A 238,833-nucleotide genomic window follows, 5' to 3' on the forward strand; every position below is an offset into this window, starting at 1 on the left:
AATGTTGTTTTTTTTATTCACTATTCTTAGCTAAGCTAACCTACTCCTGGCTGTGGCATCTAAATATAAAAGCAAAAATGCTTATTTCCCAAAATATCAAACTACTCCTTCAGAAGTACCATATTTTATTGTATGTTTTCTCCTACACTAGAATTAATGGCTTTATAATTTCACTATGTTTATGAACATGGCTGGGTGAGACAGTTTATACTATCAGACAGGAGGTTTTAATGGCCTCAGGTGATTCACAGTAAGCATCTTGGCAGCTTCTTGGTCCAGAAATGGGATTTGAGACAGGATTTACACATTAAGCCTAGCCCTGATTGGTTTGTCAACAGTTAGTGTAGATTGTCCTTAACTTTTGTACTCACTGTGATGATGATCACAACAAGGACTAATGAGGGCAAGGACGTCTGCCTCTCCCAGCAGGAGAGCAACACCTTCAGCTTGAGCCCTGCAGCTGCGAACCAGAGGCACAGCACTGACAGGACCACCATGTCGGGGTCAGGATCAGCACTAGGACGAGGCCCCATTGGGTCTGACCATTTCCACCCGTACCGTCGACAATTCAACAATGATGCGGTGACGACGGCAGGTTGTCTTCAACCGTGCTCCTCTTCCTTCAGCCATCTGCAGGAGGAGTGCTGCCCTGAAACTGGTTCTCACAGCTCAAATGACGAGCCAGCAACATCCTGGGACCAGTACAACGGCAGCGTTCAGGTTTCTAAACTAATGATACACTATTTTAATCCTCACCTATTATTTCAGTTTAAGCAGACAGACAACGTTTGTGAATAACTGGATGATCGTAGTTTAGCTTTTAGTATGAAACAAGCCAAATATCACTCTAAGGAGTTGGTAGAGACAAAAAATAGAGCTGAAAGAGAATGAACTTCACCTCCGAATGAGTAATGACAGTGCTTCCAAACTGCTGGATGTGTAAATAGCCAGCTGTTTGCTAATAGGTTCCCCATATCCACTTAAAAGAGGATTATATGTCAATGTTGTGTTCACGACTTGTTTGTGCTGCCTCCAACTGGCTAAAAATATCAGATTGGAGGTTTAGTGGTCATTTCTATGAACAGATTCTGTATATATAAAAAATAATCTGTTGGCGAGGGATACGATTTTGAGTTTGGGAAGCATTATGGTTTGACCCGTCTAAAGTTGCTAAAACTTAAACTGTAAACCAAGACGAGAGCACAGAAAAGGAGGTCTTGGCAGTGGAAATGCTTTATCGCTTATCGGAATCCCCAACAGATGGCTGTCTCTCCCAGAGTCTATCATCGTCAGACGATGGCCGATAGTTTCCGATATTGTGCTGCCAGATTTTTGCTTATAAGTTCACCATGAACTTTAAGTGATGATTCTTTGTCAAAAGTGCATTCATAATTTGCCTTCAAGTGCTCAAAAAAACAGTTGTTGTTTTAGTGGTGTCAAATTATGCAACAGATTCAATTATAGGTCTATAATATAATAACATGTATAATACAGCATTTTATTTTCTAATATTTGCAGAGTTCATACACAGATATACCAGCTGTACAACCAGTCGAGCCTCCCTGCTTCCTGTCTCAAAGCTATCCATCCTACAGCTCATCGAGTCCTCTACAACAGGTAAAGAGTCCTTAATTTGAACAAAAAGGAACGCTTCAGAAGATTGGCTGGGGTGTATTTATGTTATTGTTTTACCCTCACATACCACATACCAGCCACTTTATTAATTTAAGTCATGGTTTTAACAGGGGTAAGACAAAATGGTTGAGATTGTCACAAACAATTTGATGGGCAATAGAGACAGTGAAAGTTTTATTACAGCTGTTTATGGATCATTAAATATGACTCATCAAAAGGCAATTTAACAAAAGAGCATAAATACTGGGTTTAAACTTGCTTTTCAGGTCATGGTTGATGTTTGTTTGTGTTGTCTACAGGTGTCATCCAGACTGCACACTAATAATGAGTCCAACAGCTCAAAGTATCCTGTCCAAGGTTTCTCCACTCAGTCACACCAGGAGAGCCCCACACAGTCCCTCTTCCCCAAGCCCATTTATTCATACAGGTAACATTACATCACATTTTACTAATTTTTTACCAAATTTATATTTTTTGTCTTCCTTTATGTAGATATATTGAAAGCAACAATGTTTAAAATTAATATATGATTATCCTCTTTATATATATATCTGATGACATTGTTTTTTTGTCAGAACATTTTAAAAATAAGTTTATTCCAATGAATATTGTATACATGCATACATACAATGTACTTGTATAAATAAAATACTATTGCCATTATTTTTCTTTATCATTATAGCATCTTGATTTTCATGGCTCTGAGGAACAGTAAAACAGGAAGCCTGCCAGTCAGCGAGATCTACAGCTTCATGACCGAACACTTCCCCTATTTTAAGGTATCAAATTAATCTTTTCTACATCACATAATGGATTCAACCAACTCTAAAACATGAATGCTTAGCAGTGACACACTAATCTTAGTTACAAAAATTTGCTCCCAAAACTTTTTTGTTTCTGTAATGTCTTCTTTAACTTAATCTCTAAAGTCAACCTTAGCTGCTCTGAGCACTGACAGCATGTTTCTGGAGATGCTATGACGTCGACTTCTTCTGCTCCTATTTGGCTGCTTCTGGTTTAGACACTTTTAGTTGCATGTTTTTGCAACGTGATGATTAGATTTCATTTTTCATCGTTATTTTTCTCCAAATGTTATTTTCCATTTGGCCGGCTTTGTCTTTTATCATTTATCAAGTTTTTTTTTAATGAGAGTTTATTCCAACAGCAAAATATTTTAGAAACATCTTTTGGTATATTTGTTAAACTTTTCATACATCCTAACAGCAGTCAATCCATCAAATGCTCCAGAAATCAAGAGGAAAAATTTAGGTATTTGTGGCTGTTGTAGGCTATAATAATCCCAATTTATAATTTAATTCAGACCAAATGTAATTAATAACAAGTGTTGGACCCAAATCAGTCTCTTCCGCTGCTAGATCTATCAGCTGCCTTTGACACAGTGAACCACCAAATCCTCCTCTCTACTCTCTCTGAGCTCGGTATCTCAAGATCTGCCCTCCTCTGGTTCAAGTCCTACCTCTCAGGGAGATCTTTTAGAGTATCTTGGAAAGGAAAAATGTCCAAACCCCACATATCATCCACAGGGGTGCCTCAAGAGTCAGTGCTTGGTCCCCTTCTCTTTTCAATATATACCACTTCACTTGGTGCAATCATCCGCTCCCATGGTTTCTTATACCATTGCTATGCGGATGATACCCAGCTCTTCCTGTCATTCCCACCAGACAACACTACAGTCTTGGCACGTATCTCGTCATGCCTTGCCGATATCTCTAAATGGATGAAAGAACGCCAACTTTAGCTCAACTTATCCAAGACTGAGCTCCTTGACATCCCAATCAGTCTCTCTATGCAACCACAGATCAATATCCAGCTTGGTCTAACTGAACTCGTACCCATTAAGTCGACCCTGAACATGGGCGACCAGCTAACCTTTAAGGTTCATGTGGCCTTGATTACTCGGTCATATCGATTTGCCCTGTACAACATCAGGAAGATCAGACCCTACCTTTCAGAGCATGCAACACAACAGCTGGTACAGGCTCTCGTGATGTCATGCTTTGACTACTACAACTCCCTACTGGCAGGCCTCCCTGCATGCACATTCAAACTTCTGCAGATGATCCAGAACGCAGCAGCGTGACTGTTCTTCAATCAACCAAAAACGACACGTCACTCCACTGTTCATATCCCTCCACTGGCTCCCAGTCGCCGCTCGCATCAAATTCCAAACCCTGTTGCTTGCTTACAAAACAGCAACAATAACAGCTCCTGCCTACCTGAACGCCCTCATCCAGGTCTACACTCCGTCCTGCCCACTACGCTCTGCCAATGAAAGGCGCCTTGTACTCCCATCACAACAGGGCTCTAAGTCAAGAACGAGACTCTTCTCCTCAGTAGTCCCCAGGTGGTGGAACGAGCTACCAAACTCCATTCGGTCCGCAGAGTCCCTTTTACCTTTAAGAAGAAGCTAAAGACCCAGCTCTTCCATGAAAACCTCTGCACTGAATGATATTGATGCTATTTCTTCTTGTTATTATTATTTATAAAAAAAACAAAAGCAAAATAAAACGTCCTATACACTGCCTGTTGGCACCAGTGTCCGATCGCACTTGAAGCTGTTTGGCACTTACTGACTTCGTTCCCTCCTGTCTCGATCGTTGCTTGTGTTGTATTAACTCTTAGATGTATGTCGCTTTGGACAAAAGCATCGGCTAAATGAAATTGTAACATTTTAACAATGTAACATTGTGTGTCGAATCGTTTCGCCTGTGGCGTATCTGTGTCTATTTGTTTTTTCCCTCTTGACTTTGTTTGTAATCACGCAGCGGAAAATTAGCTCTGCCTTTGGTTTGTGCACACCTTAAATAAATCAATGGGGTGGTGATACCAGTTTGTTTATCTCATTCCTTACCTGTAGTCTTTCTAAATTAAAAGTTCCCATTTAGGTTTGGAAGCCTAAGATCATCCCAAACCACATTTATGTCGTAACTGACACTAATTACTCTCATGAAATATGTCTAAAAGCAGTGAGCTTCACCTGCAGCTAGGTGGCACGGGACCAGCTGGGTAAATACCTGTTGAGGCATGCGGCTAGTATGCACTGTGAAATAAGCAAATGTATGTGTTGTGTCTATGTAGGTAATTTGGAAGTATAAAGTAAGGGTAGAGACATCATGGTTATAATATTGTTCAGGGTACTAGTAGAATAAAACACAATTATCACACAGTTATCAATTCATACCCCTGTACTTATTAAATTAGCCAGGTGCAGGGTTGAACCTCTGTTTGGGTTGACATATATACTGTAGGATTCCAGGTATCTACACATCAAATATGTTCAGACCCACCTCTGGAAAGAGCTCAAAGACTTGCTGCCATTCATATGCAAGAAGGTGCTCTATAGATGGCTGCTTTCCAAACAGCTGCCTGTCAAATGAAACTCAGGCTGCAGGGCCAGAAAATACATGAGGCAGATGATAAGTGATACACCAAAGAAGTAAAAGTACTTTTTTTTTTTTTTTTTTTTTTAGATATATCTCAATACTTTCTGAATATGTTTAAGTATCTTATAGTCCATTTCAGTTCAGTAGACCCTTGCTAAGGCTTGCAGATATCAGATATAAACAGCTGATGATGGAAAAAGTAATATACCTTTCAATATTCCCTTCAGGGAGGGTTGGGTTTCTGGTTTTCTGAATCAGGATTCCAATAAAGTTGTGACACAACATTTCAACAATTTAATTTCACATGTAGACTGTGAGACACAGTCAGGCAGTGGTGAGAGCTGAAGTGAAGCCAGGTGTTGTCACTGAAAATAAAGAGAGATAATGCCAAGATAAAAAAAAAAAATAGGGCACTTCGGTTTAATAAATGTTTTAAAGTGTATGAATAAAGATGTTTCTGCGAAACAACACAATACGACTGTACCAACCTTTTGTTTGAGGAAATGGGTTGGTCTAACCTGGAACTTAAACTGGCAACCAATGGCTTCCGTTTTGTCTACCCACTGAGAGACTGCAGATTTACACCATGATGGGTGATGAACTGACCTGCAGCATTGAAGGGAATTGGGCTGTTGACCTCTAGTTTGCAAAAGGGGAGCAGCATCACATGTCTAACCAGATTGATTTGCATTGTTTAAAAATACAAAATGCGCTCTTTATTGAATTCAACGGGGCAGAACACTTGAAATATTCACACAGTTGATGTCCACCACCTTTATTGACAAACCCTTGCTGTGGCCCCTGAGAGAGGGAGTAGACTCTGAAAAGAATTTGGAAAACGTCTGTAGGGCCACATCAAATGAGGGGCTGCAGTGTCTCCCTGCTGGTGGAGCCTCTCTCCACTAAGTCCCATTGGAGGTGTGTGGTTTCTCCCTCCGAGGTGCTTAGCAACTCTGGAGACACGGTGTCACCCATTCGGCAGGAGGCGATTGAACTGCAGTTCTGCAGGCGCTCATGGGCAGTTTTGACAACACATCACATCTGGGAATGATGTTGCATAGAGTTCTGTCTGCCTCTTCCTCAGTTTAAACTTCACCTTAATGTCGTCAAGTAAATGTCCAAACAAACCCTCATGAGGCTCATCCAAACAAATGGCTCTGTGTCTGTCCAGGGCCTTGGAGAGTGTGAGCCACAGCGCCACCAATGAGCACTAGGCACCCAAACGACTTTGCCCTTGGCATCATTAAGAAGAGGCGTCAGTGGACCGTCAGGGGGCACCAGTGATCCAAGCCCTGCTAGACACAAGGCTTGGTATGTCTGAAGCATGATGTTGGAGCTCAGTGCCTAGGCAGATCCAGCCTGTGCTTTGTGAATATTGTCCAACTGAGATTCGGAAAAACCTGCAATGTTGGAGTGGGAGGGATGTTGGGCCTGCCACACCATGGTTGGTGGATGAGGCCAGGTAAGTCGCAAAGAATGCCACCGTAGGTGCTGAAGAGATCAATCCACCCTTTTCAGCTCCGCTCAAGTCCAAATATTATCCAAAGTTGAGCACCATGTTCCATGTTCAAGTTTACTCCGAAATAAAGTCCAGGGAACATGGGAAGACTTCGTTATTGTTCTCTGTTCAGAGGGAAGGAAAATCCTGTGAAATGTGGCGGTTACAGATCTCTATTCTCTTAGCAGAACGGTGAAAAAAAGAATGTGTTGTCCTGCTGATGCACTAGTGATGGCATACTGGCTCAACCAGCCTCCTGTTTTCCACCCATCCATCCATTTTCTTCTGCTTATCTGGGGTGGGGTCGCAGTGGTAGCAGGCTAAGCAAAGTGACCCAGACGTCCCTCTCCCCAGCAACGTTTTCTAGCTCCTCCTGGGGGCTTCCACATTCCCAGGCCAGACAGGATATATAATCTCTCCAGCAAGCTCTGGGTCTGCCCTGGGGTCTCCTTCCAGATGGACGTGTCTGGAAAACCTCCCAAGAGATGCGCCCAGGAGGCATCCTATTCAGATGTCCAAATCACCTCAAGTGGCTCCTTTCAATGCGAAGGAGTAGCGTCTCTACCCTGAGCTCCCTGTGGATGTCTGAGCTCTTTACTTCTCTAAGGCTGAGCCCGCAGCCACCCTTCAGACGTTCCTACGTCAAACCTGGCATATCCAAGCAGATGTCCAGCATTTCATCAACATGTTGACAATATATTACAACTGATTCCATATGGTCAGCCGTTGGACTCCTTGGTCCCTTGGCTTGGAGAGGAGGGGGTCCTGTGATTCATCTTCTCTTGGGTTAAGTGCCTGAATTGCCGAAAGTTGGACATGACTTGGGCTAAATTAACACTCTCCTGGCATTGGAAAATCCCCAGACAGATGGGAACTACCTTGGCTGGTCTTTGTCAGGCAAAGAGAAGCTGCAATACTGAGGACAGAGACAAACAAGACTTCTCCTCTTGCATGTTTAAGCTTGGTTCTCCTTCTGAAACACAAGGTGGACAATACAAACTCAAAGCTACACACACTCAGAGACTGTTCAGCTAACCTTGCAGCTGCAAGCCCAATTAAAAGCAGTTAACTTGCTTTAGCTAGCTAGCCCAACATGGTAGAGGTGTTCCTTGCGAGGTGAAGAACTGAAGGATGAGCGTGATGACAGAAGTGTATATTTATATCACATGTCACCACATATCATTTGGAATAGAGTCGGTTCAGTCAGTCCACACGTGGGTGTGATAAACCATACTTGTTGTACCAAGTCAATCCACTGAAAGGGTACAAACTATAAGTAGACGTCTCTATTTTCTGTCATTTTATGTAGAAATTGTATTGAGGTTTACTGCTAGCCTTTTGGTTAAGATGCATATGTAGCAGCAGTATTTAGTTGTCATGGATAAGTTGCTTTTACCTGTTTGTCCCATATTTTCAACATATGTACAACCCTCTCTGGTTTCAGACAGCTCCTGACGGATGGAAGAACTCTGTGCGTCACAACCTCTCCCTGAACAAGTGCTTTGTGAAGGTGGAGAACAAAAATGGGAACTCATCCCGCAAAGGCTGCCTGTGGGCTCTCAATCCAGCCAAGGTGGAGAAAATGCAGGAAGAACTGCACAAGTGGCGTCGCAAGGACCCAATCACTGTTCGCAGGAGCATGGCGAGGCCAGGTAAGTTCCCCCACGCCTACTGAAAGATGTCAATACCAGACAAGTTAAGCAAATGCAGATGAAACTGATGTTTTTTAGACAATCAGATTTTTTTTATCTTTAATTTATCAAAGCTGGATGGCAATTTAAGTAAGTCTTTTTTGATTCATACTTTATTTGATTCTCAAAATGTTTCCTGCAGAAGACCTTGACCGTCTGCTGGGAGAGAGACCTGAAAAATTCAGGGCTTTGCCACCTTACACCAACCATACTTTGATATCCAGAGGGGCCCCTACCTACGGCATCAACTCCTTATCTTGCAACCCAGCCCAGCTTCAACCACCCTGCCTACCTATTCGCTGTTCACAGTATGCAAATATTCAACCCCACCAGCCCTGCTACCTCCCTCCCGGTGCTGCTCATCTTAGCAACTCATTTGCCCTGTACTCACCCTGTGGACAGCCACCAGCCACTGAAAGCCTGACCTCACCCATGGCTCCAAAGATGCCACCAGCTTACAATGCTGTGCTGCAGGCTGAGTACAGCACCGGCCAAAGGAGCATGCATGACTTTGTGCTGGACGGAGACGGCAGTTATGACATCGACATGCTCGACCCAAGTCTGACTGATCTTCAACTGCAAGGTATGAGAGTCAGGTTGGATGATGGATGGATGTACAGATATAGGGAGATAGATTTTCCCTCTGTTAAAGATGTGCTTGTACATAATATTTTTAATTATTATTCCTATTAGAGTTTTTTTTTCTTTAAATTGGTATTTGTCTGGCTCAAAATTTACTCTGATTCACTTCAAAGTAAACATCTGCAAACAATTAATTAAACATGTTTATGTTCAAAGTCTTTCCTGTTAATCTGCCCATTCAGCCAACAATGGCGCTGCTTTTCTTTGATTTGCTCCTCTGTGGTTTAAGGTTGTCATTCCAACCCAGTTTTTTTTTTTACAGTGCAAAGACAGTGGTTTAACAGTGACAAGCGTCATAGTTCACATTCAGCTTGTACAAAGCAAGAGATGACATGCTCTTCATTTTGTTTTCTTTTTATTCATTGATGCATTTTTTGACCGCAGGTATTTTGTCATAGAAAGCACAGGTGCATCTTACGTTAAAACAATGGCTCGGCTCTATTCAACTGATTGACTGAGTTATGACATTGAGCAGACAGGCCTCCTCCCCTTCTTAAGAAAAATGATTGGGAAGCGGATTCCTGTCATTGCAGCGAACGCTTTTGTTTACTGTTGAACAATAATTGCTCTTCAAAAATCACCTGACATTAAGGCTTTTCACAGGTAACCTGTGGGAGGAGTTGAGAGAGGAAAGCCTGGTATCTGACTCACAAGTCACCACCACAACCCCGTCCAGGGGTTCCGCCCTGCAGGACCAACACGTCCAGACCAGCTGCTTGCAGATCACGCCTCCTCCTCCGGGTGAGCACGCACTCTGTCATCGTAAAGCAGAGTGTGAGGATGAAAACACAGGCGGTGGCCGACACTTAGAGCAGAATGGCTGTTTGAATGGACTGCATTCTGGGGTTTTTCCAGGAATGGAGAGCCTGGCCGGGTATCTGACATCCTCCTGTACCACACCTATCTCCCTAATGTAAAGGACCTAACTGTTTAGGCTCCTTTTACTATCTTAACCAGAGTTGGGAATATTGTTACTGGCAGCATCATGCCACAGTATTAGCTTGGTTATTCAACCCATAAATCCTCTGTGTGACAGACTCGGGACTAGGCATAACGTTCTTTACTGTTTGTATCCACTCTCACTAAAATGTACAGCTCACATAAAATAAGAGCTCTGCATGCATCCTTTATTTGTTTCAATACATATTTCTTTTCTCTTTTATTTGCAGGAGCTCCTGGTGTATCTAATGGTAAATTTAGCAAAAGGTTTAATTGAGAGGACAAGCAAAAATTGTTAAATTGATTGTGTACCTACAGTAGATATTTATTTACCTTCTATAAGTAATATTGATTTCATCATAGATGTTTAATATTAATTGCAAGTCATAAATCATCAATTTAAATGTATCTCCATCTATGGGTTTAGTTCTCTATATTAACCAAAAGTGCACATTTATTGTTATAGTATGTCTTCTGCTTGAGCACCTTATATGAGCTGGCTTTAGAGGCTAAAAGTAACATTTTTAATAGGACAATATATTAAATGTAAAAACAATGTGACGATTTGAATGAGGTCACTAACAGTGAGGAACTTTACTGTTTTGGTTCACTCTCAAAGCTCCCATGGCTTTGTTTTCTCATCTCATAGGATCAAATAAAATATGTTACTGGTATCAAAACAAACCTATAAACTAATGAATATGGATGTTTTATTGGATGGCTCTGTTGTCCAATAACAATGCTTGCAAGGTGGTGTTATGGCACATTGTAGTGAGACTGTTGTCACAGAAGATGGCAGCAGAGACTCTTTGTGACCTGCAGCTTTTTCCAGTAAGGAGTTATGTTCTCATTTTACGGTCACATCTCCTGCATTCTCTTCGCATTTGTTTTCAATATTCAATAGCCTAAAAAAATACAATATAGACCACCTATCAACTTTACATAACAAGCGTTATGTCAGCACTTTGGGCTGCTGAGTTCCAACAACTGCTGTTTATGTAAAAGTATTAAGTCATTAACTGCTTAAAGAGTGTTATGTTTGAATAAAGTTGTCAAACTTTTGTCTGTGACTCAAAAATGTACTCTTCTTGCTGTCGCTCTCACTTGGTTGTTATCAAGCAGTCTGATCCTGTGAAATCTGCTGAAATAGGAATCTCAGTGCTCACCTTAAAAATAACTTTAACATATCTAGCAAGCACAATATTTACCCCTGTGATGTTGGAGACATTTTGTTTCCTGTAGCTAAACTTTAGAAAATGTAAAATATTTGCATCTGCAGCAGTTTTAATTAGGGATGTGTATCGTTAAGATTTTAACGGTATAATTACTCTTATCGATACTGCCTAACGATCCGGTACTTTAACGGTATTCTTATTGGTTCTTTTTGTTATTTTTTAAGAGAAAAAAATGAAAGAAATTAAAATCAGAATGAATATTTCTTTATTGTCTGAAATGTGAAATAAACAATTATTCACAGAAAAAGAAACAGCAATGTTTAGAACACATCTCTATTTATAGACTCTAATGTTGTGATGAAATTTGGCTGGCTGGTAGTGGGCGGGGCTTATCAATTAACCGGGTTCCTCACGTGTCACGTGTTGGGTAACGGCGTCCAGTGAGAAGTTTGGCTCATGTCTCTGCCTGTATATGAGGCACTTAAAACAGATGTTTGAACAGGTTGCTTGTTTTTCTGCCCTTACAAAATTGTTGTTGCACTTGCGGCAACGAACATTGTCGTCATCGACTCTGGTGAAGTGTAACCCCACTTTGGAACGTTTAGTTCTCTCCACCATTGTAACGATCAGGACCTGGGTGTGTGCGAGCTGTAGCGTGTGTACTAGAGAGATGCCCCCGCCCCTCGCACACAGGCTTTGTGAGAGAGATCCCTCTTCTGGATTGGGAGTATGCATCGTAGACGAATGTCTTAATCTTATTGCATATTAGAAACGGTTGCTGAGATTAAATGTGCAAGATAACGTTTCGGTATTTTCTTTATTTCTCCAGTACCAAAAGTAGAACCGATAACGTCTAAGTTTATCAATGCTGTGGTATTACGTAATTCAGCCCTGAGGCCTGTTTAATACCGGCTTTCGGCACCCATCCCTTTTCATACATCTTTTAATTAACAAAATGAAAACAGACATAAATCATAGATCAAAACAAAATAATTTTCCTGTCTTTAAACATGTATGAAAATCTTTAATTAGTGCTTTGTTTGAGATTGTTGTGGCTGCAGAAGACACTGTTTGATTTAAAGTAAACCATGTGACCCCGTCATTTCAAAATCAATCTTTTCCATCTCATTAGAAAAAGTGAGGAAAACAACGTTGATAAAATAAATTCAATTTTAAAGAGGGGGTATAATGCTGTGTCACATTTTAAGACAATTACATATATAATGTTACAATGTTGGATGTTCATACAAAACGTGGGTCAAGTTTCAAATCTGTAGGGAAAAGGTTGTTGGAGTAATCCCCAGGCTCTCAGCTCAGTCTGCAAGCTGCTGTGAACGCCAGACTGTTTTTTTTAATAAGCTGCACTTTGTGACATCACGGAGAGATGGCCAATCAGAAGAAAGTGGGCTTGTAGGGGTGGGGTTTCTTAAAGGGACAGAGCTGACTGAGTCATTTCAGGCAGGGGCTGCATTAGGGCCTGCACAGAGCACCAGTGTGAGAACAATGAGTTTTTTTTAACTGTTAATTTTGCTAAGCTACTCCACAGATATCACAGAGTGAATTATGAAGTTTGAAATTAGCATAATACCCCCCCTTTAAACTGATAAACAAGAACACAGCACAAGTATACCTCACCTCTTGCATACTTCATTTTAATTTGACTGTGTTAACTGTCTTTATTCAGTGCAATGTTTCATATTCTGCAGAAAAGATGGATAACAAGATGTCGAAAAAATCCCATATTTATTGCAGTGATGGAATTTCCGCTGTCAAAACTTTACATCCTTTTCATTTATACTTCAAACATTTATCATAATTAAAGTATACACAGTGTGCAGTACTACAGAGAACGTACTGGATATCAAAATCGGTATCTGACTTTTGGCTAAAGTAGATTTCTGACACTTAAAAATGGCTATTTAATTAAAAAATACTCCTGAAGTAGTAGTAGTACTATGAACATGAAAACACACAACAAATGACACATTCACTTAGACAAAGTACACGTTTCTGTTTGTGGCAGACCAAAGTCATTCAGATGTGTGCTACTAGAAATTTAAGAAACTTCAGGAGTAAAAACGCAATGAGATTCCTATACAACCTAAACGAATGTAAGTCTCTATGGGTTTGTAACTTTACTTCTTTCTTTGTGTCGCGGCGTTTCTCTGCCTTGTCTGACAAACACTCGATACCCCTTTTTTCTGTTCAGATTTATCGCTATCAAAACCTACAAAATGTAAATGAATCAATGTTTTTCTGATCAAGAGGAACCCACGTATACAGACTGAAATCAACAGCATGTACAGACACTGCATGTGTTTGCTGCCCACACACTCACTCACACACACGGATGATAAAACTGCTAGAATTCAATGTTCCTGCAAAGAGGCAGAGGGAGAAACTCTATTGGTCTGGCAGCTGAATACCTGAATGTGAAATCATTGAGTTAACAGTAGAGAGAGAAGAGTGTGAATCGTCCATCAGTTCATCTGTTTCTGGTCCTGAAGAGGTGCATGGATTATGGAAAATGTCTAAATGGAGAGAAGTAAAGGGTGAAGGGTGGTCTTCTTCTATGGCCCTCCACTGTAGGAATAGTCTGCCTTGTTGTGCATCACCAGCTTGTTGTCCACAAAGTAGAAGCTGTCGGACTGCGTCTCATACGGGTGCAGGATCATCTCTCGCACTGACAGAGAAGAAGAGACACACAGCACTCAGCATCATTAAATCCTGTTAGATCTAATAAAACATCTCTGTGTGGGTGTATTTGTCTCATGCGGTTACAAGTGTCGGAGAATGGTGACACTCACTGATTTCCTCAGACAGCGCAGGGAACTCGTAGATGTGCTCACATGTGTTCTTGCTGCTGGGCATGCAGAAGCCGAACTCGAAATCAAAGCTCTTGAGCAGCTGATCGCGGAAGTAGTGTCTCTCGATCATGCGGAAGTTGTTGATTGGTGTATCTCCGACTGTGAACTCCACTCTGCAAAGACAGGGGGAGAACATTTATGAACCAATCTGGAAGCATGTAAAAATACAAACTTTCAGGACTGCTCAGAGGTCAGGTACATTTTAAGTCAACATAATGCAACTTTTTGACCTTAGAATAAAAGATTAAAAATAATCGTGATAGTACACTGACTTCTAATGGCGCCTCTTTCATTCAAATCCCACCTGTTTAAACCAAGCGGCAAACTCCAGGGCTGAGAAGTAAAACCAACAAGGAAACGCTAAAAACTGCAGTTCCTCAGGTGGCCACAGGAGGCTGGCTCCTTTCAGAATGCCCATTTTGACAGCAGAATTAATCATGTTTACAGCCTGGTCCAAAAAACTGTTTTGGTTACAAAAGCTAATCTTTCTTATCAAGACAACTGGGGGGTGAATTTTTATATAACTTACCTATTTAATTAAAATGATATTAAGGCTTAATGGAGTATTCCCCCCTGGAAAAAGCCACTGTCAGTCAAAGCTGGTGTTCTTTGCAATCGATTGAAGCAATAATATTTGAAATTGGCGCCATAGCTGTGGAGAAAGTTGTACAAACAGCTTGTGGTTTCGGCCATTCTGCATTCCTACAATACCCAGCATGCATTGCGCCCCTCAGTCTGAAAGAAACGGCACCAGCGAGAGATGCTGGAGTGAAATATTACCGTTTTCGCTGCAATGGCTCAGAGCGGTACAGAATCTCAACTAGGATGAGTATATACCGGTGGATCGTCTAAAAATCTTCAGGTCTGCAGTCTACATTTCAAACCTGAAGATTTTGAACGAGACATGACATCGGAGGCGGGCGTCCTAGATTGAGGAAGTGTAGTTTAGTGAGCTCCCTGGCCTCCGCCAGATGACGCGTTTTACGTAGTCTGATGGAGGTTTTCTAGGGCCCATTGGAGAAGCGGATAGCGTCCTCCAAAGGCACAGAGCATTTATTTCCTACCATAATGGCATTAGCTCCCCATAATAGCATGATAGAACTGAGGTTGAAAATCAGCGAACTGGTCCTTTAAAGTTAAGCATTCTTAGGGTCGTATAGCTTTATAGTGGGTGCTGCTAGCTGTCAGCTAGACATCAACGCAGCTGATTCAGTCACTGAATTCAACCTTTTGCCTCAGCTAGATATAAGAAAGAGCTATCTCTGCATTCTCAATACAACATCAAGGCAGTGGCAAAGAGACTGAAGAGGATGGTGACAGAGGAATGGCTTTTAGCCGTGTTAGCTTTTTGTTGTTGCTGCTGTTGAACAACAATGCAATATTAGCTTGCTTGTGATGTCTTGTGTTGTAGCAACTTCTTGATGTTTATCTGTATTGGTAAAGTTGTCAACTCATAGCCAAGCCAAGTTAACCCATTGTGTCAGAGGTCGAGTTGCTAGCATGATAAAGCCGGTTGCTAGCAGGGGCATTTGTATTTAACAACAATTCTTCCCCACTTGCATGTTAGGGCTTTAAAGGATTCTTGCAGTTTATTTCAATTTAGGCCTTTTTTTGTTGTTTTTTTTCCATCATGTCTCACGGTTATGATAACTTGCACTCACCAAAATACAACCACTACAGCAAGGTCAGTTGAGGCAAGAAAAACAAGGAGTCACTTGATCAGGCTGCAAATAAGCCAACTGTTGATCCCGATTAATTACTTAATTCGGAGGCAAAAATAGAAAAAAGTGAGACTAACCTGGGATTTTGTTTACAACCTCATTTTAGTGATGTTGCAACTATATTTTATGAATACAATGTTTTTATTAGAGGATTAGGAGGATCAGAATGAAGGCCGAAACTATGAAAAAGAGACCCATGCTGTAAAAATGAATATAATTACCCTAAATACTGACCTTCCAGAAGAACAACTGACACATGCTATTCTCAGGTGCGATGCTGAGTAGAAACATAAAACCTGTAGCATTATCTGCTGCACAAAACACTTGATAATTAATATACATTGAGCTTTTTCATTGAGCCTAAATAATCTAAATGTGTCAGTTGAATCGGTCACAGAGTGGGAGTCTGATGAAGAGCCACTCAGGAACACTGACAGATATTTGGTTCGTGACTCAGCGGGGGGGTGTTGGGGGGGCTGCGCTGCTCTGTGTGTTCACACTCGTCCTCGTCAGCCTGTCGTCCCACACCGAAGCCCACACACCTCCTACATCGGAAATCTGTCTGCTTTCAGTGCGGACATTAACGCATCATTTAGGCTTTTCGTTGGATAGATCTAACACGCACTGAATGTTAACTTACGTGGCTCCAACCTGCCGCAACTGCAGGAAGGCTGGGGTGAACTGGTATCGGACGAAACGGCCGGCGTTGGGGTCACACTGCTTTCTGCCTCCTGCTGAGGAAAAGACAGTTAGACAATAAAATCTTACACATAATTTTTGTATCTAATGTTTTAAATGTGTAGTATTTTGAATGTAATTTGTGTATCTGTTGTCTGACCTGGTGTTGGGGGTTTGGTGATCTCAAAGAGGACGGTCCCTGTTTCCATGTCCCGGATCTTAAACCGGGTGAAGTCGATCATGTGGACGTTTTCTTCCGGAGAACAAAGATAATCTGTAAAAGAGAGAACAGACCCTTTAGGCTGCATTCTCAAACAATACTACACTCAGACTCTCTTTATGTTATCACAACCTTTCATGTCAGGCTTATTAAAAACTGTCACCTTTGCAGTTCAGCTCTGAAACAGTAATATCTGTTGCTATTAGCATGTCTGAACAGATCTGATTCACATTCATCCACGCTGAACACCTTCTCCTCACCTTTTCATCTCTTAAATGCTCACCACTGTAACCTTGCATGAAGGGCCATAGACGCACACACCTTGCAAGTACCTCTGTAGCACTAATAAGATCTCAGGCCTCCATCCAGGTCAAACTATATGAACCATGAGACTCATTCAAGAGGATTTATACACACGGCTGCTCCAGTTTTGTGTTGTTAAGCCAATTTATACATTACACCGATACAGTGTGTCTAGTAAAACAAACAGACAAAGCAATCCGACTCTTTCTGGTGTTTGAATCACATCAGGGAAATTCACGTCAGATACAGTTGGACAGTTATTCGTCATAAAATCGGTTTCAAATATTAGAACAAATAAAAAATACACAAAAGCGTTCAACAGGAAACAAAGGACAATAACAGTGATGTCCAAGTAATTATCTCACTGCGTGCATGCTCTTAATCTTGGTATAATTCAGGGTAAAGTTTCTCCTTCCTCCTCAGAAGACAGGAAAACAAATGGATTAACTCAGGCAGCGGTGTACTCGGGGGAGGGGAAGGGGAGCAATTGCCCCCCTGGTGCTCCCATGCCTGAACAAAACGCTGCAAAAGTGCCCTCATGGATGCCCCTGTTGTAGATAAAAAATGATAAAGTGCCCTCTGGGTGCTCATCCAGTGGATAAATGATACATGTTGGAAAATGAGTTGGCCTCCACACACTCCTACGTGTGAGACAATGTGCCCTCATGGTGTGCCTCTATAGTTGCCCACGTTGTTGTTTCACATCACAACTTTCTGCATGCTTGTGCCCCATGTCATACAGCAGGTGCATCTTTTTGCACCTCATTAAACCACGTTCATTCATTCATTTACTTGTAGGCCTGTTTCTTGTCTGCAGATGAAAGTAGCTGGAACATTATCTTCTTACTGTACATTTTAATTTAACTTAATTATTCTATGTTATTTTTTGAATTATTAATCTTATTGTTTTTTATTTTTACACGTAAAAAACAATTTGCCCTTCATGTTTAGTACCACGCAATGCATTAACTATTTAATAGCAGTTATCATATTCCTTAATGTTTATCTTCTACTTTTCATGCATTTAATTTTTAGTGTTTAAATGTGTTTTTTTGTCTTCAATTTCTTGTTTTATAAGTTATGTTATGTCATGAATTTCTCTTTTATTTAGCGCATGGCCATCAAATCAAAACTACAGCAAAAAATGTAACAGCAATACACACATCTCCTTATTGTAATACTGCTGACACGCCCACTGCAAGACAGAAAGCCAAGTACCCCGAGCAGGATGACACATTTGACCATGCTGGAACTCTGTGTGTGTGTGTGTGTGTGTGTGTGAGAGAGAGAGTGCATGAGCATGAGTGAGACACCCCCCTCCCCATGGAGCAGGATTAGGCCTAAGAGGCTTATTGTGTTTTACCATCACATGTACCGACTGGTTGCAACACACACGCACACACATATACACAAGCGCACACACACTATCTCATTAGGGTTATGGTAGGGGCAGTTATTATTGGCAGTCTATGTTGCATAAGGGTCAAAGGGTCTTCAATGATTTCATGCAACACATTTAAAAAGACAGTACTGGGGCAACAATGAGGTCAAAATACGTAAACACTCACTCAAATGCGCATGTGTCTGCATACACACACACACACACTAACACACACACGCTGCAGCATAATGTACTGTTTTTTGAGGTTTTACAGAGCAGATGGGCCATGCAGGCTTTAGCCACCTGCCTGCAGGTATTTATAGACTTTTCATAAAGAACAGTATGCTTTACCTGACACCTGGTCTAAAAGCGGCCCTCTTGTGGAACAGGACTATAAGGAGCTCATACAGTGGAGCGGATATTTTGAACACTGATGTTAAGCTGTAAAGCTGGGTGAACATCCGGCACCAGCGGACAATTTCTGATGGTCAAACTACAGAAAAGATTACAGAACATCTTGTGTTTATCGTTGACCTTTGCAGACAAGACGCAGGGTTTACTGAGATCATTTAAAGGCAAATATACATTACCAGTCAAAAGTTTTGACACACTTTCCCATTCATTTGTATGAGAAAATGTGTCCAAACTTTTGACTGGTAGTGTACCTTATATGTTTTACTAAAGCGATGTAGAGTGTGATGTGTTTAGGGTTTCAGTATGTCACAATGCCTCACCATTCAAATAGATCTTCTTGTATGTAAATTCACATCATAATACATTATCTTTGATAAAGTAACTCTGATGATGACGTTAGCTACTTAAAATCAGAAAATAAGTTGAATAATTTAATTGCTGCAAACATTAATTCATCAACAATCAACAACCACATGTCTCGATTGATTCCAATCAAGGACTAATGACCAAATCAGCAATGACTGTAGACTGGTAGTTAGCTGTGTAAATAATATAATCAGTAAACATTGTATATAAGCATGCACACGTGCAGTGGAAGCATGTGAACCTTGCATGTACATGGCTACACTTATGAGTATAAGCAGCCATTGCATCTTTCTGCATGTGCATTTCACTCGGCTCAGCTCTGTTTATGTTGTGGATGTGAGCAGTTTCCATGGTGAGCATCACAAGACAGGTCATGACCTTCACATGCAAAGCCGCTCTGACTCAGAAACGTCAGGAAGTCTCTTTATATTATTTTCAAACGACAGTAAGCGGGTTAGAGAGCTGCTGTTTGAAGCAGCGCCCTCTAGTGCCAGTTCATTTCATGTGAGGAGCTTAACTGAGAATATTACTGTAAGCCTGCTGTTAGTCGGGGGCTGTGGTTATTCGAAAGCAAAAACAAGGACACACTTTCACACACTATTTATGAGTACTTACTGATGTGAAGCCAATCATTGTGGAGACTTAGTGTGAGATTAATTTAAACCATTAATACTTAAAGACTCCAAACGATCATAATGCATCCATAACATGATTTATAGCCAGCAATATATTTTTAATGCTCCTGTTTTATATGACAGTAGATGAGTCATTGAATCCACATGTACACTTGGTCATAGGCCGAGGACATGGACATGCAAACGCAGATGAGTAGCTGCAGCCTCCTCGTGATTTTCAGTGTGGAGGATTGATGTGATATGTTACATTGATGTTTGTCGGTGTGTTTTCCTGCTGACACTGTGAAATTATTCTTGTTATCATGCAGCACTGAACACAAATGCTGCCCACTTTCATTTCTTGTGTGGGCTTTAAAGTGAATTAAATTATTCCAGTATCCAGCGTCGTTCCTGATTAACTCTGAAACAGCCAGTGAGCAGCACAAAACTAGTAAAGACTCATTCAATACTAATGTTAGTGTATTTCTAACACCTCAAGTAGTAACACACAATACAGAGTAGTTACTCAGTGTTGTGTATGATGCACCACTTTAATTGAGAGACAAGAAAAAGAGTAAGTTATTAGAGGATAAATATGAAGCAACAACTTTGAAGCTACAAAGTGTTACTAATCACTTCTTGGGGGGAACAAAAAAAGTACCGTTTTGTAGTTATTAGTTATGCACGAGTCTTTACAAGTTTCATGGCTTCAATGGCTGGTTCACAGATAAACAGGGAGAACTCGTGAAAAAAATAAAATTTGCTCTGAAATTGTAAAAATGTATATATGATGTCAAAGTCAAAACCAGCTCATTTTGCTGTTTAGACCATTGTTTTAATCTGTGTGGGCGTGGCTGATCACATTTTGATTGACATCTCCCTGGCTCCTTACACAGCAAAAACAAATGTGACAATCAGCACACTGCAGCCCAAAATGCTTTGCCATCCATATCATAGTTAGACGTTAGCAAACACATGCTAACAGATGTATTTCATGAATTGGTGGTGGCTACTTGCCAAACCTGCCCCAACGTTTGCTGAAATGCCGCTATTTATTCTCAAGGCTAAGGGCCTGTGTCCACTAACAGTGTTTTTTGTACTGGAAGCACAAAAACAGGTTGGCCTTGGTGTTTTTTGTAGTTCCACTGCTCAATGCCACTTCTCCTTCAATGACCAATCAAAATCCAGAGGGGGCAGGACTTCAGATATCAACTTTGTCAACAACAATGGCAGAGGAGAAGCTAATCCTTTCGATTTTTCAAGGGTACGATTTCCTCGTCTAAAGCTGCTGCAAATGCCAGGATTCTTTTACATTGTTTTTCCATTTTCTTTGTTCCGTGACCGAGCAATTTAAAACCGGCTCTTATGCCGTCTTCAGCCATCCTGTGAGTGCCGGAGCTTTCTGTTTTTTCTGGATTTCATTTTTTTCCGTGCACCCGAAACGATACTTTGTAACTTATTTTTGGAGTTGTGCGCGCTGCCACTGCTATATCCAAATCAAATTCTGCCAGCTAAAAAAAAACAACCACAGCACAAACACAACATCTGTTAGCTTACGCTTAGTGTAAACAGCTGTATAGCTGCTGTGTGACTTTTCCCCTATGATTATTTTGCAAGTGTAACCCTACCAAATTCAAACTCAACATCAGTAACAAAAACAATACGAAAACTAGAAAGACAATATTTCTCATACTTTTTAGATGCTGAGTAGCATGTACATAAACCCTTATCACATAGTTAGAGGGCTATTGAGGATTAATGTTTCCACAGGCTATTGAGAGAAACTATTGTTTCCCTCAGTAGTAAATCCAGAAATACAAATTAAGCATTTACACCCATAAAATACGTGTCATCCTCTGACTTTATTGTGTTTGACAAAAAAATCAAACCTAATTGAGACTCTTTTGGCAGAGTCCTCTGAGTGCATCTTGTGCAACTGTCACTGAGCAGCTCTCTTTGTGGGCAGATGACCAATAGATGTATTTTGTGAATCATGGTGGCGACTTGCCAAACATACTGAACGAGACAGATGGAGCGTTTTATCTGATAGGAAAGCAAGTGAAGTCACTTTTACCCAGTGGAGTATCCACACATGATCACATAACCATGTCCCGCCTACAGTCACATGAAACCCAGAGATCGTTACCCACTCTGAGTTGCATATACTTTGATTTCATGGCATTTAAACATGGAGCTGTTTGATGATGAATTACCGTACTGTCTTTTAGAGATTAATTAAAATCTACCCTCCTCAGATGTTCATTATTCAGTGACAACAAAATGAGGTGTGGGGGGAGAGAGGGAACAAAACACACTCTGAATAATGAGAGTCATTTACAGTTTTAGCGGGACATGGGACACATTTAGCAGACTGCAGTTTGTCCCAGTCTTCTTTTACGATTAACCTGGGCCTTGTTTTGTCATGCTAATAGATGTCTAGGCTTGGATTGGGAATAGGATCATTACATAGTACATTTCTAATTTGGGCGAAACATTTTATCTGTCAAAGTGTAGATAGATTTTGGAAGACATACAGCTTTCAACACATAGAAATTCAGCTTCTGATTACAGTTTGTAATAGCCAACACATCAACAACATCTTCCAGCTAGGACTAGGTGGTTAAAGAAATGTAAACACTCCAGAGGCATGTCTGCAGATGTAGAATTGTTAATGCCACATTGCTTATTCACCTTTAAGCCAAAATCAATCAATTTAAAACATTTAAACCAATCTTACGTCTATCCTTTCGAAACAGAGATACCGTTAGCAATCAGTTATTAAGCTTAGATTCCGATTAAATATTCTGGCACACGACCTCCTTTAAAACCAATTTATTTTTTATCTTAAATGGATTAAACAAATGAGATATTACAACACAATAAGTGAGCTTTAAAGATGCTGGTCAGACAAAGCTAGGCTAGCTGTTTACTGTTTTTATGCTAGTCCAAGCTAACTGGCTGGTTGTTCAAGCCACTTATAGACAACTATTTTATCATCTAACTCTCTGCAAGTGTATTTCCCCCTAAATGTACACAGTTCTTTTAGGAATTTAAAGAAATAAAAACTACACAAGTTGTAGTGTGAGGTGAAAAGGAAATCCATACTGCAAAGATTGTTTTTTTTAACTCATTCCTCTAATTGGAAGAGAGGAGAATGAATAATTTTAACTAAAAAACATGCATCAGTACTAATAAGCTTAAAATCGTGTGGGTAAAATGTTCCAGTATAATATTCATACCCCAGTTCATTCTTTCTGTTTTCTTCTGTCTTTCAATTACACACATACACGCACACTCTCACGTACACACACGAAGTGCTCCACTTCACTTCCTTCAACACTGTCACCTAGCAACGCTCCTTCTGATAGTGTGCCAGCTCGATTAGTCTTTTTCCTTCCCCTCATCCACCTGGCTGATCCGCAACAACAAGGTGCAGCAGCGAATCAAAGGAGAGTATCTCAGGTTAGGCATCAGTGACATGCTAATGAAATGATCCTTGTCAGATGAAGCTATACCTGAGGCCTCCACGTATAGACTGAGAGGCCTCCTTTTGCTTGACAACAATGATGCACTGCATGAATCAGGATCTCACCACATTGTGATTCCCATGAATGTTTTATCTTATTTTTAGCCTTGTTGATGACATGCTTGTTTATGCTAACACACATTAGTCACAGACCCAAAAACCAACTGCAAATTTGTGTTATCACAGTTGTGAAAATCTCTGTTAGGCGGAGAGTAAAATTAGCACAAGTCTTGAGTAATGCTGTGTTCTTGTATTCAGATACACAGAGCTTGTCTGACACCAAAGTGGCATTCATAAAGAGCAAGCGAGCTGCCGCTTATAGCTCCTTAATCCCAAAGATTAGCCTGGAGTTACCGACTTTCAGCGACAGGGATTGACTTCACAAGACTTATTCTTTCCGTTTGACTCTGTAGTCACTGATCAATGCCGGGAAAGTGTTGAATTAATCCCAGAACATGATAAAGAACAATGCAGACATGTTTACTTGTCTTCACTATGAAATAATCCATAGCTGGAGGGAGCTCTTGACATTAGCATTACACCTTAATGTGCATACCATGATATACAGTGCACCTGTGTGTGAAGAAGTGTTTCGTGTCTCAGTTTAAAAGCACCTGTAGGCAAGCTGGCAAACGCTCAAGTTCATGCAGAGGTTGTGTTCTGAGCAGCTGAATGCAGATGAGTTTCGCTCCTCTTATCTTTCTCCGGTATGCGTCACTGAGTGGGGAAAAAAATAACATTCCTCTGTGAGAGGGTTTTATGAAGAATAATATTGTATCGAAGCTCCTTGGTTGAGAGTGACACTGAACCACAAGGCAAAAACGACGACAACAACAACAAAAACTAGCTTAGCTCAGCATTAAGAGTGAGCAGCTAGCTTGGCTCAGTGTAAAGGTAATCAAATGAGCCTACTAACCACCTCACTAATTATTAAACAACTGAGACATAACGTGTAAATTCATGTTGTGAGGTCAACTTTATTTGCTAGTTGTTTCCAGTCTTTTTGACTAGCCAAGCTAACTTTCTGTAGGCTCTGTAGGCTGTAGCTTTATGGTTAGCATACAGAAAACTGAGATGAGAGAATTTTCCAAAATGTCAAACTATTCTTTACAAGGGTGAAGGAAGTAAACATTTTTTGTCTTTCTTGGCTTTATTATTCTGTCCAGAGTACAGCAAATTATAATATATTAAGACATAATGTGCTAGCGGAGGCATACTTTCATATCTTAAATATCAAGCTACAGCTAGCTGTGAGTTAGTTTAGCTCTGGCTGGAAACAGCTAGCAAACACAATCCACCAGCCTTATTAAAGCTCAAATGTTATGTTTTAATAGTCCAATTATTACAACACATCCTCATACTTAGACAGCAGAATAGGCTAATTGCCAGTGACTCCCAAACCAGCGAAAGCAAGACAAACATGTCAACACACGCTCATGTTGTGTAATGGTTGTTGTGTGGTTTTACAGACTAAAACTATGTGGTTAGGTTTAGCACAAGACAAGGATTTGGATTTACAAGGTTACACAAGTTATGTGCATTAGCTACATTAGGTACTTGGCACAAGCAAACCTGCTATGTAAGCAATTGTATGCATCCTTGTAAGCCAACAATGACTTTTGACTTACACACATGACTTAACAGTGGATTCCTGGGTGAAGGTCATGTGTTTGCTAAATCCATCCACTCTGTCCTCTTCTTTTTAGGCTACTATACTTCACTTGACCAACAGCTACTACAGGTCACCACCTTACAATAAATGCAAAATCTGGTTGTGCAATTGTAATTTTGGGGGCAGGTCTGAATAACTCCTAGCTCTTAGGTAACAGATGCAGGCTAGCTGTTTCTCCCAGTTTCCAGTCATTTTGCTAAGCTAAGCTAACCAGCTGTTACTTGTAGCTTCATGTTTATCACACAGACACTAAAGTATATAATAATTCTTCTCATCTAGCGGGTTACTGTTGTTACTGTTGGCAAGTAAGCAAATGTATCCCAATTTCTCCAAATGAATAAATAGATAAGTATTCACAGCTGAAGAAGATTTGGGCTCACATGTAAGACAATAAAGTCAGACGGAGAGGTTCTATAATCATCAGACTATAATTACAACCTGGAAATATTCTACTGTATAAGTAGCTCATTAGGACGTGTCTGTTCTTCAGGTGAACAGACACATCTAACCTCTGTCCCTGTACACACACATACACACACAGACACACATACGCAAGGTCACCACTCTGTGACATTCAGGGTCAGTATAGGGTAACCTGTAGGGACACTAGTAATAATGATAAGTTACGGCTCCCAGCTCTGCAACACAAGCAAAAAAAGGAAATGAGGTTGGCTTTGTGCTGTTCAGGATCATCCCCGTTTAATCTGATTTAGATCTTTTAGAAACTTCATCCTATCAGGAGAAGGTGATGCCTTCACTGTCTCAGGTAAACTACCATTGTCACTCACAAGCAGAACGTAATATAGAGGAGTGTGTGGGGCATGTTAAAGCACGTTTTCTCCACACAACGGTAGGTGAGTCCATAGTGGTGTAGACAGGTAACTTCCTGACTGGGGGTCAAGGCCCACTGACGGAGTCACAAAAAGAACCCTTGTAGTACCAAGTTAGCTTAATAAATATAACTCTTTCTCTCAATTCGGATACATGGATCTTGAAATACTGGAGAGTATAGTCCTAAATATTGCACCTTCACTATGGTAAGTTCAAAAGTAAGAAATTGTGTCGATTTTGATGCTGATGGAACCAGCCGTCTGTCTCCATGTCGAATCGCCCTGGAACAGTAACCTTGTGACAGCTGTACACGGGAGATTAAGAACAGGCAGCACCAATCAATTTTAATTAAAGCTGTATCCATTGTGTTGGCAGACATCACAGAGTGGAGAGGCCGCCCTCCACTGATAAAACACTGCTCTGTATCCCAGACTTATTAACAGCGAATAATTGATCACCAATTAGTGTAATAGCAGCCAGACTGAGTAACTTATCTGGATGAGGCAAACTTACATAGCAGTGAAGATCCTTTTAATCCAAACCCATCGACTTCATGCAGGAAGTAGCAGGATACACGCTTCTCTCTAAACCCCATGCAACACCATGATTTTCTTTGACAACTAAAGTGTGCACCATTATCCTGTGACTGCCGGCCTTCCACTACTGACCTTTGTGCGCTCACTTCAAACACACAAAAACATTAGACGAGGTTGGATAAAACCTGTCATCTTCCCTATCCCTCCATATGTTCTGTGCTATAACATATATCAAAGTTTAACTGAAGTTAATGTGTGGTTTCGGCAGAGTTCACCAAGCCAGAAGACTGTTTTCCAACATAATTGTCATTTTAGTTTTAAATTCCCTCCTGCTGTTACTTTCCCTCCACTGCAGGCCAGCTTTGAAATTTGTGCAAAACAGGAATTTTGCAGTTTTCTCACAAAAAAAACTATGCTCGACTTTTGCTGCAACTTTACACTTGCATGTATTTGATTATAAAACACAAGTGTAAAGTTGCAGCAAAAGTCGAGCATAGTTTTTTTTGTGTACTATTTTGTATATATGCATGCTTTTTATGTCCTTTTTACCTTGCAAATTGTCATATGCCACTGCCATAACTTTCCAGGATTGTTCAATCCTGTCTTACAAACCGCTTGATGTCTTTTGGTTGTCACACTAGTACCTTTAACAACACTTGCTAGCCATCCTAGTCCCTTGCAATGTTTTACCACAGGGCTGTTTTCAGTCTGAAACCCTGCTAACACTGAGGGATCTGGAGCTCTGAAGTTGCTATGACCGGACTGAAGAGTTCACATTTCTACATGCGCCAAAATGTTGGCTGTCACTGCCATTTGTCTGTTTGACCTTTCTAAGTTTGTCAGCAGGATTAGTGGAAAACCACTGGCCTGATTTTCATGAAGTTTGGAATAAGGTGAAAGCACCATTAAAATTTGGACAAGTTCCAACTCATGGCAATATGGATTTTCATATTTTTGAGACTCGGCTGCAAGATTTGTGACATTATTTCAGTCAAGTCCAAGACGTATGCGAAATATGTCTAATTAATAATAACATAATAAATGCCGAACTGATAGAGGATGAATAAAATAGGTACTACCATCATTTGAAATACAAATACTTTAGGTTGTATATAGAGGTTATGCTTGTAAATTTGCTTGACTATTGATCTTAGTTCTCATGGTTTATATTTGAAAACTCTTGCAGTACAATGAAAGACTAAAGAGTGTTTTCTCTTCTTATAAACAGGAGCCCCTCTCTCTGTTTCCCTGTCTTCAGTGCACATACATGAACACTATTACAAACAATATATTGAAATCAAAAGCATGCATAATTGTTTTTCACACCTCTCTGGCCTGGCAGTAGTAGCTGTAATTGTTGCTATAAGAAGGTTAAACATGTCACTTGTAACAGCATCAGTATTTCTGGTTATGTCTGCCTGCCTACATATCACAGATCATCCATCATGTAGACAGTAAACTGATAATGTTCTGTTTTTATATCACAGCAGAGCCTCTCTGGATTATATTTCTTCTTTTCTCCGCCTGTGTGACAATGAGGTGCCGGGCCTCACTTATCAGCACTGAACCACCCCGACACACTCGAGCTGGGCTGCCCCCAAATGCTGGCATTCAACTCCCCAAAGCACAGCTACAAAAGTGATTTACACTGTAGGACGAAACATTTTCTGCTCCCCTCTTTCCCAACTGCAATTTCCTTCCTCTGGCAGCAGAAAATGATTGTAAAATTGTGCTGCACACTTTGTTTATCTCTGCAGTAAAGGTGTTTTGAACGGTCTGATGTCTGAAACGATTGGGCCTCGGGGAGACATTTTTGTGCTCTCACAGGAAAGGAGGAAGCAGATGCAACACTGATCCATTTGTTCAACCCGAATATCATCCAGCTCGGGTTCAAATTAACAAAAACGTCATTGCTGACAGAAAATATATAATTTTTGGTGAATTTTACACCTATTAGATCTTTTATTTCAATTTGCAGCAATTAGCTCGGGAACAACATTTCCAACTGATATCCACTACATAAACAAACCCATTTACACTTCGACTCCAGGGTCAATAATTACCAAAGGTGCATTGCTTCGTTGCAGAATGCTGCATTACAGCTCTCCTGATATAATCCAGATTACTGAGATGTTATTGGAGAGTGGAGATTACAGCACCATCATGAGTTATTTAGGTATAATTGCACTGATGGGGGGGAGCTGGTATTGCTATCCTGCTGAGGGTGCAACATGAGAACAGGTATGATGGCCTCAGAGGGAATTAAAGCAGAGAAAATTTGACTGTAATTCACTGACATATATGCGAATGAATGTAATTGACTGGAAATTACCTTGACTTTTATTTATTAGCTAATTGCGCTTAGTTGGTTTTGTAGGTGTCATTGGATTAATAATTGTGACAAAAATGCAATTTAGACCCAAACGTGTCTTACACAATTTAACCCATTGATTCCCAATCTCATAGCAACATTTCGGCCAGCAAAAGCCTAATTTTATCAATAAAAAATATGCAATCCCGGTGACCGTGTACGGTTCTATGTTTATAAGATAGATCAGGGTCTTTAAACAGGCCTACTAGTTGACTTTCATTCTCCCTTAAGCCTCTCCATGACATAATATGCACACCGTTTCCATAACCTGCTGGTAGTATTCTGCTCCTGTATCTGTCCCAGCTGACTTACTGTCTGGGACGAGCTATAATCAGCTGATCACATCTCTGGCCACCTGTTCCAGTCCCTCAGAGCCACAGGTGTCTCGAGGTGAGGATGCAGTGAGAGCCAGATTTCCTTTAGCAGGATTTGAGAAGCACACCAGGAAGTGCAAACAGGACTCGGTTTCTATGCCTACACAGCGTGTCAGAAACACCCACAAACATGCTAACACCTACACACAAACATTGATGTTATAGGTAAAGTGTTATAGCTAAAAGACCCATACAGCTAAGTGTCCTTGGGTTAACCTGTGGAGCTCAATGACTGTAACACACACTGGTTAAAAGTGATAAGTCTTATTTAAAGCTACAGAGACCCTCCAGACTGTGTCGCTGTCCATGGTATCTGTGTGTAGTTCCTCGATTAACGCAGGGGAAATGTTGCATTAGAACAACACTATGACCAAGGAAGCAACAGCAGATGGTCTGAACTAATCTCCTCTAACTGTACGGCATTAACTACTCTTCTCCTCCTGCCAATTACAGCAGCCGGTTACTTACTCTTAGTGATCTTCTGCAGCCCCAGCACATCTTCGGGCGTTATTACGGTATTTCTGCGCAGTTCTTCTTCAGTTGTAACCGGGATCCCCATGTCTGCTGAGTTGCAGCCTTGCTGCACTTTCATGTCCAACAGAAGAGGGCTGATCGGTGCGCAACCTGGAGCAGGAGCTGAGCCTTTTTGATGCTCTCGGCTTCGTCGCCGCAGGAGCCGATTTAGTTGCGTCGCAGCCTTTAGTCGCGCGCAGGCTAATACACCGTGCAGCAAACAGGCTCTGTGCTGCTACAAGAATAACTCATTCTCCCTGCCTCCTCCCCTTCTCGATCCGGTAAAAGATAAAAATCAGCCCTCAGCTCCCACCCTCCCGCGCGCGAGGCTCATCGGCTCTCTCACAAGCTATTTAATCCAAATCCGCTGGCTTTAAACCGAGCGGTGGTGCGTGGCTGACAGTCTGCGCGCCTCGTCATCTGCTCACACAGCAGCGCGTGCATGGCTGGGCTCCTGACAGGAGCTGTAACTGATTACTCAATACTCGTTGCTCATCCCACAGATAATGGTCAGCATCAACTGTCAAAAAATTACCTCTTGAAATGATATTTTGTTTAGATGTGCTGCTACCACTTTTTAAGGGGAGATATGTGTGCTAAATCAGCTGTTAAAGTCGCTGTTAGAGGACTCTTTCCTGTCAGTGCAAACTGTGCATTAAGCTTCCTAAAATTCACATATAATATCGTCTCTGGGTTAAGCTCTGTAGGGTTGTACACCTCAACAGTGAAAGTAGCCTATCAGTTAAGTTGTTCTTAAGCAGAATTAATCTTTTATGGCCACTTGGGGGCAGCAGCGCAACCTGTCCACATTACTCTGACATAATATTACCATATAATACTGTTTAGTTTTCAAACAATGGCAGCTTCTGAGCATCGCTAGCATGTTTCAGGCCTCTGATTGTCTCCAATATTTAATCTGCTTTTAGCTCAGTTTTGGTCTTCACCACATCCTGCAGGAATTGTTTGCCTGTTATTCCAGTTAAATGCTTCATTATGTTCACCAGTGAGTTTCTAACTTAGTCAGTTTTTCGTTTGGTGCTGGACAAGAAGTTTAGAGTTGGTTTAATAAAGTTTTTTTCAGAGTTTACAGTCAACTAAAGCCGAAAAATTGTGTTCTGTAAAATAAAAACAATGAGCTCAAAGAAGCTAATATGCTTAATTGAGTTGAAGGGTTAATAATTGTCTAACTAGACCAAACCTGCTCACACAACACATATTGATTTGATCCACTGATGTGAGTTAAGTGGGACTTAAATTGAATGTGACCTTTTGCGAAAAGCATTTACAAAAAGAAGGACATGAGACGTTGTTTCAGCCTTGTGGTATTTTTATTTTGCTTTTCTTCATTGGAAAGTTGTTCCAGATGCCAGCATCCCTGAGAAAGTGTAAAATGCAAATCTTCTGGACAACCCCACCAGCCAAAAGATATCCACATCTGCAAAACACAACCCTGCACAGCTACATTTCTTGTTCAACCAGTAGCAGGCTCCTGTCACCTTTTTTTTTTGCTGTGTGATGAGGGGACAGCGCCTCCCTCTGCCTGGCAAACATACTGCAGGGCATGTGCAGAGCTGAGAGCTGTCCATGGTATTACTTTGTGAGGAGTGATGTGACTTTTAATCCCTTTACTCTCTAAAACTAGTGGATCCCAGGAGAGGGAGAACAGGCTTATTGGCATCTTTTCAGCTAGAAACACATAGTAAATAAAAATAAAATAAAAGGGTTATAATAGCCTTTAAACAAACACAAACTTAAAGCTTTCATAAATACGATAAATCCTATTATCCTTCTATGAGGTCTGTAGACAGAGAGCATTGCTACCATTTTTACGGTCGTTACGCTTACTCTGGAAGTCTGTGACAGTCATAAGAATCATTCACGAAGCCACATACTCCCAAATCCTACCAGTAAAAGCGATAACAATATTCAAAAGCCGTTAGCTTGTGTGGCTAATTGGCTGTTGAAGAATTCCCAAGGGATGGTTAGCAGCATGGCGAGCCTGACCCCTTGCTATTCCCTCCTGTTAGCCCACAGTGTGCGGGACGCCTCTCTATGCGGTCATCTCGAAGCAGCCCCTGCGATGTGTCTGCATGTCTCTCACCCTGCGGATGGACTGGATCTGGGGGTGGTTGGCTCCCCATTCGTTCCAGTGCTTGAAAGGTCCCATTTCAAACACATACTGGAAGCCACGGTAGCCGGGGTACTGGTAGCCCACCCAGCTGTGTGAGGAAGTGGAGAGAAACTATGTAAACAACTTAATCCCCTACTTTATTACTTATCAGCTCAAATCAGTGTCTGACCTCTGACCTTTAGGCCAACATAGACTACCAGCTTCATATAAAACAACCACAGAGAGACGTCTAAAGACTACTTACGTTCCACCAGTGACCTGAATGCTGGCGACACGGTCCTGGAAGCCGTAAGACCACAGGCTCGGAATATCCTCATCACACACCTCCATCTTACGACCCTCGAAGTTTGGACACTCAAACAGGCAGATCTTGTGGTCCTGGGCATCCTTTAAGATAAATAAAAAAACACTTTTAAAGTCAGTAAATGTTCAAATCTTTTCATACAGAAACTGCAGATGTTGTTGGTGCAGCTTTTGGTTCCCTTCTTGTTTTAGATTTTGGCTGATAAAAAGACCAGACAGTGTAGTCATAGTTAGAGGAGGTACCAGAGTATGAGTACAGTTATTATTTTTTAATTCTCAGTATGGGCTTGAATACAAATGCTTTAGCTGCAAAGACCAAACCTCTAAGAGAAAATAAAGCACTTATCCTGATTATGTGTCTGTCAAAAATTGAAACACAGTGTCATGTCAGCTAATAAAAGCTTTAATCCAAAAACACTGGCAGTGGAAGGAGCCTATAAATACACATATTACTTCAACCATAAAAAGCACTTACCCTTGTGCAAATAGAACAGAGACAAACAGTGATAAATACCAGCTCATGCTGCAAAAGCATACAATATTGTGGCACCAAAAATCCCTCAGCTCACCATGCGCACGGGCCTGACTGACATGAAGCGGTCACACCTGTAGCTGTTGGACCAGGTGTCCCAGCGGGGATACTCTCCCTTCTCCAGGATGAACATCTCACCAGTCATGTTCTGCTGCTCGTAACCCACCCATCTGGACAGACAGACAGAGATTAATTCAAAGTCTACAAAGAGTGTAAACAGATATTTGGATGCCAGTTTAGGCGACTCACGGTCCACACTCCACCCTGATGGAGCCGATTTTCTCGAAGCCCTTCTCACAAAGGTTGCGACTCTCTCCAAACAGGTCCATCCTACGGCCTTGGAAGTTCTCAAACTCATAGAGGTATATCTGAAAGTACAACATTGATTACTGACGTCAAATATTTTATTGTTAGATTTTTTAACATTAGTCAAATAAAGACAAACAAGTACCTTATGATTGCGCAGACCGATGGCAGAGTGGCTGCCAATGCTGCCCTGAGCACCTGAGTGAGACATGATCAGATCTGGAGAGAAGAAGAAGAAGCACAAAGTCAGTCAGACATGTTCAGAGATCATTGTTGGATCAGGAAGAGGTGTGTCAATAATGGTGTGTGAGCACAAGGACCCCTCGTGCCAACATTTATATTCATTTAACACAATGACTGATAGGACTATAATTATATGTTCTTTAAAACAAACAGTGTAAGCACAAACCCCCTATTTTGCCTTAACGCTCAAAGAGAACATCTTGTATCTTAAACAGGAAGTTTTTTAAGAGGTATTTGTCATGATAATTGATTTAAAGCACTTCTTTTATAACCGCAAGAGGAGTCTGTCAGTGCATCCTGATAAAAGAGTTAACATAGCAGAGCCAGAATCAATGATGGGTGGTGTGGTTTGGTAATAAGTGAGCTCTGCTGCACCTGTAATCATAGCTAACAATGATGCCACTGTGTACCGACAAACCCTGAAGGCACCACTGGATTTCACAGGGAGTTCGGTTACTTTTAAACTTCTGTATTGTACCAAACATTTTGTTTTTTCAACCGATTACAATTTGAAAGTGAGCAAAATTCTTTTAATGGTTTGTTAATAACTTTTTGTCTGCAACATAATTTCATCTTATTCTTCCTTCAAAGTTTCCTCTTTAAAATTCGCAGTACATCCCCTGAAGTTTTGTCCTTTCCACGAGAGCAAGAAACTCATTAACCAGCAGCATCTTTCCAAACCTGCAATGGATCCATTTTTATGGATAAAGGATTAGACACACTTCTTTATCTGTCTCATCTGTTTTACCTCAACCGCGGCAGGAAGTTAAAAACGTGAAATCACACCCTGCTGCATTTTAAGTCAATATTCCATCCACTCAGCCCAAAGTAAAGTTTCTCGCTTGGTTCTTTCAGTCCAGAGTGTTAGCAGACAAGAATATCCCCTCTAATATCCACTCATTTAGCAGCTCATTGAGAGTTAAAAAAAAAAGTCAAACTTACAGATACAACTGCAGGCTCAAACGGACCGGCCTTTGGAGAAAGTGATGGACGCAGGCGTTGTCAGGGGGGATATATATATACATTCACATCCAGCCCGAGTCTATAGAGGCCGGATCCTGACTTCTCATTGGCTGTGAGCTCTTTGGAGCATGCTACGGGGTCAAAGGTCACGCTGCTAATCTGCGGGCAAGTCGCGCTGACTCGGCTGCCTGTTTTGTTGTCCGGCACCATTGTTGGGGGGGAACCGGGCACAGTCACTGCCATCAGCAGAAGCTTTCACTGCCTTTCTACACACACACACACACGCACACACGCACACGGTAACTCTTTCAGCCACTGCTTTGAAGCTTTGTCACTTTCTTTCTAACTCCTTTCACTTTTTTCCTCCTTGCCTTTTTTCCCTCCTGTTTCCTGTCATCTTTTTTTGTCTTTCACCATATTCTCTCTCTCCTTCTCTCTCTCTCTCTCTCCCTCTGCTCAGCCAGTTGAAGCCTTTGAGCCCTGTGTGTGTAATGTGCTGACCGCAGGAGTGGCATCCATCTCTATTGTACAGACAGGCGTGTGTTGCTTATTGCAGTGCTGGACAGGCCGTGACCATACATACACATCCCATACAACCCCACATACACATGCAGACCACTCACACCCGCGCCACTATGATCGTTCAAATGCTTGCAAAACTAAGCGCAGATAAAACTCTTGAGAGCTTCGTGGCTTCCTCCTGATGTTATTTTCATGACTGTACTGCAGATGTAAGACGACGGTGAAAGGCCTGTGGGTAAATAGTCACAGTATGAACTTTCAAAATGAGTTATTAGAGCGTAGAAAAAGAACCTGTAGGAAATGTCATCTTCTGTTTTTGATAATACAAAGACTAAGCTGTTTTAGACATTTATAGAGCAGATAGAGGAAGAAGAACAGACTGGAAACTGGATCTTTTCAGTTTGATCAGACTACATAAAGAACATTCTGCTCCTCAGTGTGCACACATTTGCAACACACACAGGCACGAGGCATTTATCAAGTGAAGCCAAAACTGTTTTTTAAAAAGTTTTTTTTCCCGTGTGACCAGGATTTAGATGTGTTTCTGAAGCTAAGAGTTTGATCTTCACCTTTGAAGTCACATTTCACCTGCAGTAACAACATAGCTCTTGCTTGCTTAGCAAATACAGAAAATGTCACATTGATTATCTCGTCATCTCTCATGGTGTGACTGAAATATCTGTTTGCTTAGACCTGATGTCAGATGTTGAACTTTTATTAGCTTTGTGCTCTTAATCTATCAGGCAGGATGCTCCGATTAAATATTACACTTATAGATGAACTTAAACTATAAAATACAAGCTTCGAGGATAGTAATATAAACATACTGAACCTTTTTAAATAAGCTTTATCAGTAAGAAGATTAAATAATTGTATAATCATCAGACAGTGTGCGGTCACCTCAACACCTGTTGTCCCTGCCTCACTGGATTTTGTGTGTGTGTGTGGGTGCTCATTGTATGCCCTGAATGTATGTGTGACTGCATGAACAGGCCTTTGCATGTCTGTCTTTGTCCATGACTGTGTGCGTGCATGACTGAGCATGTTGCACACACATGCTCAGTGAGGAGTGGGTGAAAAGGTGGAAGGACAGGAGATGTGGGGTCAGTTCGAGGTGGACGTCATGCACAGATCGGAGACAGAGCACAGCTCAGTGTGGGGAGAGATCAGTAAGTACTTTATTAAGATACAAATCTGCAGCTTGTTTATTAGACACATTTTCATTTTGACCTTTTATGATCATAATTTAAATTCCCACAGGGTCACAGAGCCAGGATGTTCTGTTTGTAGCCTGCCATTTCTGAACGCATACTTTTTCTTTTGCACCAGAGTTACTGGCAGGACAGTCCACATGTGTGATGATCTGTTTCCTGGAGCAGGCTGAGCCAGGACTGGTGGCCCAACCCACTGGTCATGGACCATTTGCAACTTGTGCTTATCTGCACTGGGCACGGTGCCCTGCATCCAGTCCCCCTGCAGCGAACTAAAGCCCAGCAGCTCATTGCTGAACAATGACCGTAGCAGCAATGTGCTGACTCCTGCCCGGACCCACGGGCCCAGCTGCTTTTCAGCACCAGCATGTATAAATAGGTCCGTTTAGTCTGGGGTCAGGACGTCGTTTTTGTGGAGCCCCCCTGTGAGCACTGCACCGCTATTCTTTGGGGCCGGTCAGGTAAGCCCTCCACCTCACTCCATTCAGCCTATAGACCATTGTCGCTTTACATTATTGTGTCTTTTGTTTCCGTTGTTTCTGCTGAGCCACGTAAATGTATAGACTGAGGTCAGACATGCAACTGCATAGACATACTGAGCGTGCACAAGGTGATGAAACAGCTTTGTGCTACATCAACAGCATGTGTGAGTGTGTAGGAAACCCAAACAGAATCTGTGCATAAAGTCATGTGCTCTTATATGTAGGTCAGGATCATTTCTAATGCTGTAATATACAACCTATAGTTCCAACTACATAATGTGATTGGACAAAAGGCCTGATATAGAGTACATTAGCACTAAGACTTTTAAATGTGTGTCCCTCCACCTTAGCTCTACTTATTATTATTGAATAACATTACAGCAAACTGTTTGCCTACATTAATCAAATCTCTATGCACAGATTCTGCATAAAAATCCAGATTCTGTAGGCACAGTACCGGGTTTTGGTTTCCGTTTGCTTGTTTTTAGTCCGAGAAGTATTGACCAATCAGGTCTTAGCAGGCTTTGGCGCATGCATGAATAAACTCCACCATAATGACATCCCAGCCCGTCTCCCATAGCTTTTTATTAATCTCTATAAACAAAAGTTTGCATGCAACTGCAACTAACCATCCGTTCTTAGACGTATCAGAACTCCAACTCCCTTCTTTCTTCTCATGTTGCTAGGCAGCGCACGAAAAAGGAAGTCTTGGCAGTAAGTTCAAGTCAACTTCTAGTCAAGTTGTGGACCTAGCTGTGTTGGCGGGGGAAAATTTATGATCAAATTACCAAAATAATTTAAATCTAGTTGTGGCTTATTACTGTTTGATTCTAAATGTCGCTTGTAGAAATGCTATATAAAAGCAATATCACACTTGCAGTTGTACTGAATTTTCAGCACTTGGCCTGCAGCCTCATGTCTACGACTGAATCACAGCTGTGCTGATATACAGTACAACAGCACTACCTCTCATGTGATACTGCCTGAAAATCAGGTGATTATCAGGTATTATCAAACTGATTTAAAAACAAACAAAGACAGAGAATATGCCTTCTACATGGATACTGAAAACAAACATGGATATATAACACACGTTGTAGTTTGCGTGGAGGTGGTAATAGGTTGTATTTGAGCTGTCTCTCTTGATTACACTTTGAAATCAAAGTATGATTCTCCCCCCTCTCTGTACTCTGCAGGTTAATCAGCATTGAGATACACAGTAGCATGGCTCTGAATAATCCCAACCCACTGGGACCATGGAAGGTGAGTGGGCTGTCTCACGGATGATTAACAAAAGAAGATTACATTACTTATTTAATTTCACACCCGGCCTGATGATGTCAATGATGTGTGTGTCTGTACACACATCAGTGTGTGTGCGTGACATGTGCATACTACATGTATGCATTTGTGTCTTCCTCTCCAGATCACAGTCTATGACCAGGAGAACTTCCAGGGGAAGCGTCTGGAGTTTACCTCAGCCTGCCAGAACATCATGGAGTGTGGCGTCGACAACATCCGCTCTGTGAAGGTGGAGTGCGGCGCGTAAGTCAAACAAAGAGCACGACCATTAAATTGTTATTAAATTCAGTAACAGTTTGAATATATAAGAAGCAAAGTTTATAACATGCTTTAAGGGGGCATGAATGCATACAGCTGGAGTGAGAGAGGAGGTCAGTATGAAGTCCCCCCAGTAGTCGAAGCCAAGAGCTGCATATTAAGGGGGCTGGTCCAAGCCTGAGCCAGCCCTAACTATAAGCTTTATTAAAAAGGAAACTTTTAAGCCTACTCTTAAAAGTAGAGAGGGTGTCTGCCTCCCGGACCCTGACTGGTAGATGATCCCAAAGTATAGGGGCCTGATAAGTGAAGACTCTACCTCCCATACTATTCTTAGAGACTTTGGGTATCACAAGCAGGCCTGCATCCTGGGAGCACAATGCTCCAGAGGGGTAATAGAGCACTATGAGCTTGTTAAGATATGATAGTGCCTGCTCATTAAGAGCTTTGTAGGTGAGAAGAAGGAGGGAGCAAAGAAGCAAGTAGGAGCTCAGCCATTTTTAGCAGGTTAAATGTGATGATCAGTCGGTTCCAAGTGCCCTAATGGTCGTGTGCTTGTGTTGTTGTGTCTGTCGTCCAGCTGGGCAGGATATGAGCACTCCAGCTTCTGTGGGCAGCAGTTTGTGTTGGAGAGAGGCGAGTACCCTCACTGGGAGTCGTGGAGCGGCAGCAACGCCTACCACATTGAGAGGATGATGTCCTTCCGGCCCATCTGCTCTGCTGTGAGTCTCTGATCCAATCAAAGGCTCCCTTTTTTCTGCTGTCCCACTTCTCATGTGTCTCCAGACAAGATTCAGAGTTAAAAAAGGCTAAATTTAGAGCAAAGAGACACTGTTGTTAAAAATAGACTTCAGCGCGGCATGATCTTTTTATCTCATTTCAATTTTAAGTCTGTTTTCCTAAATACATGTGTAAATACATACAATATACATGAACTAGTTCACTTTTACCGTCTTCTACAACAGCAAAACTAAAACAACTCTTTCATCCTCTGGATGCAGAACCACAAGGAGTCCAAGATGATTTTGTTCGAGAAGGAGAACTTCATGGGACGTCAGTGGGAGATAAACGACGACTACCCCTCTCTGCAGGCCATGGGCTGGGGCAACAATGAGATTGGATCTATGCAAGTTCAGAGCGGCTCGTAAGTGTCAACCTCTGCACCCACACGGATCACTTTAAAGAGGCCTCTGACTAAATGGGCTACATTACACATGGTGTGTAAACCACTTATTCATCATTAATCACTGCTCTCCTCTCCTCCTCCAGTTGGGTGTGCTACCAGTTTCCAGGTTACCGCGGCTACCAGTACATCATGGAGTGTGATCGACATGGCGGCGAGTACAAACATTACAGAGAGTGGGGCTCCCATGCTCAGTCCTTCCAGGTGCAGTCGCTGCGTCGGATCCAGCAATGAGACCTGCAGCCTCCTCTCCCAACCTCCCACTCTTTACCTCCTCCTCCTCCTCCTCCTCCTTCCTTCACCCAATCATTCCAAGCTTTAGCCAGCTGTATCAGACCTTAGTAAACTAAGGCTGACACTTCCTGGTGCTTCAACATGTTTGCCGCTCTTTTGTTTTGTTCTGTTGCCAAATGAAAATAAAGAGAAAGAAAAAAACAGCCAAAGAAGAGAAGCTCCTGACTGACGCCCCACTGAGGAGAGAAGGGGAGGATGTTAAAGGCCCTATCAGGGCGATGATGTTACTCCTCCTCATATTTGTGGGTAAACACGGTGCGACCTGTGATCAATAAAGAAGGAATGGGCAACATGAAATAAACAGACAAACAAGAGTCTGCTGCTAAACTCCTTTGTGCTCAGTTGTGATTCATTTTCATACCTTGCTTTGGGGAAGTTTTATGTTGCAGGACATTTACACTAAAGCTGCTCCATTTGGTTGTGACCTTTAATAGTTGCATATCATATTAATGAACACATTGACATGATCAATGAGTAGTTTAAGGTAATGGTTGATTATTGGAAATCCTGATACTGTTCTTTTAATAATGCAATAATCACATGGCTTGTAAAGGCGTGCCCTCTGGCAAATAGTCAAAGACTAAAACAAACTTGGATCAGGAGACTTTTTAGGAGCTTTGAGTCATAAAACAAACATTCAGCAAAATCTGACTCTCAAGCAAACAACCACTCAGGTGTTTTTTTCTTAATAATATATAGCCTCCAGTGTGTTCTTGTAAACAAATTTTGAGTTATTTATTTACATACAGTGCAAACAATTTAGCATTGCACAAGAATGTAAGATAAAACAAGCCACATTGACATACACATCTTATCACTGAGGGTGGCTGTAGAGCAAAGATATCAGAGTCAACAGATGTTTTAGACAAATTTATGAAAAGTACATTTTATGTATGAAAACAAATACGAAGAACAAAATACATTAAACAAATAGAGGTGCTGGAAATTATTCTCCACTTATGACATTGCATAAAAATAATGCCTGAATAGTTTCGTACCTTTATTCTCCTACCAAAAAACTAAATTGCTGGCCATGTCTTAACATAAAAACGCGTTAGTTTTAAACACCATTTGTGAAGTTCAGTAGCTCTTCTGACAATTATGTCATTTCACCAAACACAATCAAGTTGTTTGCCTAAGGAATTAACACATTCAAATTGACTACTGTTGGCCACATCATGAGCTGTTCATGTGTTTTACAGAGGAAATTGTGGTATAATGTTCTTAAGAAAACGTGTAGCTCCACCAGTCACCCTTAAAATGTGACGTCACGGTGTAGCCCCGCCTCTAACGAGGTTAACGGAAGTAGATGGAAACAGGCAGGCCAGACTGTCTCTGACAGCGAAAACACGTCTGTCGCGGGGGAGACAAACACTCATAAATTATTCGACCCTTGTTTTTGGTGTTAAATTTAAAAGTCCGAATGTTGTAGAAGTAGTAAATATATCAACATGGTCCACGTCTGGGAGCATCTCTCGACGACGCCGAAACTACGGGTGTCACTTTTCGCCTTTCTTTTCTCTCTTGTTGTCTCCCTCGGTGACGCCAGGATCCGCCGACATGCAAGAGACAGCCCGTCGACGGAGGAAACGGTAGAAACTTACAGCAAATACTACAATTATGTTGAACTAACCGGGCGTTTACGGTCCTTAGCCCAAACTTACGCTCACATAGCTGCCCTGTCGAGCATAGGTCAGTCCGTGCAGGGCAGAGAGCTGTGGGTTATGCGGATCACCAAGGACCCCAACACAGACGCACCGGAGAAACCCAAATTTAAATATGTTGGGAACATGCACGGAGACGAGACCGTGTCCAGGCAGGTGTTGGTGTACCTGGTGGAGTACCTGCTGACTAAATATGGAGAGGAACCGCGTATATCTGGGCTGGTGAACACCACAGATATCTACATCATGCCTAGTATGAACCCTGACGGCTTTGAGAAGTCCAAAGAGGGGGACTGCTTAGGCAAGAACGGGGGCAGAAACAACGCCAATGACATAGACCTCAACAGAAGTTTTCCTGACCAGTTTGATGGGACGATTGTCGAGCCAGAGAGTATCCCCGAGGTCGTGGCTATGACCAGATGGATCAATGAGAAAAAGTGAGTGTCTCTAGTCTGTGAAACACACTGCAGGGTCTCCTCAGAGCCCCAGCCCCCACAATCCTCAGCTGTTTGGGGTCGTATTGCCCTGAGCATAGGCTGGAATTACTTCAGTAAACTTCACTCATCTTAAACATGTTTGTTAATGTGTATCTCACAGTTTGGAGAGTGACAAACATTCCTGTCAATGACAAACTCAAATCCTTGTCTCTCTTTTTTAAGAGCTTAGAAGGCAGGAGGTGTGACTTACAACAAAGTGCTGTGCTGTTGATTAATCGATTAGTTAATTGACAGAAAATTTAGATGCATCTATTTTGAAAGTTACTTCCTTGTTTCCTGTCTGCCATAATGCTATCAGCCATCCAAAAGAACCACAGAGCACATTTAAAGAAATATTGCATTAAAATTAGCCATTAGCTACAGCCACAATTTGGAGGATGACAAACATTGATATCAATGAGTAAGTCAGTTAATCCTTAGCCTCCTATGTCAGTGCAGGTGTGGCTCATAATTAAGTGAGCTAACTGCTGTCTTGGCATGCAGTAATGGCAACTGAGGTTAACACTTCAATCCTGCATGCACACAAATATTCATAAGTGTCCCTGCCTGCACAGCTCCAGGACTGCTATGCTAAAAGCAGCTTCATATTTCATTACAATATTTATTTCTGTTAGATCCCAAAGCAGAGTTGTTTATATGAAACCGATTTTAAAGATAGGAACACGACTTATTAACTTTAACCTTTTAGAGTACTCACATGATCATGTGTTCATTAAAAGATGTTTGCTGTCCAAACAGTTGCTGAAGTGATCTCTAAAGAAACTTCAGTGTGAGACATGTGGTCATGTCTGTGCTAGTTAGCCTGATTCTCATATGATTATATATGCATGTCAAACACAATCTTTTAATGCTAAGTCCTGTCCCCTTTGCTTTTAAAATGTGCCTTTTAAAATTTGTCTCTCCAGATTCGTGCTCTCGGGGAACCTGCACGGCGGCACTGTAGTTGCCAGCTACCCCTTTGATGACTCAGCCTCCCACGAGCAGCAGGGCCACTACAGCCAGTCAGCGGATGACAGTCTGTTTCGCTTCTTGGCCTTGGTGTATTCGAAGAACCATTCTGTGATGAAAACTGGGCAACCGGACTGTCCTGATGCCATGGATGAAACTTTTGACGATGGCATCACCAATGGGGCGCAGTGGTATGATGTACCAGGTAAGACGATCAGTTTCTCATTGGTTTTCTAAGTGTTTTAGGGCTGATTATTGTATTTGGTTGAGTTCTGCTCTGTATATGTCATAAGAGCTCAACAATATCTTCTATAAAGCTAAAATATGTTGCAATAAGTCACATAGGCTGTGTCTTGTGTTGGAGGGCAGCAGACAAGTTATCTGTGACGACAGTCCAACCATAAATGCTGCTTCATTATCTCCTCATCTGAGAGCCAAGGACATGGCTTTTTATTGTTGGACTGTGTACAGCTCATAAGGGTCTGTACAAGCTACAACCTGTTTGAGGAAGCTCATACTGTAAGAAAACTATAGCCCATCCCTTTACTCTTGTAGCAACAAATAAGCTATTGTCATGGAAAGAAGGAATCAGTCTTTTCTGATTATAAAAGCTGAAGTTACATTACAGAAAGCAGCCTGCGCAGCTTTACGTACCAAAGCTGCTTTTCCTTCTTTTATTCTTTAATGAGCTCAGTTTAAAGGCAATGTAAAGCAAAGTTCAATGTTTATGCGGGCTCTGCTACATTTTGTATTGTCTGCACTGTGTGACTTGTTAAAGACATGTTTTGTGTAGACCCACTGATTCTTTATATTCAACATTAGTCGCAGAGCACAGTTTCAGTCATGAAAGCACTAAATAGCGCGTCCTGATTTTATGGTTGGCCAGGTGTCAAAACACTGAAAGAACTTAAGCACAGAGTGTTCATCCGTCAGCCTGCAATTACTGAAAGTGTTATAACGTTTACAGTAATAGCTCACTCTGAGCATAAACAGTCCTTTTCCCACTGGTCAAAAAACACCCGCTAACACCCGGCGTTTTTGCTTAGTGGGAAAGGCTACAATCAGCATTCAGACCCGGGTTAAATGACTGCAGTAGACCCGGGTAATTATCGCCTCGGCTCTGATCGGCATTGATGGGAACACAAAACTTGTGTCAACATGCTAATCTCCTTCCCCTCTCCGGTGCGATGCTATGCTCCGTCACTAACTTCTGCCAATCCTTGTCATCTCGGCTACAAATTCCGTCCTTCTCCATCCAAGCAGCGCTCGAACATCGTTGCAAATTTGTCGATGCCGAGTTTGATACACAGACTGAATGAGTAATAGATACAATAAAGGCCTAACCACCGTAACACCTTCACTGTTTACTAACCCTGTCTAAACCTGGAGAACACTCCACTGGCAATGGGAAAAGAGACAATCGGCATCTATAACCAGGGCTTCTTTCACAGTGGAGGTGTCTGAGAACGCCATGACAGGCAGTCAGCATGCACACAACAAGGACCATGAAATTGAAGCAGCTAAATGGAATACAGCCGCCATTAATGCTACTATAAACACCTGCGCTTTTCCTACTGTTGGATGTTAAGAAGGCTGCTGTGAAAAAGGCCTAAAAGCGGATCTTCCCGGGTCTGAAAAACCTGTGTCAATATGCTATTTTTGTGGGAAAGGGGTATATGTGATTGTTGCTCCGACTGATTCTTCGATTCAAGCTGCTTTTATTCCACTCCGTGAACTCCTCTCCGTTCAGGTTCACAAACAGCCCCACTCTTCATCACCTGGGCAGAAACTTGATCTGCATACTCTCTCTTTTTGTTCTGGTTGGTTTGTCCGAGGGGTAGGGAGGTGGTGATATTTGCAGCTTTAGGTTACCGCTCTGCTTTTCCTTTTGTGATCAGCCCTGTCGCAGTACATTTTAGGTTAGGATAGCGTGCCATTGGAATTGGGATTTGGCAGATATTATATTTGCCGTCAGATTGTTTGGCTTGATTACATTTTAGTGTGTTGTTTTCATGTTATTCCTTACCTTTCCCCTCTGTCAAGTGTGTCAGGTGTGTAGTTTGTACATTTTCCTCATTAGATCATTTAACTGTCTACCTGTTGCAAGTGTTGCCACTTATTGCTTGTTAATATGCCGTTACCTCTTACAATGTTTACCACCAGATAGAACTAGAGCTGTTAATTATGACCTAAGCATTGAGCAAACTGTCCTAAATGGAAGCAAGAGTTTGCTAGTAATTATCTTGTTTTTAATTGTCATCACTAAGTAGAAATGAAGTGACTACTGAATGGCTGCTTTAGCTGAATTTGACCTTCTTTGTTGTTGCTGTTTCTCCGCTCAAAAAGTTGATATTCAGGCCGAAACTAGAGGCTAGTTGTTAAAGTTCCTACCCGCAACAATGTTCGTATCTGAAGGCGAAGAAAGCCCGCAAAAAGTGTAAACCAGGTGAATGGACAATGCTCGTATCTGTCCCACTTGTCTCAGTGGTCTCAGTGGAAAAACAGTCAGTGTTGCTAAAGTGGGCTAATGGCAGATGACCGCAGCAGTCAGGACTTTGTGTGTCATAATGAGAGGCCCAGGCAGAGCGCCAGGACAAGAAGTCAGGAACAGGAGCTTTTTTGTTTGGCAGTCAGCGCCTGAAATAATAATTCAGAATAGCATGGTATGTTGACTCTTAATCTCGTATCAGCCTAGCAGCTGCAGAAAAGGGTGACCTTTAGTTTGTTGTTGTGAAATGTGGTTTTGTTCTTGTAAATGTCAGAACATAACTAAGGCACTCTGATAATGTTGTAAATGTGTTTACAAGACGTCTAATTTGTTGTGTTTCCTCAAGTCGTAGTCTAAATTGTTTATAGGATATTAAAGCTGTAATTTCAGGTTATTGCTATCCAGCATGTGTTGAAAGATGCACATGACTGCCTTAAGGCACAAACAGGAACAAGGTCCAGGATATTCTTTTACTGTATGGAAATACAGCTGTGATAATCTGAGGCCCTGCAAGAGCCTGAGAACATATAGCCATACACCGGCTTTGTCACTGTAAGACAGTCGTTCTTCCTCCTTCATGTGTTAAAACATTTAACTTAAAGTGACAAAACACCTTTGTTGTAAGCATCAGCCCAGCACCCTTCAACTTCTTGTTCACACTTCAGCTCCATTGTCTGTAGTTTCCTGCTCAGCTCAGGGTGTGTCTCTGGATCCGGGACATAGGCAGGATATTTAAGGTTGGGTCTGCCTGTCTTGTGTGTTCGCAAATGTTCTATCAGCATATGGGCTGTGTTTGCTTTAGGTCAATCGTACTTTATTTAGTTTAACTTCTTAAATGACGCCTAGCATCTTGTGACCCGGAGAGAGAACAGTTAGTGTTATTTGCTCATCATTAGCAGGAGAGATTTTTTTAACGGCTACGTTTGGTTTGGTTGACATAGCAGCCGGCTGACACCACTGGGAGGGTAAAAGCTCTAATGAATTGCCCTCACACACCACCCCTATTTAAACAAAGCTCAGAGGGCATGGTCCCTATTGTCCTGTGTGTTTGTACCCACCTGCTTAGCAGTGATAAATCATAAGAGTCGAGCCTTTCTGTTCACTCAGACCAACTGAAAGACATGCCTCAGGAACTTAAGTTGCTCTTTCCAGTTTCCAGTGAAAGACCTGGCAGCCAGACACCATCGCTGAGATTCAGAAAGCTGAACAGCTGTTGCTTGGCCGTGGGCGCTTCAGAGGAACTTGTGTGTTGTGGTGTATATTTTGGTTCCTCTGCACTCAGAGCCAGAGCGATTACCACATCTTAGCCTGCAGCTTTTTCCTCCGCTTGTAAGGGACACATTGTAATTTTCTTTACTGCATTTCCTCCTGTTTCTTATGTCAGGCAGTAATACGACTTTCAGGAGGATCTCATCATCAGTGATAGTACAAAAGAAAGGACTTTAGGTTACAAAAAGTCACTTTTATCAAAGGGCCTGGGTTGAAATTTAAAAGCCCCAAATGAAGCTGCACTTCATTGCCCATATAGAACTGAGTATTGTAAAGTCCTGGGTGTCTGGATATCATAGATATCATATATATATCATAGACGTCATATAAGTTGAAGAATTCGCTCACACCAGCATCTATCTGCTGTGGTGTGTTTACTGTCCTCCTCATTGTGACTGGTAGCGGTTATTTGTCAGTGTTTGCCATGTGAGCCCTTTCACTCCGGCTGCGACAAAGCGGTAAACGGTGGCTGTTCTTTATTGGGATCCTGTGGCCGTCCGGCAGGCAGTCATGGCAACCCTCCAGCCGGGGAGCCTCTGGACGCCTGCTGTCACTCCTCTGGGATGGCGGGCCGAACAGCCTGTGCTCCTGTGTGCCTTTTCCGTTTGGCTCGTTGGAGGTCTAGGTCGGCTGCCAAAGCTGCAGATGTCATGGCTTGTTGCCACGTTAAACACGATATTTAAACGGTGGCATTAAAGATACAAAGGCAGGCTTTTTTCTAGGGTATTTGAATGGCCTGGGGATCATATTTAGGGAGACAGCACATGCTTCAGACGTCACATTATGATTATAGTTGTAAACATCAGTTCCTGGCATTATATTTCTGTTAGCGATGATATTGGATTTTTTGCCGATATTTTCCAACCCTTTTCACCGATTGCCGATTTCGATCTGATATATTAGGCACTTGTTTTTGTCCACCTAATTACAGAGAACATCAAGTCTCCCCTGTAGTCGAGTCGATATCATGCCTACTCATATTGTAGTGGCCAAAAACTGCCATACTGCAGACATCTTGCAGCCTTCTTCACGCTTGTTTTTTAAATTGCTGCTCTGTTATCCAGGTGGGATGCAGGACTATAACTACCTCTATGGAAACTGTCTGGAAATCACCATGGAGCTGAGCTGCTGCAAACACCCTCCGTCTGCTGAGCTCAACAAGGAATGGGATCTGAACAGGGAATCTCTAATAGCCTACATCGAACAAGTAGGTCTCACATCAGCATTCATTATAAATCACCATGTACCCTCTGATTGTTGTTTATTTAAAGGTATAATACCACAATTACAGCCACATGCCCTTGCTAATTATACCACTGCTCTCTTCCAGGTCCATATAGGGGTCCGCGGTTACGTGAAAGAGGCCGTCAATGGCGCAGCTCTCGCAAATGTCAGCATTGTGGTGGAAGGCATTCGCCACAACCTGACCACAGCAGACCATGGGGAGTTCTACCGCCTCCTAATCCCAGGAACGTACAACATCACGGCTGTGGCCACAGGGTGAGTAATAACATTAACCTTCCCTCGCACAGGGGGGTTTCACAATCAGAGGTTGTGCTTAAAATGAAAACACTTTCATCTCTGAGCATGACAGCCCAGCAAGTGGTGTGTTCACTGCCGCTTGTTGCCCATTGATTGTCGGCAAAATACAATGAACAAAGCAATATTTGTAATCCGGCTTTTCCAGACGACCAAACAATGAAGCTCAGTCTCCATGTCCCACGCAGATTTTCCCACTAGTGCTGAACTAAAGACTGCAGAACACAAGCTACTTCCTGTTTCTTAAGTTCATTTCAGAACTTCCTTGTAGGGAGATAAAAAGAAGCTGCTCTGACCTGTTTTTATCTCACGCCATCTTTGACATCTAGTTAAGACACTTCCTGGTGGAGATGTCCTCAAGCACATGTTTTTTCTTCTGCTTACAGCTACACATCAATGACAGTCCAGGATGTCCAGGTCATTGAGGGTAAAGCCACAGAGCTTAACTTCACCCTGGCACCTGCTGTCAGTCAGGCTGCAGCGAGCACCACTATGACTACATCCTCCATGCCATCCACTGAAGATCCAAACATCTCCACCACCACCGCCAACTCCGCTACCTCCACTCAGACCTGGATATATCCATCTACAGGAAACAACCACAGCCCCACGGTACCAAATGGTCCCCAGCCCATCCAGCCTCAGGCATTTCGCCACCACAACTACGCAGACATGGAGCTGTTCTTACGCAAGTACAGCATCGAGTTCCCCTCTATCGTGCAACTTCACTCAATTGGACGCTCCGTGGAAAACCATGAGCTCTATGTGATGATCATCTCAGACAACCCCACCGTCCATGAGCACGGTACGACTTAGACGGTTAAAGAAATAACAAAGGGATACTTCCTTTTGTTTACATGTCATGAAGACCTTCCTGTCTTTTTGTTTCCATGCAGGTGAGCCGGAGTTCAAGTATGTAGCCAACATGCACGGTAATGAAGTGGTGGGCCGGGAGTTAATGCTCAACCTCATTGAGTACCTGTGCCGTAACTACGGGACAGACCCGGAGGTCACAAAGTTGGTCAACAATACCCGCATTCACATCATGCCTTCTATGAACCCCGACGGCTATGAGGTAGCCACTGAAGGTAAGACACAGAGACACACACAGACTTACACAGACAACAATAATGTAACACGACATGCACAAAAAAGACTTGTAACATTGTGGTAAATATTTGTTTGTACATGTCACACATTTGTCAGATAAATGAGGACAGCTGTGATATTTTAGGAGTTAAACAGTAATCTGATCTCCATACTAACATTCCTCCTGTACATGTCCCTAAGAGGTATCGAGCCTGCAGCTGTGTAAATAAAATAAAACAGGTTTTTAAAGTAACCATACCACATTCATATACAGGACGAGTATTATTTTCTAACAAGCACCTACAGATCTCATCAGGTGTTTGAAACCACTTCACCACCACCACCTCTTAGCTCGTAGCTGCTGATGTCTAACAGGAAGTCTAGAGGAGGTGGAGCTGAGGTTATGTGCTTTCAAGCATGATGGCTGCTTATCACCAACTCATCACTAGCTACTGTTTCCTCACAGGTGAAGTAAAGGGCTACAAAGGACGCAACAACAGCAACAATTATGACCTGAACCGCAACTTCCCGGACCAGTTTGTCACCATCACCGAGCCCAGACAGCCAGAGACTATAGCTGTGATGAACTGGCTGAAGAGCATCCCCTTCGTCCTGTCGGCCAACCTCCACGGGGGTACAGTCTCATTTTGAGCTCTAAGTGCCAAAGATTCTGTTATAGTCATGTTAACACTTAAAATATTCTGTATGTTTTTACATGTTTTTACATTTCACAAGACGCATAATCTAAAAGTGACTTCAATAACTTACACCAGTTTGCTCTGTCTAATGTCTGTGTGTTGTAATTTAGGTTCCTTGGTGGTCAACTACCCTTATGACGACGACAAAAAAGGGATGAGTGAATACAGTCAGTGCCCTGATGACAAAGTCTTCCAGCAGGTGTCTAGAGCCTACTCACAGGTAACTGGATGCTGTTGTTGTAGGCTCAATTTCAGGCTACAATTCTGTCTGCTTGTGGTTTAATGGTGCGAACTGGTGAAAACTTGAATACAACAGATCTCATTGTTGAGTTCTCTCTTGTGTGTGTATCCGTGCAGGAGAATCCATTTATGCACAATGGACACCCTTGTGAGGACCTGTACCCTGGGGAATATTTTCAGGATGGCATCACCAATGGCGCCAATTGGTACAATGTTCCCGGTAAGACTTTGTTACTCATCACTTTCATTCATTTCTACCCTTTTATATTTAGCGTTTTAGTTACTTCACTTGAAGCTCCTGTGAAGAGTTTTTCACTGGTTATGAAACAGACTGAAATTAATTCAGATTACTCTATATGACCTACAAAAGCAAACCAGACCATCAGCGACAAGACTGATTATTTCTATATAGTTATTTTTAATGCGTGAAACTGCTGACGGTAGGTGTGAGACGAGTTGATTAACTGCACGCTGCCTTTGTTTACATTTTCCAGGGCAAACATTTAAAGTGAGTGATACATATGACTGTTAAAGAAAGCAGGATGAGATTTTTTGTTAAACACCATCACTTAAAGGGCCAGTTCATTCGATTTTCAACCTCAGTCCTATCATGCTATTATGGGGAGCTAATGCCATTATGGTAGAATAAAAAAACAATTTCACTGTGTGCATTTGGACGCTATCCGATTCTCCAATGGGCCCTGGAAAACCTCGGCCAGACTACGTCAAATGAGGCCAGTGAGCTTGCTAAACTACACTTCCTCAATCTAGAACACCGCTTTCGATGTCATGTCTGGTTCAAAATCGTCAGGTTTGAAATGTAGACTGCAGACCTGAAGATTTTTTACACGATCCACCGGTATGTTCTCGTCGTATTTCAGTGTCTGTGCTGCTGTGACCCGTTGCCTGCACCGAAAACGGTAGTATTTCACTCCAGCGTCTCTCGCTGGGCCGTTCCTTTGAGAGGGAGGGGCGCAATACATGCTGGGTGTTGTAGGAATGTAGAATGGGCGAAACCACGAGCTGTTTGTACAATTTTCTCCAAAGCTATGGCGCCAATTTCAAATATTATTGCTTCTATCGTTTACAGAGACCACCAGCTTTGACTGACAGTGGCTTTTTCCAGGGGTGAATTGCTCCTTTAAGCATGTGCAGGACAAAATCAGCAAAGAGAGAAGACATACAGCTTTGTCCACAGGGGGCGCCAAAATCAACACAAACCAAAAGTTCCTCATATGGGCTTTACCTGGAAAGTTTTTTATAAGTAGTAAATTTGCCCACACCTTTGATCAACACATACTTTTATAGACCTAAAAATACAGAGGATTGATATTTGTTTCATTTGAAAGGTCAGGTCAGTAGGTTTGTTTGCAAAGGTGTTTGCAGAAGAATACATTTTAAAGCAAGCCACACACACTGCCCCACCTTCCACTGGGGTTGTCTAATTTTTCTGCGAACATAATTATGTCACATCAGAGATGCTATAATCCCATAAACCTTTACATGTGGCTTTAAGTGAAAGCCTTTTCTTTGAGTTAAAAAGAGCAACTTTTTCCTCTAGGTGGCATGCAGGACTGGAACTACTTAAACACCAACTGTTTTGAGGTGACCATCGAGCTGGGCTGTACGAAGTACCCCATGGCCAAAGAACTGCCAAAATACTGGGAACAAAACCGACGATCCTTGCTTCAGTTCATACACCAGGTAACAAACGCAGAACCTAATGTTACCCTCATCACTATACTCAGCTTCCATCTGTCATTTATGTAAATATATCTCTCTGTAGGTCCACAATGGAGTAAAAGGCACAGTCTCTGACATCAGGGATGGTACAGGAATTCCCAATGCCACCATTAGTGTGGAGGAGATAGACCACACAATCACAACAGCTCGTACAGGAGACTACTGGAGACTGCTGGCCCCTGGAACTTACTCTCTCACTGCCTCCGCCGATGGGTGAGATGTCGATTTCACAAAAATGACATTTCCTTCATGTTTCTATACATTTATTTTCTGTTATTTCCACTGAAGGTAACTTTAATTAACTTTGTCTGTTGTTCAGTTATAAACCCGTGAGGACCTACGCCACGGTCTCAGTGGATGGAGTAGAGTTAGTGGACTTCAGACTGACACGTCTACATTCAGAAACGAATGGCCGCACTTCCGAGGGACCCCAGCCCACACCTTCTGAGAAGCAGTTCCAGACCTTAATCAAGGACCTCTCTCTAGGCCAGGGTTTGGAGCAGCTGATCAAAAGCACAGCCACCGAGAGCAGCTTCCGCTACAGAGGCTACAAAGAGCTGTCAGCCTTCGTGAGAGGCCTCACTCTGAACTTTCCCAAAATTACATCTTTACACAGGTAGGCTGGTTTTATCTTCCCCTATGCTCCAGACATAATCCAGCCAGCAATATTTTCTTTTATGGATTCATAAATGTTTGATGTCATACCTTTTATATCTCTCAACTTTATATGCCTCAAGTTAATTTTGACTTATATTCTGGTTTCTTCTCTCCTGTCTCCAGCTTGGGCCAAAGTGTAGAGTTCAGAACCGTCTGGGCTCTTGAAATCTCCAACCGACCACTGGAATCTGAACCATCAAAGCCCAAGATGCGTTTTGTAGCAGGGATCCATGGCAACGCCCCAGTGGGCTCCGAGCTGCTGCTGGAGTTTGCTGCCTTCCTGTGTATCAACTACGGCAAGAACCCGGCCATCACCAGGGTGAGCTTTTTATATCTGGGATTGAGTTCAGTCCACTTTACAGGAATCTGGCCCAGTGCACGGTTCATGTAATTGATCCTTCTCCATTTCCCTTTCCTAGCTGATCAATGAGACCCGGATTGTCATCGTGCCGTCTATCAACCCAGATGGACGAGAACTGGCCATCGAGAAGCAGTGCACCTCCACACAGGGGTCGAGCAACGCTCATGGGAAGGACCTGGACACAGATTTCTTCGGTCAGTTGTGTGGACTTATTTTTTGACAAAGACACTGATAAAAACACAGAGGATTAAATCTGTTCTTAAGAATGTGACATATAAATGTGTCTCTTGTACGTACAGTAAACTGATCTTGCTATAAAAACCTTATTTCCTGTCCTCCATTTGTTTTCATCTTTTGTTAGGCAATGCGTCACAGCGTGTGGTGGAGGCCCAACCAGAGACCAGAGCGATGATGGACTTGATTATAGACAAAGGCTACACTCTCTCTGTAGCGCTCGACGGAGGCTCCCTGGTTGCGACCTATCCATATGACAAGCCGGTGCAGACTGGTAACAACACGATGCAGAAAACTGCTTTTTATTTATATACGCATTTAAGAATTTCAAGTTTAAACAGCCTTGTAAGGTTGTATAATTGATAGTGTATTTACTTATTAAAGTGGTAGTCTCAAAGATCTCAGTGTTGCATGTGTGACATCCACGGTTGGCTCTGGTTGTAACTCTTGATTTCCCTCGCTGACGGTCGCTTTCCTTTTTAGACTGTTTGCCTTCATCTGAGCGTCAAATTTGTTTCTTTTTCTTTGGATTTGTTGTATCCATAGTCATCGATCTTTTCTTTGTTTGTTCAGCCATAGTAGATTACTGTTTACTCACAACAGAGCGGAAAAGCAGACGCTTAGCTCCGCCTGCCCTCTCTGGCAGACGAACCACTGCTGGTTGATGAAAAACACTAACTGGGCGCCGCTTGTGATTTTTTTCTGCTAAAGTCACCACAAACACCCAGTCCATAATAATACTATATACTGCAAATGCAAAGGCTTTCATCAGTGGGCCATAGTCTCAATCACCATTGTGTTACCTCATTCGGCAATAGAAAGTGTCTTAACAGACATTTATTTACATGAAAATCTTGAAGATTATATCTTTAAGCTTTTAGTTTGTGTTTGAAATGAAACCATTTTAAAGATCATCATGTTGCCATGGCACTATTTTCTCTTGCACCACTTTCAGGAAAAAGAAAAAAGGTATTTTAAGCCCTGATCAATAAGGCTATCATGTTAGTTCCAGTAAATAGTGACTTGTTTATATTGTCAAAATGTTAAGAAATGCAGTCGTAGCACTAATGAACTCTTCTGCCTGCAGATAAACTTGATTATATAACAGCTTTTTAGAGAGAGGAACACATCTCAACACTGATTGTTGTTAAATATCTCCTTACTGAGCTAAATTTGGCTGTTTTGTTTTTAGCTTTTTCTTTTTTTTTTCAGTTGAAAATGAGGGAACATTGAAGTACTTGGCCAGTGTTTATGCCAACAACCATCCCAAGATGCACCTGGGGGACACTGGATGTTCAAATAATGGTCAGAGTAAGTAATTTAAGCACTTTTAATAATTCCCGTTGTCATGTTGGTGTGGAATATAAGTTATTTATAAGACTAAAGTGGTGTACAGCTAAAAGAAACGTGTCTGTTACTCAGTAGGCAACATCCCAGATGGAGTTATGAGGGCAGCAGAGAGGCAAAGTCACATGGGGAGCATGAAGGTAAGTGTCACTACCCCAGAGTCATGCTGCTGTTATGTACAAAGTATTTGTGTTTTATCGAGCTATGATAAAAAATAAACAAGCATATTTTCATTTTTATTGGTGTTGGGCTGTTTGAGAACTTGTTTAGAAGTTGTAAGAAGCTGAATTTCTTTTATGTGACATTACAAGCAAAGCCAGAAATGTGCTTCTGCTGTTTTATGCATCACTTTGTGTCTACGTGTCGTTTCAGGACTTCAGTATGGACTTTGGTCACTGTCCAGAAATCACTGTGTATACTGGCTGCTGTTTTTACCCTCCCGCTGAGCAGCTGGCTGCACTCTGGGCCGAGAACAAGAAGGCTCTCCTAAGCATGCTGGTGGAGGTATGGGGCTAGATTTTATCAGCGCGGCATGGAGCCTTTAAACATTGCTACATATAGATTTTTAAGCTGTATATTGTTTCTGCCATCATCATCCAACCTACATTTTTCCCTCCATATCCCCCTCATCCAGGTCCACAAAGGGGTGCGTGGCATTGTGCGGGACAGGAGTGGAAAGCCTATTGTCGGGGCGATCATTGTGCTGAATGGGGGAGTGAGAGTCTTTACTGCAGAGGGCGGCTACTTCCATGCCCTGCTGGCTCCTGGCAACCACAACATTGAAGCTGTTGCTGATGGCTACCAACAACACCGTCAAACGGTACACAGTCGGACTGTTTACTCACGTTTTATTTTGCGGGGCTGGAATTTACTAGCTGTAAGGAAAAGTTATCGAGGCATCTTGTGCCTAAGAGTCACTCAAAATTCATACAAAGTGGAAGTTTAAAAAAGTTTTAAAATTAAGATATTTTTTTAAATATGGAAAGGGCAGTTTGCCAATTTTCAACCTCAGTCCTATCGTGCTTTTATGGGGAGCTAATGCCATTATGGTAGAAAAAATATGCAATTTTGCTCTGTGCCTTTGGAGGATGCTATCTGCTTCTCCAATGGGCCCATGAAAACCTCCGCCAGACTACTTAAACTTCGTCACCTGGCGAAGGTCAGGGAGCTTGGTAAACTACACTTCCTCAATCTAGGACACCCGCCTCTGATGTCATGTATCGTTCAAAAGTTTGAAATGTAGACTGCAGACCCGAAGATTTTTTAGAAGATCCACCGGTATATTCTCAGCCTATGTCAGACTCTGTACCGCTCTGACCCATCGCTTGCAGCGACGTTAGTATTTCACTCCAGCGTCTCTCGCTGGGCCTTTCCTTTCAGAGGGAGGGGCACAATGCATGCTGGGTGTTGTAGGAATGTAGAAAGGGTGAAACCACGAGCTGTTTGTACAACTTTCTCCACAGCTATGGCGCCAATTTCAAACATTATTGCTTCTATCGATTACAGAGAACACCAGCTTTGACCGACAGGGGCTTTTTCCAGCGGCGAACTGCTCCTTTAAACATTTATAGTAGATCAAGCCATGATAAAGAAGATGTGACGTTTAAAGCATGAATGTTGATGAAAGTACAGAGTAAAATAAGAGTCGCACAATGTCTGGTTTTAGATATTTTTATGAAAGTGTTGAAAGCAGAAGCCAGCTTTGCTCTGGTCGCAATCACATGTGCACAGTTGAACAGATGGTGATCACAATATTTTAGTACTTAGCACTTTGGATACATCCCTTATTAAAAATGCAGCACTCACATATTATGACTTCAATGGTCTTGCATAATTTGAGGTGAAGAGGATCTTTGTTGCAACATGTCAAAGATTTGACATCAGTTCTTTTAAACAAACATTTGAAATATTAAAGCTACTACATGACACATAAAGAAAACAAAAATAGCCTCAATAAAGTATCAAAAGACAGAAATAAAAAACAGCACACTCATGTCATTTAAGTAAAGTCTTTGGGGGAACATCACTGTGGTTCCCCTTTACTGTCTATGTCTATGAAAGGTGTCCGGCGGAGCACGCAAAACCTCTCCACCACCTCCACCTTTCCATTCGTCTGCTCTGATATTTGAAGCGTGGGGTAGGCCAGCTCTTTAAACAGATGTTCCTTAACGTTCCGGCCCAGCTGCAGACTGTACACTGTGAGCTTCCCGCACGCACTGAAGAGCAGGGGATCCACCACTGAATGATACGTCTGCTGGTACTCCGGCACCGCGAAGCCGTGGATCATCAGAGGTCCCGGCTGACTAGCTGAAGTCCTCTCTTCGGTAGCCAGGCCTGTGTCGCTGTGGGGCGGTTTGAGATCTGGAAGAACAGCTGCGTTTCTTATATACCTGTCATCCAGGGGCTTTTCGGGGTCTGCTTCACTTTGGTCACAGATATGGTCCAAGTCGCATGTCGGGGCCACCATGTAGGTCCTCTCTTTAACTGTCTCCCCATATTTCCTAGGACATCGAATACTCTGCCTCAGGCCATAGGGACGCATTTCACTGCTCTGGAAAGTAAAGTGACATTAGTTTCCCTCCTTTAGATTCCTCTGTGTCTTAAAAAAAAACCATACAGATAGAAGGAAAAAAAGGATCAAGAGATGCACTTACTCTTTGGCAACACCTCTTTGGGTGCATGTTCAGACAACATCACTGAATCAGGCCGTTTTCCCTGAGCTTTAGGTCACTTAATAATGACACCGAGTAAAAGAGAGAAATTCAACTTCAATCAATCAGGTTACAAAAAGTGAACTCTGAGATACTTGTGATTTACCTCTCACGAGATAGATGAGTAATTTTTGCATTTATATGAGCCAGTGCCCAAATGCTATTTTAGACATACCAGGCAACCTGCAGCACATTATACTAAGCAGTCACACCTGCAGATGAGGCTCGCTAATCAGCTAATTAACAACCCCATTTCTGTCGGGAGTTTACATAGACAGCTCAATGGATTTTAGAGGCGTTCGGAGAAACGGCCAGAATGGATGAGAGAAGGCGGTAACTGCTTGATGTTTTGTTTTTGTTGTTGCATCGTATGTATAGTTAAACACCTCAAAAATAAAACACCTTAACTATTTGAATTTCACATCAACCACCAACACTAATGTCGCTTTAAATCCAGCACCTTGATTAACATTTCACAACAGCTTTTCAATTGCAAATATGTCGCCTTGACTGCAGCATGTTGTAGTTGATATTCAGAGGCTGTAAACAGTTTGAATTTTAATGTTTGACTCTTATAAGTGTTGCTCCTACACTGCATTGAAATCAGGCCGTGTTTCAGGAAGGCTCAGAGGCTGATTGAATATGTTTTGCTGTGTTTCAGGTTGTTGTGTCTTCTTATGAAGCTGCTAGCTCCATCATCATTGAGTTTGACATGGACAACAATATCTTCGGCCTGCCCAGAGAGTTTGTAGTGGCCAGTGCAGGTAATCAAAACGCTGATGTGCCATCACCTACAGCAGGACTCTCCAACTCTGCTCCTGTAGCGCTACCCTCCTGCATGTTTTAGGTAAATGTTTTGCTCCTTATCAATCCCCTGAGACACTTCAGCTGGTTGATAATGAGCAGCTCATTCAAATCAGGTGTGTTAGAGTACGGAGAAACCTAACACATGCAGGAAGGTAGCTCTCCAGGAGCAGGGTTGGAGACCCCTGACCTACAGGTATTCCAAGCAGTACTTTCATGTTGATGCTGTGTTTTCATTCAATGCTGTAAAACCTTTAAAAAGCTAGCATGCTATGTTAGCTTACATGATTATATGAACAATAAAAGTCAACGGAGTAGCATTTTAATTGTGTAAGCAGACACTGACTTGTCTATTCTTCCTCCCTGCAGCGGCCTCCATGACAGCTCTGGTGGTGACGGCCTGCATCATCTGGTGCGTGTGCGCGGCCAAGTCCAACCGTCAGAAAGACGGCTTCCACCGATTGCGTCAGCACAGAGATGATTACGAAGATGAGATCCGGCTCACCTCTATGGGCTCCAAGAAGGCGCTGCTCGCCCACGAGTTTCAGGACGATAGTGAGAGCGATGAGGAGACGCTTTACGCCAACAAAATCTGAGAAACATTGCACTAACCCGGCTGTTGGCTCAATTTCTTTGTTTAGATTTCCCCCCTTTTAATTTAACCCCCGGCCAACGAGGAACAGGCCGATCTGTTTCTTTTTATGGTGAGACGTAAGAGTGATAAAGACGCTTTGTTCTGTTACACCAACACGTTCTGTGGACTCACCTCCCCGTCACTCAGTCACTAGTGCTGCTAAATTTGCTTACAGAGCATCCTGCTGGTGTCTGGACTGAAGACCTGGCTTTCTTTTCTATTTGCTCCATCTCTCCCCGACTGGATCAGAAGAAAAAGACCAACGGAAGATGATAAAAAGAGGGAGGAAGTGATAAATGTTTGGTCCACTGTGGCCCTCATCCGTCCAGGTTCTGAGTCCCGCAGCTTTTTCATTTCCGAGCCATGTAAGAGTGCTTTTTTTAAGACCACTACCTGTCCGGCCGGGCTGATGGGGTTCCCGCCGATTAACAGTCCAAATAAACTTTTGTTTGGTAGATGTGAAATGAACTCTGAATGAAAGTGCTTAATCTCACAGGATCTCATCACGCTTTTCTGTCAATACTGGCCGTAGCTAGGATATTAGAGATTATATCTTGTGTCTTTTTCCTGAGAGAGCATTACCACGTTGAAGTGTCCGAGCCTTTGGGCGACTGAATCCAATACTGTGCCTTGGCTTCTGTTAAGTTTACAGTCCGCTCAGGCTGTATGCGTGTGTGACAGGAAGCAGCAACATAGTGACTAGATAGTAGTGCTGGAATTGGATCCATCCTATACTCAGGTGGTAGGAGAAGAGAGAAATGAAAGGACTGGTGAGTTCCAACGTTGCACTATTTCTGCACAGAGGATGTTGTGGGTAAAATCATTAAAGGGGCAAGTTCCTCAAAATCTTAGAAACATCAGGGAGAGTCTTACCAATGAAATGCGTGAATGAAAGCCTTCTCGAGAGGTTCAGGGTGCTCTAATGTATGCATGGAGGTCGCTTGAAATAAAGCAAGGATCGTCCCATATCATTGGCCAGAGAAAAACTATGTATGTCTAAAGACCTAATCACAAAAGAAATGTATTTTTATTTCCCCCCTGTTTTTTGTTTTAACTTTGGGTTTGTCGTCGGCCAATTTGTAACCGTCTGTGCATGGAAAGTTCTCACTATGTCTATGATTTCTTACAATAAGGAATATAAATTCTGTTTTCATTTGGACGTTTGTGTTTACTTCCCCACTCAGCATTAGTTTGGAGTGCAGAAAGGATACCAGGTTTGTCCGTCCATTAATAATCACTGTCTCTGAATCAAAATAGAAGCTGCCAACATGATTTAAAGGTCCAGTGCAAAGAAACTAACATTTTCAAACTTGTTGTAAAACCAAGGGGATGTAGATCATAATCCGTTCTGAAAAGAGTGGCTACTTTTGCATTAGTTTCGATTAAAATAGTTGCACTGAATTGTCAAAATCAGGTCTTAATTTGAGAATGCTATGCATGTTTTCATCATGTTCAGTAATTTTAAAGAATACACACTTGATTACTGAAGAATTTACTTTGATTTCCTGTCACTTTGAGGAGAGAAAAGTTCCTCCTCTTTAAAACAAATGCAGCTGTTACACCTGATATCTGTGTAAAGAGACACTTTTGTACATTATTTTCTTTCTCATCCAGTGTCTGTGGATGCCTGTATAAGAGCTTCTGAAAGTCGAGCGTGTTGGTGTGGAGATTTTATATAAACTGGAATCAGCTGTAAATAATGTTTGCAGATTGTGTATGGGAAAATAAGTATGATTCATGTTCGTCATGAATACACGCAAAACATTTCATAAAAACTCTGTCATGAACAAATGAAACACAATGAAATAAAACACCTCACAGCTGCTCTCTTGTTTGTGTTGCATTGTTTGGTACTGCTATGATTTTTTGTGACATTTTGAAACAGGCTACCGGGTAGTAAAGGAGAGGGAAAATAGTGTTTTGAAAAGATTTATGGGTTAATGACAGTTTCAGCACCAAGTGAGAATCTGTAATGTTGCAATGTTGCCCTTTTTTCAATTTCAATTTCACCTTCGCTTTTAGGATGTCAGAAATAACCCGGCTATAGCTTCAATGATTGACAAGTAGTTAGTGGAGAGTAAGCAGTAAAAACTGCTTCTAAAAACTTGCTTCTTACTTTACAGCTAATCAAAGTCATGAAAACCCTGAACTGCAACTTCAACAACTCCCAGAAGTAATCCACATCTCTGTACTGTGACTTTTGGTCTGATCAAACACTGAAAACAGTAAACAGGACATGCATTTATTTTACCTTTATTTTACCAGAAAATAATCCCACTTTGATACAAAATCTCTTTAACAAGGGAGTCCTGGCAAAGACAGCAAGCAGCATGTATATGGCAGGATGCTGGGTGCAGATTTCTCCCCCCCAAAAATATCAACAGGATCAGAGTTGAGCTAAAAAACAGAACATTTCTGCTGATTTAATGGCTTTAATGTATTGCCCATATTTGTAGTTAAGAATCCCAAATTATACAGTCATACCAATTTCACAACTCCTTCAATCGGTTTGTGTGATTTGTGTGAAGAGAGACACATTTCCTTTTTTTCCAGAATCTTTCCACTTCTACAACAACACTTTGAAACTTGAACCCAAAGAAAAAATGTCATTGTCAACTAATTAAAGTGTTTTATTCTCTGCAAAGTGTAGCAAAGTATCGTAGTATATGGAGGCTGTAGCAGTCCTCCAACAGCTGAAGGCAGAGCAGGACAGATCAATTTAGGATGGTTTATGATAGACACATTCTGTATTTTCAGCTCCTTTCTTGCTCTAATTGTGCATGTGTGCGTGTGTGTGTGTGTAGAGTTTATTTTAATTTAAAAAAAAAAAAGGTTTTACTTAATTTGTTTTAATGTTACGAATAGTTACATTAAACATGGGGATTAATATACAGCATACTTTTAAAAACGTTTCCTCAATGCTTACTTTATTGAAATTATAAGCACCACATGAAGAAACTTTTTAAACTTATTATCTAAGCCTCAAATAGCCTCTAAGTGGCGCTGTCTATATGGTACATCCAGCACCCAGCCGGGTGGCGTGCTGCCTGAGAGGCTCAGCTGAGGGCGATAAAAAATCTGAAACTATTTTTATGCGTAAGCGGCGACGTCTTCTGCTGTCACGTGACACATCCCGGAAGTTGGTGACGTCCCAGAACAACAAAGATGGCAGGAATAGGAGGCAGCAACTACTGGGAAGGTAAGGGAGTAACATTTGGCTCGATGTACAGTGAACCGTATGAGTAGCGACGTATAGTACAGTATATATAATGTCGACATTTGATTTGTCAGTGTCACTTGTCGGCACGTTTGGCTCATACACCCAGAGTTTAAACACATTACGTGTCTCTACAGCGACTAGCTTCAACAAGCTAGCTAACATGTCGCCATGCAAGTCAACGTTATTCCCTAAGCTGTTTAAACCAGTGTCGCACATACTAAACAAGTGATTAACCCCACACGTATAGAGTTCATTATGCCAACTGTCAAAATCACAAGATTGGTAATTGTTTGAAACGAGTTTATTTATATTCCCTCGGATAATGTTGAAGTAAGTTAGCTCGTTCAGCTCACTTCAATGGTGCAGGTTAATAAAGGCTGCTAAAATAACGTTGCCATTATTCTGGCTTTGGCAACAATCAAAAACGATAAGTGCCCACATGTATATGTGTGCCTGTGTGCCTGTGTTACAGATCTGCGAAAGCAGGCCAGGCAGTTGGAGAATGAACTCGACCTGAAGTTGGTCTCCTTCAGTAAACTGTGCACCAGCTACAGCAGCTCCAGGGATGGACGCCGAGGAGACACGTAAGACCAAGTTTACAGTCACACCTCCAAAGTTAACAAATGCCTGGGTCAAAAGTATGTATAGGATGTCAGTTATGTAAGTCATATTTAGAAGTAGTAACTCAAAGTAAACTTGACTGGAGATTGCAAAGAAAGAAAGAAAGAAAGTGAAACCATTTGTTTTTACTACTGGGTACATCACGGTAATACTTGGCCTAGTTGGGATTAAAAGGTGACATCCCCTTAATATGAAGGTTAAAACAGTAATGTTAGTGCACAACAATTTGTTTATTAAAAGAAAATGGATAAGTAACTATTTAGATAAGCTGCTTTTCTTTGTCATATACAATAGTAAACAAATTGGTTTTGGTTCATGGTTTGGAAAGGCAGCCCTGTGTTTTGTAAATCACAATGTGGATTTTTCACTTCTTTTTGACAATGTCAGTAAAAAGTAATCAGTCAGGAATAACATCTTGTGGGGCATAGCTTTGATTTAGGGTAAAAAAAAAAAGGCTACCAGTTGAATACAAGTCCACTTGTCACAGTCGCATAACAAAAAATTATCCCAACATTTAACAGGGATCATAAAGGTCCAAACATTGTCAGACTTGCAGAGGACCAGAGAATGCTGGCTGCAGGATGGAAGTGTTATGAACAATACATGGACTCAATACCAACTCCATGGGTGATATTTACAGCCTTAAACATCCTATTAAGGATGCGTACGAATTCTCCTGTGGGGACCTGGCTACTATAAAATTGTCTGTACACCTTTGTTTATTTTGGCAACTAAGCACTTAGTCCTTGTGAGCTGTAAGGATTGGACTTTGAGATCTAGCACGCCTTTGCATTTTGATTCTTAGAAATTATTTGACTAGAAACAGTCAATGGTACATGAACGATTGAAAGGTGGTGCTGATTTGTTGCTTCTCGTTAGAACTGGTGTACAATTACTACTACTATTACTATTAGTAATACTAGTACTATTCATCATTGCTTAGAAAATTCAAAAAGAAACTCATAACTACCCACGTAATTTAATCTAAAACTGATATCTAAAGATCCTTGAGGAATCTCATAGTTTTGCAGCTATACCTAACATTTAATTTAATCAGTTAAACAAATCAAATCAGTACTAGTGTTTTTTATTATTTTTATTTAGTACAAAGAAACAGCTTTATGTAATCTTCCTAACTTTTCCTAACTTTCTTGTTTGTTTTTCCTCCTCAAGGTCAGACACCACCCCGCTGCTAAACAACTCCACCCAGGACAGGATGTTTGACACCATGTCAGTGGAGATTGAACAGCTTCTGGCCAAAGTGAGTAAATTCTCATGGACCAGTGGGCCGTGAAAGGCCCGCAAAAGAACAGCACTGGATTTATGTCGAGGATCTCGCCTTTCATCAGGAAAGGGCAGACAGCAGGCTCCACCTTGTTTGCTGTAAAGCTTAAAATGTAGGAATCATAATAATTATTTCGTTCCTCAATGGGCAGTGCAGAGGCAGACTTTTTAAACACAAGTCATGACAGCAGAGTAGAATTTAACAGTGCAGCATTGATTCTTGAGAAAGCTCCACAAACACAAGTAATATGCGGTTCTGATCACTAAAGGAGACAATGCATTTATCCCTATAGTGCGTTGTGTCCTTTGGCTATTTGCCAATAAAGACATCCTTTTGTTATAAGGTACACATCCTTGAATTCACAGATGTTGTGTGTGTGTTATTGTGTTTTGCATGTGCGCTATGTTATGTTTTGAGTTTTTGTGGGTCTTTACTTTATCGGCTGATCTTCTGGTCAATCCACTCATTTTCCATTTCTCTCTCAGCTGACTGCAGTGAACGACAAGATGGCAGAGTACACCAACACCCCGGGCACGACTTCTATCAACGCTGCACTTATGCACACGCTCCAGAGACACCGAGACATCCTACAGGTTTGCACCCTTAATCTACTCAATCATTATTCCTGAATTCTTCTTACTCGTTTATTTTTTATTCCCTTAAAGTACGCGTTCATTATCTCTGAGAGGCTTTGTAACAGTTTGTTCTTCCTCTGCCGCTTCATAATTCTCACATTAAAATCTTTTCCCGGCAGGATTACACACATGAATTCCACAAAACCAAAGGCAACTTCTTGGCCATCCGGGAAAGGGAAGACCTGCTCGGGTCTGTCAGGAAAGACATTGAGTGAGTATCCAGTCACACCAGCTTATGACTCATTTTCCATTCAGTAAATGTAGTAGCTTGTCTAGTAGCATATGTTTACAGGAACAGGAATAAAATCCTTTTTGTTTATTATAATGCACAGAACTATTGATAGCTTATGGACTGTATTGCCTGATGAAGGCACAGTAGATTAGTAGCTCACGGTCTCATTATCTCACATATGAAACTGTACATGGTCTTGCATACAAACAAATAATATTGTCATGTGATGCATTGCTTGTGTTTGATCTTTGTGCATGTGGAGGAATAGAAACTGCCAGGCATCATTCACAATAACTCCGAGCTGTAGACCTTATTCCCGAGAGGGATGGTCGAACCTTGACTTCCACCTGGCGCACTCTTGAAAAACGCTTGCCATTAAAACCTTTCGAAGATTCATGGCCTGTTCGGCCTTACATTGAGAAAGTGTGTCCTCCCCGCAGAATGGCTCGGTGGAGAGTGAGTGTATTGAAATGAGACGGAGGCTCCCCCGGACCATGACTGGTTTTTTTTTTTTTATGTAATGGCTTATTGATCTGTAAGACGCAGCAGTGAGCATGCGGTGAGCTCTGCAGGATTCCTATTGATCCCCCTCCATCAAACTAGTATGCAGATAGTCTGCGAATGCGTCATGGATGTTTCATTGGCCTCTTTATATCTTAACTTTGTCTCATTAAGCTCTCAAACTGCATCATTAACATTTCTCCTCTGGATGCTATATAACTACAGTATTTTAACACATTCAATGCCATGTCCAGTTCATAATAGGTTGTTGGTACTTGTTTTACCAAAAGATGTTATTCATTCAATTCTCATATTATTATAATACCTATTAATATAAAGGTAACAGAATGATGATGTTGATTTATCTGTATTAACTTCTAGAAGATGGACTTTTCCTTTCCACAGCTTCTTTTTAAATAATCAAAGTAAAATTATTTGTCCTAATGCTTCATTATTACTTTTCCCACAAGTCATTGTTTTCTAAAAGTAAATAGATTTTAAAAACGACGGATCGATGCCCCTCCCAGCCATTATTATCTAATGATAATTTAAAGTCACGCTGCACACAAGCAATCAGATTTTAACAGTTTATCCATTCAGTTTGTAACACCCCATGAGGTCAGCGCTACATGCTACAGTTCACTCAATCTACTCATTAAATCACATCGCTAAGTAATGCCACTGACCCTACTAACAGGCTGTTTGCTGATGAATCTAATGCATCGAAATGAGCCCACGTTGTTGACTCGGTGCTGAGCTTAACGATGACTAATGTGCCAAGGGGCAGCTAATGAGGGAGCTTACAGGTAGACTGAGACTGATGCAAACACTGCTGCTGCTGCTGCTGTGGCGCAGTGTGCAGAGAGTCATGCTTTACAGACAACTATTATAAAGAGCAGTTGGCCCCTTTAGCTTTCTCAGTGGTCTTTGCTGGTGGGACATGGGGAAGTGGTAAGATAAGACTTGAGGATATGAGAGCAGCAGAATCCAAAGGGGAGTTTATGTATTTTTAAGACTTGATCCTTTCTAACTTCGTAATCCGTTGTAGTCCGAGTAGTATTGACCAATCACCTATCAGCAGGCTGCGGCGTATGCAGTAAAAACAGTCTGTGAGAAGAGCAAAAGCAGGCGGAACGTAATGCGCCTGATGACATCCCGGCTCCCATCAGTAGCTATCTGATGATGACTTAGCTTCTTGTTAATCTCTATAAACAGACATCTGCATGCTAACAGCTAACAATCCGTTCTAAATCAAAAATTCAAAATGAGATAAATTCCCTTGACGCTCTGTCACAAAAGCCATTCAGCGTTCAGATTTCCAGACTTCCTCGAATGCATCAGAAATGATTGATCTGACCTCCGTTTAACAAACGAGCATTTTAAAAGTAGTTTTCTTCTCCTCTTGAGGACGGACCTGACAAAGCTTAATTTTGACTTTTTACTAATCTGCATCATGAAGTTGAAATTTCAGCAAACTTAAGACCCGTTGATTAAAGTAAATCAAAAGAAAAATGGTTTCTAAACAATGCAGCACATTGAAAAGGAAGTCGTTTATGCTAACCGCTGGCTAAACCCGACCCATCATATTCACCGTTGTCCCCAGAGGCTATATTGTCTTGAGACTATAGCTAATAGGATCTGAGATTGCGCCAACTGTAATGCAGCATGAGGAAAAAAGTCTATGAAAAAAGTGAGCTAACTGTATCAATGACACTGAAGTTTACTCAAAGTGTTATCCACAACAGTAAAAATTGTTCTTTGAGACATAATAACTTCAAAAATATTCCCTCAATTCGCAAGGGTCCAAGTATTTAGACTTGGTGAATTTTTTCAAAATAAAGTTCTGTCGTCATTGGTTTGTTCCCAGCAAGGATGCTTAGCTCAAATTATAATCTCGAAGATCTCAGTTTTCGTTCTCGTTGGCAGCACCTATGGCGATAAACATCCACGGATGGCTCCGGTTGGAACAGTAGTAACTCTTGATTTTCCTCGCTGGCGGTCGCTTTCCTTTTTTAGACTGTTTGCCTTCATCTGAGCGTCGAGTTTGTTTCTTTTTCTTTGAATTTTACTCCTTTTTGAAGTTGTATCTGTATTCATCGATCTTTTATTTGTCCAGCTGCTTAGCTCTGCCTACCCTCTCTGGTAGACCAACCACTGCTGGGTGATGGAAAAAGCGTCACTTACCGGGCGCCGCTTGTGATTTTTTTTCTGTGAAAGTCGCCACAGACACCCAGTCCATAATAATACTATATACTGCAAATGCAAAGGCTTTCATCATTGGGCATAACACAGCTTTATAATAAAAGTGATAGCCTAATCACCACAGTCTTTTTGTAATATATTGTTGATGAAGTTGTGTATGGAAGACAATATGTCTTGGTCAGTTTGTTTTATTTTGAAATTTTCATGTCACTGACACAGTGATGGACATTTCTGCCGCAGCTCAACCTTTAATCCGTTTTGTCAGGTAGATGGCAGTAGAGATCTTGTGTATGGTGTACGCCTGATGATACTGTTCTGTACATTTTTATGTGTATCACTGTTGTTTATGCTGCACGCACACAAAATCCATACTGATTAAAAGAAATAGTGCACACCCTCTTATTTATGCAAGCGCCTAAATAAGTAAAATGACATTCTATCAAACGCTGTATCAATATCTTTCAGTGTGCTTGCAGACTGTCAGCAAAACACACACAGCTGCATTCACACCAGCAGCAAGGAGCCGAGCTGAGCACACACCTCCCTCTGCTCCTGCTTTCATTCTAAATGTCAGCAACAAAAATGACAGCTCGCTTGTGATTTACATTGGTGCCCTTTTAAAAAGCCTTGCTGGAGTGATGAAGCCTGCTGTCACTACAGGCAATTCTAGCCCCGCAAATGCATCGTCTCCGCTGGAGGGGCGAGCGGCTCAGTCTCAAGGCAGCCACTGTGGCGTGTGCACTGAATATAGTATTTCCATTCAGCAGCTCTGGATGGCTCACTGGGGATGAAGCAGGCACATTTGTTCTCGGGCTGCTCGCAGCGAGCTTGGTGGGGTTGGATGTTTATGGTATATATGTGTGTGTGCATACTCGGTTCCCCCCTTTTCCTTCCCTGCTCTTTATCTCGGTGTCGCCCAACAGGAGTGTGAGGTTGTGTTAAATGACCAGAAACCCATGAGAGCACTCAGAGTCAGCTGTTAAGGGATGCTGATTGCTGGAGTTGCATCAAGCGAAAGAAAATGGGTGTTATTTGTTCGCTCCCTGAGTGGTATAACAACCGAGCCATTAACTTAGACTGCCTTTCGAACAGAAGGCTCTGTTATGTGGATGGAAGCAGTGATCTCTGACATACATGATGCTTCGAGCAGTATAAGAACTGTGAGCTATAATGAACAAAATCAAATGTTATTACCCAATCTACACTCTAGACTTGCACCCTGTATCGGAGCATTCCCATAGCTCAGTAACCGGCATGTATGTTCCTGCTCTGCAACAGGATGACATCTCCACCCTTCAGTAAACTGCTCGGTTATCGTGCGTATATGTGACCAGAGAGAAGACAATGCTTACTAAAGGCTAGCTTGTTTCAGTGCCAGTGTAACATGAGATCTTTTCTTGCTTTCAACCCACTGATAACAGTCTGTTTTCTGATCTGCTCTCCTACGACCATACTGGTGCTTACTTCCTGTGTTAAGTTACTGCCAAAAAACGGATGATTTCCTGCTGCTGCTTGCTTCACATTAAAAGCTTTCCACTGGTGAACCACAAGAAGGCTTTTACTGTCAGGCTCATACGAGGGAAGCAGTGGCATTGGCGCCATCGGCTATTTGATCAAATTAGTCTGCCACCAGGTTTATCAGCGGTTTTTATGTGTGGATAAAAATATATTGCAACTTCTGTGCGATAAAATATTCCAAGGAAAAGAAGCTAGTTAGATTAGAGATGCAGCGACTGAGAAAATCAAGGCTGATACCGATGTTTAAAACAATTTTGCAGATGGCCGATACCGATGTTTTTTTCAATAGCTGTAGTTTTTGTAATTATTAATGCCCTCATCGGGATAAGGGGCAAAAATTAAACTTAATTATAAAAATGCCTTCTTCACACTCTTTGAGAAAGCATGAATTCAATCTTTCAAATTCCCAATATGCCTTTTTATTTAAATGTCTTTCACATAAAAATAATCATTTTTTCATAAATAACCTGAAAAGCCTCTTTGGCTTGTTTTACAATCACCTGGTCATAGAGCATCATTTTTCAGTGCTTACATAGCCTAACAAAGTCTTTCTGAAAACATACTTTTGTTACAATTAAATTTACTGCATCGATGCATCCCTAAGTAATTTCCATCTTTTACCAGGCCAACAGTTTCACGTTTAGTGGGACATGCAGCTTTGCCAAGTTGTTGCCAAGACAAACCATCAGATTGTCACTTCACATGCAAAACAAGCAAGCCAGCCATTTTCAACCTGTTGTCTTTAGACTTTGTGTGAGGAAAAAAAGGTGGTGGTTGTTATTTATTGACCACCCAGATAGCTCTGTCTCTGACCCGCTGATTCCGACGCCCACTCATACTGTACGAACAGAGGAAAATCATTAGTGACAGACTTCCTGCAGAAGCTACTGCCGACTGTCAGTTAACTGTGAGCTTGTTCTGTAACAATCTTTCAACTTTATTTCAAGGTATGTTTTGTCATGCCATAGAAAAGCAAATGTTTAAACATACAAACATAAACTATATTTTTGGATTATCTTTGGACGACTGTAATGCTCTTTATGTTGGCCTTAACCAGGCCTCACTTGCACACTTACACTTCGTAAGCAAGAACACATTACCCATGTCCTGGCCTCCCTCCACTGGCTCCCCGTTTGTTTAGGATTCATTTTAAGATTTTATAGTTTGTTTTTGAATCTTTAAGTGGGTTAGCACCTCGGTACATCTCTGTTGTACTTGAAGTCTTTGAGGTCGGTCCATCAGCTTTTTCTTGTAGACTAGGCTGAAAACCAGGGGTGACCGAGCAGCCGCCCCCAAGTTATGGAACTTTAAAATGTGCTATATATAAATAAAGTGGATTGGATTATCTTAAATTACTAATTTGTTACATTAAATGTCTTGTTTTAACTGGTCTATCTGTGTCCCCTTTTCAGGACATACAAGAGCGGCTCCGGAGTCAACAACAGAAGAACAGAGCTGTTTCTAAAGGAGCACGAGCACCTGAGAAAGTGAGTCCACATCTCTCTGTTTTTGCCACATTTAAAGTGATCAATGATATTAATTAGCTTTTGTGGAGTGATCCCAGCAGTTAAAAGTATAAGGTAGCTGCCATTTTTCTCACGCCGCACAACCTTTCCTGGCAAAAAACAAACTAGCCTCAGGTTTCAAGAAGTCAAAGCTAGGATAACTCATCTTGACTGTGCAGCACAGCAACTTGGACTCACCTCTGTTACTGATCGCTCACTTTGGCACCTTTTGGCACTTTATCTCAAATGCTGTTACTCTCCAGCAGATTGGAAGCTAGTTTTTCATGGTGCACTCTTTAAATTGCTGTTCTGGATAGAGAAAAAGGTGGATCAGTTTTGAGTGCCTTTCCGGCTTCTTGAGAAGTATGAATTTGGTGTCATGTGGAAAGGCCATAAATACAACACATTTTCTACTCTGTTTCGTAACTCAGCATTTTAAAGCAGTAAAAAGTTAGGTACTCTTAGACTTTTCATACTGACACAGTAGGTCAAACCATGATCTGCCAGCAGCCTCATTAGTGCCCTACTATCATTTGGCTGACTCTCAAACACAGCACAACAGCATGAGGCTGTGAAGTTTGTGAAATCGGTGAGTGTGTGCGTGACGTGTGAGAGGTACCCTGTGTGGAAAGAAAAATTGGATGTCAGCAGGGCGCACACACGCACACAAAACCAAAATACACCACAGAAGAGCTTTTAACATTGCAGAGGCTTATTGATCCTATCTAATAATTTGGAAATACGAAGCAGTCTGATTGATTCTCTCTCTGGCTAAATGTTTGTTTCCTGTTTCAGCCACTCATAGGAATAATGCCTCAATTATTCCCCATCAAAGACCTCTTTATTCGTTTCAGAACAGGCTGTACATGCTCTGAAATGGCATGGCTGATGTTTGTCTCTTCATTTATGAAATGAAAAGAGTGTCTCAACAACATCATTTATAATGCAATGAAAGCTAATACAATTAAATCTGCAATCTTATCGCAGCTTCTGTAAATAATTTCCAAGGAACCCTGATCATTTTTGCTTTGTTAATAAACTTTCTTATTCTTCTGTAAAGCTCTGTTAGGCCTTGTACATACAGTAAACAACTATGTCAGGTCTCATCCCATGTGTGATTGCATCTAGGGACAGTATTGCTTTATTTTATATAGGGTCAGTGTGGTAAATTTACTTTTTAATTTTATGGCTGGAAATTTATTCTAAAATGACTCAAATCACATCAGCATTTTGAGTAGTAGGAAATATGACTTATACCCCGTTCCCACCTGAATTTAGCGTGTTGACACAGGTCTTTCAGACCCGGGAAGATCCACTTATAGATGCCGATTGTCTCTGTTCTCATTGCCAGTGAAGTATACTTCTTTCGGTCTCTTTTCTGCTGCGTTACCGTCTTGACGTCACAAACGTGCTGCAGACAGGGTTAGTAAACAGTGAAGATGTTACGGTGGTTAGGTCTTTATTGTATCCATTACTCATTAAGTCTGTTATTAAACTAGGCGCCACAAATTTGGAATGATGTTCGAGCGCTGCTCGGATGGAGACGGGCGGAGTTTGTAGCTGAGATGATAAGGAGTTACAGACGGAGCATAGAATAGCGCCGGAGAGGGGGAGGAGATCAGCGTGTCGACACAGGTTTTGTGTTCCCATCAATGCCAATCGGAGCCGAGGCGATAATTACCCGGGTCTACAGCAGAGTCATTTGACCCGCGTTCGAATGCCAATTATACCTTTCCCTCTAAGCAAAAAACCCGGGTGTTAGCGGGTGTTACTGGGTTTTTTGACCAGTAGCTTTAGAGAAACCCTGTAGAGTACCTGTGTAGTCCACTTCACTTGCCCGGTTTGTGATAAAAGCTGTCTTTGTGGCTCCAGCATAGCACGGAATCATTGTGTGCTTTATTGCTGATGTGTGGATACAACCTATACTGGAGTAAATTAATGTTTCATTTGATCATTTTGGAGATTCCTTGAGGGGCGTCTTGATGATATTGTCATCTTGCCACAGCATAGTTAAAGTAGATGACTGTCCCCAAAACATTTAGACCTTTAACACCTTGACATCACTTGGTTGGTTAACAGGTTTCACCAATAAAACCCCTTATCATCAGTTTAGTGATTTAAAGCTTAAAGAGGGCGTATTCTGCTTTTTAGCATTTTAAGACATAATTATATAGTTACAATGTTGGATGTCCAGACTAAACGTGGATCAAGTTTCAAATCTGTAGGTAAAAGTATGTTGGAGTAATCCCCAGGCTTCTCAGCTCAGTCTGCAGGCTGCTGTGAACGCCAGGTTTCACACAGTTTCTTCTACACGCTGCACTTTGTGACGTCACAAGTGGGCTTGTAGGGGCGGGGTTTCTTAAAGGGTCGTTTCAGGCAGAGGCCGTATGAGGGCCTGCAGAGTTTTTTTAACCGTAAATTATTCTAAGCTACTCCATAGGTATCGCAGAGTGAAACATGGAGCTTTAAATAAGCTTAATGCCCCCCCTTTAATCTACAAGGGGCAACTGGACTTGGTTGAAGTTCTTGAAGACATTTCACCTCTCATCACTGTCATTCCTAGGGATGAACCAATTAGATCGACCTGTTTATTTCACACCAATAACATTATTAACTGCAGTATTTTTGCTATTAGTTACAATCATTAAGTAGTAGTAGTATCAGTAGTTCCTTGCCTCATATTACATACATTGTTCCATGCAATTTTGTATACAAAACTTACATTAAGTATAAGAATAATGGAGCATTTTTTCAGACTGAGAAAAGAGGTTTAAAGAGAGCGATGTAGCTGTGGAAGGCTACCAGTGCTACGTTTCTTAAGTCAATGTATTTATAAAGTTTAAGACTTGTAACATTCAGTGTAGCTACCCAAGGATTTTTAAGAGTCTCATTACTATTTCAACATTGTGTCAACTTGCTCTGTGATATTCACAGTGACACAACAAGTAAAGTACCAGGTGAACACTGAAATGGATTCAAGTCAGAGAGAAGCCCTGACAGTCCGACATACTATAGTTAGAGTTGAGTAGAGGATCGGCACATTGTTCAGAAACTCCTCCAGCTTGCTGCAGCTGCTTGCAGCCTCAGCAGTCCAACTCAAAGCTTGTGCCAATCAAATTGATCAGGATATGGCTAATGGAATGATCTAATAAAACCACAACCCATATTACAGGGCTTCCCCAGGCCTTTGACAAAGATGGGAAGCGAGGGGAAAGAGGAGATTGAAGATGAGGATCGTGTTACTGTTGATTGATCCTATTAGAGCCATAAAACAGGAAAGAGGGCATGAAGAGAAGGGACTCAAACGATGTGGCTAGAGCAATCATCTGGAGTCCTACTAAGGCAGGGCATGGATGCTCGATTTAAAGAAGAGAGTTGGAAGTAAATGTGCTCATCTTTTTACATTAGATTTCTCTTTTTGAACGTGAATGATCAGTTGGATGTTGAAAGCTTATTGGTATGTTTTTTTTTTAAGTGACTGTGTGTGTTTGAGCCTATAACAAGTTGGCCATTGATGCTCGCTGCTTTGCCAAATTGATCAGCTAAGACTAATCACTTCCCGACAAAACAAAACGAAACAACTCTGTTCCAGTTGATCTACAAATGACTGCAGTGTGTGGAGCGCCTGCCAGCCTGCATCCATCCATTCTCAAGAGAACCTAATGAGACATACGTGCCTAGATTATTTTTAGGACAGCTTTCTCTGTAGTTTCTTGCTGGTAGTGATGAGCCCTGTTTAATTACTCATTAGTCAGACCTGCCTACATATTATATTTGAACAGCTGTCTTTGCAGGACTCTTAAGAAGCTCTCAGACAGCGAGCTACTTTGGCAGGAGTTGCAAGAAAGGGAGGGCGGCTTCTGCTCTCCAGGACACACGAGACTAATACCTGGTGCATTCAGAGGTTATGATGATGGTTTTTTCCATTTGTAAGATAGATCAATGATGGCAAACGGTATTGGAGATAGACCAGCTTTACATTTGTAATTACCCGATTCGGGACAATAATCAGCTTTTATTATACTTGTTAACTGTTAACTATAACTTGATGCTGTTAAGTTATAAGAGCTACTAGCTCAACCCATCTCCTGTGCCTTCGTGCATGCATCTGTCTATATTAGTTTTTCCATCTCTCTTGGCCACATTAAGGGTCAGTGTTCATGAATAAACTAGAGGGAGGGAGGGGCCGGTCCATTAGACGTCCATGTTGAATGGTCTATAATGGGAGTGGTCACTGCGATAAGGACTTCCTTTTAGAGGATATTTGGTAATGTAGTGTTAGATGTCAAATTTAAACCTCACATTGACACACATTTGCATGATTGGATGGATTGTGCTTAATGTCTATTTATCTGCCACCCAACTACAAGTGCCTTTTTGGAAACACAAGATTTAGTTCTTTCTCTAATTTTACTTTGGAAACAATAATAAAAAAACAGTGGATGCTTCAACTGTAATAAACACAAAAATACGTCTCCAGGGAAATTTAATTTTGTCTTAGCCATTATTGTTTCTCCTCTGAGTGTGAGATTTACATAAGTCAAGTACTTTTTGAATTGCAGTCATTAAAATCACCAAAAATATATTCAAAATACTTTATTGAAGTTTTTGAAATTAAAAGTTCTTCTTCAAAAGAGGCTTGAAGTGAGAAACTGAAAATGCAGGGGAAGAATCTTTATAAAGTTTTGGTCGTCTGTCTCCTAAAGTTCTTTTTACAGCCTGTTACTTTTAAAAGTCCTCTTTCAAACGTTTCCAGTTTAGTTGCTGTAATTTACCAGCACCAATCAAAATGATTAAAAAGCTGAAACGACCCGATACTGAAGGTATTTATGGGAAATATAATTTTGACTTTTACTTCTAACCCTAATGGCCAATATAACTCTACCCCGTCCTACAATCTGCCTCACTCTCTGTAAGGTCTAGTATTTAACAAAATGTCAAATACTGTAGAATAAGGTAATTTGAAACGTGAGGAGCATAATAAAGCAGTGAAGGGGATGAAAATGACACAATCAGCAAAAATCAAATGTATAGGTACATTGGTCTCCTTGTTCCCCAGTTTTAGACCCCTGCTTACAGCCTGCCTGGCCTGTGTCCCACCTGAAGACGTTTGATCTGAGCTGCCAGTTCCCTCATATGCCAATGTAATCAGTAAAGGAGGGCTGTGAGGATTCTGGGTAAAGAGCTACCGTGCTCTCTCTGTCTCACAAGATAGATTCAAACAGTTAAGTTTGGGTTCAGTTTCGAGTAGTGCTGTCAAAATGACGTTCGATTATTCCCTTAAACGAATTCAGCGCTCCGAGCGAGCTGTGCTGTGACAGGTATATTTATTTAACAAATAAACATGTCTTTTTTTTTTTTTTAAATCAACGTACCTACACCTGTCTGTTATGCTGGGTGAGAATCTCTCTCTGTCGGGCCGGGCTGGGATTTGAATTCTCCGCCATCATTACAACACGCCACACGATCGTTGTTCAGTATTTGCTCGTTGTGACTAGACTAAAGTTAATGATTAACGTATACAGTGACGCGGTGATGCATTCAAAGACGCTCCGTAACCAAGAGCGGGCGCGCGAGAGCTCGTCAGACAGCCACGGTTGTGCAGATTTTTTTCACCTCAAATATTAATTTTAAAAATCGGATGTCTGTTTTTTCATACAATTCAGTTAGAAATGCGAATTTAGAATATTCATTGACAGCCCTAGTTTAGAGTGTTCAGTCAGAAGTTTCTGATATATTTTGGGTCTGTTCATTTCTTAGCTCATTTGCTTGTTCTTTTAAGACCAGCTGATATTTATAGTGTCCTTACCCTGGTACACTAATCTGACCTGTATGATTGGATCCCAGATCCCTGTTTTGTCGAATTTCCCAACGTGTACAGAACTCCTTGTTGATGGACCGTCTCTACGTCTCTTGGATCGAGGCCTTCTCTCTTACGCTTGGTCTCATATAGAGGATGGTGAATGGCAGCCTTGTAGCAAGTATCATCTCTGTCAGTCTTGCATTGTGTGAGGTGTGTTGAGTAGGCAGCAGTGCATTCTGGGTCAACTCCCAGCTTTGATTTGTGACCACTTTTCCTATTGCTGCTGTTGCAGTTTGCTTCCTGCAACTGCTGCCAAGATTAGCAAGAATGTTTCCGAGGCCGAGTAATTAATGCTTCAGTTTACCTGGCTGATTCTCTTAGCTGCCTCATCTTGCTCTGAGGACAGCCTGGCAGAGCATTACTCTCACAAGGTTGCTTTCTGAACACTATTGACGAGTCAACAGAAAAGTAATCAGTCATCATTGTGATCATCTTGACAGGCTTTTAATGATTCATACATAACACTGCCTCTTTCTTCTCTTCTGGTTCTAATAGTTCTGAGTGCAGATGTCCCCATGTTTTTGTGTGAATGGCAAGAGGGAGCAAGGAAGCATGTGGGCAGGGTCGGCTGATTCATCACACTGGGAAAGGCAATTAGCTTTAAGCTAACGAGCGATTTAATGACTGCAGCAAAACACCACTGACCGGGGGAGACGGAAGACACACACTCAGATTGAAACCACAGAAGGCAACATGTACATGAAAGTGATGGCACAATCAACCTCAACGCTACAGCTGTGGCTTGATGATGGACGGTGCAGAGCGTAAATCTTTTGGCCCATCTCGTCGCTGCATATAAAAATCCTATGAATCACAGCTCACTTCGGCTCTCAGCTACTCTCCCTTTTGCTCTTCACACCATGATTTATGAGGGTGAAGAGCGTCGGCTGACAGACAGTTAAAGGTTTATTTTTCTCTTTCGACCGTTTGTCCACGGTGATGTTTTTCGGTCATTTAAGGGCGCATGTGGCTGCCTTTGTTCGCCACAGAATTATTGAAACTCAAGACAAGAGAATGTTATTGTGCTTTTTTTCCCCGACTGCACGACCCGCTGCGCTTTGCATCACGACTACCTGTTTTTGCATTATTCTCCTTCCAGCTCCCACAATGAATCTGTGCCAAACTTGCCTGCCAGACTTCATTCTGAATTTTGTGCCAGTTACAATCCCATTTCACCCACCCAGATTTATTTCATGTAAATGATTTCATTGCAGCGTGACAAAGACAGATAAGACATCACAAAGTGCTGCCAGATAACAGATTGGTGCTTATGTGCAGAGCTGTGATCCAAGAACAAAAGGCTGTCCAGTCCACATGATGACTGTGCGATGTCCCTCTTGCACTGATCGGTCTCATGGACAACACAAGAATTGCTCCATTTCTCTGACATTTGTTAGCTTTGTCCATGACCTGAGCGAATATGTACAGGGTGTTCAAGAAAGGGAGGCTTCATATAAACTGAACTAATGAGGTTGGGATGAGGTAATGATTGGGTTTACTGCTATTAAAACCATCCATCATATTGGTTAAGGTCAGGTATGTTTGCCCCACAGGCAGATAGTACTACCTTAACATTACAGTTCATTAGCAGGACCCGTCTCAAAGTAATTACACCGATATATAACCCAGAAAATGGTCCGTCCCCTGAGACATAACTCGGTCAATACTTGACCACATAAGTGACCTGTGTGGTCCACAATCAAGTTATTTAGAGCCTCTTGATGGAACTTTTTGGTTTTGTCGCTGAAATGCAATAACCTTTGGTCTGCCTGTTGGTGGCTTTGCTTTTGGAGGTTTGCAGCTTCACTTCTATAATCATTTTGCTTCTTATAATTTAATATTCGAGATTATTAGCTTCTCCATTGATTAATCACTTTTGTTCAACTTGATCTTTGAAGCTGCTTTGAGGGCTGCTCAGCATGTTTCATGGTAAACAAACTGTTCGCTCAGCACACACACTTGCCAACAATACATTCGCACATGCAGAACCTCATGGTATGTCTTCTTCTTACTTATAAAGACACAAAAAAGTGAACTGATGGATCACCCAGTAGAATTTAAGGTGACCTGCACACTTTGTTTCTCTAGATTTGAAAATAGTTTCCTATAAGTGATAAAAAGAATCATGTCAGCCAAGTAGGAAGAACTCTTTCAGAATATATAAACAGGTAGACATGATAAGATAATGGGCGCTAACCCTGACTGTTGCATTTGCTTGCTTTACGGTCCTTTTGTTTGATCCCAATCAAAGACCAAATTGTTACAGTGTTGTAACCTCGAGTTTGGTTCACACGACAGCTTTTACCAGCGGACCAAAAGTTTTGATGCGCGGGGAAACTGCTCTATGATTGGTCAGAATTTCCATGTGGGAAAACTCCCTGAAGTTATCAAAGAGACGAAGCACTCCTCTGTTCATGTATCACTTTGATCAATTTCATTCTCCTTTAGTTTTCCACTGAACACTTTGAATACCGCCGTGTTCTTGTGCGTTTCGACAAGTTATTTGGTCAGCCCATATTGGCCTGGCTGCCTGGCTGTCTCTGCAAGTGTCAACATCCGTTAACACCCCACAATGCACAGTTTTTGGGTGATTGACGACCATACCAGAGAGTTGGCTTTAGCCTTGATATGGTCATGTTGAGGTGTAAAGAGAATATTTAGATAAAGGTTGAAATGGTTGGTTTTGGTTTGATGTGTATAAACTCCAGGAAGGAATCTTTGAGGAGCCTTGCGTCTCTTCCTCTTAATCTGGTTGGACACTTCAGAGTGCTAAGAGCTTAACAGAAACCGCATGTCGAGCACGACAGCGTGGGTGTGCATGTCGAGCTCTGAAATAAAATCCTCCCTGTTTTGTTTGTTTGGTTTCCTTTTAGTTCTCTGGAACATTATCCAAATTGATTCCAATTATGGAATAACCCTCTGAGAGCCTTGTTGTTTATGAGCAACCTGAGACACAAAACTGGTGTTCCAACAGGAGAGGTTTGTGTGTTTGTGTACGCGTGCTTTCTAATAGTCTCTGTAGGAGAAAAACAAGCGTTTGACTCTCATGTTTGATGAAGCTGTGCAGAAAACGTAGGATCTTTTAAGGTGGAATCATTTCTGGGTTTGCTTAGTCTGGACCTCCTGTCACTCAGAGATGCGACCACACTGATGTTACTGGAGAGATTGAAATTATGTTACGCTAACCTGACTGGTTACTGTGTGGGAGTTGATGAATGTTGATATGGAGGGGGACACGGTAATCAAGTCCCGAACAACATTAAAATTAAATTAAGTTCTATTTTATTTCTAAATTACCATGTCATGTTTTTTTTTGCTATGAGGCAGCATGTCAATAACCTCTCTTTCTCTTTTCCTCCCCCTCTTCCTCTCTTGCTCCCTGCCTATAGCTCGGACCGACTGATGGATGACACAATAAGGTGAGACCTATTTTCTGTCCGGCACATATAGGAAAACATACATTTGCATATGTGACAGCTCCACAACCCCCCTCTCTTTTCATTGTCTTATCTACCTGCTCTTCTGACTCGAGACCGTCAGTACGTGTGCAGGAATGAACCTTTTTTCACATCTAACAGAAAGTGGATGAATTTAACAGCCATCAGAGGTTTAAAAATGCTTTGAAAAATGTTGCTTTTCTGGGTGGTATTATAATTAAAAGCAGATAAATGAGAAAAGATGACTTCACTTGACTACTTGGGAACCTTTTGTCAGGTTATTTTTAAACAGCAAACACCTTCTGATCACGTTCAGCGTGTGAAGAGAATCTCCATCCTTCAGCTCCGTTTCCCCTGCGCTGGTTAACATTGAGATAAAGCCTCGTGTAGATCGCCGGAGTCAGCAAAGTGTTTCTTCCTGACTGAGGAGAACATGATCCCTAAAACACTGCTCCACGCCAAGACTGCGGACTGTCAGGAGATGCTGTGCCCTTATGCACACACCCTCCTCGCACTTCCCACCTTGCACACACACTCCCACTGGAGGAAATCTGTCATATTAACTCAGGAGTAAACAACCCTGGTGATTTCATTTGCAGTGTTTTGACCGGAGTCCTGTGGGGCTCCGTCACTCTGGGATGGGAGGAGTTTTGTCCCCAGTGGCCGGTGTTTACTGGTTGTCACATAATGCAAATAATAAATAGTCTTTTGAATTTATTAACGCTATAATAAGTCTTTTTTGGCTTATTCAGTTGTTTTTTTGGGGAGCTACTTTACCTCATCATAATGCTCAAGCTGTGAGGTGTTCAGTAGCTGCTATCGATTAATGTGTGTAACAGAGGCCGCCTGACTCAAACATGGAGCCTGAAACTTTTCCTGCCAACTGCCCAGCTGCACTTTCCAGCGCTCAAACTTGCTGAGGCTCATGTTTGAGGGCAGGAGCGCTACGATATCACAGCAATTCTACACCTTCCTGATACAAGCCCAGCCAACTCTCACACGTACTGCTGGCACCCACGGAGGACTGACTTACCACAGTGATTCCCTTTCTTACAGCATGGGCGTGCCTACAATACCTTCCAATACCCATGTTTGAAGTTATAACCTCGAAGTATTTAATTTAAATAAATGTCTGTTAAGTCACTATCTTTCGCCAAAGGAGGTAACACAATGGTGATTGAGTCTATGGCCCACTGATGAAAGCCTTTGCATTTGCAGTATTATGGTGCCAAGCAGCGCCCAGTTAGTGACTCGTTTTCCATCACCCAGCAGTGGTTGGTCTGCCAGAGTGGGTAGGCGGAGCTAAGCGGCTGCTTTTCCTGTCTCTGCAAGTGCTGCGAGTAATCAGTAATCTACTATGGCTGAACAAAGAAAGAAAAGATCGATGACTACAGATACAACTTCAGAAATAAGTGAAATTCCAAAGAAAAAGAAACAAACTCGACGCTCAGATGAAGGCAAACAGTCTAAAGAGGAAAGAGACCGTCAGCGAGGAAAATCAAGAGTTACAACCGGAGCCAACCGTGGACGTCACACATGCAACACTGTCTGGATATCTAGGAAGTGTGCTCCCGCAATTACTGCTTATCGCCACAGGTGCCGCCAAAGAGAAAGAAACTGAGATCTTTAAGGGAATGAAGATATGGCCGATGATGTTAAATGCGCATGACATTTTAACAGATAGGGACATTAAATAGACATTAGACTTTTTCAACAGGTTCACTTTCTAATTTACTGCTTGATTTTGGAGTCATTTGACTCTTATAGACTGTAAGGGAGATGTCACTATATTAACGAGTAGTTACATACTTAAAAAAGTGAATCTTGTTCCTAGCATTTGCTAGATATTGAATTCAGTTAATAGGACATTTCTCCTCCTCATGTGTCCTGTGTTTCTGTCGTACTGTCCTCATAGACTCACCTTGAATTCCTCATATGTTGCCTCACCTGCTGTCAAAGACACATTATCATCGACTCCAACCTCATACAGTGTATTGTCACTTCTTGACTAATTTTTCTCTCTTTGTCTCTTTAGTATTGCGATGGCCACCAAGGAGAACATGACCTCCCAGAGGGGCTTGCTGAAATCCATACAGAGCAGAGTCAACACGCTGGCCAGTATCCTTTCTGCTGCATACGTGCATGACGAAGAAAGCTCACAATAGATTGAAAGCTGAAAGGTTCCCGGTGTTAAATCTCTGCCAATCCTTCGAAAATCAATGCTCTCATATCGGCGGAAAGTGGTCCTTTTGTTTTTTTAAGAATTATAGGGATGACAGGAGTGTCTGTGTCAGTCAGCAAAGTCATCCTTTGATTTTGTAGAGGCAAAAAAAGGTCTGAATACACGGTTACATCTGTTTGATAGGGGGACATATTTTGATCTTGTTCTTAATGCACCATATTAACAGCAGTGTTTTTCTTGTTATTAAAAATCAGGATTAAAATATTTTAGATCTTCCTTAACTTGACTTTCCTAGACCGTTTCCCGACCATCAACAACCTCATCCAGCGAATCAACTTGCGGAAGAGGCGGGACTCCCTCATCCTCGGCGCTGTCATCGGTGTCTGCACCATTCTCCTCCTTCTCTACGCTTTTCACTGAAAGCTCAGACATGCTGAAATCTTTATGGGAGCAGGATTCATCTTCTCTTTCTAGCATGGGACCCCAAGGAGACTGAGTTCAGCGATTGGAGGACCCTATAGACCTCCTTGAGCAGAGGGACTTTACGTTGGTTCGGTTCTTGGACGGGAACGACTTCTTCGGCCAACATGAACTACTGAACTTGTATTTAGTCGTGGGACAGAAGGAGGGCTGCTGGTTGGGTGCTCCTCTGCCAACACAGGAGTGAGGACCAGAAGTACAAATAAGACGTGATTTTAAAACAAATTATATTGATAACTCACTTAAAACTGAGGAAGTTTGACGAGACTGTGAGAATGTGTGATCCTAATGTTTTTCACAGGTGGAAGGACTTTTAGTTGAACAGTTCTTTTTAATCGATGGAGTGGGACGGATAGTTCATTGTGGGCTGTAAAATGTGAATTAATAAATTATTCATATCAGTATGTGCAAAACTGTGTGTGACAATATCAGATACTGAACGTTTAAACATTTTATTTATATATATGATTTTGCTAATGTTGATGATATGATGGGCTTGAAAAACACTACATTTCCATATCTAAAACATACAGTAGCTTTTCCTTGTTATATTAATATTTCCGGCCCTTATCAGAGGATTAAAGAGGGGGTATTATGCTGTCTCACATTTTAAGACATATATATATAATGTTACAATGTTGGATGTCCAGACTAAACATGGGTGAAGTTTCAAATCTGTAGGTAAAAGTCTGTTGGAGTAATCCCCAGGCTTCTCGGGTCAGTCTGCAGGCTGCTGTGAACACCAGGTTTCACACTGTTTGTTCTACACGCTGCACTTTGTGACGTCACTAAGTGCAGCCTCAGCAGGCTTTGGAGAGCTGAAGAGAAAGTGGGCTTGTAAGGGCGGGGTTACTCCAACATGCTTTTACCTACAGATTTGAAACTTCACACACGTTTAGTCTGGACATCCAACATTGTATTAACAATGTCTTAAAATGTGAAACAGCATAATGCCCCCTCTTTAATATTACAATGCAATGATCAAAATTTGTTATTTTAAACAAATTCTTATAAAATAATGTCGCCTACTGTAGCTTTAATCTTTGGGTTTTGGACAGCTGGTTAGAGAAAACAGCTAAAATGGATTTGTCATGAAGGCCTCTCGGACATTTTTAAAGTAATAATCTCAAAGATTTTCATTTAGATAAATGTCTGTTAAGTCACTATCTATTGCTGAATGAGGTAACACAATAGTGATTGAGCCTATGGCCCACTGATGAAAGCCTTTGCATCTGCAGTATATAGTATTATTATGGACTGGGTGTCTGTGGCGACATTCGCGGAAATAAATCACAAGCGGCGTCCAGTTAGTGACGCGTTTTCCATCACCCATCAGTGGTTGGTCTGCCAGAGAGGGTAGGCGAAGCTAAGCGGCTGCTTTTCCAGTCTCTGTGAGTGCTGTGAGTAAACAATCTACTATGGCTGAACAAACAAAGAAAAGATCGATGACTACAGATACAACTTCAGAAATAAGTGAAGATCCAAAGAAAAAGAAACAATTTCGACGCTCAGATGAAGGCAAACAGTCTAAAAATGATCAGTTTAATCAGTAATGAAATTATCATTATTTTCTGTCCTGTTTACACTCATAATTGCTCTTCAAATAACTCAGTATGTTTAAGTTCTTTGCTCATAGGTTATTTGCTATGTGATAGAAAAAGGTAATCAGCAGCTGCACGTTTGTTTTTTGGTTTTGATCGGTTATCTAAAAGGCTCCATAAGGTCTTATTACTGGCAGACTGTTGGGAGTAGATGAGTCATCATTACGGCTGTCATGACAGAGTTATGAGGTTCATACGACAACACAAACCAGACAGCCCTGTTGTCTCCAGTGCACCACTTCTAGGTTTCTATGGAAGAAAAATAGAAGCACTGCTTTGATGATTTGCTTTGAAGGCGTTAACCATCCTGCACATTTCCTAGTCTAGTGTACCTGGCAGAGCTCGTGCAACTCTATTTGATTTAGATCCACCTGGAACACAAAGCGACGTGTGGAACCGAAGCATTCATGTGAGACGGGGAGGATTGCAGGCCGGCTTTGACTCATTACAGTAAAGTCTTACTTTGTTGGTGGGGATGCAGGAATGTGAGGAAGCATCAATGTGTTTTTGTCTCACAGCTTCAGACTGTTACTGGACTTATAAAACAGGCTCACTTCAACAGACTGACGAGGATAAATTTGGGTTTTTGTCCTCATTCCCTCTGTTTGATGCCTTCCTTACAAAAAGAGACTTAACGCCTAAAAAACTGGGCAGACTGCAGTTTTTGCATGTTGATCTGAGTTTCCCTTTTTTCTGTTTTACAGCAGCCACACAAGTATTTCCATCACTCTCTCTTTGAAGGGAAACCCTGTGCTGAAGTCTAAATTTGGTCTAGACTTGTACCCGCCGTCAGCAGACAGCAGAGGTGCTGATGTGTTGAACTCCTGAATATTTCAGCCGCTCAAACTGAACGCCTGACCAAGCAGAACTAAACACCAGATCCTCTCACTCAGAAGGGTCACAGTACAGTAACTTCTAACAAACTCCAGTATTCGCAGCAGCTGAAAGGGAAGAAACAAGTCTGGTGTCGTGTGTCTGTAGGGAAATCGGAGGCTATTTTGAGCACAATTTTGTAAAACAGACTTCAGGGAGCATTCACGCCTCTGATTACATAACGGCCTCTGTTGCTCCTCTCTGCAGATTATTGATAAGTTTAAAAGCTGAGTTTGAGGTTTAACATAAGCATTTTAAACGATAAACAAATGCAAATGTAATCCCCAGAACTCGCCCTTATGTGCAGTAGCGGAAGAAAGGATTTTAATGTTTTAGCAATGTGCTTTTGTAAGCATTGCATCCGGCCACAACTCAGCAGAGTGTGGAGGCGTGGGAAGCAAAATCTGTCATGAATTCTTCTTTTCCCATGTTTTTTTCCTGGGACCGCCTATAATCCACAGTTGTGGCAGCCGTGATAAATGGTGTTTGTGTCCTCTGAGGCAGGGTTTTGGATCAGGACCTGCTGTATGTACAAGGTTCAGATGTAATAAAAGCAACAGCAGTACAATAAAGTGCAATCCAATTCAGCAGCACTGCAGCTTTAACACAGGGTGGAATCAATCTCTCTGATTCTTGTCTTAATACAAGCTGAACACTACACACAAATACTACAATGTGCTTTTTTCACCCCTGACAATGTACAGATGTTCCTGTTTTTATTGTTTTTTCTACCTCTAGTGCAACAGTTAGAGTGACAGAGTTTAAATTTCCAAATGTAGCATACTTAAATGCAAAACTAATCGGTACACATGGCCAAAATGATATGTACTTAAGCCTTAAAGGTAAAGGTAGCATGCTAACATGCTCAATTTATTGGTACACTTGGTAAAAATTCTACCTGGTTTACTTCAGCCTATGCTGTACTTAGTACCTATTAGCAACTGTTAGCCTGCTTACATTCTAAACTATCATATGGTTAAAACATTAGGTTGAGTTTAAGATCAAATACATTTACTCATCAGCCTCAGATGTACTTTGTATTTTGTAAAAAATAAATAAAAAATGCTAAACTAAGTGGTACACATGGTAAAGATTATACCAGCTTTACTTGCTATTAGCCTCTGCTCTACTTTGTACTTTTTAGCAAATGTTAGCATGCTTACATGCTAAACCTATAGTATAGTATGATCCATCTGAGTAACCTGGCTTAAACTCTCTTATGAATTAATCCATCGTAACACGGGACTAATGATTCCCACCATCTCATTGTTCAACAGGTCACTTCATTCTGTAGGTTTTGTGGGCATAATTACAGATGTGTTAACACAGTGCTCAAGGGGGTACATTTTTAAGTTTTTTACGACTTAACAGATTACATTTACACCTGACTTTAATGCAACTTTATATTCTCAACATCAACCGACCAACAACATAACAATTACATTTTTATTTTTTTATTTTATGCTTATTATTAATTGTGAGCATGTTGGCAGCAGCCCACGCTCTCCTTAAAAGAGCTGTCTCTGCAGGTCTGTCAGATCTGCAGGTCTGTCAGAAGGGACCTCAGGGACCTCTCCTTCTCCTTCCCCAGCTGCTCCTTCTCCCGCAGGGTCTTCTTGAGGCCTTCTCTAATCTGAAGGAGGGTTAACGTCTCCTCCTTCCTCTTGATTTGTCTCCCCAGCTTCTTTTCAGCCTCCTTCAGAGCGGACGTCAGCTTTCTGTTTTTTTTTCGCTGGTAGTCTACTTTGGAGAGACAGGAGGCTCTTAACTTCTCCATCTCCTCCTGGAGGGAGCTTTTCTCCTGCTGCTGGTGGAGGCGCTCAGTCTTCAGCAGGTCTTTTATCTCTTCCAGTGCAGTCGTGATCTTATTCTTCTCTGCTCTGCATTTCTCCAGCTCAGCTTGATGGGACAGCTGCTCCTTCTTCTGCGAGGTCTTCTTGAGGCCTTCTGTGGCCTGAAGGAGGGTTGACTTCTCCTCCTTCCACTGGCTTTGTCTCTCTATCTTCTTCTCAGCCTCCTTCAGAGCGGACGTCAGCTTTCTGTTCTTTCTTCGCTGGTAGTCTACTTTGGAGAGACAGGAGGTTCTTAACTTCTCCATCTCCTCCTGGAGGGAGCTTTTCTCCTGCTGCTGGTGGAGGCGCTCTGTCTCCAGCAGGTCTTTCGCCTCTCTCAGTGCGGTCATGATCTTGGTCTTCTCTGCTATAGATTTCTCCAGCTCAGCTTGATGGGTTAGCTGGAATTTCTCCACAGCCTTCTCAGCTTCCTCCTTTTGCTTTCGGAGAGCTTCCTCCATCTTGTTCAGATCTTGTTTAAGCTTTTGAGCTTCTGAGTGAAGATCACTCTCCAGCTGCTTTTCCTTAGAGGGAGCCTCCACCTCTGCTGCTTCCTTTCCAGCGAGCTGCTCCTTCAGGCGACGAGCCATCTTCTCGCCGTCATTCTCAGCCATCACTCTCAGCTGCTTGAACATGAAGACCTCTACCTTCATTGCCTCGTTCTGGTTCTGAAGGGCCTCATTCGCTTCCTTCGTCTTCTTCAGCTGCACTTGAAGGTCTTTGTTCCTGGAGTGCTGCAGCTTCAGATCGACGTTTGCTTTCCTCAGGTTGGCCCTGAACTTCATCAGCTGAAGTCTGAGGCTGCCCGGTTCACTCAGGGCCTGCTCTCCCTCACGGTGCCAGTGCTGGTTCTCCCGCTTCTCTTGGAGCTCATCCAGTATATCGGCCAGGGAGTCCTCTTGAATGTCTAAGAGGACTCTACCCTCGGTTGCGCTCTCGGTGAGCCTGGCCTCGGTGTCCTTCATCTCGCTCCTCGCTTGAGCTTCGAGGGAGCTGAGGTAGAAATTCATTGAAGTTTGTACTTCGAAGCAGTTGTTCTCCATTGTGGTTGTTGTTTGTGGTTTGTTTTACTTGTGTGCTTACTTTGACGTATTTGGAACTTCCAATGTCTCAGTGAATGCTGAACCACACTTGGGTCTGAGCTTTTATAGACTCTGAATCATGACCTGTCCTTTGAGCTTTGATCTACATTCTGATTCATTTTAAAGAATAACAAAGTGGTTTCAATAGCAACAGTCACGTGAGAGAATGGAATATGGAATGGAATAGAATCAGAATGTAGATCAAAGCTCAAAGGACAGGTCATGAAATGGAATAGAATCAGAATGTAGATCAAAGCTCAAAGGACAGGTCATGAAATGGAATAGAATCAGAATGTAGATCAAAGCTCAAAGGACAGGTCATGATTCAGAGTCTATAAAAGCTCAGACCCAAGTGTGGTTCAGCATTCACTGAGACATTGGAAGTTCCAAATACGTCAAAGTAAGCACACAAGTAAAACAAACCACAAACAACAACCACAATGGAGAACAACTGCTTCGAAGTACAAACTTCAATGAATTTCTACCTCAGCTCCCTCGAAGCTCAAGCGAGGAGCGAGATGAAGGACACCGAGGCCAGGCTCACCGAGAGCGCAACCGAGGGTAGAGTCCTCTTAGACATTCAAGAGGACTCCCTGGCCGATATACTGGATGAGCTCCAAGAGAAGCGGGAGAACCAGCACTGGCACCGTGAGGGAGAGCAGGCCCTGAGTGAACCGGGCAGCCTCAGACTTCAGCTGATGAAGTTCAGGGCCAACCTGAGGAAAGCAAACGTCAATCTGAAGCTGCAGCACTCCAGGAACAAAGACCTTCAAGTGCAGCTGAAGAAGACGAAGGAAGCGAATGAGGCCCTTCAGAACCAGAACGAGGCAATGAAGGTAGAGGTCTTCATGTTCAAGCAGCTGAGAGTGATGGCTGAGAATGACGGCGAGAAGATGGCTCGTCGCCTGAAGGAGCAGCTCGCTGGAAAGGAAGCAGCAGAGGTGGAGGCTCCCTCTAAGGAAAAGCAGCTGGAGAGTGATCTTCACTCAGAAGCTCAGAAGCTTAAACAAGATCTGAACAAGATGGAGGAAGCTCTCCGAAAGCAAAAGGAGGAAGCTGAGAAGGCTGTGGAGAAATTCCAGCTAACCCATCAAGCTGAGCTGGAGAAATCTATAGCAGAGAAGACCAAGATCATGACCGCACTGAGAGAGGCGAAAGACCTGCTGGAGACAGAGCGCCTCCACCAGCAGCAGGAGAAAAGCTCCCTCCAGGAGGAGATGGAGAAGTTAAGAACCTCCTGTCTCTCCAAAGTAGACTACCAGCGAAGAAAGAACAGAAAGCTGACGTCCGCTCTGAAGGAGGCTGAGAAGAAGATAGAGAGACAAAGCCAGTGGAAGGAGGAGAAGTCAACCCTCCTTCATGCCACAGAAGGCCTCAAGAAGACCTCGCAGAAGAAGGAGCAGCTGTCCCATCAAGCTGAGCTGGAGAAATGCAGAGCAGAGAAGAATAAGATCACGACTGCACTGGAAGAGATAAAAGACCTGCTGAAGACTGAGCGCCTCCACCAGCAGCAGGAGAAAAGCTCCCTCCAGGAGGAGATGGAGAAGTTAAGAGCCTCCTGTCTCTCCAAAGTAGACTACCAGCGAAAAAAAAACAGAAAGCTGACGTCCGCTCTGAAGGAGGCTGAAAAGAAGCTGGAGGGACAAATCAAGAGGAAGGAGGAGACGTTAACCCTCCTTCAGATTAGAGAAGGCCTCAAGAAGACCCTGCGGGAGAAGGAGCAGCTGGGGAAGGAGAAGGAGAGGTCCCTGAGGTCCCTTCTGACAGACCTGCAGATCTGACAGACCTGCAGAGACAGCTCTTTTAAGGAGAGCGTGGGCTGCTGCCAACATGCTCACAATTAATAATAAGCATAAAATAAAAAAATAAAAATGTAATTGTTATGTTGTTGGTCAGTTGATGTTGAGAATATAAAGTTGCATTAAAGTCAGGTGTAAATGTAATCTGTTAAGTCGTAAAAAACTTAAAAATGTACCCCCTTGAGCACTGTGTTAACACATCTGTAATTATGCCCACAAAACCTACAGAATGAAGTGACCTGTTGAACAATGAGATGGTGGGAATCATTAGTCCCGTGTTACGATGGATTAATACATAAGAGAGTTTAAGCCAGGTTACTCAGATGGATCATACTAAAGAGCACAAATATTCATAAAGGTTCTTAGACCTCCGTTTAGAGTGTGAGAAACTGCTGACTGAGATTCACCAAGATAAGTTCAAGTCTGTGAAGTGAAAAACAAACTCCATATAAGGAGTTCCTGTATCTCCCAGAAAGTTACAGATAAGGCCGCATCCCTGCAGCACCCCAAGAGTGGGAGGCAGTGCTGAACTTACCTGAGCTCCTTGTTTATCACTTGTTACCTTTTTAACCTGTTTACATGATTAGAACTTTTTAAGTAAATAAATCACTCTCTCTAAATTCATTATTGTGCTGACCTCTTCTTGTTTAGGTTGACCATACGTCCCGATTTGATCGGGACCGTTCCGTTTTCAAGCTCTGTGTCCCGACAAATATTTCTAAAACACTAATATGTCCCGGTTTTGACCAATTGAAATAGTAACGATGCACCACCAGCCGAAGTTCAATAGTCATTTGATTGGACATGTGTCAATCAATTGGTGTGCGGCTTTTGCTTCGCTTGCCCATCTTATCATACTGACAGGACCTGCTGCATAACATCAGGTAGGCTAACTGTCATGCCAATTTTATGTTTTCATTTATCTGTTTAAGTTACATGGCCTCAAGGTATTTCCAGGCCTACCTTGTTTTTGTTAAAACGACTTCCAGTCAAGACTTCATTTTCAACGTGCTGCATTGTTTCAGAAAAAGAACCTGCTCTTCCTGTGATGTACTTTAATTAACGGGTCTTACCTTTGCCGACATTTCATCATCATGATGCAGATTAGTAAAAAGTACAAATGAAGCTTTGTCAGGTCTGTCCTCAAGAGGAGAAGAAAACTACTTTTAAAATGCTCGTTTGTTGAACGGAGGTGGGATCGATCATCTGATGATGCTTTCAAGGAGGTCGGGAAATCTGAACGCTTATCGGCTTTCGTGACACAGCGTCAAGGGAATTTATCTCAAGTTGAATTTTAGATCTAGTACGGATTGTTGACTGAACTTACAAACAGACATCTGTTTATAGAGATTAATAAGAAGGTAAATCATTGTCAGATGACGCTGATGGGATCTGCCTGCTTTTGCTCTCCACACAGACTGTTTTTCCTGCATATGCTGCAGCCTGCTGATACGTGATTGGTCAATATTACTCAGACTACAGGCTTACTACCAACGGAAACCAGAACACTTGCCATTTCAGTTGATCTTGGGAGACATGATTTTTCATTTGCTGAGGCACTTTCCATGGTGTTGAAAGATGCACTGATGAAATATCCAATTGTACCATGAGCTCATACATGTGGGTTTGCGGTAAAATCAAAGTGTCCCTATTTGGAGGTTTGAAAATATGGTCACCCTACTCATAAAACATCACCATTGAAAGGCAAAACTTGGACCATGCATGGTAACATTTATTCCAGACATGCAAAATGTACACCACAGAGATGAAAACTGGCACATACAGTATAGCGGAAAAGAAACACAGTAATATACAGGAATGAAATGATGGTTTGAACTGTTTTACTGACAGAGCAGAGCTTATAGGCGAGACAGCTGGCTCCTAAACTACAGTGTCAGAGATGGAGAATTTGTTTTTTGAGTGTTAGCCACCAGAGCATTAGCATTCACTCTGTGAACTACAGAAATGAGCATAGTGGAACGATATAATGTAGCAATTTTTTCGTTATAGCTTTGTAGTAAACACGGGGAATCTTTGGATTTTGCTGCCTTCAGATGTTTGGATAAAGAAAGTGGCTTTTATGTACAATGACAAACAAGATTGAATTCAATAGCAATGCTTTTTGCTCAAAACTTTGTCGCTATAGTGATTATACTTTGAATGAATTTCATCCCTCATGATTTGTTATTAGCTGATTTTTCCTACCTTGTTTGAGCCCTTATACAAACAAACAAAAAAACTTCGACAAATGGCATCACTTTTAGTCCAAATGATTCCCGAATGGACGAGACAAAAAAGCACAAATGACTGACGAAAGCTTTACAACGCCACATGAGATGTTACTGTGCTTGTAGCATAAGCCTGTGATGTGTCAATACAACAGTCGTGTGTCGACACAGGTGGATTTAATACTGTGACTTCTCTCTGATAAAGTGACGAATACAGACAATCTGCCGTGCTTTGATTTTAAAGATCATTTAAATGCTATTAGTTGTTACTCGTTTAAACTCAGAGGCCATTTACAAAAAAGAATGTGTGTACTAAGCCTGTTTGGCCCGTAGCATGCTTACATATTGCATATATATATATTTCCCCATATAAATACATTTCATACCAATACAAGAGGAGAAAAACATTCAGTGAGACGATGGCATGAAAAAGATAATGTGTAACAATGTAATAATTCTAATTAAAAACGTGGACTATGGTGTAAACAGGGGATGTTACATTGAGTTTAAAGATACAGGATGAAGCATCACAAAAAAGGTCAGGTTTTGTGTTTAAAATTAGGAGACGATGAAGGGAAAGAAGGAATTGAAGGGTGGTGAGAGGTTTGGCATGCATTTCAGTCTCTGCCAGAGCAAGGTAAAGTTAAACAGATTTTGGAAAGACAAAGGGGAGGGGTGTTTGAAGGTTAGACAAACGTCCTCACACATTCTACAGTGGCTGGACTCACGAATCACTCTTCCATGTGCAAACCAGTTAGCCTCTCTGACTCCTCCATCAGAAAAGAGACAACTCATAACAGTCAAAACGAAGGAAGGCAGAAGTTTGGTTATCTACATTCAGGCATGCAGGTGGTCTCCTTTTTTTTTTTTTAGTTTAAAAAAATTAAAATAAATAAAAAGATTAAAAACGTGTTTCCTGCTCCCTTTTTCACACACCTTTAAGTTTCCTCTTACACTCCATGTGCCGACCGAGCAGCCATTATGACAGTCTCACCAAACCCAGCATCACTTGGCATACAAACAGTTTATAAAATGTACATCTATATATATATATATTCATATATCCATGTTTCAAATATATTTGTAGCTGTATATGCTTTGAATGCAAGAGGTTCAGAAGGGAATATATGAGGATTATATGCAGCTGTCCGAAGGTTGAAGTCCAAACCCAGAATCTGTTTCTTAAAGGAGCCCTAAACGTCTCTCTCCTCAGATCGTCCTCTTCTTGTTTCCAAGTCCATTATTCCAAAAAGAGTCCTCCTGACCACATTCATATCTGCTTTTTCTTTTTCCTCTGTTTTCACCTCAACATGTCTACATCAGGTTTTTCATCAAGCAATTGTTACTGGATTCTAATGCATGCATCTCTGAATGATTTTTCTTTTGTTTACTTGCTGCAGTACCTCCTCTCATGAGTATTTTTTGCATTCTGAGGGTGGTCATAAAATAAGGAATTGTACTTTTATTTTTTTTATTTTTGTGGAATGGGCCTTTTTTCCCCCCTTGTTGCATCCGTGGTTTGGCTTTCACGGTAATTTTCTCCCATCAGGTCCTCCGTGTGACTAGCTTACTGTAAAAGACAGAAGAAAAGAGAGAGTCAGGTTGGACAAGTCTCCATCAGATTCACTATTTTGAATGCAAATGTCAAATGCTTGGAGCGGTGGCGTAGCCTCCCTTGCTGCACAGTCAGCCCACTACAGTCACTGCAGTGCTAAATCAATCTGCGCACACACACAGACACACACACACACACACACACACACACACACACACACACACACACACACACACAGTGCTTTGAAATTTGCTGAGTTAGAAAATAGAAAACACACACATCTCATGCTTGTGTGGTAGTGTCATATATCACCCTGTAATTGTAATGCAGTAGGTTCTCTTTGTTGTTGAACACTTGCTGTCAAAGCACCATGTGTGTGAGTGCACACATGCACACACACCGTACAGTAAGATAAACGTATGCAATATTATACTATGACGTCATTAAGGCTATGGTTGAGTAAGTTCAACCTGTCAATCATCTCTCAAACATTATTATACTGTATGATTTTATTTTGGAATTTGTCCGCCTTCTTGTCCGTGTTTCCGTACCTGACAATGAGAGGAAGACTACGATGGTGACGATGCCCAGCACGATGGAGACGATACTGAGCAGGCGAGCCAGTCGCCCCAGCCTCCTGGCCCCGTCGATGTCACCCACCTGGAGACTGTTTCTGGACTGGAGACACACCGAAGCACAAGGTATTAGCATCAGGAACATTTAGCATTTAAATCATATACAGAATAAAGCCTATAGGGTGTTACATCAAACATGGCAAACCAACATAAGGGCTTTATTATTCAGTTGCAAGACTTGGAGTAAATGCACTACCGAGAATAGAATTTAAAAAACTCACACATACAAGTGATTTCAGAGCTTTATTGATGTTTCTCTTATTCCTTTTCATTCCTCTCACACATCAGGGCCTTAGAGAGAGTGGCTATATTACCCCCTAACATGACATATTAACAAGTTACTGCTCAAATTAAATATTACAAAAGTTGTTTTATTGTAGTTAAAGGGATGATAGATTCAGAGAAGTATTCATTTCTAACTTCCCTTTAATTGCAGCAGAGTTCTTGGCTTTAAAGAGGTAGTATTATGCTGTTTCACATTTTAAGACATATATAAAATGTTACAATATTGGATGTCCGGACTAAACGTGGGTGAAGTTTCAAATCTGTAGGTAAAAGTATGTCGGAGTAATCCCATGCTAAAAAGGTCTGCTGTGAACGCCTGCTTTCGGACAGACCTCGCCAGACGCTTCACTTTGTGATGTCACAGAGTGGAGGAACTCTATTTTTGGGTATCTGCCCGAGACATAGCAGAACTTCGTGCCCCTGGCACAGTTCAAGGACACGCCTACCCAGCAGCTCAGTCTGCCTCGGAAATTTTTGTCACTCCACCACTCTGCTCTTCGTCTCTGCGCGTCAAGTTGGTTAAGAATGTCATGGAGAAAGTGTTTTTTTTGGCTATGAAGGAAAGACATCAGTGTTTACTTTTCCAAAGGACAAGTACTCCAGACATTCACATCAAATCAAAAAAGGCAAGTTTCCTCTTTCCCGACAACTCTGTAACACAGCTACAGGGTAGGAGGCGTGCCTCAAACACTGAGTCCTGCAGGCTTTGGAGAGCTGGCCAATCAAAAGAAAGTGGGATTATAGGGGCGGGGTTTCTTAAAGAGACAGAGCTGACTGAGTTGTTTCAGGCAGAGGCTGTATGAGGGCCTGCACAGAGCACCAGTGTGATAAAAATTACGTTTTTTTTAACCATAAATTATGCTAAGCTACTCCACAGGTATCACAGAGTGAAATATGAAGCTTGAGATTAGCATAATAGGTAGAAGTAGGTTAATAGTTTGGATGGCAGCAAATATTTCCAAAGTTCAAGTAACAACGTCTCCAAAAAAGACCTTTATAGACAGTCCCTATTAAATATTTCCCTTTAAAGGAATGTGCTGCCATGGTTACTCTTTCAAAAGAATTTAGTGAATGAAACAGAGCTAACACCACAGTTCCATAGAATAGCCAGACTGGGCTGTGATTGGCCAGGACATCCCATTGGTATAGCACAGGACTTAATTCCTAGGAGACGGCTGTTTGTGCCCCGTGTGAAACCAAACTTTACCATACACTAAAAATTTCTTTGGATCTTTGTTGGTGCCTAAAACATATGTATAAGTATGTGGTTAACTTTGGGAAACGGCTGCGGTTTGGTTTGTTTGAGGCTCCCACAATACTTGGTTATATTTAGGGAAAGATCATTGTTTGGGCTAAACACTAAGTCAGCTGGGACTTATAAGAGAGGCTTAAACAGTGTAAGAGTACATGATTCTAAGCAGAAAGCCTTAAAACAAAACTCTGAGGCAAGAGTACCATCCAAATACAGCACATTAGTACTAGCCAATAAAAGCCATGCATGGAGGATCCCTGAACATAACCCAGAGAAATGACCCTCCATGTTCCAGGAGCTTGAGTCTCTCCTGCAGCTCTCTGAGTTTTACTTTAACAGAAACCACCGTATAAATATTTGAATCGACAGCCCAGTTATTTAAAAATAGAAATAACGCACACATGCAGTACGGTTATTCTGTTTGGTCCACTGGGTGCTGTCGAGCTTATTAAGGTAAAATAACAACAATTTCTTCCCAGCTGTGAATGCTGATATTGTCTCTTTCAGATCGGCAGGCTGTGATTGATGGAAGGATGTGACCTGCAGAGCCAATAGGATGAAGTAGGTGAGAGCAGCAGTGTGAAGGTGCTGTAGATCAACTTAATGTTGTATGTATATTGCTTTATGTATGCTGCAGATATGGAGGCAGGATGATTTATGTGTGCATGACGGATGGGAACCCTCAGTCCTTGTGCATTGCTTTCACGAACGAGAGTCCCGAAACGACAAATCAACACAGTTGATGTCAGAATATTCTCATCAAACTCGTTTTGCATTTATATATGTTAGTGCCAGTATCCCTACTTTATTAACAGCATATGAAATCATGTACTTTTAGAAATTGTAGGATGCATTTAGGATGATGATCTTGCCTTAAAGAGCAAAGCACTATTTTCTATATTTTTCGTATTTACAACAAATCCTCAACTAAGAATTCATCCTATGAAAAAAGTATTGTCTGCTGAGCTAATTGACAACATTAGCCTGATTTATCTTATTCCTTTGATTTCCATTGTTATCCGCACTTCCTCTATCTGTTCCTCTATTACAATTAACATTGGCACTGTAGTTTATTATGAGTCAATCCAATCCAGCTACCACATGTACTCACATACTCACCAAATGTGTATTAATCTTCAGTTGAAAATGGTCCCTAATCATTATCTCCCGTTTGGTTTGTTAAAAAGTACAGTGGCTTTGTGAAACTTAATAAATAAATAACTAAATAAATAAAAATGTATTATGATGAAGGACCTGTTTAAAAATTACTGACAGGGTAGGAAACAAGAAAGAAGGGCTAGTACATAGTTCTTTTTTGTCATTAAATGTCAGTTACTGACAATTAGAAGTATAGGAAAAAAAACACCTGCATTGAAAACTGCTACACGGCTGTGTTAAATACTTGATTCTGATTGGTTAATTACGGCATTCCAAGGTCTGTTATTTCTCGATAACAGACCGTTGTTATGAAGAACAGACTGTTGCTAGGGATGCAGCTCTAATCACAAAATGCGGAGGATTAACTGTAATCATATCAATTCATTAATCATATCAAAATTGAATGTTGGTCTGTTGAGAGAAAAAAGAAAAGAGACAAAACAGTGGAGAGAAAGCAATAAAGGTTAAATGATGAAAAAACTGAAGGCTAGGACAAAGAGAACTAGAAAGCTGAAGATGGCACATGAAGTAAACATTAAACTGAACACAGTACGGGACACGGCTGTGTTTAAAGACAGTGAATGGAAAAGAAAATGTCAACAGACTCTGACATCAGTGGGAATGTTTCCATTTAATGTGAGTAATAACAGCAAGCTTAGCTCATTTTAATGTGAGTAATATTAGCTAGGTTAGCTCATTTTAAGAAAGCTACAGAGGTAACTGTTGCTATGGACGCAGCTCTCACTGTGAGTGTAACAGACTATTTTTAAACGGAAACCAGAAAGATAATAATTTTTAAATTAATAAGATCATTTCCAAATCAATCAATTGTGTCAAATAACTGATTTCAAAAGTAAAGAGCCGTGTCACAAGCTGTATAGTGAGCAGGTTGTTATTGCGGACGATCTGTATGCCCCAAACAGGAAGTGTACAGAGTCTTAGAGAGTGTGGCATTTGTGCTGAAAAACCAATAATATTAATAATGTAAAATTACCTGTCCTACCATAACACAAAGGTAGCCTGAGAGCTATTGACCAAACAGAGTCTTGTTTCTCTTTACACAAAACAAGTATGACGGGTTTCACTGAGGTAAGGAACATTGGACACCGCAGAGCTGGAAACACAGCCTGGCTGCTCGGATGGTTTCACTTCCTGCTGTCTCACTCTGGTTGTGTGACTCGGTGAATCCATCATGCAGAGTGAAAACATTGCAGTCTGACTGTAGTGTGATGGTGTTGATTATGTTTGCGTGGCACACACTGCGCACCTTTAGAAAAGAGGATACAGGACATTTGACCAGCACTCTATGCCAAAAGTCCCAGCATATATTAGGGATATTTTTAATGAGATGATGCCAGAAGGTCAAAACTGTCCAGGAAAGCTTTCATGAAAAAAACAGACACAAATTATGCAGTGAGCTCTCCACTCACTAGACTTAAATCCAGAGCTACTTGGGCACATTACCAGCTGTTAAAAAGCACTGCAGTCAGCCTGGGTCAGCATGCCTGAGGGCTGGATTTTAACTAATTCTTGGGTCCATTTCCTCATAAGCTAAGACTGTTCAGAGGTGGGACACAGGGGGGAAACATTATTAAGAAAGTGTCAATCACACGCAAGACCACATGCATGTTCTAATCTCAAACACACCATGCAATAATGCCGTTAATGTGTTTTCCTCTTGTGATTGCGGCATACTTTACTTCAGGAGCTGTCCGTGGTGCTGAATGAGTCTTTTTAAACCAGATGCTGTGTTGCGTACAGCAGGAAACAGACTCATCTAAATTGAATTACTCAGCTACACTTTTGCAGGGTGTGGGAGTAAACTTAATAGTCACATATCCTAAAATTAAGTTACTTAATGTATATTTAAGGAACAAGCACAGCCTTTTATAGCGATTCCACCTTTACCTCTACAATTAGCCAAAATGAATGTCCAATTATGTGTGGGAGAAATCATACAAAAGATGAAACTGAGGGACAGGTGTATTTAGAAAGGACATTACATGGAGGGAAAGTGAAGTGACTGGTTCATCGTGATAAAAGACAATCTGTCAGCCCATATTTGATAAATTGCTCTCTGAATATCAACACAGAGATTGAAGGTTCTCCCCGGTAATACATCACCATCGATTCCAGAATGAAAAAAAATCCAAACAATGCATTTAAATCACAATAAATTGTGCTCCTTCTTGACTGGCTCACTCAATCAATACTGAGGGCGCAGAGTCGGGGTTGCCTCAGAGTTAGATAAGATTACACTGCAGAGAGAGAGAGAGCGAGAGAGAGAGGGAGAGGCAGGACTCACTCCATCCTCCCTGCTCTCCTATAGTGACTTCATCCCTTCTCTCCCATGAGCCTCTCTGTCTCCAGGCTGTCTCTGGTGTAGATCCCACAGTACGCTTGGTGCAGTGCAACCGCGGTCCAATGAACCAGGTGCTCACAAGGGAACTACTTTTAAATGAGCAAACAGTACCTTAATATTAAAATCTGTTTTATAGAAGATTATAAAACATTAAAGACTACTTTTAAAAATGTGGGAATATTAATTATGAAGGATTATGATTGTATATTGTATAATTATTTACTTTCATTCTTTTGACCATGAGGTTTTGCTTTCTTAAGCATAATTATGGCTTCAATCACTGACAGAAAAACACTTCATGTAGAGGTAATTGTAAGGTTAAAGTTTTAAAATGTACGTGGATACTTTTGTACAATCTCAAAGCGACTTAACGCACAAAAGCTACATCAATGCACGTGTCAATCTGAGCTCCTGACAGTAAAAGAAGACATTTCTTTCTCGCCCTATAACACACACTTGTGCTTCTCACTTCCAGGACTGCAATGTGAAGCTGTGGTACAAACACAGTCCCAGTGGAGCCTGTATTGATCCGGACTCACATCACAGAGAAAAGCAACATCAGCACCTTAAATCAATGGCAGGCCCTTTCAGAAAACACAGCCTGTTTCGCCCGCTGAGAAAGACAACATTACTGATGAAAAGGTATATTTAAAAAACGTAACATTTTTCCAACCTCTCTTTAAAAAGTAAATAAAAGAAAGACAGAAATATAAGCAAGTTCTATATCAGCATCCTTGTTTAATAAACCCACCTCTTTTTATGTTAGCCTCAGGGCCTACAAGAGATTTAGTGTGTGTATGTGCGTGTGTGTGTGTGCGTGTGTGGTTAGTGGGAGTCACCCTTTGCTAGGCTGATGAATGTCTATATCGATTCCGAGCGAGAGAGAGCCTCGTCATATTTGTTTTCTGAATGGGAAATTCTACTCACAAAGTGTCTTGTCCAATGTTCATTGTGCTTCCAGTGTACACATTGCCACACACACACACACACACACACACACACACACACACACACACACACACACACAAACACACACACCCACTACTCTTTGTAGAGGAAGGTGGAGGCTAGTAAGTCAGTGAGTGCTCCCCTTCTCCCTTGTCATTAATAATGGAGGCCAGCAGCAGCCTGGTGGAGAGGGACAGTGTACAACCAGGAGCAGCTGTGTAGTTATGTCTGTGAGACCGGATCCAATTAAACTGTTTATTTGCACACATTATTTCCTATAACTCCATAACTATTAGTTAATTTTTCTTCACACTTTTCAGTCACCATTTTTGTACAGATTTTACTCTTTAATTAAAAAGAAGTCTCTTGGTTTAAACCACTTCGGTCTCAGGTGTAAGGAGCGTCACGGCCTCCAGGGGCCGCTAACAGGGCTTTTAGACAGAGCCTTGTTATACAAGAATCTCCATTAAAATTGCAAGCCACTCAATGCGGTCAGATGATCAAATCTGTCAGAGCCATGATGGCAAAGCTTTCATTCTAGGAGCAATAAAACGCATTCTCGCTGCTGCTGCTGCAGCTTATAAATTTTAATTGTATTTATGTCTTGTTAGCGCTGGAACTGAAAACAGCTAACTGAGTGTTAGCACTGGGCCATAATGGTGTATGCCACTTCCATTTAGCACATCAGTAATGAGGGACTCATCGTCAGACTGGCCTACTAACAGGGTCAAGTTTCACGATTAAGCTCACAGCACAGAACACTGTTATCAGGATTAATGAAGCATCGTGCTATATGTAATGGGATTTGTCAAAAGCGAATTGGATTATAGTTTAATATACATTTACAAAGTGCAGGCTGTTTTGTCTGATTACCAATGAGCCATTAAAGGCATGCATATTTTATTATAACCATGACATCATATATAACTACATTTAAACTACTGTCATGAAACAAACAAACAATTTTGTATTGTGAGAGATTCAAAAGTGAGATCTCCAATACAAAGAGTCTACGTCCAGCTAGAAGCTCTGTGAGGCTGCACTTAAGCACAGATGTGGCACTTAAAGCTACAAGCTAACTTCAGCATCGTAGACAGTAGGCTATATATATCTATATACAGTCTATATATACAAAAATAGTTAATATATTTGTATAAGTATTTATCTGCAGTCTACAGTAATCACGCTAATATGTTCACAGTACTGAAGTTTAGATGGAATGATGTTTACTGTTTTTACCATCTTAGTTTAGCATTTAAGCATGCTAACATTTGGTTATTAGCTCTTAGCTCAAAGTATAACCGTGCCCATTTTGTGACTTCTTGGTACCATAAACTTTTAATATAAAAATGTTTTTGGGACATCAAAATCTATCCATTCATTCACATTTCTTTTATATTACAAATGACCATTTTTAATTCATGTTAAAATTAAAGCCTGTACTTTGAGGGTTTGAAGATTTCTGACACCAGAGGCCCCTACGGTGTAGCCCCTCCCCCGTGCCTTGTAAAGCTGCATGTTGCTTAAATGCCATCACTTATATCCCCAGTGTTAGCTTTTTATTCTATTCTATCCACAGTGGAATGATAATATTATTACATAGTCTGTTTTCTATTACAATATGAGCAGGCTCTGCTCTTCTCTCTGATAGACTTCATATGATTGGAAACAACAGTATGAGCTGCTCTCTGATATACCTGCAGTACTAGATTGCTAATAAGAAGTCATTTTCCTACACACACACTCATCCACGCACGCACACATCCACAGTCATCCATTCAGCGCAGCATTGCAAGTCCATATTTCACAGGCAAATCTGCCGAGCGTGCAATAACGCTCCTGCAGTTTGGGCCTTCCCATTACTGGGATAGGCTGGTCCGGGCAGTAAAAGGCTCTGCCTCTCCAATCCCCGTAATTGACTGCACATCTTCCGTGTTTGCCAGCCACAAGCCTTCCCCACCACAGCATCTCTCACAGATCTGTGGCGGCAGCCAGCTGGAAGTCGGCTTTTAGGCAGTCCTGCTGCTGGAAGCGGTGGTGGGTGATGATGGATGTTACTTTTGGCCGCCCTGTTGTTAGCAATGCACCATCTGCCAGTGGAGAGAAAGATGCTGACTCTTTTACAAGCTAAATGAGGTATATTATACTTAATGATAGTTCATTTAGGTTGTTTGCAGGATTAAAACATGATATCTGTCTTTTTGTTTGACTTTTCATGTACTACCTGTGGTTATCACTATTAGTGTTATGTTGCTTGCTTTTCCTACAGCAATGCATCATAAACATTTTAATATACTGGTGTGTAGATAATTGCATTGTAACATGAATTGTTCTGGCCTGCAACTAAAAATTGTTATGAATTTGATATTTTTGGCAATTTGGGAACAGGGCAACAACAGTGACATATTGGTGTCACTCATTTGGAGTTGTGAGGCCCCCTCGCAACTAATCCTGAGTGGGCCCATTGCAGAGCAGGCGAATTGTAACATCTTTCATAGTGAGGATACTTATTATTTTTTAAAGTGGCAACGAAATTTAACAGACACTGCGTTTTTTTTACTTTATTGTGTTTTTAAATTGACCACTGTGCGCCCCGCAGCTTCAACATCAGGTGAGGGAGACCCCGGTATGCCTTCGATCAATCTCGGATCCCATCGGCTATAGTCTGATGACGATATAGCCTCTGGGGACACTGGTGAACATGCCGTGGTAAACGGGATTTCGACCAATCAAGACCAAGACTTCCTTTTTCGCGTGCTGCATTGTTTACAGATAATTAAACCGTTTTCTTGTGATTGACTTGTTATTAATTGGTCTTACCTTAGCCGAAATGTCAGTAAAATGAAGCTTTGTCAGGTCTGTCCTCAAGAGGAGAAGAAAACTATTGCTCGTTTGTTGAACGGAGGTCGGATCGATAACTTCTGATGCATTCAAGGAAGTCGGGAAATCTACATGCTGAACGGCTTTTGTGACACAGCGTCAGGGAATTTATCTCAAGTTGAATTTTAGATCTAGAACAGATTGTTAGCTGTTAGCATGCAGATGTCTGTTTATAGAGATTAATAAGAAGCTAAATCATCGTCAGATAGCCGCTGATGGAAGCCTGGATGTCATTATGGCACATTACGTTTCGCCTGCTTGCGTCCCAATGTCTGTAAATAATAGCCCCGATAGATACTTTTTTTTTTTTCAATAGTTGTTGAAAGGCAGGGGGTGTTGCCCAAATGGACTGTGGGGCCCCCCCGCCTCGCGGGGATTTCGGGGGTATACTTTACGGCAGTGGACCTGACAAATGTATGCTCCAAACTGAATCTCTTTTTGCTCTATTTTGGTCCCCACCAACTGCTGAAATATCTGGTTCTTTTAGCTGCTAAATGCTACACTGAGCCCTCTGGCTAGTTGAGAACTTTTTCTATAGCCTGTTTGGTTCTTAACAGATTAGTGTTCAGCATATTTATCAGAGCTTTTTTGCTCAAATTAGCTGCCAAATGCTGCAGAAAGCAACATTGACTGGAGGGGGGTTAAGGCCAAAACAGTGATCCAAAATATACTGAAATGCTCATCAACAACGCAACAACAGCTAACTCACTTTACATATCAAACTTACACAAGCATTTACTCATTTTTCCGTTGAACTTTCCAGAAGGATCCATTTCACGTGGGCGAGGAGGATATTAGCACTTAGTCGTGAGCTACATCTTGTGGTATCAACCGCATTACTTTTGCTTCATTTGCTCACAGCACGTGTTGTAAACCTCTTGTTTTTCCTGCTCTGGCTCACTCGCACTTATCTGACACCAATGTGGTATCTGATTCAATTCCTTTCTAATCCACTGATAGGAACTACTTTATAGCCATTTGCCGCCTCTCTCACACCCATCTGCCCTTGTTGAGAATGATGTTTTGATCTTCTTTGCGAGGGCCTGTCTCCTCTTTTTTCCACATACACTCTGGAAGGGGAGAGGATGTTGATAGCTGCCGCTGGCTTGGCTAACTGCTGCAATCTGCCCTCTGCAGAGAAACTAAATTGACTTCTCTCGCCTTCTATTGAGTTAGTGGCCGGCTCCAGTTTCTCCCTCCTTCACTTTTCTTTCTTCTGCCCTCTGTCAAAGCCTCTCACTCTCTTTCTCTCTCTCTCACACACACACACACACACACTCTCGGTGCCATTAGCAAGCGGCTGACTTGTGAATGTCAGTGGGTTCATGATGATGGCTGGGGGAAGTAGAGGCTGTCTCGTGGATACTGCCTGATATTCCCTTTGGTGTGTAGCGCCCACAGGAGTGATATTACAGCACTAATGGGCTTTACTGCATCGCCTGTGCGTTTCGGTTGTTTCTCTGTAGATCTGACTGTTGGCTGAGGTACAGTGTCATGAATAGGCGTGCCAATAGCAACTAAGCTGCCATCAGAGTTAAAATCCTGACACAACACAGTTACTACTGATGCAACTGAAAGACTCCTGGTAGAATACTGCCAACTGCTTAATGTACAACTCAGTCCAAAACTGTGTTTATGTGCTGCTTAGTTACAGCAGCCTGCCTTCTCTGCAGGCTCAGACACACACACAGGTTTGCACCTTATATGTTGTGTTCTGTTTTGGTTGTTTAAGTTCTTGATGTCGACCGTTTTTCCCAAATGCAAAAAGTGATATATCACTTCCATGTGTAGCTCACAGCCTTTATTGTGTTAAAATGTAGGAGATATTGGTCCCTACAAATATAACAACAATGGCACACCCTGAATATTTAGTCTGATAGCTTTGACGGAGAGATAAAACATGTATTAAGTTTTGCAGTGACTTTTCTGCTTAAAGCCCCCCTCTAATGAAAATCAAGTGTTTAACCTTGTAAACATCTCCATGTGGTGTTCTTCATGTGCTACAAGACATATCAGGAACAACATAAGCAGTCATCTCCACGGCTGGGCCTGTCTGCTTTTAAACTGCAGTGTACCAAGGACAGGCTGAACAACACGTTTTCACATTGGCAGGTTTGTGATGTCACAAACCTAAGGAGCCAATCCCGTTAATGGACAGGGTGACGCTATGCATATCATTATGTGTAACCTATGGCAACCACTTCGGCGATGCACGGGCCAGCTGTAACCGCCATCATCAATTTTTGCAATTTTACTTTTTTGCAGTAGTAACTACTACTGATAACTACATTTTAAGCTCGCTAAGTTTCAACAAGTTGCCGCTAAACGATGGCAGAGACGTGTTTTGTTTTTGTGACGGAGGGGGGCGGTTGGAAATTTGCATAGTGGGCGGGGACTAGGCAGATTCAGGAATTGTAATGAGGGAGAAGAAGGAAATGCCTTGGGAGGGTTTTTACAAGGTAATTAAAAGAATTTTGCGGACAAAAAAAAAACATATCAGACACAATTTATTATTTCAAGCAGAGCATTTTAGCCCCTTCTTGATATTGATTGGTCGGTGTGGGAGAAATGACATTAATGAGCGTGGTAGTGATCCAAAAGTTGATCTATTTTCAACTGAGAGAGCTGTGAGCGCAGCAACAAAAAACAGCTAATGCTGAGGGCGTTCTTGTACTGAGCACTGAGCTGCATTGGTTTTGTATTCAAAATAGGAGATGCCAGCACAAAAAAACGCCATTAGTGGACACAGGCCCTTAATCTTTTAGAGAAGTCATATGTCTTTCTATTTATTACTCCTGTAGTTTACAAGCCTTAAAAATTATCAGCTGATTTCACCCAGTTCATTCTTGAATACAAGTGCTGAATAGGATCAAATGAATTCTCCACTGTTTGCCCACAAAGCTTTATGTGGACATATTTCATAGTTTTATCCATTTCACTTTCGTGAACTTTAAGTTAATACCTTAAAAACTGAGGAATAAAAAAGGATTCATGAAAAATGCTGTCTTCCAAAACAGCACCCCAGAACCCAGAACACAAACTCATTGAATACGTCTGCAGTGCAGACACACTAAATTGCAGGGCCTCAAAAGACTGAGGGTCTTTGTATTATTCAGCAGCGGGGGATTTGACCCTGATGTACAGTTTCATTACCCTAGTAGACATGCACACCAACGCCTGGACTTTTGTCACGAGTGGAGTCAGTGAGCTAAAGACCTTTTATACTGAAGATTAAGGCAATTACACATTACAGGGCGCAGGATTACTGAGCTGTCGGCTGTGGACAAAATCCTGCTGCTATATTATATTATGTGAAAGCAGAATATAGAACATAGCGACTAATGACTTACTGATCATCACTATTCAAAATCAGAAGGGTAGAAAGGGACACACCGACTGATAGAAAAGTACAGCTTCTTTTGGCAGGATCTTGCTATCAAATTTGGAGCTTTTACGCTCGGCCTTTTTTCAATATGTTACATATTAACATCATTATGTTTTAACCTTTTCTGTGATATCATAGTGAATTTCACTAGCTTTAAGAGTCTGTGTGCAAAAGTGAAGCGAGGGCCACCGTCAGTGATGTGTAGCCTGCTTCATCAATGCGGCACACAATCTGGAATGTTTTTAAAAATGAGCAAATCATTACAAAACTCACCTGTGCCATAAAGTATTGTCTACTAACCTTCACACTGGGGCTGCACAACAAATTGCAATTTCAATACAATAAACACATCGCAGAAAACTGCAGGAATCGTAGGTACTTCACCGTATTCACTCTTAGCACTTGTATTTTTGGCCAATCAGATGGAGCTCGAACAAGCAATCAGCTATACTAGTTTAGTTTATGTCAATTTAGTGGCAACTAAGGACAATGTGGCCAACGGCTCGTGGTGTAAAAGAACTAATATTGCTGATATTTGGAGTTATTTTGGATTCAGGAGAGACGAACTTTTAAAAACCCATATTGTAGCTAATACACATGCTTGGATACATAATTTGCATGTCATATGGTCATTGCAATATTGACAATGCTACTGTACATCTCAGGTCATATCAAGCAGACCGTCTGAACACCATGAATGCAATTTAACACAAGCATCTCTAAGCGCTGCACGGGCAGCTTAAAGCTCAAATAGCCTTCAACAACAGCTCCTCCATTTTTATAGCTCGCCTCTTCACCACTGCAGAGGGTGACAACAACAAAGTTATTGCAGAGCCCCAATAACACAGATTTTATAGACTAAATTAAACATGGTGATGCATGTGGACCATGTGGAAAGTCCACAACAGAGTGCATAATTAGGTAGGAAAGAGTGCTGTTGCCTGAGTGAAGATTTATTGAATGAAGATTACAGAACAGTATCAGGCTTCTGCATCTGCCTGGCGTGACTTGAGAGTCTCAGCTGCATCGTGCATCAGCACTTCTGCATCCTGAACCTTTCAGCGAGAGGATTAATCAGGTGTCAGAGCCTCTAGACCAGAGAAACCAGCGGCTGAGTGGCAGACCTGAGATCATTTAAAGCCTCAGTGCTGGGAGAGCTGATGATGCACTGAGCTGCAGGTGTGTGTGTGTGTGTGTGTGTGTGTGTGTGTGATCCAGCAAACCCTGATATCCATAAGTCTATCAGGGGCCACAGAGATGAGACAACCACACTGTCCTTGCTACAGTAACAAAAGTGAACACTCCAATCTTTCGTCAATAACAAACGCAACATTTAGATGGATTTTGAGATGTTCAAATAACTGATCTGTGAAGTTCTGTTTTACTGCATCTGGGGGGCCGCTCTGGTTCTGGTGGATTGCTTTTAACATTTAAATAAATGTATCCATTACAATTTCAAATTCTATTCACACAAAATAGACAATGAAAAGGGACATTTCTGCTCATTGAATCAATCAAATGAAGAAAATTAATCAAGGACTACTTTGATTATTGATTGATTGGGATTTTTGTAATAACAATTACATTTGTGTCAGTCTTAGCTATTAAAATGTCTGTTGCCTTTATTGTTTTTTTATTACTATAGATAGAAAATCCATGAATTTAGACTCTTGACTGGACAAAATTGGTCATTTTAAGTTAACGCTTGATTGACAATGTGGTTGTCATTGTGGTCGAACATTGATACATTATTTCATAAACTGATATTTATTAATTCAGGATGAGTATTCCCCTTCCAAGGACTTCAATGACCATCAATTACTGACACTTTCTCCGAAATATCACCCTCACTTTATGCAACTATCAAATTAAAATGTGGACAATAAAACCATAAGAGGTCACTGCAGAGATAAACAGGTGTTTGTGACGACAGTTTCCTAATTTGTTTAGTCTTTAAATAAACTTGACATTTTTGAAGCAGATTATGTAACCGTCAAACATATTTTCAAAGGAGGAAAATTCCTTATTTATTAATTTAGAAATTGCAGACTTTAAAAGAAAGAAAATAATCCTCAAAGCTACTTATTATGTCTAAACTCTATCGATTTAAACTCTATCCAGGACTGAGAAGATGCCATTCATTGACCGTTCTCCATCATTTCTTCACATATCCACCCTTCTCCTCTGCTCCACCTTTGTCTCCAGAAAGGCTTTTATTTTGGTAGGCTACTTATGTTGGTCTACAGGTATGGTTAACAAAGTAAAACTCACCATGATGGAGTAAACCAGCGCCACGATGCTGACGGGCCACACGGGGAAGAAGCAGGACAAGATGACCAGGATGAGGTAATCCTTGGGTTTGGGGGTCTCCTGCACGGTGGCGTTCCCGGTGGAGGAGCGGCTCAGGCTGGCCTTGGAGGGGGAGAGGGGGGCGGAGGCGGCCAGCTGCCCGGCGGAGCCCGACCTCACCGCCACGCTGTGGCCGTTCTGGTCGGCCTCCAGGCCCCGGTCGCTGTCCATGTTGACGGTGAAGGAGGTGGACATCTTCATCCCGTCCCTTCCGGGCTCGGTGGTCAGCGCGAGGAGTTTCTCCGTCTCGTGGGAGTCTGCGGGCGGGGGGCCTACTCCACCCTCACCCAGGTTAGACTTCAGGAAGTCGGTGTCCGTGTTGATGGCCATGTTCGAGTCCCACTTGTATCAAATTAAATCAGCAAAGGGAAAACGTAAAAACTAGTTTAAAATTGATTTAAAGCCAGGAGACACTGATATCCCATAATATACCTGATCTTTATTTCCCAAACTTATAAGATAAACTTTGATTTAAAAACAGGATCACCAGCCGAGGTGTGGCAAAGGAAGAAAATAGAGAATTTAAAGGTTCAATGATCAAACCTAAAACAAAAAAAGCAGCGTGATCCCTGTAGATATCATTCTTCCTCTTGGATCAATTTCCTTCTCCCTCCTTCATTTCCGCTCATTTCCAAAGAGGGCTCGGATCAGAAAACCTCCCTCCTCTCTGGTACATCCAAGGAACGATTCAGTGAGAGCAGCTCCTGTCACCCGCCTTCATCCAGGACTCCCACCACTTTGCTTTAACTCTGTCAGTTCATTCAAAAGTAGTGTCCCGCTTTTCTTTCCCTTTCCAAATAAAGAAGGATGAAGGATAAGCGTCTCTCTCAAAGCAGAGTCCCTAATGAGCCACTTTCTCCTCCTCTCCTCCTCCTCAGTCTCTCTTCACGCCGCAGCAGCACAGACTCTACTCAACTTGGGACCAGTGTGAAGGTAGCATGATTTAAACAAACACTTCCGGTGACGACATGAAAAATAAAAGTGTAAAGATATTTCGCCTAAATAAAATAATCTTTTTTTTTTTTTTTAAAACACAGTTTTATTCCTGATTTAGTTTTACAATACTCGGGTAACAGTTAATTTGCTGTCTGGGAAAAACTGCTCTGGTACGTATCTAAGACAGTTCAGTGTTAAAAAAAAAAGCTTTTTAAGATTTTTCTGAGAAACATCGTTTTCATGCTTATTTTTTTTAGGCTTCATGTTAATAATAAGTAAATATTCTGTGTTTTTATATCATCTCTATTACTGTAAATGTTGTCTGTATAGCCCGTATGGCTTCTTCACAAAAGGCTTAAAAAGCAGGTTGGAAAGCAGATTGGCTGGTAATTATAGATGTGCTGGCCCAAAACATTTTTTTTTAAACATACCCTTAAGCCAGGCACTGAACCTCAAATTACTCCTAATTTAAGCTATTTGAAAAATGAAAACTATTTAAGTGACAGAGATTCAGTACAAAAATGGGGTGTTTCTGAATAAATAAAATAACCCAAACTACATTAATCATTTTAACAGTAATGACAAAAACGCAAAATCATTTTAAAATTGGAAACGACTATCTTTGCCTACTTCCGGTATCTAATTGTCTCCCTCTGGCTAGCTTGACGCATCTCATACCGGAGCAGGACAGTCTGGCGCGGAGCCCCCCCTCTCCTTCTTCTCCTCCTCCTCCTCCCTTTCTTCCCCTCTCCTCCACATCCTCACCAGTGGTTTGTGGAGGAGAGCCAGCGGAGGATTGTGCTGCTATGCAGAATTCACTGTGGACCTGCTGGGTTTTAATATAAAACGGCACAACACGGCACCGTAAACCAACTCTCTCTAAGTCCTTTTTAAACAGCACTGTTGATATTCAGGTGTTAAATTCAAATCAAATCAAATGTTTGACTAGAAAAAAGCAAAAAAATGCATATCATGTCTTAAACACAGTTTTTAGTCTCGTTGTTTACTCGCCTCATGTCAGACAGGACTCTGCATTAGTAGAGGGGCTCGTAAAGGACTCGATGCTACAGCCTGAATGTTTAATCACGATGCTCTGTGGGCTTTTTCCCTTTGATCTGCGCTTATTGATTCCTCTCATCATTAGACTGGTGCATTAGCGTCAGCCTCATTTCCCTGAGTGACTAGTGCTACGCTGCACTGTGACCTGAGCTAGTGATGGGGGGGCTGTGCAGAAAATTATGTGAGGGGATTCCCTGAATGAAACTGAGCTCTCAGTATGATGTCACGCTATTGATCTCATATTTGATCCCCTTTGCATTAAACGCCCACTTTTTCCTTTCATATTTTTCTTCTCCTTGTAAAGCTCTGTCCTGCCGTACTTTGTAACACTTTGCAGTTAGCTAATCCTAAACGTAAAAGAGGAACAAACAAAGGAGCCAAGCAGCAGATTCAACACTATCATTTATTTTTACGAGCCCCTCGACTCCTCATGAAAATGAGAATGCAGCTCAGGGCTCAGGAGGATTTCTCCAACATGGTTCAGGGTAAAACAAGAATAGTTGTGGTCAGGGCCCCACCTTGTGGAAGGTTGGGGTGGTTACAAGACTTACAAGAGAAGTTACTTGATGTTATTTCATACTACTAGCCACTGTGGCAACGACTGAAGAAACAGCATAGCTTTATTTAGGGAATAAAGTGGCTAAGTGTGACATATTCCTTAAAAAACTACAATGATGGTGGTGCTGCTAGCTCACATAACATTTGAATGGGGATATATTTTAACATAAGAATCCAACTGATCCACTTCATCAACTTCTTGCAATTTATGTCAGTGGTTGATGGCTGATTTTCTAAAATAAAGGAAGTTCCTATGAAGTTATAAGATGATGGAGCACCATTCATGAAGCAATAATACAGAGGTTGAAAGAGCCAATGGAAAAAGGCAGGTGCTTTGATCTTCCTGGACGTCTTCACTTGAGATTCCTCAGAAGCAGTTACTGCAACTGCGGTACTCCGCATGAGTTTTCAGAGGAACTGATAGAGCTGACCACATGTCTCTTTTGATTGAAAGGTGGCTGCTCTGTTTCAGTCTTTTCTCATGCATTGGAATCCGCAGAATAATATAGGCCCTATTGTCTCCTGTTTCATAAACATCCTGGAAACTACAGCGAGCAGCTTTTATATGACATTACTGAGTCTCTCAGTTTTCATTTGAACCCACATTTAATGGACATCCATCCAGCAGATGTTTAGATGATTCACTCTGGGCCGAAGCAAATCACACAGACCACAATTACAAAGCACTGCAATATTATAAGTATAGGGAAAGTTAAACCTAGTTCTGTCCACGTATATTTGCACATTTATATTTATATATTCAAATATGCATTAGTGATTCCAGTTTAAAGCCATTAATTGTTTCATTTTTGTGATTACCCGGGTTTGTCTTCCTGTTCTATGTGTGTATGTTGACCTGGGTTTTAAACCAAGTAGTAAGATGGACACATAACCATCATATGTCTCACTCAGGGATTAATAAAGTTGTATATAATTGTATTTATTAGATTATCTAAACACATAGACAATTATAACTGACTTCACAGTTTAATAAGTTATTTCTTAAAAATCGGTCAAGACTCTCCTCCAGGGTGATGAAGACACTTTTGCGTACAGACACGAGGAAGTGTTTACTTTCTCATTTTTGTCTCTTTAAAAAAGAAGAATAAGCGTACTATACCTTTAAACCAACTCTGTAATCATTACTCATACCTAAATCCCTTTATTAGATTTAACAACTTTAACAATTCTTCTTTATCCCGCCGCTCCTCTGATTCTCCGGCCTCTGCAGCAGCCTCTCCTGTTTAAAACATGCCCTTGTACTTGTCCCTGTCCTCCTGGTTCTTCTCCTCCATGCGCATGTTAAGCACAGACAGATCCTTCTTGACGGCCTTCTTCATGCCGGGGTCGAGGTCCAGCACCCTGCTGAAGTCCTGCCGGGCCTCCGCCTCGTTCCACACCTCCATGTGGGCCTTACCTCGCAGGTAGAAAGCCTTCACTACACCTGGAGGACCAATACATTTCACACCTTAGTTTGAGTCACGTGTGCATCTATGAACTTACACAGGGATAGACTATGCATGCTGATGATCAGGCCCAGGCTCTTTTTAGGGTCAGACTTTTATGAAGCATACATTTACAGCTACCATAAAAAACCGTGCAGTGAAAACATACCCATCTTATTAAAGGCTGAATAAACTGTGAGGCTGTAATGCTAACTCAGCACGACAGTCTTCCACACTCATATATCAACTGGCTGCAGTTTGTCTGCTTTAAAAATGTCTACATAACCCCTCGCTCCATCACGGTAGAGCCACACAAACCTGGGTGCTGGTTGATGATGTCGCTGGTGTGTTCAATGACCTCGTAGTACTCCTCCATGCGCAGCAGACACTGGCAGTAGTTGAGCGTTAACGTGTTGGCCATCTTTTCGAGCTTCAGCCACGGGACCTCCCACGCCTTCTCCTGAATTAGAAAGCCGATCCATGCCTATACATATTGTACTTTTTTTTTGAAGCAAATTAAATTGTTTATTTTGGATTTGAAGCCCTCACCTTGGTCTGCACATTCTTTATGCAGATGATGGCCTCCTTGTACTTTTGTGTGGCCTCCTGGTAGTGTCCCTGTTTGTAGAGCTTGTTCCCCTGGCCGTGCAGCACGGGAACCACCTTCAACCTCTCCTCATCGCTCAGAGCCCACGACTCCCTGTTGTACTCACTGGGCTGCTGCACCTGTCAATCACACACATAGATTGTCATTGAACAGTCCTGCCGCTCTCACCCCCACTAACATGTTACTACAAACACATGTATTTCTTTCCCCTTTTGACACAGATCCACATAAACTAATGAGGTAATTTCTGTTCTTTCTGACCCTGAGCAGCTCCAGGACAAAGTAGAGAGGCTTCGGTTCCTTCATCAGCTCGTCCAGGTCGTCGTAGCCGAGGCTGTGGTAGGCGAACATGTTGGCCATACCGCATGTGTGGATGTGCCAGTCCACCGGGTCTTTGCCCTCTGCAATGCGCCGCATACTCTTGGACACAAGTGGATAAACGCCAGTGTGCTGGAGAGGAGAGAAGATCACAAAAAGGTACCTTTAAGACAGATTTATTAAATGATAAGGATGATCCGAAAGTCCAAAATGACCAACTTGCATGTAATGCCTTACTGTCGTGTAAGTGCAGGCTGCAAATTCTTCTCTGAATGACATTACTACAGCTAGTTTTTGCTATAAAGCATACAGAGACTAATTTAAATCACCAATTAAACCACACAGCAACAATTTATAGAAATAATTTTTCATCAATTTTATTTATACTGCCAAATATTAGTCTTTACAGCATATCACACCCTTTTTCCTTATACCCTTAAATCCAAAGAAAAATCAAATCCCCAAAAAGCCACTTTAAAGAAAAGATGGACGTTTCCTCAGGTAGAGAATCATAGGAGTGATACCTCCGTCAGAAAGGGTAGACATGCATTATATTGTGTGTGGACCAGCAAAGTATAATTCAAGTAAAATACTTATTATTCCCATTATCATTCTAGCATAACAAAAAAGTAAAGAGAATAAAGTATGTAGCATTTTTAGTCATTTAAATAAGTTGTTATCCACATCAACATGATCTCTCGGTTCCCTCGGTTTAACAAGGCAAGTTTGCCCCCTACTGGATGTTAGTGGTACTGCACATTACTTGCAGCGCAGCGTGTGGTGCAGCCGTGTTGTTCTGAGGAGTGAATAAATGCTGTAAGCCCCATCAAATCTAATCAGAGAGGAGGGGACGCAGTCGTGCTGATTCAGCAGGAATCAGAGCCGATTAGGGAAAAGTGAGGCGGCTGCAGATTAACGACAGTGCGCCTCAACCCATCTGTCTCTGACACACACACACACACACAGTCACAGACACAGAGCAGACATGACACATTATAGATTACATAAGATGCACATACATACTCAGTGGAAGTATGTTTGTTGTTGCTATAGGGGCTTATACTGTATTTTATGTATCAGGAATCTGTATGGGACAGCAGCTTGCACAACAGGAAGTGGTCACGCAGAAACATAACCACAAAACATTACTCAGATTGAAAATATTCAGGGAATTTTAAAGTGAAACTCAACTGGAAGTGAGTCAGATTTCCCTGAGGCAGTGTTTTTAATTCATGTATGTTTGTTATTAACCACTTATATTAATATTATGTAAGGGTTTATACTTTAGATAGCCTGTTGATTTAGTTTAGAAAGTTGTGAGCACATAAAACACGTCTTATTCTGTTGTATAGTCGCCTATAATTGAAACCAGAGTCCACACCTGCAGTGTGATGTCACTCAGTAAAAAGTAGAGATTAGTACAAACACACATTAATGCACTGTGCTTAAAAACAAGCAAACAAGAAACCACGGTAACACAAAAACAGATTAAAACACAAACCAGCCGGGACCATTGAAACTCACAACGATGTCACACCAGAATTCAGCCACCTCCCCGATCCTCATGGAGGCAAGCAGGCTCTCCCAGATGTCCAGTTTGAACATGTTGCCGATCACTATCTCCATTGGCGTCCCCACCACCTTGCTGTCATCAATCACCGTACGGTCATCGTCGCACAGCTGGGTGCGGAAGTGGAACGTCACCTGGAGAGAACCATATACAAAAGGATAACATAAAGTCTGCTTGTGCCAACTTTAAAAATGGACACACAAAATGGCATAGTTATCAGAAAGGCCATAAAGATGGTGCCGGAAATGCAGGTGATCACTTTGCCGATCAAGTTTATTTGCTTGAGAAAAAGTTGTCTCAAGTCAAAACATGTTTTTCTGAAAAGGGGAGTCACCGCAAATCAACATCAGACTCAATAAAAACGTTATGTCACAAGCTTCACACAGATCAGTTATTTAACACAGCAGACAGACAGACAGACAGACAGACATCCAGACAGGATGAAGGACAGACATGCCAAGGTTGCGTGGTTGTGTAACATCCAAGGAAAGTGATGTCCACACTGGGATGCAAAAACTGCTCATTCACAAGACTCTCCCATATTTCAAAATAAAAGCGACCTCTTACACAAGGCCAACACAGGTCAGGAGAGATTTAATGAATGTAAGATGATGTCATTAGTTCACACAGTTAGGGAAACTTTAGGGGCTGTAAAGACGGAAAGAATACAAACTCTCCAAGAAATGATGATACTGCTTTTCTAATTTGACGTGATTCAAAGTGATTCTCTCTATTAAAAAAAATAATCGTACACATTAAATAAGACCGTTCTTCAAGTTAGACTAATTCATCAAACTGGATGCAGAGGGGTCAGCGTGTATCGATCGAGCTCTGAATATACTGTTCTCGATAAAGGCGTATTGAGTGATACTCTATCAGCCTCTCCTGGATGGAGTTGTGTCTGATATGATTTTTCTGCAAAATACGTTAAATCACCTTGTAAAAATTCTCCCAAGGCATCTCCTCCTTCTCACACATTAAAAATTCATGAATCTCCATAGACCCCGCCCACTATGCAAATTAAAAAACAAAACACGTCTCTGCCATCGTTTAGCGGCAACTTGTTGAAACTTAGCTAGCTTCAAATGTAATAATTAGTAGTAGTAACGTTAACGTTAGTAGTCAGTAGTGAGTATGCAAAAGTTACGATGATGGTTCTCGCATCGCCAAAGTGGTTGCTATGAAGAACAGACTGTTGCTATGGAATGCAGCTCTAATCACACAATCAGGACCCTGACTCGAAACGGTTATACATTATATCTTGCATAGTATTTCTAATTAGGTTTACACCTTTAAAACTAGCCTTGTGAGATACATCTTTAAGAATCCTCTGTAACAGATCCAAACAAACCAAAAGGCACAGCTGCTATTTATCAGAAATACAACACTTTTATGAGAGCTAAGTTGGTTAAATACATTATAAAGGCTTATTTTGTGTGAAGTTCCAGTGAATCAGTACTATAATAAACTTATCATGAAATGTAAATAAAGCACATCAGGCCGACAGTACCTTTGCCCCAGTGATGAGCTTCGGGATGTCTCCGGTTCCTCCATGCAGGATGGTTTTCTTTATCCCCTCTGAGCCCAGCAGCAGCGTATCCTGCACGTCCGACATCTTTTTCTCTTTATTGATCACCTTTTATTACCATGCATGTAAATATTAAATGTCTCTGTCTATGATGTGCGGGGTACAACATGTGTAGCAGGGTATGGATTACTTGGAGGTGTTGCTCAAATGGATTAGTTTAGGTATAATGAGATTAGAAAGTTCTCCTCCTCTCCTTGTGTTTCATCATCTCTCTGTCGCTTTGTGTGTCCGTCATCATCATCAGCATTTTCTCTGAAAGAGCCCGGAAACATCCAGAAAGAAGGACAATAAGGAGTCAGAGTGACAGGAAGTGGATTCAGATTTTGGAGGGAGTGGTTGTTTTTATTTCGTAGGCGAACATGTCAGAGTGTTGAATGTACCATGAGAGCAGAATAAGTGTGTGTGAGAGAGAGAGAGAGAGAGAGAGGGAGAGAGAGAGAAGAAACACAAATAGATGTGTGCGAGTAGAACATGTTTTCCATTCCAGAGGAAATTTCCTGGATTTATGTGGATGTGGGGATCTGAACAACTCAGAGAATACTAAGAAACGGTGCAGCAGACAATAAGCGTATGGACTCCTTGACCTTGTCTATAAAACATCTGGCTCCCATCTGGACAGCGTGTGTGTGCGTGTGCGTGCATGCGTGTTTGTGTGAGCAATCCAAGGCCCCTGTTGTGTTTGCTAACAAAGTCTGCAAACAGTTTGAGAGGGCAATTATTCCCTAACATTACCCGGTGTTAATGCCTTATTCTGCACTAATTGCACAAATAGAAAACCCCATAACTGCATCTTGGCAGTCCTCACAATTGTATAACTTTACAGCTTTGTGTTTGGTCTGTGAACGCGGAGGAAGAAAAGGTATTTCACCGTGAAGTTATCAGGCGAGGCTGCTTCCTTATCTCTACTCAAATAAGGCCTCTTTACCCTTGAAAAATGCTGCAACATACTGTCAAGTTGGACTTTTTTTTTTCCACTGATGGGACAAACAGGATTGGGCAACAGTTTGGTATGTACTTGGCAGAGATCCAAGCACAGGCAGGGAACAGATTTCACGCCCTCTTGTGGACGAGGACGGTAGCGCAGCAGGAGGTCGTCCAGGCTCTTTTTGATCATATTAGGACTGTGTGGAGGTGTTGCTCACATGGAACTTTAAAGCCCTTTTGAGACATTTATAATATATGTGACACAGTGCTACGTAAACATCTGAATGTGACTGGACTTTTGACCTTTAAGGGTCACAGAAACTGACAAATTTTGACCTTTGGTGGGAGGAGGCAGAGGCTGTGGATTCATACGCAAAAGCCTTTTGACATCTTAAATCATTAAAAAAAACAGGTATCCTCTTCCTCCTCTCTGATTTTTTCTCTTCCATCCATCCAACCCATATCTGAAAAAAGTGGCTTGCGCTGAATACTTTCTTGCTTTAATGATTAAAAGTTGTCACCTCTGATCCTTTTTCCTCCATCCTCGCTGCATCATGTCTCCCACCTGTTGGAGACATAATACTATGGCAGTGGTGTGTATTGTAACTCAGGCTTTGTGTCAACGTGACTCATTACACTTGCGTCAGACCGCCTACACCTCTCTGGGTGCATACGTGCATGCACATCAGAATTTGCTGCATGTACAGTGTAGCGTGGGAAATTGAATGTGCCTGCTTGCTGAACTGCATGCACACACTCACTGCGAGAACAGGTTCAGCTACAGGCAGCAGTAGGTACACCCTGGCCTCCATCATATTTAGCCCTGCTGGAAACCCCGTCGCTGATGCATTAGTTCCACTTTAAGCAAGTCATACTCTATTTCTGGAAAGTACAGTCATGGATTTCCTGAGGAGGAGCTGTTCCCTGTGTGAAGCCATTCATTCATATACATAACGCATGGGGGAGGGCTGCTTCCATGACGCACGACATACACGCACATAGCATAATGTTTATGAATGTGTAAACCTTTGTGCCTCTGCTGTGGGAACAAAGAGAGCGAGAAAGTCCTTCCTTCTCTCTGTCTGTCAGACTGACATGCAGAGCTGACCTTGCAGATCTAAAAGGAAGAGATGGTGCAATAAGAGCAGTGTGGGGGTCAGTGTGCAAAGGTTGGGAGTCTTATTCAACCACGTCTAATCAGCTGATGGAGTTTCTTCCTTTTTTGCAGACTGACATTGTTAAACCTACAATATGCATAAAAAACATGATGACTTTTATACAGAAAGTTTAACTACCCATCAGTATTTTACAGAAAGTGAGCATATGTGTTCAATCATCAATAAATGCAATCCACCTAACAACAACAGAGGCCTGCTGTCTTCGACTGAGTACTTAACTAAACGTTTGTTAGTTGAGCTTGTTAGGCTTAATTTTTCTTATACTTGAGTATGTATTCATTATTTTTGTTCCACTTGGGGGCAGCAAAACAAGGCTGGTGACAATCTTAACATTTTTCATGTTTGATATTGCATAACTGGTGCTGCCTTGTCATCCACGTGGCATGGGCCAAATGTTTAACATCAAACTTTAATCGAACGAACAAACCAACGGGAAACCAACGAATGAACCAACCAACCAACCAACTTCTTGGTTACTAATGGCAACAATTTAAATATTAACATGCCTTGTCATCCATGTCAGCCTATCCGACTAACAGCTCTCACATACATGTAGTTATTTGATCATTATGAGAACAAAAAATGTACTTGCGCAGCTTTACATACGTTTATTTTTCATTCATATATTCATTATTCTTGGACACTCCAAGTATAAACTTAAACTTCCTGCTTCACTCTGGTCTAAAGTCAAATGCACAGATATTCTGCACACTCTCTGCCCCACCCTGTTTCTCCACACACAAACTGAACACAACGACTTTGATGAGTCTCTCCGAGAAAATTTCTGCGCACACTGCTGCCCGCAGGCTGTACCCACAGCTGGAAATATGGATGACACATACTGTTTTATACACGCACACATCAAAAATGTGCATAACAGAATTCCTCGAATCTTCAGTGGAGAATTTTAATCATTCTCTGCTTTGGCTAAGTTATGCAACGATTTTTGCTTCGGTCCTTTTGGTCTGAGAAGTCCAAGAATGTAAAACAGACCTTTTTTTTTTAAGGAATCTGACTTCAGTTAGACATCAATATGAAGTCTGGACTTTCAGTTATTCTGATCGAATATTTTACCTGGAAAAAACATAGACGCTTCTCTGGAAATGTCACATTTCTACGCAACTATCTGAACAACTCTGCTTCTGGGTAAATGTAGGGATTAGTAGCAGATCGTGCTTCTTCCTTACATCTGCACTTTTTTTGTTATAGAAATGAATTTCAGGAGTTTTAAAGACAGGAAGTCACTCTATCTTTCAAAATGTCACTGATTGTTCTGATATTTATGTGACTGGACTTAATCAGTCACTTGAGTCAACATAAGTCATAAGTTTCAAGACTAAAATTAGGGGTTAGGTTTTAAGTAACACCAATCTTTAGTTTGGAACAGGAAAACTTAACATACGCAGTTATATAACATGTGCTCTAAGATGCTATGGTCTCATTATTTTTCAAAACTGCTCTCAACTTAAAGCTCCTGTGAGGAACTTTTGGTTTGTGTTGATTTTGGCACCCCCTGTGGACAAAGCCGTACCTCTTATCTCTTTGCTGATTTTGTCCTGTTTATGCTTAAGTGGTGGTTTTTAACAAAAACATCTCATCCTGCTTTCTTTAACAGTCATACGTATCACTCCCTTTAAATTTCAGCTCAATGTAAACAAAGGCAGCGTGCAGTTAACTCCTTCGTCTGACACCTACCCCCCCAACCAGCAGTTTCAGGCATTTAATATACCTACATAGAAATAATCAGTCTTGTCGCTGATGGTCTGGTTTGCTTTTCATATACAGTAATCAGAATTAATTTCAGTCTGTTTCATAACCAGTGAAAAAACTCCTCACAGGAGCTTTAATATTAAATATTTATGTTATACTGTATGTAAATAAGTGGCTTTGATTCTGTCCATTCTTTCATTAGTACGTTCCAGCTGCTCCCATCAGGCATCAGACACCATAAGTGTGGCACAAACAGGCCTCGGGATCCAGCTGCTATTGTCTTCATGAATACATTACTTATCAGATATATGTGATGCCCTACTACTCTAGTGCTCCTCTGTGCTGCATGTTTACGCTTTGATGAACAACAATACAGAAACTCACCTCAACTCAACCGTCATTCTTACACGCAAACACACTCGTAAATATTTTCCTGACTTGAATTGATCCAGCAGTATGTTGATGTACGTCATAGCAGTAACACTGAATACTGTTCATGATTACGCCCTGAGTCATAGGTTAATAACAGCTTGTCTGAACAGGTGCATATAAATTCATCCAGCGTGAAATTTGTGGGTTATATAACAGTTTGCACACAACCCTTGAAAAGTGACACAGGCAGGTGTTCAATTACCTGTACCAACACATGGCTTCAAAAGTCAGGTTAATAATAGTGATTATACAGTCTTGCATTTTCAGTTTTTTGACGCAACTTTTCTTTTGCTGTCAAATTAGGCCTTGCGCGATCTGTGCAATTTAGCTGAATCAGTGTTTGAGTTTACGAACCAATTAAAAGATACCTCGACAGGGTAGATGTTCGGGATTCACCAAACTGTATCATTCATAATGAATGAAGAATTACTCTTTTTTATTCATCCATTAAACCAGATTAGGAAGTCAGATTTTACGATTTCCAGACCGTCCGTTGTATTTCCTACAAAGATTTGAGAAGGATAAGCGAGATGGCAGACGTTCAGTCAGGCCAGTCGTATCCCTCAGGCTCAAGGATTTCATATTTGGATCTTATATTCAACTTTTCAAACTGTGTGTGTGTGTGTATGTTATTTATCAAAGTGGCCAAAATGGAGGAAAGCTGTGCAAACAACCTTTATTCATAGATTACAGATGTGGAATTTGAACAATCACCCGCGTGCCTGTGCTCCTAAAAATGCAAAGTTGTTCTTCAGTGAGAGTCTTCAGGTCCTGTACCGATATCTTTATACCACCACTACATCATACAGGTGTTCATGAAATTGTTTCCAACCTTTGTAATGTTCCACTAGCACATATTTCTGTGCTTAAATTTCCCTGTAGGCCACAGATCTGAAAAGATTGTATAACAAATGGCAGCCTCCCAACAGCTTCTTACGTACTTCTGCTGTGAGTCAACAAGACAATGACGATGTTAGTCCACGGATGGATTAAAGAAGAAACAGACAATATCACAACAAAATGACACATACCTAACAGTGTTTACATATTTATTGAACAGGGAGAAGCCTGGATCTCGAATAAGAAGTGATATCCCCGCTATTTTCCCTTTTATTGTGAAAATCCAGCCTCATCATGCAGGCACACACAGCCCTGATTTGTAAAGCGTTCCTTGGCGACAAGCCCAAGCATAAAAGGTCAAAGGTGAGACTCACTGTTCTGTACAGCACTGCGACGGGAGACTTTTGACCCTGCATTACCTCTTCTGACCAATAGGAGTAGTGCTGGATAGCTCATTAACTGTAGGTGTGTGTGTGTATGTGTGTGTGTGCTCGAGCTGTCCTGACTTGCAGAATCCTCAGTACCAGCCTGCACTGGAGTCCTGTGAAGTTTCTGGCATGACACATTAGCTCACATTAGCTGTGGGCACAAGCACACATCAGCTGCTGCTCTTAAATTACCCTCACTTTGTGCCTAATGCAGCCTCTGTAGAGGGAAATTATAAATACTCCCTAACTTATTACTTCCTCTTGCATTCTATAGCCAGTAATCTTTGAGCCTATGCACAAGGATCTGCATTGTTGTACTCCGATATTTGCGGCTCCGTCCTAATCCGAGGCTGCTGGCCTTTGGCTGTGCGGCTCTTCCCCCTGACCGGGCCCCTGCCGTCCTGCTCTCTGCCTGGCCCCGACCTTTAGCTACATACCAGAACACATAGCAGCCGGGACAAAGGGCAAATGCACACGACACGTAAACACACTCACACTGCACAAACCGGCTCTCTGTTTCCTTATGCACACAGTATTTGTAAAGGTGGCTCAGGAAATATTAGATCAAGGGCTGTAATGTGCAACAAGAAGGGAATAATAAAGTGGAGTGATTATACACACAAACACACACATAAATACACACACGCTCACAGCATGGTCGCTGACACAGCCACCTCCACAGTTCACACAATCACATGAGCTGGGTTACCCAGGGTTACCAGCTGGCTATAGGGGAAAATTCTAGGCCATACAGACATATATATTATTAAACAGCAGACAGCAGAGTTAATCTTCAAGGAAATCAAGGTGATGCTGTTTCACTATAATTTTAGGTGCATCCTTTAAATAATGTTTTAAATATCTGTTATTACTATATCTTAGTATATTAGTATATCTTATATACTATAATAACTTTAAAGGTATAATAAGTAGGATTTTTCCTTGCATTTTGTCAACATCACATTCAATCTGGCCCCCTCCTCCTGGGCTCTTCGCCACCAGAAGCTCACTCTCACTCTCTCGTGCAAAAAACACGCCCACCTCGCCGAGCGAACACCGACAGCATCACGGTTACCTTTGCGCTAGCATGCTAACCGCCGGTTAACCTTTGCACAAGCATGCTAACTACCGGTTACCTTTGCGCTAGCATGCTAACCGCCGGTTAGCTTGTCCCACCCGGTTTGAGGCACCTACCTATCCAACAGAAAGAAGGCCAACTCTGCACCGCTCTTTCGCCAATGTCCGCCGGTCTGAATGGAGCCCAGTTGCTGATTTGGTCGCTGTGATTGGCTCAGGGAACCACAACTGCGCCCCTCCTGAAAACGTCCTGTGCAAAGCAAAACAACAGAATAGATGCAGAGGGAAGGGTCTCACAAGGGTCTGCACACACACTCACCAACACACATGTATCGAGGCCCATAAGTGATGATTTATATCATATTATATTTGTAAAAGTCTATATTTTATTTTTCTAGGAAAATCCTACTTATTATACCTTTAGTCACAAATACCCACAATTTCACTCAGATATACATATTTACATGTCTGTGTAAAAGTACGAGTCAAGTAAACACCCTCTGAAACGAACATGTCTCAGAGAGTACACATCCTTGAAGAATAATTTGCAGCAGTACTCATCAGCAGACCTTAACAGAAAAACTTTGTCACACTAATTATACTTTAAGCATCCTATTTTAGCCTCCTTCACCTCTTTAAATTCAATGGCTGCGTTATTGAGCAAGAGGTTAATTATAAGAGGTTATGTACCGTCTCGTATCCAATTGGCTGTGAGTTTTAAATGGTGTCAGCAGTGACCTACAGTCTAGTTTTGATGAGACACTGACAAAGATAAAGCAAATCCTCCTTTGACAATGCAGCGATCTAATAGAGCTGATTGACCTAATAGACCACTCAGACCTGTGTAGATCTAATCCTACTGTTTGCTTTCAGCATCTAATAAGATATCCAGATCTCTCTCTCTCTCTCTCTCTCTCTCTCTCTCTCTCTCTCTAGGACATGCACGACAAACAGAATACGAAAGAGGCCCGTATACAGACACATTATTAAACAGGAGATTCTCATCTCGTTAAAAACAAACGAGAGAATCTACAAAGACTTTTCTTCCATACTGCACTTTGTGACGGAAGTCTTTGTATTATATTTGAATTATAGTCTTTTAGTATTGCTGCTACATGGGCACATCAACAAACCCTTTTCCTTTGACCGTTTCATTTTATAGCATGCAAAGTCAAAACAAGCAAGATGCACGACATCACATTTCTATTTTTTCACGCAAGGCATGAAAATGCTTTTGGCGCACAGTGCGCTTTTGATGCCCATTTTGATATTAGCTAATGACAAGTACAAAACCCACTAGTTTTGTACGAATCTTTTGTACTATCTCTCCCACAGTCTCTTGTATTGAACTTTAATTATCTATCAGCACTTCGCATCACAACGTCCCTGTGAAAATCACAACAGAGACAAGCTACTATCATCATCTTACAGCGGATCTTTGATTTTCTAGTTTATAGTTAAACTATTAATTTTAAAACTCCTGGAAAAATAAATGACCTTTGACTAAACAGTTAATATGCTAAAGTGGCAGGTGTGTCCGAGGTACATCACACTGAAATTAACAAATTAAATTACTCTTCTGTTGTCCGGCAGCTTGATTACATTAATGGAACAGCTCTGGCTCGTTGTTTCATTGTCTCTCACATTAATCTATCCCCTTTTCTGATTTTTTTGTCTCGTACTAAATGCCATGACGTCATCCGATTACAAAATCCAGCCTGTGCCTGTGCTAATGTCATCATTACTCATCGTTTAAAGTAGTCCTGCGCAGTGATCAAGCCATGCGACTGTGCCGTATTGACCTTTTCTGCCGGGCCAGTGGGGATGGGAGAAAGGGGAAGCGAAATATTGAATGTGATTGAAGTGCAGCCAACAGAGAGCGACAGGATCAACCTGAGTATTTCCCCCAACAAGCTGGTTTAATCTGTTGGTTTGACCAGGTCAAGGGATTAGGCGGGTGCAATCCAGCCGCCGTCCTGTCTGACCTCGATGCACTTAACCTGGGACGGATCTTAAGACAAATCGTCTACCTGTTTAAAAGAAGATGGATAAAGGTACAAACAGTTGAAGTCAACTATACATTATGTTATTTAAGTAACTTGATTGGATAACAGACATTCCATGAGCGCTGATATAGTGTATAACGGCACTGGGACTTTTAACTATGTGTGTCACTGCGCTTCCTGTGTTATAAATACTGTTAATTAACGTTACATAATTATTGTTCCAGCAAACAGACTATAAAATAGAATAGACAAATAAAAAAAATAGTTCTCTGTTGTTGCTTATTACTTATTATTACTGTATGCTGTTAAAAAGCTATATCACACAAAAGGCGTGCTGTTGTACTGAATATCAGCACGGCTGAGAGTATAATCAGTATAACAGCACTCCCTCTCATATGATATTGCTTATGATATATATATATATTTTTAGATTAGTTAAATCTATTTACCCTCTGCAGCCCACCAGCAACCTGACTCAGTTATCTTTTTTGGCAAATTTTAATCTCTAAGCCGTTGTTTTACAGAGATAATATATGTGGACTTTAGATAATTACCATGAGAAATCATTAGCTTATGCTGTCTAACTCCCGCACAGTTCAGTTTGATTTTAACTCCCCACTTTGAGGCGCACTGTATATTTTCAAAAGGAGGACAGGCTGTAATGCTCTGCAGCTCTGGAGCTAAACCAAGTTATGTGAATAATGCATAGATCCCAGCCTTACAGTATCACAGTCCACTGTTACACTCTGCATGAATGAACACAAACCCAGTGAACTCAGAAGTCTCTGCTAACACTCCCGGGAGAGATTATCCACTCAGAAGAACTATTTCAAACGCAATGTCATTTCCTTACCAAGGACAGCCGCTGAAATAGGAAGACATTTGACGGAAGGGAACCTTACGGTGAGCACGCCCTTGTGGGAGATGGCAGAATCTGAAGGGCTTTAATATGGACCATGTGCTCTCAGGGGGGCGGACGAGACTGAGCCCGTCCTGGTCTGTTCGTGAGCAACTATTGACAATTTCCTCAAGTATGCGTGAGATGCACACAGAGCGGGGACACGCCCAGATACTACACACACACACACACACACATTTTCCATTCCATCGTGAGGTTGACGCATGCAGCTGAAATGAAAGGTCAGCCTGCACTCACAGACACATACACACACACACACACACACTCTATCTATCCATCCATCCATCCATTTATCCATCCTTCCATGAATACTAGTAACAGCTGTGTTCTTGGTTGCTGAAGCTAAGGCTGCTCCTGGTCACGGGCACCCATCCAAAGGATGACACCAGAGGATGAGTTCAGCTTCTACTTTTCACTTGAGTAAAATTAGAGGAAGCGTGGAGGTGGCCTGCATTCACTGCTTACTGTAAGCTTATTGTAAAACGATTGTGATATCTTAATAATACTGCATGTTTGTATGTTTGAAATGTGCTTTTTAAATCAGATTTATGAACGAACTCAATGTAAATCCATATTTTTATACACCGACACACCATCATCTATATATGACAACTACTGCACGATACTCAGACCAACCACTGCATATTATTCCCATGCAATCCAAGTGAAGTCTGCATTTCTACTACAGGAACACTGGACTGGGCACTGTGTCTGTGTTTATTCGGTTGATCAGTTATGTCAAACAAACACAAAAACTGTAACAAAAACTTTTTTTCACGTTTCTAGTTCAATAATTCTCCAATCAGATATTAAGGACTGATAATTTGATCAATGTATGAAGCTACAGCTTGCAACCACTTACCTTGGCTTAGCATAAAGACAGGAAATAAGGAGAAAATGCCAGACTCAAGTAAAAATGTATAAAAATTGCATTTGTAAACTCACTCTTTTACACGTCTTAGTTGTTTATTGGCAAGGCGCAGCTTTATGCGGGGTTGTACTGCTGGCAGCTGATTAGCCTATCTTAGCACCGCAAAACTGGAAATGGGATGAGATTGTTAGCCTGGTTAGGGTAAAAAGATAAAAACGATTCTTATGTAAGCTCACTCTTACACCTGTGTCACTTATGTTTTACAGTGTTTTTTATGACCAAGGTGGAGCACACGGCTGATTAGCTTAGCTTAGCACAGCAAAACTTGAAATGGGATGAGACAGCTAGCCTGATTTGGGTAAAAAGGTAAGCTGATCAGCTTAGGTTAGCATCAAGACTGGAAATGAGAGGAAATGGCTAGCCTGATTCCGGTAAGAAGGTAAAATATAGCACTTCTTACTGTCAGCTAACCTTTTAGCATGCTATATGTGTTATTTGTTTACAGTCATTTGTCATTGCCAAGGTGCAGTTTTATGGGCCTCTACAACATGCAGCTGATTAGCTTAGCTTAATATAGCAAAACTTGAAATGGAACTAGACAGCTAGCCCGGTTTGGGTAAAAAGGTAAAAAAATAAATAGCGCTTTTTAGTTGTTTATGTTCATTTTTATGGCCAAGGTGTAGTTTTATCCACGGTTATACAGCACGTAGCTGATTAGCTTAGGTTAGCATATTAAGACTGCAAATGGGAGGAAACAGCTAGCCTGGTTGGGGTAACTTCTTAATGTAAGCTAACCTTTTAGCATGTTATATGTGTTATTTGTTTACAGTATTTTCTATAGCCCAGGTGAAGTTTTGTGGGTGGGTGTTGTGAGAATATTTGATGGCTGGGTGCGATGACTTCCCAAAGTCATAACTGTGAGTTTGCTTGGAAACTAGCAGAGACTCCATGATACTACTATCATGATAATATCTCTTGGCGGGAAAACAATTATTTCCCCAAACTATTTTCTTAATCTCATAATGTCTTGACACCTTCTAGAGCTAAACTTGAACTCAAGTTACAGTAACCTATTACTGCAACATGAGAGAGAGTGTAAAAGTAGAGCCGAACAATGTGTGTCTGTCTATAAGTGAATGTGCCCACAGTATGCACACGTGTATTACAAGCTGAACTGTGTCCCAAAAAAGAGCCAATGTTTGTTCCTCTCGGAGTGCTAATAAGCAACAGTAGCTTGGAAATGCTAGACGACTATGCTATCACCAGTCTTCCTCTGTCTGTCTCCTACAAGGGATTAAGTTGTCAGGTTACATTGAACCCTGAGTGCCCTCCACCCAGACAAAACCGTCTTAAGGTGCAGGCCGTCCAGTTATTTATAACTGTGTTGGCTAAGCCTGCACTCTCTGCAGCCCACTGCAGCTCATAGACATGTATGGACCTCTGTTTTTCTTACTTCATTATATGGACACATCGCAGGGCTGTGCATGTATTTTTATCTGCACTAAACTGTCAAAGTGTTTAATACTGTATCTTCATGTTACAGTTGGTGTGTGTGTGGGTGTGTGAGTCTGTCAATGACAGCTATTTAACAAGATTGTCTCGTCACTACTGGTCAGACTTTCCTACAATTACATAACGGGCCTTCTCTGAAGAGCACCTTTACTGACGTCACACACACACACACATCTAGGCAAACACACACACACATAATGAATTAGGAGTGCAGATTGCAGACACACAATACCGCTCCTCTTTCCTTTTGTTACACTATCCTCCATCCCACTCTCAATGCCTCACTTTCTCACTTTCTCTCTCTTTCACTCTCAGCCCACCTATCTGGATCTCCCGTCTATTTTGGGTGCGCGGTGCCGGCCAAGTATCGGCTGCAATGTGTAGAACAGATCACGGGTAGGGGCCCCTTTGAGACAGGATGCGTTCTGGCTTAAGCACAGTAGTAAGTGGGTGTAGGCTACTTTGTGTAAGCTCTCAATCCCTGGCTGTACTTTGGTTTCAAATCAGGTTTTAAACCTTTTCGCGACACATTTAAGGACAATTTAATGAGATATGCATGTTTAAAAACCTCAACTTATCCTTCTTTTCTTTACTCGTCTCTGATCTGATTTCCACTTTCAAAACATTCATGAAAAAAAAGAGTTTTTTAGTAGCAGAGATGTATGCCAGAAATGTCCTTCTTCCTGTATACTTACATATGATTTATGTTCATGTCCATTACTGTTACTGATATGACTCCTTGATGACAGTTATTGACTGTTTCAATGAATTACTTTTTTCCCTGCTCATTTATCAAAGCTGGGTAACCCCACATAAAACATGTGCATGAAACAAAACAGAAGACTGGTGATAAATTCCCCACATGAAAAAAAAGACTGTTCGACCCTGAAGACAGACAGCCTGAGAGAAAGCAGACCTCACCGCATTTCAGCTACTGACACGTCTAAAATTACTCCTCATGGTTTATGAGGGAGCTGCTGACAATTGCTGAAATCAATGTGTTTATGACACTTTGGCGCTTACTTTTTAAAAAATAAAACAGAGAAAAGGCTCCGTGTATAATCATTTAACTACATTGATAGATTATGAGGGCTTCATAGTACAACTCTAATACTATCTGTGGACTATAACAAAAAAACACTTTCATAATTCATAATTTCAGCGGCATGCAGATATTTTCAATAAATATATACGTTATTAGTAAATAAATGTTTCAGGTGTATTATTTGTATGAATAGTAAACAATGTCTTTAATTGATTTAACTATTCTTTCACGAGGAAGGACCACGCCACAACAATATATGTTTAAATATTTAATGGAAGTTCTGGAATCATATATGTTGAAACAGTTTTCTGTATATTGAGGGGAGGGGGGAAGATCTTCTGTAAGGCTGGTCTGAGAGGAAACACCGACGACCGGGACAGTGTGACTCAGAGTGGGGGTTTTGTCTCAGGCAGGTTTCGACCCAGACTGTACCTAGAGTCGGACAGAGACACGAGAGAAGGATACACAAAGTTGAATAGGAAGGGATGAGGAAGGAGGGTTGATGGATGAGAGGAAGGGAAGGAAGGGTGGGTTGAAGAATCTGAGATAAACAGAGTTGAGTGGGATGACTGGGTATAAGTTGGCTTGTTAGATGATTGTAGGCGTGGTCCTGCTCCCGAACCTCGGTTAATACATTAACTCATATAATGATATTTTGGGTTATTGTCAGTGAGAATTAGTAAATTCCTGGCAGCGTTAAACTTTGTTAAATTGTCAAAATGATGAGTTAAGATTTGGCTGAAAGAGAAAACATGCTTTTTGATGACCTCTGTTTTATGTCTATCTTTCTGTTGTGTATACATGACACAGGCTGTTCAAGTTACTGCAGTTTGAACTTTAAGTGGGTCATGTTTCCTATATGTTTTGTTGATTTGATGTACAAGGAAAACAAAAAGAAACAGTACAAAGCGCGATATGTTGTAGATACAATATGGTAATATTCACCTCCTTCTTTGTACAAGTTAGTACAGTCCCCCTCCAGTGATCAAGTGTTTAACCTTGTGAACATCTCCATGTGGTGTTCTTCATGTGCTACAAGACATATCAGGGACAACATAAGCAGTTATCTCCATTTGCTGGGCCTGTCTGCTTTTAAACTGCAGTGTACCAAGGACAGGCTGAACAACACGTTTTCAGATTGGCAGGGTTTGTGATGTCACAGACCTAAGGAGCCAATCCCGTTAATGGACGGGGTAACGCTATGCACATCATTATGTGCAACCTATGGCAACCACTTCCGTGTTGCTCAAGCCAGCTGTAACCGTCATTGTAATTTTGCAAACTCACTACCGACTACTAATGTTAATGTTACTACTACGAATTACTATATTTTAAGCTAGCTAAGTTTCAACAAGTTTCCCCCAAACGATGGCAGTGACATGTTTTGTTTTCGCGACAGAGGGGGCGGTTGGAAATTTCGGAGTGGGCGGGGCCTATGCAGATTGGGGAATTTTTAATGAGGGAGACGGAGGAGATGCCTTGGGAGGATTTTTACAAGGTAATTAAACATATTTTCCAGAAAAAACATATCAGACACAACTGATTATTTTAAACAGAGCATTTTATATGTCTTAAGACATGACTGGAGCTGGTCTTTAAAGATCAGTGGGAAAAAAAACATTGATGAGTTAGAAACGCACCAGTACTTGCATCCCTCACATAAAGTTACTTACTATAGGTGACTGAAGTTATGTAACTAATTTTAAGTATCTTTAACTCAAACCAAAAAGATGTATAAAATACAGTAAAAAATAGATACATGAAATTTTCTTCTTTTCCCCTCCTGAGGTTTTTGGGTTTGACTCGCAACATTTGAATCAATAAAACGATTTCAACCCATCAACAACCAAAAAAAAAGAGAGAAGGGGTAAGGGCAGTTGAAATGTTCCTAAACATAGTAATAAATGCATCAAAACTTTTTAGCACCATTTTAGCACAAAATTGCGTTTTCTTTTGCTTACTTATGGTGCAAGCGAGAAATGAGACAGTGAATCCTCTTTGCATTTTAATTCATGTGATTCACAGCTGAAATATATATTTTTGGTCTCCAAATCAAAGGCTACAGCTGCTGTCTAGACGGTGTAAATGTGTGTGAATATTCAGTGTTGTGGGAGGTGTAATAGACCCCCTGTAGTTTTTCCTAAAATCACGGCTTTAAACACCTTCAGCAGCAAACAGTTCAGCTCAGCGTTACCTCAAAAGAGAAAGTGTTTCTCATTCCAGGTAACTGTAGCTCTGCTTCTGATATGAGAGCCTCTCCTCATTTTTAATAAAATCTGCCTCGGTGTCTGAGTGTGAGAGCACATATATTTTATTAGTGTTTTCACGGAGTGACAGTGCACCTGGGACCTCATTATAAAATATAGTATGAGAGCTGTTTCTACTTTTTCTGTCACCCATCTTAGAAAAATGACACTCTCCATTTAAGTTGTCAAGGCCTGACAAATTTGAGCTCAAGTGAGCAGAAATCACTTACATGGATTTTTAAATATCCTCAAGCAGCTGCCAGGAGACTTTTCACATCTCATAAGAGACTACGTTTGAGACAAAGAACAGAACTGCTGAATGATAATATTATTACACCTGTAACCATCAGAAGTGACAGCAGCTGCTGCAACTAACATTTAATTCTGTCTGTCTGTTCAACATGACGTAAGGTAATAGTAATAGTTTCAGCACTCTTTATTTACTCTTCATATTACGTAATCTTAATACACCTTAACAATCCGATCAGACGATTATCATGCTTAGTTTATTTCTTGCCATCAGATCACTTGTATGTTGATAAGTGCATTAGTGTGATGAGTATATATGCATCTGATTACCTCATTTAGCTCCTGCTTGCTTTAAAACCTCAACATGCACTTTTCCCCTTGGGGGCTAAAGGTCACAGAGGATTGTGGGAGCACGCTGCGCCACAGGCTGCGGTTGCGTCACCACCAGTATTGAGTCAGGTGCACTCCCAAGGATCTCGCTGCCAGCTGCCGTCGAGGCAGGGATAATCTGCCTAAGCAGCTTTCACATGATTTTACCCACTGGGAAGAATTTAGGGGAGGTTTGTAAACCTCTTCAGACCCGGCCTTGGAGCTTCTTCCTTCTTTGACTTAAGAGGTAAACAAGTGCTGGACAGCAGACACTACACCAGAGAATACTTCAGACTCTGCTGATTTGTCATTTATTCATTTACTTACACACAAAAACCCTGGTGGTTTATCTTGAAGTCGAGGATATGCGCGTCTTTTCCATTAGCTCTTTGTTCCCAGACTTTCTATTGCAAAGTATGCAAAGGCACATCGCCTATCACTCCATTAGCCATTACATTGAAAGCACCAGAGAGACGAGAAGTGATAAGAAAATAGATCAGATCCTTGAAAGATGTCCGGAGGGAGAATATCTCTCCTGTAGATAGAAAGCAGAGTTAGATTTATCTGTGGAAAACACTGCTGCGGTGACCTTCTCTGCGAGCGCCCGATGAACTTGAACAGATGAAGTTAATCTACTAACAGCGAGGGGTCAAAGTCAACGGCCTGATGTCTATACATGCTGTGCAAAGATGTGACTGGTATTACATAGTCTAAAGGGCAAAGGCAACCCAATCCTCAGAGGAAAGACTGTGTCAGGGAGTCTTCTGCAACCAGGCGAAGCTCTGACTTTTGGCATTTGATCGCACTGTAGGTCAAACTTGAAATTGTTTTTTGTAGATAAAGACCAAACTGTTCTCAGCAGGGATAAAACATGAATTATTATAATAGAAAATACAATACTGACACTTAAATTGACTCTGGAGTCGTTGGAATATGGATTGAAAATAAGCTAGCATAGAGAATGCTAAACAATAAAGGAAGTTTTGGAGAAATTAAACCATAAAACTATTCAAAAGTTAGGATTAGTGGCCCTTCAGTCTGCCATATATTTTACCTACTCTGTCTTTGGCCTCTTTCTTATCTCAAAGTACAAGCAGCCCCTCAACAGCCAGAACAGATTACAGCCTGCTGACATGTCCGTGTGCTAACTAACCCTCAGCACATGCCGGCCTGACGCTCATTAAAAGGCTTTAAAAAGTTTGTGATTAGTACAAATTATTATCTTTATTTTAAGGACACGAGGCCTTCAGCACTGCAGACATTCTTAGCATGAAAAGCACAGGTTGGATCACTAAAACTACGGCTGCATTACATGCAAGTCCCATGATATAGATTCTGTGACGCATTAAGGAGCCATGTTATCAGTGTCACCTGTGCATTTCTATGTTTTACGTTTCCTCTGGCAGTACAAAGTATGTCTACAACAGGAAGTGTGGTAGTGAAGTCCATATGCCTGGAGCCTGGGACGTACTACACACTGATAATGAAACAATGTAAACAAAGTACCCATGCAGTATTCAAATTTAATAAAGCCAATCTTTGTAATAATGTTGTACAATGTTTTCGTGAAATTGCAGTGGGATCAAAGACTGTCACAATGGATCACAATAGCTGTGTCCCAACCAAGGGGCTGCAGCCTTTGAAGGAGGTGGTCCACAGAGGACGCTCCATTCATAGCCTGCGTAGACTGTTAAAGCCGAACTGAAATGAGACGGTCTGGTCTACGGAGGATTTCTTGTTTGCGTCACCAGCTGTTCTCGCCCTTACCCTTGCGTCACCAAACGCTGCTCCTGTCACCTAGCACTAGGTAGCTAGCGAGCTAACCAGCTAGCATAACTAACATCACGTAACTTATTATTTTAAAGATAATTTGTTTCAAGGGCCCTTTAAGGCTCCTTCAGACGCTGCGATGCAATCGACCTTCAAATACGGCCTTTGAAGGCTGCCGCACCTGGATTAGGATACAGCTAATGAGTCATTGTTCTTAAGATAATCTATTCACTATGTTCACAAGTCAGCCATTTTCTTCTCACCTAGCGCTCAAATGTTATGTTGTCCTGCTCCGTTTTAGTTTTCCAGTCGTATGAACCTGGGTATCTGTCATTATCGTTCCATACTTTGTAAATTGACCAGCAACTGAAAACACAATTGAGAGTGAACATATGGAGGGACATAGGGCCATATTTTAAAGTAAAACAGCATATAATTAACAAGCAGCTAGCTACCTTTAAACAACAGCTAATGTTAGCATTCAGCCAATTCCTAGCTAACATTACGTTCATCACCTTTCCTTTTGTACCTTGTAACACTACCAAATATATGCTTTTAACTGCTAGATAACGGTAATATTAGCCGGAAAGTTGCTCGCTAATGTCTAACCTAGCCAATATGTTATGTTAAATTGAAATATGGCCACATTTTACACCAGATTTTCACTTATTTGTTTTTCAGTTGCTGATTAATTTAGATGCAGTGGAATGATAACAATTTACCCTAAATTTACAACCTTGAACCCAGCAGTATGACAAAACAGCTCCTCTGAGCAGGGCTTCAGAGGAAAATGGTTGCTGTATGAATTATGGTCAATTATGAGACGTCTCAAAATCTACAATTTATTACAGTGTATTCCTTCAGCATAAACTTTACAACCTTTAATCCAATTTTAAACTCCTTCAACCTATAGGATCTGAACAACTAGCTAAAAGTGAATATATTATGATGGATGGTGTGTGGGTTGACTCTGTGCTCCTTTGATGATGCTCCTCTGTCTCTCTGTTCGCAGCAGCAGTCTGTTTAGCTCCTTCTGTGATGCTGTTCTTCTTGCACCTCCTTCACAGCTGGCACAGCAGCTGGCTCATGCACAGGTACACGCCACCCAGGTCTGGTGGCATGGGTGTGACACATCTGGATGGGAAAGAGGGAGGAAAACAGTGGGGCGTATGCACATACACTCATAGTTAAATGCACGGAAGCAGGAAGAAGACGTAGTCCCATCCTGTAGGGTCATCTTACTGAAGGTGCTTTCTCCTTAAAGCCTCATGCTTTCTTCCTTCCTTCCTTTAACAATCTCTTAATGCACTCACAGGAGATTCCCTTGGAGCGGATCAGGCAGGCGAATCACTGACCTGAAACTCACCTACACAACACACAAGGTCAAGGTGTGACCTTTATATCCAGTGTTGTGGTGCACTAGGTACTGGCAGTGCTCCCTGAAGAGGATGTACGGGGAAAAGAGTGTTATAATCCCCGTCTGTGTTTCCCCTTTTTGCGTGGGTGTTAGTGTCACTGGAGCGAGGGAGGGTTGTGGGGGAGTTAAGGACAGACAGGTAAAGACGAGCCGACAAGAAGATAAGGAGATTGGACACAGACGGGGAGCTGGGCTAGACCACGTTAAAAGTAGACAGAAAAGACGACGGCGGCGGCTGAAGAAGGAGGCTGCCCAGTTCTTGCTTCCATCTGCGGTGTTAAGTAAGAGCCTGAGGAACGAGAGGAGGCAGAGAGAGCATGTGTGCGAGGCAGAGAGTAAGCCGGGGCATCTGGTTTTGTTAAGGCCCCAGAACATTCCTTCCCTCTGTTCGGCTCGGGCTGGCAGCTTTTAAAGGGACACGCTGGCTCTCATATCCGGCTCTGGGCATTGCCCTCTCTCTTGAAGTTTGGTTTATGACTGCTGAGGGTCACAGGCAAGATGTCCATGTCTCTTTTTTATGAGTGCTCTTCTGCATGACACTCTGGGCTGTTACAGAAGAGAAACGTTATATGGTTTGTGACTCTCAGGAGAAAAAGCATAAGCATGCTGGTGACAGCAGAATTTATTTATTCCATCTTTCTTATTGAAGTATTATTTATTTAGGATTTTCTACTAATTATTATAATCCATAATATCAATATAGACATAAATCTGATGCATTTTGCATTATTTTCTTCTAAATTTGAATCATTTTGGCCTTCAACTTTGTTATCTTCGACTGTGTTTCTCAGCGTTAGTGGAAAGCTTCTCCAAACTCCATCAGAGGTTTGAGTTTCGACACTGTAAGGATTATCTTTCAAGTGAAATGTCACTGGAAAATACTGAATAGCTAAAGATCCATTTCAGATACTTTTAAGTTTAACAGAGTCGTATTTCCAGCTTGGAATGTGTAAAAAAAAAAAAGACTGGAATGTGACTCAGATGCTGGATGTGACTCAGATGACGCAAGCCAGGTGAAACTTGTAGTAGTGCCTATACTGTACAATAACATTATAACACCATATCATTAAAATCAAACTGCAGGCCATCATCACAACTGTGAAAAAATGACAGGTAAGTCCCCATGATGCAATGCTTTTGTTACATGATACAGCAGGTGTCATGGTATGAATCTCAACACATGAACGTGCCGCATAAGTAACAGAGTTTCCTCGATTGTCTGACTATTTGGGGTTTCGATTCGTTGGTTCTCCTCGTGTACCCTCCCGGGCATGGGCGGCTCTTCAGCGCAGGAAAGGGCCGACCACAACAGTTCTTCAGCTGGCAGCTTTAGCTGGTACACGAGGACATAAAGCTTGCCAGTGAAGAACTGCTGTGGGTCAGCCAACGAGCACCCGACACGCAACGTGCACTTACACAAGCCGTAACCTGAAGAAAAATAGACACAACATCAGTGAAATCACCAACAGTTACTCCTGAAAGAGACATTCCGATGAACTTGCTGCTTTCTGTGATGCTAACTGAGGCTAGGCTAAGACACCTGTAGCAACAGACACATAAAAACACTTCCTTATATCTCCTTAATGAAACACAAGCTAGCGCATTAAATAAGGTGTAAACGCCAAGACAAGAAATTAATGACGAATTTAAAGGCACAATTTGGGGTTGTTTCTATGGATTTCTATGCAGTTGGAGATTTTTTTGGCCCCAGCGTCTAGCAACCATCACTTGCGCTCCATCTTTAGACGCTTCCACATTGGCTTTAGCTCTTGGCCATGTTGGTTGTTGTTTGGCACGCCAACAAACACACTCCTTCTTTCTGGGCTGCCTTTAAAGAGTGATCTTGTTGTAGGAGAGAGGTGAGGAGGAGGTACAGAGAAAGATACCAGAGAGGAAAACTTTATAACATTCCTTTGTCCTTATTTGTGAATACTGCGGTTTACAGGGCCTTTAAATGTGTGCGCGCATAAACAAACAAGCTAGCTAAATGAGCTAGCCCGCATCAGACATGCCAACCTACTGTTTTAGCATTCTCCCCGCTTGTTTTCGCTATAATTGAATACAGAAGTCTTTGCTAGCTAGATAGCCGGGCCTCTGGTTAGAGCCTGGAACTCCTGATAGAAAACAGCTCTTGTCCTGTGGGGCAGTTCAGTTTACAGCAGCCTGAATGGAGGAATTTTCCTCGCAGTTTAGACACTTCAACTCCCTTGGGTGTGTGACGGCTTCACTAACATGTCAAGTATTTTGTTATTTCACCTTGAGAAAACCCCACAAAGTCCATCCGTATGACTGTCAGTTTGAGGAATTTTGGCAGGAAGTTAAAGCCCTAAAGAGTAAACACCCAGGGCCGATCTGGTCCGTCATTTTCTTTGCTATGAAATACTTTTCAAAAGTTTAACACTGGTCCAATTAAGTGTCAGAAATGAAACCTGACAGGTCGACCCTCTCTGTGATGTACCACTTTAACATTCCCTTTCCGCTGGCCACTGTGTAATACTCACGAGTAGCCCAGGATTTGTCTTGCCTGGCTTCCGTTCAGCTGGCCTGACTTCAACTATTGCAGTCAGTCAGTCTGAAAAGCCGTTCCCTCGCAGCATATTCTTTCACAGTTCAAGGACAGGACTTTGGGCAAACTAGCTCCCAGCAGCTCTGCGAACCCAGCAACCCCTGGAAACTCAACGAACCCCTCGCTGCTCTGAGCGGCAGCGGAAAGCTCTGGACTGCAAACACACACACACACACGCAAGCACACACTAGCTCTCAATGTGACCGAACGCTCCTCTTCCACTGGGAAAAGGAATTGTGAATGGGCAGTGGGCCTTGATCTTCTACTGAATCCAGAGGGATCCATTGTGGGTGTGTAATATAGGAGATGAGATCCAGGGCAAAGGGTTCTCCTTTGTGGGCAAATTTGTAAAGAAGCACCTGATAGCTCCTTTAGCCTTTGTTAGCAGTAAGTAGATCACATTTTTACGGAGAGGAGAGAAAGGTTAGAGGAAAGGAAATAAAAAAAGGATGATGAAAAAAGAGGAGAGCAAACACGAACACGGTCAGAGGTCAGCACTGCTACAATAAAACAAACTGGTGACCATGTTACCACCCCATTGTGACACATGATGATAAAAGCCAGCAACCAGCAGCTCATCTGTTCAGCTCAAAACATGACGTGCAACAAAAGAAGCGTGCAATATAAAGAAGGAAATTGTGCACTAATTTATGCTAGCAAAAATATCTGCTGCACACTAAAGAATCTAAGTTGTAGAGTTAGCTAGAAACGTAGCATTATACCCCTTTTACCACGTGATGCCGATTGTCTCTTTTCCCATTGCCAGTGAAGTATCCTCCCGTCGGTCTTTTTTCTGCTGCGTCACCGTCTGACGTCACAAACGCGCCGGAGACAGGCTTAGTAAACAGTGAAGATATTACGGTGGCTAGGTCTTTATTGTATCGATTACTCATTCAGTCTGTTTAACAAACTCGGTGGTGAAAAAATTGGAACGATGTTCGAGCGCTGCTCGGACAGAGACGTCAGAATTTGTGGATGAAATGACAAGGAGTCGCAGAAGTTAACGAGGGAGCATAGCTTCGCCCAGAGAGGGGACAAAGATTAGCGTGTGCGGACACGGGTTTTGTGTTCCCATCACTGCCGTTCGGAGCAGAGGCGATAATTACCTGTGTCTACTGCAGAGTCATTTAACCCGAGTCTGAATGCCGATTGTAACCTTTCCCATTAAGCAAAAAAAGCCAGGTGTTAGCGAGAGTTAGCGTTTTTTTTTAACCAGTGGGAAAGCGGCTTTAGCTAGAAATGTAGCATTAGCAAACAGAAATGTGACACTCTGCAGAGCAAGACACATTTAAGGCAAACAGGACATACGACACCTTTTGTGATTACATGGTTATTAGCTTTACCCTCCTTTGCATGTAACGTTTTAATTAAATTACAATTAGTTAAGCCTGTTCCAATGTGCAGCCATTATCACATTCACACGACCATAACTCCCTCTGGAACAGCAGCATCAAATGCTGACAAATTAAAGTGAGAGTCAGAAAAACCTGTTTCCTGTACTCTCTGGACAGGCACGGCTGAGGGTGAAATTGGAAGAAACACAAGACTGAGCAGTAAAAGGTGCAAACTAAAGAAGACTGCATTAATTAATTTACATCTTCATTATACAGCAAATATATGCATTTGTTGGTTTTCCACAAAGGATACAAATGAAGTTGTGACAGAGCTGCAGCTCTCCCCCACTTACTCTAATTGTCATCCTATATTATTCTTTAGATATGTTCTTCCCTCTCATGTTAGTCATGCACACCACATGCACACAGAGGCCGGGAGAACACTGTGTACCAGCGGAGTGATTTATTACACAGGGCTGATGATTCCCAGGACAATTACAGCCAGCCTAAGCAACAGGCTGAAAATGGCTTCTCGAACACCAAGGAGCACAAGAAGTACATCGTGCATGTGTGTAGGAGTGAGTCGAGCACACTTGGCAGCGCACAAGTGTTAACTTAAGTCATGGAGAACAAGGCTGACTGTCCCCCAATTGAGTCAGTGTTTCTTGGGTTAACAGAACAGCATCTCTTATATGTGCTTCAGGTGTTTTCAGCCTTTCATGAGGACGCAGAGTTAGAGTTAAGCTTCAAATGTAAAGACAAACAGACGCAAGGCAAAAGGTGTGTTTAGTGGTGGGGGAGATGAGGTAGTAAACTTCAGGTTAAGATGAGGGCAAAGGTTAAAACTGAATACACGTAACCCTTTAACCAAAGTGTTCTTAAATGCAGAGTCACTGTGATGCTGCTTTAAAATTAAATTATAACCTACTGACACTTAAAGTAAAACAGAGTATCAACATTACCTTGTACAGAAAGTGATCCGACTGCACACACAGACCTCTCCTTCTGGAGGATGGGAAACACCCTCATCCGTCTCCAGTACCTAACTTGCCTGGTGGTGGTTGTGCGTTTGGATTTAGCTGCACTGGTCTTTGTCAATTGATTTGACTGATACGTAATTGCCGAAGTATGATTATAAAAACACACAGAGGAAGGAGAAAGGATTAAATCTCTCCCAGAGGGGCTGTGCATGGAATGACTTGGCAAACACAAAAGAATGGGAAGCCCAATGAATCATTTAAAGAATGCTGTTTCTCAATCCAAAATCAATACGAAAAAAATGCATCCTGAGACATTTGCACATTTTCATTGTCATCTTGCAAGTTACATGTTTCATCTGCAGCATGACACGGCTAAAAGCTAACATGGGGATACCACCACACAAAGATTTAAGCCAGCATGCACGCTTCTATGTAGATCTAAGGCTAATACCACAGTGGAGTCGTTTCCTATACGGGCAGGATAATCTTACATATGTGCTCGCTGTGTTATGAGGATGAGAGCAGCTTTGCAACAGATTCTGGCAAGCCTCTTATCAGTCCTCCAAAGGCATCAACAATATCCATTTCACAAGCAGCGTCACCCAACCCTCGTCTTTTTTGGTATCGCAGAAATCTAAAATATTTTCCCTTGAAAGCCGCGAGCTTGGCAGAACAGCGAATGTTGGTTTTATAACAAGCAAACTCACGGCACACCCAGAAGTTCTGTAACAGCAGAACAATCGCACATTTACAAGTCCAGTTTGGGGCTAACAAACTGATCCGCTTTTTGACAGAAATAAAATAAAAATTTAGAGAAAAGATCTGATTTTTAACATTTGCAGACATCCAGTCCTCTGGCATCTGCTCGTGGGAGTTTGGATTGCATCAATTCAACAAGTTCTCAAGTTCTCTGCCTGTTCCTTTGACTGTAAAAGTTATCATTAATTGGCCGGCAAGCATTCGAAATGTCAGTTTGAGCTACAAAATAATCCAAAACATAAAGGAATTTCTTGATCAGTCGCCTGTTATCTATATCATTTAGATTCTGTTCAGCTATTTCTTTCGCATGCTGCAAAATGACATGACCTTGCTGCACCTGTCTGATCAACTTTGCATTCACTATTCAGTTGGAAACAAGTAAGATTAAAGCCGTGGTCCTCAACTGGTGGTTCGGGACCCAAAAGTGGGTCGCAGAGCTGATTTCAGTGATTTATGTCCTGCGCTTTTATTTTGAAGGAGATTGGTTTTCAATGAAGTGCCTGCAGTAGTAGTGTAGTTTATTCACACGCCTTGATGAGCCATAGAAGTTGCATTTATGTTGCAGTTTTTTTTAGTTCATTTCTGTATGAATTTTAGAGGAAATATTTTCCTCTTTTGCTCCTTTGCTGGTCATGTTGATCGACCATTGTAGTGTTGTGTTTTGTGGTGACATACTATGATGTTTTGTTCCGTCTCAGGTCCAAACTGCACCATTTTCATGAAATATATTTGAGTGGTTAAAAAAATTCAGAAATTTGGGTCCCGAATTGTCATTAAGGACGTGGTGGTGGGTCGTGAGGTTAGACCAGTTGAAAACCACTGGATTAAAAGGTTTATATTAAGCGTTTAAGTCCAAACATTCTAATGTGAGAATGTGCAAACTGAACTGTCATATTTAAACTGATAGCAGAGGGCACGTTTGTCCCAATTTCAGCTGCACTACATCATACGTGCACACCAACCCCCATAATCCTTCACCCAAGGCCATGACAAATTGCTTTCAAGTTCAGAGTGGATCAATATATTTGCCAGTGCTTTCCTCCTGCAGCCTTGAACCGGATTAGTGAGAAGAAAGGGAGACATATACATAAACACACACGCACACACACACACGAGCAAACATTGCTAAAGAGCGATCCCCTTGGAGAGGCATGCTAACACTAGCGCTCTGTCAGAGCACGTTCATCATTCCTGCTGCTTGCTTCTCAAAGTGACTTAGATACGGGGGACAAGCTGGAAGTGACTGGGAGTGATCGTGCGGCAGGAATAATGTGTATGCATGAGGTATGTGAGTGAGCAAATGTATGCATGCACGGGGAGATGAGGGAGAAGAAAAAAAAAAAAACCCCGTCCACGCCCTGTTTTATAGAAGCACGAACAGCTCGTTCTCTCACACGCACACTCACGCCAGGAGAATTATGAAATGTCACTCGTCAATGCCGACAGAAAAAATGAGCGTGAGTGCACATGAACCATTTGTATGTTATGATGTCATGATTACATGTATAATCTGTATTTGGGCCCACGGCTGCTGTTTATCTGGATATGAATTAATGATTCAGAATGAAACCAGTTACAAAGGGAAGTGGGAGAATAACTTCGAGTTGTGCAAAACAATGACGCGCATTAAGCATTCTTAAAAAGGACTGAAGCCTCGTAAAACAGCTAATGTGCTCCTCATAAGAGGTTTTGTCTCGTACAGCTGTTCAGCGATGTCCCAGAATGCAGTAATAAGAGGTTCTCTTCTAATTTGGGGGCAAAGCTGGAAGGTTGGGGGATGCAGAGAAAGACAGCAGTAAGGGTGGGGCCCAGGAAACATGGCATAAACAAGTGACTCAGCCACACATGCACATTGTGTCTGAAAAAAGCATTTTTGCTCCGAAAATACATCAACCTGAGAGCAATTATGCCACCGTCATTAGCATCACACGTGTGAGATTTTGTAGCACCCTTTGATCCGGTGAGCAAAGCTTGTTAAAGCGCTGATTTCCTTCAAGTGCATGATGGTTATTTGCGAAAGGAAGAGGTGATGTCAACTGGCAGGAAGTCCGCAGGTGGGGAAGAGGAAGAGGAAACGGCCCTTCCAGTAAAGTCCTGCAGAGCGTCTAGCAGGATTTTATACAGAGCATCTGGAGCCAGGAATGCATGGGAACAGTAAGGGGTGTGCAAGCTTGCGTGTTTGTGTGAGTGAGAGAAGAAAGGCAGGCAGGCTGGTATCTGCCTCTGTGATGTCACGACGTGAGAAGCAGTCAACCTGGTCGGGGTGTTCCCACAATGCACAGATGAGACAATGACGCAGCACGACTCCGAAGCTGCAGATGTGCGTGTGTCTGAATAAGCTCCCTGTGAAGGACGGAGAAGGTGTCACATTTTCTACACACACACACACACACACACACACACAGAGATCATATCATCCTTTTGGAGAATGTAACAGGAGGGGAAGAGAGAGCTCCGGAGACAGTGAGATACAGAAGCAGAGGGGTGGAAGCCGGGGTGTGAACGCTGGGTAAAGAGGCCCAACATAAAGAAAAGATTTGTGTGCTTCCTCCGGCTGTCATCTCCCTTCCTACCGCTGGGAAGAAGTGTGTCAAAGAGTGCATTGTTTCGCTTTATGTATCAGTTTGTGTCTGGCTACATGCCCCAGCAGTCTCCATGAATTCACCCTCTCCCCTGCTCTCTCATATATACATATATAGAGAGAAATGTCCTTTTTAACCCTCCCACGCAAACTAGCAGTTTAGTTAGGGTGCATGAAGACAGGAAATGCCTGTAGGGCAAATGAATAGGAACTGGCAGATGCCCATGCGTGTTTAAAATCGCTGCAGTATCAGCCCTTCACCCCACCCATCCATACTCCAGAGGACGAAAGGGAACAGAGGGCTTAAACACGCCATCTCTTACTGACCAATGTCACGTTCTGTAGGAAAGATTCACTTTCAAGTGAAAGCCACTGGCTGACGATGTAGTTTAAGTAGAATTATTTCCAGATTAAATCAGCAAGTAGATTACAGCTGAACAATATTCACACTAGTAGGATAGGTTTTTTCCTTTGTTAAGATAGCATCTTTGGTGTTTTTCCCCTGAAGGTTACACCAGCAATGACTGATTTAGGAAAAATCCATTACTAGCAATTTGGGGAATTATTATGTCTTTCAGTGGATATGACAAACTACGCAAAATGTTCTGAATAACACAATCCAGCAGATACAGGGCAACATTATCAGCAATTTGGAATTGGGCAATTTGGAGTTGGATGTTCAGACTAAACGTGGGTGAAGTTTGAAATCTGTAGGTAAAAGTATGTTGGAGTAATCCCCAGGCTTCTCAGCTCAGTCTGCTTTGAATGCCAGGTTTCACACAGTTTTTTCTACACGCTGCGCTTTGCGATGTCACAAAGTGCAGCCTCAGCAGGCTTCGAACAGCTGGCCAATCAGATAAAAGTGGGCTTGTAGGAGCAGGAGTTTCTTAAAGGGACAGAGCTGACTGAGTGGTTTCAGGGCAGAGGCTGTATGAGGGCCTGCACAGAGCATCAGTGTGAGTAAAAATTTGATTTTTTTTTAAATTGTAAATTATGCTAAGCTACTCCACAGGTATCACAAAGTGAAATATGAAGCTTGAAATTAGCATAATACCCCCCCTTTAAAAGAAAAAAATATATACTATAAGAGCTATGGGAGTGACTCATGACGGAAAAGTTCGGGGCTACGACTTGTCACGTGAGCAATTCTTACTATGAAAACATTGATTACAATTGTTGTAATGTTAAGATAGATTGTATACATTTTAGTTTGCATTTTTTATGATATAAGGTCGTCTTTGTTTCAAGTTAAACTCTGTGGGAATTCAGTTTCTGTCTCGCTTCCCCAGCTCACTTTGTGGTGAATGTCTCTACGCTGGAAAGTTTAACCTATAATTTATTCAGCCAACAATACTGAGTTGATTTAACCTTTGACCTCTTTCTTTCACATTTGAGTGGAGATCAAATCTACTTCACTCAGTCCTCACCCAAATGTCTTCAACCTGTCATTTCCAGCTGCAGATCAGCACCTGTAGCGGGTTACCAACATCGATGTTGTAATTTGGTGTAATGGTTCCTGGTTTCAGGAACTAAATGTCTCATTAGATTAAAAAGGATTAAAAGCCTCTCGTCTATTGCCAAACAAAAAATGAAAGAAAGCTTTGACGACATTTTGGTTGTTCAATAAAACACTGTGGCAAGTGGATGTCAGCTGCCATCACACTCCACTGATCAGGGTGTGTGTGTGAGGGAGAGTAGGGGGCATGGTCGGGGTATGCAAGACTTAAAAAAAAAAAAAGAGAATGTTTGTATAAGTGTGTGTATCTGTGAGTGAGTGTGTTTCCTGCCGTTCTGGCCCCAGCTGTACCCAGATGGCCCGAGAGCACAGTGTGCTAAGCTAACAGAGACGAGACAGAGACGTTCACCCAGAGTTACTGAGCTGGAAGAACACTGCGGTCTGACACACATAATAATTATACAGATCCACAGTTCATCCACAGAAGACACGCCCTATTTAATATCCTCTATTACACTGTACAGGTGTTTAATGAATGCTTTAGATGCAACATAACGTTAGCGTCCAGCTGCTTTAATTATTGGATTAAGGATTTGCTAATGGAACGTGTTACCACAAGACGACATTGAGATAATAACTGAGCTTAGGTCTTTATTTTAAGTCACCAATTTTTTCATATTGATGGCATTATAAAGAATCGTTTTCTGTCAATCACCTCCCAGAGATGTTGGGCGCACGAATCCACCCATCTTTACTCCCTTCACTCCTATTAGCCCATCCAGCGCCCTCTTCTATTACTTGCTCCCCTTCTCCACATTCGCATCTTTACACACTTATCTCTCATGCGCTTCATTACGCTCTCTTCTTCAGCCCCTCAAGCTTTCACTTTCCTCCATCTCCCTCTTCGTTTCATCCCCGTTCTCTCTCCTCCTTATCCTGCTCCGCTCGCTCTGTGTCTTTAGGTCGGTCAGTTCAGCAAGGCCGAGTTACATTCCTGGGATGCCTGCTACATATGGTCCACATTCCAGCCGGTCTGCTGAGAGGCCCACTGCTCCTCACCGCTGGCCCTGCGGAGACCGGCCCAAAGCTGAGCGTGCTAAGGCATCGCTTCAGACTGAAAAAAAATCTTTATGCAGCTTTAGTTTAGCTTAGCTTGTGCCTGCATGAGGTTAGACCTTATTAAGCCTCGTGAATTAAAACGGCGCGTACATTCATCGAGCTGTATTTCTTTGCATAGAGGCTGTGTTTCTTTCTCTGTATATTTGCCCTCCCCCCTGCTACCTTTACGTTTGTGATCAAATTCTGCAAAGGCACAGTAATCTGAAGAAACGTGGAAAAAGATACAGACGCACGATCACACACATCATGGATGCATATCTGTCCAGTTTGGCAACTCTATCTAGAAAACGTACTAGGACCGTGGAATGAAACTGACAAGATAAAATAATTCCTGATTATTCTACCAAACTAATTTAAGTTAACTCATTACGCCTGTATTTAGCAGTTAATAGATTTTTTTTTGCAAGAGAGAACTTTTCCAGTGGGCCGGCACACGCAGTGCAACATATGTTGTGCATATGAGTACGGGGCTGGTCTGGTAAACCACACACACAGGCCTGCTGAGGAGTGGTGACACTCTCTCTCCATATGAGGCAGCTACAATATAGTCTGGGACGCAGTTGGAATATAGTTAGCACTGCATCACTAACTACTATATCTCTGCCATGCTGCTCACACCCACACGTCCCTGATCTGTATAATTGCACACACAGGAGCATAGACAGAGAATGTATCTGTCCATCCATCAAATGATACTACACGTACACACCTACGTACAGCATGGCGACACCTGCTAAGGAGCTGTCTTAGCTTTGCTTGTCTTAAACGGCTGCAGAAACACACCCTTTAAACTCACGCAGAATTTCTAAGCTCCGTAACCTCCCAAAATTTAGGATTAAGAAATGTAAACATTCATTAAAAAAGCGGTACATCTTAAATAGTGTAAGAATGAGCCTAAGCTAGTCAAAGTTAGCTTTCCGAGGCTGTCTGGGTGTGGCCATAAAAATGTGCAACCTCACTGCAGCTACTGCATTTCCACCGCAGATCCTCTCCTCTGTGATTGGCCATCAATAACAGTCAATGTTCAACCCTACCACATTAAAGCAAGTCACTTGAAGGGTTGTTCTTCCATAAGCTTAAGTTAGGAGAGGAGGTAGAGGAGGTGACTCATCAAACGCCACATTTTTATATACTCTTTGGTTCTGATCGATGTCATTAACTCTGACGAAGCAAATTGCTTCCAGATCTTTCCGTGGTTAGTTAAGTGAAAGGCCTGTTAGCCAGACTAAACCCTTCCCTATTTGCCTACCCGCAAACATATACACATTTGCATGAAATATGGTAAATACGCGAACACCCACACACATATTAAGATAAATGCTTTCATATGCAGTCAAAATAAAGACTTCCAGGACGACTTGACATCTGACTCTAGATTACAGGGCGCAGGGATACTAAATTGCCGGCACAAACATCACATTCCAGCCTTTCTTCCCTCTTTCATGGCCTTCTGTGTGTGTGCGTGTGTGTCTGGGGAGTGGCGCAATGGACGTCACTGCTGGACGCCCGTATTAATCACATCTAGCCACGCAGAGATAACGAGTGTGCCGGCTGACCACTAACACACATATATGCACCCGGGTCAATCCAATGTGGCTAAACAATCAGAGTCCAGACAATGCAAACACTTAAACAAGATGGAAGAGGAGAAGGAGGGCGGAAAAAAGCCACTAAGGGAGCAACTTTTTAACAGTAAAGAGTGGTACACTTTACAGCACAGAGCTTGACAGCAGAATCACTTTAGCGGTGAATGAGGATTCATCTGAATACTGAGGGTTTATAAAGTCATTAAATACTTCAGAAATCAACAGTAATTACCCTGAAACACAAGAACGCAGCTGATTTTTACTTAAGAAATGCGACACAGCAGACCTGCAGCAGGTTTAACTGCAGGGCAACTACAATAATTCACAATGACTTCTCTATCAATGATCATTTCACATCCTTTCTGCATACCAGTCTTTTAACACCCATAATGTGTCATTGTAACCAACGACAATGAGGCCTCTTAAATGCATTATCACTGGCCCATATGTGAAACTAGTCCCAACACAGCACTTCCCTCACAGAGGGCGGGCGGGCTTTACCCGCAGAGGTTAATTCTCTTAAAAAACATTAAATTGTGGCATCCTTATGATCCACATGTGTCCAATGGCTTGGACTCTGACCACCCGGCCTGCAGCATCATGTATAATTCACTATTCATACTGAAAGGGGGGATAATTACTGCAGGCCGGGCACTCTTGAGGAAAAAAGTAGGCAGAGGGGGGGGAGCAGAGCTAACGAGCAAATCCAGAGCATCTCCAGCCTGAAAAAGTGCATCATGCAGAATTTGTAGAAGAAACCAAGGGGGGAAAAGGACATTATTACTTTTACAATTTAACCAAATAAGCTTGTCAGGCCTCAGCAGGCCCTTGGAAAATAAGCCGCAATGGGAACCTCTGATGAATCCCAGAAAACTACAATCTGGAAGGATAAAAGGCGAGTCATCGGCCGACAGAAACGGCCGTGATTTGCACAAGGTCAAGTTATCCATCAGGAGCTTGTATGCCTCGCAAAGATTAGAGACATCAAGGTCTGAGCCGTCCGTCGGCTGACGTAGATGGGATGCAGGTGGAAAAAAACTCACAAGAATCCAAAGACGGGAGTTGAGGCCCTGCAAGCAGCAAGTTCTCGCTGGATTATAACCAGGCCTAAGGCGGTTTCCCAAAGAACTTGAGCTTTGGAACCTGAACTTTGATAAGTTATATTTTGACCCACAGCCTTCCTTAATGTTGAAATCTTTAAACCCGGAGGTTGCATAAGTGTAGGTTCGAGGGCCCTGAACACACCGCCTATGTGATTATATAACCCCTGCCAGTGGGATTTATAGAAAATGGGGGGCAGAGTACATTAACTGTCTTAACTTGCAACAGGTTGATGAGCGCAGCACAATTACCAGGGTGGCAATAAAAAAAAAAGGGAGAAAAAAATGTGAGATATGAAAACTATAACATACACTAACTTGACACATAAATATTCTACTCGATTGTCACTGTAGGTGTAGAAAAATAGTCCTACCTTTCACTGAAAACTATTAAAATAAAGCTGCAAGCATTCCACAGGTAGACTTAAATACAACCTCACTTACCTCCACCTATTAACACCTCTGAGGTTTCCTGGAAGTAGCTCCTGAACGCGATCCAGATCCAAAGTAGGTTAAAAGATGAGACGACCTCCTGTAGCTGTAGGCACCTGGAGATACTGAGGGGGGAATACAGCAGAAGACAAGCTTGAAAGGGGAAATGAATGACGCGGAGGGAGAGAAAGAGAGAGAGAGAGAGTGAGAGAGGAGGAGGAGGGGGAGGAGGAGGTGGGGGCAACTCTCCACATCCATGTTGCGCTACAAAGGGTGGGGCCTTGAGGAATTCACTCTATCTGCTTTCCTCTCGACTTAAAGCTTATCTTAATTAGAGGGTCAGTCTGCCTGTGCACTCAATTATGACTATGAGTTATTATGGTATAAAGGCATCGCGAGAGTGAGAAATGACTCCTCGTTATTCTTTGACAAGTCGAGCGGACTGCTGAGATATAAACTCTTACATTGCGCCGTTTCCTCGCTGGATTTACATTCATTCAACGCCCAACCGTTTGCATTGGTAAAGACACACCCGCCCCTTCCCATGCTAGTTATATGCTCGTACTGTATCATAATACAAAAAAGGTTTATATAGGCCTCAGCCGAGCGACACACCACCTCGAGTACCAAATCAGTCCGTCTCTTCTGTTTCTACGGACAATTCACCTGAATAACGCGATAAAACAGGCTAAAATGCATTTGGGATAAAACCGAAGCACGCCCTCCCCTGTGGCCTTTAAATGTCACCTCCGCTAAAAAGTTTGCAAAATGTAATAGACAGTCGCACTTACTTTGGTTTAGGTAAATCCACCGGCTCCACAGAGGCACTTCAAATATCAAATGTCAAATATGCGCATTTTATGCCGTGCTTGGAGCAGATTTGAGGATTATTCGGCTCTGTTCGGACTGTTTCCCCCACGCCCAGTTTGCCTGTGGCATTCAGCAGGGCTGGCTACTGTAAAGTTGCCACGTCCGTTACATTAAACAGACTTATGAAACCAAACCGACCTGTCAAACTGTGAAAAAATAATCGACTTACTTCTGAACTGCGTAATAGTCCAGTTAGTCTAGGCTACAGCGAGGGGTTTAAACGAAAAGGTGCGCACATCAAGAAGGCAATACGTTTGTTATGTAATATGTTCCTGGATGAAAAGGACAGGACGGAACATTTAAAGCCATGGCTGACTGTAAGAGTCTCAGCCCTTAAAGAGAGAAACAGTCGGTTTTGTAACATTTTCAGCGCTGAAGCCTCACAGAAACCCTCAGCCACACCTTAACTCTCAATCAATTTTTCTGACAGCTCCAGAGCTTTCGACGAGACGTGAAGCCCACAAGTTCACCCTGACAAGACTGTTGCTGAGTGTCGTGCACTCCGGTGATACCGTTTAAACATAAAAGAATAAGAAATGTAAAAATCGGTCCTGTTTCAGTATCCGGTGTGTCGGTTCCACCCCGCGCTGCTCGCTGCTCCTCGGGGCTCCTTCCCCGGTCTCTCTCTCCGGTCCAACTCCTCTCTTCAAACCGGCTTCTCACTCCGATCAGCTGGCAGGGCCGTGACGTCAGCATGCACAACCAGCCAATCAGAAGCGAACCGGAAAAATCACTGCTGACGCCCACTGCATACGCACGATGACGATCAGGTGAGTCCGCCAATGACAGTGCAGAAGTCTGTGAGAAATAAGGCGGGTGCTAGAAATAGTGACCAATGGGATTACATCCGCCCATGGGAGGCGTTTCCTCCTCTGGCCTATCAGGTGCTGGGAAGTCTTATGTGTGAAGTGTGAGGAACTTTTCTACACCAGTAGGACATTTAGTATAATGAAATTGTATAATTAAAGAGGTCTGAACAGATGCAATTTCTTGACTTTCTCTTATTGACACCAGACAACATTTCACAAGCTTTAAGCTGTGTAACATCAGATGTCACAGTATATCATTACAGAAGTCAATTTTATTCATAAAATTGCCACAGATTATAAAGCGGGCTTTACAACGTGTCCAAACTCGGAACATCGTTTATCAGGCAATGAGTTCAAATGTAGAAAAGTCCCACAATGTTATTCTGTCTTGTTCTATTTTAGCTTTCTTTGATTTCTAACAATCATGAGTCAAGTTCATTTATAAGGCCAATGTCTGGTGAAGCAGTTTGTAACCAAGCTTCTAACCTTATTGTGGCTTTAGAAGCCCCCCAGGTCTTCCATTTTTCCTGAGTCCAGGTTAAATTTGAAGGATGACAAAGCTTCCCCCGTACTGGCTCCTCTCCTCTGAAAAAGCCCCTATTTTGTATAAGGTCGACTAACACTGCTTTGAATCTCATCATAAAACGTATTTCTTCTTAATGCAGCTAATGCTGTTTATGTCCAGTCATTGTTTTTTATTTTTATAACTCTCTGAAGCACTGTAAATAATATATTATCACTAAAAGTTAAGGAGTTTAGGGACACAGTACTGATTTACTGTGCAGTTGTACTGTTTAATGCAACTGGAAGCTAACGCAAACAATAAGACCTACCATTATGTGATAAAAAATGCCATTAGATTTAGAGTGGTATTATATAATATAGTATTTTATTAATTCCCAAAAGGCACCAGAACTACCACTTGGATCTTAACTGTTGACAGTTTTTACTGGTCTGCCAAAAGTGTCACTAACCACTTGAGTATATGAGGCACTGAGTACAGCTGCATGCACTAATATTCAATTTATTCATTGAAACATCAGAGTGACACAGTTAGCTAAATGTTGTGTCAAATTCACAATAACCTCCTCCCCCACCCGTCTCTTTGTTATTTAGCACATGTACTATTCATGGTCTACTACAACCTAAAAAATGCTGGGTTAAAAAACCCCACACGTTTTATGCCTGCTTAATGATGGTACAACACTGTATAGAACCCCCTTAATTAAGTGACTCCAGATGGATGTTCAGATATATTTACTGAACCATCATTAAGCCTACCAATAAGTTAGTTAGTTAGTTTAAAGTTGAGGTGAAATGAAAAATGTCATTTTAATCCTTTTAGATCACATCCCCGGTAATATTGTGCATCTATTTGACAATATAGGCCAAAAAAAATAATACAGAAAATCTATTTCTTCGTATTCTTATATAAAAATAAATTAAATTAAATTTTTCTTCCAGTAAAACTAAATTTCACGTGTGCTTACGTAAGTTAGCACCAAACAATTTCAACCAATCAATCTGCAACATTTAGCCGCAGAGCACTAAGAACACTCAGTCAGTTAGCTAGCTTCTGCGCTGTGGAGAACGTCTGTCTGCGCCCACTTCTCAACGATCAAATCAAATCTCTCTAATGCCTGCACATCCTGTTTCACTCGGAAATACGTCACGACACGGAAGCTAGATACTCTCGAAATGCCATTTCAGCTTGACTTTAAGTGAAGCAGGTAGCTAACCCAAAAAGAGACACGTCAGGACAAGTGCTAACGTTAGCGTCTCTTTTTGTATGTCCTCGCACATACACGACACACATTATTAGCCCGACAGTTTTCTCTGTGTATATCCGCCTTAAACAATCTGTAAATAAAGCTAATTTCTTACATTGTCCCTGCTCGTTCCTTGACAGTTGGAATACATTGGCTAGCTTGCTGACAAGAAAACTAAAGGATAGCTAACATTTAGCGATAAACATAACGTTACATTAGTTTGTTCAAAAGCAACATTAACATGAACTAATATTACACAGACGAGATATTTGACTTGGAAAAGTGTAGACAGACCTTTTCTTTTACTTCATCTTCTCCTTAAATGCTCGAGGAGGAATGAGCTGCTTCTTGAGCAGTTAAAAAAAGAGCGCACAGTTGACCAAGCGGCTGGGTTGACACTTGAATTTGGACAAGGGGCGGTCATATCTGTGAGGCTTATCAGTCACTGAGGCTGACCCAACCGTTAACCCAGCAGCAGGGTTACACTAAAACAACCCAGGAAATAACCCAGAATATGACTCAACAGGCTCAATTTGGCCTTTTTTAGTGTGTAAGGACTCTCTACATTTAATCAAAAATGATCCACACCAAAGCTTAAAATACCAAACCCCCTTTGAATTTCCCCCTTTTGAGTTTTGCATCTTTTTTAGGGACTCACATCATTCCTGTGGTTTGGAAGCGGAGAAGGAATTGAGCTCTACTACCAAGTAAGTGATTGCACGTCTCGTGGACGGAAACCTCAATTGGAGGCTTGCTTGTTGAAGTCACTACAATTCCACATTTGGAAAAGAGAATGGAATGAGCTGCATTTTCCCTACGAGCCAGTGAAAATATTTTACATTTATATGCCAGCAGTGAAGGGAACTCTAAAAACTCAAGGTGAAATGAAATGCACATGATGTAATTTGCATGATGAGATCTTTGTTGATAAGATTAGCTATAGTACTGTCTGGATAAAGTAGTCACAGAGATTGAGGATTTAATTTGACATTAACTGCCTTTTAAATGAATGTGACATGAAGACATGAATGGTACAATTATTCCTGAAATAAAGTAGAGTGTAAAAAGTCATTGATACTGACAAGCAGAGCCCAGTCCTGCATAATTGAAGATACCTGAAGTCTTCATAAGCTGTTGCAGTGCTGTATCAGATGAACCAAATCTTGGCTGAATTTTCTAATTACTTTTTAATGTTTGGCATTTGCAACCTGGTCTCACGACAGTTTGTAAAATATTAAAATGTAATCTGAAAGCACAGTGAAAATCTTTTTTTTTTTTTTTCAATCCTCCTGCTGTTTTTTTAAAGACCAGCTCAGTCATATTTTAAGACATATAATGCTCTGCTTGAAATAATAAATCGTGTCTGCTATGTTTTTTTCTGCAAAATACGTTCCAACCACCCTCTCCGTCTCCGCCATCGTTTAGTGGCAACTTTGCTAGCTTGCAATGTAGTAATTAGTAGTAGTAATGCTAACGTTAGTAGTCTGTAGTGACTTTGCAAAAATTACGTTGACGGTTACAGCTGGCTCGCCCATTGCAGAAGTGGTTGCGTTGGTTGCACATAATGATATGCATATCGTCACCCCGTCCATTAACAGGATTAATTGGCTCCTTAGGTTTGTGACGTCGCAAACCTGCCAATCTGAAAACATGTTCAGCCTGTTGCTTATGTCTTGTAGCACATGAAAAACATCACATGGTGAAGTTTAAAGGTTAAACACCGGATATTCACTGATGGGGGTCTTTAATTGTCAAACGTATCACTTACTGTGAATCTTTTTCTTGGAAAATATAAACAAACATTACTTCGGCAGCGTGCTGTTAATTGCCTCATCTGACACCGACCCAGTGTCAGAGGTTACAAGCGATGAAATTACTTTGTAGAAAGAATCAATTGTCTAGCTGATGGTTTCGTTTGCCTTTGTAGGTAATATTGAGACGTTAGTATTCATTTTATTCTCTTTCAGAAGCAGCTAAAAACTCCTCACAGGAACTTAAAGGATTTGTGTACGTGAATTTGAATGATCTATTTCTTTGTTGTGAAATGTCAACACCCTCTTATCATTTTGTGTTTAAGTAACACTAACCTCTTCCCGACATGGACTTTGTTGCTCTATAATACTACATTACCTGTCTTCCAAAAGGCTTCCATGGCGCAGGCATCAAATATGTTCTTTTTAGAATCAGGATTTTCACATTTCGTGACTACTTTACGTACTACTGTGAGACCGGCTTCGTATCTGTGTGGCCATGTTGCAAACCCATATTGTTGTATGTTAGCATTGAGTTTTGAGAGTAAGGATAATCAGATGTATTTACTTGTTATTTACAAGCATGAACACACAAATAATTGATGTTTGTTGAGCTGTAGGTACAGGCATATATCCTTACACAGATTGTAAGTGTGTGTGTTCTCGTTAGAAAAGAATCAAATAAACAGAGTTTAAACATCTTTTCAGAGGCACGGAGCAGAGAAGTTACAAAGATCAAAGGCAACAACCTGTCAACCCTTTTGTTGTAACATATTTTAAACAGGCAGTAACACAATGCCGCCTCAGCACAGTGACACAGCTTTTATCCCTCTCCTCAATTTATGTTGATGCATTCACAAAGCTGGGGAGGAATGCGCCACAAGCACACATCGCTCAAGAAACCAATCCTTCGTCCTCTCAGCATTCTCAAATGGATGGTGAGGTGGTTGTGTCTGTTTTTCCTCCCCTATTTCTTGTTTCTGTCGACTTAAATTCACAGATGAGAGTGAATCATTCAGATTATATCTCAGGGAAGGTGCGCACAAACACACATCTTTGCTAAAGTAATAAAACTACTCCTGATATGGGTACACTCATACCCAAATATCAGCCATGTCACAGGTAATCATGGGTGATTATATGAGTTTATCATGGCAGAGGCATATTGAGAGAGTGGTGATGTCTTTGCTTATAGTCTCTCATCACTTAGTATTGAAGAAATTGTTTTGGTTAATTTTAACACACTCATTATTTTCTTATGCATGCTCTATGGACATTTGTTTGGCTAGCTTAGCTCAACTGTTTTTTTTTTTTAACTTGTGAAAGCTTTTGTTAGCCTAGTTATGGTAGAAAGCAGAAGAGATTATACCCAGATTTCAACCTTGTAAAGTTTTAACTCATGTACATTGGAGAAATCATATTATAAATAAATTCAACTATGCCACAACCTTTGCTGTGTTCAATTTCTTAAACTAAGGTGATGATTGAAATGTATATCGTCAGTAGTTGCTTGTTAATTTTTAACAGGGCGTATGGCCAAATATTAGCACCGAAACCTTGCACCAAATATTTCTGTGTTAGGACAGACATGACTAGTGATCAGAACTTTAATAATCAAGAACCATTAGACCGCTGTTACTGTGACATTATTGTCTGTTGTATAAGTGGTAATTTCGAAGATCTCAGTTTCGTTGTCGTTGACTTTCCTTTTTGCCTTCATCTGAGCGTTGAATTTGTTTCTTTTTCTTCAGATTTTCACTTATTTTAAAGTTGTATCTGTAGTCATTGATCTTTTCTTTGTTTGTTCAGCCATAGTAGATTACTGTTTACTCGCAACACTTGCAGAGACTGAAAAAGCAGCCGCTTAGCTCCGCCTACCCTCTCTGGCAGACCAACCACTGCTGGGTGATGGGAAACGTGTCACTAACTGGGCGACGCTCGTGATTTGTACCGCGAACCATCGACACCCAGTCCATAATAATGCTATATACTTGATGCCTCGGTTCCTCAATGTTGTAGACCCCGTCCACAGAGTTTCTAAAAGTCTTAACCCTGGTTGGAGTTTTACAAAAGATCTGTTTTCAGTGACCTAAAATGGCGTTCGTGTGTGGACGAAAGGCCAAAACACAGAAAAAAACCCAATGGTTTGTTAACCTGGTAGCCTTTTTCTGGAGGGGTTGGCAAACTGTGGCGATTTTCCCAAATAACTGTTCAGTCTTACCTTCCATGTGTCCTTCCTTGTCTGGGATCAATTCACTTATTAGCAAATGGGCTCCCTGTCATGTCGTTGCTGGCGAATCATAAAAATGCTGATGCATGGAATCAAGATGGCGACTCACAGTGTGTCGGTGAAGGAGCGTCCATGGATCGACCATCTCCGGATTCTCGTGTGAGGAACTCCTCCTCCTCCTGCGTACAGGAGGATCGTCATTGCCGGTCCCAGAGGTAAGACTGACCAAGGCCCAAAGAGGTTTTTGACAAGGGCTCACTCGATGTAGATATGAACAAAAATGAACTGAAAATAACTGAAGCAGACTGTGTGCTGATTAATGAACTGAACTACCTAACTATGGAAGGGGTGGATCGTCTGAGAGCCTTTCACCCTCAAAAGAAACATGCTGCAAAGAAAAGGATCGCCTGCAAGATCTGTAAAGCAGACCTTGCTTATCACGTGAGCACGTTGGTAATATGCGAGCATTTGATGAGAAGGCACGTTGGACTTGTAGATGATGCAGACTGGCACAGATATGATTATTAGCTACTCGGCTAGTTAACGTTAGCTATCTATAGATCGGAGTTGTATTGGCTTTTTACATTAATATAACACAGTAGTGCCATGGAAAGAACCTGACGCATCTCTCTTTTAAACGTCAACTGTGACATTCAACTTCACAGTCCAAATTTTTTTGTTGGTTTGTTGTCTTTTTGGATACACATTACAATTGTGTAAGAGATGTGGGCATAAAAATACTTGTGTCCTTTTGAATATCTTAATAGTTGTAGTAATTAGACGAACAGATAACTTTCCTCCTCTTCATCTTTGGCGTCTCACCTTCCACAGAGAGCCTGTGGGAGAATTTGTTGATTTGGAATAAGAAGCACAAAATGTACTTTTGCAACATGAGTCAAAACTTAATTGACGGGTAGATTGCTTTGCTTCGTAATGTGAATTGCAAATCAGCAGCCTTTCATTCGTATCACATCTGCAACACATTTAGTGGCTGCTCTCGCACGGCGTGGTTAAAATTAAGTTCAACAGTTAGTTAAAACTGTAGGATGATGGGTTTTGGTTTATATGACTAAAATTAGAACTGAAATGCAGTCTTACCCCTTACAGTACTTAGCGTGTCCCTTCATCTCTGGGTAATAATGTGGGCATTTATACAATTATCATTACAGTAGGTGGTTGACAGAACCTAGATCTTTGGGTGCATGTAAGCTAAATTAAATAATTATTATTTCTTGAGTGTCTGAGGTTGCAAAGCTACACTTTAAATATAGCCTCAGTGAATCAGCAACAATGAAGAAAGCAGCATGTGTTGCCAAGCCTTCCTTTATCAGAGAAAGACTTGCATCACTATGAAAGCAAGCATTTACGTATTGCCTCCAGTGTGACGTGCTTTAGTGTATCAGTGGAATACTTCCTGCGTCTCTTGTTACCAAACGGCACAGACTCAAGAACAATGGTATGATTTAGGTGCAGCAGTAAAACACACATTTTCCATCCGCATATCTCGCTTCAATGTCTCCCTACTGTCCAGTCCCTCCTCTTCCTTTGTGCCTCCCTCTCCCTCAATTGGGATCTTGCTTGTGTCGTACACATAGTAAAATCCCTCTCTTAAATAGGTTTCATGAAGCAGTTGGCACCTCCGTCAGGTAAAGAGCAATATTGAAACCATTTTAGCCAGGTAATGGCTCTCCAAAGCAGAACAGAGGGAACAGGTTGCATAGTCACACAGTACAACAGGTGGGGGACTTTCTGCTTCGAGTGAGCGAGACTGACTCTCACAAATGAAATTGAAAGCCTGAAGCCATGAGTCAGAGAGTTCAGTGCTGTCAGACTGCAGAGGATATTAACAAAACCATCCTGGCTATTCAGGATCAAGGTATTATGGTCTGTAAAGGCACAGATCAATCATGAAGAGGTTAGACTTTCCATCACCTTTATTGCTAAGTGAAGTCAGCTGCAAGGTAAGCGGTTTATTTTAATTATTGCATTTTGTGAGTTATTAGTTAGTAACAGCATGTCATAATAAAGTGAGTCATGTCAATCTTTATATTGAAACAAACACCCTACAGTCAGGCTAACAGCTTTGTGAGACTCTACTTGGGCACAGTGGTGTTGTTAGCGCAATGCTAATGCCAGCATGCTAACAACTCACAATGACGATGCTTTAATGCAGCGAATGCGAAAGTGGTAATCTCGAAGATCTCAGTTTCATTGTCTTTGGCGGCAACTATGGCGATAAACTGTAATTGCGGGAGCACACTTCCCAGGTATCCAGACAAGTGTTGCATGTGTGACGTCCACGGTTGGCTCCAGTTGTAACTCAAGTTTCCTCACTGATGGTCGCTTTCCTCTCTAGAATGTTTGCCTTCATCTGAGCAACAAATTAGTTTCTTATTCTTTGGATTTTCTTATTTTTGAAGTTGTATCTGTAGTCATCGATCTTTTCTTCGTTTGTTCAGCCATAGTAGATTACTGTTTACTCGCAACACTTACAGAGACCGGAAAAGCAGCCGCCTACCCTCTCTGACAGACCAACCCCTGCTGGGTGATGGAAACCCGTCACATAGGCTCAATCACCATTGTGTTACCTCAGTCGGTAATAGATAGTGACTTAACAGACATTTATTTAAATGAATATCTTCTAAATTATTACTTTAAACAGGTATAATGTTTACCTTATTGGCCAAATTAGCTTAGAATGTTAGCATGCTATCATTTGCCAATTAGGACTCAACACACAGCTGAGTACCGCTGATCATTAGTTTTGCAGCAGTTATATTGTAAAATATTGGTAAAATGATGATGGCACAAAGATATTAAATTTCTCAACTTGAGATATAAGCACCAACTTTTTTAAGCCATCGATCCAATAGTTGGCAAGACATATAAGAAAAACCAGCCCGATAAAGATACTAGAAGAAAAGTCAGTAGGAGGAAACTAAATCTCACAAGAATTCATCCAGTGCTTGTTGAGTTACTTCCTTTCTTTCTGACAGTATGACTTTGCAAACCCTGACATGTATCTATTTACAACCATTCTGAAAATAATACTAAAGGTTCTGATCGCATGAATCTTTTATTTAAATATAACATTGTCTCCATGTGGTGATGGTACTATTTAGTTCTTTGAACTTGGGTGTCAAACCTTTTATCATTACTATTATAGTCAAAAGATTTGGTGTCTTTTTCCCTTTCCAGCTTTTTAAACGAACTACAAAATAACGTTAATTGCTGACATCCAGTGACCCCCTATCCCTGCCTGTTAGATGTTGAACGTTTCACCTTCACCTTTTTTTTCTGTCAGTGTCTCACTCCAGAATGCTGACACCTCGTCACTCTTTGATTTCATCAACCCGTGTGTCCGTCTGCCCCACCACTCCAGCGTCATCCTGTCTAACTGTTGTCTCCCACACGTCTTCTGTTTTTCCAAATCTCTACAGCTAAACTCCTATGGGCTTTCTCAGGTCTGGTCCTCTCAGACTGTCAGTGAGACGTCAGTCACAGGGGAGTAGGGGGAGCACCTCTGTCACTTTAAGAAATGCCTCTGGCGAAAAAGAAACTGATTAATAGTGCTGGCAGCCAACCACGTGGAGTGCTGTGTGGAGACTGAAGCCAATGAGAAGCCCTGCTGGGTGGAGGTTACAAAAGAAGTCTGAACCCAATGACTCAGCAAAGTTGGGTGCGTGTGAGATGACACTTTGCAGCGATTTAAAGGGCCAGTGTGCCGGCGTGCAGCCATCTGAAGGAAGCTGAAAAATGCACTTTCAAAATCAGGCCAAGTGTTCACTCCCTCCCTCTTGAGCCGATCACAAGAAGTATGTGGCACAGGTTGTTCAACAGGCTTGTTGGTAAAGACTGGGCAGAGTCCATCAGAGGTCTACACCCGACCTTGGGTAACATGGCAATTAATTATACTGCTATTATATATATATTATATATATATAATATATATATATATATATATATATATACATATTAATTATACTATAAGTGTTGTTACAACAGATATCACCAACAATATATCTTTAAATTAGCCATCTGAGACGGTCACTTTGGTAAGCGGGTAGTTTTTTACTTAGAGGTCCTTATCTGAATATCCATTGAGCTTAGCAGCTGTGTAGAGTAAGTAGAGGTCAGTGTCAGGTTTATTTGTCAAATACTCCACTTGTCTCTATATTGTGCACTGAAATGCTTGCTATGGATGTCCCAATCCAACATCTATACTCATGTCACTGAAAGCCCCGCAAGCATTTTATTAATTTGGACCTGATCTGGTGTTGTCGTCACACTCATGGTGATGTGTTGTATTTGGACACATCTGCCCTCCACATAAAAATAATGGTGTTTTGGATTGGCTTTGGGTGTTTGATGATCACATAGCCAGCTAGAAACGTTTTGTTCTAAGAACGAGAATGTTACGTGCAATGTTTTTAATAGTAGGAGAACGTTCTCTGAACACATTTTCAGAAAATGTTCAAAGCACATTTCAGGAACATTTATAAATCACGTTCTGATAGTTCAGGCCGTACTAACATCCTGAAAAGATCCTCAGAATGTTGCAGTAAGCATGTTCTACCTTTGTTTTTCTGTAACATTAAACAAATGTTTTATAAAAGGTGTTCTGACATCCCGGGCCTCAGTAACATCCTGAAAATATCCTCAGAATGTTTCAGTTGAAACGTTTTGTCTTAGTTTTAACGTCACAAGAACTTTATTTGAAATGATAAACATCCTTTAAACGTTCTTTGAATGTTACATTAAGACTTTGTCTTTCAAACGTAATTAGAACTTGTAGGTAATGTTTGCCAATGTTGTGGGAACGTTCCCTGCTAGCTGGGTAGTCACGTCTATTTGATCAAGATCCTGAGATGAGTCACATTTGGAAGTATTCTGTATCAACTACTTTCATGCCACAATTACATTTAGTCCCAAAAGGTTTTTTTCTTAGTGAATGTAGGGCGTATGCTTCAGCTCATGGGCTGAGTACTAAGCAATCTTTAGTTTAATACACTATGATTGCTATGAATGGACTCTGTCATGAAATCTTTTAATTTAGTTTTGACCTGATTTGTATTTTAAGTCACTCTCTGGAGAATATCACTCTTAAGATGATTTTATCTCTCAAAATATTAAACTATACATTCCTACTATCAATTTTCCTCACATAAGACTTGCTGAGTCATTCTCACTGTTACATGGGATTGCAGTTGATTATGAGTTGGCCCTTTCAGCTCTGTTAAAGATTGAATGACCCACATTGTGATTGGGCCAGGCACTGTTCCCTCTTCCTCTCTATACTGTAACACTGAGCAATACTGTGAAGTAGTCAGGTATGTGAGCAGCAGTGGAAACTTCCATTAGGACACGGGAGAAGTATACTCCTGAGTATTGTCCTGGTCAGGCCTGCAACAGTCAGCATAGCACGGCACACCTCTGTGACAAGACCAGGGTTATATATATATATACTGTAGCTAGCAGCAATTCAGCAACTGCGGCCGTCTCCAGCATCCCACCCACCACTACAAGAGGAGAAGAAGCTTCTTAAAGACAGTGTTAAAAATTTTATATGATTAAGAAACCATTTTGAAGTACACCTTTTGGCTTTCTTTCTAGGTGTTGGATGTAAACGTCAAGACTCTACCCGCCATCCATCCAGTATGAAGCAGGGGCCAGGAGAGGGTTAGCTTAGCATAAAGACTGGAAGCAGGGAAACAGCTAGCCTGGCTCTGTTGAAATGGGAAACTATCCATCTCAATTGCACACTAATTAACACATCATGTTTGTGACAGGCTAACAGAACCATGCTAATTGTATGGCAGACTACAGGACATTGATTTATGCCTGATCCACTCCTCCTGACACAGCGGCTGTTTTCCTCCCATGTTACAATCAGGGTTCGAAGTTGATGTGTTACAGGTTGTATGTTCTACATACATAGGTAATAAGACATCTGCATTAACAACTGAATATAATAAAACCAAAGATACACTGTGTCCTATTTTAAACACAACATATTTGATACATAAGCTACCGTCAGACAACAGCTAACGTTCTTCCCAGCTAACCTAATGAGTTACACGATGGAACAGGTGAGACAAGACTTTCTAGCTAACAGTTAACCGTGCTTGGAAGTGGTTGAATGCTAATGCTGTTTTCTGAAGGTAGCTAATAGGTTGTAAAACATTGTTTAAAACTTGAAATATGGCCCCATAAGCCTCTAGATTCCACCATCCATTATCTTTGTATATGCTGACCAATCAGGAAGCCTTAAAAAGCGTATTGATTTTTCAGATTGCCTAAATTTAAACATATTGCAAACCTGGAACATGGCGGTAAGGCATACAGAAATTCAGTTTCCCACCCCGAGTGTGACATCAAAAGAAAATGGCAGTAGTGTGAATATGGTCAGTGAGAGAGACTACAAGGAGACGGAGCCGCTAACAATGTTACCAAGCGACAGTAAACATTCTAGCCCTGAATCAAACATTAGCTAGCATTTTACCATTGACGGAAAACTGTGTGTGATGTGTAATTTGTTGTCAATTTCAAATATTTTAGTGTGTGAATGTTTGAGATGAGAGAAAACCGCGGCACAGACGGAAGGCGCCAGGGTGATGATATAATACCGTTGCTAGAGATCAGCTATGGTCACACAACCTAGATGACTAAGTGTAATTGTATCATATTTAATTAATTTGGTTGGTCTGTTAACACATGGAGGAAAAATAGACAAAAACAGCTAAGAGAAAGCAGTAGAGGTTAATTACATAAAAACTGTAGGCTACGACAGAGAGATCTGCTAAACTGAAGACGACACATGAAGTAAACATTTAACAGAACACAGTAGGCAGTGTTTAAAGGTGGTGATCGGGCCCTGTGATTCCTGTGGTCCTGTTCACCTTGTCTTACTTCACCATCAGTGGGAATGTTTTCATTTAATGTGAGTAAAAAACAGCTAGCTTAGCTCATTTAAAGAAGCTACAGAGTTAGCTGTTGGTATGGACGCAGCTCTGACTGTGAGTGTAACGTAATATTTTTAAACAGATATACAATCGTTTTTAAAGGTATATAATAATTTCCAAATCAATACTTTGTGTCAAATTAGTGAGTGGGTTGTTATAAAAAGGAACTTCTTCAGGGGCCTTCACATCGTGGTCCTTCACACCCCGTATAACAACCCGCTCACTTCACATTATTCCTAACTTATTTGCCAGTGAGTGACAAAACATCAGACCATCCTCATGTCAAAGATACGACATGTCAAAAATCTTCTCTAGCAAAAGGTTTTAAAATACGTTAAAAGTTATGAGTGACCGAGGCAAGTCATAATAGTATTTAACTTTGTAGAACATACTTTACACGGGTTAAGTGCATTCTGTTCATAATTGTCAGCTATGCAAATTCACAAACAAGTCTGAGCATATTTTCCGGTTAAGCAAAGGAGCGCTTAAGGTGGAACTATGTTGAAAAGTTTCACAGATATGTCTTTTCTACAGAAATGCTGGAGGGGTTATGTATTTTAAAATGTATGTGTTAAGCACCACTATTTCTTTCATGCTACATGGTGAATGTGCAGTTTGTTTGCCTAACAATCATGACCATTGTAGATAAAGGAATAGTGCTGTTCCTGTAGATTAGACATTGGTCCAAAGTGCTGTCCTCCTTGTGCTCTCCTTGCTCGTTGTACTCTTCTGAAGTCAGTGAACTGTGACCTCTGCTCTCTGCCTCTGTCACCTCTCCACGTTGAGCTCGTTTGTTCCAGGAAATGTTTTCACTTAAACCCTGAACCCTTTAAGAAACGTCCTACTTTCTTCACAGCTGAAGAAAAAAAGGGAATCAGCTGTATCCTTATTGATCCCTGTGATCCACATCCAGCTGTTTCATAAGCTTGCCATGGCTGTAAAAGTGAACCAAAGTCATTAATGTAACTGAAGCTGACAAAGAGTTTTCATACTGCATAGTTACAGGTGATATAAACCTCTGAACTGCAGGTGTAGCAGATTTTTTGTGTAAAGGGTTACTTTGGTCTGTGTTTCTTGTTATATCATTCTCCCACTCATAACCCACTTTTCCTCACAACAGACAGGGAACTCTGCCCCCTTTGCATGTGAGGAAGAGGAGGCTACGGCAATTCACAGTCGTGCCTAAATTCCTAAAGAACAGCATTTCCATACGGTTTATCTTGGTTGCCACATGCAGGGCCAAGGCCTACTTACTGATATGATTAGCCTTGCTGGCGGAAAAGGAACACATTATCCTCAGACAGTCTGATCCAACCTCCAATCTTTCCAAACACCCATGTTTGTCTGATTCTTGGAGCTACTAATGATGATAGCGGCGGAAATGCACCTACTGAAAAGGAAAAGACATTATGTAGCAAGAGCTGCTGAAGCTAATAAATGGAGACAGGGTGGCAGAACAGTGGCTGCTGAAAGTGATGACATCACTCTGATAGGGAGACTTGGAGAGAAGACGTGTAAGTGACAAGTGGTGGCTTAAAGAGCAGTCAGGCCACTCGCAGGCACTTTATTTTTCTCAGTTTCAAAGTGCCAGGGTTTACTTTCTCACACCAGCAGTTTAAATATTAATTTCTGAATCTTTTTGTTTAATTCTAACTCAAAAAGGATTAGTGTCTGCCAGTGTGTTGGCACCTTCACAAATACTCTAACAAGTCTGCTTTCCATGCTGTGACATCATGTGACAGCACTGCGGCAGACAGACCAGCAAGAGGCCTCAGCTCCAACTGGCACTCGGTTTTCCAACATGCACTCTCATGGATCAATAACCTCTTACATAACATTCTGGTTTGGACTAGAGGCGAGATTCCAGCTGACTGGAACATGTGACAGGGCTTTGACTGTGTTGACCCACATTTTCCCTTCCTCCCCAGGATCCCTCCCGCCTCTCCCCTCCTGCCGTCCATCTCCTCTTCCCACCAAGTCGCTCCATTAGCCCAAACCCCTCTCTACCCCTTCACACCCTTCAGGGAAGCAGTCATGCAGGCAGTCAGATCCAGACTTGGGTGGGTCAGGCCTTTCTGCGACATGCCTAGACAGGCACCCAGACAGAACGAATGACACACTCGGGGGAATAACTGATGGCTGAGTAGTGGTTTTTACTTGGACAAATTACATAATGCATACAGGGGTGGTCATGGTTAAGGTTTGACTATGTATGGTTTTCCAGACAGATACAGTGTCCTGGCTTGATGCTGTGGAATTTAAATTCAGTAATTACATCACAGTTTCTGATTCCGGGAACGCTCTGTTCTTTCAGCCATATGATGGTCAGATTGTTTGTCTTACAGGGGGTTTTATGGAGGATTGACATCATTCTTTTCTCTGTGCCTTTAGAGGACACTGCGACAGGATGCGTTAGCTAGTCACAGGGTCCAAAGGTGTGGCGAGGCATCATTACGCAGTGTCATCTGAATGTGAAGAATGGAATTACCTCTCGTTATTCAGACCAGGAAGCTTTCATACACTTTCCAGGAGGGTAATCCCCACTGCTAGCCATGTAGTGACATCATTTAAATACCCTGAATTAGCTTATTTTTTGTTATACATCTGGAGCAGTGTGGTAATAATTGAAGCAGGTATAAATTCAGTTCAATCTTTTATTTATTGCTAGCAATGGTGGCGGCAATTTTGCTTCAGTGTTGTCAAAACTTCCATGATTATTTTCACCAAATGGGAGAATGCAACTGTCTCCATTTTTAAATTACAACTTGGAGGCTAGCGTCAATGCTATTGACTGATGTTGCTCTTCTACAGTCTAAATTATATGACGTACATGCTGGTTTTGTTTGAAGCTAAAGCGTTAGCTTCAACAAAACCAGGAAAAATTCACATACTGGTCAATCAAAAGTTGTCTTACCTACATTTTTTGTCTTCCTAGTTAGCTAGCTACCCACAAACAACTCTTTAGCTAACGTGGGTAAGCTAACTGTTATTGGTCAGTGCCTCCTAAACGGAGTGGCTTTATGTTAAACTATAATATACAATATTTTTTTTTTCCTCCTCGCTAAAGGTGATAAATAAAACATTTACGAGGTGTGGTTGTGATAGGTCTTCCGCTGTTGTTTATCCAGTTTTTTGAGGTTGTGTCCAAGGTGTTGAGTGTCTCACTCGTGTTTCCATACACAACATACCATTGTTTTGCCTTGAACAGGGAAGTGAGATCATACTTTATGTGTGTTTGGGCAACACACACGCACGCACACACACACACACACACGGAATCGGCCGTCCACACTGCCTTGTATTTGCAAAGTTCCGTGAAGTTCCTCAATCCGTCTCTATTGTAGTATTCTTGTATGAGACTGAACTCGAGTGAGGTCAACACCATCCTGGTTTCCTGCCATATTAACCTGTTTGACTGCGCATTACTGTAAGCTGATTTTCTCACCACAGGTGTCATGTTTTGGTGTTTGTACACTCAAACTGTTAAATCGTTCCCACTCATATCTAACAGTAGCTGTATGCTGTCGCAGCTGAGACCGTTTTGTACTTAAATTCCATATAATCTAGCTGACTTGGCCGCTACTAATACAAGCTCTTGGGCATATTTGCTGCACCCAACACTTTCCGTTGATACTTTGATTCTGCCCGTTCGCAGAAGAATACTTAAAAGATGACATATGGGCTTCCTTACTTGTCAGTTTAAACTTTGTACCAGTCACTTGAAGTCATACAAATCCAGGAGCTCATGTTTCATTTGCTCTGGCAGACAGATTTCCATCCAGCCTGATTCAGGACAGGCCAATCACAATCGTATATGTCATTTGGGGGGCGGGTTTAAAGGCTGTTGAGGCCTTGTTTGTAAACAACCAAGATGGCTGCCGCTCATGTGGAAGTTCTGAATTTGATATCGCACCAACAAACAGGATGGGAGTTTTTCTCACGTACAATTTGGTAAGTGTTGGCTACTGAATATGTGTCATGTTGAGATAGACCCTGTGTGAATTGGATGTTGAAAGTAGCTACCTAACTTAGCACCCTATGTAACTCCCTCGTCACTCGTTTTATTGCTCTGATTGGTTGCCTCCAGAGGCATTTTGGTCTCATCAGTTGATAGCCACCCTTGGAAAACTAAAAATTAGGGTAGAGGTTCCAAACTAGGTGGTGCAGTGGTTAGAACTAGAAGGTTCCTCGAATCCCGTGCCTCTCTGTGTGGAGTTTGCATGTTCTCCCTGTGCATGCGTGGATTCTCTCATGCTTCCTCCCACACTCCAAAGACATGCTTGTTAGGTTCATTGGTGACTCTAAAATTGCCTTTAGGTGTGAATGTGAGCGTGAAAGGTTGTCTGTCTCTATGTGTCAGCCCTGTGATTGACTGGCGATCAGTCCAGGGTGTACCCCGCCTCTCACCCAATGACACTGGCCAATGGATTGGCTTCAGTCCCCTGCGAACCTGAACAGGATAAGAGATAATGGAGGGATAGTTCCAGACTAATTTGCATTTGCCAATTCGTCTAGCAATGACTTGTCAACAACTAACTGTAAACTAACTTTTAGTGTTTGTAGAATCCTTCTTTACTTCCGCTTGTTACTTGTATGTCATTACGCCCTGCTATCTGTGATCTGAAAGGGTTGCAAGTACCAGAGGTCCTGAACAGGTCAACATAAAACTCAAATTTGTAGGCACTTATAATGACTCATCTTAAATTCATCTGAACTAAAGTTCCATAACTCAAGATAAACTGTAACTCTGGTTCTCTTCTTGGTGATTTATTTTGTCTCTCAGTATTCTGCTTGTGGGTAATTAGAAGATACTGAATCGCACTGGGCCTGCAGTTAGTTCTTTAGGAAGTAGCAGTGACTCATCAGTAGCTCGCTTCCTGCTTCTATAAATAGCCGGTTATTCACTAGCTTCATTCACATGAGGTACCAATCAGACTACAGAACCATGTCTGTTACTGTAAACCTGAATGTCAGTCTATGGCTTCTTTCTCTCCTGCTAAACAGAAAAGAGTCCAAAACCTTTCAACTTCATCAGATCGCTTTAACATCCAAGCTAAGGTTAAATGTTCGGGAAAGTTATACAGACATTTGATGCGGTCTGAAGCAAGACTTGGTGCACAACAAAGCTTCAACTTCTTGTAAGTGTCACATACAGTCTGCTCAATTTCCTAGCCCCCTAATATTTCTCATTCAGAGCCTAAATGCTCATGAATTCTAATTAAAAACATTGACAACTTGAGGCGAGGCTTTCTCTACTTTCTTACACTTTATGGAGCATAAAAGACAAGTAGGGAACGTGCAAGGAGAGAAATACTAAGAGGAACGAGAGACTGGGGGCAGAGGAGAAAGGCAGGGTGCCACCAACAGGGTGGTGGTGGGTGGGTGTGTGTGTAGCAGGACCCGGCCAGATGGACTGTGATGAGACACATCAGTGAAGGAAGTGAGAAAGAAGGCTGGTATTTTTCCAGGGAGGCTTGCTCTGCACGTGCATGCACACACAAACGCTGCACATGCACACACACTCCTCTCGCGTCTCTACTCTCCATGTCCGCCATCCTTTCTTTCTTCCTTGCCTGTGCTTCTCTTCATTCCCTATTCCTCTCACCCCCTCCCCATTCCTACTTTTCCCTCCAATTCCAATTTTATTTCCCCCCTCGTCTCCTCGTCCCCTTCTCCCTTAGTCCTTCCTCGCTTCCCATCTCTGCGTCTCCTCCCCGCCTTCCCTTCAGTCTCCATCTGCGGCCCTCGTCAGAGCCGTCTAGTCCAGACAGGCACCAAGGGCAAGGAAACATCCTGGGGTGACGCCTTGCTATCGCACACACTGATATAACAACTCCAAAAAAAATGTCAAGAGAAAAAAAAACTTTTGTTCTTGTTGTTCTTGACAGTTTATGAGCATTTGGAGACAGATGCCATATCTGTGTGCCAACATCTATGTGCGTTTGAGGGAGAGAATGGATCCTGGAGTCCATTTTGAAAGCAGCTGCTCATGGGCTGTTTGCTTATGTAAGCCTGCACTGTAAAACACAGCAGAACAAGAACAAACTGGCTGCCCGGGACACAGGCCCTGCCCTCGCTGCTGCAGAAGAAGAAAAAGAGAGACAGAAAGAAAGAAAAATCAGAGTCCTCAGGAGCATTAAGGTACAGTAGGGTCAGAGTGAACAGGGCTGTTGTGCTGCAGATGAGGAGAGAGATGAGCCCTGCTGCGCCCTGGTAGCCCACCTGCTGCTCTCTGGCCCTTATCTACTGCTGCTTTTTCATGCAGCTCTCTGGCTTACACTAGACTGCACGGATTACACAAGAAGAGAGAAACAGATAAAGAAAAGGCAAAACAACGTGCAGAGGGAAGGGAAATGCAAAGGGAATCAGAGAGATGTTTGACATCCATCTTTGTTCTTTGATGCTATGTATCCTGCAATTTAAATCTCCTTCGACTACTATGTTATTTCACAATACAAACAACGAGTGCGTAAAAGCTGAAAAAATGAAGCACAGTATCAGTCACTCGCATCAGACGTCCAACATGTCACAAAAGCCGCCATATTTTATCTCCTGAAGTGTTAGAACTGAATTAAAATAAACCTTTGCTCCTGTCTTGAGGGATGCTTTTGTTTAGTTGCCAGGGCTGTTTGGACTGTGTGCACAGACAGTTGGGCAGACCAGGCTAACTGTCATGTTGCATTAGATGTTCCAGTGTTAGCTGACTCCAATTTAGCCCGAAGGAGAGGTGGTTACCTACTCATCGTACAGAGAAAAGAACATGCATATACATGCATCATGTGCAGACGGAGATGCAAACAGTCATACAGCAGCACACACTGATTCCCCTTCTCTCTCGCTCTAATCTCCCTCACTTGTGTCTATTGTCCCTTCGCGTGCCCCTCTAAGGCCCTACAAAGATGACACTAGCACGCATTAGCCGGTGGATAGGCTAAGCTAACTGCAGCTTGCCACCAGAGAATGGCCACACCCTGTATAACCCATGTAATGTGACAGTTGAGGAATTCGCTGCAGGCTAGCCACAAATACTTGCAGCCTGAGTCTGAGATACTCAGACGTAACCGGCTGTGTAAATGACAAGGGGAACCATGGAGCCCGATTCAGGCGTGCTGAAAACTGTTTTCAGCATGTTGGCTCCTTTTTGGCTTTCGCAGGTGCTTAGATAGACGTTTTGCATTTTTGAAATACTTCTCTATGTAAAGGGGGAAACCAGCAAACCCTCTGACACTCGTAGTATTTGCATAATTATACTGTGAGATTTCACCCAGAAGCCGACCTGTTGCATGAGGATCCGAGTTTCTGTTCCCTCTTGGCGAGCAGAGTTTTTAGCAAATGTTGGAACCATTTTTTATGAATACCACAAAATAAGACACAGCAGCAACTGCGTCACATGACCGGTAAAGTCTATGAACATCCCAGAGTAAACCCTAACCTACACACTGTACCACAAGTCAAGAGACAGCAGAAGAATGCAGATGATATCACATTCACAGTCACTATAAAGCAGTATAGTGCCTCATACAGTTTTGTTAAGTTCCCAAGGTTAAAGACACATTGGCTTTGAGTCCCTTTGTTTGTGTGTGTGTGGGTGTGTGCTTGTCCAATGTCGGTGGGTACGTGTCCTTAAACTTTGTGATGACCTCGGAATTGACCGGATGATTAGCCGAGATTTACACCAACATTTAATCTACTAAAGCTGAAAGCTTACCAACCCGCGCCTGTTGAAACCTGGCACTCAAACTGTGGCACAGAAAAGAGATTTTGGTATTCACTTGTTGTAAAACTAAATTGTACTGATCATTGTCGAACTGGAATTTTACAATGAAAGTGCAGTGTGATTATATGACATTATACACTCTCTGAGTAAGTGTCCCTTACCTGTTTTTTTTGGCCCTATTGTAGTGTTTCAAGCATATGCATCAGTACCTCTTATGAGTTGTATTTCTATTAAGTTGCCGTTTGTCATTATTTTTCCTATCAGTCGGGAAATGATGGGCCCTCAGCGTGAATTTAATTTTGTTTTATAAACCTCTTGCTGTCCTTATCGACCCAATCTTAGTTTTGCATTCACAGATTCTGCACAAGTCAGTCCTGCATGCACTGACACTCCACATGAGGCTTATTGTCTGTAATCAGGACATCAATCATCTATTGATTTGTGGATCAGAAGCAGACACAAAAATGATGTCAAATAGTGTCTGTGGAGTAAATTTGGTGAGGTTTATTTAGTGCACCACACAAAATATTTAAACACAAAAGGTATATGATGCAGTATTGCTATAACATTAAAGCGACTGTGAGGAACTTTTGATTTGTGTTGATTTTGGCGCCCCCTGTGGACAAAGCTGTACCTCTTATCTGTTTGCTGATTTTGTCCTGCACATGCTTAAGTGGTGGTTTTTAACAAAAAATCCCATCCTGCTTACTTTAACAGTCTTATAAGATAAGATAATCCTTTATTGATTCCCAGAGGGGAAATCCGGGTGTTGCAGCAGTACAAAGAAAAAATAGCAAGTCAGTAAATACAGTATAAAAATAAGAACAGACAAAGATACGAGGTATATACATCTGTTATACAAGTAGGAGTAAGTGACAAGATAAAATGACAATTGGGATAAAGTGACATGGTATGCAGCATGAGATAATACAGTATGGTATGAGGTCTAAGGTTTACGATATGGTACAATATAAGGTGCAGTATAAAAGTCTTTAGTAACATATAGTATAATATAGTATACTGTAATATAATATAATAGACAGTATGATATGGTAATAATAATGTTAATAATTTATATTATGAACATATACTACTACATTTTAATACACTTTATAATGTAGTATACTATGTAAGAGTGCCTAGTAATTATAATAGTATAAAATAGTGCAGTAAAATATGGAGGTAAGTAGTAAGTACAGTATATGAAGAATTTCCAAATTTCCCCCTAAGGATCAATAAAGGATTATCTTAAGATATAGCCACTGAAATATATAACAGTATATGGAAAGTATTTAAATAAGTTAGAACAACAGAGAGTCAATGAAGTGAGAGTGATGAGGGTCTTATATGTATCACTCACTTTAAAGTTTTTCCCTGGAAAATGTAAACAAAGGCAGCGTGCAGTTAATCGCTTCGTCTGACACCTCCCCCCACCAGCAGTTGGAGGCATTGAAAATAACTAAATAGAAATAATCAATCTTGTCGCTGATGGTCTGGTGGCTTTTGTAGCTCATATAGAGTAATCAGAATTAATTTCAGTCTGTTTCATAACCAGTGAAAAACTCTTTAAGCAGGGTGTTACGCCACTAACAGACAAGAGACAATCAAAGGTGACACCTACACAGAGTCTACTAACATGGTGCAGCATTAAACATGAGCCACTCTTAAAGTATTAATAAAACAAAGCAAGTACATGTTTTGTTACCAATTGAATATGCAAAGAAAATAATGGCTTTTATTCTGGCTTTCAGTCCCCCGACACCGCTTCTTAAAATTAAAGTAGGAAAAGTAAAGTATATATATACTGAATAATAAACTCCCATGAAGTTAAGAGAATAAAAACACTAATTGGAAAGACCTTAATTTTCACAATGTGTCACAGAAAGTCTGTTAAAAGTTTTAGAAACAGTTTCTAATTAATATAAAGAGGTGCTAGTGACCTAGAGGAAAGAGGAAGTGGAGACATGTATCAGCAGTAAACTTCTGCATGCACTTTAAAGTACTTGTAAGTGCAGCGTGTACAGTTCACTTTGTTCACATCACTTCACCATGGAGTCATGTGACATTAAGTAACCTTTGTGACGTATATCACAAAAGTAGAATTTCCACTGAAGAAGAGGCCTTGTTTCTTTAGAAGTACAGATAATAGCAAAATAAAACATAGTCAAATGGTTTTATGTTCCAGTTCATGTAAAGTTTGCCTCCTCCTTTACATCTGCACAGTATTAATGGACATATGTATGCTGAGTCCGGTTTGTGTGACTTGGCAGATATCTATTTAAACAGCCAGCTTAATTTATTCCCCCTGTGCTGGGCTCTAAATTTAAACGTGGTGCTAAATATACAGACAGTTTTCCGAGCCAAAAGCAGAGATAGCTGCGTCATTGTGTCTGTCAGAGCAGAGTCGACCCCTGGAGAAGCCGGAGCGTGGAACATTCCAGACAGAACCCGTGACGGTGCCTCCATCTGCTGGACGCTGCAGCCGAACAGACGTCAGACGGCACGGTTGGGTAATTTGGTTGGACAAGTAGGTCGAGTGATCTTGATAAAAGGCATCATTGTGAAAGCAGGTCACATGAAGCAGACGGAGCTACAGTATTTAAAGGGTTATGGATGTAAAGCTGCAGTGAATAATGACATGATCAGAGCACTGCTGTGGTTTTATTTCCTATTATTGCGAACAGATTGTTTTTTTCTCTTAGTTTGATTTACCTTTTTTTCCAAGGCCAAAATTATTTTCTTACTTTGAAAGCAAAATGTGTAAAAGATCATTATAAAAAAATGTGGAACAGTAAGACGAATAAAAGATAGATAAATAAGTAAATAATTAAAGCACAAAAGGACGTAAGAATAATCAGAATAGGATTTAGGAACAGATAAATAGATTAAGAGCCTATTTAAAATGCATTTAAATAGGTGACATCACATTAAAGCACGTGTGGAAAAGTGAGTTATAAGAAGTGATTTAAAAGAAGTCACTGATTCTGCAGCCTTATCTCCTCAAGCAGGTTGTTCCAAAGTCGAGGGGCCCTGACAGCAAAAGCATGGTCACCGTTAGATTTGAGCCTCGACTCTGGAGAGACCATGAACGTCCTATCTGAGTGTTTAAATGCGGGGGTTCGATCATAAGGGGTCAATATCTCTACAATGTAATTCAGGGCAAGACCCAAACGAGCTCTAAAAGTGATCAGTAAAATATTAAAGAGGGGGTATTATGCTATTTCACATTTTAAGACATATATATAATGTTACAATGTTGGATGTTCAGACTAAACGTGGGTGAAGTTTCAAATCTGTAGGTGAAAGTATGTTGGAGTAATCCCCAGGCTTCTCAGCTCAGTCTGCAGGCTGCTGTGAACGGCAGGTTTCACACAGTTTTTTCTACACGCTGCAAAGTGCAGCCTCAGCAGGCTTCAGAGAGCTGACCAATCAGAAGGAAGCGGGATTGTTGTGGCGGGGTTTCTTAAAGGGACAGAGCTGACTGAGCCGTTTCAGGCAGAGGCTGTATGAGGGCCTGCACAGAGCACCAGTGTGAGAAAAATTATTATTTTTTTAACTGTAAATTATGCTAAGCTACTCCACAGCTGTGCCAGAGTGAAATATGAAGTTTGAAATGTCAGCATTTAATTTGAATAACAATTGCATTTTAATTGTGTGTAGCGGCAATCTAACTACAAAAAATGCCACTTGAGGGAACTTGAAGTCATTTCCAACTCGTGCTGGTGTATAAAAATGAGGTCCTCCATGGTGCGCGTTTAACACTTTATTTTGGATCACAAACATTAAAACAAAAGACGGGTGTAAAATGACTTACAAAACGAGCTCATACAAAAGGACAAAAATACTACGACTGTACCAAAAAACTCATTCACTCGACACACACACAAACACGGTTGAAAAACTGTGTGGCTTCCCCTGATTCTCATTCCCTACTCCCTGATCAGCTGTGTCTCCCCTATCTAGCCTACATGTCACCACCTATGCCCACAGCTGTGCAGGTAACCCATAGCAACCATAGTGCCTACCATAAACACACACCCACATTCACGCACACAGACAAACACAAGTCCAAATTGGCTGCAACATTGTGAATTAACCATTCAAGCTATCTTTATACTGATTCAACTGCAATCAGAAAGAGCCGTGCTTTTACCCAGAAAATCCACAAGATGGTGCCACTGCTTAAAGTAATGTTTCTGTGACCGCCAATTGTTTTGTTTGTGGCCTTTTGTCCCCAAGCTGCACTTTTAACTACTTTAAAGTCAAAGGATATCCAACATTAATAGCTGACCAAAACAAAAATATTAATCCCACCAGTGTGAAACTTCATCTATCTAATGTTGCATTAAATTAAAATGGCATACACCTTTACTTAAACGTGTAAAAGAAGGTAATAAAGCAGATTGTTTTCTGACTTTGCTGGATTTCTGAACACTTTAATGGACCTTTTCAGCCCCACATCTCCAGCTATTTAGGGTAATCCAATAACAAATGCTCACTTGAAGTGTGTCATGGTAAATACTGCATTAGAAATACTGTGTTATGTGCAGTGTGTACTGCTGTAGGTGTATCGTTAATACTTCACAGCCTCACAATTCATTAAAGGCTGATACAGCAAAGGACAAGATAAAATCACTCCAAGTCATCCTTCAGTTTCTGCGCTGACCTCTTAAGCCAGGAACATGTCACACAATTAAGTTGAAGCATGATGTATACACTGTAATAGATCCCATATTTTATATTAACTTTTGGCACCCAAACATCAGAACCTGAGATACAATCAACAGAAAGCTGAGAGCCAGTTAACACGCTTAGAAAGTGTGTGTAGCAAGTAACAAAGTTGAGGCAGTACTTCATGTTTGTCCCTCTGTCCCTATCTGTTCAGAAATGATCTGTGGTGTTTAATTCAAGTTGTGCTCACATGTAAACACCAGGGAGATAAAAAGTCTAATCTTAGCCCGTTTACAGTGTATCTCTTTTCAGATACTTACAGTGAAACAGAGAGAGAAACTCTTATTCCTCACTTGTTGATCTCTGTCCAAACCAAGTACAATCAGAGAGTCAGTGACCCAAGTGACTTTTTGTTGGCCTGCTGGTTGCCAGTTTTTCTCTGATCACATATAATTGTCTTGGCTCTAAAAAAGACTCTGAAAATGTAATACTTTAAGCTGAAGGAGTGACTGTACAAAATCTATTCTCGCTAGATTTTGTGGACAAATAAAAGCTTTGAACCCACCATACATGAGATCTTATTTAGGAGTCTAGTTCAGGGACTATTTAGGGAGTTTGCTCTTGCATGCACAGGGGACACATTATCATGATTAATTAACTAACCTGACAAAATAATATGTTGCTCCTTCTTGACCCTGAACTGATTTCAAGTTGTTTCTGGGGAGAGTGATTCGGTGCTGAAAACTAGATTGACTCTCTAAGCCTCGGTGGGTCTGATCTTATCATAAACTGCATAAAAACATCCAGTGGAGACGTCAGTCTTTAGAGATAGAAATAGTTCTAAAAGACAAAATGTATCATGGGAATAGTTTTGCATTGTGGGAAATTAACATATTTGCTTTCTTGCTAAAAGTTAGGTAAGTAATTTGATACTTTGTTCATGTCAGCACGCAAAATAGTAAGCAGGAGAGGCTTAGCTTATGTTAGCCTAGCTTAACATACAGACTGAAAACATGGGGAGTCGTCTTAAACTCTTGGGTGTTTTTTTTTATGGTTTCGTGCAAAACAGTTCAGACTGGTTTTATCTCCTCTAGACAAATTAAAAGTTAGGGACTTATAAATAAAAAGAATCAAACCATAAAATCCCCCCTCTGTACTCTACTCAAGATGGTTCAGTCTGATTTACCTTCAGTATAAAGCCTCTTGGAAGCTCTGACTTCCTGTTTGACCTCATGACAGCAGGTGGGTGTTCACTACAACAAATATTTGGGTCACTTGAAGTCAAATGTAACCAATAATTCTTATTATTGTAATAATTCAGTGTAAACAATGACTGTATGCATACTGAAGTAACCAGAAACACTTAGCGGTTAGCTGGCTAGCATGCTAAACCCACATGTGAGTACATAACTCAACCACAGAGGCCTAAACAAATGACTAAGCAAGATTTTGCCAACAGGACGGAATTAAAAATAGACTTACAGATACTGGAACATCTTTAGCTTGCGTGCAAGTGGTTAGGTTAACACTGTGACAGGCCCATTTCCCAAAATTTCTCTTCTCTTTATGAAGTTTATGTTCCTTTACATGAACGGCAGAGAAATACTAAAATATGAAGTAAATACTAAAGGCGAAGGCCTGCATGTTAGGTGTAACAGTAACACAAGTAAGGGACATAGCCGACACAAAGTTAACAAACTGACTCAGCAATTTCAGTAACACAGCAATATGTGTTAAGTTTTGTAACAGAAGCTAAGCTAACATTAGCTAACATTAGTCACCAAAAAATACTGGTCAGATCAGACAAATGTTTGCAGCAGCAAAACACCTGAGTGTATTGAACTGAAAAATTGTATATTCGGTGTTTTATTTTAATTTGTATTAATATTAAGTTGTAGCAAAATTTAACACGAACATACAGTATATCCGAAAAACAGCCATGTATAAAATGTATTTTCTGTTTTGCCCCTCCCACGTGTTTTTCGAGCTAATACCCATAGAGAAAGTATCTACAGTATAATCGTTTGCATTAACCCCATTTGAACCTATATTTTAATTAAGATTTTAATGAATGAGTTACTGATGATTAAAACACATTTTCATCAAGTTTTTCCCCACCTTTCTAAATGTCAACAGTGGCTGTACCTATGATTTAGTGTAATTAAAGTGATGATAATGTCAGGTTCCTTGTTAATTAGCTATCAGTCACGTTAATGAAATCAGCCCCTGATCACTGAGGCAGACTGTTGGGTCTGAATTAAATAATCGAAGTGGGAAAGGCCAATTCAATCTTAAAGGCTTATTTAGCTTGAGGCCAACGGGAGCTAACATTTATTGTGTGGAATCTGTGTTATCTCTTGGTCTTAAACTGTAACGATTAATGTTCACAATAAACCAGGGCCGCTTGTGTAAAGCATTTTCTTTTTTACATGGACCCCCTGCTGTCACCTGTCCTCTTTTTTAACATGTGCACGCCAGATTTATTCCACTAACCAAGAACCACAGGCTTGCCTTTCAGAAATGCTAAAGTGCTGCTAAAGTGAGAATGAATGAATGTGCCACCTTCTGGTCTCAAACACATCATTAAGCCAGAAGTGATTAAAAAGCTGGAAAAATTGCACAAATGACTCAGGGATTACTTATTTTCATAAATCATTGAGACATTTCTGTGCAAAATTCATTAAATGGAACTGTGAGCATCATTAATTTACTGCATATTGGATAGCAATGTAAGTGAGCCGGTTATTAATAGAAAGCACAGAAATTATGACACCAATTTGGGGGTAGACAGTAGCTCAGTCTGTAAGGACTTGGCTTGTGAACTGGAGGGTGGCCAGTTTAAGTCCCGGTAAGGACCAACCATGGCATTGGGGCTGGTAGCTGGAGAGGTGTCAGTTTCTTTCCTGGGTACTGTTGAGGTGTCCTTGAGCAAGGTACCGAATCCCCCAACTGCTCAGGGCGCATGTCCATGTGCAGCCCCCTCACTCTGACATCTCTCCATTAATGCAAGTCCATGGAGTCCTATTTGTCCGTGTGTGTATTTCGGGACTATGATTGTAAAAACACGGTGAAAAATTTGAACTCAGGGATTAGCGACCCCCTCCAGTGAAATCAAGTGTTTAACCTTGTAAACATCTCAATGTGGTATTTTTAATGTGCTACAAGACATATTAGGGACAACATAAGCAGTCATCTCCATGGCTGGGCCTGTCTGCTTTTAAACTGCAGTGTACCAAGGACAGGCTGAACAACACGTTTTTAGATTGGCAGGTTTAGACGTCACAAACCTAAGGAACCAATCCAGTTAATGGACGGGGTGACGCTATACATATCATTATGTGCAACCTATGGCACCCACTTTGGCGATGCGCGAGCCAGCTGTAACCGTCATCGTAATTTTTGCAAACTCACTACTGACTGCTAACGTTAACGTTACTACTACTAATTACTACATTTCAAGCTCGCTAAGTTTCAACAAGTTGCCACTAAACATTGGCAGAGACGTGTTTTGTTTTTGTTGAGGGCGGTTGGAAATCTGCATAGTGGGCGGGACTATGCAGATTAGGGAATTTTTAATGAGGGAGAAGGAGGAGATGCCTCGGGCGGATTTGTACAAGGTAATTAGACGTGTTTTGCAGGAAAAAAAACACAACTTATGATTTCAAGCAGAGCATTTTTTTGTCTTAAAACATGACTGTTATTCATCTTAAACCTCTCAGGCATTAACATTTTATTATTAGATTTTATATAGCACACTTAAACACTGCTGTTGTAATTTATGCGAACTCAAATGCATAATAATAGTTATCCATCTGTCTTTTTAACATGTATCATTAATGCATCTTTTGCAGTAGAACACAACCATAACTCTGATGCGTGCCTGTCGAGTACATTTGATGTGTGCAGGTTTAGCAGCATCTGTGCAACATTTCAACATGTCACGCTCCTTTCTACTCTTGTTCCTGCTCCTTTGTAACAAGACAAACAGTACCTTACTGAACTGAAACATAAAGTAGGTATAAATAATTGTTGCATTTACATGAGATAGTCACTGTGTGTTATGTGTATATGTGTAAATGTGTCACAGTGAGTTCTTGTTTTGTTAGACACTGTGAGTCTTCCACCAGATAATGAGCATGTACATGAATATCCTGCATGTATGCGACAGCTTGTCTGTGTGTGTTTGTGTGTGTGAGTATTTCAGTGTTTCTATGTGTGTGTGATGGCGAGGATGCGTGTTGACAGTGTGTCTGCGGGCACACAATTTGTGTGTGTCTGTGTGTACACTGCTGTGTTCCAGCTGTCTGAGTGGATAAGGCTCAGTGGGCGGACAAACACTGCAGTGAATGTCACACACAAACACACACACACACACTGGGCATGGCATGGATGTGGGTTCTGTGCTATAATAGGGAGTTTCGTGAACGGTGAATTAGCAGGGGTTTGACAAGACAACAGATGATGAATTTAGTGGGATGCACTTTGAGAATGAAGATGATTATGAGCACATTAATGAAAAATCGAGAAAAAGACACATGAGGCAACATATTTGAATTAAGAAGAAATTTACTTACCTTTAGCTTAATGCTATTTTTCAGGACATATCGCCTGTACAAGCTGTATATCCTCAGTTTGTCAAGTTGGTTCCTTTATTCGTCTTTTAATTCAATCACATATTTAAGGGGGGGTATTATGCTAATTTCAAGCTTCATATTTCACTCTGTGATACCTGTGGAGTACCTTTTTACAGTTAAAAAGACTCCTAATTTTTCTCACACTGGTGCTCTGTGCAGGCCCTCATACAGCCTCTGCCTGAAACCACTCAGTCAGCTCTGTCTCTTTAAGAAACCCCATCCCTACAAGCCCACTTTATTCTGACTGGCCAGCTCTCCGAAGCCTGTCGAGGGACTCAGTGTTTGAGGCACACCTCCTACCCTGTAGCCGTGTTAAAGAGTTGTCGGCAAACAGTAAACTTAACTTTTTCGATTTGAAATGAATGTCTGGTGCTTCTGTCCTTTGGATAGTAAACACTGATGTCTTTCCTTCATAGCCAAAAAAAACACTTTCTCCAAGACATTCCTAACCAACTTGACGAGCAGGGCTGTTGAGCAGAGTGGTGGAAAACCTTTTTCGAGGCAGACTGAGCTGCTGGGTCGGCGTGTCCTTGAACTGTGCCAGGGGCAAGAAGTTCTGCTGTGTCTCAGGCAGATGCCCAAATATAGAGTTCCACCACTTTGTGACATCACAAAGTGAAGCGCCTGGAGAAGTCTGTCTGAAAGCAAGCATTTACAGCAGCCTGCAGACTTTTTTAGCAGGAGATTACTCCAACATACTTTTACCTACAGATTTGAAACTTCACCCATGTTTAGTCTAGACATCCAACATTGTAACATTTTATATATGTCTTAAAATGTGAAACAGAATAATACCTCCTCTTTAAGACATTTAAATGGCGTATAACATTTTTATAAAACAGACCAACAGCGCCTGATAGTTTTGGGTCCTGACTTAAGAGTTACAACTGTAACAAAGGGAGCCAACCGTAGATGTCTGGTTAAATTGGGAAGTGTGTTCCTGCTTTATCTGTTAATCACCATTAGGGGCGAAAAGGGAAAGAGATCTTCAAGATTGGGGAACTCTTTCAAAACCACTTTCAACACTATACTTTGCACCTTTTAAGTTTTATAATTTATTCCCTTGATGCGCAAGAATGATAAATGAGTACCTAAATTTCCACAGACTCGAGAGGTGTCTCGAATAACTTAATACTGCTTAGTCTCAAATGCTTAAACTAAATGCCAAAGCAGCCATCCAGCTGCAGCACGGAGTTTAAATGATGAGACAGGGCGATGGCTGCTTTCAGCCACCCAGCTCATTAAATATAACCTCATTGCACAGACTTTTCTCTAAACACAGACGGGTTTCAATCACACATAAACTCCTCTATTCACAGGACCAAGACATTGGAGAACTTTCAATAACACACACAGTAAACTCTGCGCACAATAACACTTAAGTTTATTAAACCCGTTTGACATTTAGGCCAAATTTATTTCCCTTCTGAAGGCACAAAGATTTCAACACGTTTGCTCCCCATTAAACACTCGTTCACTTATAAAAAGAATAACAGTAACACACAACAGTAAGTGTCAAGGTTTCAAGTGCCCCGGAGGACAAAGCGTAGCGGTCTTGGGTGTAAATACAGCAAACTGTGTAAATTGTGAGGCCGATGTGTGTGTATGTGTGTGTTATTAAGACAGTGACAGAATCCTGCAGCTGGCAGTGGAAAGATTTGTGTCAGCCTGTAGAAAAATACAGCGACCCATCTTGAGAGTTTAGTGTCATCTGTTTAGCAGTTAAATAAAACAACTGCATGCAAGTGTGTGGTCATGATCTCGTCCTTGTGTTTTATGGCCCGTGTGTGTGAGAACAACACGCACTTTCTGTCAGTCTATGACCTCAGCGCTTCACAATCGCTGCACTTTTCGATTTGAAGCAGAGTGTCTCAGTGGTCGGGAAAGCATCACTTCCCTTAAGCTCCCTCATCGTGTGTAGGACCTCTGCCAATTGTAAATAGCATGGATATTATGTGAACACGCTGGCACCCGCTTACACGTACTGACGCTGCGGTGGCGGAACGCCCTCCCTCCCGCGCCTCCCCCCAGCCCCCTCCTCCTCGCGGCGAGCTGCTTCGTTCTCTCCTCTGCAGCGAAGAAGTCCGTGGTCGCCCTGAAGAACTCCAGCAGAGCTTTGTGGCTCCAGTTGGGCCCACGGTTCTCCGTCCCACTGTTGGGCACCGCCGCCGAACCGACTGCAGCAAACGTACTCCCCTTGGACTGGGTGGAGAAACCGCAGTGACCTCCGCGCTCAGTCAGGAGGAGGAAAAAGTGCGGGTTTGTCTCAAAGAGCTCCAAGGGGATTGTGGATTGGGTGTCACCGCGGACGGGGTCGTCCTTCGCGCACACGCTCAGAACAGGGATAGCCACTTCGTCTACGTCTCTCAAGGGTTCGTTGCGTTCCCAGTAAGCATCCCAGGCACCTGAAGTGTCGCTGGCACAGCTCCCTGTTGGGGCTGATGATGCACAGCCTGTATGTCCGGTCTGACAGAACAACGACTCCTCCAGGCCTCGCAGGGAACAGCTGGAAAACAAGGTGTCAGTCTGTATGGTCTCACCCAGCACCGTCTTGTACCTGTGCATGAAATCAGAGCACAAAAATCAGAGACGATCAGAGACAACCAGTGAATCACCTCTGAAGAACTGCATGGGTGTGATAATCCCTTCGCAGCACTGATTTGAGAAACATTACTTGGGTCACGCTGTCTCTCAGAATCAATGAGCTGACACTGAGCAGGCCATCTGTTGCTACAGTAACTCAATTGTTCCTTAATTGTTTGTGCCTTTCCAGTAAATGGGGAGGGAGTACTTGCATCTGTTTTTCTTACATCCCCTTTTTCGATGCCTCCCTGTTGGCTGACTGAACATTCATTATTTTCCTTGTTTAAGTGTATTCCCTCTTAGATCATAGGGCAAACTTCATGCAGAAGCCTTATAAAGCTTTGTTTGATGTATTCTTGAAGTGAGCCGAAGAAGCGAGGGAGCTGTTTTTTTCTGTCTGTCTTGTAAAACTCAGTTTGCTAACTTGCACCTTGTTCCAAAAGGAGAGGATTTATACATAATACATATCTGCATGGTGGGCTGTGGACACGAAGGGAAAATGCCCCACAATGTTATTTTTGTCCCCACTGCATGGTGGCAATATCATAAAAATTGTGGTTCATGCTCAAAAATGTTTTTTGTCAGGAGCAAGGACTGTTTAAAAGAATTAATGTAGTCATATGATGTAAGCCATCGTCTTGTGAAATGCAAATTTGAAGCCTTGGTATTTTGGCTGTTTTGCTTTCTGGAAGTGACCATATTTGTCCGTAGGAAGGATATGCATTTTAATATCATGCTGTATTGAAGAAGATTTGAACTGAGAGATTGAGACCATAAACTGATTAGGAAAGCGTTTACTGAGGTAATAAATCAAGTGAGAACATTCCCTTCTTATTAATCTCTATGAGCAGACATCAGCAAGTACAGCTCACAATCTGCTCTACATCAAACTTGAGACAAATTCCCTTTACGCTGTGTTGTGAAAGCCCTTCAACATTTAGATTTCCCTAACTTCCTTGAACGCATCGAAACGATCCAACTTCCGTTCAACAAACGAGCATTTTAAAAGTATTTTTTTTACAAATTTACCTGACAAATCTTGCATTTTTACTTTTTACTAATCTGCATCATGATGATATTTCCGCAAAATTAAGACCAGCTAATTGAAAGTAAATCACAAGAAAAGCAGATTCTTTTTTGGGTTCATACCGCTGTACTTAACCAGAGTGCAGCCTCTGTGTAACTGACTATTTACAGTGAGACTGAGACTCACCACAAACAGATGAACGGCACTCCTCTAGGGGATTAAATGAACCAAGAAAGTCCTCATCGATAAGCGCTGGCTAAACTGGAAAATCCAACATTACTTCAAGAGGCTATATCGGCCGATGGGTTCCGAGATTGACTTCTGTACACTTGGACTAGGGGAGTTGCCCCCTGCTGGCCATTAGAAAGAATGCAGATATAAGGTACTTAAACCCAGGCTAAATTTTCCTCTTTCATGCAGTATGTTGTGTAGAGGGATCATGCTGATATTTGACACGCGCTCACATTTGGGTTTGCTTCCAATCTTGCAGAATCTTGGTACAAAGTGGACTTTTTTGCCTGATCCTCTGTCAGCTTGTGGATCATATTTTGCCGCAAGTATCATCACCACTTTACCCACCAATCCATCAAAACGAACCTATGCCAACATGTCTCCCTCCCCCTAGAGTTCCTCCCTCCATACCTGCTCAGACAGATCTTCTGGTAGACCACCAACACCCACTGCAGCGGCCAGCACAGCCCGCTCTCAAACCAGCTCTGACAGCGGAACACGGGCGACAGGCAGACAGCCGCCGTCACATAGCTGGATGAACCGCACTCCCCGAGGTAAGACAGGAGGAGGCCCGACCCGGTGCTCTCGCTCACTGCGTACAGTCTCCCAGCAGGCTGCCTGTAGCGGATGTAGCGCACGGCCTCACGCAGATCTGCAGGGTCGCCGAACTGCTGCAGCTTGAGGGTGGTGAGCGGGGTGCCGTTGTGGCTGCGGCGGTTGAATACTGCTGGAAGGTAGCCGTGGGAGAGCGCTGTTTCACACAACTATAGAGAGACAGGGGAAAATATAATTGTTATGAATTCAGAGGAGGAGTTGTGTATGTTAGCTTAGACAGACGGTATTAATCCGTTTACGTAACAGTACAGAGATACAACATGAGCTGGTTGACGGTTTACACACTATGTTTTTTTCTACATGCTATGCTGACATAATCTTTGTGCACTCTGAAAAGGCCACACGGTGGAATTAGTGCGGCCGGGTCTCTTGGTTTTAATACCACAGAATTACACAACTCCTGCCTTTACTTTCCATTATGTTCCACTACATGTCTTCACACCCAGAAACACGCAGTGCTACTTTTTATTGTATGGAAAAAAGACCTAACCAGTTGGTGGGGGAAGTGAGAACACTGTAACACCACAGGATTAAGAGCATCTTACTTTAACTGTGCTGCTTAGACGGGCCTGTCACCAAGATGTACAATATTATTCTACCTTGTCACGAGCTGAGAAGGTGCCACTTTGCCTTTAAATGGAAAAGGTCCAGGCATTTGACAGTTCTCAGAAATGGCCTTGATGAAGGTTAACATTATTGCAAAATTAAGAAGCATCCCTCGGCAAGCTGATCAGTCGGGGCAGCCTCCACCTTCACTAAGCAGCTTCCCCTTGAGAGTTTGAGTACAGAAACCTGTGATGTAAAGATTTAAAATACTTTAAATGCAATAAAAACTGTACTATCTATGGGAATAACGACTTTCATGAAGCCAGTTTTATGAAGAAGGTATCATTGAAAGTACTTCATTAAATCAGTAAGATGCTCTGCCACTCACCCAAAAACCTTTTTTGGCTTTAAACCAAGGCTCATTTACTTGCTTTCAAAATGTCCATCCCTCCACATCTCATGGTTCTGTGATTATTCTGTTTTCTGCTGCTGTTATTTTCTGCCTGTGATTGGTGTTGAGGAAGGAAAGCAGTGTAAATACACTTCTGCTTGTAGCCTTGATTGAAGATGACTCAAGTGTTGGCAGCATAATTAGATTAATTATTTTAATCAAAGTTAATCAATAGAAAAAAAAATACAAGAATACTCATGACACATAGTTCGGGACATTTTTCCTCGATATTACACACATAAAAAATGATTTGAAAAACTCATCCAGCATTAACATAGTGCCAGTAGATAGTGCTAAAATTATTGATATCATTCAATATTGAAAAACTTTGTGATCATATTTAGACATAATGACACCTATGTAAACCTAAAACCTGGTTTTGAAGCTCTCCATGCAGAGAGGGAGTTCCAGTCAAGACTCTTAATATTACCATAGGAACAAATTATGGTAAATGGTTGAACTTTTTTAGTCTTCCAACCACTCAAAGCGTTTTTACACTACATGTCACATTCACCCTTTCACACACTCATGGCAAAGGCCTTAAGTGCCAATCTCCAATCAGATCTATGCCCCATTCACACACCTGGCTATGCCACTGGGAGCAATTTGGGGTTCAGTGTCTTGCCCAATGACACTTTGCCAGGGATCGGACCCCCAACCTTCTGATTGAGAGACGACCGACCCTACCACTGAGCCACAGCCGCCATCCATCCATCCAACCTGTTCAGCTGACATTGGACGAGAGGCTGGGTACACCCTGGACTGATTGCCAGTCAATCACAGGGCTGACACACAACCTTTCACGGTTACATTCACACAGGCAATTTCTTTGAGAAAACAAGCATGTCTTTTGACTGTGCGAGGAAGGCAGAGTACCCGGAGGGAAGCCACGCATGCACAGGGAGAACATGCAAACTCCACACAGAAAGGCCCACTTCATCCGAAAGGGGATGCGATATCCAGTCCATTACAATTTATTAAATGCAAGGAGTGGACGTATGTAGAGAAAGGGCGCCGGTTTAGATAAGCGGTCAAATCGTTCGACCCATATACAGAGGCTACAGTCCTTGGGCAGGCCTGGGTTCAACCCTCGACACCTTGTCGTCCCCACTCTCTCCTCTGCTGTTTCCGACACTTTCAAAATAAGATTTACCCGGCCAGACACATGACATAGCTGTGTCAGTAAAGCTGTGAGCAGAGCTAATTCACCGGAACTTGTTTTAATGCTCATTCCCTCACCCCTTCAGTAGATAACACTTTGAATTATCATGATTCAAGAGGAGCACGTGAGAGGAGGGGAAGAGAGCAATTCCACATGACTACGCCTCGCTTGAGTTCAGTTTAACTCCCACAGATATCCAGATACACTGTTAGACATTTCATGGTTTAAACTGCGTATGAGAGCCGGGGCCGAGTGATGAATGTAGCAGCTCAGATTAAATTAGGGGGAAGCGAGTGTGAGATGATCTACTTACGCCTGCCTGCTCAGGTATTAATACTGCCATGAGGTGTTAAACTAATGTCAGACATCCTGGTGATTTCTGTGTGAATCATCCAGTATAACAGGCACAATGGGGGGATGAGACACTGAACGCACCATGAGGATGAATGAAAAAGATATCGCAAAGCCACGTCTGTTCTGTCATTCGTCACTTTATTTTGGTTCGGAAGTGAATCAATGAGTCATGGAGTAATCTTTTTTAGACAATCAGATAAATTGATCGGTGATGTCGCCAGTTTAGACGGAATATATTTGTCGTCAGAGCTTCCTTAATGTGACATTTGACTAGAGTTTTTATCAATAACAAAGAAATATAGTCATTCGTCTTCCTTTCTCTGTTGTATTTGTCTGGTTTAGAGATCCGAGCGTCATTGCAGACACAGTAGAAAAACAAACACTAGCTTCTCCCCCAGTTTTCTGCCAGAGCTGATAAACTGTCAGCTCAGTGACAAATTCCATCAGCAGGGACTCCAGACACTGGACAGCATGCCAGCTTTCACTCTCTCTCTCTCTCACACACACAGACACACAGACACACACACACACACACACACACACACACACACACACACACAGGCAGCATTTATCCTTCCCTCCCTCTGCGCTGGAACAATGACGCGGACAAAAATACAAGAGGGCTCCTAAAGTTCAACAATATTCCTGTTTAGGGGTGATCCACCATCTCTGGTGTTTGACAAAGTTCAGCAGCTTCATCGGGACATGTGGCCTCAAATCAAGTTAAATTAAGGGTGTTATTCGATTAAAAGCCTTTAACAGGAAACAAAGCATCACGCTACAAAGCTCTGTCGTCTAACCAGGTCAATAGATGGCCTAAAATACTCCACAACAGGCCTCACATGCCCACAGAGCAGATCGGTTATTCTGAGTTAGGTACTACGGATGTGCATGAGTGTTGCCATTTTTACATATTTACATTTGTACGAATAAATTGATGTATAAACGCATCCTGCAACATGATACTATTGTGTACCATTATGTAGGCAACCCAGCATAACACGTAGATCTATCTGTAGACTGTCACCTTAATAGTTAGTGTATAGTTTTGCAACTAATCAACTAATTGTATGAAGCCTATCAAGATAAAGATGTTGTTTCTTCTGGACAAACAGCAGATACACAATTACTTTTCTCTCCTTCCGTCACACACGGCAGCGCTGCCAGAGAACCTGAAACATAGTGGGCTCTAAAGTCTTACAAAGGCAGACTAGAATTATTTAATTCATTTTTAAAGGGATAAACATCACTGACATACATTTAGAGTCACCCACGCCTCAGTGAAACTATCAAGCAAGCTAGCTCTTGTTCTAAAAGCCTCCATAACGACCGATTTCTTGAGGGTTTGTCGCAAGAGTCATGTTGTAAATTTAAAAGACACTACTGGAGTTTCCTGTTTGACTTCTAAGCTAATGAGTATCTACCACTCTACTGATTAGTTACAATTCTATTTGAGCAAAGCATCTCTCTGATTCAAAGACCAAAGTGCGGCCAAATCCTGATCCATTGCAAATTCCAGGTAGGAACTGGGTCATATTCTGGATCATATTTTTAATTGGTGCAGCAGGAAAATTAGGGGCAACAAGTCCTGTTGTGTTCACCTAATATGTGCATAAACACCGTCTGGAAAGCATTTTATTGCACACAGAATTATGTTTCCAATTTCCACACCAAGAGCCTTATAACTACCTGGGTTCACACTGGTTACACATTGTACAAGTCCTAAAGACAAGACAAGACAGAAAGCACTCATTGTGTTGTTTCCCTGTGAAAGCTGGGGCATGTTGAAACATTTCTGCTGATATTACGTCCTAAATCTTGTGGCATGATTCTGTGAAGGGGACATTTCCAAGCAAAAGACTGATTAAGCTACTATTACCCCTCTCACTGATCCATTAATGGCTGTTAATGGTAAACTTTTCCCACATTTACTGCTCGGGTGCTAAGCTATTTTCCGAGGAATTTGAGAAAATTCCAAAGTTTTTCTTTGAGCAAAGCAAAATGAATAGTCTGAAACACAATTACTGAAGTGATGAAGGGTAAATTACACATAATGAGCACATTATATCGTACTTTAAATCCATAAGGAATTAAATATAAGTGATATGTGAAACGAGGGCCAGAAGCAACCTGAATAAAACACTTGTGATGGTGTAAGTAGGTCACAAAACCCTGCTCAAACTGACACAAATCTTTGTGCTCTGTCAGGAAAGTGTGACGCGTGTAAATCATGTGAGGCAGGACGGCTGCACCAGCTGGAAGTCTGCTTCCAGGAACATTTATTTCAACACGATGCTTTAAGCAGCGATCACAGGTCGCTGAATGTGGGACTCATTCCCACATGTCTTAACACACCTCAGGATATTAAACCGGCCTCCCTGCGTCACCTCTTTTTGATGTTGGGCGAAAAAATGGGTTTAGATGATGCGTGTGTGTTTGGGAGGGGTAGGGGGGCTGGAGGCTATGTGCCAGACTATTTCTTCAGCGTGACTTTCTTACACCTTGACTTATGTATGGTAATAAAACAGCATGAAATATGCTTATTACTGGGCTTCAAAGGGACTTTTACAAGCATTTTGATGCCTGGCTAGCTGTTTTCCCTTGTTTCCAGTCTTTATGCTAAGCTATGCTAACCAGCCTCTGGTGGAAGGCTTATATTTACCACACGGTTGACAGGCTAGCTGTTTGTCCTAGTTTCAAGTCTTTATGCTAAGCTACGCTAACCAGCCTCTGCTGGTAGCCTTATATTTACCACACATTTGACAGGCTAGCTGTTTTCACTTGTTTCTAGTCTTTATGCTAAGCTACGCTAACCAGCCTTTGGTGGTAGCCTTATATTTACCACCTGGTTGACAGGATAGATGTTTTCCCTAGTTTCCAGTCTTTATGCTAAGCTACGTTAACCACATTCTGCCGGTAGCCTTATATTTACCACACGGTTGACAGGCTAGCTGTTTATCCTAGTTTCCAGTCTTAATGCTAAGCTATGCTAACTAGCCCCTGGTGGTAGGCTTATATTTACCACACGGTTAAAAGGCTAGCTGTTGTCCCTTGTTTCCTGTCTTTATGCTAAGCTACAATAACAGGCCTCTGGTGGTAGCCTTATATTTACCATACGGTTTTAAGAGCTCCCTCAATCCTTTTACTATCTCTAAGAAAGCCAAAAATGCAATTTCCCTCAATGTCACGATGGTGTTGGAGGAACCAACTAACTGACTATCTGACTGAAAGAAAGAAAACATGAATAAATAAACGTATGTGGGTTTATTTTGCTCAGTTTTAGGATGAATACATTAAATCTGTGACCCAAATGAAGCCATTGAAAAGGCTTCATATAACAACTCTTAACTACAGTGTCGACGTTAAGCTATACCGTTATATATCATGCCAGAGTAAACGAAACAAAGAAGCATAAGAGTGTAAAATATGAATGATTTCAGAGGAGGTGGCTCATTCATAAATGCATGAGTTCACGACATGTGCTGTTTAAAGAGAAGCGGGACCAGAGGCCCTCAGAGTCTGCATACATTCCCTTCTCTCTTTCTTCTCAGATATAGACCCACATGTGTGTGAGCCCACACAAACATGAGCGCCCTTTTATCTGTCTTTTTGGCACACAGGCAAACACACACACACATATGCTTACACACACACAGACTACGTTACGCACCGTGAGTCTCAACAGTGACAGGAGCGATCTTAATTGCTGTATATCCCTTGTGGTGCCTCAGCTTCCAGTCCTCCCAAGCGGAACTGGATGACAGCATCACAAATACTCTCTGCTGATGATGGCCCAAACAAAAACAAACCTCAGAGGCTCACATCGGTCTGAATGTGACAATTACTTCCCTCCATCATTTTGTTTTGTCCCATTGTGCAGCTTTATGTCAACACTTATTTATAATGGTTAAACTCTCCTATTATTTCTGTCTCGCCATCATTTCTTCCTTCTCCTCTGGCATCTTTTTTTCGTCACATGAATGAGACTACTTAGTTCATACAGGGTTGTTTCTGACAGTACGTCTCTGATGGATTTTGCACACAGAGCTAGGAGTATGAAATGAAATGAGCCTGGTGGATGCCAGGTGCTCCGAGTGATGCGAGAACCAACAGGCATTCATGTGGAGCGGTACTGCTCTTCCCCAGGCCCCTCAAGTCAAGCGATGCTTTGTAATCCCTCACTCAATTACCTCAGTCAGTGTGTTTGAAAGACGGGTGCTGCCTCCGCATCTGCTCTTCTTACCGCCCAGCTTCCTTTTTCCTCAAACTGAGCTTGACCTGGCTTAATGTCACGGGATTGCCTCTGTCTAAAAGGCCATTATTTATATGCACGGATACTTTTTTAAATGATTGAATGTCTGACTTTTGACTATGTAAAATACTTTGAGCAAGCAGAATGTGTCTATGCATGCATTATTATGTACCTTGCATGTTCCTGGTCTCAATCCTCTTGGTTTAAAATACATTTTCTAGATATTCTCAAGTTTCTTAGCTATGAAAACAGTGTGGAAATGTTGTTATAGACAATAAAAAGTGCTCTTTTATGGAGATAATATCATGTTTAACTCGTCTACTCATGCTGTAACACAGATTAGAGACACAGTGCAGCTACAAAGTTCATGGTTTTTCTATTAGGGAATCCTAAATCTTGTGCTGAATGGATATGTTACTATAAATCTGTCATGATTAAGGAACAGATTAATGATGCTGTTAGTGTCTGGAAACGGCTATATTTAGCTTTAATATTAGGACTTTTCTGTGGCTTTCTGTATTGAAATTGCTATTGAATTTGATCTTGGTTTCGTCCCATTAAAGTGTATTTAATTTTCTTCTGCGGAGTCCGTCAGAGAAGCAAAGATTACCTTTAACACATTTCTAGTGATTTTCCCAAAAGAGTTGGGGATGATGAGCAGCACGGGACTGGTGGAGTGACTGGAAGTCCTGCGTCGCTTCTGGTAGGATGGCACAGCCCAGTCCAGGGCCACCAGCCCTTCGTCGCTCAGCTGCAGGTTGTCCCGAACGAACTGAACCGGGCTGTCGTACGGCCAGCACGCCTCATACACACTCTGCAGGAAGGCGCTGGCCCGCCACGTCCACCCGAGACACGGTGAGAAATTACTGAAAGTCCTGCAGTGTTTCAGGAGGTAGTTCGCCAGCGCGGACGGTTTACAGATTAATGCCACGGCGCGTGCTTTCTCACCGGTCCCGTCGCTCCCATCCCGATCTGAGACGCACCTCCCGGTCTTATCCTTCACTTCCTGCTGAGAAATCCCCAAGCCTTGAAGCAAAGCATCCGTCTTGCTCTCGGTGCCAAAATATTTGGATCGTGGCCAGATTAGGACCACCAGGATCGCAATGCACAGAACCACGAGCCATTCCAGCATTGGCACGGTTGGAGAGGCAAATGAGCACAACACGGACGCTTTCCACCTCTTAGTCTGGATCCTAAATTGATAATTATGAGTTTAAATTACAGAAAATAGTCCAGGGTAACATGTTCAGTCTTGAAGTGTGCCGATATTTAGTCCTGGGTGACGCTCTGGTCGAGAGTGAAGTGTGGGGTGTCCCTCCTGTGCCAAAGCGCACCAGCCCCTCTTTTTCGCCGGCGTGTTGTGGCTGTTACGCAGCGTTGTTACCGGTCCAACCCATTCTGAACCGCTCTTAATGTTTCTATTTTCGACAAACTAGGAGACCCCGTCCGTTTTTCATGCACTGAACGCGAACTGGTACTGTAACTGCTCTGGACAGGACTGCGCTCGACCGGTGCTTCAACCCAACAGCTGTGAGCGCAAGAAATGTCTGAGAGCGAGGCGCCGCTGCTGCTGGAAACGCCCCCAATTTTGTCCAGCCTCCCTAAGAGAAAGCAGGTACTCTGTGCACGTGATAATATCTGCTTTTATTGGTCCTCACATTAAATAGCTCCCAGAACACTGAAGAAGGTGCGTCGTTTTTTATACCATCTGCATTCCTGTCAGGATTCCCCTATCTCTGTAAATCTCTCCCTCACTGACCTGCCTCTGTAGGAGTAGTGAGTGCGCATGCCCATCAATAGATCTGAATGAATTCCTTCTGAATTAATTTTGCAGCATATGCGACCAACAAAGAGAGAGAGAAGGAGGACTAAAATAAAAAAGCAGATCATCTGTAGATCTGACAGTCTGAGGGGCTTTAAATAAGGTGTGACGTAACCTGTTCGGCAGGTTTCTGTTACTATACAAAACACTGTCATGTTTTGCTCAGTGTGTCAGTTTTGTGACTGTAAGTCAAAGTAGGCCACAGCTCTCTGTGCAGAGTGTGGTGCACTGTGAGCGCTGCAGACATCCAGTTTGATTCGGCTCATAACATTTATGTAATGTGATAACATCCTCTCTGCTATTTCCCTCGTCCCCTAGCTTCTCCGATGCTATCTATGAAACTCAAACAGATAAAAATAGCCATTAAGAACAGAATTATCTATTAAGGACTGGAGAAAGGAACTGGAAGATCAGATTCATTGGAGGATGCAGGGAAAAAAGAGAATATCTTCTTCAAAGGTGTCTTTTTCACCTTTGTGTGACTGACAAAGTATCTGAGCAAACAATACTTTTCCTCAGTTTAAGTTACAGTATTCATATTGTGAAGCACAACAACTGAAAGCGATAGTTATTATACGTCAGAAAAGGTCTGAAATATATTCAATTAACATCTAAATCAGTCACAAACAGCTCAAGTGCTCGCTGTAAGCTTGATAGAGTTCATGGAACGCTCTCGCTTTGCCATCTGAAAACATGTTGTTGTGGACACTCATTTAACTGATGGCGGCATTACAAAGCGCTCCGGACAGCTGAGCATAAATTGATGGCAGTGTGGACCAGTGGTGTTTGCAAGAGAGGGAAAACAAAACCCAAACAGAAAGCGACAAGTACGAAATCATTGTATGTTTGTTCCAACTTTCAGTGCCACTCCGTTCCTGTGGATTAGCCAACGGAAAATGAAAATAAATGTCAAAATAGGAGATGCCAAGCCATCCTGCAGAGAATAAAGACTAATGAGAGGCTGGAGGGATCTCTGTTTCACCTCATGAGACACTGGGAATGCCAGAGCAGAACAGCTTACAGCTGGTGCACCGGAGAGCCGGTTGGGGGATGTTGTGTGTTAATTTAACCAGTATGCTGCTCCAGACTCTGATCATGAGACACTTCCCTTTAGTGCTTGATAACCATCTCAGCTGTTGGCAAGGTCATCACTCACTACATAATGTTGGAAGCTTTGAGGAGGTCTGTTAAACAGTTTGATCATTAACTTTAATAAGACGTCTGTACACTTCATTCTTAGACATTTTCTTTGGGTCACACTGATCAAGTGCCCTTTGAGATGCTGTAAATGTAAAGTCTCTGTAGAACAGTTAAAGCATTCTGGCCAGGATACCGTTGAAGTCATCCAGATGTCGTCTGTGTTCGAACCCAGTCAATGATTCCACAAAGGTCACTTGAGATAAAGAAATATGTGAAATACACTAATACATTTTGTATTGATGAAAGAAGATGCAGATTTAAAAAGGTCAAGAGCTCAATTTTAACTTTGGAACCAAATTAGACAACCATTAAAAAGGATGCACGGTTAGTCTAGGTTGGTTGGACGTTATAGCTCTTGACAACCGGATCGAAGACCCTTGTCGATGTGAAAGCCGTCTGGAAAATGTTGCAAAGGTTGTCTCAAAACAAACAACCACTGCTGGTCTGTGTTTGGCAGATCCTGACCCTCATTTTTAGCAACAACTGAAGTGGAGAAATACATGGTTTAGTAGAGAATATTGCCTGGTTGCGTCGGTCTCGAGGTTAATCCATATTTGAACATAAAAAACTAATGTGGGAGTGATGTTTTGTGGAACATGCAGTCCTCAGCAGTGACAGCAACTGGTATCATGAGAACTTAATTAGAGCTATTCAACCATCAAATGACTGAGAAGGCAAACAGATTACAAACACAATCCTCCAGACAGGACAAGGATTCTTTGTCTTGTTTTTTTTCAAGCAGATACATAAAGACGAGACAAACAAACCCAGTAACTTATCATTGACCCCAGATGACAAACGCACACACACAAGCACTCACACTCACGTCACGCACACCTAATCTACAATCAAGCAAGCTTTCACAGGCAGAATGTGCAGTTTTTCCCCAGGAGTGCTGACAGAATAACAAACAGACAACGGGCCAAAATGAGAACATAGCCTAGAGGTTGCACTTTGTCCTATTTGAGGTTTAATGAATGAAGTCTACTGGATGCAATTCTGCTGAAATTTACACATCTTTACTTTGAGAGTACGATCAATGCAAGGGAGCCTTTAAAACAATCAAAATGTTTTACTGTAGCTAAAAGTAAGAGTACACTATTATCAAGTGATAGAAATAACAGCATAAAAACAAATTGTAATTTAGGGACGTTTGCTTAATCACTGTCTTTTCTAGAAAAAGATGAGAAGATTGATACCTCTGATGCCTGTACATTAGAAATGGAGCTACAGCGAGTTAGCATAGCTTAGCATAATGAATTCAAACATGAAGGGCAACAGTTAGCCTGGCTCTGTCCAAAACTAACAAAGTCAACCAATCAGTACTTCTAAAGCTCATTATTGTATTGGCCCATCATAGTTCTCATTCTTGTATTTTCTCTGGTAGAAGATTATTTTCACGTAGTGTAACTTAAATCAGTCAAAAGTACGAAAAAAGTACTTCTTGTCCGTAATTTATTTTCTTTTCATCACAACATGAAATGTTAGCCCATGCATGTTAAGAACCCCTGTAAGTTAAACCCAGCTTACTAAATTAGGACTGGCTAACTCTAAAAGACATACTATATAGCATAGCAATAAAAGGGCTACAAATACCCCGTATAGTATTCATTAGTAAGTAGGCCAGTGCTAGCATATTTAATAGCACTTAAACGGAGCAAGTTTATGATAAATTGCTAGCAAGCTGCAGCTACATATTTAGCTTCAGTGAATAATTAAGGTACTGAGGACTGGAATCACAACATTAAGCTTACTAAATTAGGGCTGATTAACTCTTTAAGACAGACTTACAACTAAGTATCTTGCTAGCATAGCAACATAAGGGCCACACACACCATCATGTGTTCAATCGGCCGTTTTTTAGATACTGACATCGGACTGGAATCACAACACTAAGCTTACTAAATTAGGGCTGATTAACTCATAAAGACCTACTTAACTATTTGTAAGTGTCTTGCTAGCATAGCTCCAAATGGCTACAAACAACTCGTAACATGTTCATTATTGAGTTGTTTCAGGTGCCAGTGTATTTAATGGCACATTAATAGAGCAAGGCTAGCTTTTTTGGACTGTTTATAGTGTTTATGCTAAATTGCTAGCAAGATGCTGCTACATATTTTGAGTTAGGGAAATACTAAGGTACTGACATAAGACTGGAATCACAACACTAAGCTTACTAAATTAGGGCTAACTAACTCTTGCAGACCTATTAAACACGAAGTAGGCCTGTCTTGCTAGCATGGCTAGAAACAACTCACAACATGTTCAGGTAAGTTGTTTCAGGTAAGATACTAATGTCAGACTGGAATCAAAATGTTCATCCAAATCTCAGCTAGAGAAAAAATAAACAGATTTTCCAAAATGTCAAACCATTCCTAAAGTCTTCCGAAGCGTCATCAGTGGATATGTTTTTTAGCCTAGCTTGCTACATTTAACCTTTAGCATTTTACTCATCAACTGGATAACATCAGCAAACAGCATTTTTATGTCCAATATCCCCATTAACAGTGACACAATGAGTCAAAAGGCTTTTCTCAAGTTAACAGCACAGGAAAGGGGAGTGATGATATTGACTGTTGAACCACAGGCGAAGAAGACAGAGAGGACTCTCTGCAGCCTCATGACTCATGGTTTATGTGTTTAGATCTAATTTGTGGGCCCACCAAATACCCCCCTTCATATTTGAAATCTTATGCCTCCTCGATGGGAGTGCAAACAAGCTGTGGTTATTTAGGAGGAATTAGGAGGAGCTGTAGGTGGATTTAAAATTGACATACTGAAATTTGGCACCATCGTGTCTCTGCTGTTGTTTTGATCGCTTGTGTTCTTGTCCTTTCTTCTGTCCCTCCTCCTCTCCAGGCTCCGCCCATCATGCTGTGTCGCCATCGCACTGCCTCGACCTTTAACATCAAAACAAACAGTCACTGTGCCATTCAAAACCCAAAATTGTGGCGCAAGATCTTGGCTCAGACCTCCTTTCCTCATGACTTATGTTTGATCTTTTTAAGTCTAAATCAGAACTCCAACATCCCACCTAAGATATTAAAAAAGGAATAATGTTACAGCACGTCACCTCTCACCCGTCCTGTAACTGCAACCACATGAACTAGCGTCACGGTCGGCTTTAACTTTCCCAAACATCGGCATCTATTTATGTGGTGCGGCAGTACATGTCCCTCCCTTGAACCCGCAGCATGACGTAGGTTCACTGTTGACTGACTCACACCCATCATCAAACAGATGTGTTCCCTTCTCCGCCGGGCGAATATTTGAAGGGCTGAAACTAACAGGAACAAATCCAAACACATTTCTCCACTTTCACACACTTACTTTTTATAACATCAATAAATCACATATGGATTTAGAGTTTAAACATTCCCCCCTCCAGCAAGAAAAAATATATCACGCTTTGCCCTTTCTGAAGCCACCGGCAGCACACTGTTTCATTACCTCCTCTCGCACATGTAGACACATGACCACATCCTATAGCAGCTTTCCTGTCCCATTTAAACTTCCTGTGACAATTGAAGTAGCATTTTAGCAGAGGCATAAGACATATAGTGAATGTTTCTTATGAGCAAATGGAGTGTGAATTCATGTAGCACGCTAACCCATCAAGGTAAATATTGAACAGCAATTGTAAAAGCCAACAAGGGAGGAATAAATGTCTGAAAACACACCAGCTAGGTTTTTGAAGTGTGTATTTACTTTTTTATTTGTGTTAACCATGATTTATCAAAAGTACACTGTTATGTCATAAGACTCTATAAAATACAAGCAGTACAAATGCAGTAAAAGCAAATGTTCAGTTAACTGCAATATGCCAACTCTTTAAGCCTCATTCTTTAGTAAAGCTCATCAAAGGAAAGCTAATTCTCGGACAAATGTATTTAGAGTGGGCCAGCAAATGAAACAAAAGACGAGAGAAGCTGTGACAGAAAGTCAAAGCAGGAAGCAAGCGGGTAATAGAAGGGGAAATGAAACGAAGGGTAAAAAAGAGGCCCAAAGAGGTCAGAGTAATGGAGTGATATACATGTGCAGAAAGAGATATCACACATGAGGTGGCGCACATGAAGAGTCCGAAATAATATGCAGAGTTATGCAGATGTGTCCTGACTTCTTCCTCTTGACCTTCAAGCTTCTCTGCAGAGCCGAGTGTGCTGCCTCTTGGAAAATAGATTAGGGGAAGATTAGCAGGCTTTTCTCCTGCTATTCCTGTGGTCACATATGATTGTATCAAGTGCACCACCTTTATAAGCATTAATAGACAAAGGGATGCTGCTGTCTTTAACGAATGAATCCAACTGACAGCTTCTTGTCATGATGTCTGTGTCAATCTCTTTTTTACACACACATATATATATAAAATAATGTACATGGATGTTTTTTCCACCAAAATCTTAAAGAGGGCGTATTATGCTGTTTCACATTTTAAGACATATATATAATGTTACGATGTTGGATGTCCAGACTAAACGTGGGTGAAGTTTTAAATCTGTAGGTAAAAGTATGTTGGAGTAATCCCCAGGCTTCTCAGCTCAGTCTGCAGGCTGCTGTGAACGCCAGATTTCAGACTGTTTTTTCTACACACTGCACTTTGTGACGTCACAACAGACTTCGGAGAGCTGGCCAATCAGAAGAAAGTGGGCTTGTAGGGGTGGGGTTTCTTAAAGAGACAGAGCTGACCGAGTCGTTACAGGCAGAGGCTGTATGAGGGCCTGCACAGAGCACCAGTGTGTGAAAGTTTTTATAACTATAAATTATGCTAAGCTACTCCACAGGTATCACAGAGTGATATATGAAGCTTGGAATTAGCATAATAACCCCACTTTAACTTTATTGTTGTTGTTTTCAGGGGCTTTATAATGTTTTAGCGTGATCTGATACAATGAAAAAATCAACTGAAACTTTTTCCCTGAAAAAAAGAGGAACAAAGGCACTATTTGTCAAAATCTGTTTTGTGTTTGTGTATTTTAAAAACCCTTTCCAGTTTTTTATTTTCTTAATTTCCTGTTTGAGACTGAGAGTCAAAACAGAAGTGGAGGAATGCAGCAGGAACTTGCTGCAGGGAGCCGATGATCTCAGAACATATCAAATGTCTGCTAACACGGGGTCCTTGGCTTAACTGTGTTTTAGTAAAGAGAGAACAAGTCAGGTTATGTTGAGTTCCAACTTGGCTGCAGAAAAGTGTGTTTTGGCAAATGCTTTAAAGTGAGAGGCTGACGAGTATGTACAGTATCATTTCTTATCACTGGACCCTGTCAGGAAGTGACTGCGTAAAAGAAAACATGGAAAAACTTTGACTTAATTAGATATTTTAAAATTGCAAACATGTGGCAAATGAATATGACCAATAAGTGATTTCTTCTTAAAAGGAGTAGTTTTAGGAGTACCTGAAGGGAGCCCTCACAGAAAGGCCCTATTCGTCCCGATCAGGTCTCAAACTAGCAACCTTCTGTGAGGTAACAGCGCTAACCACTGCACTGTGCAGCCCTCAACTGTACAGTTAAAGCCAAATGATCCACCTATGTAGTGTGGTTTTACTCTGCTGATTTTATTAGTAAAAGCATTATGATGTATTGTCCATGTGACATGAAGGGTATTACAATAACAAATCACATTAATAAGTATGCCCAGGTTGCTGTAACCCACTAGACTGTATCACAGATATAACATCTGCTGTAGGTTTCTAAAGGGTCTGCTCAGGTTAAGTGTTGTCACTGTGACCTCAGGTGCCATCACTATGGAATACATTGTTTGAACACCTGCACAGAGCTGTCAGTCAGGTATAATTTAATATGCCATGTTGAGCTGGATGTTAAGCATCCAGCTGATTGTTGTGTCACTGAACATCAACACATATTTCGATTACCTGTGTCAAGTTGAAATTAAGGCCTATTTCATTTGGTTCAGTCATGAAACAACATCTTTTTTTGCACAAAACGACGTCTCTCCTAAATAATATCAAGAGGCTATCATAACTTTAGAACATAGTCCTGTATAACAAGTTCCCTGTGAGTTTCCGTTACCTCGATCAAGACCTCCTGCAGTTGTCATTACCTCTCCCTGGGATCCTTAATTGGAGGAGTGCCTCATTAGCGACAGTCATGATGCCTTAGAAAGGATTGCAGATGGAAACGTAGGTTAACATAGGGCATGCTGAGTAGCTGTTTATTGACATTTGTCCTGTTTATAGACCTTTATAGGGACAATAGCGTCATGAAAGTGACTGTACAATATAAATATGATTTGTTCTCAGAGTTGACCGCATGTTTCCCAGACCTTCTGTCTTAACAGCCCACTTACCAGCTGCTTCTCCCCCTCTGTGGTTCTACTTGCTGCTGGTCCTGTTCTTGTGAGCACATTTCCGTCTGCTTTCTTCATGACGCGAGGAGGTTATTTTAATCCGGCTCATGTGACCCTCTGGGAATACGCGATGGCATATTCGAGAGAGCTGATTGGTGAGGGGGCATTTGGATCTGACATCCTGAACTCAGCTCGCAGGTTACCATGGTGATAGCTTTTAAGGGCGCCACCTAGCTGACACTGGAAAGTCAGTTTACAGATGCATCCACTGAAGCACTGTAGTGTACCTGTCAGGTAATATAGAAAACACCACAGTCAAGATCAAAGCTGACCCTTCCCGTGGTCGCAGGTGGCTCTGGATGACGTTTGCAATAACAAACGTTGTGAATCTCCCTCAGCTTTTGCAACAGCAGCAAACACAATGAACAAGATGAAAGCCAATCCCGTATGTGTTCGCTGGACTTCATCCAATTCCAGCCGAGACGCTGCGGTGAATACCAGCTCCTTTGTTGACATTTTTCACGGATGGTCACACGCGTTGAGATACAAAGCTGAGCTGCCTCCCTCTGAGGGTGCAGCATGCTGTTTACATGTGTTTGTATATGTGTATATGTTTTGTGTGTCTGTGGCCTTTGTACCAGCACTCAATGTACAGTAAACATGACCCCTCAAATACAGCAAGCTGGCTGAAGCAGCCAGACGATGAAGAAGGGCATGCTGGATCCGCAACAAGGTTAAAGGTTGTCTCTGTTTGTTTGTGTGTTCTACAAATGATATAAATCATGGAGGATTTGTTGGAGTTTCAAATTAAAATAATAATCTTATATCACTTTCATTCACCCTGTAGGGCTGTAGGGATGAGTGTTGACAACGAGATTCAGAAAAAACAGAAAGCTCCGTTACTCACAGGATCAAGTAGAACTGACTTTGATGTGGGTCACAGATGAACGCGTTTCGGCTCTATGCCGTCTTCAGCATACAAAGGTGAACAAAGGAATTGGTATATATGCCAAGGTGAGATTAAATGAGTGAGAGGTCCGCCCCGCAGGAAGGAAGGAGGGAACGCGGGAAGTGTGTCCATACCAAGACAACATTCCACTTACTACAAATAACATGGACAAATCCCATTCTAAGCCAAATACATAGCAGAAAATATAAACAAAAATGTCTTTGCCACTACAGACAGTCAGTTAGAGAGATTTTTTTTCCGTGCACCCGAAACGATACTTTACAACTTATTTTTGGAGTTGTGCACGCTGCCATTGCTGTATCCAGACAACGAGATTCAGTCACACAGCACTGGTAGGTCTTTTCTACCTCTTTCCCACCAAATTTAGCGCATTGAGGTAGGTTTTTTAGACCGGGGAAGACCCGCTAATAAATGCCAATTGTCGCTTTTCCCATTCCAGTGAAGTATACTCCTTTTGGTCCCTTTTCTGCTGCGTCACCGTCTGACGTCACAAACGCGCCTGAAACAGGGTTGGTAAACAGTGAAGATGTTACAGTGGTTAGGTCTTTATTGTATCTATTACTCATTCAGTCTGTTTATCAAACTCAGCGCTGACAAATTTGGAATGATGTTCAAGCGCTGCTCCGACGGAGACGTGCGGAATTTGTAGCTGAGATGACGAGGAGTCACAGACGGAGCATAGCATCGCGCCGGAAAAGGGGCGGAGATTAGCGTTTCAATACAGGTTTTGTGTTCCCATCAGTGCCGATCAGAGCCGAGGCGATAATTACCCGGGTCTACTGCAGTCATTTGACCCTGGCCTGAATGCCGATTGTAGCCTTTCCCATTAAGCAAAAAAGCCGGGTGTTCGCATGTTTTTTAACCAGTGGGAAAGGGACTTCAAAAACACTTGCGATGATTTACAGATGGATTCTTATCAGAAAGAAATGAATAACACCAAACTGTTCTTAACAAGATAAGAGATAAAAGTACATGGCAAGGACTGGCCACTTGATGGATTGCAGGTCAAGATTTTGTGTCTGTTTTCTACCATCATCTGTGTTGGCTTCATTTAACATTAGTCTTATCTCTCTTTTCCCTCATTTCCTGCCGTCACTCTACTGTACATTACCGACTAAAAAGAACATCGATTCACCAAAACTGTCCAACATTAAAGTTAAGTTGCAGGCTTCAGTATATTATAGTTGACACCAAATGTGTTCACTTTGTCACTGCAAACAGTCATTTTCCATTGTAGTACATTCACAAATATTTGAGCTACCTAAGCTACAATATTAGCTCTCTAGTAAGCAGGAATTCCTCAGTTTATTGCATGCACCTCAGCTGCACAGCCTCAAACACACACACACTTCACATCACTCTCCACGTAATTAAAGAGCCTTCACAGCTGCCCTGCAGAGGGACGTATGAACCAATGAGATCGTTAAGGATCTGTCAGTCACTGGTTTATCAGTCAATCTTCTGAGTGGAGTGCAGGTGAAGTCAGTGCGCGTGGTTATTAAGTGCAGTCACTGAACCATAATCATAGCAAGATTAGGAGCAACTCAAATGTCAAGCAGCAGGATTTTCCTCTATGCAGGTTTAGACTTTAAAACATAAGCATGTAACTTCGAAAATGACGTGTGCACACGCTTAGAAATCATCAATCACAAATATGCACCCCTACCTCACTCTGCACAAGGTCCAAGAGGTTACGTTTCCACGGCGTCTGCTGACGAAAGAGAGAAAGAGAAATAAAATCATCAAAAGACATCTGTATGATTTGTGGCCTTCATTTCATCGGACCAGTGTTGCTACATGTGTGTGCAGACCTTTAAATGTGTATCTGGCGTGTTGTTATTCCTGAAAAAAGCATTATGAATATAATTTTGGAAATAAAAAAAAAACACTGTCTTACTTGCAGGAAATACATGTATTTGCTTGCAACGTTTCGGTGCTCGACCTTCATCAGGTGTCTATGTTCATCAGGCAGGATGCAGCAAATAAATGTATTTCCTGCAAGTAAGACCGTGTCTAGAGTTTACTTGCATATTTGATGGATTTTGTTCCTCTCCTACACGTCCCGTCCTGTGAAACAGACGTGCGAATGTATTTCTCTACATAGACAGATTTGCAGACAGCATAATTTCTCCTCCTGATTGTAGTTTAATGTTGTTTAAAGGTTTATTTCAGTCCCATCCTGTTACCTACAGAAGACAAAATGCTCTGTGAAGCTCATTTCTCTTTGAGTATGAACTCGTTTTGTCTTTTGATTTCATTTCCATATTTATGATTTTCTTTGGTTTTAGTTCTGATTATTTCTCACAAATTTCTGGTTAACTTGTTCATGCTTGTACTTCAGGCTCTTGGTCCTTCTAAAAGTCCTCGACCATCGTTAAAATCCCAAACTTTGACTGCACAATGACCTTAGTCTCCTCTGTAAGAAAGCTGTGCTAATGATTAGCTGTCGTTTTATGATGTGACTGTAGCCAGCTACTGTGCAAACAGCGCGCCCAGATAACAGCATGCTGGCATACGCTGAAGGGCATGATAAGGGCAACCTAACATTGGATTTTATTTTATCTACTATTTGCCTATTAGACTGAGACATTATTTGTGCTCGGATACATTCAGTTCACTTTTTTTGTGAATCCAAAATGTTTCCAAAAGCTGCAGGAAAAAATGTCTCATGTTTGATATGACTTTGTTAAGGCTACAGTATCTATGTCGCTGCCATGGTCCTGTGTCTTTGCTCTTATATTTTAATGTTTTACATCACACACAGAATACACAACAGATCAGATAAAAAAGTTGGCACTAGAGATTGAACCCCTCCCACATGCAAACATTTGTTTTAGTCTTTAACAAAGATGCCACTTTGCCATGTGCCCTCTAAATAGCACTAATGACATCACAGTGAATGGCAGGAAGGAAGTAGTAACATGAAGGGCATAATCCACATAGAAAATGGCTTTTAACAGAGTCTCAGACAACAATAGAGCCTCACCGACCCATCCCATCCAAACAATGATGTGATGAAGCTCACAGCCACTTTGAAGCAACAGACTCCAGCAGGGTTGACCTGATTCACTGATGCATTTTAAGAAGAAGGAAAAATCGCTTTTCTCTGTTGTACAAAACAAATAAAAGTGCTTCTATGTTCAGTCTGTTGTCTCAGTTTATCTGGAGTGTCAGCTCTCACTGGGCGCGGCTGCACTTATACCAAACCAAACAATCCTTTGAGATACGACTGAATAATTCTGATGGAAAAATGTTGTTTGCCCTTTTGGAGTGTATGAACAGAAATAACAGCAGAATATGAGGTCACTCATTATCTTATTTTTTTAAAGATAAAATACAAACTCTAACATTTTAGCTATTGCTTCATAACTGGTGAGGGAATACTGTTTTCAGTAGTAAATGATAAACTGCCCGATATAGTCATTGACCATATTTTTGCACGCTGTTTGTCAGCATCATATTCTTACTGGGAAATTCTTAGATCTTTTACTGCAGCTACCTCATTAGAAATAAAAGCTCTGCATTTATAATTAAACTTAAATAATACCAACCATAATGTATCATTTGATTAACTTAGCAATATCACATGAGAGGGATTAGTGTTTAGCTCCACCGACTCAACCAGTTCCACACTTTATCTGAAACTGTACTTTTGTTGCCAAGCAACCCAAACATTCTCCTGCATTCTGTATCTACATGTTACCACAGATCAGCTGTTATATTTATCTGTATGTTTTAAATTATAATCAGCCAGTGAAATAAGAGTCTGCTGTGTGATTCAGAGGTACCAGCTTGATCAGTGTAGACATACACGGCCTGCTGTAACGTTAATTAACAGTATTCAGAACACCTGGCTGAGGCGGAGTGATACACAGAGTGAAAAGTCCCATTGATGTTGTTCTCCATCGGTGTGTCCGAAACCGCATACTATCATACTAATCGTACTAATCGTACTAATCGTACTAATCGTGACGTAAAATTTAGTATTTGTGAATGCGAGAAATGCCTGGATGTATACTAGATCAGCCCGGATATTTGAGTATGAGACGGGAGCTCATTGGTTGTACTCAACCGCCCCAAAATGCATTGCGGCTATTCAGCTTCTACTATGGCGGAGATGGACCGGAGATCAGATCGGACATACGTAAACAATTAAGTCACGTGATACGGAGAAGACAGCTCTGAGTATGATGCCAATGGCTAATAGTCAGGTTAGTAGGCAGTATGCAGTACATACTGTTTGAGTATGTAGTAGGCAGTACGTTAGTATGCGGTTTCGGACACAGCACATATCTTCACTCATGGAATGTCTCTTGTCCAACCAGATTACTTGGTCGGAACTAACTGTTGTATATGTAAGGGATAATGCACAGTGAGCAGGTCGTTATCGCGGAATGGAACGAAGCGAAGCCGTTTAATGGGATATTTCAGATTTGAGCATTTATTTCTGATTATATGCGTCACAAATGCCTATGTGTTTTGTATGTAAATTATTGATCTTAAAAGTGACATTATAGCAGCCGTAGTTGTAAAATAAAGTTGTATTTAATAGAAATGAAAAGGGGTATAGAACCACGGCCTTGAAACTGAAGGTAAGTATAGTTTAGTTTAGAGTAAAAAAAGTGACTGTACCTTCTACTTTCTAGTTATTCTGTGTATGCTACCATATTTAAATGTCTGGACATTTAGAAGAATTTAAAATTTGCAATAGTGGACCTTAAAAAGAAAGTCCGGTAACAACAAACAGCTTCAAACTTCCCAAAGGGATTCTTTCCTCCACTGAACCCATCTAACAAAAGTTCCTGCTACAGCTTGGTTACAGCATCTATCTCAGAGGCCTCTTTGTTTCCCACATGGATTCACATGCCACTGAAGATCTAAAAATCATTTGTGGTTGTGGGTACAAACACACAAGGACACACACACACACACACACACACGTCATGTGGTCTGATTCTGCCCATTTTGGCATCCTGCTTCAGTAAACAACGCAAAAATCTCCCTCTTCTACACACGCATGCTGCCTCTGAATGTATTGTTTGTATCACTTAGCACCCATTAAAACTTCAGCCTGGTGTGAGCTGTGCATAAACACACACAGATCGCACAAGCTGCGTGGGTCATGGCTGGAATTAAGTGCTTGTTGTGATAATGAGATGGTCTATTTTCCTCCACAGGGAGAAATACTGCAGGGTTTTCTGAGAAGATGAGATATGAGCAGCATGCAGCGCAGCTCTCATGTAAACAGAGCGCAGAGTCAGACTCTGCACACATACACTGAGGAGATTATTCTAACATGTGTGCATGATATGAGAGGAAGTTTGTACTTGTACTTCTGTACACTGATACTGCATTGACGTTTGCATGCAAACCAGAGTACTATCTCTGCATGCTGAGTGTGTGCGTGTGCAATTTGGGAAATGCTGGCATGGAAAAATGACGGTCAAGGTTTTTCAAAAACGATCAGCTGTTTTACAGACTTATGGATAGACACAATGTTTGTGTGTGTGTGTATGTATTACGGAACATGTCGTGTAGCTGCATGCATCGTGAGTATTTCTTTCCCGCTTTCCTTAGATAAAACCGGCACTAACCGGGGCGTGGTGGCCGACAGGACAGGAGGCGGTGTGGCTTCAGCGTTGTTGCCATTAGCAATGACAACGCCGCCGCCATTAACATTCTTACCAAAGCTGCTTGACTCGGTCTCTGTACTGTCCGTCCCTTCTCTGGGCCCAGCTGCTGTTGTGTTTTAACAAAGAAACAGGGAGTAGTAAAGCAGAAGTAGCGCGGTGATTTAAACAAGTGTTGACAGAATGTTGACCGCTAACCTCTCCTTCTTTGCCTGTCATGGGTGCATGTGTGAGAGTGTCCCTGCGGGCTACCATACCACAGCTTTATGAAAATAATCACCCAATTACTTTACTTTTTATATCTATTATTATAGAGCAAGGCGTTATATATTGTAAGTACTGTGTTATAAAAAAAATAGATATTTAAGTACATTTTTGTCTATGACCACTAGGGGGTTAAGAGCACCCCCCCTCCCCCCCAAACTGCGGCTACGATGACCAGCTTTGCAAACATTTACAAGGTTTAAAGATCTGATCTGGAGAGTGAAACAGAGACAGAGATTTACAATGCGGCCTTATTTGGACTCCAACATCCACTGTTCAAGTAGATGACAACAAATATTCCCACTGAGTCTGACCTTGTTTCTGTCGATCACATCCAGCTAATGAATAATAATGAGCAACACACAACAGTCACATCTGACACTCGATGCTTTATTTAAGTTCCGGGTAGACACACAGACAGATTGACAAACAGATTGCATTAATGTAGTAAAAACAGGTTTGGTGCCTTGGAAATTAATCTGATATAATTTAGGACAATAGTTCCCTTCATAGTGTGTTTAACATTTAAGCCATATAAGCTGGAGGCAAAGATAAGCCAGTCAAAATTATATCTGTTGTTGGGGAAGGAGAGAATTTGTTACCTTTTTTCTTTGGAAAAGAAAACACATTGCCACCCACATGCAGACTGAGCTTGTGTATTAAATTTCTATATCAAAGATCCATTTGACACAAACAAACAGCGGGTTTAAAGAAGAATCCTCTGGAGAAAAGGCTGTACTGTTAAAGTTAAGATTGCAGCTCCCTCTGTCAGTACAAGCGTACAGCAAGCAAATATAATGAGCTGCTTCTGTTAGAAGATTCTGCTGAATAGTTTTCTGTCTTTGTAACAGCATACATAGAGTGGTATTTTTAATCCAAGCAGTGAAAAATGTTTGAATAAATCAATGAAAGAAAATTCAAAGCTGCCTCTGTAACTTTTGCAACAGTTTCACAAGAAATAGAAACTAAAATTGCAGTCAAAGAAGAAGACACAAAAAGTCAACTTTTTAAAGAAGAAACTCAGGTCAGCCACCACCACTGATAGAATCTCATTCAGTAGCTAACTAGCTAATTAGCCAGCTAATGAATTAGCGTTTAGCACAGACTGGATAACTGTCTAACTTTGATAACTTAGCTTTTGCCGACCTCTCGTTCCTCTCCTGCTCAATCCTCTTTTTTATCCATCCATCCATTATCTATACTGCTTATCCTGTTCAGGGGCTGCAGTCTATCCCAGCTGTCACTGGGCGAAAGGTGGGGTACACCCTGGACTGGTCTCCAGTCAATCACATAGAGACAGACGACCTTTCGCACTCACACCCACACCTATGGGCAATTTAGAGTCACCAATTAACCTTACAAGCAATGTCTTTGGAGTGTGGGAAGAAGCCGGATGGGGAGAACATGCAAACTCCGCACAGAAAGGCCAACTTTTGCCCAAACCAGGATTTGAACCAGTGACCTTCTAGCTGTGAGGCAAAGTAGCAAAATGGCGACGGCCATTTATCCAGACGTTAGCTGTGTCCCAATCCAGGCCCTGCATCCTTTGAAGCCAATTGCGCATCGAAGGCTGTCCCATTTTGAAGGCTCCTTCAGATACAGCCAACAAATGCGTCCTCCTTTCCCCAGGCCACAAAGGATCCATCGGGTGCATCCTTTGTGGGACATATACCAAGATTCATTGTGCGCCAATTCAAACGAGAGGGCGGATTGTGAAGCAAGGGAAAGGGCAGGAAGCAGCTGGTGACGCAAACAGGAAATCCTCCACACCAGACCGTCTCATTTTAGGCTACGAAGGATGCAGCCCCTAAATAAAGACACAGCTTTTGCTAACACTAGCTAAAATTAGCCATGATAAGCTACTGGTCATACCAGATCAAGTTACCTGTTTAGAGTTTCTTTTTGCATATAAATACACATATTTCCTTAAAAAATTACTTATTTCTCCTTTCAAGAGTTACACAGTCTTGCTTTAATGCAGACGCTGTCACCGCCCTCTTTTGAAATAACTCCACTCTCCTGGATGAATTACATTAAAGGGCTTCTACATCAAACTGATGCACTTTTTAATTTCTTAGAGATGGTGATGCTGGCTGCCAAGATCAACTCCCAAAATAGAAAATGAAGTCAGCTGTAGTGTGCGTGTGTTTCTGTGTGTGTGTGTGTGTGTGTGTGTGTGTGTGTGTGTGTGTGTGTGTGTGTGTGTGTGTAGGTGTGTGTGTGTAGGTGTGTGTGTGTGTGTGTGTGTGTGTCAGAGAGAGCACCAGAGAAACACTAACAGCTAATGAGACAGCGAGAGCATTAAACCAAATTAAAAGACATGGACCAGTGAAACCTAACACATACTACCACCACCATGACACCTGCTGAAAAACTCATATTCATGGACTTATGTTCCCAACACACAGATACAATAGAGGGACAGCTGTTCATTAATATGCTGTAGCTCACTGTGTACTGACAAAATCACACAGTTAACAGGTTGTAAATGTTGAGCGGTGCTAAAAAAAAATCAGCGTTCCTGCAGAGCTAAAATGTCACATATAAAGGTCACCTGCATTATATGTGACTAATGATGACCTTAATGTTGAATGTGTTTAATGAACAAGTACAAACTCCTTTCCCACAATGGAGACGCTTACATTACCCGTTCAGCGCAGCAGACAGATCTAACAGAGTGTGACATGTAACCTGGGATGCGTCGGCCTCGCTCCTCTAACTGTGACTGAAAACTGATACGCCCTATTGCTAACTTCCCCTGTGTGTTTCCATCCCATTCATTTCATTGAATGTGGAAAAAAGTTTTCCTTCATTTCTTGGAACAGTCCTGTGACAAAAGCAAACCCTCCTCTCTGGCCTGATGCTAAATCTCACCCTGGTTAGTTAGTCAGGTAATGAGCTGGAAGGCAGCTATAGTTCACTAAGAGCTCTATCTGCTGAGGGCAATGGCCCGGACATCCTCTCTGCTGCAGGGTCTCTGAACAGCATGATAAGGCCTCCATAGGAAGGTAGATAAGTATAGCATGGGCTGCTACAGATTGTAAAAACTAATGGGCTCACTAAACTGACATCCATTAACAGGCTTTCCACTCGCTGCTGCTGTCAGTGATGCAGTCTGGAAAAAACATCCTCCTTGTTCTGCATCATTATGTTCAGCACCAGGAGCAGCGTCACAAAGTGTTATTTTATAACTATAAAGTGGAAGTTTAAAACTCCAAGGAACAGGCGAGATATATAAATAAAGAGAAATCTTTTATACGTATATATGAAAGCAGTGATTTGTAAAAGCATTGTGACTATTTCTCAGTGGATTAAATGTGCCAGATGTGTGCACTAGTTCTTGAAATACCAGCTGGTGCAACTTCAGTAATGAACCCAGGGTCATGGGGTGTTTCGGGTCTTTCATCATCAGACACCCTCACCTGGGTGACCCAGCTTGTCCCCAGCTTGTGTTCAAGTAGCTTGCTTGCGCCATGGTTCACCCCTCCAGATCCACAGCCACCTTGAAGCCTTTTCTGCGGCTTCTGTGACGTTCCTTGTGGCTCTTCTCTCCTGCAACCCTCTGATGCCCAGGAGACTGAGTGTCCGATGTGGAGACTGGCCTGCGGAGCCCCTGCGGCCCACCTCAGTGGGCTCTCCACCTGTGGCTTCTTAACCAGATCAGGATATTTGGCCCTCTTGCGTTCGTGGCCTCCTCTATCCGGTCTTCCCAGGGGACAGTGAGTTCGATTATGACCACCGGCTGGGATGACTCTGATGTTGTCCTTACATTGTGGTCCGGCTCTTCAGCTGCTTCCCTATGGGTCGGTCCTCAGCTGCCAGTCGCGGGCTGTGACGAACAGCCCAGTTGAGGCCCTATGTGAGGCCACCTGAGACCTTGTGGGGAGCTGCGGTTTGCTATGGATACCTGTGCAGATGGTCTCAGCGACTGCCATCAGCACCTGGTCATGCCGCCACCTGTACCTCCCCTCTCTTAGGGCTTTAGGGCGGCAGCTTAGGATATGCTCCAGGTAACCTCTCTGAAGGTACAATGAGCATAATGGCGTGTCGGATCGGTCGCAGCAATGCAGATTAGATGGACTTGGTAGAATTTGCATGCAGGCACACAACACTTTCAGCCAGGGATAACGTTTTTACTCTAAATCCTTCACTGCACCGAACTTGCATGAAATAGCCAATCATGCACATGCATGTCTCTGCAGGGAAGCTGTCTAACGATGGAAGCTGCTGCAGGTTGCATTCTTGTTCCTTAATAATTAAGCCAACTGCTTTTTTAGAAGCTCATTTCCATACTAAATATATTCACATGGCGGTGCCTGAAGTGCATTAACAAAATCCTGTGTAGTCTGTAGTGTGTGTGTGCCAGATTTCCTGCAGAGTCAGTTGGGTGTGGGTGCACAGTGCACGCATTTAAATATGGTCTAAAGCTGCCAAATGTGGAACTCTTAAGGAATATAGGTCTATCCGTTTAATGTGCTACTTTCTTGAAAACTCTCTACTTGCTTTTCAAAAAGCAGAAACAATAAATTTATGGAAAAGATGTGACATGAAACATTAGACCAGCAAAATGTTACGGCACACAGTTGTGTTAAAACAGGAACAGGGAGACAGCGAAGGGGAAAGAGCGACGGCAGTTGAGGCAAATTAGCAGTGAATCTGCGGGCTGATGTGACATGATGAGCTGTTTACTGAGGCGAGAGAGGGCACAGGATAAGCAGCGGGGAGCACTTTGGCCTTCCATCAGGGAGGCTGCCGGAGCTTTTAAGAGGCTGAATGAGGGGTGGTGTAACTTCATTAGTGTCCCTAGGCAGCAGTGAGAGCAGGGTGGGGGGGCGGGGGGGGGATGGCTCTGAGTGACTCTGGGGAGGAGGGCCGATCATATCTGCAGCCAAACAAGCAATTAGACACACAGGCTCTCTGCCACCTGCTCAGGCTGTGACCAGGAACAGGTGGAGGAAGATTACTGTGTAATTATGACGGCAATCTAGGCCTTCTTTAAGTGTGTGTGTGTGTTCATGAGAGTGTGTGTCTGTGTGATGGTCTCACAGGGACACAACAGTCTGATTAAAGCCGCTAAAAGAGGCTACACAAAAAAACAACATTATGAGTGCTTGCAAGATGGCAAACATCAGGAGGTTCACTTTATTTTCCTGCTTTTTAAATGTGTCTTCCTTCCTGTTAACCCTACACACATCCGACTTCCAGTACAGATCAGACAGCAGCTTTATAGGGGCCTTATTCGGGACAGGTGTGATCACAATAATCTTCAACTTAGTATCACAAAGACTACGGAGATGGTTGTAGATTTTAGGAGGAAGAGGCACAAACCAGCCCCAGTTATCATCCAAGGTCCTGAGGTGGAACTTGTCTCCAGGCTTAGGTCCTTTTACATCTGCAGGCCTCTTTTTGTGCACCTTCTAGGCGATTCAGCAGATACAGGAAGTCCTTTCTCTCTATACTGAGCTTTTTACAAGCCACTTTTGCACAATGTATATTTTTATGACATTTCTTAAATGGGTTTTACTGTCGCATTTGTACGTTTTGGTTTGGTTTAGACAGTGAGTTTGATATTTTTAGGTGTCGTCTTTATGTGCCTAAATGTTTGTATGTTCGGTGTTCGATGTTGTGTCCTTGCTGTGATTGAAGCTGCTGTGAGGATTAATAAAGAACTATCATAGCTAGCTCCTACAGAGACAGACTGAGCATACACTTTTGTACTTCAAAATAAAAGAAGGAGAAGAGTCTGTCTTTAAACTGTGGGGTGTGACCACACAAAGATTCTCCTGTAAATGCTCTCATGATTCAATGCAGGCTTGTTTATGTCTTCTAAACAAGCATTTGTTTGACACGCAATCCAAATTGCTACATAGAATAAATGACATTTTACTTGGTCCGTTCACGAGGTTAGGGCGGCTGAGTTTTGTCTTGTAGCACCATCTGGTGGGTAAGTGTTGTCATAGCAGTTCAATGCTTGTGTTAAAGTAAATCAATGAATGGAGCATACGATGGTTGTGCTTCAAATTTGTGAATGGGACAAAGAGAGCCGCATAATCAGGCGTACATTGAGACACTGTTTAAAGTTAACCACAGGTTTTAATACCTAGGAAAATTTGAGAATCAGGATATGATAGAAAATGTCATATTAAGTGACAATTTTGTTTAATATTTCTGCCAAGAGGAATAATGTTTCCTACTGAAGGAAAACAGCTGATTTGCCAGATCCCTTTAAAGGGTCAAGGGTCAAATAATTTAGCAGCACTGTATGTCCATGAGGACTGTATCGTGTATGATTTGTGTGTGCTGAGAAGAGTAAACGTGAACATTGAATTCCAATGACATTAAAGAGGTTCGATGTAACCTGCCCTGAAATAATGTCCCAGCATGCTTCAGTGACTCTTGGAGTGTAACGACACAAAAAAGACTTGTCTTTTTTTTTTTTTATGTAGGCTGCTGAAACACTGAGTATTGTATGTTCGGGCAAACACTCTAACAACATTATTTGCATCTTTTCTGCATATTTGCTTCTCCCTCCAGTTCTCCATCAGGGGGAAGCATCATCCTGTTCCTCTCCAACAGAGAGCAGCCTCGGGGGCAGCTCATTACTGCTGCTGTGGCTTTAAGAAATCAAATTAAAATAACAAAGAAGGAATAGACAAGAGAAAGTTTACATCTGCATGCAGGAGAGTCACTGCAGCACACTGGGTTCTTCGTGCTCTTTACTCTTGTTGTTGCGCACATCACACTGCGCTCTCTCTCCTCTATGTTGTGTCATATTCTTTCACATGCTTTTGCTTTCATTCATAAAATTATCCACCGGTACTCAATCAGCTTTTTATATGCCTCTTATATGGGGCCCCATAAATGTCTCTGCAGAATAGGAACAATTTTGCAGACAACACAAGCAGTTGTGCCATCATGTCGCCAGTGATAAAGCACCATGGCACAGTTTTGAATCACACTTTCCTCAATATATTTAACACCATCAACCATTTCCAGTCATTTATATAATCAAAATGATTGTTCAGAGCATTAGTGACGTCTTTCAAAGTGTTATTTACCTACTAACTGATTTTGAGTTAGAGCCTCTATATATCTGTGCGGGCCTTTGATATACGACCAGCAGCGTCACATGGAAACACAGCATCCAACAAAACACTCACAGCATCTTCTCCATGTGAGTAACCAATCTGAAATCGCTTCTTAAACATCTCGCATGCAGTCTTCAGGCTCGGTCATGCATGTCTCTGTCGTGTGACATGCAAACATTTGCTCACATATGCATGAATGCTAAAACAGCCCCACATGCGATGCACCTCTCGTGTAGCTCCCGACATTCACACACGCGAATGCACCAGCAAAACCCTCCACCACGCACCCGCACAATATCAGTGGTAAACCATGTGAGCATCCACTGGAGCAAAATAATGTGGCCTTCCTCGTCCCTGTTTGAGAAAAATAGGACATATGATGTGAATATGGAGAGTATGGACTATCTAAGTTAGAGCCTCGATAGAAACCAGCAACTGGAAGCTTTAAAACTCCTTAAATCTCATCTGAATTATCTGTTCTTTAACTAAAAGATGGACTTACACATGAATACACAGTGAGCATTAATGTTACTATGTTTTGTGGTATTCCAGCAGGAGGAGGCCCAGCGTTCCTTAAAATCACAGCTCGCACTGTCACACACAGTCTGAACGACATGATCAATATGTTTCTGCCTGCAGGCTGCTGTTAGCTTGTCAGATGGATGATTGGCAGTACTTGAGACACAAGGGAGAACTGAAGAGCAGTTCCTGAAGTCTATAAACATGTAGCAGCTACCACTACTATTTATTATTCAAAGGCACTGCATTCTTTTGAGTTGTGCACTTTAACTGTACACAGATACAATCCACAACCCACTTCTTCAGCCATATCACCCATATCCACCTGTAATAACCAGATGTTGTTTCGAAAATAATATGTGTGCGCCCCCTTTTTATCCACGCTCGCGCACTTTGGCAGGGATTTAACGCCATACACGTTGAAGGCCGGCCCATTCCGAAGGCTCCTTCAGATGCAGCTGACAAATGCCTTCTCCTACATCCATTGGGCTCATCCTTTGTGGCCCAAAGTATCCCAAGGTTCATTGCGCGTCAACTCAAACGAGATGGCGGACTCTCAAATGGATACATGTAAATGTAAACGTTTTTGGTTTACAAAGGGGCCTTGAAACTTCTAATTATCTTTAAAATTATAGGTTAAGTTATGTTGACTAGTTAGCCAGCTAGCTACCTGTTGCTAGGCGACATGAGCGGCGCTTTGTGACACACAGGTAAGGGCGAGGAACGGCTGGTGACGCAAACAGGAAATCCTCCAAAGACCAGACAGTCTCATTTCAGTTCGGCCTTAGCGGTATACGCAGGCTACGAATGAAGCGTCCTTTGTAGGCCACATCCTTCAAAGCATGCAGCCCCTGAATTGAGAAACAGCTTACATCTGTCAGCCTGAGGTTTTTTTGTTACTACTCCTGTCAGGGGAGCCTCATGTGGTGCAGGGCAAGGAAAATTCTATGGGTTGTTTTTTTATATATTATTATATTAATTTATTTTTTATTTTATAGTTTTCTTTTCTTGTTTTTAGAAAAGACCACAACCGTCAGAACAGATTTGCCATCCTTCAAAGTTTTAGCTAACTTCTTTTCTTGCTGGAGAGACTTGTCTTGTCAAAGTTCCTCCATTTTTTAAAAACTTTGACAGATTATGTTGGAAAATCTTTTCTTTCACCCTTTCTTAGGTCATAAATACAGGAGGGACAACACTTTAGATCAGACGTAGAAATTACCTTAATCTTTTTCCTCACTTGCCTGTCGGGGCTTCCGTACACAGCAATACATTGCAGGTGAGGAGGGCCAGGTCAAGGAAGTCATCATGTCACAGTTCCATCTGAAAGAAAAGGACAGGGGAGAGTAAAAGAAAAGGCAACACTATTTCAATTAAGAGAGACATCTAGAGACATTTAGAAAAGAATCAGAATGTATAAAGTCTTCGGACCCCATCGGGACGTCTTCATGTATGGGATACCCCCTGATGGAGCCTAGACACTGGTAGTGGTGGGGTGGAGGAGAGTCGCAACGATCCACGCTGAAATGACAAACTGACAGCAGCACAGAGAACAGATTAAAAGTTTGTGAGCAGCAGGTTGACTGGCTGATTGAGGTCACAGCAAAATCTGGTTGGTTTAATACTTAAAGGAGTAGACGCCCGTGATCGGCTGATCAGAGGGGCCAAGGAGATACAGGTTAGAGAGATAGAGAGTGATGTAAGTGATGCATGAATGATATGAAACAGTCTTCCTGCTTGAATTTGCGCTGAGTTCATTTCTCCCACTTTTCTTCATAGAAGTTCCTATTCAGTTTCTGGGCTTGCTGGATGATAATAGATTTAATAATCCCCCAAATCTCTGCATTTTTTAAGCGCTCCAGTGTTCACTCTCCATCCTTTTCAGTTTCAGATTTAATCTCATCAGTGAGTCATCTCTCATCCGCGCTTGTAAGGACTTTGTCTGACATGATACAAAGAAGATTGCTCCTTTAGAACAGGCTGATTTATTTGGCTTAGTTTTATGAGCCATTGTGCTGCTCGCAAACAATAAAAACGTTATGAGGATCAGACTGATATGAAGATCCACTTAACCTTTGCGGTAAACTAAATATAAAAGCAGATATTTATAAGGTGGAATCAGAAATGCAAATGTGAATCGAGAGCATATCATTTAAAAGGGCAAGCACCCAAACCACACACACACACACACACACACACACACAGAGGTCCGGCTGAATAGAGGTCTTTTCCTGCTTCTGACAGCTACACGCATCACTGGCTGCCTCGGCCTGAGCCAATCAGCACTCGGCTCTCTGGGTGTTTCCTTTTACTGCAGTGGGGCTGAAGAGGAGCAGGGCACAGACGAGCGACTGAAAAGGAAATGCTGAAAGGTGTGAGAGAGAGAGAGGGAGAGAGAGAGACATCAGGCCACTTACTATGGTGACGTGAATTTGCTAACTGTACGTCAGAGAGGAGAGCGGTGTCACGCCGCACGGACCAATAGGAGGCTGAGAAATGGGGCCACTTATGACATCAATGCTGGCATGGGACGAGAGCTGCCTGCATGAGGGAGCTCTCCGATGAGTAGACAGACGGAGGGAGCATGCAGTGATACTCGAGTCATCAGCAGTGCAAAGTAGAACCCACATGCATTCTGCTTTGTAATCCACGTTTGGCTCAGTTTGCACGAGCCCGATATTCTCTCTTTTGGTGCACACTCATGTGTACATACAGAACATAGACGCACAGAGCTGTAAAAACATGCACAGATGGTAAAATAATAACATGTTTCACTGCTGATGCTGCCTCATATTATCGCACCAGACTGGCAAAGAGCAGCTCACTGTTCTCGGTGATATTCATACCAAATCCCATTCAAAATATATACAAATAAGGGGATAGACACCAAAGAGACATGGTATCTAATTATACAGCTGCCCTAGTTGGTTCTTAATAGAACGTGTCCTTAAGCTCCCACTCTTTAAGGACAGCCTCGGCACATGCTTCCTGTCAAATCTAGAAGCGAATTTAAAATCTTTCTTCTCACCTACAAAGCTCTTAATGATCAGGCACCATCATATGTTAAAGTGTGTTGTTTGCAACATATCCAAGATGGCAGACGAAGCAACCGAGTCATTTGTGATGATAGTTTTGCTTTGATATCAATAGCAGTCACCTCCGACGTGCACAAAGATCCTACTGGAGAAAAAAAGCAGCAGCGTTTTGCCTCAGTGTCCAGCAGCAGCACGGAAAGGCCTTATGGAAGCTTGAGAGACAGAGCGGGGGATCGAAAAGAACACTATGATAGGTAGAGCCTTCAATTATCAGGCCCCTCACCTGTCGAACAACCTACCAGTCAGGGTCCGGGAGGCAGACACCCGTTCTACTTTTAGAGTAGATTTAAATCTTTCCTTTTTGATAAAACTTGTAGTTAGGGCTGCCACAGGCTTAGACTACAGAGGGGACCTGACACGCCGAGCTCCAAGCACTTCCTCTCTCTATAGCTGTATGCATTTATACCTGACTTCTGATGGGTGATAGGCTATTTGACCCATCCAGATCCAGTAAATATGTCCAAAGTTTGCTCAGCCCTACAGTTGTGAAGGACTTAGTTACGGTTGTGGTAATGGTCGAATAAATTATTTAAAACAAACTGTTATTTGTGGGGCTGCATGGTGGTGCAGTATTAGCGCTGTCCCCACAGCTAGAAGGTTCCTGGTTCGAATCCTGGTCTGGGCGTGGAGGCGTTTACATGTTCTCCTTGTGCATGCGTGGGTTCCCTCCGGATGCTCCAGCTTCCTCCCACAGTCCAAAGACATGCTGGTTTCTCTGCTCTGCTTTGCTAACAAACACTGATGCAAGACAAGCTAATATAAAGCAAAGCATTTTTATTAGACATAAATACACATTTGCACACACATACGGGTGTAGGACCATGGAGGAATCCAGGTAACCGGATCCTGTTCCTTTCCTCAACAAAGACCTCTCTTTCTGTTGACCTGTCACTCTCTCAACCTCTCTCTCTCTCACACATACACACACTCAGCATTGCTCCGGCAGCTACTGCTGCCACAGTAATGTTAATCATCAAGAACAGAGCAGACAGGGGAAATACAACTCTGAAGCATTGTTTGTAAAAATCTGTTAAATTGATATGTTGTACATTAATAACATTTTGTTAAGTCGCCCGTGAACACGAGGAAATCCCATTAGATTTCCAGCTTTTATCTACAACATGACCTTTAAAATCTTGTTACAGTGGAGACACAGTGCTTTTATTTTCTGGGCAGGGTCCAGCCCCCCCTCACTGACCCCTGAGCCCCAGGTAAGCATGCATGTCTGTGTGCAATGCAAATGTGCAGGCGCGGAGGCGTGCACATACATCATTCATGAATATTGATGGACGTGTGTAAACACAGTGTGTGTATAGCATGTACTCGGTAATTCAACACTCCCAACACTGGTGATTGTAAAATGTATTGATCTTCTCACACACACACACACACACACACACACACACACACACACACACACACACACACACACACACCTTGTGAATAAGCTCTTATAGAGGAAATCACTGACAACTTGTAACGACTTTTAAATCCTGCCTGTTACGTAAGATTAGCACTGTGTTACTCCCTGTAGTACTGACCAACATAAAGGCTGTACTGTATATCTTTGTGGACAGATACATTACATGCATGCATACATGCATAAACACTTCTCTGCACTGCCTGACCCCCACAGACGGTGTAAAGAACAATGTGTTGGATCGACCATGTGCATAACAAGGAGAGTCAGATGACCTTTGTCAACTTTAATGCTAACATATTTCAGATGCATCTTTGCTTGTTCCTTTGCTCATTCTAAACACATTAAATGTTTACACCCATCAGCCATAACATTATGACCACCTGCCTTATATTGTGTAGGTCCCCCTTTTGTCGCCAAAACAGCCTTGACTCGTCGAGGCATTGACTCCACTAGACCTCTGAAGGTGTGCTGAGGTATCTGGCACCAAGATGTTAGCAGCACATCTTTTAAGTCCTGTAAGTTGCGAGGTAGGGCCTCCATGAATCAGACTTGTTTGTCCTGCACATCCCCCTGATGCTCAATTGGATTGAGATCTGTGAAATTCGAAGGCCAAGACACCTAGAACTCGTTGTCGTGTTCCTCAAACCGTTCCTGCATCTGTGCAGTGTGTCAGTGGGCTCTATCCTGCTGAAAGAGGCCACTGCCATTAGGGAGGACTGTTTCCATGAAGGGGTGTACTTGGTCTGCAACAATGTTTAGGTAGGTGGTACGTGTCAAAGTAACATCCACATGAATGGCAGGACCCAGGGTTTCCCAGCAGAACATTGCCCAAAGCATCACACTGCCTCTGCAGGCTTGCCTTCTTCCCATAGTGCATCCTGGTGCCACGTCTTCCCCAGGTAAGCGACGCACATGCAACCGGCCATCCACATGATGTAAAAGAAAACATGATTCATCGGACCAGGCCGCCTTCTACCATCACTCTGTGGTCCAGGTCTGTTGCTCACATGCCCATTGTAGACGTTTTCGGCGGTGGACAGGGGTCAGCATGGCACCCTGACCGGGTGCCATGATGAGGATGCCTCATCAGCTATTGCAAAGCTTGGTCAAAGCATGGCTACTTGGAAGGGCTCAAGAGGAAACAGCAATGAGAGAAACTCACATTCTTCTGGGAATTGTGGGAAATTAATGACGTCAACGCAGACTCCTGTGAACTGGTCGGTCCTCTAAAGAGGTTGCATGCAGAGTGAGAGTGAGGCCGGGATGTGGCTGATCACAGGCCTTTGATATTCCCAAGTTGTATAATGTCTAAAAGAAATCAATATAAATGTCATATTTACTTCTGTAGCCTTGCATAATTAATAAGAGATATTGTTTTAATACGCAACATGTTTAGTGGTGGGAAAAAGTTGCACATGGACCATCTGGCTGCTTTCATACTGCTAAAAACAATGCACATTAAACCAGGGCTACTTCAGCATGATGTGAATTTTCCACAGGACAAGCATGTGATTGTTAGAATCCCCTGGGATTTGACTTTACATTAATCTGCATTTTCCATCTATTTCCTTTCTGTTTTCTCACCCTCCCTCCCTCTGCTGCTGTGAGCCCACAGCTCCTATGGGAAGGTGTTGGGACGATAAGAAACAGACTGAAGAGGCAGGAAGAGAGCAGGGGGGGGTTATGGAGTGGTGAGGCCTTTACAGCTGTGCAGAGTACTTTATTCTCCTTCTATTTCAGATTCCCAGATGCTTGTACATTTGAAGCTCCTATTTGCACACACCAGCGATGGATTGCTAAATATACCGTGGGAGTATTAGCATGTAGCAAATTGTCCTTTAGGAGTCAGATCAGGGGGTGGTGCTTTTTTTTACGGTACTAAGAGGCAGAAGGAATGAAAGAGAGAGAGAAATGGAAGAGAAACAGGAAAAGCATGAGGTAATGACACAACCGGTGACTTTGTAATGTGTTTATTTATCCAGGTTAAAAGCACAGAGTAACCTGGAAGCTGCCTAGCACGGCAAATTCTTTCAGCACTCAGTCAGGGCCGTCGTGACGGTAGCTGTGAGGCTCATTTATTCCTCCTAACTCCTCTGTAGGCTGCTTAAAAGTCAAAGCAACGACCTTCTGGTTCTGGACACGAGCCCAGTGCTGCAACCTTGTATCTAAATCCACCTCATACCAAGTTATACAGCATCCTTTGTGCGTCTGTGTGTGTGTTGTCTTATCATTCTTAATTTTATTTTATTTTGAAAAAAGGAAATGTAAAAGGAAATTTGTCTTGCGTGTATTATTGTCCTGTGTACGTTCCAACGTGCTCCCCTTCCATCACATCACCCAAGGCTCTCTGTCCTCACCTCTCTGGATGCCCACTGCTGAGTTGATGGCTTTACAAACAAGGCCAATTACCTGAGCTCCCCCCCCCCCCCCCCCCCCCGTGTCTCTCCTCCTCTTGCTTCCTTTCTCTGTCTCATATTAAGTGTCTCATATTAAAAGAAAATAGACATTTATCTAGCTGGCAGGTCTGCATATTACATTGCATAGTACTACCCTGGTTTGCTATATACGTATTACGTATATCTATGGTTAATGAACACAAACATAATCTGCAACATATGCATAGATCCTGCTGATAGAGCTTTAGCCTGCAAGCTAACATCAGCTAAATTCAAATTTAAATAGCATGGTGGAAATGTTACACTGTGGAATTTGACTAAATATGTGGCATATAAATCAGAATATTGGCGACGTCTCCTGTGATTGGAAACGTCACCATCTGGCTGTGTTGCAGTCTTTGGTGTCTGAACATTTTGGGCCTGGGACACGATGTCCCTGTCCAGCCAGTGTTTGCTATGATGTCTGTTTTGTTATTAGAAAAGGAGAGCATTCCAGAAAACCATATTTCTTGGAACCTACCATGAAACTTCTTGTTAGATATTACCAGGCTAGCTGGGAAATGTAGTTCATCAAATTGGTCCCCCAAATTGGTTGTACCCTCTCCAGTGGGGAGCCCTCTGAGGGATCATCTTTTTAATCATAGCAGCGACCCTGCGAGAAAGTCTCAAGAAAACTGCAACAGCTCATTCGTTTGGTCACTTCCTGGCGAAGCTGTCGCCACTGCATTTGTGATTAATGTCACAACACTGTGCACAGTCTCTTAAAAAGAATTGTGCAGAGTGAGACCGAGGGAGGGCGGTCTGAAAAAACTAAAATGCAGCGTTAATTTAAACTGAAATGTTTCTTTACATGTTGGACTGTTTTAAGTGGCTAAAGTACGTGGTACGCGTGACCCCGTCTGCAGCGGAATTAGCTTAGCTCCTGTGTGGGAACTCCAGCCTGCTTCTCTTAACAGGGGCAGTGCTGACTGTTATCTACTGTACATAGGACACTTACTATTGATAAGTACCTCATACAAACCCACCTCAAAAAACCTAAAAACTGTCCCTTAAATGTTATAGTACAATTTATCTGCAGCAAAGAGGTCTTGTTCTGTAGGTTGACCAATAAAAGATAAATGTGGTTTATTATATAAATAGCAGAGTCTCTAATCCTTCTTCCTTTCTGCTAGTAGAGGTTGTCATCTTATAACTAATGACTGCAATAAAGGACTGGCTGTGTGATGAAATCCAGCTCTCCACATATATGCATTTCAAAGCTCTACAGAGGCAGAATGTGGGGCAATGTGACAAATTCGTTCAATAAAGCAGAAGAGATGAATGGACTGAAAGAAAAACAGATGAGTGTTTCCTGCAACATCCAACCAGTTCTACCAGACAGTGTGTGCTTTCACTCTCAGAAGTGTTTCCAAAAGGTTGGCTTCTGTTTTACTGTTAACATCATCGATCATCACCAATGTAGCATTGCTAAAAGTCTGATCCACTGTCCGGAAATCAACCAGCTCATAACATCCACATGCCGGTCGCACAGCAGTGTTATTGGTGGCCGTCCAGAATAGAAAGTGCTGCAGAAGCTTAACCACTACGCTGTCCCTCAGGAATGGTTTCTATTTCAGTGTAAGTACAACGTCTGCCAATGGATATGGATGAGGTGATCGGAGGGGGGCCGCAGAGGAGAGAGACAGGAATATTTTATCCCAGAGTGAGCCTGCTTGGCTTTAATCATCTCGTGTATCCTTGGTTGGAAAGCTCAGAGATGAACACGTTTTATTTTGCAGACGAGGAGAATATTAAAAAGCACAACAAGAAACTACTTTGTTCTCTTCTATGTTACAATGCGAAACAAAACCTCTTTAATTCCTGCTCTGTTGCGGCCAAAGAGCTCCTCTTACTTTAATAAAAGATTAACCTTTTTCAGTTACACACTGATCCTGACATATAAACTTCAGAGATGAGGTTTGCTGCATTAAACAGTCGAATCCTCTTGTGTTTCTCTGTGGAAGCTGCACTCTGACCTCTCATGCTAGAATCGATGCAATGCAGGGAAAACGCTCGTTGATGTAGCGGCAAATAGATTTTCCTCCAAGGCTTGTAGCGGCCCTCGTCTTATGTATTTCCAGAGGGATCGAGGCAACCTGGTGAACGGCCATGAGTGCATTTCACTCTGTACGCTTGCACTTCTCATCTGCTCTAACTGAGGTCAACGAGGGACACTAAGAAGGAAGGGGTCAATGTTAAGACGAAGGGAGGATTGTGCTAAACGGACTGGTTCTGTCACTTACAGTAAGATCAGCAGGGATGTAAAGTCTAGGTCCGCTCAGTGTGGATAAATGTTGCATGGAAATGCCCACTCCCACACATGTAAACAAAGACAGTCTGGATGATACACGCCTCCTCTCTTAATGATAATTGTTACAGAGAGGCAGACGTTTAGCATCCAGGCCCTCGGCTGTTTCTGACCTTAGAGCAGGAGCTGTTTGTTTTGATGCTGAATCTCCATTTTATTTGTGTGCACATCTGTGTGCATTGGGTTGTGTATTTGTACGGTTTTATCATTCAAGCATGTGCAACCATGCATGCGCATGTACAAGTGCCTGTCTGTATGAATACATCCTAATTTTAGCATTTGGTCCTTGTTTGAAAACGCTTCCGAATTATGATTTTTTACATTGGATGCTTTAAGGAGCCGATTTGGAACATTTTTAAAGGCATTTCTTAAACAATATACTTTTTAAAAACAAGGTATATAGCTGATAAGTTGCTTTTCATGGGACAAATCACCCATTTCTAATTAGAATATATTACCATCCACTTGCCCCAGTTCTGTTGTGGTACATAAACAGGAAGTAGTAATGTGATGCTAATGAAAGCTCCCTTTGAGCTGATCAATGACAATCAAAAGTGGTAGTAATCATGTTTATCCAGTTTGTCTTTGTTTATACATGTGTGTGTAAGTGATTGGGCTGGAGCTGGTTTGACGTTAATCAAGCACGGCGTGGTTACATTAGCTTCCCTGGCCCCACAGGCTCTCTCTCCTTCTTTCACTCTCTTGCACCTTTTTCTTTCTCTGTCACTCAGCTCTGTACTGATGGGCGAAAGGTTTCCATGGCTCTTTAAGCTTTCATGCAGCATAACATTTAATCCTGTCAGGTCTAACACGGTGTCACGTGTGATTAGTGAAACAAAAATGCAGAAAATTATCATTTCAGTGCGGCAGCTTAACAGAAACAAGTATCAAATGGCTGTTTTATAAAACGAATGGAGGAAGTGGAACAGAAAAAGCTGCATGCTAATCAAACCGCCAGGGACGTACTTTAGCCTCAGGACTGAGAGGTTTGACATTGCAGATTCTCTATTGGCAAATTACCAACAGAGAATCTGCAGTGACATAGAGGGAAACAGGAGCGGTATCCCAGAAATGTATATCTTCTCATCCAACCCTCCACAATAAAAGCTTAAAGTCAAACAATTCAAAAAGGATTTTATTAATTTAAAAACATATTTCTGTTTTCAGTTTAGAAATAGTCTGTTACACTCACAGTGAGATCTGCGTCTATAGCAAAGACTGTATATATATAGATGGACGACATGACAGCTCCCTAAAAGTGAAGCCAAAACATTTGGAGCGCCCCCCGCTGACTGGCTGCAGTATAGGTCATAAAGCCCGCCTCCTCCATGTTATCAGATGGGACATGAGTCAAACTATAAAATCAAAATACACGCCAAATAGATTTTTCTCAAACATGGTTTCTGTCATTATAGATAGTTATTATGATGCTGATTTACATCCAAGTGTTCAATTTTCTGACAAGTTTATTTTTAATTAGTTATTTGATGCTGTCAAAATTATGATTGACAGCTCTGTCGACAAATACGGCTCCTGCAGCCAATCAGTTCCGGATTAGCAGAGTAGAGGACATAAGTAACTAAAACAATCACTACAGTCATTGAAGTTTCCATATCTGTGAACGTTAACCTCAGACCAACACAAAGAAGCTGTTCTGCTGTTAAACACGCTGTTTTTTCGGTAAGTTAAGTGTGTGTTTTGGTTAGCGGAAGTGGCTACGGGGCCAGCCGCCGATCTCCACTGTGCAGACTCTGGCTCTATATGACGTCACCATTGTAAGATGGCAGCGCCTATCACAGGGGCTATTTTGGCATCACTTTCGTACAATGGGAGCAGATGGAGATGCGTCATCCATCTATATATACAGTCATTGTTCTATAGCAACAGTTAACTCTGTAGCCTTCTTAAAATGAGCTAACCTAGCCGTTATTACTCACATTAAAATGAGCTAAGCTAGCTGTTATCACTCACATTAAAATGAGCTAAGCTAGCTGTTATTACTCACATTAAAATGAGCTAAGCTAGCTGATATTACTCACATTACAACGAGCTAAGCTAGCTGTTATTACTCACATTAAAATGAGCTAACCTAGCTGTTATTACTCACATTACAATGAGCTAAGCTAGCTGTTATTACTCACATTAAAATGAGCTAAGCTAGCTGTTATTACTCACATTACAATGAGCTAAGCTAGCTGTTATTACTCACATTAAAATGAGCTAACCTAGCTGTTATTACTCACATTACAATGAGCTAAGCTAGCTGTTATTACTCACATTAAAATGAGCTAGGCTAGCTGTTATTACTCACATTACAATGAGCTAAACTAGCTGTTATTACTCACATTAAAATGAGCTAACCTAGCTGTTATTACTCAAATTACAATGAGCTAAACTAGCTGTTATTACTCACATTAAAATGAGCTAGGCTAGCTGTTATTACTTACATTAAAATGAGCTAAGCTAGCTGTTATTACTCACATTAAAATGAGCTAAGCTAGCTGTTATTACTCACATCAAAATGAGCTAAGCTAGCTGTTTTTACTCACATCAAAATGAGCTAAGCTAGCTGTTTTTACTCACATCAAAATGAGCTAAGCTAGCTGTTTTTACTCACATTAAAATGAACTAAGCTAGCTGTTATTACTCACATTACAATGAGCTAAACTAACTCCGTTTTATATTTACTACATGTGCCATGTGTCAGTTTTTGCATTGTTTAACCTTTATTGCTTTCTCTTCACTGTTTTGTCTCTTCTTTTTTTCTCTCCGTGAACAGACCGAAGTCAAATTTTCCGGACTTCTTTCGGCAGATTGATATGATTATAGTTAGTCCTCTGGATTGTGTGATTAGAGCAGCATCCCTAGCAAAGGTCTGTTCTTCATAGCAATGGTCTGCTATCTAGAAAAAGCAGTCTTCGGAATGCTGTAATCAACCAATCAGAATCAAGTATTTAACACAGCCGTGTAATAAAGTGTAGATAAGACTCATGCAAAACCAAGTGCAGTAAAACTGACAAAGTCTCACTTTTACATCATTTTTTGCACAGGTTTGAAAGATTCCAAAATAAACTGTCCAATTATTTCTAATTAAGCTATTTGTTGTGTATTGTTTTGTCTTTCATATCACAATGAAATTGTTATTGGGTACAGCTATATTATTCTAAGGTGAAGCTCTGCATATTGTAAAACCGATGACAGTTATTCAATCAGCTGCCCACATACGAAATATGCTGAACAAACGACACATTATTTTGAATGACAAACAGGTTTAAATAGACTATTAGCATAAGGTTCAAAAGCAAAGAACAACTCGCAGTGGATGGGACACTTGTCTGGAGGACGACAAGAGGCCCTTAGAGTTACACACATAAACACACCCACATCTTGACATTGCCTTTGAATAATACTGGTTGGATACAACGCATATTGTAATGGAGAGTAGCTGCAGCTCGTTGTTCTTGTTTGGGTTTGTTCATTAGTGAATCCATGTATGGTTCGTTTGGTTGCTCGCTGGGCTTTATTATGACGCACATTTGGGCCACTTGGTGACATATCGAGCTGTGTGTCACTCAACCTGGATTCACCTTTGCTTGCATTCGTGTGTTGCCATGTGTTATGTAGGATTTACATGTGGACTTGAAGAACACGTGTCTTGTAGCTTGAGTTCAGAACAGAGTTTAGAATAGCAGGCATGCTCTGTGATGCTGCAGTGCTCTGTTTAATCAGATGGAAGAATCGGAAACAGTCTGTTTCTCTTCTATAGCCCTCTTCACCGTGAGGTGAACTTGTAAACAGCTGTCTGCATGTGTGCACACACACGAACGCACCATACATGCACACACTGATCCCTTACAGAGTGTTATACTAGAAGCTCTGTTTTGTTTCACGCTGATGAGTTTCAGTGTAACAAGCCAACATTAGTCCAAAGCCCATCAATTTTATAGCCTCTTTCAGCTTAGTGTTTTGGTTTTCTGGCCTGTAAAGTTACTGTTTTACTTGTAACATCATTTTCAGTTGCAGCAGTCTGTTTTTGTTCAGCAAAAATATGACAAAATGATATCTAATGTACATTGCATGTTCCTTACACAACTACAGCTGCTTAGAGGCAGATATTCTCCTCAGGAGATGATGGAGATCAAAAACAGAACTCTTATGGTTATCTTTTCTTTCTATCATTTATTTTTATATCAACAAATTTGGATGAAAGCATCAGCTGAGTTTGTAAGGGCATCTTTGCACATAAAATCTGTTCAGGAGCCTCAACCATATCAGTCATATCAGTCTATAATTTGTTCATTCCGATTGTCTATACTACAATCTTTGAACTCATTGGCTATCAGCTGACGACAATATCCTCTGGGAGTGACAACTTTTCAGCGCTTCCGTTGTAGCCAGCTGTTAGCGATAAGGACTTTCAGGCAGGACTTCTGATTAGTCTGATTAGCAACTTGAGAAGCGTAAATGGAGTTGGAGTTAAGATAAGACGTCTAAGAATGGAGTGTTAGCTGCATTTGTTATGCAAATGTCTTTTTATAAAGATTACTAAATAGCCAATCTTGGATCCCATCGGCTATAGTCTGAGATGATATAGCCTCTGGGGACACTGGTGAACATGCTGGGCGTTAAGTGTTAAACCACTTCCCGACAAGACTTAATTTTCCGAGTGCTGCATTGTTAGAGAAAGAGAAACCGTTTTCTTGTGATTTGCTCGTTATTTAACGGATCTTACAGAAATTTCAACATCATGATGCAGATTTGTAAGAAGTTAGATCTCAAGCTTTGTCAGGTCTGTCCTCAACGGGAGAAGAAAACTTTTTAAATGCTTGTTTGTTGAGCGGAGGTGGGATCGATCTGATGCATTCGAGGAAGTCGGGAAATCTCGAACGCTGAACGGATTGTTAGTTGAACTTACATGCAGATGTTTGTTTATAGAGATTAATAAGAAGCTAAATCGTCGACAGATCACGCTGATGGGAGACGGTATGGCATTATGGCAGGTTACTTTCTGCCTGCTTTTGCTCTCCTCGGACTGTTTTTCTTGCATATGTTGCAGCCTACATATATGTGATTGGTCAATATTACTTGGTCTACAAACGTAGTACAAATGGAAACCAGAACACTTGCCTTCCCAGAAATCCACGTCCCTGCCTACAGATTCTACTATGTAGGATCTGTTAATAGAGATTACTAAAGAGCTGAATCAGCATCAGATGGCTGCTGGTTGCATTATGGACGTTTGCTCTCGACCTGTTTTTCCTGCATACACAGCAGCCTGTTGACACCTGATGGTTCAATACTATTGGGACTACAAACGTACAACAAACGGAAACCAAAACACTTACGATACTAAATCTGGCCCCGCCCCGACAGATTCTACATTTTTACGCAGAATACATGACATATATTGAAGGTGTGTCTGTCCTGTACAAAGATCCCTCCTCTGTTGCTTTTCCAGTAGTTTCTTACATTTTGACATTTGTAGTAAAGTGTAAGTAAGTGTTTGGTGGGGAGTGATCTGAATCCAGTTTATGCTGTACAGAATGTAAAGGCCCTTGAGGCAAATTCATGATTTGTTGAATTGGTCTACCTGACTTAACAAATGCCTGAAAAAGACTCCAGAACCATCAATCAGGACGTCTTTCTCGCTGATCAGATACAGTTTTTGTTTGCATCACAAATATATGTGATATGGCCTTTTCTACATTAGGAGTTTGAGTTGTGATTTAACATAGAAAAAGTGTCTTATGAAAGTGATGTTACACAACATGGGTCTGCACAATGAAGCGAGTGCTGTCAGGGGATATATGTAATGTTTTAGACGTCCAATCACAGTAGACAGTTGACATTTTCAGTACTTCGATCATTCTTATTCTAGCTTAGTAAAAACCTTCTCTTGATGTGATGTGTGTTGACAGGAAAACACAAGAGGTCAAGAACTTCAGTTTTAGGTTCAAGTTTGTTTTACTGGATGGGAAATTTCCAAGTATTTTACGGTCACACTGTGGTGTGGTCCTTTATGATGATCCACAGGTGCAATGAAGGAGCAGATGTCGTTGTGCATCAGCACTCACCTATGTAAATCACATTTTGGCAAATAGCAATGTTAATCACACTCTTTGACCTTTGCCCTCACAGACGTTGTCCAGGCACGCTGCTCCTGTTGTGCTGAGGAAGTGTTGTAACAGCATCATCCATCATTGTGAAATGCTGAAGAGAGCTGGATGTGTGTTTAATTTACAACAGGTTATCTGATTGTTCTTGCTTACACAACCTCACTAACACATCCTGATATGATACATTTATACTGTCATCGAGTGTAAATGTTCCTTTTTATGTTGTGACATGTTGGAGAGGACGACAAAATGTTCCTGGCGTAATGTCTGTGATATACAACAGGACAAGGTGTAAGCTGTACAAGCTTAGTAGTTGTCACTGGCAGGCTCAAACAGAAACAAGATGCTTGTATGGGTTTAAGAGGTTTGATTTTAACCATGATATTTCATTATATCTGTTTTATTCCATCTGTTGCTTATAACAAAGTCAGCACAATGAACCAATAACAAGCTACAGAGGGCTTTAAAGAGACAGGAAATGGAAAATATACCTAAAGTATAATGTGTAACATGCTGTACATATCTAAAATAATGTGTACTTTTTCCCCCCACTTCCTGTTAAGCATTAAAACAGTTTCATGACCCGTCTTGAACCTGCGGTTACATAAATGTCTCCAATCAGATGCTTTATGAGGTGAGAGGATGTCTTCGCTGGTCATATAAAAGCCCATTTGACATGAGCTATAATTTCTTTGTAGAGTGTTTGAGTTTTTAGCAAACAAACACTTTGTTCAAATGTCTAGAAATGTGGTTGAGTATGGAGGCCTGCAGGAGACAATATTAAAATCATAACATAAACTTGAAAATGAAATAGTAATTACAGGATTCCATTCAAATTTTCCACATGTAAAATCCAGACTATAAATCACAGTCTGTTTTAGGGGGGAACCCAGAGGGAAAAAGGTTTTCTACAGCTATTTATTATTAAAAAGTGCATACGAGTTATTTCAACACTATTTCAATTCATTTTCATTTGAAACACATTCAAAACACACACAAATTACAGCCTACCATCTGTTTTTCGCCATGTCGAGTTTGCAATCCTGCTAGCTACTGGCGCTGTGTTGACCTCAGCCTACGGTGACGTTGATTGTTGTGAGGGTGGCGGCTGCACTGACGATCGTGATGGTGCATGTCCGTGACGAAGCTTGAGCTAGATTATAGCACCATCGTCTGGGTAAAATACCATAAAACAATAACATACCTCTCTCTGCATTTTATACTGGTATATTGGTCACACCGGTATATAGGACGCAGTCCACTTTTTAGATTAAAAAAAAAGTATTAAAAGTTCATCTCATACACTGAATATTACCGTATGTTTTATGTGCGTAAAAAAAAGAAAATGCAGCATCAAATTTGCATTTAATTTTTTACGTTCAAATGAAGATGAAAAAGCTGTTTGACATTTAATTCAAGTTGAACCCACGTGGGAAAAAATTGAAATGCTAACTCTAACTGTATATAACCTGATTTCCTATTTATGCAAGCGCCATTTGACATGTTATTTTTAAAGACTCAACTGGCTGTAGTGAAGACAACGCTCAGAAGTAATATTCAAACTCACCCCCAATCTATTGTTTGAACATTTACATCGCCTGTTGCCTGACTCAATTAAGGTTTTCATTTTAAATGTCCTTCCCCTTCTGATCGAACATGGTGAGTGAAGGAGCTTCTGGTGCAGGTAACAGCTCTGTAGCGTGCTGTATTCTGCAAGCCACGCCCACTTTTGAGCATGAAAGCAAATCACATCCAAAGGATTCAATTTAAATGTCGCTACATACCGTCCAAACATTTCGTTTCACTTACAAATACATCACATTACTGAAGCTGAAACGTTTGTTTCACTGCGATTTGTTTCGTGTTTGCAATGTACTCAGTACGTGTGTCAGTACACTGTGACATCACTGATGGGTGTGGTCACAGGTACAGGTTAGCACATTTCTGACAAACCCCCACATAGATGTGCAATAGGCCAAAAAATTTGAGCGGGTGGTTTCAGCCTGGTGTCAATTTCAAATACTATTTTATTATAATGCAGCAACAACAAGAGAGAGGCACATTTGTTTTTCTTTTGGATTACATGATGTGATATCATGTGACTGTAAGCAGGTGATGGAGGAGTGCTATAATCAGTGCAGTTATGATCCAAAAGGAGGAATCGTTCCCTTATTAACCCAGAAATAATGTTCAAAAATAAATCAGCCCCAAAAATAGAGCTACAAATATTTTCTGGACATGTGGTTCCCATTTATTTTGCATAAAAATGACACACGGTGCGATCATTACCACAAATATTCCTACTATAAAAAAGCCTATATGCAAGTTTCCAAATTAAATGGTGACTCACAATGATTACAGTTATTTTAAAAATGTGTTATGGTGACTAATTAGCTCTGTCATGGTTAGCTTGGACCTCTGGGCTCTGAAGATTTGGACACGCACAGACAGAGATGCAGTGTTAGACATTTTAAGACACTAAAAATACTCTTACGGAAAGACACCAGGGGGGATGTTAAAGAGTTGAGGGCCAATTCTATAAGACACGCTTTACATCTAAATAGTATTTCTTGGGCAGAAAACATGTCAGCTTAAGATCATCTAACAGCTGCTAATGAGTCAAGACTTCCCAACAGTCCCAACACGTACGCCCACACACACATTCAAACATACGCATGCACAACACACTTGACTGTAAAAGTGTAAACCTGCACTCATTGTGTCACTGCTTCTGGTTTATCTCCGCTTTACACACAAATTACAGCCGTGCACCTCTGCATGTAACTTCTGCTTTTCAGACATTACAGGCCTGCGTTCATGTTGTCATAACCTTTTTGTAGAATGGCACATAAAACCATTCGTCATGTTCTGACACAGAGAGACGTCATCGGCCTGTCGTTTGGCTGCCAGAGACAACACACCGTGCCTGTTGAGAACACAAGCTATGCTGCTGCCCTGTTTGTGTGTGTGTGTATGCCGATGACTCCGTGCTTTCGAGTGTGTTACATGTGTCAGCGTGTAGACAAAAGGGGAGCGTGTCTCTGGGGGCTTTTGCAGCAGCGAGACGACGCTGCCTCTCCGTGTTTTGCTTAACACCAGAAATGTTATTTGAAGGTGCTACCCTGCCCCTGTTTCTGCTCCGAGGGGGGAATTCTTTACGGGAGGCTGTGGCGCAGTTTTGGGTGCAGTGGCACACTCCAGGAAAGCCTGTAATCCAAGGACACACTATTCTCTGCTCTTAGTGAGGCACACTAAATTGGTGACTCCCTGTGGATCGGATGTGACAGAAAAAGCTCAGTTTGATGATACGAGAGGTTCAGAAAGAAGCTGTGCAAGGCTTGAAATATCTTGGAGGAGGGAAAGAACAATGTGGTTATAATAAGAAGTGAAAGAATGAAATACAAATACTTATAATAAAAAATGTATTGCATAAATCTGTAGTTGTTGCATCCTTTCCTTTCAACCAGTGAAAAGTTTCATTAGTTAAACACACAGCTTAAAAGGTGAGCTATGTGGTGGGACTTTCAACATAATGCTAATTAGCTTAAAACAGCATTGACATTCATGTAAAGGCAATATTCTTTCGCACCTTTTCTGTTTTTAAACTGATATTAATCATTTATTGCTTCTGTTCTTTATCATTAAGCAAGAACAACAAAGGTCCTTGTTCAGTAGCTAACAGAAAACGAATAAAAGAAAGCTCTGGGGACTTCCTTATTTGCAAGCTTGTAAGCAAGTTGAGCTCCCATAACTGCATTTATACCGATCAGTCACCACAAGCTTTACCACAGTTCCCGTTAACTTTACTTATTGTTGTGTGGCCTACCTCAGGCGTAAAAAGCAACGTAAACATCTTGCTATCCTTGAACAAGCCCCGATAGCCGCCAAGCTAACCCTGCTAGCACGGCGGACAGCAATGAAGCATATTACAACTAGCATACGAGCTATCCACGGTGGCAAAGAAGAGCATTGACAAGAAGGCGGTAGACAGACAGATATCGCTGACCAAGATTTAAACATCTCTCTCCACATTATCAGAACAAAGAAGAAGAAGAAGTGAGAGACACTAAGTAAAATATTGTCTTCTTTTTGGCTCAACACCAAAGTTTGTTGTGATGCCGGTGACTTGTAACAGCAGCTGAACATGCTCATGATGCATGAAGAAAGTCTGAGCCAGAAATCTGTTGATCATGGAAATATTTGTCTTCCCGTCAGAGAGCAAACAACACATGAGATGACCTGCATAAAAGTCAACGTTTACAACCGCCTACAAAGATGAGATATAACGGCTGGGATGTCCCGACACACGAACCTCCCTTTCACTCACAATTGTTTGTAGAGCATGTAAATAAAAATACTTTCCTTAATGCAGTGACTAAGAGGCTTGATAATAAACCTTAGCTGCAGTGACAAGATTTTCATGCTGGCTTTGATTAATGCTACATGAGACACGTAGTTTTTTATGCATTAACACGAAAGAAACATTGAAAGAATCGTAAATGACATGTGAATCTGTGGAAGGCCTCAGAGATCTAATCAGCGCTGCCTGAGATGTGTTACACGCATAAAAGATATAAGAGCAGGAAATGAGCAGCACACGGCAGCTCTGATTCTCCACACACAGACAGAAAGATGAACAGGATAGACGGTAGAAGTAAGAAGAACTGACCATCTTATGCACTTCCAATGCAAGAATATAGCAATGAAGAATGTAGCAACAGCGTTGTGTGCTTAAAGTGAAAAGGTAAAGCGAAGTTAAGTTACATTCTCCACAAATCAAGCACTGAAATATAATGTTTCACTTAAGGAGCCAAACTGATACATCTGCAGTTATCTGCAAAAACAATCACACTGCTCCAAACTATGGTATCTATTTTATTCAATTACATATATAGAAACCGCACGGTGCAGTGGTTAGCATTGTCCCCTCACAACTAGAAGGTTCCTGGTTTGAATCCCAGTTTCTGTGGGGAGTTTGTTCTCCCTGTGCATGCGTGGGTTCCCTCCGGGTACTCCGGCTTCCTCCCACAATTCAAGACATGCTCGTTAGGTTCACTGGTGACTCTAAAATTGTGTGAATGTGAGCGTGAAAGGTTGTCTGTCGCTATAGCTGTGTTTCAATTCAGGGGCGGCATCCTTCGAAGAACGCAGGCCACGAAGTCTTTCATCGCCTGCGTAGACGGCTAAGGCTGGAGTGAAATGAGTAGGTCTGGTACAGAGGATTTCCTGTGTGCATAACCAGCTGTTGTGAAGTGCAACAGGTAGCTAGCTGGCTAACTCTAACAGTAAAGTAATTCAACATGTAACCTGTTGTTTTAAAGATTGAAAGGCCCATTTCCTTTTTTTTTTTAAACATGTGTATCGCTAGCTATTCGATTGAGTTGAAACCAATAACGTTTACATTTAAAAGTGTATTCCTCGGCTGCCACTTGATGGATCCTTTGTGGCCCGGGAAAAGGAGGACGCATTTCGAATTCGAACTGGAGCGCCTTTGACACACGGCTGTGATGCAATCCGCCTTGAAATTGGCCGCTGAATTGGGACACAGCTTATGTGTCAGCCCTTCGATTGATTTGCAACCTGTCCGGGGTGTACCCCACCTCTCACCCAATGACAGCTGGGGTCATGTTGCGGGGGAGCCAGCCCCCCCGCGACTCTGAACAGGATAGGCGGTGTAGATAATGCATGGAACTGCTTAGCTAAACAGGAAAGAAATATAAAGAACACTAATAGCTACACATGCAACACCCCAACCCGCACCCTCACACACACCTTGTTCAGCCTCGCTCTGCCTCTCTGTAATTGTTTCCATATGATGGATAAGGAGTTGTTTATGAGTTAGCGCAGCAGAAAATGAATCACATCCTGTTTGTGACTCCCCACAGGGATAAATCTCCAACAGTGGCCTGTTCACACCAGTAACCACTTGGAACATGTGGTTCAAATGTCTTTATAGGTTTGTAGGAGCACATGTGCATATGCGTGGTAGAGGAGAAGAGACATTTATAATGTGGTTATGAAATATGCATTTTTATGGTGTCTTATTTACAAGTCGTATCTCTGTTACAAATGGAAAACCTCGCTGTAAATCTGTGACTTGGGCAGAAAAGCTTTGCTTGATGTCATCAGACCAGAGCAGGAAACACAACCAAACCAGGCTGTCTCTGTTGGTCAAACTAGAAAGGGTCTCTGCACCGGGGCCGCAGGATGGCGTCGCGTCAGCAGCACGATAAGCTGCGTCTGCTAACCCTTCAGGAATCCACGGATAAAAACCAGCTTTATCAGGGCCGTGATAGCGGCCTCTGTTTGCGTGTGTGTCACTTTAAATCAGACTGTGAGAAACTCAGAGCACTTCCATGCCTGCTTTTGTACACACACTGAATCTTTGCATGTCTGTAGGCATGTTTGTTCGTATGTAGTGGTGTTTGCTTTATATGTATGTATGCATGTTCTATTAGATTCCAGGATGTAGTCTGTGTGACCTCACTGTTTAAAGAGATGGAGAAAAGGGCAGATGTGTTATCAGGACTCGTACCTGTGCTTCACCACTGGTCCCAGTCCAATTTATCTGCACACACTCCCTCCGTTCTTGTGTGTCTCCGGCTCACATCCACCACCTCTGACTGACCCTCTCTCGCTGTGTGTTTGTCCAACAATCTAAGAAACACTATTTTCTGCTGGGGTATACAAACACACACAAGTGTACATAGAGAAGAGACATCGCCACACTGTGCTCTACAAATCCCACTTACACAGATCAAATAAAAGGTCTCACCTGGTGTGAGACTTGAGATGTTGCTGCTTAGGGTAAACACAATGAATTACATAGAAAGGTCCGTCAGCTTATATGTCGGCTACAAGATTAGAAACACACAGAGGGAGAGGGAGACACAGACACAACGGGTGGTAGAGAGACAAGAGGAGAGGCTGAATCTCCTGGAGGATGGAGAGCAAGATCTAAAACATGTGTTACAAAGCACTGACCAGGCGAGAGAGAGAAGAGGTCCCAGATCCACCACAGGAAAGACAAGGAGGAGAAACAAGGGAGGTGGAGTGGGAGAGAGACAGGCTCCAAGCTTGGAAGTGTGTGTGCTTTTGGGACAACAATCAAACAAGCACTGGTTTCAAGTACTCTGACAGTATTCTCATTTGCAAGACACACATGGACTCAAGATTCAAGGAGATAAAGGCCGACCTGCTGGAAGGATAATGGTGACGAGTACAGTGCCTTAAGTATTTAACAAAAGAGCAACTTTTAGCAGCATGCAGCAGGCCCGACAGCAAAACTGTTCCTTTCCAAAGCAAGTTAATATGATTCTGTTGCATTTTATAATAGTACAAAAAGAGATAATACAAAATAGTGTTATGTAATGGCAGCGCTTCTTTTTAAATCCTCTTGTAAAATGTAGGGCAAACAGGTGAAGGCCTCTAACATGCCCTCGGCCACACAGGCGGCAGGGATGATGTGGTTTAGGATTTTAATCCTGAAATAAAAACATGGTTAGCAAGATGAGTTGTTTGTGTGCTTTTCCAAGTCAACAAAAATGACCCCTGTGCCTATAAGGAAATAAGTGAGGACACTGGGATTTTAATAAATTCATCACACGTGGCTGGATGTGTTTGAAATGTTGGTTGTACCTTTGCCTGATGAATGAAATAGTTCAAACTTTTATGGTACCATTGATCTCCCCTCTTTCCTCTCCTGTCATATTTATACACTGCAGTCTCTCTAATATGTATTACAGGATCATCATAGTTAATTCTCCTAATGGGCCTCCTCCATCTTCCCGAACAAGGCAGGAAATCTTCATGTAAACATGGCATCCATCCACAGTGGACTGAGTCACATCCAGGGCAGCCTGCAGAGTGAGCAGAAACACGGGGAAGAGGAGCTGAAACGTGAGGGAGGAATCACCGGAGCGGCACAAAAAAAGGGAGAGTGTCTAGTGGGAGGGGAGAGAAAGAGAGAGAGAGGGAGAGAGGGTGAGGGAGAGACTATGAAGAGGAGTGGAGGCAGTGGCCTAGATGTGTGAAACGCCAGGGGTTGCTGTTTTTGGTTCACTGGTTGACTACTAGGGGCAAATGGACCAAATGTGATGGGGAAGTTGTGCAC

At 41.8% G+C, this 238,833-nt stretch overlaps 9 protein-coding genes across 11 annotated transcripts; 4 read left to right on the plus strand and 5 right to left on the minus strand.

Annotated features, from left to right (window-relative positions):
- The first annotated feature begins 378 nt into the window (after positions 1-378).
- Positions 379-9,843, plus strand: foxn1 (forkhead box N1). The gene is made up of 7 exons (XM_069669030.1): positions 379-720; positions 1,519-1,617; positions 1,935-2,062; positions 2,318-2,414; positions 7,982-8,189; positions 8,371-8,811; positions 9,474-9,843. Exons 1-7 carry the CDS (start codon positions 379-381, stop codon positions 9,785-9,787), a joined length of 1,629 nt encoding a protein of 542 aa, XP_069525131.1. The 3' UTR covers positions 9,788-9,843.
- Positions 9,844-12,107: 2,264 nt separating this feature from the next.
- On the minus strand, positions 12,108-29,520 carry unc119a1 (unc-119 lipid binding chaperone a1). 2 transcript variants are annotated; one of them, XM_069668517.1, is made up of 5 exons: positions 29,327-29,520; positions 16,411-16,524; positions 16,213-16,303; positions 13,792-13,964; positions 12,108-13,667 (listed from the first exon to the last, which is right to left on the minus strand). In XM_069668517.1, the coding sequence occupies exons 1-5, from the start codon at positions 29,448-29,450 to the stop codon at positions 13,555-13,557; spliced, it is 615 nt and encodes a 204-aa protein (XP_069524618.1). In that variant the 5' UTR covers positions 29,451-29,520; the 3' UTR covers positions 12,108-13,554. The 2 variants fall into 2 exon arrangements, with proteins under 2 accessions (XP_069524618.1, XP_069524617.1); XM_069668516.1 differs by having other exon boundaries at positions 16,213-16,306.
- Positions 29,521-31,421: 1,901 nt separating this feature from the next.
- On the minus strand, positions 31,422-34,059 carry crybb1l3 (crystallin, beta B1, like 3). The gene is given in 7 exon segments (XM_069668488.1): positions 31,422-31,590; positions 31,747-31,889; positions 32,375-32,507; positions 32,587-32,705; positions 32,789-32,862; positions 33,829-33,894; positions 33,897-34,059. Coding segments are annotated over 7 exon segments (867 nt in total).
- Positions 34,060-37,288: 3,229 nt separating this feature from the next.
- On the plus strand, positions 37,289-39,038 carry cryba1a (crystallin, beta A1a). The gene is made up of 5 exons (XM_069668590.1): positions 37,289-37,327; positions 37,491-37,609; positions 38,202-38,343; positions 38,623-38,765; positions 38,891-39,038. The coding sequence occupies exons 1-5, from the start codon at positions 37,289-37,291 to the stop codon at positions 39,036-39,038; spliced, it is 591 nt and encodes a 196-aa protein (XP_069524691.1).
- A 1,408-nt stretch (positions 39,039-40,446) lies between these two features.
- cpda (carboxypeptidase D, a) lies at positions 40,447-59,840 on the plus strand. 2 transcript variants are annotated; one of them, XM_069668282.1, is made up of 21 exons: positions 40,447-41,199; positions 42,165-42,412; positions 47,029-47,171; positions 47,295-47,464; positions 47,890-48,308; positions 48,400-48,591; positions 49,059-49,226; positions 49,401-49,510; positions 49,648-49,750; positions 51,092-51,234; positions 51,317-51,486; positions 51,593-51,889; positions 52,054-52,249; positions 52,350-52,485; positions 52,653-52,799; positions 53,738-53,836; positions 53,948-54,012; positions 54,245-54,376; positions 54,507-54,692; positions 57,245-57,347; positions 57,757-59,840. In XM_069668282.1, the coding sequence occupies exons 1-21, from the start codon at positions 40,550-40,552 to the stop codon at positions 57,981-57,983; spliced, it is 4,104 nt and encodes a 1,367-aa protein (XP_069524383.1). In that variant the 5' UTR covers positions 40,447-40,549; the 3' UTR covers positions 57,984-59,840. The 2 variants fall into 2 exon arrangements, with proteins under 2 accessions (XP_069524383.1, XP_069524384.1); XM_069668283.1 differs by having other exon boundaries at positions 53,951-54,012.
- Positions 59,841-61,180: 1,340 nt separating this feature from the next.
- On the plus strand, positions 61,181-82,104 carry gosr1 (golgi SNAP receptor complex member 1). Its single transcript, XM_069668606.1, has 9 exons — positions 61,181-61,220; positions 61,714-61,825; positions 63,036-63,123; positions 63,633-63,740; positions 63,902-63,993; positions 69,648-69,722; positions 78,993-79,022; positions 81,076-81,158; positions 81,518-82,104. The coding sequence occupies exons 1-9, from the start codon at positions 61,187-61,189 to the stop codon at positions 81,640-81,642; spliced, it is 747 nt and encodes a 248-aa protein (XP_069524707.1). The 5' UTR covers positions 61,181-61,186; the 3' UTR covers positions 81,643-82,104.
- An 8,515-nt stretch (positions 82,105-90,619) lies between these two features.
- On the minus strand, positions 90,620-108,807 carry LOC138597191 (trafficking regulator of GLUT4 1). The gene is made up of 3 exons (XM_069668756.1): positions 107,849-108,807; positions 93,224-93,350; positions 90,620-92,687 (listed from the first exon to the last, which is right to left on the minus strand). Exons 1-3 carry the CDS (start codon positions 108,254-108,256, stop codon positions 92,680-92,682), a joined length of 543 nt encoding a protein of 180 aa, XP_069524857.1. The 5' UTR covers positions 108,257-108,807; the 3' UTR covers positions 90,620-92,679.
- A 2,916-nt stretch (positions 108,808-111,723) lies between these two features.
- aipl1 (aryl hydrocarbon receptor interacting protein-like 1) lies at positions 111,724-116,034 on the minus strand. Its single transcript, XM_069668970.1, has 6 exons — positions 115,930-116,034; positions 114,374-114,553; positions 112,793-112,981; positions 112,474-112,650; positions 112,243-112,384; positions 111,724-111,923 (listed from the first exon to the last, which is right to left on the minus strand). Exons 1-6 carry the CDS (start codon positions 116,032-116,034, stop codon positions 111,724-111,726), a joined length of 993 nt encoding a protein of 330 aa, XP_069525071.1.
- Positions 116,035-181,721: 65,687 nt separating this feature from the next.
- On the minus strand, positions 181,722-193,062 carry abhd15a (abhydrolase domain containing 15a). The gene is made up of 3 exons (XM_069668755.1): positions 192,158-193,062; positions 184,579-184,931; positions 181,722-182,883 (listed from the first exon to the last, which is right to left on the minus strand). The coding sequence occupies exons 1-3, from the start codon at positions 192,677-192,679 to the stop codon at positions 182,235-182,237; spliced, it is 1,524 nt and encodes a 507-aa protein (XP_069524856.1). The 5' UTR covers positions 192,680-193,062; the 3' UTR covers positions 181,722-182,234.
- Positions 193,063-238,833: the final 45,771 nt, after the last annotated feature.

Source organism: Semicossyphus pulcher, unplaced genomic scaffold, assembly GCF_022749685.1.
Source record: "Semicossyphus pulcher isolate SPU_LCO1_2020_fin unplaced genomic scaffold, fSemPul1.0.p SCAF_19, whole genome shotgun sequence".
Taxonomy (NCBI): Eukaryota; Metazoa; Chordata; class Actinopteri; order Labriformes; family Labridae; genus Semicossyphus; species Semicossyphus pulcher.

Excerpts from the sequence above, each read along its gene's own strand:
- cpda (XM_069668282.1), top strand. The coding sequence starts at position 40,550 with ATGGTCCACGTCTGGGAGCATCTCTCGACGACGCCGAAACTACGGGTG. Across the intron at positions 47,172-47,294 it reads TAATAGCCTACATCGAACAA|GTCCATATAGGGGTCCGCGG; the intron begins GTAGGTCTCACA and ends GCTCTCTTCCAG. Across the intron at positions 52,800-53,737 it reads TGACAAGCCGGTGCAGACTG|TTGAAAATGAGGGAACATTG; the intron begins GTAACAACACGA and ends TTTTTTTTTCAG.
- foxn1 (XM_069669030.1), top strand. The coding sequence starts at position 379 with ATGATCACAACAAGGACTAATGAGGGCAAGGACGTCTGCCTCTCCCAG. Across the intron at positions 2,063-2,317 it reads AAGCCCATTTATTCATACAG|CATCTTGATTTTCATGGCTC; the intron begins GTAACATTACAT and ends TTATCATTATAG. Across the intron at positions 2,415-7,981 it reads AACACTTCCCCTATTTTAAG|ACAGCTCCTGACGGATGGAA; the intron begins GTATCAAATTAA and ends CTCTGGTTTCAG.
- abhd15a (XM_069668755.1), bottom strand. The coding sequence starts at position 192,679 with ATGCTGGAATGGCTCGTGGTTCTGTGCATTGCGATCCTGGTGGTCCTA. Across the intron at positions 184,932-192,157 it reads TCACTAGAAATGTGTTAAAG|TTGTGTGAAACAGCGCTCTC; the intron begins GTAATCTTTGCT and ends GTCTCTCTATAG. Across the intron at positions 182,884-184,578 it reads CAGAAGATCTGTCTGAGCAG|GTACAAGACGGTGCTGGGTG; the intron begins GTATGGAGGGAG and ends TTTCATGCACAG.
- cryba1a (XM_069668590.1), top strand. The coding sequence starts at position 37,289 with ATGGCTCTGAATAATCCCAACCCACTGGGACCATGGAAG. Across the intron at positions 38,344-38,622 it reads TCCGGCCCATCTGCTCTGCT|AACCACAAGGAGTCCAAGAT; the intron begins GTGAGTCTCTGA and ends CTCTGGATGCAG. Across the intron at positions 38,766-38,890 it reads ATGCAAGTTCAGAGCGGCTC|TTGGGTGTGCTACCAGTTTC; the intron begins GTAAGTGTCAAC and ends CTCCTCCTCCAG.
- unc119a1 (XM_069668516.1), bottom strand. The coding sequence starts at position 29,450 with ATGAAAGTGCAGCAAGGCTGCAACTCAGCAGACATGGGGATCCCGGTT. Across the intron at positions 16,525-29,326 it reads GCTGCAGAAGATCACTAAGA|ATTATCTTTGTTCTCCGGAA; the intron begins GTAAGTAACCGG and ends TCTCTTTTACAG. Across the intron at positions 13,668-13,791 it reads TGCGCTGTCTGAGGAAATCA|TGCGAGAGATGATCCTGCAC; the intron begins GTGAGTGTCACC and ends CTTCTCTGTCAG.
- LOC138597191 (XM_069668756.1), bottom strand. The coding sequence starts at position 108,256 with ATGGCCATCAACACGGACACCGACTTCCTGAAGTCTAACCTGGGTGAG. Across the intron at positions 93,351-107,848 it reads CGCTGGTTTACTCCATCATG|TCCAGAAACAGTCTCCAGGT; the intron begins GTGAGTTTTACT and ends GTGTGTCTCCAG.
- gosr1 (XM_069668606.1), top strand. The coding sequence starts at position 61,187 with ATGGCAGGAATAGGAGGCAGCAACTACTGGGAAG. Across the intron at positions 63,994-69,647 it reads TCTGTCAGGAAAGACATTGA|GACATACAAGAGCGGCTCCG; the intron begins GTGAGTATCCAG and ends TCCCCTTTTCAG. Across the intron at positions 81,159-81,517 it reads CAGAGTCAACACGCTGGCCA|ACCGTTTCCCGACCATCAAC; the intron begins GTATCCTTTCTG and ends TGACTTTCCTAG.
- aipl1 (XM_069668970.1), bottom strand. The coding sequence starts at position 116,034 with ATGTCGGACGTGCAGGATACGCTGCTGCTGGGCTCAGAGGGGATAAAG. Across the intron at positions 114,554-115,929 it reads AGCTCATCACTGGGGCAAAG|GTGACGTTCCACTTCCGCAC; the intron begins GTACTGTCGGCC and ends GGTTCTCTCCAG. Across the intron at positions 112,385-112,473 it reads TAAAGAATGTGCAGACCAAG|GAGAAGGCGTGGGAGGTCCC; the intron begins GTGAGGGCTTCA and ends TTTCTAATTCAG.